General features: G+C 36.0%; 37 protein-coding genes, 3 long non-coding RNA genes and 1 pseudogene across 56 annotated transcripts; 15 read left to right on the top strand and 26 right to left on the bottom strand.

Annotated features, from left to right (window-relative positions):
- The first annotated feature begins 9,291 nt into the window (after positions 1-9,291).
- LOC121752914 (protein NDL2-like) lies at positions 9,292-12,819 on the top strand. The gene is made up of 11 exons (XM_042148014.1): positions 9,292-9,481; positions 10,353-10,452; positions 10,864-10,961; positions 11,083-11,171; positions 11,260-11,320; positions 11,399-11,485; positions 11,606-11,683; positions 11,779-11,835; positions 11,925-11,980; positions 12,061-12,196; positions 12,287-12,819. Exons 1-11 carry the CDS (start codon positions 9,422-9,424, stop codon positions 12,506-12,508), a joined length of 1,044 nt encoding a protein of 347 aa, XP_042003948.1. The 5' UTR covers positions 9,292-9,421; the 3' UTR covers positions 12,509-12,819.
- A 278-nt stretch (positions 12,820-13,097) lies between these two features.
- Positions 13,098-16,189, bottom strand: LOC121750797 (homeobox protein ATH1-like). Its single transcript, XM_042145410.1, has 5 exons — positions 15,459-16,189; positions 14,102-14,902; positions 13,681-14,036; positions 13,533-13,593; positions 13,098-13,446 (listed from the first exon to the last, which is right to left on the bottom strand). Exons 2-5 carry the CDS (start codon positions 14,879-14,881, stop codon positions 13,282-13,284), a joined length of 1,362 nt encoding a protein of 453 aa, XP_042001344.1. The 5' UTR covers positions 14,882-14,902; positions 15,459-16,189; the 3' UTR covers positions 13,098-13,281.
- A 3,387-nt stretch (positions 16,190-19,576) lies between these two features.
- LOC121750774 (abscisic acid receptor PYL2-like) lies at positions 19,577-20,584 on the bottom strand. The gene has a single exon (XM_042145378.1). The coding sequence runs from the start codon at positions 20,356-20,358 to the stop codon at positions 19,792-19,794; it is 567 nt and encodes a 188-aa protein (XP_042001312.1). The 5' UTR covers positions 20,359-20,584; the 3' UTR covers positions 19,577-19,791.
- Positions 20,585-26,035: 5,451 nt separating this feature from the next.
- On the bottom strand, positions 26,036-32,768 carry LOC121752183 (K(+) efflux antiporter 4-like). Its single transcript, XM_042147116.1, has 20 exons — positions 32,269-32,768; positions 31,717-31,760; positions 30,959-31,017; positions 30,790-30,868; positions 30,537-30,598; positions 30,384-30,459; positions 30,213-30,287; positions 29,935-30,006; positions 29,749-29,832; positions 29,437-29,505; positions 29,215-29,292; positions 28,854-28,942; positions 28,240-28,336; positions 28,036-28,089; positions 27,823-27,918; positions 27,423-27,611; positions 27,257-27,334; positions 27,099-27,143; positions 26,757-26,846; positions 26,036-26,608 (listed from the first exon to the last, which is right to left on the bottom strand). Exons 1-20 carry the CDS (start codon positions 32,501-32,503, stop codon positions 26,519-26,521), a joined length of 1,761 nt encoding a protein of 586 aa, XP_042003050.1. The 5' UTR covers positions 32,504-32,768; the 3' UTR covers positions 26,036-26,518.
- A 5,624-nt stretch (positions 32,769-38,392) lies between these two features.
- Positions 38,393-41,397, bottom strand: LOC121751776 (annotated as a pseudogene).
- A 686-nt stretch (positions 41,398-42,083) lies between these two features.
- LOC121752184 (calcineurin B-like protein 10) lies at positions 42,084-44,540 on the top strand. The gene is made up of 9 exons (XM_042147117.1): positions 42,084-42,215; positions 42,282-42,456; positions 42,606-42,688; positions 42,880-42,939; positions 43,207-43,315; positions 43,457-43,509; positions 43,745-43,825; positions 43,913-44,028; positions 44,132-44,540. Exons 1-9 carry the CDS (start codon positions 42,192-42,194, stop codon positions 44,184-44,186), a joined length of 756 nt encoding a protein of 251 aa, XP_042003051.1. The 5' UTR covers positions 42,084-42,191; the 3' UTR covers positions 44,187-44,540.
- LOC121752182 (probable serine/threonine-protein kinase SIS8) lies at positions 43,189-50,562 on the bottom strand. Of its 3 annotated transcripts, XM_042147114.1 has the most exons (15): positions 49,949-50,562; positions 48,354-48,794; positions 48,120-48,223; positions 47,446-47,832; positions 46,988-47,289; positions 46,603-46,643; positions 46,423-46,491; positions 46,204-46,304; positions 46,051-46,129; positions 45,872-45,970; positions 45,717-45,785; positions 45,585-45,634; positions 45,321-45,497; positions 43,426-43,486; positions 43,189-43,294 (listed from the first exon to the last, which is right to left on the bottom strand). In XM_042147114.1, the coding sequence occupies exons 1-14, from the start codon at positions 50,321-50,323 to the stop codon at positions 43,432-43,434; spliced, it is 2,349 nt and encodes a 782-aa protein (XP_042003048.1). In that variant the 5' UTR covers positions 50,324-50,562; the 3' UTR covers positions 43,189-43,294; positions 43,426-43,431. The 3 variants fall into 3 exon arrangements, with proteins under 3 accessions (XP_042003048.1, XP_042003047.1, XP_042003049.1); XM_042147113.1 differs by lacking the exons at positions 43,189-43,294; positions 43,426-43,486 and adding an exon at positions 44,521-45,179; XM_042147115.1 differs by lacking the exons at positions 43,189-43,294; positions 43,426-43,486 and having other exon boundaries at positions 45,356-45,497; positions 45,585-45,630.
- Positions 50,563-54,455: 3,893 nt separating this feature from the next.
- LOC121752256 (zinc transporter 4, chloroplastic-like) lies at positions 54,456-57,099 on the bottom strand. Its single transcript, XM_042147231.1, has 4 exons — positions 56,765-57,099; positions 56,604-56,661; positions 55,086-55,822; positions 54,456-54,993 (listed from the first exon to the last, which is right to left on the bottom strand). The coding sequence occupies exons 1-4, from the start codon at positions 56,777-56,779 to the stop codon at positions 54,538-54,540; spliced, it is 1,266 nt and encodes a 421-aa protein (XP_042003165.1). The 5' UTR covers positions 56,780-57,099; the 3' UTR covers positions 54,456-54,537.
- A 3,763-nt stretch (positions 57,100-60,862) lies between these two features.
- Positions 60,863-62,174, top strand: LOC121753376 (pathogen-associated molecular patterns-induced protein A70-like). The gene has a single exon (XM_042148665.1). It carries the CDS (start codon positions 60,998-61,000, stop codon positions 61,820-61,822), a length of 825 nt encoding a protein of 274 aa, XP_042004599.1. The 5' UTR covers positions 60,863-60,997; the 3' UTR covers positions 61,823-62,174.
- Positions 62,175-68,881: 6,707 nt separating this feature from the next.
- LOC121752271 (ATP-dependent zinc metalloprotease FTSH 4, mitochondrial-like) lies at positions 68,882-73,763 on the bottom strand. 3 transcript variants are annotated; one of them, XM_042147252.1, is made up of 7 exons: positions 73,493-73,763; positions 72,840-72,924; positions 72,066-72,338; positions 71,664-71,900; positions 71,442-71,569; positions 70,629-71,105; positions 68,882-70,350 (listed from the first exon to the last, which is right to left on the bottom strand). In XM_042147252.1, the coding sequence occupies exons 1-7, from the start codon at positions 73,517-73,519 to the stop codon at positions 69,439-69,441; spliced, it is 2,139 nt and encodes a 712-aa protein (XP_042003186.1). In that variant the 5' UTR covers positions 73,520-73,763; the 3' UTR covers positions 68,882-69,438. The 3 variants fall into 3 exon arrangements, with proteins under 3 accessions (XP_042003186.1, XP_042003187.1, XP_042003188.1); XM_042147253.1 differs by having other exon boundaries at positions 71,442-71,566; positions 73,493-73,762; XM_042147254.1 differs by lacking the exon at positions 73,493-73,763 and adding an exon at positions 73,311-73,425.
- A 937-nt stretch (positions 73,764-74,700) lies between these two features.
- LOC121751179 lies at positions 74,701-76,261 on the bottom strand. 2 transcript variants are annotated; one of them, XR_006040015.1, is made up of 2 exons: positions 75,604-76,261; positions 74,701-74,950 (listed from the first exon to the last, which is right to left on the bottom strand). It is a non-coding gene; the product is annotated as an uncharacterized LOC121751179 (long non-coding RNA). The 2 variants fall into 2 exon arrangements; XR_006040014.1 differs by having other exon boundaries at positions 75,926-76,261.
- Positions 76,262-89,979: 13,718 nt separating this feature from the next.
- On the bottom strand, positions 89,980-92,902 carry LOC121750733 (protein indeterminate-domain 7-like). Its single transcript, XM_042145333.1, has 4 exons — positions 92,728-92,902; positions 92,095-92,568; positions 91,613-92,012; positions 89,980-90,916 (listed from the first exon to the last, which is right to left on the bottom strand). The coding sequence occupies exons 2-4, from the start codon at positions 92,270-92,272 to the stop codon at positions 90,193-90,195; spliced, it is 1,302 nt and encodes a 433-aa protein (XP_042001267.1). The 5' UTR covers positions 92,273-92,568; positions 92,728-92,902; the 3' UTR covers positions 89,980-90,192.
- Positions 92,903-99,939: 7,037 nt separating this feature from the next.
- Positions 99,940-100,661, bottom strand: LOC121750513 (glutaredoxin-C6-like). Its single transcript, XM_042145064.1, has one exon. The coding sequence runs from the start codon at positions 100,575-100,577 to the stop codon at positions 100,176-100,178; it is 402 nt and encodes a 133-aa protein (XP_042000998.1). The 5' UTR covers positions 100,578-100,661; the 3' UTR covers positions 99,940-100,175.
- Positions 100,662-115,980: 15,319 nt separating this feature from the next.
- LOC121751620 (heat shock factor protein HSF30-like) lies at positions 115,981-117,784 on the top strand. Its single transcript, XM_042146403.1, has 2 exons — positions 115,981-116,355; positions 116,887-117,784. Exons 1-2 carry the CDS (start codon positions 116,086-116,088, stop codon positions 117,580-117,582), a joined length of 966 nt encoding a protein of 321 aa, XP_042002337.1. The 5' UTR covers positions 115,981-116,085; the 3' UTR covers positions 117,583-117,784.
- LOC121751617 (cytochrome P450 711A1-like) lies at positions 117,591-121,321 on the top strand. 2 transcript variants are annotated; one of them, XM_042146400.1, is made up of 7 exons: positions 117,591-117,719; positions 117,866-118,180; positions 118,812-119,022; positions 119,607-119,759; positions 119,841-120,597; positions 120,700-120,795; positions 120,879-121,321. In XM_042146400.1, the coding sequence occupies exons 2-7, from the start codon at positions 118,117-118,119 to the stop codon at positions 121,209-121,211; spliced, it is 1,614 nt and encodes a 537-aa protein (XP_042002334.1). In that variant the 5' UTR covers positions 117,591-117,719; positions 117,866-118,116; the 3' UTR covers positions 121,212-121,321. The 2 variants fall into 2 exon arrangements, with proteins under 2 accessions (XP_042002334.1, XP_042002335.1); XM_042146401.1 differs by lacking the exon at positions 117,591-117,719 and having other exon boundaries at positions 117,886-118,027; positions 118,130-118,180.
- LOC121751619 (protein IQ-DOMAIN 5-like) lies at positions 121,293-123,337 on the bottom strand. The gene is made up of 5 exons (XM_042146402.1): positions 123,080-123,337; positions 122,653-122,877; positions 122,303-122,530; positions 122,082-122,195; positions 121,293-122,006 (listed from the first exon to the last, which is right to left on the bottom strand). Exons 1-5 carry the CDS (start codon positions 123,143-123,145, stop codon positions 121,425-121,427), a joined length of 1,215 nt encoding a protein of 404 aa, XP_042002336.1. The 5' UTR covers positions 123,146-123,337; the 3' UTR covers positions 121,293-121,424.
- Positions 123,338-129,673: 6,336 nt separating this feature from the next.
- Positions 129,674-132,910, bottom strand: LOC121750220 (probable magnesium transporter NIPA9). The gene is made up of 9 exons (XM_042144714.1): positions 132,551-132,910; positions 131,559-131,657; positions 131,339-131,468; positions 131,171-131,259; positions 130,734-130,790; positions 130,592-130,650; positions 130,371-130,491; positions 130,135-130,283; positions 129,674-130,060 (listed from the first exon to the last, which is right to left on the bottom strand). The coding sequence occupies exons 1-9, from the start codon at positions 132,659-132,661 to the stop codon at positions 129,841-129,843; spliced, it is 1,035 nt and encodes a 344-aa protein (XP_042000648.1). The 5' UTR covers positions 132,662-132,910; the 3' UTR covers positions 129,674-129,840.
- Positions 132,911-135,522: 2,612 nt separating this feature from the next.
- LOC121750203 lies at positions 135,523-137,583 on the bottom strand. 3 transcript variants are annotated; one of them, XM_042144689.1, is made up of 4 exons: positions 137,486-137,583; positions 136,792-136,901; positions 136,557-136,688; positions 135,523-136,325 (listed from the first exon to the last, which is right to left on the bottom strand). In XM_042144689.1, the coding sequence occupies exons 1-4, from the start codon at positions 137,563-137,565 to the stop codon at positions 136,318-136,320; spliced, it is 330 nt and encodes a 109-aa protein (XP_042000623.1). In that variant the 5' UTR covers positions 137,566-137,583; the 3' UTR covers positions 135,523-136,317. The 3 variants fall into 3 exon arrangements, with proteins under 3 accessions (XP_042000623.1, XP_042000626.1, XP_042000624.1); XM_042144692.1 differs by having other exon boundaries at positions 136,557-136,595; XM_042144690.1 differs by having other exon boundaries at positions 136,807-136,901.
- A 5,368-nt stretch (positions 137,584-142,951) lies between these two features.
- On the top strand, positions 142,952-144,378 carry LOC121751160. Its single transcript, XR_006040007.1, has 2 exons — positions 142,952-143,669; positions 144,085-144,378. It is a non-coding gene; the product is annotated as an uncharacterized LOC121751160 (long non-coding RNA).
- A 983-nt stretch (positions 144,379-145,361) lies between these two features.
- Positions 145,362-149,225, bottom strand: LOC121753142. Its single transcript, XM_042148335.1, has 13 exons — positions 149,077-149,225; positions 148,476-148,605; positions 148,334-148,395; positions 148,046-148,096; positions 147,940-147,966; positions 147,713-147,817; positions 147,420-147,527; positions 147,159-147,230; positions 147,025-147,075; positions 146,832-146,894; positions 146,620-146,744; positions 146,347-146,533; positions 145,362-146,256 (listed from the first exon to the last, which is right to left on the bottom strand). The coding sequence occupies exons 2-13, from the start codon at positions 148,585-148,587 to the stop codon at positions 145,546-145,548; spliced, it is 1,674 nt and encodes a 557-aa protein (XP_042004269.1). The 5' UTR covers positions 148,588-148,605; positions 149,077-149,225; the 3' UTR covers positions 145,362-145,545.
- Positions 149,226-149,564: 339 nt separating this feature from the next.
- On the bottom strand, positions 149,565-153,601 carry LOC121750360 (conserved oligomeric Golgi complex subunit 8-like). Its single transcript, XM_042144880.1, has 12 exons — positions 153,422-153,601; positions 153,187-153,339; positions 152,249-152,397; positions 152,059-152,136; positions 151,863-151,956; positions 151,689-151,763; positions 151,269-151,565; positions 150,903-150,970; positions 150,763-150,817; positions 150,501-150,639; positions 150,229-150,413; positions 149,565-150,150 (listed from the first exon to the last, which is right to left on the bottom strand). The coding sequence occupies exons 1-12, from the start codon at positions 153,560-153,562 to the stop codon at positions 149,806-149,808; spliced, it is 1,779 nt and encodes a 592-aa protein (XP_042000814.1). The 5' UTR covers positions 153,563-153,601; the 3' UTR covers positions 149,565-149,805.
- A 2,758-nt stretch (positions 153,602-156,359) lies between these two features.
- Positions 156,360-161,838, top strand: LOC121750735 (peptidyl-prolyl cis-trans isomerase CYP57-like). The gene is made up of 10 exons (XM_042145335.1): positions 156,360-156,726; positions 157,476-157,657; positions 157,741-157,842; positions 157,925-158,022; positions 158,127-158,265; positions 158,672-158,888; positions 158,977-159,019; positions 159,417-159,609; positions 160,913-161,053; positions 161,195-161,838. Exons 1-10 carry the CDS (start codon positions 156,507-156,509, stop codon positions 161,333-161,335), a joined length of 1,476 nt encoding a protein of 491 aa, XP_042001269.1. The 5' UTR covers positions 156,360-156,506; the 3' UTR covers positions 161,336-161,838.
- Positions 161,839-162,169: 331 nt separating this feature from the next.
- Positions 162,170-164,739, bottom strand: LOC121753084 (ran-binding protein 1 homolog c-like). Its single transcript, XM_042148247.1, has 4 exons — positions 164,446-164,739; positions 163,761-163,912; positions 163,485-163,610; positions 162,170-162,733 (listed from the first exon to the last, which is right to left on the bottom strand). Exons 1-4 carry the CDS (start codon positions 164,613-164,615, stop codon positions 162,507-162,509), a joined length of 675 nt encoding a protein of 224 aa, XP_042004181.1. The 5' UTR covers positions 164,616-164,739; the 3' UTR covers positions 162,170-162,506.
- Positions 164,740-170,012: 5,273 nt separating this feature from the next.
- LOC121752048 (protein phosphatase 2C 50-like) lies at positions 170,013-172,685 on the top strand. The gene is made up of 4 exons (XM_042146930.1): positions 170,013-171,421; positions 171,508-171,816; positions 171,881-171,986; positions 172,073-172,685. Exons 1-4 carry the CDS (start codon positions 170,603-170,605, stop codon positions 172,411-172,413), a joined length of 1,575 nt encoding a protein of 524 aa, XP_042002864.1. The 5' UTR covers positions 170,013-170,602; the 3' UTR covers positions 172,414-172,685.
- A 692-nt stretch (positions 172,686-173,377) lies between these two features.
- On the bottom strand, positions 173,378-179,636 carry LOC121752047 (aminopeptidase M1-like). Of its 2 annotated transcripts, XM_042146928.1 has the most exons (20): positions 179,388-179,636; positions 179,210-179,290; positions 178,825-178,970; positions 177,830-177,932; positions 177,378-177,564; positions 177,203-177,296; positions 176,845-176,998; positions 176,503-176,607; positions 176,300-176,416; positions 176,021-176,134; positions 175,719-175,901; positions 175,348-175,630; positions 175,132-175,253; positions 174,927-175,024; positions 174,433-174,610; positions 174,229-174,343; positions 174,094-174,161; positions 173,926-174,000; positions 173,765-173,842; positions 173,378-173,688 (listed from the first exon to the last, which is right to left on the bottom strand). In XM_042146928.1, exons 1-20 carry the CDS (start codon positions 179,577-179,579, stop codon positions 173,503-173,505), a joined length of 2,679 nt encoding a protein of 892 aa, XP_042002862.1. In that variant the 5' UTR covers positions 179,580-179,636; the 3' UTR covers positions 173,378-173,502. The 2 variants fall into 2 exon arrangements, with proteins under 2 accessions (XP_042002862.1, XP_042002863.1); XM_042146929.1 differs by lacking the exon at positions 179,210-179,290 and having other exon boundaries at positions 179,388-179,635.
- Positions 179,637-180,673: 1,037 nt separating this feature from the next.
- On the top strand, positions 180,674-183,179 carry LOC121752049 (uncharacterized protein At4g33100-like). 2 transcript variants are annotated; one of them, XR_006040235.1, is made up of 4 exons: positions 180,674-180,852; positions 180,985-181,069; positions 181,202-181,843; positions 182,946-183,179. XR_006040235.1 is itself a non-coding variant. In XM_042146931.1 (4 exons), the coding sequence occupies exons 1-3, from the start codon at positions 180,761-180,763 to the stop codon at positions 181,301-181,303; spliced, it is 279 nt and encodes a 92-aa protein (XP_042002865.1). In that variant the 5' UTR covers positions 180,674-180,760; the 3' UTR covers positions 181,304-181,323; positions 182,946-183,179. The 2 variants fall into 2 exon arrangements, 1 of the variants encoding a protein (XP_042002865.1); XM_042146931.1 differs by having other exon boundaries at positions 181,202-181,323.
- Positions 183,180-184,268: 1,089 nt separating this feature from the next.
- On the bottom strand, positions 184,269-185,656 carry LOC121751033 (probable WRKY transcription factor 50). Its single transcript, XM_042145736.1, has 3 exons — positions 185,324-185,656; positions 185,092-185,227; positions 184,269-184,622 (listed from the first exon to the last, which is right to left on the bottom strand). Exons 1-3 carry the CDS (start codon positions 185,559-185,561, stop codon positions 184,496-184,498), a joined length of 501 nt encoding a protein of 166 aa, XP_042001670.1. The 5' UTR covers positions 185,562-185,656; the 3' UTR covers positions 184,269-184,495.
- Positions 185,657-189,436: 3,780 nt separating this feature from the next.
- On the top strand, positions 189,437-193,148 carry LOC121750291 (25S rRNA (cytosine-C(5))-methyltransferase NSUN5-like). Its single transcript, XM_042144807.1, has 13 exons — positions 189,437-189,710; positions 190,558-190,616; positions 190,723-190,773; positions 190,948-191,083; positions 191,170-191,255; positions 191,581-191,679; positions 191,791-191,844; positions 191,920-192,064; positions 192,162-192,223; positions 192,292-192,379; positions 192,463-192,543; positions 192,645-192,806; positions 192,915-193,148. The coding sequence occupies exons 1-13, from the start codon at positions 189,464-189,466 to the stop codon at positions 193,076-193,078; spliced, it is 1,434 nt and encodes a 477-aa protein (XP_042000741.1). The 5' UTR covers positions 189,437-189,463; the 3' UTR covers positions 193,079-193,148.
- Positions 193,149-193,416: 268 nt separating this feature from the next.
- LOC121750292 (17.3 kDa class II heat shock protein-like) lies at positions 193,417-194,115 on the bottom strand. Its single transcript, XM_042144808.1, has one exon. The coding sequence runs from the start codon at positions 194,046-194,048 to the stop codon at positions 193,575-193,577; it is 474 nt and encodes a 157-aa protein (XP_042000742.1). The 5' UTR covers positions 194,049-194,115; the 3' UTR covers positions 193,417-193,574.
- A 3,004-nt stretch (positions 194,116-197,119) lies between these two features.
- LOC121751641 (ankyrin repeat-containing protein BDA1-like) lies at positions 197,120-199,235 on the bottom strand. Its single transcript, XM_042146443.1, has 2 exons — positions 198,481-199,235; positions 197,120-198,107 (listed from the first exon to the last, which is right to left on the bottom strand). Exons 1-2 carry the CDS (start codon positions 199,117-199,119, stop codon positions 197,289-197,291), a joined length of 1,458 nt encoding a protein of 485 aa, XP_042002377.1. The 5' UTR covers positions 199,120-199,235; the 3' UTR covers positions 197,120-197,288.
- Positions 199,236-199,420: 185 nt separating this feature from the next.
- Positions 199,421-200,212, top strand: LOC121751643. The gene is made up of 3 exons (XR_006040135.1): positions 199,421-199,607; positions 199,692-199,801; positions 200,075-200,212. It is a non-coding gene; the product is annotated as an uncharacterized LOC121751643 (long non-coding RNA).
- LOC121751642 (ankyrin repeat-containing protein ITN1-like) lies at positions 199,950-201,866 on the bottom strand. The gene is made up of 2 exons (XM_042146444.1): positions 201,193-201,866; positions 199,950-200,820 (listed from the first exon to the last, which is right to left on the bottom strand). The coding sequence occupies exons 1-2, from the start codon at positions 201,835-201,837 to the stop codon at positions 200,059-200,061; spliced, it is 1,407 nt and encodes a 468-aa protein (XP_042002378.1). The 5' UTR covers positions 201,838-201,866; the 3' UTR covers positions 199,950-200,058.
- Positions 201,867-204,153: 2,287 nt separating this feature from the next.
- Positions 204,154-206,025, bottom strand: LOC121751640 (putative pentatricopeptide repeat-containing protein At1g09680). Its single transcript, XM_042146442.1, has one exon. The coding sequence runs from the start codon at positions 205,945-205,947 to the stop codon at positions 204,268-204,270; it is 1,680 nt and encodes a 559-aa protein (XP_042002376.1). The 5' UTR covers positions 205,948-206,025; the 3' UTR covers positions 204,154-204,267.
- Positions 206,026-219,527: 13,502 nt separating this feature from the next.
- LOC121751134 (protein BIG GRAIN 1-like B) lies at positions 219,528-220,865 on the top strand. The gene has a single exon (XM_042145852.1). It carries the CDS (start codon positions 219,611-219,613, stop codon positions 220,625-220,627), a length of 1,017 nt encoding a protein of 338 aa, XP_042001786.1. The 5' UTR covers positions 219,528-219,610; the 3' UTR covers positions 220,628-220,865.
- Positions 220,866-225,258: 4,393 nt separating this feature from the next.
- LOC121751770 (serine/threonine-protein kinase STY8-like) lies at positions 225,259-227,082 on the top strand. Its single transcript, XM_042146560.1, has 5 exons — positions 225,259-225,330; positions 225,418-225,699; positions 225,884-226,394; positions 226,486-226,628; positions 226,900-227,082. Exons 1-5 carry the CDS (start codon positions 225,259-225,261, stop codon positions 227,080-227,082), a joined length of 1,191 nt encoding a protein of 396 aa, XP_042002494.1.
- A 1,018-nt stretch (positions 227,083-228,100) lies between these two features.
- LOC121753058 (mechanosensitive ion channel protein 10-like) lies at positions 228,101-231,480 on the top strand. The gene is made up of 6 exons (XM_042148212.1): positions 228,101-228,258; positions 228,612-229,953; positions 230,027-230,147; positions 230,220-230,513; positions 230,594-230,796; positions 230,878-231,480. The coding sequence occupies exons 2-6, from the start codon at positions 228,623-228,625 to the stop codon at positions 231,137-231,139; spliced, it is 2,211 nt and encodes a 736-aa protein (XP_042004146.1). The 5' UTR covers positions 228,101-228,258; positions 228,612-228,622; the 3' UTR covers positions 231,140-231,480.
- A 204-nt stretch (positions 231,481-231,684) lies between these two features.
- On the bottom strand, positions 231,685-234,244 carry LOC121750594 (thermospermine synthase ACAULIS5-like). Its single transcript, XM_042145156.1, has 10 exons — positions 234,018-234,244; positions 233,651-233,717; positions 233,469-233,563; positions 233,098-233,200; positions 232,768-232,856; positions 232,514-232,670; positions 232,322-232,397; positions 232,184-232,242; positions 231,965-232,101; positions 231,685-231,895 (listed from the first exon to the last, which is right to left on the bottom strand). Exons 1-10 carry the CDS (start codon positions 234,173-234,175, stop codon positions 231,817-231,819), a joined length of 1,020 nt encoding a protein of 339 aa, XP_042001090.1. The 5' UTR covers positions 234,176-234,244; the 3' UTR covers positions 231,685-231,816.
- Positions 234,245-238,126: 3,882 nt separating this feature from the next.
- On the bottom strand, positions 238,127-240,323 carry LOC121750662 (40S ribosomal protein S3-2). Its single transcript, XM_042145241.1, has 6 exons — positions 240,199-240,323; positions 239,885-240,032; positions 239,359-239,530; positions 238,775-238,829; positions 238,559-238,690; positions 238,127-238,469 (listed from the first exon to the last, which is right to left on the bottom strand). The coding sequence occupies exons 1-6, from the start codon at positions 240,226-240,228 to the stop codon at positions 238,305-238,307; spliced, it is 702 nt and encodes a 233-aa protein (XP_042001175.1). The 5' UTR covers positions 240,229-240,323; the 3' UTR covers positions 238,127-238,304.
- Positions 240,324-240,353: 30 nt separating this feature from the next.
- Positions 240,354-242,775, top strand: LOC121750663 (NAD(P)H-quinone oxidoreductase subunit U, chloroplastic-like). Its single transcript, XM_042145243.1, has 5 exons — positions 240,354-241,368; positions 241,447-241,508; positions 241,637-241,726; positions 241,798-241,938; positions 242,590-242,775. Exons 1-5 carry the CDS (start codon positions 241,083-241,085, stop codon positions 242,683-242,685), a joined length of 675 nt encoding a protein of 224 aa, XP_042001177.1. The 5' UTR covers positions 240,354-241,082; the 3' UTR covers positions 242,686-242,775.
- On the bottom strand, positions 242,765-248,676 carry LOC121750661 (E3 ubiquitin ligase PQT3-like). Of its 7 annotated transcripts, none has more exons than XM_042145235.1 (15): positions 248,364-248,676; positions 248,070-248,151; positions 246,999-247,062; positions 246,197-246,341; positions 246,039-246,105; positions 245,826-245,956; positions 245,550-245,720; positions 245,163-245,447; positions 244,914-244,961; positions 244,784-244,824; positions 244,599-244,686; positions 244,338-244,524; positions 244,148-244,252; positions 243,250-243,960; positions 242,765-242,975 (listed from the first exon to the last, which is right to left on the bottom strand). In XM_042145235.1, exons 1-14 carry the CDS (start codon positions 248,530-248,532, stop codon positions 243,294-243,296), a joined length of 2,250 nt encoding a protein of 749 aa, XP_042001169.1. In that variant the 5' UTR covers positions 248,533-248,676; the 3' UTR covers positions 242,765-242,975; positions 243,250-243,293. The 7 variants fall into 7 exon arrangements, with proteins under 7 accessions (XP_042001169.1, XP_042001170.1, XP_042001168.1 ...); XM_042145236.1 differs by having other exon boundaries at positions 243,256-243,960; XM_042145234.1 differs by lacking the exon at positions 242,765-242,975 and having other exon boundaries at positions 242,985-243,960.
- Positions 248,677-254,561: 5,885 nt separating this feature from the next.
- LOC121750557 lies at positions 254,562-256,062 on the bottom strand. Its single transcript, XM_042145115.1, has 2 exons — positions 255,516-256,062; positions 254,562-255,362 (listed from the first exon to the last, which is right to left on the bottom strand). The coding sequence occupies exons 1-2, from the start codon at positions 255,797-255,799 to the stop codon at positions 254,732-254,734; spliced, it is 915 nt and encodes a 304-aa protein (XP_042001049.1). The 5' UTR covers positions 255,800-256,062; the 3' UTR covers positions 254,562-254,731.
- Between the last annotated feature and the right edge of the window lie 12,296 nt (positions 256,063-268,358).

Genomic DNA, 268,358 nt, shown 5'->3' with positions numbered 1-268,358 from the left:
TATAATGAAAAAATATTTATTGCTATTTTATTTTGGTGGGGGGAAGACATAAATTCATTTTTATTGGAAAATACATGTATTTTTCTTTGAATTAAATGGCCTGAATCCTTACGGATATAGAACCATGTAGTATTTCTTTATTTGAAATATTAATTTAATCATTTTTTATATTCATTATATTGAATGTGGCTCATAAATTCATAAAGATTACAATATATTTATAGCGTATTAAAATTTCAATAATTAAACTTGAGGCGATGTATATTTTAACCTTATTTATATCTTTATTTGATTAATTCTCCAAATTTGACCCACACCTTTAAGAAAACAAATCATTGACCTCACGTATACAGGGGTTCTTGAAACTTGAGATTGAAAATAAAAAATAAAATCAATACAATGCTGAATATTTTTCGAATTTTAAAAATATAATTGCAGCTGGATCCAAAAATGACAATCTCCCACATAAAATGGATACGCGTATACCTCGAAAGTCAATATTTAATGTGCTCAGATATTAGTACTATTTTATCAAATAGTTCATTTATAAACTATAGTAAAATATATTTGTAAGTCAGCCAAAGTCATTGGGATGCAATAACATAAAATTGGGGTCTTAAAACATAGATTAAAAAAAATTGCAAGTGCATCTATACCAATAACTAAACCTCATAAAACTATTAAGCAAATTGACTTTTTGTATTTTGCCATAGTCACAACGATAGTAGGAGTAGTAAATACTTGAAATACGTATTATTTTGGAATGATATATTAAATGGCTAAAATGCTTTTGAAGGTAGTAATAGTAAATCAATGCATTAGGTTGGTAGGTTATTGAGAGGACATTGGAACTTATGATGTACACTATAACAACTAAACTATAGTCAAAGATTCTAATCTCTAGAAGCATATGCATATCAACAAACTTAAATTATTTTTGATAATGAAAATATAAAATTAATGTAAAATAACTACAAAGACAATAATCCATGAGAAACTACAAAATATTTATAAAAGCAAAGGGGGGCAGACTTAAGCAAAATATATAAATTGATAAGAAGTTGTTTTGTCCCATTTTAGTTTGTGACGATATATACTATTCCTTCCGTATCTGAAAAGTATGAATATTTGGTTCGATATGAGTTTTAATGTATAATTGGTAAAGTGAAAGAGATGCTAAATGGTAGTGTAAGTAGTGTCAGTGGAGAGAGTGAGATTCATATCATTATTATATAAGTTTTAAATAAATAATGTGTAGGAGTGAGTAATATGCTGTTTAACTATTGCAAAATTATAAAGTTCATATTTTTAATGACGGACTAATAAGGAAATACTAGTTTATATTTTTCAGGGACGGCTGAAGTAGTTTTTTCAGTTGGCATGTACTGAATAAGCGCCATATAAATATAAATTTTGTTGTTAATATATACTACGCACTTATGTGGTTTTATGCACTCCTAGGTTGGTATAATTAGGGAAAGAAGGAAATAAAAATGATGGGTTTTTTTGTTTGGATTCTTTTAATTTACCAACCACCAACCATATGATATAAACCAAGAATAATACTATAAGAAAATGGATCGTGGAAAATAACCCCATTGAGGTTAATGTAAGAAAATCACATACTCAACTCAATTTGAAATGGATGTTTTTGTTCACGCAATTAAACCATATTTTAATATAAGTAAATGTGTATTTTGCTAAGAATATTATATAGACGCTAAGAATATAATTAAACCAATGACAGATCATACAAGCGGATCTCATGGGTTCAAATATAATGAAGGTCATTGAAAGATATAGATGATGCGAAGATAGTCACCGACGATGGACAATAGACGCCACCCTAACTCAAAGGGTTGGGCCGAAGCTATGCATCATGAAATCGATAGTAGCTCCAAATATTGAATTTAATTAATGCAATAACAACAGTATATAAGACTAATATATATAAAATATAAATAAATAACTATGAGACTTGTTGCATTGGCCTCACTTGGATGTGCCAAATAGTGACTCTCATTTCATGCTCTCATTATTTTATCATACAATTTTACAATGTGATACATGACATTACATATCATTGACTCTTTTGTGCTCTTACAATTTACCTGCATAAAAAATAAAACTAATCAAGAGGATAGTTGAAAAATACAAAAGTTGAAGCATATAAGTTATAACCATTTTGTATAAATATAATGATTACTCCTCTTAAACTATCTGGTGTTCATTAGTTCCTCTTCTCCATTATTAGAAGTGTTCCATACAATTTAATTATATTTTCCTAGTTCCGAATAGATTCTAGGCTACAGTTTACAAAATAAATAGCCCAAATATTGTGACTTTTTTAATGCATAAAATATGACATCTAATTTTCAAATTTCATGTTCATAGTACTCCTATTATTTAATAGTATGCTTTAAAAAAAACTCATTACCATACCAATAATAATTATTGATATCTAAGTTCTGGATTTTGTGCATGAATGTATTAATTGTTAGTGGATCTCCACCATAAATACATGAATACATAATTTTATTCATTTTCTATTTTAAACTATGGGCAAACGTTATTTATAATATTTGGATCTATATACTTTTATTATTGCAATCTATAACTATTATCTAAGAATTTATTACAGTTTCGATTATTTTAATTGTATCTAAATTTTGGTTGATATTCAACAACCATTTATCTACATACTTAAAATCGATCATATCCTGCATTTACCTCTACGTGTTTATTATTATTAACTGCCTCATTTAAAATCAATATGATTTTTAAGAAATTTATAAAGAACTGTGGAAAAAATGGAATATGCATCTCATTTTTACATATTTATTTTATAATAACATATAAATAAAATTAGTTAATGTTAGTGTTTGAGCTCATCAAGATCGGATTGAGCTGGTGGAAGAATCAAGTCAGGAAATAGCCGTTGGGAACCGAAACAGAAACTAGCCGTTGGAAACGGTTATAACCGTTTTCGGCAAAAGGAAGCTGTTCGCCAAAAGGTGTTCGCCAGAAGGTGTTCGCCAAAAGGTGTTCGCCAGAAGGTGTTCGGCAAAAGGTGTTCGCCAGAAGGTGTTCGGCAAAAGGTGTTCGCCAAAAGGTGTTCGCCAAAAGGTGTTCGCCAAAAGGTGTTCGGCAAAAGGTGTTCGCCAAAAGGTGTTCGCCAAAAGGTGTTCGGACAAAAGGAAGCTGTTCGGCAAAGGAAGCTGTTCGGCAAAGGAAGCTGTTCGGAAAAAGAAGCTGTTCGGCAAAGGAAACTGTTCGGCGGTTTTTCTTGATCGGTACTACTTAAGGAAGTTGCGATTCATTCCAGAACTAACAACAACAGAAATCAAAAAGTGATAGAGAGAGAATTCAAGAGAGGAAGTGTTATCTTTCAGCTGTGCGTTTTTAGCTCTCGAAGCAAGAAGTTTTCGGGCGAGTTGAGGGTTTTCCATCTTGTAAATTCTTGAGAGTTTTGAGTGCTCTTGTGTTTGTAATCTCTCGAGTGATCAATAAAGAAACACACCAGATTCTGCCCGTGGATGTAGGCTTACGCCGAACCACGTAATTCGCTTGTGTTCTTCCTTGCATCTGGTCATTTCATTAATTTCCTTTTCGATCATCACAACCATAGGTTCGTTCTTCACAACGTGGCGCCGTCTGTGGGAACTTCACCCACTGAATTGATCGAGAAGGCACAAAGTTTTGGGAGTTCTTTCTTTGTCCTCAAGAAGGCGCTCAACCTGTTTGAATAATGGCTGCAGCAAGGTTTGATGTTGAAAAGTTCACAGGCCGAAATGATTTTGGTCTATGGAGGCTGAAGATGAAAGCAATCTTGATGCAACAGGGTTTATGGGAAACCCTAAATGGTGGAGGCAGTAATGAGGGGGAGAAGCCCGAGCCTGATGAAAAGGAGAAGGCAAGGGCTCAAGACAGAGAGTACAAGGCATATAGTACCTTGATACTCAACCTCAATGACAGAGTCCTCAGAGAAGTTTCAAAGGAGGAGACAGCGGCTGGAGTTTGGTCCAAGTTGGAGTCATTATACATGGCCAAATCTTTGGCAAATCGGCTGCACCTGAAGCAGAAACTTCTCACTTTCAAGATTGCTGATGGAAAAGGTGTGTTGGAACAGCTCGAAGAATTTGGGAAGTGCATCGATGATCTTGAGAACATTGATGAAGAGATTAAAGATGAGGACAAGGCTCTGATGTTGTTGAATTCCTTGCCACCAAGTTATGAGCATTTCAAGGATGCTATACTTCTTGGTAGAGAGTCCAAGATTGGATATGAAGAGGTGTACTCTGCTCTAAAGCTCAAGGAAATCCAGAAATCTAATCCAAAGTCCACTGAAATGGTGTCTGAGAGTCTGAGTGTTACTGATCACAAGAAGAATGTGAAAAGAAAGTCACAGAAGAAGCCATGGAAAAACAAGACAGCTGACTGGAAAGAGACCAGATCATGCCATCACTGCAAGAAACCAGGCCACATAAAGAAGAATTGTTGGGTTTGGAAGAAGAAGCAGGCCGAGGAAGAGAATGGCAAGAACAATGCTGATATTGCAGAAGAGTTGGTGGTCCCGGAGGCTCTGTGTGTGACTGAGGACATGGAAGAACTTCCATGGATCATGGATTCTGGATGTAGCTTCCACATGTGTCCAACTAGAAGTCATTTTGAGGAAATCAAGAATGCAGCTGGATCAGTTTTGTTAGGAAATGACCAGATATGCAGAATCAGAGGAGTTGGGTCCATCAGGCTTAGACTTCATGATGGCTCCATCAGGTTACTCACTGGTGTGAGGTTTATTCCAGAGATTAAGAGGAATTTGATCTCTATTGGAGTGTTGGATGCAGCAGGATATAATTGCATATTGTCTGATGGGATTATGAACATCGTCAAGAATGGTGATGTTGTTATGATGGCTGAGAGAAAGAGAAGCCTATACTATCTAAAGGCAAGTGTGGTTACTGGATCTGTGAATCTGGTATTAGACTTAAGAATGTGGCATCTCAGACTCGGACACTTGGGAGAAAATGGAATCAAAGAATTGGCCAAGAAGGAGCTGATTAAGCTGGAAAATCCCAATGAGCAGTTGAGTTTGTGTGAGCAATGTGTGCTCGGAAAGAGTAAGAAACTGCCCTATGGGAGAGGAATTCACAGCTCAAGGTCACCACTAGACTATGCCCACAGTGACTTGTGGGGCCCAGCTACACCAGCTTCATTGGGTGGAGGTAGATACTTTCTATCCATTATTGATGATTTTTCTAGAAAATTATGGGTGTTTATCTTGAAGGAAAAGTCAGAGACATTCATGAAATTCAAGGAGTGGTGTAGGGAAGTGGAGGTGGAGAAAGGGTGTTCTTTGAAGTGTTTAAGAACTGATAATGGGCTGGAGTTTCTGAGTGGGGAGTTTGATTCTTTCTGCAAGCAGAAAGGTATGAAGAGGCATAGGACATCTCCATCTAATCCCCAACAGAATGGAGTCGCTGAGCGCATGAATAGAACCATCCTAGAGCGAGTTAGATGTATGCTCTTTGGCTCTGGAATGGCTAAGAGATTCTGGGGTGAGGCTGTGAGTATGGCAGCAGTTCTCATCAATAGAAGTCCTTCTTCAGCTATAGCTTTTGACACTCCTGATCAGAGATGGTATGGAAAGGCCATGGATTATTCGAATATGAAGATTTTTGGTTGTATGGCTTATGCACACATCAGGCAAAGTAAGTTGGAGCCAAGGGCCTTGAGATGTGTGATGATTGGATACCAAAGGGGAGTGAAGGGCTACAGGCTGTGGTGCATAGAGCCAGGAAATCAGAAAGTTATTATCTCTAGAGATGTGCAATTTGAAGAAAGTAGGATGCCATTTCTGGAAAAGGCTCAAGAGAGCCAGAGGCCATCTCATTCTGAGAAAGAACCAGAGCCTGAGAGGATGGTGGAGATGGGTGTTCCAGAACCTGAGGAGGCTGAGGAATCAGTTCAGGTGGAGGTTTCTGGAGCAGATAGAACTGCTGAGCCTGAACAGCAGATGGGAAATCATAGTGAACAAGAAGAAGCAGGTGCTGATGTGTTGAACCCTGAGCAGCAGGATTTGGGTGACTATGTTCTAGCCAGAGATAGGGTCAGAAGAATCCCTAAACCATCTACAAGATACAGTGAAGAAGAATACTTGCTATATGCACTATGTGTTGCAGAAAACATAGAGTATGCAGAGCCTTCAAGCTTCAAGGAAGCTATGAGTTCTAAGGAGAGCAAGCAGTGGATGGAGGCTATGATAGATGAAATACAGTCCCTGATCAAAAACAAGACATGGGTGCTTGTGAAGAGACCTTCCACACAAAAACCAGTGAGTTGTAAGTGGATATACAAGAAAAAATTGGAGGTTGGGAACAAGATTAGGTTCAAGGCTAGGCTTGTAGCTCGGGGGTTCACACAAGAGGAGGGAATAGACTATAATGAAGTATTTTCTCCAGTGGTAAAACATGCCTCAATCAGAATTTTGCTAGCTATAGTTACTCAAAGAAGTTGGTTTTTGGACCAACTTGATGTGAAGACAGCCTTTCTTCATGGAGAGCTTGAGGAAACTATATACATGAATCAGCCAGAGGGATTTGTGATACATGGGAGTGAAGATAAGGTTTGTCTACTAAAGAAAAGTCTATACGGTTTGAAGCAAGCAAGTAGACAATGGCATATCAAGTTTGATGAACATATGCAGAGTATGGGATTTATAAATTCCAGATATGATAGTTGTGTCTACTTCAAATCAAAGTCTGAGGGACCTGCTGTGTATTTGCTATTATATGTAGACGACATCTTGCTTGCTGGACCAGATAGACAGGAGCTAGATAGGGTGAAAGCCTTATTGAAAAAGGGATTTGAAATCAAGGATCTGGGGAGTGCTAGCAAGATTTTGGGAATGGATATATTCAGAAGTGCAGATAAGAGGGTGTTGTGGTTGTCCCAAGAAGGCTACATTCAGAAAGTACTGCACAAATATCAGATTGACAAGAGTAGAACAACCTCAGTTCCACTATCACAACAGACTAAGCTGTCCAAATCACAATGTCCCAGAAATCAGCAAGAAGAAAGAGAGATGAGCCAGATACCTTATTCCAACATAGTTGGGAGTGTGATGTATATGATGATATGCACAAGGCCTGATATTTCTCATGCGGTAAGCGTGGTGAGCAGATACATGTCCTGTCCGGGAAGAGAGCACTGGTTGGCTTTGAAAGGGATTCTCAAGTATCTTAAAGGAAGTAGTGATCTGGGAATAATGTTCAAATCAGAGAATGAAGGAGATAAGGATAGCATTATTGGGTTTTGCGATTCAGATTATGCAGCTAACCTTGATAATAGGCGCTCACAATCTGGGTACATATTTACCTTGTTCGGCTCCGCGGTGAGCTGGAAGTCTAATCTCCAATCCGTGGTGGCTCTATCGACGACGGAGGCAGAGTATATAGCTCTTGCTGAGGCAGTAAAGGAAAGCTTCTGGCTTAGGGGTATAGTTGGTGATTTTGGGGTGAAGCAAGAGAATGTTGTGATCAAGTGCGACAGCAATAGCGCGATTTGTCTTTCGAAACATCAGACATATCATGAACGCAGCAAACATATAGACGTGAGGCTGCATTTCATTCGAGATGAGGTTGAGAAGGGTGCGGTGAAGATTGAGAAGGTCAGCACCGAGCACAATGCGGCTGATGCACTTACTAAAGCCCTACCGAGATCCAAGTTCCGACATTGCTTGGATTTGGTTGGGGTGGTCCGAAATTTGTAAGTATGGGAAGGAAGGTGGAACTGGTGGTGATGGATCTTAGATTGCTCAAAGGTGGAGGATTTGTTAGTGTTTGAGCTCATCAAGATCGGATTGAGCTGGTGGAAGAATCAAGTCAGGAAATAGCCGTTGGGAACCGAAACAGAAACTAGCCGTTGGAAACGGTTATAACCGTTTTCGGCAAAAGGAAGCTGTTCGCCAAAAGGTGTTCGCCAGAAGGTGTTCGCCAAAAGGTGTTCGCCAGAAGGTGTTCGGCAAAAGGTGTTCGCCAGAAGGTGTTCGGCAAAAGGTGTTCGCCAAAAGGTGTTCGCCAAAAGGTGTTCGGCAAAAGGTGTTCGCCAAAAGGTGTTCGCCAAAAGGTGTTCGGACAAAAGGAAGCTGTTCGGCAAAGGAAGCTGTTCGGCAAAGGAAGCTGTTCGGAAAAAGAAGCTGTTCGGCAAAGGAAACTGTTCGGCGGTTTTTCTTGATCGGTACTACTTAAGGAAGTTGCGATTCATTCCAGAACTAACAACAACAGAAATCAAAAAGTGATAGAGAGAGAATTCAAGAGAGGAAGTGTTATCTTTCAGCTGTGCGTTTTTAGCTCTCGAAGCAAGAAGTTTTCGGGCGAGTTGAGGGTTTTCCATCTTGTAAATTCTTGAGAGTTTTGAGTGCTCTTGTGTTTGTAATCTCTCGAATGATCAATAAAGAAACACACCAGATTCTGCCCGTGGATGTAGGCTTACGCCGAACCACGTAATTCGCTTGTGTTCTTCCTTGCATCTGGTCATTTCATTAATTTCCTTTTCGATCATCACAACCATAGGTTCGTTCTTCACAGTTAATAAATTATGAGATCTATTTATTAAATGTAAATAGACTAAAATAAAATCACAAAATGTAGTACTCCATTTTTAACGAGAAAAGAGAGTATACTATTCATCTTTAATTGATTACACAGAAAAAGCACCTAGAATCCTAAAAAGTTGTAAAGTAATTCTATTTTATTTCTCATCACATGGAATATTTTCGTTTCTGTTTGAATATGTAATTCTTTATTTATTCTGATATGTTTTTTTAGATATCTTCTTCAAACTGGTACTTTTCCCTATAATGAAAAAATATCTTTATTTTATTCTTTTTCACTTGATTCATAAAATAAATCATAATAAAACTTGTGCTAAATAGGAAATATCTCATTTAAATGGGACGGATGGATATTTCTTTCCTCATGAAACTACACAATCAGCAAAGGCTAATCACTATAAAATAGAAAAAGAAAAAAGAGAAAATGCAAAGAAAGAAAAGAAGAGAAATCCAGTGAGGAGTGACGAGGACAATTGAGTCATTTCACAAGCGAAATGTGTCGGCCTCTAACTCTAGTCAAAATCCAGTGTGTCATCGGGCCCGGGCCCACTCTGTTCCAATTCAAAGCCCAAACACAGAATCGTCGGTGACTCAGTTAACGTTGGACTCAACTCACCTCTACATACACCTCTACATACATATTCACACTTGCACACATTATAATATTATAAACGTGTAGAGAGAGAGAGAGACGTGGATTGGTATATTTAAGCTGTGGATGATACCAAATCGAACGCGAACGCGTTTGGAGCTGGAGAGAGGGAGATTAAAATAATTAGTGAGATAATTTGAAGGAGAGGAAGTGCAATGGCGGACTCCAGCGAATCCGTCTCCATTGATATGGAGTCCATACCATTCGCCGGAAAGGTCAAACTCGAAACCTCTGCTCGCATTATGCTTATACACGCACATTTATACATGTTGTGTGTGTTATTGTGTGCATATACAGCTGAAGTTGTTTGTGTGCGTATTTGTTTTTGTGAGAAAGTTGCGAATTATTAGCTGAAGTAGTTTGCGGAGCTGCATTTTTGAGTAGCAATGCGCGATTTTCCTGAATTTGGAAGGAAGTCTATTTTTATGCATTTTCTTTTGTTCTAAAAAAGTGCTTCAATTCTCATTTCTCGATGACTGTTTTGAGTGGAGAAAGAGCTTGTTTCGGCAAATTTACCGTAGTATTGATATGTAGATTGAGTAAGGATCACATTTTGGGAAACAGAAGTTCATTTTGTAGCATAATATTTTGAAGGGTGTTTTACTTGTTTTGACAAGTGAATTTCACATTTGATGCATTTCCATCGATCATTTTTTTAAATTTTAATCTTCATCTGTTTTTTCGGTGCTTTTAACTCTATTTGTATATCAATCGCTTATGATCATGTGTGTGTGGAATAAGATATGAGGACAGGAAAAATAGAACTAAGCTCCTTTGATTCCAACCATACTTACATGCTACAATTCGTGGTTCAGATTCTCAATCTTAATACTCTAGTAGTTAGTTTCAAATGTAAATATTATGGCATAACTTTCGTATCTACTCACGGAAAGTCGTTAGCTCAAGCTAGCTGGATTATTTTAAGCAAGTTACAGTCTCTAAATAAGCAAGAAAAGCTTCCTGTAAAGCAAGTGGAATCAGAATTCTTAGATTGATATAGCTGGTGGAATATTTTGCTGTACTCGACGTATTTTGGAGATTAGGTGCCGATCTTGACAAACTCGCTTTTTTCATGTTGGTTTACAGGAGCATATTATCAAAACGGGTTATGGTTCTGTCTCTGTTGCTGTATTTGGAGACCAGGACAAGCCAGCTCTTATTACTTATCCTGATTTGGCTTTAAACTGTAAGGAAACTGAAGTGAACTCTTACCAACTGTATTTGTTGATTTCGACCAATTTTTTATGTATTGTGAATACTCTTATCGATGATTGAAATCTTGCTAATGCATTTCTCCTTAACAATAATACCAAATAAAAAAATTGTGGTGATATCTATTCATTAAACTACCTACTTTTGAGCTGCCACTTTCGCTTCAAATTTTGACATGGTATTTCTTCTTTGGAATGTTATTATAGTTGGATTGAAATATTACAAGATGCGTTTGGATCATTTTTAGCCTTATATATCTTGTTTTTAAATTACAATGTAAAACATTTTCTCTAAGATGCTGGAGGTGTGATTTTAAAGTCCAGCACATTGTACTTCTAAATTTGCAGTTGATATGTGACTTGTTTGTTTGCATGCCACCAAACAGATATGTCCTGTTTCCAAGGGTTGTTCTTTTGTCCAGAAGCATTTTCTCTCCTTCTCCATAACTTCTGTATTTACCACATCAGTCCTCCAGGTCATGAGGTCAGTCTTGTAATTCCTTGATAATTTATACAGTTATCTACAAAGTAGTTCACCTTCATTGACACTGTATGCATTCAGTTTTGCTGTCTCTTACCTGGCACTTTGTCAAGAGTTATTGCAGTTAGGAGCTGCTGTAGCTGGCCCTGATGAACCCTTACTGACTGTTGATGAATTGGCTGATCAGATTGCTGAAATCCTCGACTATTTTGGGTAATTCTAGTGGTTTAGTTTTAACTATTGATAATACGTTCGTCAATACACATGGTTTCGAGCTAACTCACACTCAATCTATCTCCAGGCTTGGTTCGGTTATGTGCCTGGGTGTAACAACTGGAGCTTACATTCTTACCCTTTTTGCTGTAAGTTGTTTTCACCTGTTGCATCCATATTTCTGTTGTCTGTCTTCACCAGAAAAATCACATGCCACTTTATTGCAGCTGAAACACTCACGACGTGTCATGGGTCTTATTCTTGTTTCCCCTCTGTGCAAATCACCATCTTGGACAGAGTGGTTATGTAACAAGGTTTGCTACTTTTCTGTTTCTCCTTGTTTCCTCACGTTCTAACTCTGCAGAAATTTGGTACTTGGTTTGGAAAACGTAACAGAGATTACAAGTTTCACGAGTATGGTGAACTGTTTGCAGGTGATGTCCACTTTGCTTTACATTTGTGGCATGTGTGGCATAGTAAAGGAGCTGTTGCTCATGCGATACTTCAGCAAGGTCTGTCTGGTATTCATTTTGTTTAAATATGTTAAATGGAATCATTTCGTTTGAAAAATATGCTAAATTTGGATTTCTTTTCAATTGTGCAACAGGAAGTCCGTGGTGGTGTTGATGTACCCGAGTCAGATATTGTCCAGTCTTGCAGAAGAGTTAGTTCCTTGCTTTTTCTTTTCTCAACACATCACGATTTTAGCGTTTCCAAGTCTCATATAAGTAATTACATTTTTTACTTTTGCAGTTGTTGGGCGAGAGACAGAGTCCTAACGTGCTGCGCTTCCTTGAAGCTATTAACGAGTAATCTCCTTGACACTATAGAAGGTCAAGACTTCGAAATCCAAAATAGAGTTTAACCTCTATCATCTGCTGCCTTGCAGGAGGCCAGACCTCAGCAATAGCTTGAGGAAATTGAAGTGTCGATCCTTAATTTTTGTTGGCGAAAACTCTCCTTTCCACGACGAAGCTCTTCACATGACTTCAAAGCTAGACAGAAGATTCAGTGCCTTGGTTGAGGTAAGCTAACCTAACTTAAACTAAACTATCCACGTAGCTGCTCTCATACGAAGCATACCCTCACATTCACCTCACACTGATTTGTTGCAGGTTCAAGCATGTGGCTCGATGGTCACAGAAGAGCAACCCGATGCCATGCTGATCCCACTGGAATACTTTCTCATGGGCTATGGCCTCTTTAGACCCTCCCACTTGAGCGTAAGCCCAAGAAGTCCGTTGAGCCCGACCAGCATTTCACCTGAGCTTTTCTCACCCGAGAGCATGGGGCTGAAGTTGAAGCCAATAAAGACAAGAATCCCGGGACAAGTGTGAAGAGGATGAATGCGCAGAATGGCCAAAATTTTTGTGTACTACGGAGCTAGAGCATGCTCGAAAGAAGAACCGTAGCAGGGGAGGAAGCCATAGGAGGCGCTTTGTAGATAGAAAGAATGTCAGCAGAGAGATAGGTAAAGGGAAAGAATATATGTACACGAGAGAAAGGGGTAAATTATTTTCTTTTAATTTTTTGGTTTTTTCTCCCACTTGTAAGTCTAGAGAAGAATTTAGTGAGAGCTGTTTCTATTTCCAATAATAAATTATATTTACGCAGGGAATATAAAATAAAAGGAGGGCGTTGTATTTCATTTTGTAATCTTTATATTTATTCATGGCATATTCATCAAATTGAGTTTATTTATTCATGGCATATTCTTTCTTCCCAATTGGATCATACCACCCCCCCCCCCCCCCAAAAAAAAGGAAATCTTTGCTGCCAAGTTGGAATAACCATCAAAGAAAAATCTTGCATTCATAATCATATGATTTTATGTTGAGGGTCCGACTCCTATACCGTATTGAACCACCATCTCGTCTACAAATCGAAAATTAGTCCTGTTCTGATATCATATTGAACTACGCCATCTTGTCAAGAAATGAATATTAGTATTCAAGATTCCACAACATAGTTCTTACATACCAAGAAAATGGATCCCAATGCTCAAAGCTTGAACATGTACAATTTGGATGTAAAGTGGCTTAAAATCTTGATGGCATTTGTAATATTGGCATACCTATCTTCTTCGTCTTCATCTTCGTCATAGACATCATCAATCCACTGTGAATCTTCTGCTCTCGAACCGCAGAAGATTCCTACGGATGCCATTGGTATCTTCTTGGTTTCTTGGAGATTTCCTTTTGTTCATCTCTGCATACATTTCCTCTATCATCGGCTTCCACAGTCGAACGCGTGCATTTATAAACCAATTCGAGACCTGCTACATGCATATATATCATCAATAAACCATAATCAAGATTCAATCAAAGCAGCATTGCAAAAAAATTAATCATTTCTACGCACCTGGCTCCTTGTAAGCCCACTGTTCAATGCTAGCAAGTGCTTCTCTGCATCTTTCGGATACCTGAAAATTTTCGAAGAATTTTTTTAAGGATATATATATGTATCTGGTTATGTAGCGTGGGAGACGAATAAGGGTCGGGCGCCTTACGGGTGTAGAAAGTTCTGGAACATCCACGCCCTGAGCACCGAGACAGATCTCTCGGGAAGGCCTCTCTGAGGCCTCCAAAGCTGGTGATCCCTCTTCTTGAGCTGCTGGAGTGCCCACTGCTTCTCTATGAAGGATGTCTCGAACGACCTGTCCTCTCTCGTCTCTCCCTCATCGTGCCGTGCTGCTCCCATTGCCAAAATGTGGCTGCAGATCTTCCCCCGGAGGTCTCTGTACATGGCAGAGACCGTGGGGAGGGCGAACCGGGCGTGTAGGTTCGGGTCCAGCTCGGTCACAGCACGAAATGCAGAGACGACGGTGTGGATTTCGTCTAGGCATTGGCTGTATTGATTGTCAACCTATGTGTAAAATGGTAAGAATCAAGAATCAGTGGAAGGATTATGGAATTTAGTGTTTTTTTTACCAGTTGTAGTAAAGACATGAGATGCTTTTTCTTGGACTCATTGTTGCTGTTGGTATTGCTTGAGACGAAGCTTTGTTCCGTCTCAAGCCTGCCCGAGCAGCCAGGGAACGTCACTCCCTGGCTGCTCTCGAGGGCGTAGCAGGAGAACTCAGCGAGTATCTCCTGCAATGCTAGGAAGAAACTGGATCCGTTCAACGCGAGGCTGCTGCTGCTGCTGCACGACGCGTTGTCTGATCCAACGCGCCTCCTGTCCAACGACGTGTAGCTGCTCATACCCGATGAGCTTAGCTCAGAACCCCCTCCTACACGACAAGGATGAGACGTTGCAATGCTCAACGACAGCTCCTTGTTAGGGTCGATCGAGCTCAACCTCTCGTGCTCCTTCAGCATCCACTCATTCATCATGATCGAGCTTTCTTGAAGCTCGGGGCTATCCATGCCTCCGTTGAAGCCCCATCTCGTGCTAGCATCATACGGAAGGCCTCCAAACCCAGCCCCAAACATCGAGTTCACACAAGCACTAGGATTGCTACTACTGATCCCCTCAATGTACTTCCCAGCAGTCCAAAACTCGTCTCCAACGTGACCGCTCGCCACCATTTGGTCACGGCCTAATGTGATCGGGTCCTCCCCGAAGGCCGGGGGCAGGGGAATTCCCGCCATAATATGGTTTTGAATATGCCGGTCCACTAAATCAGTGTAACTCAGGGAGATCAAGCCCGAGGCCAACGAGCTCCCGTCAACGGGTCCATGTGGCCCCGTTGCAGCGTTAGATTGCATATTGAAACCCAACCCTTTACCCTGAAAGATGCAAACACACCATACATCAATGAGGATTCCAAATTCAAGTGGTGTTTCAGTCTCATATTTCATTTCATTCTCACTTGCAAGAGTTAGATATGTCACTCAACTATGTAAATATGCAAACACTAGAGAAAATAGATCAAGTTTTTCATTTGTGTTGCTCAATTACACATATGTATACTGCATACATAAATTTGTTTTACAAAACATTATCATCTAAACACAATAAAAAACTTAAAAATTTCTTGAGAAAGAGATGGGATCATAGAGTTGGAAAAATGTTTATACGAGTATCATTAAACCAGAGCTACACTAAAACAAAACACAATAAAAGAGCAAGTTTTTCATTTGTTTTGCTCAATCATAGTAAAAAAATTCTTACAAAACATCATCATCTATAACACAATGAAGAAAGAAATTTGATATTTATTGTGAAAGAGATCCTCATAGAGTTGAAAACTCATAAAATGAGTGTCATAAAAGTAAAACTATTTGACTAAAAAGCAAAGACAGATTTAATAAAAATAGGAAAATAATAAACAAACAAACAAACCTTATTATCCTCAAACAAGTAGTGTTTTGCAATGAAGAAAAGATCTCAGGTGAAATGCAGTTCCCCCTTCAGTGGATTGATTGATTGCAAGCAAAAAACAATAATGCAAGAAACTAAAAATTACTTTTAGAGGGAAGCAAATGATAAACAGCCTAAAAGAAAGTGAGGTTTGATCTTTACTGATCACAACAACCATATGTAGGAAATCATTGGTTACCCTTTCTTCCTAAACAGTTTATAATAATCAGAAAACCAACAAAAGACTATTTCTCTCTCTCTAAAATTCTACTAATTCTTGCAAGAATACTAAAACCCCACCACAATTCTGTAAAAACAAGACAACAACGAATAAAAGGCCAAAAACCAACTGCAAAAGTGAGCTGTTTTTTATTTAATTTTTTCTGAGAAAAAGAAAAGTGGGATTTCTTTTCATCCAAGAAAATTGCAAAGCCCAAGAAACTGAGGGATTGCAGAGATTGGCTCAGAAAGAAATCAAGAATCGTTCACAACAGATCTCCTCTCTTTCTTAAAAGAGCTCTTCTTTTAACACAAAATAGATAGATTCGTACTTAGATTGAGAGAGAAAGGGAGTTATTAACCAATGGTTTGTTTGAATTGGGGCAACCAAAACACTGAATTTTTTAAAAGTGCATGGCTTCATCAAAAGCAAGCTAAATAATGGCCTCTGTGATATAGAGAGGGAGAGCTTAGTAGTAGGGTGGTTTACATGACAATTAATGGACCGGACCTATTTATTAGTTTTACACTATTGGGTTATTTGTACATGTCAAATTTTGGTCCAGTGTGATTTAAATTTTTAATAATAGTCTCATAAAATTTTGGAATTGTTGATTTTTTTTATAACTAATTCGTTGATAAGTTGATGCACACATCACAATTTTGGTGACATAAACTAATAATAATGGAGGCGTGTATCAATGTATTGACATTGACGATTAAACGACATTATTTTGTATCTCTGTAGCAATAGCAATAGCAAATAGCAAATTGCAACATCAACACACATCTCTCGCAACGCAACCATTATTGATCATGTTTGGATATGTGCAATGATGATGCAAGCAATATTAGTGAAAATCTTTGGAGGATTGATTACTACAACTATCCCTCTGTTTAAATTTATTTTTGCTGCTGCTGGTGTTCGTTTCAGACTGCAGAATTGAGGAGAGAGAGAGAGAGTTGTACTTGAATGACAAGATGTTTGCTTTGAGTATATTTGTGAAGATGAGTTTCCAGTTCCACTGAGTGAAATCAGAGATAATTCCAATTGAATTCATCAAATAGATACAATTATTCAACTTTTTCTAGTAATTTACATATTTTCCAACTATTTTTAATAGTCTAGAGTAAGTTAGGTATTCATTGTTGGAGCATGACATTAACGATAAATTGAAGGAAAAATACTAGTACTAGTAATTGTTCCTCTTTGAATTAATGAATTCACTATTTCTGAGTCATAAAACGACCAAAACTGCAGTGTTCATTGTTAATTATCTTATTCCAATAATTTACGTCCTTAGACATAATATTATCCTTATAATTGAACAAGATATTAATACAGATTTTTATTTAATGTTTTGTTTCATACTCTCAAATCCCACAAAAGAAAATAGTAGTACTAGATTAGACTACGACATTACCAAATAGTAGTAGTAGTAACATATGCTACTACAATATTGGCCCACATTAAATTCGTCAAAGATCACACACAGGAAAATATAAATGCCCTGTTCCAATTATTAATGCCCAATTTCACCAAACATCTTTGAAAATTATTTTCCAAATAAATTCATTGAAATATTTTTATATGGTTCTGGCCTCTATGACAAAAATAGTATTGCTTTTTTAAAGTCAGATAGATATATGCAAATCACCAAGTCCTCAGATACCAGATTATACAAACACATTAACACATTGAAATTTTCCTTTTATTAAAAATTTCCCTCTTCTGACTACGAGTGACATGTATACCTTATTGTATGATCTCATTACAAAGACTTTTGCGAACGAAAAATTAGCTAAATTTGTGAAACTTGAATACAGTACAAATTTTTTGCATCTGTCCTATTCGTTTAGGCCACTATTACTGTATCGATATATTGTTAATTTAATAATTTAAAATAGTGTTTTTTTCGAGTCCAATAAATATAATATAAGATGTTGTCCAAAAAATAAATACTACTCCGTACAAATTAAGTTAAAGTTAAATATCGTGGATCGATAAAAATTAAGGCCCAAAACATCGTCTCAGATACTCAAACGGCCCAAAAAATATCAATACTATGAATGGGCCGGACTTGATTTAATGGGCTTATCAATACTATGAATATAAAATATCAGCTTTAATTATCACCCAAAAAATTTGGTTTTATGTCCTCTGAAAAAATTAACAAAAAACTCATTATTATTAATATAACTATAATAGTAGTAATTATTATAACCGTGAGATGTTGGAATTGTTTATCACTTGAATTGAAATTAAATAAATCAGTAAGACGTTCCCAAGAATGAACAGCAAAGCAAATATTACAAGGGAAAATAGAATGCAATTTTATAAGATAGTGGATCTTATATGATTCAATTGGTATATGCCCTAAATCATACTTGACCACATATTTTCATTAATCTTTCATCAAACAATTTTGACCATCATCAGTGCTACATAATTAACCTAATTTATTAGGAATCATTGAATCCGGCAGATTTATCTATTCTCAATTTTCGATATGAATTATAGGACAGAGATAAAATTAAAAACGGGATCTTTTCTGCAAACTCCAAACTTCACCTCATTTATTAGGATTCATTGAATCCGGCAGATTTATCTACTCTCAATTTCGATATTAATTATATCTTCTTAACGTCACTAACATTTTTACAGAGTAGTGATAAAATTGCAAAATGGATATTTCCTATAAACTTCGAACTATGATTTGGACCGTTAGATTTCAAAATTTGATGTCAACAAATATAAATAATGTCAATAGAAAATGTCAACATAATGTCAATCAAGGACAATGTTAATGTTGATGATATGTGGACATTTTCTGTTGACGTTATTTGTCATCTTTTAACATTATCTAACGGTCATGTCATAATTTAAAGTTTATACGATATATAGAGTGTGATCCCAAAATATTTACATGAGTAAGATAGTATATTCAACACCAACCACATAAGGATACATATATGATACTAGTATATATTTATATTAGTATATTACAGATGTTATATCACATGTCTCGAAAGGTAGAAAAAATTTCACAGGTTTCTCAAGATACAAAAGTTGTCCATCCCATTGAATTATGGGGTTGACATATTTTTTGCAGCCCACAACCATAATTGCTTTTATGCAACTTGTTCACCTACTTGCCATTACAATTTACAAACCTCTCTCTCTCACTCACTCACTCACTCACTCACTCACTCACACACACAAAATGTGGTTCATGGTCACACTTATCTTTGGAAAGTAATGAATTCATGGATAAAGGAATACAAACACAACTTATAATGATAAGGAGATTTAAGAATTTGGACATATATATCTACGTGACATTTATATATGTGTCAAGATAATGTATGATTCTTTTTCTTTAATTCACGTGTTTCTCGTACGATTGCTATAGATATGAAAAATAAAGCCAACGCAGACAGCATTGTTTGGTTAGATATATATGCAAGTACCATTGTCAATGGATGTCACCGTTTTAATAGTACCCAAAAATGGAGCCACCAAATCTGCCCCTTCCCTAATTGATCATTTCAAGATTCACAAAATATAGTACACTAAATAAGTTAAAACACATAAAATGTGGAAATGTGTGTAGACTATTAATTTTTTGCAAACTATATATTGCTTGTCATCCATGATTCAAGATGGCATTGAACATTATCCAATTGCCAATTAATATAACTATTTCTCTCTAACTAAGAGAGCATATATAGGAGTATAATCCAAGTAAGTCCAATTTAGATGATGAGCCAATCATTTATTCAATTTAAAATGTCAACAATTGGAAAGGGGTAAAAAAACTAACGCACCAAACAAATCCACTCCAACTATTCAAGCAACTATAACTATTCAAGCAACTATAGAAAATTTTAAAATAATTCCTTCCAACTTGCATGAGACAAACCAAGAAAAACCATTTCGTTTTTCAATTCTAGCCACTAATTAATCAAATACCCCCAAATTAAATATTCAAGTATTACATTTAATTAAATATAACACCTTAATTATTTTTACAAAAAACAATTGCGCATCCAATCTAACCACCACCATTATTCCTTACCACAAATTGAATCGGATTCAGTCGCCGCCGCCGTGCATCGACGCGATCGCCACCACGCCTAGCTTCTGCAGATTGAGTTTCACCACCGTATCGGTGAACATCTTCGTGTCCTCGCCAGTATTCCCCTCCGGTATGTCGACGATGTACGATTCGATTACGATCGTGTAGGTTTTGCCGTCGCGATTGAATTCGTTGACGGAGGTGACGGATCGGTAGTTGTTGAGGCGGTGCTCGCCGCCGACGACGCGGAAGCTGATGATGTGGCGGTCGTCGTCGAGGATCTCGAGGCGCTCGGTGGAGGTGGTGGCGGGGAGGCCGGAGACGACGGTGACCTCGCGGATGCTGCCGACGCCGCCGTCGCCGGTGAGGCGGCAGCTCTTGATGAAGTGCTTGTAGCGCTGTGGATTGTCGAATTGTCGGACGAGCGGCCACACCGCCTCCGCCGGCGCGTCGATCCGCTGCGTGATCAGCGACGTGCATGTGTTAGGCAATGCGTCGAACATGTGGTAGGTGCGGATCACGTGCTCCAGCTGCGCGTATTCGTCCGCGGTCAGCCCCTGCGGAATCGCGCCGTTGTCGTCCATGGATGGAGCTAGAGAGAGAAAGTGAGAGGGATTGTGATTGTGATTGTGATTGAAATTGAAATTGAAATTGAAATTGAGAGGGAGAGGGAGAGGGAGAGAGAGAACTGGGGTTGACGAAATCTTTTGATTTGAGCGTGATAAAAAAAAATACTAGAAGGGAAGTGTGATGAGGTGGAAAAATGGGGATCTTGATTTAAATTTATTGAAATTAGGGTTTTCCATCCAATTTGGGATATTTTTATTCAAAGAAAATGATGCAAATAGGCATTAGAAGTTTGGAATCTTAATCATGAAATTCTGGTTTGACTTTGGATAAACATTAAGTAACTTTCGCATATAGGCCAGATTTATTCTCAATTATTTCACGACCATAAAATGCGGTCCTCTATTTGTAATATATTGTTAATTTTTTACGACTAAAAGATGACTAAAAGATGTCTTAATATAAATAGATGACATCATTTAATTTACTAGTATTAATCATATTATGATTTCTTGGTTGCAATTGCTTGGTATAATTTCTCCAAATTTTTTTGTAATGGGATAAATGTGGATAAATCAAAATTTTATGGAGTACTGTTTTCGAGTGATTTTATAGTTGTAGGATTAACAAAAAAATTCCGGCAATTTAGGAAAGGGAAATTGGGATTTGGAGTGTTGTTTAGGGTTTTAATTGTTGAATAGATGAATGGAAAGACAGATTTGCCCTTGGGGTTTGTGAAATAAAAATAGGTCGTCAGTTGTCAATTTTCCAAGAAAGGAATATCTATATATTAAATGTAGAAAATACAGTGGGTGCATCTTGTATGTCATGACTATAACTGGAAAGCATTAATATATGTTTACCCTTAATTACACACACATACACAATCTATGTCAACTCTACAATTCATAAAGTACTATTTTACACTACATATACACAATCCTATATTGTATGTACTGTCAGCTCAACTTAGAGTATGTCACCTATTTTCATCAATTATAATATCACCAATCAAGAGATTATATCAATAATATTGTCTTCACGTGTAAAAATAGAAAAAAAAACGAAGAAAGAGAATATTTTTTATAATTACGACGACTAATTTGTTATACTATGAAATAATTTTTTACTTAAAAAAGACAAGCAATTTGTCTAGACTTAACTTTAGGGCAATGTCTTCCATAAAAGAAGAGCAAATAAGTTCGACAGATTAGGAGTAAAATAAAGGAGTGGAATAATGTTTTATATTCATTGGTGAAAATAGCTCTGGATTAATTATTTTTTATACATATGTATATGTGATATTTTTGCAAGTTGCTCGGAGTAATGATCAATTTTTTTTAAATATTGACACTTTATTCAAGAATTATTCTTTCATTCTTTTCATGAAAGCAATTTCTTTTCAATTGATCAAAAGAATGGCCAATTAGGATAAAGTAGAGTTTGGATAGTTCTACACAACTTAATTGACTAAAGTAATTGATGCAATTCTTGTAGACAATTCTAACCAAGTAGTACTTGTTGATGTCATAAAATCCAATTAGTAGCTCCATTACTCCATGTCGTGACAAAAAGCCATAAATACATTTTTAAAGTATCAAAAAACAATGAAATCATGGACGGACCATATTCCAATTAAGGAAAATGACTAAATGGTGAAAATGTTGCAACAAGAATCTTAAAAATAGAATAAAATTGTAAATTGAAAAAAAATTTTGAAGGGGTGTAGTCTCCGTCGTTGAAATGGGTTGACACTATTTTCTAAATCCTGTGAGAAAATTATAAAACTGATTTACTCCACTTTACAGGATTCCCCACACATGGCTCCAACTTTTATTTACATATGTATATAACTAATTTATAAGTAATTTACATAAATTAAGTAAAAAATTGGAAGGTATCAAGTACTATATTTCTAGCCATCCTTGATTAAAGTATAAATTGATCTTAATTCTAAGATATATAATTGTCATAAAACGAGACATTATTGTTTAAAAAAGGTAATACATTATTGTTTAAAAAAGGTAATATATATGTGGAAGCGAACACGATACAGAATGGAGATGAGCTTAAGACTAATGAATTAATAATGTAGGAATAAGGAATAGTTTAAAGAAGAATAAGACTAATGAATTGATAATGTAAGAATAAGAAATAGTATAAAGAAGAATAAGACTAATGTCGACTATCAAATTTAATAAAAAAAAATTAATACATTCATTATTCACGTATTTTTTCATCAATTTATTAACCTAGCACCTTAATTATTTGAATTAATTTTGTAAATTATCTTTGAATAGGATCATGTCCTTGAATTCAGCAGAATATACTCGTTAGTAGTTACTATAAATAGTCAATTAATAAAAAAAATTTAATACATTCATTATTCACGTATTTTTTCATCAATTTATTAACCTAGCACCTTAATTATTTGGATTAATTTTGTAAATTATCTTTGAATAGGATCATATCCTTGAATTCAGCAGAATATACTCGTTAGTAGTTACTATAAATAGTCAATTATGCATGTGAGATGCCATTGAATTTTTATGGAGATTGAAATTTGACCTGAAATTGTGGAACATTAATTTGGCTTGTTATAGTATTTTTATTCATTTCTCTTGAGTCAAAGGAGAAGATTTGTGTTTATTTCAATATATTCATAGTATTTTTTTTCTATGTGAATGATATATAGATTAAAGTAATGAAGACAAAAAGACAAAGTTAGATATTATGGCTGATGGAATCATTAATTAAATAATACTAACATCTTGATGTAGCTAGTTCGACCAATCAAACAGCTAGTGTCTACTCATTACACCTAAAGTTTTGTAATAACAAAAGGAGACAGTAATTATGAATTAATTAAAAAATAAAACTACTTCCAGAACCCTCCCTATCAATATTTCCACCTATATGGAGTAAGTGGTATATAGAAGGGGGGAATAAATAAATAGACGAATGAATAAAACAATTATTAATAGTAAAAAATTATTCCAATAGAGAAGGTAGACTTACTCTTGAAGTAATGAATGAGTAATTTTTTATGAAAGTTTGTGCACTGACAAAATACCGATGTATAGGTGTGAATTCTCACACTAGGTATCCAATTTGTCGCGATCTAACAAAGATGTTTTAAATTTTTGCTGTAGTTTGATTGTTAGTATGAAATCGAAATATTATATGTGACGTATATTACTTAGTGGGAAAATGAAAAACGTTTGTAATGAATTTGTCCCAATCCACCTTTGTTGATTCACACGCCCACCTACGCCAAATAAACCCAAACACACTCTAGAAAAAGTTAAATTACGAAATTTTATCAAATTTTGATCAATCTCAAAAATTTTCAAACTAACTGAAAATTACATAATTTAAATTATTCTCAGTTATCTCACGCTAACAAATATGATCATCTAACGTACTCCCCCCGTCCATGAAAAATAGGACACATTTTTCTCTGTCCATGAAAAATATGACACATTGTGAATAACACGAGTTTTAATGTGAAATAGATAAAGTAAGAGAGAAGTAGTGTTAGTGGAATATAGGGTCCATATTATTAGTAAGAGAGGGGAAAATGTAAAAGAGAAGGTGAAAAAGTAAGAGAGAAGTAGTGTTAGTGGAATGTGAGGTCCATATTATCAGTAAGAGAGAAGAGAAAAAAGTAAGAAAAAAGTTATTGAAAACTTTCCTTTTTAAATGTGCTCTATTTTTTGTGGACATCCAAAAATGACAAATGTGCTCTATTTTTCGTGGACGGAGGGAGTATATGTTAGTATGCCTTGAATCCGTATAATTTGCCGCTAGCTGAACGTGAGTCTCGCTATCATATATTTCTGTTTTAGGTCCTAATTGTTATATTGGGTCTTCATGTCGTCTGTATGCCTATTTATACAGAAGTAGGGCGCATAACTCTGTAACCTGAAAAACAATCTGAATATAATATGTTCTTCGTTTTTTGCCCGTGGATGTAGCCAACACAACGTTGGTGAACCACGTAAATTCGGTGTCTCTTTACGTTTATGTTTGTCTCGATTACACAATTGCTCTATTCTGTCACAATAAGTTAACAACAACAGTATAAATGATATTTTTGAACCGAATAACATCTTTTTGTTTGTATCTAGTCAATATATATATCTTTCACCAATTACAAAATTTATAGTGGGTATTTAAATGCCAATTCGTTTAAATCCCTTAAATATTTTAAAAATCGAATCTGACTCACAGTTCATTATACATATGAAGAAAGGACGCAAAGTAAAAAAAAAGCAAAAAGAATGTAAATGTGGAATAATAATTAAATAAGGGCGTGACCATTATAGTCCTCATCATTAGCATCAACCCCTCAATTATATTCCAAAATATACTACAAGTTGTAAGTAATACTCCCTCCGTCCCGGGCTACTCGCCCTTTTCCTTTTCGGCACGGAGATTAAGGAATGAGTGTATAGGAAAGTTAAAAATTACGGCTGTAGGTGAAAATTTTTACTAAAAATGGAAAGAGTGCAAGTAACTTGGGACGCCCAAAAAGGAAATAAGTGCGAGTAGTGCGGGACGGAGGGAGTAATTTAGAGATGGGCAGTGGACATCATCAAGATTCAAAGATGTAGTACATAGTTATAAATATGGAGATAAGTGGTAGGTCCGACTAATTTAATTGGCTAGTGTCATTTTATGTTATTACGTAGTCCTATAATAGTTTATTAGGAGCAATGGAGCATAATTGAATGGTGGCTTAAAGGTCAAATCTGCACTCTGAATTATTCTATTGAACAAGAAACTGGAATCACTTCAACATTTATGGAATCACTTTTTTTTTTTGAAATATTTTTTAGTCTAGATTGGATCTAAATTCAATGAAAGCACCAATGAATTTACAAGAACTAGCCAATTCATTAATACAAGACATTTACTTTTAATATGCCAAATTTGAAGCCACTCAATCATAGTTAGTTGGTCTCAGCACATTGTGCGCGGATCTTTTCAGACTCCAAGTGACTCGTTTCTTTTTGTACTCTAAGCGATTCTTATTCATAAATCATACTCCCTCCGTCCCCGATTAAGAGTCACATTTTGACCGGGCACGGTTTTTAAAAAATGTAAAGAAAAGTTGGTTGAAAAGTTAGTGGAATGTGAGACTCACTTTTTTATATTGGCTTTATAATAAAATGGGAGTGAAGTGAGTTAGTGGAATGTGGAACTTACTTACCATTTATAATAAAAATGAAGTGTGACTCTTAATTGGGAACGGACCGAAATGGAAAAGTGTGACTCTTAATCGGGGACGGAAGGAGTAAACACGATCACTTTTAGTCAAAGATAGAGGTGAACTGTGAGATGTGACCTATGTTTATCTTGTTTACTAAACAAGTAGTATCAGATAAAATCAAGACCAAGATACTTTTTTTTATCTAGTGTTTTTATCTTTCTAACTTTATCTTAGGTTTATAGGGTTTCATAAATTTGTCGTTAATAATTGATCAGATGGGGCATATAAATTTCCTCTAGCTTCAAACTAGTAATTAATTAAATCATAGAACCCCAAAGAAAGTAGGGGAGAAGATGAGTTCCCTCTATGATTTCTATTTCTCTAGTTTTTATCAGTAGTTAATTGCAAAAGAAGCATTTTTTTGTTAGACAAGCATATTTGATTACACAAATGGTTAATAAACTAAAAATCAGATAAAATTAGATAAAATAAAAAAATTCCTCTAGCAACTTCGTTGTTAGACAAGCATTTTTTTGTACAGATGCCCTGTTCAAATCATTGCAGATACATAAAAAAGCTTTCTCTACAGTTAAGTGATAATCAAAAAATAAAATAAAAGAGGCCAAAAAGGAACAAATGAAGTCTTAATATAGCAAAGGCTGAAACTATATTGCATGGAAGAAGAAGAAGAAGAAGAAGAATATGGGGACAAAAGCACTGAAAAGGAGGAGCATTATACAGTCCTCCGACATCGGATAGTTAGTGGCTCTACCTGTTAGATTACTTCCTGTGGTTGGTGTCTGAGGCGCGTATGGCTCTGTCTTCTGCAACTTTGGTTAGAGATGTATGTATACGAGATATCACATCACACGGGCATGCTGTTAGAACACAGAGGGGGTGGCGAGTCCTCCACTCGACTTTCTGAGGTAAAATGTGGAACTGTTACGGTTGGGATGAATTTGTCAACCCTCGTGTATCAAGAGATCCTTGGATATCAAGGCGATTCTCTGCTTAGTACTGTCTGACCGGAGAACGTCTCCTTTGAGTCCGAGCTGGAGCCAAATTTCATGTTCCGAGAACAATCAGAAACACATACAGCCGTCTAATGGATTGATATTGTACAAAGCCCAAGTATGGCATCGTAAACAAGAAGAAAAGGAGATGGGGGAAGGGAAGATTCTATCATTAATCCATTATTACCTCAACTTGACTTTCGGGAGAAAACCAGCGTAACAAGATACCGAGGTGCACGACTGCTGGTATGAGCTTGAAAAGCAATGGAGTAGTTACCTGCAGAAAGATATTCGCCATTAACCATCTATGAATAGGTTGAGAGGCATATTAGCAGCAGCGGACATAAAAATAATCTTTTAATGTTTTCTTCTTCTCTCTAGAACCCATATTAGTTATTAGCATACGTGATGGAGAAACGTTAGAACTGCATCAATACGTAGTAAAGCCGTTGGCCGTCTTGCAATCACAAGTAAGCGTCCACAATGCTCAATACTAAATGAACGAGATTAAGCAGGAGATTATCATTACCAGACTGAGTGCTGTAGTTCCAAGAAGCAGCAGGTACACTTTCCCCTGAATTTTAATAAAAAGAAAAGAAGAAACACAGAAATTAATATACAGTAGTACTAATTTCTAAGGAACATCAGAACCAATCATAGTAGGGAGACTGCATAGAATGTATTTACCTCAACGAGATGCAGATTTGAGGCACGACTAAGAAGCACAAAAGCGAATTCCCCTATTTGCGCCAAAGACATGCCAACCTACATGGCTCAAGGACCAAGCTTACTTTTGTTAATGAGTGGCATATGTAGAACAATTCAATTTTTTACAACTAAGAAAGCAGCTTACAAGAAGTGAAGTTTTGTTGTTGTAACCGAATCCCTTGACCACAGCAGAAATTACTATTGTTTTCACAATCACGACCAGTATAACCGAAGCCAACAGGATATCAACATGATTCCATAGAAAATGAACGTGGATCAGCATGCCAATGCTAGCCAAGAAAAGAGCAGCAAACATATTGCGAATAGGTTCAACCTGGATCAAAAAGATGCATCAAATCAAATGTAGCCAAGCAAATGATAACAGTAATTATGACGTAGGTGTAATTAACAAACACAAAAGGTTTTCTTATTTAAATAAGCATGAACATTTGTGAAAGAAATATCCAGTTACATAGAGAGGACCATCAGAGCATGTAGTAAATCTTGTCCACTAATTTGAGAAGAGCAAAAATAAATAGTATTACCTGTTCAAGGGTGTGCTGACCAAGATCTGTTGTTGCTATCATTACTCCCGCAGCAAATGAACCCAGTTCTAAACTGAGACCAAGCTTGTCGCTAGTCTGGAACACCAAACAAGTATATAAGATCAGTCAACTTATAGATTTCATGACAAAGTAATGACCAAGGACAAGATAAGGGAACAAATATACAGTTAGAAAAAGTGTCAAGGAACTAACCCAAGCAACAAGAAGGCAAAATGCAACTGATGCCAATTGATAAAGTTCATTGGTCTGCAAAAGGAGACATGCATGGTAAATTTGACAAATTGATGAAGCTTGCACGTGTTTGTGCTACACAAATTGTCTGGTGGATAAAAATAAACAATTTAACTCCATTAAGGAACCACAAAGAAACATAAACACTGGAACATTTAAATTTACCTGTGATGACAAACTTATCATGAGTTTCAAGAACCAAGGCACACATGTCCGGGACAATATTGTTAGAGCTGCCAAGAACGCAATCAACACCACCAACCTGGCTAATGGATATTGCAGTTTTTAGCCAACGAAAAGAAGATTGCATTCAGCTCAAACATACGAAGTATCAAGATGACATTGATCAATCAAATATGCAAGGAAAAGATATAAGACCGGCTTCAGAGAGTGCTCTACGAGAATGGTCATTAGTACTTTTCAGGAAATTTTCAAGGTCTGGTAATTAAACACTCCTAGGAAGTAGGAACAATCATGAAAATAAGAACTATCCTCTAAATAAATATGCACACATCATTTTCTGCTAATATCACTATTCACACAACTCATCCTGAAAGCTTGAAAATATTGTCCAAATTTAAACGGGAATATTTTCTTCCTGCTGTAAAATATACTTTAGTTCTTTCTTTCATTAAACCAAACGGAAACTGATTACTTCTAATCCTTTTCCAAATTTTACTTTCTAATTGCTAACTAATAGTCCTTTTAAATTAGACATGCTAGTTACTCTGACTCTTTCAAGAATATCCAGTGCGAGGAAAGAAGAGGATTGAACTTACGATTTAGTCATAGAAATTACCCCCTGCATAACACCAGAAGTTCCACCAAGTACTGGAAGCATAGGGAAAAGCAATCCCACAGCACAGTCCTGACAATAAAATAGTAGAGATTAATTTAAAAACATTAACCCTTGCAGACAAGATATGGATTAATTTTAAAAAGAACATGAGAGCACATAAAGCTGAAATCAGATAATCAGAGTTGTGGAATAGAAGCCTTCAACTGTTATGTCAAACAAGGACATATGAAATTCCTCATTCAGGATTGGAGTAATTAAGGAAACACAAGGACTTTATAAAAATCAGATTTGTGGGACATAAATAAGTGTGTCATGCAGAAAGTAAACAGTAGTCATCTTACCTGTAAGATCAGTGTGCCAATAGTCACTTGACCATGAAGAGCGTTTGTACTAGTTTTCTCCATCAGGAACTTGTATACCTGATAAAGGAAGCCATGGATAAGGAAAGAAACTATATGGTCAAGGAGAGTTGAAGATGCTATCCCCACCATAGCATTTTACATCTTTACAGTTAAAGAAAATATGTTAGCAGCAATGCTTAGTGACTGATGCACCGAGCTTACCACTGCTGTAGATGACATTGACAGGAAAGCGCCAATAAATACACCCTCAGAGGCTCTGCCACCACATGCCTGGAAACAATGACATGAAAATTAGTGATTTCAACAATAAGATCTGAATTTTCAAAGACAATGGATGCGAAAGATAACATCTGAATTTTGTCATGCGACTATATGTAGCTTACACTTGAAAAAACTGTCGGAGGAGCCTTACTACGGAACGTGCATGATGGTCAATTATCAACTTAATGGATAAACATTTTACACTTTTGGCAAGCAATAAGTAGCAGAACTAAACACATCTTATGAACATACCGAGGCTATAACTCCACATAGGCACATGAAAAAGAGAATTTGAAGTAGCCCTCCAAGAATAGCAACTGCACGAACAACTCGTAGCTGTAATGTTGAATGTATCGTTAGCTTAAAGCAGCTGTTTGCTTCATATGTCAATACAAAGGGCAAAAAAAACTAGCACTCTGCCATTTTAAAGCAGCTAACCTTCGTTGTGGAGAACTCCAGGCCCAGAGCAAACAGAAGGAAAATTACACCAAACTGAGCCACTGTCTCAACCTGTATAGATAAGTTAGACCTTACTGAAAATGAGCGATCTCAAAATATCATCAAATGATAAGTCAGGATAAACTAATTACAAAAGACAGGAAACAGAGCAGTTTATGGGTGATCCACGAAAAAACTACTCTGGAATCCCTGCTAAGGCACTACATTGCAAACTAGGACATTTAACTGTCAAAAGTTGGTTTAGAATAGTAACATACTTGCACCATTTCACTGATGACATTTAGACCTCCAGGTCCAACAAGCGATCCTGCTAGTAAGTATCCAGAAAGCACCTGCAAAGTGTTCCATGGGATTACGAAATATAGTTGAAGTGTAGAACAGAGTAAGCATAGGCAAAGCCGCAAAGGAGCCAAAGTTCGAGATCAGACCGGTTGTCCAGCACAAGCAAAAGCAATTCCACCACAAGTTGCAGAGACAATGACAACAACCAGATCTGATATGAGCCTGCAAGACCATTGTGTCAGATAATCTAGAACCCAAAAGGATTAGATAGAAAAGACTTATACAACTTGTTACTGTACCTCAAGTCTAACTGCAGCACAGGATATTTGGACTTGAAATTTGATATGATAAATACATTATCCTGAAAATAAACAAAAAATGTTCATTTACACGGATCGTGGTTAGATTGTTTCTGACTTAACTGCCAATTTATCTCTTTAAGTGTACCTTATTTCATTTGAACTCTCTTGGAGATAACAATGCTACTACTACTATAGAAAAATTCAGAATTTAATGTTCCTATGGAACTAAAAGAGCAATAACATCGTTTACCTTTCTATCTATTAATGTTGGGGTCTCTTCAGCTCCATTGTCATTATCCAGATTGAAAACTTGATTAAATTTAAAGGATCTGTAATTACAAGAGGATAATGCATATAAATAAAAGGAAACCATATATATTAGGTGGAAACAATGGTGCAAGAATGGTACATATACATACTTTTCTTCTTTCGTTTCATTTTTCTTTGGCTTGACTCTAGCTACTGTTTCCAAAACAGCCTGATAATGAGATAAAGTAAGCCAGAAATAAAGCAAAAGCAACATTCTTTGCATTTCAAACCGTGTCAACATGCCAGTGTTTACTCGTCATGATTTTATTTAAAAGTTCGGTTCATTACAAAATAACCAAAGTTTGGATACTGATAAGTTCAACTAACATTAGTCACTTTTAGCCTTCCATTTCCCCTGGGTCTATCTCATACGCATGTTAAGTTAGCCTAAGGACCTCTGTTCGAGAAATATTAGTCTTTGAGGACTATGACACTGATACAAGGCTGAGCAAAGGTCTCCCAGCTACATTATCCATAATCATAATGTATGTGAAATGATAAGAGCTTGAACCCAAATCCAGACACAATCAAGTCATTTCTGTTTCTGGAACAACTAAATGCGGCATTAAAGAAGACGGCTACTATCCAAAAGAGATGTAACTTAGCTTTTATACCATACTGAGACAAGAGATTATTTACTTTTTCCCACTTATTGTGGGATCCTATTGTTTTGCACTTGTAATTAAATTCCTAGTCATTGATGACAAGCATTTCCAAATCCCCAGAACTTGTTGCAAAATCCAATCGAACCCTCCAAGTCAAGGGTCATTTGCCATATGCAATTAAATCCAAAACTCTCTTTACTGAGTTAATCAGCTTAAAATGAATAGAAACGCTAATCAAAGAGCTGGAGTTGCAAGGCACAAACCTGCTGCTCAGCCACACTGTTGTTGAAGCTACCAGCATCGTTCACTGCCATGTTAAATTAAATTAATTTCAGGCGGTAAATCATCAACTAAGAATCCACCATCGCATTAATCATATGAAACTCACAACAACCAGTTGAGCTGTCTTAGTCTACAGTAGAACACAAACAAAATGCTAGCTAGATTCGGAAAAAATGATTAAGATAGTAAAACATAAACAAAAACTTTAGCTCAACAATGACTCTTACCGGATCAATAAATAAATGAAAATCTATAGTCGCTGAGTCCAACAAACGAACTACAGAAACCTTTCCCCAAAATAATGAAAAAAACAGTTTAAAATATCACATAAATCTCATAAAACCTCTAGAATCCAAACTTTACTTTAGTATTACTATTAATAAGAGTACATTAGCTCCAAATAAATCTCTCATTTCTCATTTAGAAAAACCAGAGCCGAATACTAACCCTATGCGAAACACGTATCACCAGAAAACAGAATCCGAGTAAATTCAGAAAATCAACCAAGCTAAGTAAACGAGATCTAACAAAACCTTCATTATGATCCTCATTCTCCGTGAATTCCTTCTCGAGCGCGCGATCGATCATATCAGCAAACGTGTCCTCCTTCGGCCTGGTCCCATTCCCTCCGAGCTCAGTGCCGGTCGCATTGGAGAAGGCAGCAACCTCAACATCCCCCTCCTCGACCAGCTTCGAATCCTCCGACGCGGCGGCTACCAGCGCCAATGCCAGTAAGACAACGGCGGCGGCGGCTAGCGATCTACTCATCTGGAGGCAGCACCGGGAAGCAGGCCCCCGGCGCTCGTCAGATTCAGCTGCGGCGAGAAGTGTCGGTTAGCTTGGTTGTACTTGTCGCTATCCGCAGCGCAGGCGCAAGTTGTGATACAGCTACTACACTACCCCGGAGCGTGGGGATTTCTAGAGAGAGAGAGTTTGTGAGTGTGTGAGGTGGTGAGATGTAGAGAGAGAATTTGGGGAAAATTGGTGGTTAGTTGTGTAAAGGAATTTTGTAGTAGTAGTAGTTGAGTGATTAGTGAATGAAGAGGAGATTATGAGTGTAGTTAACACGATAATGAAGGGATGTTTTTTTAGTCTGCGCTGCGCCTGCTCCCACCACGTGACTGTTTTATTTGTGTTTGTTTTTTTGCTATTTTTTGGTAGAAATTGTGATAATTCTCTTTGTGGCTATATATTGGGGACGTGTGGTTGTACTAATTGTGAGCATCAGCAATGGAGGCGTCAAAACCGCGACGCCGATTTTTCGCCGACGCCGGTTCTGACGCCGAACCATTACGACCGGCGTCGGTGAAATCGGCGTCAATTTCGGCATACCCATGCCGATTCGTGTGGTGACGCCGGTTCTAACGCCGATCCTCACGGCGCCATTGTAGGCCCCGGATCGGCGTCAGAATTTAATTTTATTTTTTTTTTCAAAAACACTATATATACGCGCTTTGGACGTCATTTTCATTCGCACCACTTGTTTTAACGAGTACTCTCTCTATCTTTCTTTCTGTACAAGATCAATTTAAGAAATGGGTAATGCCGGTGGTGGTGGTAGTAGTGATGGGGATGCTGATGAGTACGAGCGTATGCTGAACGAAGAGCTAGATGCCTATACGAGTCGTGAGGTTGATCGATGGATGCAGAGTTATATGCAGCCGCCGGCACCTCGCCCACGACCAGTTGTCCGCCGTCGACAAGTGGTTGATCGTGATCATGTAGCTGCACATCAGCGCCTGTTCACAGATTACTTCGCAGAGGAGCCGCGTTTTAACGCCAACCATTTCAAGCGTCGTTTTAGGATGAGGCGGGACTTGTTTATGCGTATTGTTAACGGTTTGGAGCAGCGATATCTGTATTTCCGCTTCAGGCACGATGCGGCTGGCAAACCCGGCCACACCCCTATTCAAAAGTGCACAACGGCAATCAGGCAGTTGGCCAACGCGTTTGTGGCATGTCGACTGCATTGCTGATATAATGTACGTCTGTATTATCATGCACAACATGATTGTCGAAGATGAAGGTGTACAACTGACTGATTGGGCCAATGACAATGATGAAGCCGGTCCAAGCCACGGCGTCACCGCCGCCAACGTACGAGGTGGGGTACCTGACGATGAAGAAGCCCTCCTCCAAGCACATGCCGACATGCGTCATACGGAGGCTCATATTCGACTCCAAAAGGATTTAATTGAAGAGTTGTGGGCGCGGAGGATTGGAAGACATTAGTTTTTATTTAAATTTATGTAATTTTTTTGAATGTATTTTTTAAAAAATATTGTACTTTTTGAAATTTTAATAGTATTATTCAATTTTCCTGTATTTATCTCGTAAATTAAATTCCGTATGTTGCTACAATTGTAAATTAAATTTATATAATTGTTATTAGTGATGTGGATAGGCTATGTGAGAGCTATTTGATGTCCAGTTGCATGTCCAGATGATGTGGCAGGAGGATTTTAGTGCTGGATGATGTGGCAGTGGGAAGACTATGTGAGGGTTATGGGAGGTCCTAGACTATTGTTGATGCTCTAACTATATTTTGTAGCATAGCCTTAGATTTTGATTTTGTTCTAAAAAACTTTTTGATTTTAATTCGTTTGTAATTTTTTTTGGGTTGTTATAAATTATAGTTCACATTTGGTTAGATTTCCAATAATGATCCAATCTAAAAAAATCTATTTTTAAAAATTACATAAGAGCATCCACAGCGGCGAGCAATTGCTCGTCCGTCCGTCCGTGTCAGCGGCGCGGCACCGCTGTCCGCCGCTGCGCTCTTGACGCTAGCACGGCACTGCTCGATGCATCGAGCACGTCCGTGCCAGCGAGCAGGTGACGTGGCGCGTTCTGATTGGCCAACGGCATATCCGTTGGAAAATCATTTTTTTAAAAAAATTGAAAATAATACCAAATAAAAAAAAATCATAACCCCAAAAAAATGGCCGTTTTTTGCCCGTTTTTCTGTATTTTTTTGAAATTTTTTTATTTTTTCCCCCAAAATCATCTATAAATACACACATTCATCATCCATTTTTCACATCCATTCATCTCTCATTCATATTTTTCATACAATTTATTTACACATTCATCTCTCACTCAAAACCTCAAATGGAGGTGAAAGAATTGTCCGACTGCTTGGAGGGGGCAACACTTAAGCAGCCACAAAGGCGGCGGCCCAACACTTATCCTTGAAGCGGTCGCCGACTACCGCCTATGGATTTGACATGCATATTTCGGTGTTGCCGGATCCAACAACGACTTGAACGTGTTCTATTCTTCACCCCTCTTCAATGATGTGTTGAATGGTGTAGCACCGACAATCGACTTCACCGTCAACGGAAATGTATACCACATGGGTTACTATCTCGCTGATGGTATCTACCCAAGGTGGTCAACTTTCGTGAAGACGCTCAGCAACCTGCAAGACCCGAGACGGGTTCTTTTTGCGCAGCGTCAAGAGTCCGCGCGGAAAGACGTCGAAAGAGCCTTTGGGGTCCTTCAAGCCCGATTCAATATTGTGAAGGCCCCGTCTCGGCTGTGGTACGTGAAAAATATCGCCGACATCATGTACACGTGTATTATCTTACACAACATGATTATAGCCGACGAATGACCGAGTGCGGCTAGCTTTTACGACGAGGATGAAGCCGGAAGCTCAAGCGCGAGGTCTCCCCCATGCCGAGGTGTGCATACGACGGTGGGTGAGAGGATCGAAACAAGACACACAATGCGCGATACCCGAACTCACGTTGAGCTACAAGAAGACCTAATCAAACACATGTGGGTGAAATTCGACCACGAGTAGTTGGTTTTTTAATTTTATGAATTTAATTATGTAATTTTTAATTTTTAGGAGTTTAATTATTTAATTTTTATTTTTTAGGATTTTAATTATGTAATTTTTAATTTTTAATGTATTTTGTAATATTATTCCGGGTATTTTTAATGCATTTTAATTTTGTGGAAATGTTTTTATTTAAAGAGGGAACATCATTTTTGGTCCACGAACTTTGCCAAAGTATCATTTTAGGTCCGTGAACTTTGAGTTAGTATCATTTGAGGTACTTTTTACTATTTCCAAGTTTGTTTGGACGAAAAGACCATCAATACCTTAAAGTGTATATATTTTTAATAAATTTATCATATACTCATAATTTTTTATAAATATATTTACAATATATTTTTGACAAATTTTCTAAATATAATTTGACCTTAAATATTATCACTTAATTTTGTGACATGCAAGTAAAATTGCTTCTTCAATTTTTTATATTAATTTTTTAAAATTGAATAAAGAACTTTTCTTTAATAATAAAAATTTAAATAAAGATCTTTTCTTGCATGTCACTAAATTAAATGATAATATTGAAGGTCAAATTATATCTAGAAAATTTGTCAAAAATATATTATAAAGATATTTATAAAAAGATCTTTATTCAATTTTCTATTATTAAAGAAAGTTCTTTATTCAATTTTTAAAAAAAATTAATATAAAAAATTGAAGAAGCAATTTTACTTGTATGTCACAAAATTAAGTGATAATATTTAAGGTCAAATTATATTTAGAAAATTTGTCAAAAATATATTGTAAAGATATTTATAAAAAAATATGAATATATGATAAATTTATTAAAAATATATACACTTTAAGGTAATGAGGGTATTTTCGTCCAAAAAAAACTTGGAAATAGTAAAAAGTACCTCAAATGATACTAACTCAAAGTTCACGGACCTAAAATGATAGTTTCAAAGTTCACGGACCTAAAATGATACTTTGGCAAAGTTCGTGAACCAAAAACGATGTTCCCTCTTATTTAAATTGAATAATGGAATGGTGGGACCCTTGTGCTCGTCCTTGCGGAAGAGCACGGATGTGGGTGTTGTGCTCTTGCCTAAGAGCATGCAGAAAAAGTAGGGCCGAGCCCACATCCGTGCTCGTTGGCAAGAGCACGGATGTGGATGCTCTAAGCATTCTCATTGTTCATTTTCTTACTTTATCTTGTTATCTGTATAGAATATGGAAAACTAATAATTGTTCATTTTCTTACTTTATCTTGTTATCTGTATAGAATATGGAAAACTAATAATTAGTGAAAAGTTCGACATTTAATCTATCCGTATACTTTTCAAGATATCACACAAACTAAATGAATCTATCTGTACTTTTCAAGAAATGAATTCTTTTTTTCAAACCAAATCTTTTGATCTCTTTTATTTTATTTTTTACTACTATTATCTTTCACTTTTATTTTTTCTTTATTCTTTTTACACTCAACTCACAAACACAAATTTTTAAGCTTCTTGTCGAAAATAAACACTTCACTTCATTTGAGACAAAAAGAGTAGTACTAATTTTGTCTGATTCTATTTTTTAAAAAGAAGGAACATCATTTTTGGTCCACGAACTTTGCCAAAGTATCATTTTAAGTCCGTAAACTTTGAAAATATCATTTTAGGTCCGTGAACTTTGAGTTAGTATCATTTGAGGTACTTTTTACTATTTCCAAGTTTTTTTGGACGAAAATACCCTCAATACCTTAAAGTGTATATATTTTCAATAAATTTATCATATACTCATATTTTTTTATAAATATCGTTACAATATATTTTTGACAAATTTTCTAAATATAATTTGACCTTAAATATTATCACTTAATTTTGTGACATGCAAGTAAAATTGCTTCTTCAATTTTTTATATTAATTTTTTTGTAAATTGAATAACGAACTTTTCTTTAATAATAAAAAATTGAATAAAGATCTTTTCTTGCATGTCACAAAATTAAATGATAATATTGAAGGTCAAATTATATTTAAAAAATTTGTCAAAAATATATTGTAAAGATATTTATAAAAAGATCTTTATTCAATTTTTTATTATTAAAGAAAGTTCTTTATTCAATTTTTTTAAAAATATTAATATAAAAAATTGAAGAAGCGATTTTACTTGCATGTCACAAAATTAAGTGATAATATTTAAGGTCAAATTATATTTAGAAAATTTGTCAAAAATATATTGTAAAGATATTTATAAAAAAATATGAGTATATGATAAATTTATTAAAAATATATACACTTTAAGTTATTGAGGGTATTTTCGTCTAAAAAAACTTAGAAATAGTAAAAAGTACCTCAAATGATACTAACTCAAAGTTCAAAGGATACTTTGGCAAAATTCGTAGACTAAAAATGATGTTCCCTTTTTAAAAAAAATTAATACGGACTTTTCATTTCCAGAAGGTGGTTGGGTCAGTTCATAAACTCCAAATAAAAGTCATTGCGTAAAATATAATTAACCAGTTTTTAAGTATAATCAATTCAATCTATGATATTGATTTGTATTGTCGTAAGGAAAATCGTGAAAACCAATTAATGAAATTCGGAAAAGTAAATATAAGTTTTTGAGAATTTTGAAAATAAAATTACACCCACGTAAATAAAATAAAATAAATAATAAAACAAATCAATTATTTGAGGTTATACAAATAGTACAACAAAACAATGCAATTCATCAATCCAATAATTAAATGACATTAGTCAACCGACCAATTTAATGTCCCACACTAACATGGAAACCTCGTAGCCAGAACAGGGGATTATTGATGTAATCATAATGGCAAAATTTGCAATCAATATCGATTACATAATCAATCAACATTCACTTTCAAATGAAACCAATTAATTTAGTAGGCTTCCTAATATAACTAATCATTAATGGACTTAATTAATTGTTAAATCCTTAGTTAACATTTTAATTTGAATTTGGTAATTATAGTTTAAATTCAGCTAAAAACATATTCTAAACTTCAAGCTACACTCTGGAAATCAAAAATCTTGTCGACAAAACAAGTATACCTATTACTTATACCGCGCTTTACCTGCTCAACGCAACACACCTCATCGAGCCCGGTTTGATTCAGCTCGGTTTGCTCAGGGAGTCGAATTTCAGGAAACACGAGCAGAAGTCTAATACCACTTCTATAGGCACAAAACAAGACTATACAAGCACAAAGCTATATTCACAGTGGCAACATATGACAATTTTATTGATTTTTGAGAAAGTAGTTGAAGTTCGCCACCGTCTCGGATGAGAGCTTCATGTGGTTATGATTGAATCTGCAATCACTCTAGCACTAGATTTCATGTAACCAACTGCAACGGAGCTGGTGTAAGAGGAGTACCTAGCGAACAAAAGTGTACATACAAGAAAGAAACTGAAACCTGATGTGAGCATTAGTAGAGGAACACCCCTCTCACGAGCAAATGTGAAAATCTTTTCATCTCTCGCGCCAATTCCTTCAGGGCTGATCTGGGCGCAGATTTTGCATACGTCACATAGAATGATATAAAAGTGAAACGTACAAAACATGGAAGATACAAATCATTCCAGAGCGTATAGATAGTATTGCCACGTGCTTTTCTCTGTTACGAGACATCTTCACAATTCATATGTCCCTACATTTCTTTTGACACATGAATCACAACTGCGCTCTCGTAGACATCTCTTTTTGTAAGACGAACATCCCAAAGTTATTGCTGCAAAATTACACACATGACAGATGCTCACACACACACACAGCATCTTACCTTCAACTTGCCCAAAGGATCTCCATCAAGAATATCAGTTCCAGCATTGTAGATGATCAATTCGGGGCCAAATGCACCAGCAGCAACCTACAGGTTCATTACAAAGCAACAGAATCTTATATCTCAACGAAAGACAAAATTCAGATCATGTTCCTTCAAAGTGCAATTTCAGTCCAATACAATTGTTCTTGTCTGAAAATTAGAAACAGGTGAGTAGAATGATAGGCTGCCTGAAGTACCTTGAGTGCCCCATCGAGTTTTGACAAATATTCGTCAGTATTTGTTCCACACTGTTAAAAAAGAGTAACAGAACAAATCAACCTCTCATTCTTACCGCTACTTCAACTTTCTGAGTGATATATTTCCTGGCTTCATAATCCTTAAATGTAAAGAAAATTAAAGTTTAATCATATTGATAAAAAGGTATAGCTCATGTAACATTGATCTTCAAAGACCTCAGGAAAATATATAAACCAAAATATAAAGAAACAAAAAAAATGAGACAGAAAATAGAGATGACTGTCTATTGAAATTTTTTTTTCCTATAGATATTTTCCCTCTTTAAATTTTCAGAGCAAAAACGAGGTTAATATGAATATATTATTAGGTTACCTACCAACGGATATATATCAGGATTGTACATATAAAGGATATAGACTCTTCCTGCATTAAAACAAATAAACACCATAAAGAAGTGTCACTGCAAGCTGCATCGAAACAAAGCACTTGAAGAGTATATGATGAAGACGAAGCTATAATATCTCATACTATCGTTAGAAAAATCTTTTTCGTGGCCATTTCCTTGGTGCGCATCAAGATCAATTATCATCACCCTGTGTGTTGATTAGAGCTAATGAGCAAAAAATGAGTCGAATTCAAGAATCTGCTTCACTTTGGGGGGGGGGGGGGGCTATCTTATTTAGTGAATTGTTGAATACCTGGAAATATCTAAACGGGTGAAAGCAAAGTGGATGCAAAGAGAGATATCAGCATAAGCACAAAATCCACCTCCGTTTGCTGCTAAACAATGATGGAACCCACCACCGACATTGATAATGATAGCCCATCCTCGTTCTTTCGCAAGCTTAGCAGACAAAAAATAGTTCCCCCAACCTGCATGTAAATTAGTTATTGTCAAATGGATCCTGAAGGGTCAGAAGTGAAAAAGAAATTCAGATAAGTATTACTACCTGTTTGCGGAAGGGGTGAAGGACGTGCTTGTCCACAAGACAGTTTGGCAATAATGAAACTGGCGGAACCTGCAATCCATGGCCACAGAGGTGTTAAGACATCAGAATCAAATAGAAAAATGAATAGCTGATAAGTCTAATTTCATGCTAGAAAATTACAAGTCTGACAAAAAGCTATAATGTGATCCTAATGTGAGACATTTTTCTTTTCCTTTAAAGTGGAACTATCACAAGCTCACCTCAACTATTGTTGCCACATTTAAGCTGCTTTTTAAACCATCCAAGTATGATTCTGGATGCACCTGTCCCCAAGTAGCAAAATAATCATCTAAATATATACATTGAAGGTAGCCAGACACGGACAAAGGTCAATTATAATAGCGGTGAACTATACTCTAATAAATAATAGTAATAATAATAGTAAAAATGAACTATACTCTAATAAATAATAGTAATAATAATAGTAGTAAAAATGCGCCATTGCCGGGGATCGAACGGGTCACCCGGGTGACAGGCGGGAATGCTTACCAGTGTGATGCATAAGGGTTATGCATCATTAGGGTAAGACGCATAATGCTTATGCGTCTTTGAACGACGCATAATCCTTGTGCGTCGTTAACTAACGACGCATAAGGGTTGTGCGTCGTTCAATAATAACGACGCATAACCCTTGTGCGTCACTCCCCCATTCGGAATAAATCTAACCTCCTTCATTAAAATGGAATTCCATTAATTCTCTAGAACAAAAATGGAATCTCCCCGTGTACTCGATCTAATCACTATTTTTTCTTTAAAAAATTATGACATAAATGAAAATAAATTAAGTTAGAATCAAGCAATCAACAACTGTTTTTTCTTTTCTTGAATAAGCGCACCTTAGCCATCAAAATTACTACTTAGAAATATAGTGAATTTAAAATATGACAATTAAACAGTTTTATTGCATGACATTTTAAAATTGGAAATTGATACTCATGACAAAACTATTTTCAAAAGGGGAGTATTTGAGTGGTTTATTTTTGATATATCTTGCATCTTTTGAAATCAAATGACAGATTAAGAGAATTTTAAAATCTTCAATTATTCTGTCTCTGATCAACAATATGTTTTATTATTTTTACTTTTTATTCTTAAAGGTTAAAACAATGACATTTTGTTGTCTACACTCACTTGATTGTGTTTGCACTACTATAATTCTACAACACTAAAATTATGTATGTATACGCCCACTCACACCCAATTTGCCTAGAAAAAATCATCATGGGATAGTTGTGAATTTTAAAAAAAATAATTGTCATTAAATTTTAAAAGATAATAAAGCATACTCCTATCATATCTTGACCAAATTTTATGCTTTCACAAACTAATAATTCATTTTCAAAATATTACAGTACACATTAGTATTTTAAATATACAAAAAGTCATAAAAATGAGCATGCACACAAGGATCTTTAGATAAAATTAAATTACATTGAAGCACAATAATTAAAATTTTAGGATAATAAAAAGAATCAATAAAATATAAATTATGGTGTAGAGACAGTTCATTATATCGCATGTGTTAACCAATAAAAAAACATACCCACAAACATTATAAAATGAGAATATTTTATTCATAAAATTCGAGGAAGCGCGATTCGTCGCTGTTGACATTTTCACCTCTCGCGCTGGAATTCGAATGGATTCAACCGCCAATTCGCTGGTAAGTTTTCCAATTCCGCAACTGTTGATCTAGTTTTTGCAATTATGCTAACGTGATGATAAGCAGAGCTCAAGCACACTGAGTATAGAGAAATTTTGCGCGGCTTTGTATCCGATCGTTGCGACGATCGACGCGCTGATAGTCGCGGTTTCCGGCTGTTTCGGTTGTGAAAATTGGAGTCGGGAGAGGAAGCCGCGCTTTGGATGTGAGGAGATTGCTCGACTCTCAGAAGAATCTCGATGTAAAGTACTCAGATCTTTTTTCTTAATATTTGGTTTTCTCTGCTTGTTTAACTTTGGTTTAATCGATACTGCACATGTCTACATTATTGTTGTGAATTTAATTGATTTTTACAAACTGCTTCATAATTGTTTTTGGTTAAATTTGCAGTTTCGTTTAATGAAGTGGAGGCATTGTATGAGTTGTTTAAGAAGCTAAGTAGTTCCATTATTGACGACGGATTGATTCATAAGGTACAATTACTGTAGATGATTGCTGTATCTAAGCACTTTTGAAGGAAACTTTTAAGAACAGTTGTCTAACTTTTATGTTCTGATTGTGAATCCATTAATTAGTTTTTTACATCTTTTGCATCACTTTTTAACAGATCCACATGTATAATATCATCACATGGATCCACTCACAGATTTTAGTTCACATGTAGGAAGAGCTTCAGCTAGCTTTGTTCAGAACTGCAAGTGGCGAGAATCTTTTTCTCGACAGGGTAATCACAACATCCTTGATCTGTCATGAATTAATATACTCCGTACTGTATAAAGTATACTTAGTGCTAGTGCAGTGAGATGGTTGACTAGACAAAACATTTGAATATAGAGGCAAACAGGTTTCGTTAGTTTATGGCTTCTGTAGATCTAGATGCATACTGTGGAAGTGGAAAAACTTTTGATTTTCAATAGAATATTTCTTGATGTCAAAATATGGCCTGTGTTTTTGCTACGGAGAGTTACCAGGTTTCCTATTTTGCTTGCAGGTTTTTGATATTTTTGATGAGAAAAAGAATGGAGTGATTGAGTTTGAGGAATTTGTCCATGCACTTAATGTGTTCCACCCTTATGCCCCTGTGGAAGAGAAAATAGATTGTAAGGAATCACAAATTATTTTAGGCTTATTACATTGGACTTTCATTTATGAGATATATAAGTAGTACTAATAGATAAGAATTTATTTCCCTATTTCTATCCCCACTAACCTTGAGCTATATGGCATTCCTCATCTCGCAGTTGCATTCAAGCTGTATGATTTGAGACAAACTGGTTTCATAGAGCGAGAAGAAGTAAGTATCTAGCTCTACGGAAATTTTAGTTTGTTAATTAGAGCATGAAAGTTGATGAGATATTTAGCCGAACTGTTTTCTACTTGATAAACGTGTGTGAAGATTCACAAGATGTTCAAATATATCAAACAACTGACATATACATATCAGAAAATCACAGTTGTCCTGTTTATATTTTAGCTATTTCTAATCAAATTTTCAACACATGTTAAGTAGACTTCACATGTTACTTCAGGTCAAGCAGATGGTGGTTGCGCTATTTGTTGAATCTGAAATGGAACTCTCTGAGGAAGTCTTGGAGCAAATAATTGATAAAGTGACTTTTACCAAAAGTTTACATGGTCTCCTCATAATGTTGATAACGCGCCTACTTAAAAAACGCATTTTTATCGTTTGTTAACAGACATTTGAGGATGCTGATGCTGATGGAGATGGTAGAATTAGCAAAGAGGAGTGGAAGGCTTTCGTCCTACGACATCCCTCCTCACTCTTGAGGAACATGACTTTACCCTACTTGAGGTATGCCACTTTGTTCTTCCTCTGTCCAAGTTTATCTTATTCCTTCCACCGTAATCTGCAAATGGTGGGTGATCACTCCTCTCTAATGTTAATGATCTTTCAGGGACATCACCACTGCTTTCCCGAGTTTCGTATTCAACACTGAGGCTGACGATTGAGATGTACAGATTGTTTCTTGGATCAGTAATACTACTAGAGTCCTTGGCTGAGAGAATGGTCGCGTTGCGAAATGATTGATTTAGAACAGGTTGCTTCTGGTAATTCTCTCTGCCGTTGCCAGGGACAGAAACACCGCATGACTCTCAGGATAACCGGAAGGTCAAGGATTCCTTTGACTGCTCAGCAGGTCCAATAAAAACACAGAGACCATGGTTGCTACTGGTAATTGCATTTCAACTTCGGTGACAAGCCTTTGGGTTTAGCTTTTAGTATATTTGATGCATATATCATAACTATTTTATGATTAGTAAGAATCAATGTGTTGAAAAATCATGAATCATAACCTTCCTTTTTGATATTTTTGCATTCCCCTTTTATAACAGGTACAACTAACAAGAGAGTTTGCGTTTCTAAATAAAACGAAAAAAACAACAATTTTGTCATTTTTTTCTTTTACTAATTCTTCTTTTGGTACAAAACCTACTGAGACCTTTTTTTACAGTTGCTTCTTTTATGGTCTCAACAATACCCAACACCCCCTCACCCCCCCCCCCCCAACCCATCCATCTCTAGATCTCTCTAAAGTAAGAGATTTATTATACATATATTCAGCTACATTGGTGAACCATAAAGCTTCTAAACTTTTCGCAAATTTTTAGCCCCAATGTCTTCCCCTAACTGCACTTAAGAGCCACCGGTTGAGGTGAGGTGAGGTGAGGTGAGGTGAGGAGAGGAGAGGTGGGTTTTGATTCTGGTTGCATCGAGCTTCACCAACGAATCACTGCTGAATCCAATTATGTTCCTCAGCAGCGTAGCTCTGAAAATTTTAAAAAAACCCACTCCTGCTCTACTGGTTCTTTGAACAAGTTCCGAGCTATTGTTACATCAGAGATGGGTTTTCACGACTCTCAGTTGTTCTCTGCACACTAAGGCGATGCACACCTTTGAGTCGAGCAATAATCTGTGCAAACGAAGGGCGTCCCTGTGGGTTTCTACAGAAACAAAATTACTCTCACTTCTTAGTGTGAGGTAGAATTTTATCTTCTATTCTGAGTTTATCACATGCACACAGGAAGAGATGTGTAAATCATGACAAGTATGGCCAGAGAATCAAGAAAAGTTAGAAACTTTACCTAATCCAGCAGTCGCGTATTATATTTGCCACAAGTGGATCAACCATGGGCGGGATGTCAAGGTGCCTGTCTTGGAATCCAACGGCTCCAACAACTTGCATCGAGTTCATTTCTGTCCATGGCACTCGGAGAGTTGCCAGCTCCCATAAAATAACCCCAAAACTATATACATCAGATCTGCGAAGACGAAAAACTGATCCTATTTAGCGAGGTGTCATTCACAATTGCTCTACGATTAAGATTACAGATGGGTCACGAACTCACTTCTCATTAGATGGTTCATTCCTTAGAACTTCTGGCGCCATCCACTCTGCCTACATATAGGATTAAATAGCGAGTGAATATTTTTTCATATATATTCTAGCTTTTAACAAAACATTGGTTGATGTGTCTTACCGTCCCAGCAGTTGATTTTGAAGATAGGAAAGTATTGTGCTGCAGGCGCGACATCCCAAAGTCACAAACCTAAAAATAGTCAGTTATTAGCATAGATAGGAAAAAATACTCTGTAGTTTATAACTGACGGGGAAGTAATGCACAACGGACCAAACCTTAACAACCCAATTTTTATCAACAAGGAGGTTTGGAGTCTTGAGATCCCGATGCACAATGATTGGATGGCTAGTGTGTAAATAATTCATTCCCTTGGCCTGTGGAATACTAGATTATTAACAAAGGGCAAGAAACATGATAGGAGAAACAAGTGGAATGCAACACCTAAAAACAATACCACATCCATGGCCATTCTTATTCGTCTTTTTTCATCGATTTGGATATTTGGACGGTGCAGCAACTTATACAAGCTACCCCTGAAAGTAGCCAATGACTAAATAAGATAGAAGTTATCAGTAAAGATTTCCATTAGCCAGCGAGAGATATTAACCTTGGGAGAAATTCCATCAATATGGACATATTTGGGGGTCGTAACACAGCACCCATGAAAAGAACAATATTTGGATGTCTCAGCCTCAACATAATCTCAACCTAAAACAAGCAATAAGCAGAGAAGAGCTAAAAGCAAAAATAAATAATTGTAGGAAATTTTCTCTCTAGCATGTAGAATGTCACGCATGAGATGCATGATAAAAAAAATCTTGCTTACCTCAAATCTAAACTGTGCTAGTGCATCACCTGATATATCTTGTTTCATAAACCTCTTCACTGCAACTTCCTGTAAGGAAATAACAATAGATAGATACATTAAAACAAGTATATTATGTGCATACTTTTTAACTTCAAGAAGAGTTACTCATTGAAAAACAAGGATAGTAAAAAAACTCACTGTGCCATTCCATTCTGCTCGGTAGACCTCACCATAAGATCCTGTAGGATAAGCATGAGTACAGTATACAAAAGTAAGTATATGAATTGATCAAATATTCCAGAATCTGAAGTATGAGCAAAATTCCTTTAACATTGCAAATCCAAAGCAGCGCACTATAAGATGAATCAAATCTCCACACTTAATCAGGGAATCAGTACATCTCTGATCGAAAAGTTCCAAAAAAGCAAAGCATCGGAGTTTCCAATATAATATGAGAGAAGTACTCTTCAGAGAGAAGCATCGGAGAAAAGTAAAGCATCGGAATCTCCACACTCACCCACATATATCACAAGAAAGCCACACCTTCAAAGAAGGATAAAATCTGCAATAATAGAACTCTTACCTATACCAATGCGTTCACCAATCTGAAGATCCTCCCATAACATTTCAGAGACTCCATTCATTGCCGAATCAAGTTGCATATTCTGAATCTTGTTAGCATTAGACTGGTCAGTGTAGGCTATGTCTACAGCTTCCCTATTTCCAGAAGCATCAATAAGTTCGGTACCAATTGCCGCACTGTCATTTGGAATGACTTCATCCTTTCTGTCTTTGAAAGTCACTCTTTGATCATGTTGGGTATCAAAAGGTGACATATATCCCACTGAATCTAGTGGCAAACGCAATTGTTCAGCTGCGTGTTTCCTGCAAATTATGTAAAAAGTTGTCAGCACTACAAGGATATCCTTTACACCTGGTCAGCTTCACACTCACCACAGTAAGTTTTATCCTGATGCAAGTAATGAAAACATAGTGCAAAGGCTCAAGAAAAATTGATTTGCTAGCAGCAATAATATGTACCTGGGAACATCTTCCACTCGCAACTCTACTAAATTTGTGTTCTTGCCAGCAACCAATGGCATTTCACATGTTTCGCTTGAAGGTAGATAATCTCCAGTAGCATGCTCCAATGGGTCCGATTGGATTTTTCCAGCGAATCTGCTTCCATTTCTATTCGATGCAGTAGCAACCTGAAATGAGTCCAAACTTGTGCTTCCAGTTTTGGCAGTTTCATCTCCAGAAGTTGAAGATGATTCAGCTCTGGCTCCTTGGTCAGGTGCTGAAAATGAACCCATGCCAATTGCTGCAGCAGTCGTGATATCCAACCCAAGGTTTTGAAGACGCCCACTGGGTGCTTCAGCAGGAATGAGAGCCCCAGGAGCGCCCATTAGATCAATAATATATTCACTGCACCCATTCAGAAGCATTATGTGCTATTACACTTAAGGCAACATCATAACATTAAAAGGAATTCAAACTTGAACAAAATAATTTCTTCAGTAATGGGTTTAATGGCTGGGCATTAATGATAAAATAGAGCAACTAAACACAAAGTGAATTTGCAAAACAATCTAGGATTCTCACAAAATATTTTAGGCCTTCTGGATTTTTACCTCAAGGGCAAGACCTATATGGTGAAAAACAGAAACAACATAAAACCAAAATTTGCAAACTAGCAATAATCGAGCTGTTACCTTCCACTATCCAATTTTATCAAGTTTACAGCTCCTTCATCGGTGCCAGTATGATAACTCCCTTTGACTAGCTTACATGGAATGTCAACCCTATCAGCAAGTACCTAAAACCGGCAACCTTTTATCAGAATTTAATTCAGGTATTGGAAGATTCAAATCTGTAAATAAATAAGAATCAAGAATCAGCACATATACTGCATTACAGTAAAAAGTGGAGAGAATATCTTTTACAACCTTAAAAAGTAAGGCCCTTTGGCGTGAATGGCCAATGTCAAGAGAACCCAGGGGAAGGACGACTGTATTGAAGTTGAGTCTTAACTCCTGACTCCGTGCCCTCCACCTCCAAAACATTTCTTCAACATCACTAACAGGACCTCCCATTCTTTCAACAATAAGATCAGCAATTTTTTGAACTAGAGAGCTTGTTCTCTGGCTCATATTTTGAGCAAGGTACTCCATGGACATAAAATGCACTATTTCTTCAAGTCTCCGAAGCTCCGTATCAGCGCTACGATTGACTGAAACCACCTCAAAGTCAACATTATTCAAAACAGATATTGCTTCGAGATCTACTAGGGATGGCATTTTGGTTTGGACCATCGAGCTGGAATCAATTCCACAAACATCATAGAATCCATCTATTACTTTCTCATCATAACTTACAACATTACAGCTCTGCATTAAGGAAAGATGAGCATTTCATCAATAGTTTGATAACAATTGAAGACTATAACGCATTATATAGGTTTCCCTTCCTTTGTTAGGAAGGGATGAGCTATGACTAGTGCATCAAATGGAGATGATGCAGAAGATGCTTGTAATCAACTATACCACATAACAAGGAAAGATTGAAAAAATGAAACCAGAAAAAATGGAAAGATAGAAGAAAGACACAATTCAAAAGCATAAAGGCCTTTGAAACTTACCCTTAGGTGCAAATGTCTAAATGAACGACAAATGTATATGGCAATTTTAGCAGGTTTATCAACTAAACTGTTCCCAAGAATCATACGGTAATATATTCTGGAGAGGATGCGTGTTATATAGTTTGCAACACACTAGATAGAAACAAATGTGTAACTTGATTTTCATATTACTAGAATTGAATTAATCAGATGCAAGTTTAGCAGGTTGTGACCAAACTACCAGAACAGTATATATGTGTTCTTCATTCCAGAGAAAAATGCAACCATCGTATACATGACTACATAAGAGAAAACTAGCATGCAAGTTTAAAATCACGACACTTTATCACAAGTTACTTGTCAATCACACATATATAACATTTAATAAACGTTGTACCATAGATGACAGTGAAAAAGGTAGAAGAAAATCTTTCCCGTGGCTTGCTTTTAGCATCATTCCTATAATACCGGGACTGTTATTGCCATTAAACATATTACCAACAATGGGATATGTTAAGAAAACTCCTTTCTCCACTACTCCATTCCACAACCAATGCAAACATAACATAGCAGCCTAGTCCCAACAAAATGTAGTGTACTAGAGTAGAATCCATTCTCTATGTTCCCAGATCCATCTCGCAACTCAGGCACAATGAGAAGTGTGGAACCAATAATCATATAGAAATGAGTAAAATATGATCTGCTAAAAATAATCCACCCTTAAATAGCAAATTCACTAACCTGAATATTACTATAATACAAATATCACTAGCCAAAATATAGCTGACAACACTCAAAGGATCAACTCCGCACGTATATAAAAATGTTAGCTACACTCCCAATCAACGATGTATGTAACAACTGAAACACCTAAAATTCACCTCCTCCGGAAAAAGGCACAAAGCTAGAAGATCGATTACTCACCCAATATCGGAGCGCTAGAAATTCAGCAAGGCTCTGCGAAGGAGAGCGGCCAAGACTAATCTGCTTAACGGCGTTGATTTGAGCGGTTTCCGAGTCAACGCAGGTTTGACCTGGATCCGAGACGCTAATTGCCAGCGCCAATTGCATTTGGAACTCCTCTTCGAGGTAATTGAAATTAGTGCCCGTGCCCGTCCCATCGTTCTCCGACGAAGACGCCGTCTGTGGCAAATCTGGCAGCGGAGAGGGGGATGGAGACGGGGACGGCGAAGACGACGCCGTTTGAGCCGGCTGATCGAGCACGGGAGGCGGCTGCCTCGCCAGATTTTGGTGATCACCGATGTGCAGCTTCCGCAGCAAGTGCTTCATCTTCGACATGGTCGAAATTATCAATTAGTTTACAGAAATTATGAATTAGGAATCAAAGTTAATCGCGGAACAAGGAGGAATAAATCTATAGGTTGTGAATTGGATTGAGGTTAGGGTTTATGGAGGTGTGATTTAGGGGAGGAAGTGAGGAGCGGTGGGTGAAGTGGAGAGGAGTGAGAGAGCAATGAACCCTCATCGTCAAGCTACACGAGTAGTATTTACTTACTGCTTCCCTCCAAACCAGACTCTCTCGTTCCTCTCTCTGTATATAATGGTGGATGTATTTATGCTTGATTATTGAATAAAGGTCAAACTGTTTCTGAACATATAATAATTTTACAATTTTGGTCTTTATCTTTTGAATTTTTACCTCTTGTACATTTCATCTCGGATCACAATGGGTCCTCCGTTTACAATTCCGTTAATTTTATAACGGTCAACGAGGTTTAACCCAATTTTGACCGATTAAAGCTCTTAATTATAATTTTTAACTCACTAATTATATCATTAATTATTATTATAATTGAATACTCCTAATAAAACAAAACAAATATATTAACAATAAATATACTAAAAACAAATAAAATTAAAACAAATTCCCTAACACTTAGCCAAAAACGAATCGTCTTCTCACTCTCCCATCTCCCTCCCCCTCACTTCGATCGCCCATCTCCTTCGTGAAAACGAATCCCACCTCCCCCAAAAAGCACAGCTGCCATCGCTGAAGAGGAAAATTCCGAATTTGTCGTCCTTCAAACCTCCGACTACGAAAATTAGGGTCAGTGCCCTTATCAATAATTGGGTTCCGTCGGCACAAATTGTCAGGTATTTGGTTGTTGGCTCTCAAAAATTGGAGTTTGCTGTTAATAAATTGGGTTTTGATGTGTTGGCGGTTCGGTGGCTTTGCAAATTGAGATAGATAGATTAAATTTGATTGTTATACAAATTGATTAAATTGAGTTTGGGTGTGTTGACTAGATGGTAGATGGGATTCGCCAGCGATCGAAGTGAGGGGAGGGAGATGGAGGGTGATTCGTCGCGGGAGGGAGAGGGGAGAGGCAAAAGACGATTCGTTTTGGCTAAGTGTTAGGGAATTTATTTTAATTTCATTTTGTTATTTTAATTTCATTTGTTTTTAGTATATTTATTGTACATATATTTGTTTTGTTTTATTAGGAGTAATAAATTAGAATAATAATTAATGATATAATTAGTGAGTTAAAAATCATAATTAAGAGCATTAAACCCGTTGACCGTTATAAAATTAACGGAATTGTAAACGGAGGACCAATTGTGATCCGAGTTGAAATGTTCGAGATGCAAAAATTCAAAAGATAAAGTGTAGGACCAAAATCGTAAAATGGTCATATGTTCAGGACCAGTTTTTATCTTTACTCTTGATTATTAAGAATGATACCAACATTATTTTTTCATTAATTCGATGGTTATAATATTATATTTTTGTGGGTTAGCGGCAAGTACTTGAAGTTATATCACATTATCACTCAAATATATTAGTACTCCATATTTTTTCAGAAACCAAATTATACAATTAAATGGATGGGATATATATCGTGTGCCGCAATTACAAATTAAAATCATTTAATATTATAATTAGCCTTTAAACTTTATTTTGATTAAATATTTAATTACAGTAATTAATAGTGTATGTGGTTTTTCCAGCATTTTACCATTTCAAAACCCGTAACATCATTAATTCATTACAACTAGTACTATTGTAAACACAATATTTTTTTAATTGTGAAATAACAAAACGATACCGCAAATAAATACAAAAAGCACATGGAAATAGTACATTCAATTAAAACACCAAATTTAATTTTAAGCCGATTATTTTCTTGCTGTATAAAATTAGTTTAATACCGAAAGGGAGGTAGACTTTAGTAAAATAAAATTTCCATTTTAATATTCCACTAGAACCATTTGAGAAAAACAAATCCACTAGAACCATTGAAAAACAAAACCACTCGATCGATGCAACATGACTTCAATTGCATCATGTTTCCAGTTATTCTTTTGTAGTTTGTAAATCAACTTTTAATTGTATATATGATTATATTTCTAATCTAAAGGAATATAATAGAAGTGTAAAAAAGTCCTCACCGAACATTGATTGTACGACCAATAAAAAACAACATACGAATCAACCTTCTATTTTTGTAGGATGGAAATACGAATCACCACGAGTCCATGACCAAGGGATAAATAAGAAATTATTAGAGCATGCTTAATGCGGCGGGCCGGACCGCGGTTGGGTCCCGGCCCACGTCACGCGGCGTAGGAGACGAGCATTTTGCGGCTTGGGCCGGTCCCGGGGTCTGGCCCGGCTCAGGGCTAAGTGTATCGGGACGAGCCGCAACGCGATCCGGCCCAGCGTTAATTGGTGTTCGGGCTAGACCGGGCCGCAACTTCAATTTTTTTTTAATTCGAAAATTTATCTATAAATACCACTCCATCCATTTTCATATCTATTCAACTTCATTTCTCTCCCTAAAATTTAAAAAAATACCTCCTTGTCAAAGAGCAATCGAAGCTCAAATGGTCCGAATGTTAGAGGCGGCGGTACCGACAATCCAAGAAGAAATCAACAATGAAGTGGAATGCTACCAAGCTGCTGTTCAAGCGTGGAACGAACAACACGTCCGGGTACCATGTACTCGGATGTATATCCACCGAGACCGTGAACAAGCTGGTTTGCGGCTTTTCACATATTATTTCTCTAGAGATCCTCGATGGAGTGATCAGATGTTCCGTCGCCGGTTCTGGATGCGGAGGCCTTTGTTCCTGCCCATCGTCAACACAGTTGTAGCTCGTGACTCGTATTTCAAGCAAACCACCGATGCCGTGGCCCGGCAAAGTATATCGACTTTGCAGAAATGCACATCTGTCATACGTCAACTCGCTTACGAAACTACTTCAGATATGTTCCATGAGTATCTCCATGTCAGCGAGCATACTGGACGGGATAGCCTAGCTAAATTCTGTCGGGCAGTCATCGAAGCATTCAATGATACATACTTGAGAAAACCAACGACCGACGACGTTAGGAAGTTGGTGAACATGCACGAGCGGACCCACGGCTTCCCGGGGATGCTGGGCAGCATCGACTGTATGCACTGACAGTGGAAGAATTGTCCAACGGCTTGGAGAGGACAATACACTAGCGGGCACAAGGGCACACATCCCACGATTGTGTTGGAGGTCGTTGCCGACCAACGATTGTGGATCTGGCATGCCTACTTTGGTGTCACTGGGTCGAACAACGACCTCAATGTGTTGAACGAGTCTCCATTGTTCAACGACTTATGTGCCGGGTGAGCGCCGAACGCAGTGTTCAAAGCCAACCACCGTCGGTATAGTATGGGGTACTATCTGGCAGACGAGATCTACCCTCGATGACCCGTGTTCGTGAAGACTATCACATGTCCGACAACGGATCAGAGGGCATTGTTTGCCCAAAAGCAAGAGGCGGCTCGGAAAGATATGGAACGTGCATTCGGAGTCCTCCAAGCACGGTGGGCTATTGTGAAGGGAGCGGCCCGTGGTTGGCAGCGTCCACTAATCGCCGACATCATGTATGCGTGTATCATAATGCATAACATGATCGTTGACGACGAGGAAGAAAATGTCACTTTGTGGAGCGACGATCCGCTCTCCAGCACCGGAAGTAACTACACTGTCACCGCCCCGCTCGTGCAGGGCATTCCTCTCGACATCCGCAATGTCATGGCCCGTTCAGCTGTGATGCGCCAAGAAGAACTACACACTAGCCTCCAAGCCGATCTAATTGAAGAGATTTGGACACGCACCATTTCCAGCATTGATGTTATGTTTTAATGTATTTTTAATTTTCTACTTTTCCATATTTTAAATTTTTTAACGTTTTTTATTTCACGCGTAAAATAGGTTGTAAATCGTGAATAGTGCAATTTAATAGTTGTGGCCTGGGATGAGCCTGCAGAGTTAAAGCAGTTGTGGCCTGAGACTTAAATTTAGGGAAGACACGGAAGAGACTTAGTTCCTCAATGAGGATGGGGTTAATGATGCTCCTTCAATTATGTACAACAATTAAAAGATCAAGAAACAAATACATGAAGCAAGAAATGCTTGGTCATAATCATCTCAAGAAGTAGCGCCTTGTATAAGAATAAAGATAAATTACAAACAACAATTTTCACTTCACATAGCTTCTCATCAGCCAACTAAGCCCACAATGCTAACAAAGACATCAAGGCAGCCCCCAAGAACAACAGCAAATACGAAACAAACTGCAGCCTCGCGTTGCAGCTCATTCGCTTGCTCAAGAAATCGGCAGCGATCAGATCGACGAGCGCCATGTACACGAGGATCCCAGCAGAGATCGAGTCCAGGACACCCTCGACCACCAGTGCTCTCGGGCTTCTGGCATTGTAGAACGATGATATGCCGATCCCAATACCTATCCCGATCGGGGTTGTTATGGCGAAAAAGCAAGCCATCAAGGTCGACTGGAGGGTCCGTAGCTTCGCCTGAGAGATGCAGCCTCCGAGAGCAAAGCCTTCGAAGAACTGGTGGAACGACAGTGCTCCGATCAGAGGCCTAATTGTACACGGACTGTGTGAAACTCCGAGCGATAGGCCGATGATCACCGAGTGTGAAACTATACCGAGTTCAAGAACCTGCATATGCAAATTCAGTCAGAAACAGAGCGTTGTTTTACAAAATTTGATTTTCCAGTCATGTTAAATTTAATTGGTAGAGATGGACATGCCTGTGAAACAACAAAGTGGCGAGCTGTATTATCTTCGCCTTCCCCACCCCGAAAGCCGAAGGAATGCGAGTGCGAGTGCGAGTGCGAGTGACCGTGGTGATCCTCACCCTGATGCCCTTCGCACGACCCTTGCTCTTGTGAATGACTGTGCCTGTGATGCGCCGCGTGCGCGTGCATCCCAACGATGTGCATGGCACCCCCTTCCTCTTCTCCAAACACCTTTGCACCACTCCCCCTTGTCTCTACCGAAACTATCCCTGATTCGTCTCCGGTCTCTGACATATCAGCCTTGCCAACTTGGCTTTCTTCCTCCTGTTTCCTCTGCTTCCTCTCGTAGTACTGTGTCCCGACAAAATCAGCTAGCAATGTCCCCAGAGCGGCCATCATTGCGATGAATCCCGAGAAGGGGAACTTCAACCATGGGGATTTCGGTAGACAAGCATTGGTTAAAGCCTTGGTGGCGTCCGGCAACATGTGTACGAATCCCGTGGCGAGGATAACGCCAGCTGCAAAGGCTTTGGCAGCAACGAATAAGTTAGAATCTGTGCGCAAAAACCGGCGCTTCTTCCCAACTAACGGAATGGCCACGCCACCCACTCCCATAATGAGGATTGTAGCAATCGCGATGAGCTTAAGGATAAGAGAGAATGAGTCGTCTCGGCATCCTTCATCCTCTTCCCTGTAGGCTTCACACACAGCATTCGACACAGAGTGGGATATGTTCTGCACAAATGAACCTTCACCACCACCAAAACAAGAGGAAACAGTCGGTCTTTCTAGTTCTACATTAAATCAAAGTAAATGCAAGAATCGCATTTGCAACAAGCAAACATCGATAAAGGTTCAATCATCATGCTCAGATAAACAGAACACATATTAAAGGAACTCCAAACAACCCGACAACGTGGCCAGATACAAAAAAGGATAAGGCTATATATACAAAAGGAAAAAAGAAAAACCTAAAAGGGATTACCACCTAGTAGGAAAGGGAGTACCCGTCACGAGATAGTTCTTGACAAACAGTGCATATCACATAAATTATAAAACTACAAAGGAAATAGCAAGGCCAGACACAGAAGTGCTAAAATACCAAGAAGTGCTTCAACGAAATCACTACAACAGACGCTCTAGAACATACACAACGATTCACTAGTTGCTTGTCAAGGCATCCTACAAAAGCAGACGACTCAGGCAAGAAAATAGCAAACTCAATAATCAAAATCATTTCCCAGATTACAACTTTTTCCCTATTAAAACACCTTAAATATGCCTACTCTTTAACACAACAAGGAATCACTCAACTAAGCTACCGTCTCACAGTTGTGAACCTAAAATCAGACTTTTCACCTCAAAATTCACCACTTCAACCACACCATAAAACACTATATTCCATAATCAAAAGCTGCAGGTTTTCATATGTCAAGCATAAACCTAAGCAAATAACATAAAACAAAATTAAATTCATTATTTCCACATCAAGTACAAGACCAAAACCCAAAGAAGGCAGCTGAAATTTACCAGAATAAACCCGAATCCTCTCTCCATATCCCCCTCCCCACACAAACGGCAACAGATCCTGCACCACCATTCAAAAATCAAGCAAACATCAAAACCAATCACTCATAAATCCAATAAAACCAAAACCCTCTCTCGATTGTAATAACGCCGAAGGAATTTACCTCGAGAAACGACATCAGCAGCAGGTGAAACCCCCCTATAACCTAGATATTCCACCCTTAGTTTGGAGCTTCCTAATTCAATTCCACAAAAAACGCATCGATTCAAACAGCAGCAGTCCTAGGGAGTCGCAAAACGCGCGGAATGCGGCCAAGGAAGGAGTTCGTTGAAAAGCGGAGGAATAAAAGTATTTATAGAGATGACGTCGAGATGCGAGGATGTAGTAGAGATTTGCAGAGAGAGAAATGTTGACATTTTTAGAGAGAGAAGGCAGGGGAGAGGGAAGAAACAGGGGATGCTGAGAGAGAATTAGAGAGATTGTGTCGACACTTTATGTAATGTTTTTTTATTGTTTATCTCACTTCTATTTTATGACTATCAAATCTAGTTTTCTCAGATATATTTTTCTTGAAAACGATATTTATGTGTATAAATCATAAATGTTTAAAGAAGTATATATGGTTATTATCTCATATTGTGACAAGAAAATCTCGTTTTTTGAAGGAAATTTGCTTAAAATAAAAAATTGGCTTGAACTTGGCATTTGGCAATGTTCGATGGATAAGGTAGTCATTTTAATATTCATTTACTTAAGTTATGAAATTTGATCTCGTTAATCTTGTGAAAATTGAAAAATAAAATAGGAGTATTAAACTAATGTATTTAATTTTTCAAGATTTTCTAATTATATACTCCGCGCCATTTGATAATGTTTGAAAAAATATTATTTTGTTAGAATTTAAAAATAAATAAATTGTGAAATTTCGCAATAGATAAGCATTTAAATTACAAATTTCTTAATTGAAATACTATTAACCTTTTTAAAAATTTGTGTGCAAGATTCTTAACTCAATTTATAAATAATTTATCTTGGACCTCTTAAGCTTATTGGACGCCCACTTAATCCAAATGAGCATTGACTAATTTTTAAATACTCATAAATAAAAACTTTGATGTAACTTAAGATTTCTGTGTCTCTTTTGCTTAATTAATCTCCATTATTCCTTAATTTGCGTGATTTATTGACTTGTCAGTAGATGCCAATTGCCAAAGCACAACTAGCTAAAGACAAACAAACTTAAAAAAATAAATAATTACCGGTTATATATATCAAATCTCATCATAAACATGGTTGGTTTGATATATTCTTTGTGAAAGCATATAATAATATATAGTACTTTAAAAAAATATTGGAGGCTCATAATTGTAATGTTACGTCTCAAAATAATAGTGAGCAATTATTGTAGTATAGGCATATTCCATGCGTGACTAAAAACAGTGTGTAGCTTGAAATAAAAGTCAAGTATATGGATGGTCACATTAATTTCTTATTTATAATGCTAGCTCTGAACCTAATGTTGTTTTACTGATTAATATATGTGTGTTCCCATCATTTTAAAAGTAGGATTTATGCAGAATTGTATATCCATTATAAAATCATAGATTTGAGTGAAAAACACTATGAAATATAAGCTTCAGTTTATATATTTTAACTTTTAAGTCATGTATTAAATCTCACAAATCTAAATTGATAAGATAATTAAAAGAAATGTCAACATTATGATAGTAATTTGGTATTTCAAAAGTTGCAAGATTAACTAAAATTTGGTCGAATTCATGATTTTCTTTTAATTTATCCGAAATTAAATATATTGAATTTGGTGGATGGAAATAAATATTAGGCTCAAAGAAATTTAAACCCTGGTCCAAATAAATATTGGGCTCAAGATGTTCATTTAATTTAATGTGGCGATATTAATTGGGGCCACCCTCAACATAAATTAGAGGGCATAGAAATAATTCAGATTTTTATAAACGAGAATGATCAGACCCTGAATGATACGGAGTATAATCCAAATAAATAAACCGTATAATGAAGCAATATTGTCTAAAACGAATATGATTTATAAAAAGTTGTTTTGACTTTTTTTTTAATTACCAAATATATTCACCGGTAGATTTATAAAAGGTCATATAAAAATAACTCGAATTGTAAAAAATGTATAATATTAATCTAATCTTAGTATTTCGTAAAAAGACATAGAAATAAATCAAAACAGATTATATCATATCAAATCCTAATCCAAACAATATATTCTAGATTCATAGAGAAAATAATCTAATAATATAGTTTAGATTTATGTAGAATTTCAGAGAAATTATATATCAATATATAGTTCGACTGGGTTTTTGAAAAAAATAATGATGATTGTGCATAGTATTTGAAGTAGGTAAAGTTGTCTTATTTTTATTAACATATATTATTCTGCATAATCGTTCTTTTACCTGTTTGATAAGTTGGTAATGTCTAGATACAAATATTTATATGACTATGTGTTATTCTCTATGGTCCATCAAAGACCACAATTTTTTCATTAAAATACAAGGACATGTCACAAATTTGGTCGGATAACATTTTTAACTCATTTATAGTTTACTAGACAACAACGAAAACACCTCGTCTGAGCTTATCTTGACACAAAGTCCACATTTCTTATCTTGTTTTGCAAATCTTCTTATATCTTATCTTTCTTATCAAACGAGTATTAATAGTACCATCTAATCAAACTTATAATTCATTTCGATTTCAAAAATTATTTGTTACACAATTTATAAGAATGAGTAAAATCTCATATAATAATTTAAGATTAACTTGAGTCACAAATGAATAAAATCTCACATAATAATTTAAGATTAATTGAGTCACAATTGACTTGTAAACAGTGTACTTGATTGAAAAATATAAACACGATTAATAATGACAATGGCTAATATATACTCCATGTTAATGTGTAAGCCAAAAACAATAAATATGGTAATTTATATTTTCAGAACAAGAAAACACGTCTATTTTACTTATATGCTTACTTTTATTTTATTTTATCTTATTATAGTGGAATTTGTAAAATATTTGTGATAGAAAAGAAGTCACTTTGATCGGGTCATTACGAAGCAAAAAAATATCCTTTTTTTGTTACCAAACAAAATAAAGATAGGAGATACCTTGCCCTTATAAAAAAAAATATCCTTTTTTTTTGTTACCAAACAAAATAAAGATAGGAGATACCTTGCCCTTATAAAAAAAAGAAGTGACGTGGATTTCAAGTAAAAAGTTCCACTACGAAATCATTTTGTTCAACTTTATGTTTAATATTTATTCTCGTGATTATTTTTAATTATCAGTACTACGCCATCCAATAAAATAAAAGAACACCAATTGACTATTACAAAAGGGAAAAAAGAAAAAAACTATTATGGCCAGTACTTATTTTTTTCTAAAAAGAAAGTCAACATTTTTAAAAATAAATGAATATGATTTATTCAGTGATGTAGATTATATTGCCCAATAATTTACACAAAATTCGACAATTTAACGATCATATAGATCAGATAGGAAAACAAATCTTTAACTTGATTAGCAAGGGTTTCCTCTCGATTCCTCTTTACTTCGTTGTTACATACTATGATAAATTTCACATAGATTCATAAATCGCACATGTAATATCACACATATATTTCCACTACCAGATCGATCTAGCCCTATTACAAAGATTTTCACTTTCAATATGTCACCAAAAATATACTCTTTCCGTCCACGAAAAATAGAGCATATTTATAATTTTTTATTGTTCACGAAAAATAAAGCACATTTAAAAAAGAAAGTTTTCAACCACTTATCTCTTACTTTTTTCCTTCTATCTTACTAATAATATGAACCACACATTCTACTAACATTACTTCTCTCTTACAATATTTTTTTACTTTCTATCTTACGTTACCACGTACTATTCACAATGTATCATATTTTTCGTGGATGGAGGGAGTATTCAATTGTCGTCTACTATCTTGCCACAAATCAAATAAATTAAAAACATTGTAATAAAATAAAATCAGCATAGTTTATAATATCTCTTATTTTAATCTTTTTTGCTTAATTTTTTTCTATTTTTATTACTCATCTACTTTAATCTTTATTCACTCACATAATTTAGTATATAATACTACCCCACTTGATTAATTATCATGACCAAAAAAAATTAAATATATGATGAGAGGAATAATTTTTTTTCTTTTACTTATGTAACCACCTACTACTACTACTATACTCTATACACCATTTCACCATCCAATCCATCTCCCCTACTCCCAAAAACAAAAATCTCACAACCCCTCTCCTCCAATTAACAAACACACACAAACACTTTCTTCTCTCTCCACCAATTCTTGTAGCCACAATGCTGGAAGATTCAGCATCTGCAATCCAATCCTCATCCCTCTGGGCCTCCATGAACAGCTGGCTCACCCCCACAGTCCTCTTCCTCCTCCTCAACCTCATGATCGCCACCATTGCCTTCACCTCCTCCACCTTCTCCCACCCCCAAAATCCCCCTCCCTCCCCAGCCAGATCACCGTCGCTCCTCCACCGCCTCAAATCCATCAACCTCCTCTCCTCCCCTCCGCCCCAAGACTCCTCCCTCCACCACAAACAGATCCCCGATTCCGACACCCACTTCGCCGCCCACTACTTCTTCCCCAACCCCCATGAATCCGAAGAAACCCCCACCTCCGCCGCCGCCGCTGCTCACGAATCGTCGCCCCACCTCGCCTCCGCCGCCGCAACCGGCCGAGAAACCGAGGCCCACTTCGATTTCGAGGAAAAAGCTCCGATCTTTGCCGATTTCGAGGCGGCCCGCGAAGGGGAAAGTGAGAGTCTTGAAATGAGCATGGATGAGGTTTACAGCCAGCTTAATAAAGATGCCACCCACTTTAACAGGACGAAATCCGACACGAAGCCCGCCGGCGGCGAGATTCCGGCGAAATTGGCAGCGAAGATGCGGAAGTCGGCGAGTGTGAAATCGGCGTTCAATCACTTCGAGGAGGGGGACATCATGGAGGCGCGGCGGCCGGCGACGGTGAGGGAGGGCCGCGCCGCCGTGGCGGACGAGGGCGGCGTTGATGCGAAAGCCGACGACTTCATCAATCGGTTCAAGCAGCAGCTGAAGCTGCAGCGGTTGGATTCGATTATCAGGTATAAGGATATGATTGGAAGAGGGAGGTAAATTTGATTAAAAAAATGGAAAAAAATTTAAAAATATTTTGAGGGGTTATTCTGGAATTTATGTTAAGTTGTGGGGTTCTTTTGTAATTTTTGGATTTGTTGGAGTAAATTGTTAGTTGTTGATGGTGGAATTTGGATCTTGATGGTGTCTTACCTGTGGTTGGATAGTTGGAGCTTTGCTTTGTGTTGTGGTGGTGGCTTGAATATGGGGTGGGTATTTTGGTCATTTCGCTTGGTGTTTTTTTGCATTCATTTGTAGTGATCATATGGTTAGGTGAATGAACGGCTAATTATTCTTATTTATGTAATTGTATTTGCTTTTTAGTGATAGAGAACATGTTTTCATTTCGAAATGGGAAACAAAGTTGAATCAGTTTAAGTAAAGCAAAGGAAGATTGTAGCTTGATCTTGAATTGAATGAGTATTTTATTTCAAAATTTTACAAGAAAATGATGCTAAAAGGGTAAATTTACTTGTTCTTTATGCATAGTGTATTCAACAATGGGGAAAGCATATTTTAATTGAATTAGATGCCGTTCAATTATCACTACTAATTATTATATAATTATTTATTTAAGATTAAGTTATAAGATTATTTTAATTAAATGAATGCTATTATGATTAATTATTATGTAATTATTTATGTATAAGTTGGGACTCAATTTCATAAGTAGTTCGATGATCAACGCTACATCGGGTGAAATATAGTATAGAATTGGTGATGCTATATCGAGTGAAATATAACATGATTGTCGGTGCATGTGATGAGGGTAAAATAACGTTTGGAGTAATAAATAATTTTGGTATGATAAATTTGAAATTGGATAAAGTGGGCATGTGCAATATAAATGTTGCTATAAATGCAATTACTAGATGCCATGCCACTATCGACTGTGGTCCAAACCAATAGGGATTTAAAGATGATAAAAAGGTGGAGACAAATACAAATCATACTTTTTACTATTTGACCAACATGGCCCCACCATTAGAAGAGATTTTACTTCTATGATTAGTTATATTGTCTCAAATCTTTGGTTTGAAATGACATAACAAAACAACTTTGTCTTTGTGTATTTGTTAGGAATGGAGAGTTTTTGGTCATTTAGAAATGAAATGTACAGAAATATGGAAACATTCATGATTCAACTATAGAAATATAGAAACATAAGTTGCATGATGTTGGAGTTTCCGGTACAGCTTTGCGGTCCAGTACAAGGACCGCGTCGACTCGAGACAGATAATGCCGAGCGTCTCATGGAGGAAAATCGGGGCCAAGCCGAAGACGGTCCCGGCCTAATCGAGCCTTGTGTTTGTATCATATGAAGAGGCTACGTAGCATTCAGTGTAACACAATTGAGGGAATATATCAACTTTTATTTAAAGAAATTCTTAATATGCAAGTAAATATTAATTGTGATATTAAAGATAAATGAATTATTAATAAAAAAATTGCTAAATTTAAATTGCGATAATAACGATCAATCTTTAGAGTTAATTATTTATAAAATTATGAAGACTGTCATTTATAGTTTGTCTCGTGTCTTTCAAAATTCTAAATTTTTTTTTTTTTAAATTCTATCCAGTTAAGTCAATTTTGTTTTATTTTTGTAGTTTCTTAGGTTGAAATTCAACGTTGTAACATCCTCGTATAATATTAATACTAGTACAAGTTTATAGAACTATTCATCGTCATCATCAAAATTTGACATGGAAGCACCAATTTAATACTACATCGGTCCTAAAAAAGATGGAAGAGTTTTATCATTTTGGGTTGTCCATCTAAATTGAACCAATTATAAATATGGATAGTTTTAACCAATTACAAACACTAATACTAATATAGACCCCGCTAACATTACTTCCACTATCTCTCTTATTTTGTCACATCACTCTCTTACTTTACCAACTGCACATTAAAACGCATATTATTTATAAGTTTGTCGATTTTGTTTATAATTTAACCTATACATGCAAAAAACATTTGATTGCTTAGTTGCTGCAGAAGAGACACGGTTGGTAGGTATGTAGGAGATGAACCTTCATTGAATAATTCTTAGAGCATCCGCAACGCATCTCTTAACCGTCTTGGAGAGACGAGACGGATAAGAGACAGCGTTGCAGCCTTCCGTCCCGGTCTCGTCTCGCCGAGCGTCTCGTCCCGGAGGGACGGCTCGCGCGACAGCTCGCCACGCGCCAGCGCTGGCGCTAGGCGTGACACCCACTCGCGGGCAAGCGAGTGGGCGTCGTCACGCTGAGCAATAAATTATTTTTTTAAAAAAAATCGATTTTAACAAAAAAAAATGAAAAACAGTAATATTACCGTAGAAATTTTAATTTTTTTTATTCTATAAATACTCTTCTTTCATTCTCATTTATATACACAAACACACATCTATTCTTCTCAAATCATCTCTCTTTCCTCTCTTTTTGCGCAGAAGCAAGAGGCTGCTCGCAAGGATGTGGAGAGAGCGTTCGGGGTTCTCCAAGCTCGCTTCAACATTATCAAAGCCCCGGCTCGTACGTGGTTTATGGATAATATGGTCGACATCATGTATACGTGCATAATCTTGCACAACATGATTGTCGTCGACGAAGGACCAAAAGCGGGAAATTGGTTCGACCCTGAAACCCCGGGAAGCTCTACCGCAAGTAGTCTGCCTCGCAGTGGAGTGCATCCGTCTATGCAAGATCGGTTGTCTATTCGGGCAAGGACACGTGATTCTACCTCCCACGCCCAACTCCAGGAGGATCTAATGGAGCACATTTGGGTAAAATTTGGCAACCAATAGGCGCACATGATCGCCATTAGACAACTATTTTTTATATTTTTTAGATTTTATTAATGTGGTTTTTTATTTTTTTTGAATTTTAAGTTGTAATTTTATTTTATTTAATGAAGTGTGTTTTTATTAATTGAATTTGTTGGAAATAAAAATAAAAAATGAAATTGAATGAATAGTTAAGTTAAGAGACGATTAAGAGATGGAGGGCTGCAGGTGCTGCCTCTTAGTTAAGAGATGAGATGAAAAGTACAGTGAGGTCCATGAATAGTGAAGAGATGAGACGATTAAGAGACAGCGTTGCGGATGACCTTAATTTGCTTGTATTATAGTCGAACATATAAAGTACTATATCTTAATTGCCTATAAAACTACTACGAATAGGTGAAACTTACTTTTCACAAATTGAATGATTAATCAAGAAAGTTCAAGATGGACTTTTCTAGGCAAAGGGTCCATCACTCTGATCAACGTCCTTTAGGTCGAGCACGAGGGCCCAATTAAGATGCCACCTTTTGCTTGAGCTGCGGCCGTTGCAAAATGGGTCAAGACTAAGACACAATATAAGCTTGGTCCATATTTATACTAATATTTTCTGGCCAAGTTACAAAACTCATAAGTCCATAAGTAAAAAAAACAGCCAAATTATTTCGTTATTAATGTAGCCCTAACATATGAGTTTGGGTTGATTGTCATTTCATATGAAACTTCTTGGAGCATGTACATGTTAAATCTTACTATATTGCAATCAGATTTATAGAATGTGAACATATTTTATTTTAAAAGTTGAAATAAGTAGAGTAGTAATTTGTTTATTTGCTACTTTATTTAACCAAATTGGACTAGTGACACCAATATGGGTTCATGTACAAATATTTATGTAGGTGATTTGGAAACAATGTATTTTTATAGTACTATATAGTAATTCTTCGTTACTAATGATGATAAAAAAAAATCATTTAATCTATGGATATCCAATTATATATTTATAATTGAAATTTCTATTAAAACGTCTCAACACAAACTTCTTTTATCAATAATTTCCCGATTCTATAATTTTTATTGCACAATCATTCAACATTTTTCAAAAATTAATGACAAGCTAAATTTTCTATTGATTAACGCAGTATGTTCTTGATTTGGCATAAACATATTTTTAATTGATGATATAGTTGAGTTATTTACAAGTGTGTTGAGAATGATGATAAAATTAATGGGCGTTGTCATCCTCGTTGATTATTTCGGAAGTCACATTAAATACAATTTCACCCAAATCAGACCTCATGGAAAAATTGAGAGAAATGTCAATATTCATTGGGTTTATGATTAAATATCAAAATTTCGGGATGAGTCAGATTATGATCTAAATTTATGATTTTTCCGCTTGTTTACCTTATTTTAATATATTATATCAAAATTACCTTGTTTACCATTTTGGGCCATCTATCAAAATTAAACTAATTATAAAAATAGAAAATTTTAAACTAATACTACTAACCATACGCATCGTTGTAAATGTGGACCCACAATCCACTAGCACTCCTTCCACCATATTTTTCCTCTCCCTCTCTTACGTTACTAGTTATGCATTAAAACACGTATCATTTACAATTTTGTCTATTTTTTTTAGATGAAATCAGTAATACCTATCAAAACTAACTTTTGGGGCATGTGTACGAAATATGAGACCCCAAAGAACATGTAAACCTTAGGGCATGAATGTGGTATTAATGTTTGAAGAATCTTACTCCATAAAATAGACCAGAAAGTGATGGTACTAATTAACTGCTGTGACTCTTCCATCTTGTTTCTTTGATCAATTAATAAAAGGTGGACATCTATTCATTTCATTTTTATTTTATTTTATTTTTATGTAATGTTACGTATTTCATAGAAATTTGCTTTCCAGGAGATTTTGTTTTATTTTTTTATTTAGGGAAGGAATTTAATGGTGTTCGAACACTTAACCTCGAACAACTCTCTCTATCCCATTACAAGTGAGGTGTTCTTTTAGTAACTTTTTCTCTTCAATTAATACACTCAATCACTTTTTACTTTCTCCTATAAAATATTCAATTTTATTTCTCTCTCCATTTAATACCCACTCCATTCGTTCTATAATAGTGAAGTCATTTTGTTATTTTGATACGTTCTGTGGAGTCTTTTCATTTTTAGTAAAAGTCAATACATTTATTCTCACTTACTTTCTTCTCTTACTTTATTTTCTCTACTTTTTTCTCTCTCTTACTTTATTATCTTTTTATTTAATACATTACACACATTTTTCTTAATTTCCGTACCGAAAATAAATGCCTCAACTACTATGGAACGAAAGGAGTACATCCACTCATTCTCTCTCCAATTAACCACATTAACCAACAACTCTTATAATCTCGTGCCGAATAAGAAATGTGTCATCTTAGCCGGGATGGAGGGGGTATTATTTTTGCAACACAACATCCGAATAGGAACGCCTCAGTTGTAGTAGGACGGAGGGAGTACTACGGTTTAATGTCACTAAAATGACAAGACATATATTTTTTTCTTTGAGTGACAAGATAATTTCAATTTGATAACATGTGTACATATTCATGAAGGAATTAATGAAGGAATGTAATCAAATGCAAACTCTAAATATTGTACAAACTCCAAACTATGATTTGGATCGTTGGAAAATGTCAACAGGTGATAAAATAACAGTAATAGAAAATGTCAACACAATGTCAACGGTTGACACCGTGTTGACATTGTATTGATATTGTGTTGACATCAAAATCTTGAAATTTTAGGGTTAATGTTGTGTTGACATTGTGTTGAAAATAACAGCAACAGAAAATGCCAACACAATGTCAACGGTTGACACTGTGTTAACATTACATGTATATTGTGTTGACATCAAAATCTTGAAATTTTACATTGTGTTGATGTTGTGTTGATATTATGTTGAAAATTTTAGAGTTTCTATAATATATAGAGTTGTATTTCATCACTACCCTATTCCTAAATTTATATATTACTATTGTGTGATAGCTAATTAATTTGAATAGCGAATTACTAGTAAAATAGTGAAATTTGAGTTCTACAAAAACTATACTAATGTCTAATATTTCTATACATACACATACATCCTTCGTCCTACAAGAGTATATATAATTTTGGATGAATACGAGTTTTAATGCAAACTTAATAAAGTAAGAAAGAAATGAAAAGAAAAAATAATTGAAGTATTGTTAGTGAAGAATGAGCCTCATTTATTATAGAGTAAAGAATTTTTAAAATGTGAAAATACATAATCTTGTAGAACGGACTAAAAAAAATAACGCATACTCTTATGAAACGGAGGGAGTGCTATACATGTACAAGTTAGGGGTGTTCGGTTTGCAAAATTGTATCTCGAGTTAAATTTGTATTGTGTTTGGTGCATGATATTCAATCTCACAACTCAATCCTAGATAGATAATCATTGGATAATTAGTCATAGCTAACCCCATATGACTAAAATAATCTAACAACACAATCTAAGATTATATCTTGATATTATTTTATCTTGGAAACCGAACATCACCACCGTTATATACTATTCCTATCCACGCCTAATAAAATCATACGGAGTACTATGATTGTTTATTGTCTCGGCTCTGTGTCGTGTTATAAAAAAATTAATTATACAATTAAATGGACTACCTTGCATAAGCTCGATACGTTAAGCTCAAATAGTTTCTTAGATAAATGGTCAGAGCAGATACAAAATGTGCCTGCAATATTTATATAATTCTTCAAATATTTCAGTAATTTGTCTCTGATATTTTTTACTTCCATATCTATGCATAATGCATCATATACAATTATAATCACTTGCAGATTAAACTTGCTTTTCAATGAAATAGTAATACCAATTTGTGTTGTTATGAAGTTATAATTATCTTTGTAAATTATGGAGTATGACTGTATGAGTCGAGTGCAGCAAATTAATTCATTATATATATAGTCTATATATATATCACATGTGTGGCTGTGCGTATATATTTGTATGTTTCATTCTATGTTAATATAACAACATATAATAATAGAAAAGAGTGTATAAAGTAGTAATTTTAATTTCGTAAATCTTACAAAAAATCGATGATACGAGAATTCGTTTGACTGTCACAATACACTGTTCAAAATATGTAGGAGTATAAATTATTCATATAATTAAGCATCTAAAAAGATATTTAAAAATAAATGGCTACTTTTTATCTAAATGGATACGGTTTTCTTTTTTCCATATAAAAAAAGGCTAAAATTGAATAATTCTCTCTATGTATAGATAAAGAAATAAGGACGGCATAGAATTAGACTACAAATCAATTTCAATTTGAAGATTAAATACTAACGAAGCCTAATTAGGATTCAATCCCATTGAAACTATCCTCAAACCCTCGGAACCCGCTAGTCGAGGCCTCAGCCACCATCACCATATTCTCGAACGGGGCCGCGAACTCGTCACATGGTGCCAGGGCTGCGGAAGAGGTGGCACGGAATCCTTGTCCACTAATTTGATGATGGGGCCGGGTTGCAAGGATAGTCTCGTGATCCGGCCCCAGATAGGGCATTCCCCCATTTGCGCCGCCTTCTAGAGCAAGGCCGTGGCTGACATCAGCAACGGCGCTGCAGTCGAGAAGGCGAGGCTGGGGTTTCGGGGAAGGGGTTTTTGAGAACGGAGAGCCACGGAGGGAGGGTGAAATTTAGGGTTTCTTGCTTGAGTTTTTGCATGTATAGTTTTAACCATAAACACAATCGAACTATCTCAACATCAGTCTTACCAACGTCCTTTAGGTCGAGCAAGAGAGCCCAATTAAGATGCCACCGGGGCGGGACCTTTTGCTTTGGCTGCGGCAGTTGCAGCAACAGCTGCTGCAGCGGCCGGATTGGGAAGTGACGGTGGAGAGGGCTTTGGCGGGAGACTACTCGTACTCGTGACAATCTGCTGCTGCTTCTGCTGCTGCATATCTTGAGCTTTAAGGTTCTCGAATAGCGCTTTAATCTGAGCACCAGAGAGCGTCTCCTTATCGAGCAATTCATTGGCAAGGGCGTGCAGCTCCTTGCTGTGTGTCGTGAGGATAGTCTTGGCATTGTTGTAAGCATTTTCGAGTAAGTCTTTCACTTCCTGCTCGATGAGGAGTCGGGTCTCAGTGCTCATGCTCCTGCCGTTGTCGTTGTAGTCATGGGTGACAAAGCCCACCTGTTTGCTCATGCCGTAACGGGTCACCATTGCTCTTGCAATTCTGGTTGCACCTTCCAGATCGCTTGATGCACCCGAGGTCACTTCACTTTCCCCAAAAATCAGCTCCTCAGCAACTCTACCACCCATGCTGACATCAAGACGGGCAAGCATCTGCTTTCTTGATATGCTGGTCTCGTCTTTATCCGGTAGTTGAGAGACCATCCCAAGAGCATTTCCCCGTGGAACAATAGTAGCTTTATGCACTGGTAATGCACCATCGGTGAACATGGCTACAAGGGCGTGACCGCCCTCGTGGTACGCAGTCATCTTGCGCGATTCATCAGATATAACAGCAGATTTGCGCTCGCTTCCCATCAGGATTTTATCCTTGGCATGCTCAAGATCAGCCATACTCACTGCTTTGGCGCCATCCATAGCAGCCTTAATGGCAGCGACATTCACCAAGTTCGCAAGCTCTGCACCAGAAAAACCTGGGGTACCTCTCGCGATGATCTCTAGATCTACATCCTCTCCCTTGAGAACCTGTGAGATGCATAAAAAATCTGCATTAGTTTAACAAGAGCAACTAGGCAATCAAATTATACAACTACTCTTTTCAAATTCATGATGCATTTATCATCACCTGCATATGCATCACATCAAATCAATTAACTCTTAACATTGGCGGGGTATTACAGATTATTACCAAATAGAAGCTACAGTTGATTTTAGATGCCGCAACAACACATTCCAAATTAGCAAAATAAGATATAAACAACATTTCAAAAACATCAAGAAAATTCCAGCCGGAACCTTGTTACCTTTGACATGTGTGACTCCAAGATCTGCCTCCGCCCTTCAATATCAGGATTTGGCACAACAATATTGCGATCAAATCTTCCTGGTCTCACCAGTGCCTTATCCAAGGACTCTGGAAAATTGGTTGCACCTATCACAATAATCCCTTCGTTCTGCTTGAAGCCGTCCAGCTCAACGAGCAACTGGTTTAACGTCATCTTCATGTACTGCTGATCCTTCGCATTACGCTTCCCCCCAATGGCATCTATCTCATCTATGAAAATAATGCATGGCGACCTCTTTTTTGCAGCAGCAAACAGGTCCCTCACTCTACGTGCTCCAACACCAACAAACATTTCCTCAAATTCACTGCCACTGCTAGAAAAGAATGGAACACCAGCTTCACCGGCTATGGCTCTTGCCAACATAGTTTTCCCAGTGCCAGGAGGGCCAACTAACAGAACACCTTTTGGAAGCTTACCGCCAAGTCTCGTGAAACGCTGCAATGAACAAGATAACCACCATGAAATCAGCAAACCTTTCATAACCTAGCAAAAGCATGTCCCTAAACCAACCCTTCTCCAATAAAGGGTGAATACTAAGCATCATTTTGTAGATTAAGAGAGAATGGGGTAAAAGCCATAATAATATGAATAAAATTCAAAGTAACAAGTCATCTTAACTTGAGACAGCTATCTACCATACTTCAGGGTGGATATCAGGCTATAAAAATATAACAAGCTGATAAAACACTAGATGTAAGGATTACTTTTCCAGGTATTTACACATCTCGCTCTGTGTACTGCATATTCATAATAGGCTCATGATGCAGTTACCTTGGGATCACGGAGGTAATGAACAATTTCTTCCAGCTCAGATTTTGCCTCATCAACTCCTTTCACGTCACTAAACTTTGTATTTGATTCCATAATGGGTTGCACCTCTTCATGTAAACCAAGTCCTGCTAAGGCCAACCAATTATGAGAGCTCGGACACACATAAATCAGTCAGAAAAGTATTAGTACGAACAAGCACTTCTTAACATGATATATTAGTACCTTTACCAATTCCTCTATCCTCAATAAGCGCACCAAGTCCTGACATGAGGAGGAAGGCCAAACCTAAAGCACGGATAGTACGCCATATCTGCTCTTTGAACTGCCCTCCTTCAGCAGTCACCATATGTATAGGAGCACTTGAAGTACCAAGAATACCATCTTTAGAAGATTTCCCTACATTTCTGAAAGCTGAAAGAGCGCCACTAGTTTCTTCATCTGCCAGTGTGTTAGCAGCTCCTGAGATCAAGGATATAAGAGAGGTGCATTAAAACAAAAGGTAGGTCTTTTAGCTTAATTTGAAGTCATATGTGGAAAGAGCTCAATTGGTAGTGCTTATTCAAAATGGCAAGTCCATAAATCGGATTTAAAAAGTTGTGGAGCATAAAGTTCTTTTGAGCTCACCTCTGCGCAATGTCCTAAACAGCTCACTTTCATCAAGTCTATCAAGCCTAACAAGCGCTTTGACATATTCAGCAAGAGCAGATGGATTAGAATGTAATGATGGTGTGTTCTCAAACAGCCTTATGACTTCTTCTGAATCATTTCGACGAGAGAGCTCTTTAAGATATGCAGAATCACTTGATCCCTCTGTATCACGCAATCTACGAGCTAGACTACCAAAGAGACTTGGCTTTCCTAAGGTACTTGTTCCCATATGCCTCGAAAGCCTGTGCACTGGAAAAGAAAAATAAAGCTTCACAAACATGGGTATGCAATGGCATATGGAGTTATATAAGTGAACAAGACCACAATGTTAGAAATTGTCATTTAATACACACATCTAGACTCTGCAATAACGGTTCAACTTTGAGATGCCTTGTAGTACTAAATTGCAAGCTCTAGATTGAAGAAAGTAATAGGAAAGGCTCAAATAAAGAAATTCAACAATTGTAAGCTGAAAGGTAGATGATTATCGTTGAATCATGTACCAATAGCCTAGTATATTAAAAAGAAAACAGGAAGTCCCTATCAAATAATCTCACACCTCATACGAATAATGACGAAGCAAGCACTCCTTAATTGTGAAACTATGCTAATACGAAGCAATTCCAAACCTATGCCACTGAACCAACCCAATCATATACGCTCAAAATTAAAAAAATCAGCCTAAATGGAATCAGATGCATCACAATCCATTTCATCTGATATTACTAGCAACAAAGGACTGGTGCATACCTCCTTCTTTAGCATAAGGAGAACCTTGATATGGTCGAGCAGCCAAATTCCCCAGCTGCCTCAACTGTGACTCATGTCCTCTGACCTGAAGCCGCAAATGCATTTGTCATGTAAGTATAGACGAGTGAAGCGTACTGACTCATTCTAAAACTAAACAAATACTACAACTAATCGCACACAAAGACAATAGCTTCTAGAACTAGAATAACAAAGCACCAATAACAGTACATCAAAACAGAACTTTGTAAGAACAAATAATCATCAAAATCCTAAATTTGTGTAAAAGCTAATCAGCGATATTGGCTTATAAAATTTCATTCTTTCTTCTGCAAGCTAATTAAAGAACATCTTTTCAAGGATTAACTTGAACGCAATATATGCATATTAATTAATTCATCTAAAACCGCATAATCGAGATATTCTTCTGGAAGTCATTAAACAAATAAGCAAGGATTTCAAGATTTCATTCACCTATCACAAAAATCCACCCAAACGGTAGACAAACCAATCACGCTAAAATCGAACGGCATAACTCCAAAATTAGGGTTTTCGATTTCACAATGCAACGAATTACAACAGAGTTAAAAACTCACACCAAAATCCATAATCCATGGAAATACATAAAAATATAATCACAAATAAATCCAATTGACCTGACTGATGAGGCGTCTCAGTACCATCTTTCCCCAACAGTGACAACAGACTCGGAAAAAAAACGGTGAAAACAGGAAAATGTTAAATGAATAAAACACACACACTCTTCAAACAGCTATATAATTGGTAACCGAGCACGGATTGGAGGGCAAATGAATTGATCTAAAATGAGAATCAGAGAGAGCGTGACGGAGAAGAGAGAGGGCGAGGAAATATCAATATATTCTCAGAAATTAGTTAATGCTCGTTGCTAAAATGGGCATCGTGTTAAAATGCGCACCTAGGACTTTTCTCTCCACGTTTTATTTAGTGAAATATGGACTTCATCGTTTTTCTTTAAAATGAAGTGAAATATTCGAAGATATTTTTTAAAAATGTTAAATTTCTTAGATTGGGTCTATTCATTACAAATGCAAATGAAAATGAATTTACATTCTCCTAATAAAAAGTTACTTATACGCTATAGTTATGAATAGTGGCGGACGCAAGATTTTGAAGTTGAGGGTTCAATTCCCTTATAGGTATTTTTTGATATCGTTGTAGCCGAAAATTGTATCATTATTACGATGCGAGGGAAATGAGTAATGTGTTAGGTTTAATTAAATGATATAGAAACTAAATATATGTATATATTTAATATTATTAATTATGAATAAAATTTAAAATAAGTTAAATAATGAAGTATATGACATGGAATTTTTTGTGTATAATAGTTGTAGAAAAATAAAAAATATATCATAAAAAATATTAGCTAAAAGAAATTTTGAAATGGTCAATTTTGAATAATTGATTAATGAGGTACATAAAACATGATTTTTTTTTGTGTGTAATTGATGTAAGAAATATAAAAAACATCATAGAAATAGTAAAAATACAATTAAAAATGTTAAAAGCAAAAAAAAAAAAAGCGAGCTTGACGAGGCTTGAAACACAGGCCAGGAAGATGCTGGTCTATGGAACTTAACAACTGGCCAAGTTACTACTTTACTCCTCTCAATATAAAATATATAGTAATAAGTGAAAATTGTTGGGGTTCCATGGGTCCCCCAAACCCCATGTAAGTCTGCCACTGGTTATGAACATCGTTCTGTCATGATCGCATTTTTTAATGTTAGAAAACTTACTTTAGCGTGATTGATGAAGGATTTAAAGAAGCAAAGAAGAAATGAGAAAAAAACACAACTTGAACATGTCCAAACAACAGAAGTAACTTGAATAAATCAAAGTACCATCTCAATAATAAATAACTCAAAAGGAACAGTATCTCACCATTACGTGAACTCAAACACGACACATTCAAAATACTAAACGAGACACACCATTAACAAGTGACCTCGGATTCTAACTTTAAAAGGACACGAGACGAGACACTAAAACATTTCATCCTTTTACCCATCAACATGCATCATCATCATCATCATCATCATCATCATCATCATCATTTCATCTCACCCTATCTGTACATACATGACATGAAATGTGGTCACATTCCCAGAACAGCCAACTTAAAGGATGACACACGATCTACGGGGGTGTACACTAGCCTGAGTAGGAACTCACTCCCTAGTCAGACCCAGATTTGATTAAACATACATGACAAAGCCACTTCATGTAGGTCCGATAGAAACACAAAAAAAACATGGCATAATAAACATATTTCACATCACTTTCAGGTCAAAACATACTTATAATATAGTCATTATTTAAAAAAAAATCCTCAATTTGTATTTCAGTTCTGTTCTTAAATAGCAGTCAAAATTCACTTTTTTTAAAGAACATAACATGCTAAAATTAGACTAAATTTTTTTAAATTTTTAAAACAATGCATGTATTACAAGTGATATTCATATTAGCCTTGGATATTCTTAGGAAATTCTGAAATTTTCGACAACTTTAAAACGTCGTCTTCATCCTTCGTTTAATGCTTTTAACAGCGGCCCGAGCTCATCTCCTTTGGCCCAACACTAGTAATGACAGCCTAGATTCTTCTCCTTTTTGATTATCAAAATCCCGAACATTGACTACTATTTCATCCCAAACTCTTGTTAAACTTTAATTTAGTAGGCCTATAGTTTAATAAAAAGCCCAAAATCAAAGAAGAGACGCTCACCCTCTCCGCAAAAACGCCCCTTCATCTCTCTCGCCCTCTCCTCTTTGTATTACCCAAAATCGATTTTCCCCAAATTCGGACCTCTTCAAAATTCAGACTCTCACGGCTATTCACCATAGCCGCTGCTGGAATCGGATACATTCTGTTAATCATCATCATCTATCGGTCTCTCTCTCACACACAATTTGTTCCCAATTTCAGAGAGAACTCGTCGCCTACATTCTCTTATTATATCTCTCTCGGTTCTCGGTTAATTTGATTGTGAAAGAGATATATGGCATATGTCAAGTTTTGTTGAGATTTAGCCGAGATTAGCTCTTACCGTTGAAGACGTTTCTCTCTGTGGTAACCCAAATAAAAGTGGCGATTGGGCATAAAAAGCTGACTTGGTCTTCTCCAACAATTCCTCTTCCCAAAATTAATCAAGCTCATCCCAAGCTCGATCGGGTTTGATTTTAAGACTTATGGTTGACTAATCCTGCTCGACCGAAATTGTATAGATCTGATTGCAATAAGGATCATGTACTGTATTTTTTTTTATGATGTTTATATATGGGCAAATGGGTCAAGACTAAGACAAAAAATAAGCCTGGTCCATAATTACTAGTAATACTCCTCTATTATTCTGGCCCAGTTATTAAAACCATGTGTCCATATGTAAAAAGTAATTATTTCGTTGTTAATGTAACCCACACCTATGGCCATGGGTTTGGGTTGATTGTCAATTCATATGAAGCTTCGTGGAACATGTTAAATCTTATAATGGAGTAAGATAGTAAGAGTCTCCGCACATACTTAGCCCATGCCCAAGCCCAAGCCACAAAAACTTGTCCAGAGCCACAAAAAAACTGGTCCACCCTAATAGTGAACAAGCCACAACCACAAATATAATATTTTTTTAATTGTTGGTATATTTTAATTTAATTAGAATAAAAATTATCGTACTATAATAATTATAAATAAAACATAATTTAATAAAAAAATAGAAAATAGATAAATTTAAAATTAGAGATTGGAATGAGGTGAAAAAATGAGAGGAATGAGTATATTTATAGGAAATAAATAAGAAAATAAAAAAAAAAGTTGGTTAGAGTTGCGGCTCTCGGCCGCTGCAATAGGGCGCCGCGGCCTGCGCCCAAGGGTCGTGTCCATGCCAACTAGGTGGTGCGCCCATGGTCCCCCCGTCCTTCGGTGTCCTCAGCTATAGGGAGTCACGACTCCCTACTGTGGATACTCTAATAAGTGTGTTACTTAGTGATACCAGTATGGAATCATGTAGATTTATGTCTGTAGGTGATTTGGAAACAATGTCCTTTTTATACAAGTAGTATTGATATCCAATTATATGCTTATAATTGAAACTTTCTAAAAAATGTCTCAAAACAAACTTTTTGCTCGATAATTTCCCGATTCTTTATTTATTACATAAGCATTCAACATTTATCAATAATTAATGTCACAAGTTAAAATTTTCTATTCGTAATATGTTGTTGATTTGGTGTACACGTTTTTATACTGATGGCATGGTTGAGTTATTTGTTAATTGTGTTGAAGAAATGATAACATTCACATGTGTTGTTATTCTCGTTGATTTTTTTTGGAAGTCACATTAGATACAATTTCACCCAAATCAAACCTCGAAAAAATTGAGAAAAATGTCAAAATTCATTGATTTTATTATTGAATATTAAAATTTCGGGACGAGGCAGAATTTTTTTCTGAATTTATGATTTTTCCGCCAGTTTATCCAATTTAAATATATATACATAACACATATCAAAACAAATTTTTTGGGCATGTGTACGAAATATGGGACCCCAAAGAACATGTGAACCTTAGGGCATGAAAGTGGTACAATGTTAGAAGAATCTTACTCAATAGGATAGTCCAGAATGCGATGGTACCAACAGCTGTGACTCTTCATCTTGTTTCTTCTATCAATTAATAAATGGTGGACACCTTTTTATTTTATTTTATTTTATTTTATTTTTACATTCGTCCATCAATTAATAAATGGTGGACACCTTTTTATTTTATTTTAATTTATTTTTACATTCGTCCATGGGCCATGTTACGTAACTTATGTTATATTTCAAAAAATTTACTTCATCTTTCAAGTAATCGTTTCCTTTCCCATGAGCATTTTTCAAATTAATTTACAGAAGGAAAATGATGGGGTACGTACTAAACAAGCCCAATAGCAGTGACGGCCCATCAGCCCAAAGCCCAAGGAAGAGTATCAGTTCGGCATTACCAAAGAGTTCGGCCCCAGACTACAGCTCGGTAAAAGCCGACCAATCAAGCTCTACTCTCAGATCGGCAGAAGCTGCTCGGCAATAGTTCAGCAGTTCGGTCTCAGTATTCGACCGAACTGGGAGATAGTGGACTCATGCAGAACCTCCACGACCTCCACTACACGATCTATTTAGTGGTGTCAACTCATGCAGGATCTCATGCAGGATAGCGGACCAAACAAAGAGATAGTGGACCCATGCAGGATCTCATGACCTCCACGACATCCACAACCTAGTTAGTGGTGATGTAAGCCACGACCTAGTTAGTGGTGATGCAAGCCACGATCTTAGTTCAATGTATAAATAGAACTTAGATCAGATAGACTGAAAAAAAAAGGAAAACTCTCTAGACGAAAAAGATCATATAGCAAGTCTGTATTTGTAAGCTGTAAACCAGATCAAGCAATACAATCTTGCCCTCCGTTCTTCCCGTGGACGTAGATTTACCTCAGTAAATCGAACCACGTAATTCCTTGTGTCGTGATCTATATTTTCTTTTACCCGCATTTGTTACCATCAAAAATTCGCCCAATCATCACTGGCGCCGTCTGTGGGAAACAGAGAACCAAATTTGTGATAAAGCGAATTTTTGACCCTTTTTCCACCCAAAAAAAAAAAAAAAAAATGCATACCAGATCACATAACACCCATAATACCGTTCGTGATAACCCTGAGGAAGCTAGTCCAGCCCGCAGGTCTGGAAAACAGCCTCGGGAGAAATCTACTTCCAGTTCTCACGGAGAAGGAACAAGCCGCTCAAAGACTCATCGCACCGAGTCTTCCCAGCAGCCCGATTTGAACGAGGCTGTCAAGTTGTTTTTGGCCGAGAAGCAGGAAGAGTTCTTAATTTTCCTGCAAAAGGGCCAAAAGCCGGAGACGAAAACGGTGGATTCTCCCTCCTCATCCAGACATGAAAGTCACTACCGCAGTAGTGCCGTGTCTTCCAGGAAGAAGAATCCTCAACCCCGACATGTTCCTGTTCCTCCTCGGTACCGGAATCACAGGAGAACTCCATCTCCTCCATACCGAAGAGATGTCGGGTTCGCCATGTACGGAGCATTGAAGACTCCGTTCTCGGACGATATCACCCGAACTCCCTTGCCACAGAACTACCGAACTCCGTCGATGACTTATGACGGGTTAGTGAATCCTCATGACTTCCTGGGACGCTATCAGTATAACATGGCGAACCAAGGTCTCAATGAGGTCCATATGTGCAAGCTGTTTCCCGAGCTGCTTATCGGGAACGCAAGAAGGTGGTTCGATAGCCTCCCCCAAGGCAGCATTAGATCTTACCGAGATCTAATGGATGCTTTCCACAGGAGGTTCTTTCAGAAAGCGGAAGCCCGAATCACTTCGGCTCAGCTGCTTTCTATACGTCAAAGTCGCGACGAAAAGATCAGCGACTTTATGACGAGATTCCACAAGGAATGCCTACAAGTAGATGATCTCAATGATCTACTTGTCATTTCGGCATTCCAAAATGGAATCCTGCCCGGAGCTCTCTACAGAAAGCTCGTGGAATGCAGTCCGCAAACAGCTCAAGAGATGTGGGACATTGCGGACCAGTTCTCCCGTGCCGACGAGGCAGACCGTCGCAAACGGTCTTTAGACAGCTCATCCCGAGGAGACAGGAGGAAGCCCGATCATAGCGATCAGGGACATCCTCGCCGAACTCCTTTTGGCGATCAGGGACATCCTCGCCGAACTCCTTTTGAAAGGATTCAAAGGACTCCGGTGCAAGACCGATTGGGGCCACGTCTCAATCCTGAGAAGCCGCCCGCTCAGTTCGTACCATTGAACAAGTCGAGAGCGGAAATTTTCGAACTGCATTCCGATATGTTCGAAAAACCAAAGCGGATGACGAAATCGGCCGCGCGTCGACCTCAGGATCAATATTGCTCCTTCCATCAAGACCACGGTCACGATACCGAGGAGTGCCGACATTTGGCTGCAGGTATTGATGCTCTTGTGAAAGCAGGGACGTTAAAAAAATACCAAAGCAAGCAGCCGAAAAAGAACAAAAAGCAGAGAGGTGCAAACTGCGCTCCTCAGGATCTGAAAAAGCAACAGGACCCCGAAGACGATGACGAGCTGCAATATGATGGAGTAATCCTGACTATTGATGCTCTCCCTGCCGGGAAGACTAAATCGTCCCTGAAGTCAGAGCGCAGAGGCTTCAATCGAGAGGAGCCAACGCATAAAAGGCTGAAGCAGGACGAAGTGATTACATTTTGAGATGCAGATCCCGTCCCGGCCATCTCTCCTCATCAAGACGCTATTGTCATCCAAGCTGGAGTGGCAAACAAACTGATCCACAGAGTGTTTGTGGATACCGGAGCGTCAGTCAGCATTCTTTTTAAAGAATGTTTCGATAAACTAGAAGTGGATCCAGCTCGGCTCAGTCCGGCTCCACTTCCTCTGAAAAGTTTCGCCCAGGAGGACACCCGCCCTGAAGGTATTATCAGCCTTCCGATCACGGTGGGAAAAGCGCCTACAAGCTCCAGTACGATGATCGAGTTCTTTGTGGTAAAAGCTCGGTCCCCGTACAACATCATCTTGGGAAGAGACTGGCTCAACGCAGTTCGGGCCGTTTGCTCTACTTATCACCTCACCATCAAGATTCCCACTAAAGGTGGGATAGCGGTCATCCGAGGTGATCAAAAGAGAGCAAAAGAGTGTCTGCAGATTGCGCTTAAAAGTGCCGAGCAATCAGATCGGCATCATCAAGCATAGCAATCACAGCAGCCGGAGTCAGAGGCAAGCGAAATGACCGAAGTCACACCAGAGTCGAACTCAATGACCGTTCAGTTATACGAAGATGATCCATCCAGAACGGTCAAGATCGGTTTCGCGGGAACGCCTCTACTCCGGGAAAAGACCATCCAGCTCCTCAAGGAGTACAAAGATGTCTTTGCATGGTCTCCGTTGGACATGACCGGAGTGCCCCCTGAGGTAATCACTCATCGGTTAAATATTGATTATTCAGTCCGGCCTATAAAACAGAAGCAAAGACTCTTTGCGGCAGAAAGAAATCAAGTCATCCATGACGAAGTCCGCCAATTATTGAAAGCGGATGTATTATTCGAGGTGAAATATCCTTCTTGGGTGGCCAATCCTGTGATGATCAAGAAAAAAGAAGGAGGATGGCGGATGTGCATAGATTTTACCGATCTAAACAAGCACTGTCCTAAAGATTGCTATCCCCTTCCGAACATAGATAAAAAAGTAGAAGCTTTGATCGGCTTCGAAATTTTCTGTTTTCTTGATTTATACAAAGGCTACCACCAAGTTTTAATGGATGAGAATGATGCTTCAAAAACGGCTTTCATTACTGACTTCGGCATCTTTGCTTATAAAAAGATGCCATTCGGTTTAAAGAATGCCGGAGCCACATATCAAAGGATGGTAGATAAGCTTTTTCGGCATTTGATAGGAAAAGAGGTTGAAGTGTATGTTGACGACATAGTCGTCAAAAGCAGAAGCACTTCGGAGTACGAAGACAACCTCAAATCCACCCTCGACGTGCTCAAAAAAGCCAACCTCAAACTCAATCCCCAAAAATGTACCTTTTTGGTAGATTCGGGAAAGTTTCTGGGTTGTTGGGTTTCAAAGGACGGACTCAAGGCAAATCCCTCAAAAGTTCAAGTTGTTCAGAACATGGCGATGCCGAAGTCCATACATGATGTGCAAAGGCTAACTGGATGTCTAGCCGCACTGAATAGATTCCTTTCCCAAGCAGCCGAAAAGCAACTGCCGTTCTTCAAAGTGTTGAAAAAGGAACCAAAGTTTGAGTGGGGAGCCGAGCAGAAAAAGGCTTTTGACGAGCTCAAAAGTTATTTAGCCAAGCTTCCAATTCTCTCTGCTCCAACCGATGCCGAAGTGATATTCTTATACTTAGCGGCATCAGATCAAACCATTAGCGCGGTGCTTGTACGAGAAGAAGGCCTAAAGCAGCTTCCCATCTACTTTACAAGCCGAGCATTAAGAGGTCCAGAAACAAGGTATCAACCTCTGGAAAAAATTGCTCTGGCGTTAGTAAATGCAGCAAGGAGACTGCGGCCATACTTCTATGCTCACAAGGTATGCGTCTTAACCGATCTGCCACTTCGGCAAGTTTTGACCAAGCCAGAAGCATCAGGCAGAATCGCCAAATGGGCCATAGAGTTGGGAGAACACTCAATCGAATACCTACCTCGGAAAGCCATCAAGGGACAAGCCTTGGCAGATTTTCTTACAGAGGCAAAGTTCGATCAAGTAATCCCTGTCATTGCCGAACAGAAAAATTCTGCCAATACCGAACTAGCACAGCCCCTGGAATCCGAAGTAGAGCCGCCGGATTGCTGGAGCGGATTCGTAGATGGAGCTTCGAATAAAACGGGAAGTGGAGCTGGTATTCTACTTATCGCTCCCGACGGACACGAGGTAACTTATTCACTTCGGTTCTTATTCCCAACTACTAATAACGAAGCCGAATACGAAGCCCTCCTTGCCGGACTTCACTTAGCGCAAAGTCTATTTGTCAAATCTCTCAAAATCCATTGTGATTCACAAGTCATAGTGAATCACATGCTGGGTACAAGTGAAGCCCGAGATGAGAGGATGAAAAAATACTTGGACAAAGCGCAAAGCATTAGCCGAAGTTTCTCTTATTTTCGGATAATCCGCATTCCCATAGCGGAAAACAGCCGAGCAGATACTTTAAGTAAGTTGGCCTCATATCCGAGCTCAAAGGTGGAGGAATTACTACACCGAAGCATTGATGAAGCTGAGGTACATTCAGTAACCAGCTCGCCGAACTGGATGACGCCGATCTTACAGTATCTAGATCAAGGACAACTGCCCAAAGATAAGAGAGAAGCTCGGAAAATCACATGCCGAGCACTTCGGTATGAACTTCATGAAGGAGTCCTATACAGAAAGTCCTACCTTCAACCGTTATTGCGATGTGTAGGACCAGAAGAGACGGACTACATCCTTAGAGAAGTTCATGAAGGATCTTGCGGTAGCCACATCGGAGCTAGAGCTTTAGCTAAAAAAGTTCTGAGATGGGGATATTATTGGCCAACTTTGGTACAAGAAGCAGTGCAGCTCGTCAAGACATGTACGAAGTGCCAAATCCATGCAAATGTCCCAAGGATGCCGCAGACCGATCTATGTGCTATGCAAAGCCCTTGGCCTTTTATGCAATGGGGCATAGACATAGTAGGACCACTACCACAAGCTCCTCGGCAAATGAAATTCCTTATCGTTGCCGTGGATTACTTCACGAAGTGGGTGGAGGCTGAACCATTAGCTACGATAACGAGCTCGAAGGCATTGGATTTCGTCTGGAAGAACATAGTGTGCCGATTTGGCATACCCCACATCCTCATTTCGGATAATGGGACTCAGTTCACCGACAAGACATTCAAGAATTGGTGCCAAGAGCTGAATATTCAACAGCGGTTCACTTCGGTCTCCCACCCACAAGCAAACGGACAAACGGAGGTAACAAACCGTATCTTAGTGAAAGGGATAAAAGCTCGGTTAGAACAAGCCAAAGGACAATGGGTAGAAAATCTCCCTCAAGTCCTATGGTCCTACCGAACTACACCGTAAACCTCCAACGGTGAAACTCCGTACAGTCTGGTGTACGGCACTGAAGCCGTGATTCCGGTTGAGATCGGCGTACCCAGTCCCCGAACTCTAAATTTCTCCTCAGAAATGAATGATGACGGACTGAGAGCCGAACTAGATCTGGCCGAAGAAAGAAGAGAATTGGCCTGCATAAAAGCAGCCAAGTACAAGGAGCAAGTAGCCCGGTATTATAACCAAAGGGTGAAAAAGCTGCAATTTCAAGTGGGAGATCTCGTCTTGAGAAACAACGAAGTAAGCCGAGCAGAAAAGCTGGGCAAACTCGAACCCACATGGGAAGGTCCATATCGGGTGTCAGAAGTCCTCGGCAAAGGGTCTTACAAATTGACTCACGTGTCAGGAGAACAAGTACCCCGAACATGGCACATTTCCAACCTCAAGAAGTTCCATTTGTAAGAGACAGTCCGGTCAGTCAGTCTTGTGTCTGGTTCGGTCCTAGGGTGCGTTTCTTTGCTTTTTACTTGTTTTTCGTCTTTTTATTTGTCTATGTGCGTTTTGTCTGTCTATGTGCGTGTCGTCTCTTACAAATGTTACTGAGGTATCTTGTTCTTCGAAGGCTGATCCCCTTTTTAGAACATGTATAAGCCAACGATTGTGAGTCCAAGCTTCTAAGGAGGATACAAGACCACAATTCAGCTTAAGAAACAAGCAGTTCGTCTTTTTATTTGTCTATGTGCGTTTTGTCTGTCTATGTGCGTGTCGTCTCTTACAAATGTTACTGAGGTATCTTGTTCTTCGAAGGCTGATCCCCTTTTTAGAACATGTATAAGCCAACGATTGTGAGTCCAAGCTTCTAAGGAGGATACAAGACCACAATTCAGCTTAAGAAACAAGCAGTTCGTCTGAAACGAACTGCAACAAAGGGAAAGTCCGATCCACGCGATAAAACTCGCCGAATTAGGACAAGGGAAAGTCCGATCCACGCGATAAAACTCGCCGAATTAGGACAAGGGAAAGTCCGATCCCCAAATTAGGACAAGGGAAAGTCCGATCCGAGCGATAAAACTCGCCAAATTAGGACACAAGCTTAGTCCGGTCAAAGAAATTTACTTCATAAGACCAAAGACGAGTCCGGTCAAAGAAGTTTACTTCATAAGACCAAAGACGAGTCCGGTCAAAGAAGTTTACTTCATAAGACCAAAGACGAGTCCGGTCAAAGAAGTTTATTTCATAAGACCGAGGACCAAGTCCGGTCAAAGAAGTTTACTTCATAAGACCAAAGACGAAGTCCGGTCAAAGAAGTTTACTTCATAAGACCGAGGACGAGCACGATGAAATTTTTTCGCTGAGCTGTAAATACGCAGTGATAGAAGCGAAATGAAGATTTCATTTACTAAAACTTGTTCGGCATACAACTCCGCTGCCCTACGAGAAGGCGTTACGCTATTACAAAGGACTATTCTACTGTCCACGGTTGCTAAAGTTGAGCCACCTATTCAAAAAATCCTCGTGAAGCCGAGTTCGGGCGTTCCGGGCAGCTGAAGAATAAGCAGGTCGACGAGATGCTCTGATCGACCTACCGCCTCTTCCTTGAGTCCGGGAAGTTCTGGCACCTCGGCGGCGAAGAGTCTCTTCACGAAGCATTTGTTGATCTTGCTCACTCATAATCACAGCTCCTCTACGAACTTCAGTCCGTCCTTGTCTTGACGTTTCCGGTTGCTCCTGAGTCCGTTCTCGTCTTGACGTTTCCGGTTGCTCCTGAGTTCGTTGCTGATTTGGAGTAGGATTTTGAGCAAGTGGATCAGAGGTTTGAGCTGGAGTGTGAGCATCTGTTGGCGGGAAATGCCTAAGGAATCTCTCGATTGAAGGACGCCGGGAAAGAATGATGTCGTACCGAGAAGCCCAGCGCCGCAATGATTTCACGACTTGTTGGCAAGCCGAGCTCTCCAGCGCATTGTTCCTCCGGAGTACATGATATTCCTCCCACAGTTCGTCAACTCGTTCCTGAACTTCAGAGATGGTCATTCCCCCGCGCCTGCTGATGAAATCCTCATACGCAGTCCTCTCAGCGACGGCAGTATTCAGTTCGGCCTCCAGATCTTTCTTTTCGGACTCTAAGTCCTTATTGTCGGCCTCCAGCTTCACTAAACAAGCCAAGAGTTCGTCATTCTTCATCTGGTCAGCTATGGCTTTTTTCTCAGCTTCGTCTAAAGCGGAAGAGTACAGCCGCTTCCAGTGAAGTACCTCCAGCTCCTTAAGAGTTAAGAATACAAAGCGGCTATGTCAGTTCGGCATTTCATTTTACTGAGCAGGTAGTAAACCACAACAGGAGTAAAAGAGAGTACGAAAAGCTATACGAAGACACAAGTGTAGAAAGAAGAATTTTTTCATTCATAAGAAAAAAAAATTTTACACAAGGAGGGCTTCAAGGCCATTTTACAAGAAGGAAGAAACTAAACTAAGAGAAGGGAGACGAAATCATACTCCGCCAGCTTCGTCTCCGGCTCCTCGGTGAGGTTCAGCTTCCTTCTCCTTGTCTGCCTCAGCTTCAGCCTCGGCCTCCTTGCTCCCCCCAGCCTGCTCGGTGCCCCCATCACCGATCAGCAGCACCTCTTGATCGGCCTGCCTGTCTCCGGTCTGCTGATCAAGCTGCTCGGTCTCACCCTCTCCGTGGAAAATTGGAGCGGGTGAAACTGGCCCTAAGGAGGCAAAGATAGCCTCCATATTCTCGTCCCGGTCAGCTCGGCAACTACGAACTCGGTCAGCAGAAAGCAGGACCGAGGACGAAGCAAGCTCCTCAAGGAGCGGCAGACTCTGGAGACGAGCTGCTATCTCTCGGCCGTACAGCGGCAGGACGACTTCGGGCCCCTGCTCGGCATTATCGGTCATCAGTTTCAGCAGATCACCGACAAAGGCCGAAAATTGATTGCTCAGAAAGAGTTTCTCCGCGAAAGCACGGAGAACCTCCCCTTGGGCAACCACGGCGGCAGCATCCCTCCGTTTCGTCTGCTCTCGCTGGATGACGAGCTGGTTCTTGGCAAACTGGGCTTCATCCTGGGCCGAGATCCTAGCAGCTCTGGCCTTCTCAAAGTCTGCCTTAGCCTGTTCGGCCTGGTGACGAGCAGCCGCCAACTTCCTCTGCATCTCAGCATAATCGTTGGACGCTTTGGAGAGTTCAACGGCGACGAGCTTGGAGAGCATATCGTTCCTCTGAAAATGGAAAAAGGAAAAAGTCAACCGAGGGGCCACAAAAAATACGGGAAAAAAGCAAGGCCAGAAAATAAAGAAGAGAATTCACCTCGGCGAAGTCCGTGGGCCATAAAAAGGGCTCACAGATATGTTCCGAAGGAGGCGCCAAGACCACGTCTTTCTCTGGCGCTCTTGGGGGTTTCTGAATCCTCCCCTTCCCCCTTGCCGAAGTCGACTCCGGCTTCTTTGGATCCGAAGAGGTCTTTTGCCTCTTCGGATTCTTCTCGGCATCAGACGCCGAGCTGGTGGTTTTCAGCCTCTCCGGTTCCTTAGATTCGGAGGATTTGCGACCGAGCTTGTTTAGCAAGTTCACTGCCAAAAAGCAAGAAAGCAAGGTTAGTTTTCGCCACAAAAGCAGTAAGGCACAAAAAAGAATTCCTCACCCTCGGTCTCTTCGTCCGAAGACGAGGAGTCGAACACGAAGTCGCCCTTGACGAGCTCAGACTCCAGGTACTGCTTCCTAATCATAGGAATCTTATTGAGCTCGCCCTCGAGCTCGTCCAACGGTTCTAACCGAGGATGAGGAATCACGGACTTCGGCCCTCTCCAGGGAAAGCCCGGAGCCGCTGTCCTATTATAAAAAAAGAAGCGATGTTGCCACTTTGGCCACTTGGTTTTGCAGAAGGCCCTAAAAGGCTGTAAAGGGATCAAGTAAAACCAAGATCTTTTTCTCTTAAACTGGAAGAAATTAAGGATTGCCCTCAGAGACAGATCCTTATCTAGCCTACGCAGTTCGGCAGCAAAGGCCGATAAGTGCCTCCAAGAGTTCGGAGTCACCTGACCTAAAGGGAGTTGAAAAAAATCAAGCAGCTCTACAAAGGCAGGGGGAAGAGGGAAACGAAGCCCGCATTCCAAGCCGGCTTCATAAACGGTGGCGTAACCCTCCGGCGGCGAGTCAGCCCTATGAAGGTCGTCGGGAATCGCAACCTTCCCCCCAGGAAAAAAATATTTTTCGTGTAGGGATATCACAGTATCCTTACTCAAGATGCTGTGAAAATACTCTACGGTCTTCTCCCCGGATTCTTTCCGGCTAGAAGACCCCTTATCCCCTTTCCTACCGCTACCTGACTCAGAAGAAGAAGAAGAAGACATAGTTCTTACTCTTTGAAAGTCTGAAAAAATTCTGAAGAAATTCTTGAAAGCGGAAGGAAATTTTTACGCAAAAGAGAGAGAGTGCAGAAGAAGCAATAGCAAAAGTGTGCAAATGATGAAGAAAGGACGTATTTATCAGATTCGGAGAAGATTTCAAAATCATCGCACCGTTTCGAATCCCACCTTTTCAGGATTCAACGGCCGGATTTTACTGTCGCATTTAATGCAGTCACGCGCAAGGCACGTCCCCTAACGTCAGCCTCCCCCGTACCTTTATCCAGAATGCCGAAGTGACTCGCTTCGCCGAAGTGATTCACTTCGCTTTTCGGGGGGGGTAGTGATGGGGTACGTACTAAACAAGCCCAATAGCAGTGACGGCCCATCAGCCCAAAGCCCAAGGAAGAGTATCAGTTCGGCATTACCAAAGAGTTCGGCCCCAGCCTACAGCTCGGTAAAAGCCGACCAATCAAGCTCTACTCTCAGATCGGCAGAAGCTGCTCGGCAATAGTTCAGCAGTTCGGTCTCAGTATTCGACCGAACTGGGAGATAGTGGACTCATGCAGAACCTCCACGACCTCCACTACACGATCTATTTAGTGGTGTCAACTCATGCAGGATCTCATGCAGGATAGCGGACCAAACAAAGAGATAGTGGACCCATGCAGGATCTCATGACCTCCACGACATCCACAACCTAGTTAGTGGTGATGTAAGCCACGACCTAGTTAGTGGTGATGCAAGCCACGATCTTAGTTCAATGTATAAATAGAACTTAGATCAGATAGACTGAAAAAAAAAGGAAAACTCTCTAGACGAAAAAGATCATATAGCAAGTCTGTATTTGTAAGCTGTAAACCAGATCAAGCAATACAATCTTGCCCTCCGTTCTTCCCGTGGACGTAGATTTACCTCAGTAAATCGAACCACGTAATTCCTTGTGTCGTGATCTATATTTTCTTTTACCCGCATTTGTTACCATCAAAAATTCGCCCAATCATCAGAAAATAATGGAGTTCGAATACTTGACCTTTCGATTAATATATTACTACATAGAAGAGGTTGTATCGTTTGATGTCGCTAAAATGACAAGTTGCGTTCAATTCTATTATAAATAAATAATGAATATATTCATAAATCTATATTGTGTTATTTGGTGTTATATTACTAATTCGAAATAGTGAAATCGAGTTCTACAAAAGAACACAAAAACTATAATGTCCAATATTTGTATATATACACATGTATTATACATGTACAGTTTATGTACTAGTCCGATCCACGCCTAATAAAATCATTATGATTGTTTATTGTTCTCTCTCTGTGTCGTGTTATAAAAAATAATTATATAATAATTATTATAATTATTTATATAATATAGGGACTATCTTGCATAAGCTCGACACGTTTGTAATATATATGCAGATATGCTTCAGCTCAAATAGAATCTTTGATAAATGGCCAGAGCAGAAAAAAATATGCCAATATATAATATATAGTCAATAAATTAATCAGCTTTATTGAAGTTCTTCAAATAATTCATCAACTTGCCTCTATTATTGTTTCCATATCTATGTATAATGCATGATCATATACAATTATAAATCACATGCTGCTTAAACTTGTTTTTAATTAAATTGAAATATCAATTTTTTAGTGTGTTCTTATAAAGTTATAATTATCTTTATAAATTATATGAGTCGAGTGCGTCAAATTAGTTTCATACGTATATAGTTTGTATATAATATATATACGTCACATGTGTGTAGCTGTGCATATATTTATTCATGTGGAAACATCATCCCATATAATATATACCCAACGACATATTGTAATAGAAAATTGCACGTAGTCATAGTGTAAATTAAAATTTTAAAATAGTTGTAGTCATTTTAACTTGATTAACCTTACAAAAAATTGATGGTTAAAAATAAAAAGGTATAATTAAAAATAAAAGGGTTCAATCATATATGGAATGCAACAAAAAAGGTATAATTAAAAATAAAAAGGTTCAATCATATGGAATGCAAGTATTTAATATTCTCTCTATGTATATATATAGATCAAGAAATAAGGGTGAGAGAATTAGATTAATACCAAATTCCTATTACAAACAATTTCAAGTTGATGATTAGCCTAGTTAAGATTCAAGCGCACACACACAAAATACTATAGTAATTAAATATATACCGTCGTCGATCAAAACAAGTCCATATAAATTGCAATAAACAAAAACAAAGATGTTTAACTATCTCTTCTTAGAGTTATTTCCAAAATTCAAACAAATCAACACAACAAAAATATCAAAACTAAACCAACCAAAATCCCTCCCTAAAAAAAGGGACACACGAAAACAATAGTACAAAATCCAAATCATTGATCAACTTTGCCATGGCCCTTGATTTTGATGATCAAACGACGTCGTCGAACTCCCCACTTGATCAAGCCCAGCCATATTGCTAAAATCCCTATGCGGGAACGCCCTCAACCCTAAAAAATCTCTCGTCATCCCGTCTTCGCCGCCTCGTCCGCCACCGCCACCGCCCTCTTTCCTCAACCCCACAAAACCCCCATCTTGTTGAAAGCTCTCCGAATTCCTCTTCCCATTGAACATCCCATTGAAACTATCCTCAAACCCTTGAAACCCGCTCGTCGAGGCAGCCGCCATCGCCATATTCTCGTACGCGGCTGCAAACTCGTCGCGAGGTGACATGGCCGCGGACGAGGTTGCACTGAAACCTTGTCCGCCACCCATTTGATGATGGGGCCGGGCCGCGAGGATAGCTTGGTCCTCGTGATCGGATCCCAAGTAGGGCATTTTCCCTCTCATTGCAACCCCCATTTGCGCCGCCTTCTGGAGCAGGGCCGTGGCTGACATCAGCGACGGCGCTGCAGCCGAGAAGGAGAGGCTGGGGGTTTCGGGGACGGAGAGCCACGGAGGGAGGGTGAAATTTAGGGTTTCTTGCTTGAGTTGGGGGAAATTAGGGTTTTCGAAGGGGTGGATTTCGGGGTGGGGGTGGTTAGGGCCTGTTTGGGGGATGGCTCTGGAGCTCCCTTCGGCTAAGGCGTCGCAGAAGGCTCTGTGCGTGATGAAACTGTCGCGCCTGTGAAGAATACAAACAAATGAAAACAAACAAGGCGCTAAACAACAAATGGAACAGAACGAGAGCTAGAGAGAGAGAGAGAGTGAGAATAGTAGTAGTAATATTATGTATCTCTCTCTCTCCATATACAAATAGTAGTACACTGTTTGCAGTCATCATAATTTATCTCCAAACAAAAGAGAAAACAACTCTGCTTGCTTTCTTGCTTGTTGCTGCTACGTGCATGTGTGTTTTCTTTCTCTACCTTTCTCTCTCACACACAACACGCATTGATTCAGAAAAATCGTCAACTCCATTGTGTTTCAGCTATCATTTTTTAGCAGCAATTTGCTTTTGTAGCAGAAAAGTAGCCATGGATTAGTTTTGCTTTACTCTCCCTACCCCCACACCCCACCCTATCAAAAAATAGTATTTTAAAAAATTGGCCAAATTTTAAAAATCATAATGATGGAATAATATTTGAGAATTAATTATAATTATTAGTTTATAAATTGATTAAAAAAGTGCCCCCACACTCCACCCTATCAAAAAATAGTTTTTTAAAAAATTGGCCAAATTTAAAAAATCATAATGATGAAATAATATTTGAGAATTAATTATAATTATTAATTTATAAATTGATTAAAAAAGTGTGTTGCGAGGTCAGTCATAATGTGGCTGCATAAATTTATCGCAATAGTAATTAATATAGGTTACCAGGAAAAGAGGGTACCGCAATCGCATCGGTACTCACGGGTGCCGCATATCTTGGAATGGGCCTTCCAATCGGACTGGACAGCGTACCGCTTCGAGCATTTCTCACACTTCCACTTCTTCTCGCCGTGCTTCCTAAAGAAATGCTTCTTTATCCCGGTCAAGTCCCCCAGGGCCCGAGCCGCGTCATGATGGACGCAGCTCGGCTCGGGGCAAACATACACTTTCTTCCTAACCACATCTTTATTGCTCCTCTGCTTGAGCTTCCAAGGCAAGTTGTGGCCCCGCCGGTGCAGCTGCAGATTCTGCTCCCTCTGGAAACCCTTGTTGCAGATCTCGCACACGAACCGGTTCGTCGCCATCAGCGCGTGTGGCGACAGCGCCACCACCTCCGCGTCCGGATCTAAAATTTTTCGATCCGGATGTTAAATTCACTATAATTCTAAATAAAAATTTTAAAAAAAGTTATGAGAGATTTATTGTACCAGGATTGCCAGGTAGGTTTCTTCTCCTCTTGTTGGGAGGCGGCTGTGATGGGTTGTACATATGCTGCTGTGGGATTGTACCTCCAACCATTTCATTACCATTTGAGCTCGAATTGATGCTTGCTTCATTCGATATCGCCGAAGTTAAATTCGACATACAATCATTGCCTTGTAACATTTTTTTCCTTCATAAATGTTTTTTTATTTTATTTTTGTGGTGTATGTGAATCTAAAAGGGCTACTACTACCTCTACCTTTTAAAGAGTCAAGAAAATTCAGCTTTTCTTTTTCAATGATTTCTAAAGTGGCAATGATCAAATATTATGGAGATTAAAGAAAACCCTAAATTGGGGAAAAAAAAGTTTCACAAAAAGTGATGAAACCTATTACACAAAGGTCAATCAAAAAGCTTTCATCACTCCAAAATCCAAATTCATCATGCCTCTCTTCTTCTTCTTCTTCAATTCACAAACCCTAGAAAGAGATGGAGAAAAAAAATCATCAAATTAATCAACACACACACACACACAGAAACTGAGGCAAGACTCATTTATATGTGTATATATACGTTTTCGTGTGTGTAATTGTGTATAGATATATTAGAAATGATAGAAAAGGGTAAAAAAATAGTACTATGAAATTGGTAGAGCTCCAAAAATCCAAAAGCTTTTACAATAAAAACATCGACTGTTGCTGAGAACAACAAGATTCGAAAGAAGCCATACATATGAAAACAGTAGAGAGAGAGAGAGAGAGAGAGAGAGAGAGAGAGAGAGAGAGAAGGTACTTTTATTTCTTCATCTCTACATCGAAAAAAACCATAGGCCAATTAAGACAACAGGCATTTCATACGTTTCACTTTGTCTTATCCTTTGTTTTCTTTTCCTCCTTCAATAATTGTATTTCTAAGCAATTAACTAAAATGACTTGAATTATTTTACTGCTGATATTACAAAAAGTGGATTTTTTTTTCAGTGACACTGTGTATTTTTGTTGTACTCCATAATTAGTGAATTTGACCCTCTTGATTTGATAGAATTAATTATGTTTTCTACGTATAATTAATGGGTGGAATAACTAATTATTCCAAATAGGATCTGAGGGGACATGTACTCACGGAAATGTGTAATAAATATTCTTTCCTACTCAAAAGCATAGAAAATCAATTTAATAAAAATGAAAAGCTAGTTAATATCACACACAAACATAAATTAATAACATATGAATTAAATAATTATACTCCTATATTTAGCAATTAAAAACTAACATTAATATTATTGGCGTATAAAGTGAACCAAATCACCCGATAGTAGCGAACGCAAAAAAATTTCTTTGCCGGGTGCTAATGACCAAACACTTCTCAATGTTCAACACTGCCACTCAATATTGAGTTTAGGCCAAAAGTAGTAAAAAAATAAATATGGATATTGAGGTCGTCGATATAATTGTTAATCATGCTCGATTGACTAGGCTAATATTCGAACAAATCCTTACTTAATTTTGGATAACTCCATTAAATTTGAATGAATCTGTAAAAGTGGGCACCATCATTTTTCAACATGTATTGCAATTCCTATTTAAGAGAGGTTGTCAGGTTACTTTCATTTTAGGATGTTGTCACATTCTTGTTCCAGTAAAAATAATTCTCCTAAATTTATGATTCCGTTTTTATAGGTTTATTTTCGTACAATTTGTGTTTTTTGGAGCAAATGATTGAGAGTTAGTGCACGTCGTTATTATATGGACTGAAACTTTCATTATTGAAAATTTATTACATATGGTTGGAAGTTAAATTTATTTTCTACTTTTCATCATGAAATAGTAGTAGGAGTAGTAAATAAATAGAATAATTTTGGACGCCAATGTTATAAACTCCCCTTTTTTATGATAAGGTAATATATTTTTTTGGAGTTTAGAGGCATGTGATAACATGGAAGAATTTGTGGCAATATTTATCTCTGTACACGCATACACATGTACAAAGTACAAACGCATAAACATATAAATCATAAAATAAATAAAAATACTATATATTTTATATTTTAATTTTCTTTTCTTATATATCTCCTGAATTATAACTATAATTATAATAATCAAATTTATGAATTGCATAAAAATACTGTTTTTTAATTATAAGAGTACACACTATTGAAAGTTAATTTTTTAGCAAATTATATTCTTAATATTGTTCAATTTATAAGTATATTATACTTATTAATTAGATAAAAAATCACTTCCGACGTGTGATATTTAGGTAGACATATCAAATTAAATTAAAGGTGATAAAAATAAATAAAGGGGAGTGGGTTTGATGAAAATGCCAATTTAAGTACCAAACAAAAGAACGTGACTTGCTATGCTGCGATGCTGCCTCTGCTAAATCATGTTCTCGACAATAACTTGAAAATATGAATATATTGTCTTATGATTAAATAAATTATAGATTTGTGTAAGTTTTCATTTGTCATTTTACTTGCATCAATCCACGCCATATTATTTTATTTTATTTCACGCCTTTTCCAACTACTACTAGTATTTTTAACGCGTGTGGGCACGTAATTATAATTTAATCACCAATTTGTAATGTTTGGCTAAACTTTATGCATTTTTTTATTTATTCATAAAATCTTAGAATTAGAGTCCATCAACGCATTGAAGTTTATAATATATGGTAACGCTCATAAAAATTAAGGTGTGCATAAATTTCATTTTTTTGTGGTTGCACTCCCAAAAAGAATGAACATTATAATATTTTCTAAATTGGCCGCTGCATACCCAAACAAAACGGGCTCTAACAATTAGATAATTTTAAAATCAAAATCGAGATATGACAATTGAAAGTAGTAGAAAAAGAAATTTTACTAAGGTAAACATTATAATCTTAAATTGAATGTGGTGTATCCGATCATAGTCGATGAAAATCAACCGAGGTTTAATCATGCCTGAAAAGAAAAATCAATTTGAAGGCATTAAAATACATCATCAATGAAAATTAGAAATGCATCTTTTTAGGAGCAAAAAAATCTTAACCCTATAAAAAGACTTGATTTAAATGATAGGAAATTTAGATAACCCGAATCGAAAATGCCAAATATTTCTCAATCCATCCATCCTAATCAGTTTTGGGCTTGGCCCACTATGTCATGGACCACAACCCATATAAATCACCAGAATAATAATAATAATAATAATATCATTAATCAATCCATTTATATTTTTAGTATGTGAATTACTTCAATAATATTCAAAATAGGCGAAATTTTGTTAGACCCGATTTTAATCCAAAGCCTGAAATTAATTGATGATAAACATACTACGGGTGTGTGTATTTATAGAAGGGAAATTTTGTACTTGCTCAGAAATTGAAAATGTATATACTAGTATTTTTTTATTGTAAATCTTCACTAGATTTCAATTGGGCCATTATGGCCCAGCAGAACCCAGATCCAATTTTAAAATAATGTTATATATCATTTACGAAACTTTAATTCAAGGCCCATATAATCTGCAACGGGTCCAGTCGTTTGGGGGCCCATCAAAGCCTGGTTATTATTCTCCTACAAAATCATTTTCCTTTAGGCATATATTTTTTTCACAACTTATTTCATGAGTTTACAGATTATGTCAGTTGAAGGTTTGTTTATATTGTACTATATTCTTTAAAATATAAACATCATCTATTCAAAAATATTTTGCCGACCAAAATAAAACTAAAATTTAACGTGGATTTATTTTAGAAATAATCAAAATTTGTACAATATATATCTTATTGCCAACTTTAATCAGCCTTATTTAATATGGTACCCAATATTGATCATAAGTAGGGTACAAATTAAATTATTCTCTTCCAGTTTTGTTTACATTCTAAAATATCACATGATGGAATCCAAACTTTGAGGTCACATGATGTAACAACTTATATTTGTAATTATATGGAATTCGTCATTTTTCACCGTGAATTCATCATGCCCTAGTATATAATTTTTTTTGTTTGTGACGTATGATATAAAATGTGAAGTTCATGGTTAGTTACTTCTGTTTAAAATCCTTAAAAAGTGTGTGTGAAAAGGAAAAATAACACGTACATATAAGAAGAAAATATAGGAGGTGCATGATTGCAAAATAAATAATTCAAGAGAGGGAGGTCCTAGCTGGTGAAGCTTTTATGTGATGCATCATTATATCATAGAACACTTTTTTTCTAAAAAATTACTATGCTAAAAAGCATGCTTTAACAATATTTTTATTTTGCCCCCAAGACATTTCAATTTTGTGTGAAGAATTCACAGCCATAAGATGGCTAGTGCAGCATTAAAGAAATGTGGTTAATGAGTTCATGATGAAATAGTTGCAAGTAAACATGGACCAATTAAACAAAGCTTAGGAGGGAAAATAAATAAATGAATGTATATAAATAATGGAATACATTATTGTAAATATAGACAAAAGCAAGCATGACTTCAGCTCTTACAAAGAAGCTTTTTTAGGACTTTAGACTTAGTTGGAAACAAAGAGTGTGCCAAACACCAAATATAAGAAATGCCCTTTTGTTAGGGGGGATGCATTACCTCGTTTCGAGTTTAGAATTTTACGATAAATAATTTTTGTATATTTCATTGTGACGAGATGATTTTTTGTATAAAGATTCATACAATATACAGAAAATCGACGATGTTATGTTAGTGATTTTTTTTGGTATAGAGGATTAAGTCATTTTGTGCTTCTATGTGAGTATACTAGTGAAATATTATTGTATATCGAGTTAATTACGTTATTATAGACATCGATTATATTAACATAACATTATTTACATTTATTTGTAGTTAATTCATGCCTCTGCGAATATAAGAAAAGTTGAAGTAGAATATTGCGTTGCATGATGGAGTGACACAATATGGAAAAAAAAGGAAAAAATAATAAGAATGGTCTTTTTTTAAAAAGTTATCCAGGTTTCGGATATTTCAAAAGAATATACGGAGTAATTTAAACTTTTATAGAGTCAATGTTAATTTTCCACTCAATATCTTCCAAAACCAAACAAATTGAACTTTAAAAAAAATATTACAATTAAGAATATTTCCATTACTGATATTATCCGGTTTAATTTACCATCCAATTAAAAGCTACCATTTTTTATATTTGAGTTTATAGTATCAAAATAAATTATATGTAGGTGGATTTTAATATAAATATAATCAATTCAATGTCCTATATAGCACTTCTAGCTACACCTACTAAATTCATATAATCAATTCAAATGATTAAATGTTTGAAATTAGTCATATAAAAGAAGTTATTTTCATTTACTTATGTTGCAAGATTTTGAGATTAAGATTCTCTTGACTCTTGAGGGGAGCACAGTGAAAGATTCTAAATGGGCCCTTTTTAATATTTATGCTTTGGTGCCCACAAATGGTAGCCATGTGTTATTCCATTTCCACAAACACAAACACCATATAATTATTAATTTATTTTGCCATTTTTATTATACTACTCCTACTCCATCAACTGTATACAAACAGTATTCATGATGGTTTTTACTATTGCAATTCAACAATCACTTGTCTTCTCCAACCCCAGTGGAAAAGGGGCAACACTTCAAATAAATATTAAAAAAAAATAAAATTGGATTCTTTAATTATACTTGGTCGCTCTCTTAAAAATAGTTTTTTTTTAATGTGCGTTCACCAAAAATAATCTATTTCTCTATTAACAATATATTTTTTAGTTATTAGTACTAATTAAACTGTTAAAAAAATTGTGCGTTAACCAAAAATAATCTATTTCTCTATTAACAATATATTTTTTTAGTTATTAGTACTAATTAAACTGTGCTATACTTTGTAATATGTAGTATTACCTTTCATTAATAATAATTTAGAAGAATTTTAGTTACCCGTGTGAGGTTTACTGTTTATATAACTAGGGTTGATCGTATTTATAATTTATAGTATCAAGTTGGCGTCCTCTCTCATAATTAGTCAGAATTTATAGATCAATTAGTTTATTGTAAAAAGATGATTTAATTTGCTTTTATTATAATACACTGGGTTCATCTCTTCCTTCCATAATGGACTTTAACGAAACAGCAAACGTCTTTTTTCCTAATTTGGGAAAGAGATTTTAAAGTGGGTTTGGCCTTCATGGCCTTGATTACTTCCATTTCTGAATTAAATATACTTAATTTGATTAGTGTAATGAGTACTTAATTCATTAAGTGGAAGGTGAAGACTATAATTTTAGATTTCATTATCAATCGACCATACATGATTCTTGTTAAAGAAAAATAAATAAAATAAAGTATATTAGCATCACCTCGATGTCATATAAGAATAAATTCAGCTTTATTCACCACCACATATTGAGAATATTCAACTCTAGTTGTTAACAAATTGCAAAATGGAACATCACTTTGATTTAATGACCGAAGAAACGCTGAAAAAATATTTTTTATATAAATAAATGTACCAATTAATGATTCTTTGTTAAGTACAATTTACAACTATACTAGTGAAAATATAAAAAAATAAATAAAAATAAATTGTTTTATTATGCCCCGACTTGTATTACGTAATCAACTCGACCAAAAATATCAATCAAACTTTATATTAAAGAATGTACATTTCAAGCAAAATAATTGTTCAATAAGACAAGACATCCCATGATGAGGAGGAAAAAGATCAAGCATCAAAGGTCATTTCATATATATATAGAGATTAGAGACCCATAAATATTCCATTAGTTTCTTTATTGTTTCAATTTTTCTCTTTTAGAATGTATGGACAATGGACCCATTATTTCTGAAAATTCATATATAGTGTAAATGTTGTACAACACATAGCTAGTAACATTAAAATCTATAATTTCATACGACATTCATGTCTAAGGCAAGAAAACACCAAATAATAATGAGACTATTTGTCACATCGTGGTCGTGTAGTAGCTTTCGTATTTTTACTAAAGTTCATGGAATCATTTTTTTATAGTAATTCAAAAATAGTTCTTTATTTTCTACCTATTTAATTTCCCTTTCATTGTTCACCGTTGTCAAGATTCTATTTGAGTTAGCTTCATTTGTTGTATTCTTTCCTTTTTTTTATATTTTTTTCCTCCCCTTATTCGCATCGCATTTGTTTTGGGCATTTGCCACATTCTAAATCAAGAAAGATTTAGCAATTTTTATTTCTAAACTATACAAATAAATACATAAACAAATGTAACAAATCAACATTTCCATATTTTTAAACAACTAACAAACACAATTAACGTGAAATTGTACTCCAAAATTTTGATAGTTATAAAAATCTAACGATTGTAAATATACAAAAGTAAACGAAAAAGCGAAGAAAAGGGAGAAGTAGACAAGCATAATAAATCAGTGATTGAGGGTAAGAGTAGCAAAGAAAGATCCAGTGGATGCCAACCATTTGTAGGACAAAATAAACACTCTTTAAAAATAAACAATTTATTCAAAAATAATTATTTGCTAGTCCAAAGTGGTTTAATTGCAATGAAGCACAAACATAGTGAATCTATGAAGAAAATTCCGTTCCCAAATTCGTCCAAAAATAATTTCCAAGGACTATAATAAACAACACTAGAGAATATTCCTCCACAATAATTGGGATATTCATGAGTTTACACACTTTAATACTAGCAAATAATCATTTCCCAGTAGTCCCTAAATAAAATCACACCAATATTTTATTTCATCTAATAATACAAACAAATACTAATGTTTATACAAAATGACATTCATGTGTATATGATTCCATATATGTCCATTTCTTTAATCTTGATTCTTTGACCAATGCAACTCAATAATCAAAATCAATCAACATCGAATAACAATAATTCTTGCAAATTTCTTCATTGAAAGTAGATAGTCACAATCACAATTACCAACACTAATTCACAAGCTTACAAAACCCCAAATCACAATACCAAATGATGCATCTTATTTAATTTCCCTAATTACCATCTAGAAATACTGTAGTAGTAGTAGTAAATAATGATATGATTCTTCTTATAATTAAAAAGGCAAAAAAAGGTAGTAGTAAAAATTAATTAATCGAAGCTAATTAATTAATTAGGAACTGATGATTTTTTAGGGCACCAACTTGGACAAGCTTAGGCACGAGATTGTTACTCAAGTGAAGGGCGACGAGGCTCTCGAGGCCGCCGACGGGAGCGCCGCCGATGTAGAGGTCGGGGGCGGGGCGGGGGGAGAGGGCGGCGATCTCGTCGTCGTCCAATTCGATGACGGTGGGGTGGACGCCCACGGTGGAGAGGAGGCGCTTCATGACGTGGCACATGCAGCAGGAGGGGCGGCTGAAGATGATCACCGGATTCTCCGAGATTAGGCGCTGGATTCGCGTCTCCGCCGATTCAGCGACGTCGATGGCCAGGGGGGACGCGGCGGAGGGGCTCAGCTCGAGGCGGACGCCGCCGTCGGAAAGGAGGCTGTACCGGAGGCCTTGCATCGTCGCTATAATTGTTAGATAGAGAGAGAGGCGTTGATGAGAGAGAGAGAAAGAGGCATTTGGGGGTTACTATATACCCAAAAAATTGAGGGGGTGGGGGGTGATAAAATTGTAAGTACTGTATAAATTACAAGAAATGAGTTTTGGATTATTTAGAATTGAAATTTATTTTCTACTAATAGTCCCTTTCTGTCTAAAAAAAGTCTTTAAATTTTAGGACGGTATGAGTTTTAATGTGCAGTATAAAAGATAAGAAGAACCAATGAAGAAAGTATTAGAGATAAAAATAAAAATTGATGACAAAATTTCTATAAATGAAATTGGAATAATTATAGTAATTATATTTTATGAATGGAAAGAGTACGGGACTTCTTCTTCTTTTTTATATAATTTTTTAACCTTATTGTAATGCAAATAAGTATTACTGTATAATATTTATGAAAAAAAAGTATGTGAAGTTTTTTGTATTTACCTTTATTACTGATGTATATTTACTCAATTTTAGTGTAAAATAGTTATTGACAGAACATGAATAGTGAAAGAGTAGGGTATGAGTCAAAATTATCTGAGATAGAGGATAAATATGGAAATATAAATGTCATACCGACCATATCTTCTAATTACTTTTGAATTTTATAATGTATAATTGTTATCCATAAGAAGATAAGGTCGGTGTGGTCAAATATACTGATAATAAGCGACAAGAATTCAACATATATTATTTGTAACGGCTATATAATTAATAAGAGACAAAAAGAAAGATTGAGAGATTGTTCAAACATCACAACGAGAAGAATAAAGTGTCGGTGCAGTCAACGTTATGTAAAGAATGAAAAAAATCAAAATATATCATAAGTAACACAGAAAAAAACTAAAAAAAAAGTCCGGAGGGTGAATGTTAAATTTTACAAAGTACTAAATTGATTGATTTATTGTAAATTTACGACATTAAATCGCTTCTACCATTTTTGAAATAAGAATTTATTGATGAGTACCTTACTCAAATCATAACAATTACATATGTTCAATTAATTTCACATGTTTTATTTGTGATACTATTATTTTCATGTGGTTGCAAGACTAGAACGAATCAAAGCACAAACATCGAATTTAACATGCATTAATAAATTTTTAATCACACATTAATTACAAAATTAACTTTGGAAAACTCATCTAATAAAACCCTCTTAAAATTGATAAGAAACTGCATAAGTACGCCACCGGTTTATATAAAAACCATAGGGTAGTTATTAAACTTTAGGAAAAAAAGTTTGTTTAGAATATTGTACTAAAATGAAATAATTATAATAATGATGGTAATAATATTTTGATTGGTTGTCGTGGTATGGGGAGACGTAACAAAGAAAATATGAAGCGCAGGTGTAGGGAGTAATTGTGTGGTTACATACACTAGATGACAAAGCAGAAAGATCCTACTGATCTGTTTCTTGGTTCTCTCTTACTATTAATTAATTAAATAACTAATTAATTAACCAATTTTAATTAGTCTCAATTGTTAGACCGACGTTACTTGTGTTAGTTTAATGCCAAGTGTGTAACATCATACTTGAAATTGCAACAAGTTACTTCGGAAAAAGATATTTTTTTAGGGAAAAAACTTTACTAAAAGTTATACTATGAAAATGACATATTTGTAAGTTATTTCAATAAAATAAATGACATGTTCACTTTACATATATTGGCTTAAAGGCTAAAGCTGATTCTCTCAAACTATTATGTTCAATTCAGAATCAACAAGTTAATAAAATAAATATCCTAATTTTTAGTAGACAAGTAAAGTTTAGATGCCATGGAGGAAAAAACAATTAACATAGGAGTAACTTTATTCTAAAAATTTATTCATCTATGTTTTAGCATTAGCATATGAAAGTACCTTTACTCTTCTAGGAGTGATTTTTTATGAATTGTTATAAAAAAAATACTACTCTTCCGTAGACGGAAAGTGATGTTTCCGACATCAAAATCCACTGAAAAGGAAAAGAAATTTATCTTGTTTGGTAAAAATTAACTAGTTAATTAGTGTAATTCAGTCCTACTAAAAACAAAATTACTGTGGATTCCCAACTTCCAAGGAGCATTAACAATGGAAGGTTTTAAAATATTGTCCAATCTTTTGGCCGACGTTGGTGGAAATATATACTACTATTACTACTATTATGTGGATTATTTTATTGAAGCAATATTAATCTATTTTTAAGAGATGACTCATATGAAAGTGGGTTGACCTAACGCAAACTAGTTGCAATTTTCATATACATATACACATAATAACCAGCCACAAAACGACAGCATCATTTAAGGATACAATTAACCCTTATAAGAGGGGTATCAAATTTAATAATAATAGTGTGAGATAATTGTAATTTAACTACGAAATATTGTCAAATTCTTGGTAGATAATTAATGTTTAAAAAACAAAAATTTTAAATTATGATAATTCAATTTTATTAATTGTTAAATTCGTGTATGAAACAGAAAGACGTCTTTTAGTGACGTTGTTCCGTACATTATTAAAAGCTTAATTTTGTACATATAATAATTTAGAAAAATGAAAACAAATTTATATTTTATTTTCAAATATCATTAAACTAATTAAAATTTATGATTTAAATGACTATAATCTCCGATTACAATTACAATAACAGTAATAATGTTTTTGGTGCCAATCCGGGCAAGTAGTTACTAGGTAGTGTGAGCTCAACAGAAAAAAATACTCCAATTTTTAATTAGTCTAGTTATAGTTGAAGTTGAACTCAATCATGTTATAAATTACAAAGAGAAGCTCCATCTTTTATATACTCCTACAACTTATAGTTGAAGTTGAACTCAATCATGTTATAATTTACAAGGAAAAGCTCCAATTTTGAATCGTTCGACATGAAATTGACCCTTAAATAATCCAACAAATTTAATAATCATTCCTCGACAATTATAGATTTTCAAAAGACAAAATAACAAATAGAATCGACCCATGTCAAAACCTTTAATTGACCCATCAATTTCAAATAAATATCTTGCCTACAATTAATCAAAAATAAATCCGATCCATCATAATCAACACCTTGAACGGACAAATCAATCGAGCCACATTAATAATATCATAATTATATTCACAGAACATTGTCTGAAAAATTAATAAGTTTAGACAGAATTTCAGAGACATAAAAAATTCAAATGAAAACCATAAAATTGAGTATATTCCAACTTTTATATCAGATCCAATTTAATAAGAATTAATATAACATAAATTCCTATCGGAATTACTTTTTGAAAAGAGAGTAAAGAGAGGTGAGAGTAACTGGCATGATTATGATTTCTCCAAAAAGAGAAGATAATAAATTGTGTTTTATTTAATTCATAATAGCTACTTCTTAGTTATAATAAAATATATCAACATATTTATAATATACTATACTTGGAACAAAAAATCTCCTATAAATTAAAAAAAGCAAACCAAATTCTAACAAACTATTAAAAAATAAATCTAATGCTAATAATTGCGAAAAGTAACTAAAATTCTAACAACTAAATAATAATTATAAAATTACTAAATTTCAAGTTCACTTATGAATTAAAGTAAAAGTCTAGGTCTCAATCGCAATCTCACCCTTTCTGACATAAGTACAATATTAGAATTAAATTTAGTTTTATACGGAATAATTTTTTATTAATTTTAAAATTGCAGAAGTACTAAATATAACGATTTTCGAGCAATTTATCCTTGCATTAAATCATTTTCATGTACTGTAATATAGGATTATTACATTTAATGGTACATACTCCCTCCGCTAGTAGAAATAGCTCTATTTTCTTTTTTTGTCTGTCCTAGATATAATTTATATTCATTTATGGTGATTTTTCTTCTTCTTTTTTACTTTATAATTTAGTGTCACTTTATCCACTATACCATTTCAAATACTTATTCTCTTAATCTTATTTTATTAATTACGCAATAAAATTAGTGCCTCTCAAAGAGTTTATTTTTCTGGAACGGGTGGAGTTTATATTTAATAATTTCAGAATTCAATACGGATGGGTGTGAGTGGTCAGAACGTGGGGTGTAGTGGCAAAAGCGTAATTATAACGCTAAAGTGGGTCCCATGATGAAGTCATCGTGCACATCAGAAACATGGAATCAATGAAAGGGTTCAATGATTAAGGGCGTTCCGGTGGGCTCCATGTGATGTCATGATCGGGCTTCCACGTCATCACTACGTCGAGGAGTACACCAGATGGCAGCAGATCCTGCCTCCTCCAACGATAGAGAGAGAGACAGAAGGCAAGCACGTCACCGAACGGGGACGGGTCCCACACCACGTGGGGTGTTCACGCATTAACATTAACATTGCAGAAAAAAAACAATACGATTATGTCGTCTTGGCGGCCCACACTCCAGTCCGACATCACGTGAAGAGGTTTAATCAAAATACGGAGTATCTCGTAATCAGAGTACGCAGTAGCTCGTAAAGGGGAGGTCTTAATCCACTAACTGTCAGAACTTAATCTCCCAATGAGAGATGGAATTAACTACACAATAACATTAATAAGACCATCAGTAGTGGGGCGCCTTAAGGCGCGCCACATCAGCATTTTTATCTTCCTCCTTCTCCACCTGTAGTGGGGCGCCCTAAGGCGCGCCCTATGACGCGCCACATCATCATTTTGTTGTTTTGTTTAATTAATTTAACTGTTTTCAAATAACACGTAAAGAGTAAAAAAACGACTAAATAACAAGCGGCGATGTTTTAATAAAAAAAAATACACCATTCAACTAAAAAAAGAAAAAAACTAAGTCGGGTCAATTCCCAACTTCCTACGCAACTCATCGAGTAATACACGAAGATACTCGGCTTGTTCGGGGTCGGTGCACTTCTTGAGGGCCTTGTGCGTCTGCAACATCGTCCTTGCCATCGACGCTGTAACTAACGACGCAAACGCGGTGGACGTCTGCGTCGGGAGCTCATCCGGGTCCGGATCAGGGGTTGTAGTTGTCGACGATGGCCATCGTCCGCGGTTTAAGTCGCGCCCGAAGCATAGGCCGCGACTATCGTCCGCGGCCTATGCCACAAACCCACAGTGGGGGCGGACGATGAATGGCGCGGACGATGCGCGCCATCGGGCGTGCCATCGTCCGCTCATTGCGGATGGCCTAACAGTTTTTATTAATCGAAGTATTTTCTTAAGGGGGGGTAATATTTATCTCCTTCGGAAATGGTTTTATTTCTCATTTTGGTTTGAATAAAAAATGAATTTATATTTCTGTTTATATATGAACTCATTTTATAATTATATTACTATCGTTTTCATTTTTCTATCTTACGAGTACTTTACTATATTTGAATTAAACCCATTATATTGACTATTTTAGGTGAACAAAAGACAATATAGCAGCACTACTTATAAACTCTAGTATTTTTTTTCATTTCTTTTCTATTTTTTCTGTTTCACTCTCTTTATAGTATTTATTTAACTTCGACTGTTTTTTTTTATATTTTTCTATTTTACTAATTTTTAATTTAAAGTATTAGAGTAATTTGCTATCTAAATTATTGATAACGGATAATAAAGTAAGTAGTACGGAGTAATAAATTATTTTCTGTATATAATATTTCCTCCGCTCCCAATGAATATGCACTTAGGAGCCGCGCGTGTTTTAGTAAGTAAGAGAGAGGTAAGGATAAAAAGTAAATAAAATATTATTTATGGGGGGTTCGTCTCACCTCATTAGAGAAAAAAAAAAACATTTTTCAAAATTACAAACTGCATATTGTTGTGGTATAATTTTTTAAGGACGTAGGGAATAGTATTATAACAAAAACATTTACGTATAAGATGTGTAATCTCTCTTTGTTTTTGTGTATACAGTATAATGTATACAAACTCCTTGACGCCGCCTCAACAGATACCAAGAGAAAAGTTATTAACAAATGTGGAATAAGCGAATTTAAGTGCTTATTTAAGTACTTCTATTAATTAGATTCGTAACAATTTTTTAATCAAAGAATACGAGTGGAGGTTGTTTTATTTTTTATCAAACTTAAGGACTGCTAAACAATTTCCACTAGATTTAAATAACACAAAGTGGAACAACCAGCTCGTGCCACAAAAAATATTTAATTCAAAATTAATGTGAAACTATATAAAAATGCATGACGCTATCGCCCAATAATTACCAAATGTAAATTTTCAGTCAGCAAATCGACAGAAAAATCACCATTTTTTTTGTTTATAAGTTACGGAGTATCTAACAATTTTAAAGTTTAGCTGAAAATCATATTTTTTGAATTTGTTTGCAACTATCCTATCCTATGTTGAGAAATTGATAATGTGTAATATATTCTTGACGTTATCAACTATGTGATGTCATTTTCTGTACATAGTATATTTTAACTTATCTATATAATGTCCATTTATTATTTTCAGTGATATATATGATATAATTTCATCAAAAAAAATCGTCCTTCGCTAGTTACAAACTCCATTCCAGTTGATTATTAAGGTTGGAAGACATCGAAATTAATTGACCATCCATTATGATATTTTTTTTTGTTTTTGAAAATTAGATGGATCAAATATTTGAAACCAAATTTATAATTAACTAATCTTAGGATTATTTCTTGGTGCGTATATCTGATGTCTTTGAAAGACAAATGTTGCACAAATTCAAGTACATTCATTATTAATAGTATAATCATTTGATTAATTATGTTTTCCCCCACCTAACTACATGAAACAAAGTCGGCAGGTCCTTCAAAAGGTTTAAATTAGTAATTTCATTATCAAAAGCTTTACTCTTTATAATTTTAGTATATAGTACTCCATGTACTTGTTATATCTTATGTCATGACCTACGTATTAGTTATAGCCACTTTTTCTTTGTTATTTAGATGTACCTAACTTTGAGATTCCTTCGTATTTTTATTTTATTGAAGTTTTAGTTTATATAATGGCGTAGATTATAAGGCGTCTATCTTGTCACGACATTAAAATATGAGATTATTCCTAAGTTCTTGAAATCGCATAGTACATATTACTCCATATATATATATACGCCCAACTCATTAGAAGCAAGAGTAACCTCATTGTATGTGTCTATGCACCGACGATCACTTTATACTCTTTCCTTAGGTGTTGGCTAGACTTCTTATAGCATGATATACTAAATTCGAGGCAATGAACGAGACTATATTCTAAGTGTACAATATATAATTAGCATTATATTTGTTTCCGACTAAGTGTCATTTTTAATTACTTTTATATAAAAAATGCAACTTATTAATTTAATCTACCTTACTTGTTTTTATCACTTCTACTTTACTTTTTTTCTGAATCATTTTTTTGTTCTTTCTTATTTGATCTACTTTATTATTTCTCATCTTAGCTTGTTAGATATAAGTAATTTCTTAATATTTGTATTAGAAATAAATGTCTCAATTATAGCGGGTGAATGAAATACTTGTTTGATATTTTCTAGTTTTTCGATAAAAAAAAATACTAATTTGGAAGCACTTATTCGAAGACGGAAGAGATTATTCGGTGAAAAGGACACTCAAGGTGATGGGACACGTGAACTCGTTAATTCTTTTTTGGATGATCAAGATATTTTGCTTACATACAGTTTTGAAATTTCCACTATGTGTTGTGTGTGTAAAATAAAATAAAATAAAATAAAATAAAATAAAATAAAATAAAATAATGGAGGGTGGGAAGTGTGTCCCACAATATGCATGAAAGTCATGCAAAGGGTTAAAGGTGAGCCGTTGATGGTGCAATATTTGGTGTCTGCCACGTTGGAATTTAATTTTTGCAATTTTTGGAATATAATTTGATCACGTCAGATTTTGAACGCGGGTCCCACTCATCCACACAAAAATATTTTTAACTTGAGCATCCGAATTTAATTTTTGCATTGCAGTTATTGGTTGCACATTCTGTCTATATAATTAATGTTTTCATAAATTTTTATTGTCATTTACAAGGACCTGTCGTTGTAAACCTAAGTTACTTTGAGCAACCAATAAAATTGATCAACATTTAGGGCAAAAAAATAGATGTTTTAAATGTTTTTATTTAAGGGGTGTTGTCGTGTTGCAAATGATGTGGACAAATGACTATGTAACAGATTTGAAGACATGAGATAGCAGAAATGATTGTTTTACTTGTATCGAAATTTGACCATTCGAGAAGGATAGGTAAAATTTATTGCTAGAATTAATTGAGCTACTTACAATAATAATTCACGAAATTATGAAATATTTTATTAGTTAGACAAATGAATAAATTAGTGACAACACATTGGAATTTTAAGAAGAAAAGTGTTAGCTTTAGCCTTTGTAACTCATGTAGTATTAGGGAATATGCTCATTTGTTGTCATGATGACTACATTATTAGTTTTGGTTCATTCTCACCAAATCATACTCCTACTTTTACTTTATTTTCCTCTTTTAATTTTTAACTTTTAGTTACCAACGGAGTGTGACGTATATTATACTATAAAGAAAGTTCCATTGACATCTATAATCGTTGTAAATATATTTTTATTAGGAGTAAACGTTTATTGAAATAATAATAATAATAATAATAATAATAATAATAATAACAATAACAATAATTGTACCGAGTTTTTGCATATGATATGATGAGGGTATTGACATTAGTTTTAAGAGTATAAAACTACTCGTATTTATTAATCGATCGATGACATAATTGGTTATGTTTAACAAGTAATTATTAGTTAAGCATATATCCACCCTTTTATATTGAGTAGGTATACTAATTAGTGAGGAATTATATATCAGCAATTTTAAATTTTATAGATCACCAATTTTTAATCAACTCAACCTTGTTGGGGACATTCCAACACATTATATGATTGTTTGTAGTAAGAAAAAAATATGAGCACACCCATACTAAGTGACGTTCATAATTATGCTTGTATTTATATTATTAATTAATGCACATTATGAGTCTAATAAAAATATCACTTGGATCTTTGTTTAAAAAAAGTTTACTTTTCGGATGTCTTCAAATTGGACTCTACGAGTCCAATCATAAAAAATGAAAATAAGTCTAATCAGTATATACACTATTTACGCCATCATATTTAAATGAGTAAAGGCCAAAATTGATCCTGAACATATAGTCATTTTACGATTTTTGTCATAAATATTATCTTTTGGATTTTTTGGTCTTGCACATATGGACATTTGATCATTTTGGTCCCCCGTCAATATTTCCGTTAAAAACTAACGGTCAACATTATCTTTTGGATTTTTTGGTCCTGCACATATGGACATTTGATCATTTTGGTCCTGCACATATGGAATTTTGATCATTTTGGTCATCCGTCAATATTTTCGTTAAAAACTAACGGTCAACGGCCGATTTTTGACTAAAACAATGGGTTGGGTCGGGTCGTGTTTGGGTCGGGTTTGGGTTACACGTTAAGAAAAAAATAATATTTTCTTAAAATCTAAGCATAATATTTTCGTTAAAATGTAAGCATAATATTCTTAAAAAATTAATTAATATTTTTTAATTAATAAAATTAAAGTATAGTATTTTTTAATTAATTTTTTCATGAATTTGAAGAAAATATTATGCTTAGATTTTATTAAAATAATTTTTTAATTATTTAATTTTATTATATAGATTTAATATTAGTATACTTTAATTTTATTGTTTTGATTAAAAAATGATTATTTTAATTAGGTAATTTTTTATTTTATCCTGTAATATCATGTTTAAATCGTATAATAACATCATGTTTTAGTCGTTATAATATTTTTAATCAACAAAAATAACTAAAAATTAAAGTTTTATAATTTTTTAATTAATAAAAAATAATTATTTTTTTTCTTAACGTGTAACCCAAACCCGACCCAACCACGACCCGACCCAACCCATTGTTTTAGTCAAAAATCGGCCGTTGACCGTTAGTTTTTAACGAAAATGTTGACGGAGGACCAAAATAATCAAAATTCCATATGTGTAGGACCAAAAAATCCAAAAGATAACGTTGACCGTTAGTTTTTAACGAAAATGTTGACGGATGACCAAAATGATCAAATTTCCATATGTGCAGGACCAAAATTATCAAATGTCCATATGTGCAGGACCAAAAAATCCAAAAGATAATGTTTAGGACCAAAATCGTAAAATGACTATATGTTCAGGACCAATTTTGGCCTTTACTCTATTTAAATTGAGATTTTGAACTCCGACTTTGTATAACTAAATGGTATAGGGATTAAACTCTTTCGCATAATATCCAATTAATTGAAATTACTTAACATGTCACTTTTCGTCAATCTCTAATAATTAATATTGAAACGTTTTCTTCGTTGGAATATTCTCTTTATAAGTTATTCCTCAAAAACTCTTTCTCTATTCATGATTGATTGATGATGGCACCCTTAGAATATAATTAATTAAGTTTTAAAATTTGGAAGTAGTAAAGTAGTAACTTTAATTGTTGACCATAGGTTTACACCAAAAAACCATCATTTTTCACAGTGCCTATCAACCGAAAGCAAAAATGTATGACTAAATATTTTCCAATAATACATCATTAAAATTGATGTGGCTATTTGCATTATGCTTAATTTTTTTGTCACCATGCAAAACAAAGTCTAATAATCTACGTCAAATCATGATGCTTTTATCTCTAGTTACATCACCTCATCAAATCAAATGCCACCATAACTATATACCAAAATACTAGTACAATTTTTTTTATGTATTTTGTAATAAAAATATTAATTGTTATATAACGTAGGGATGGGGACATCGATTAGTTGCTGGAGAATTTGGAGTGGTGTGGTGTGATCGAATAATTATGAGTGGGGAGTTGGATTTTTATTTTTAATTTTCGAATTTCGTTGAGCCATTATTTTCTATGGTTCAACTTGGTTATGTGAGTTATGACTTATGAAGGATTTTTGCAAATCAATTAAAAAACAATACAACCAATTTTTGATTTATTATAAGAACAAAAGAGTTAAAGAATTTGATCGGTAGTAGCTTTGAGAAATTACGTAAATCCAACAAAGTTGCCGACTAAATTATCTACATATGATATGTTAATTGACTCGTATTATTCATAGCAAGAATAATTATTGCTTATAAAGAATTATTGTAATATATTATAAATATTATCTTAGACTTTATTGAATAGTAATGTTCATAAGTAATATTCATTTATAAATTATTATTCTCTATAATAAAACTATAATTATTCATTTTCCAAAAATACGAACAATGCCTTTTAATTTATTTATATACGTACCATCTTTATTAAAATAAACATTTGTAGAAAGGTATCTGACGCTATACACAAATGGGTGACGCAAAGGCGAATGACGCATCATATTTTTACCAAATGAGGCTAAATGTCATGTAAAAAATGGGGTGAATTTTAGTTACTAGTCCCTTTAATGTATATTTGTATATAGAAATTAATTGTGTCGGAAAATTGCGTGCACGTCTTCTAATTCTTCTTGTCTATTCTTTTTCTAGCATTCAAATTTATTGCACCGATATATCGCATGCGAATTTATTTCCCAATTTATTGCGTGTTCATTAAATTACATAAGTGTACGAAAGTAGTCGACTTATGGATAAGGATGAAACCTCAATTCCAAGGGCCCTTTATATTCGGACTCAGACAATATTGTGAGAGGAGTTCAATATCAATACGCAGTGGCCCGCTAGGGTGAAGTACCGTAACCCCATTGTCCTGCTAAAATTCCACCTCTCAAGACCTTACACTTGTTAGTGAAAGATATTGCAACCATACGACAGTAGTGAGGATCGAGTATTGCCCACTTATGCAACTCTGCCCCTCCAAAACCAACGGCACGACCTTCTGAGCTAGTTGTCAACAATATGCAATGATAGTTTGTGACGTTTGTACATCCAATTATTCCCCACTTTAAACAAGAAGTATTCCTATATCTGTGTACTTTGTATTTGAGTAGTACTTTGTATGCAACTATACATCTTATTTTTCATTAGCTCTATTTTAAGAAATATGAATAAATGTTGTTAAAAGAATAGTTAAATATGTGTTATATTTTTTATACTATTAATTTTGTAATAAAATATGAGTAAAATGAGACAAATAAAAACCGAACACATAAAAATGAGAAAAGATACATGTAATCGCTGACAGAAAAAAAACCCATTATACGGTACTATACAAGAAATATTATATTCATTTGATTTTTTTAAGTGAATTTTATCTTCATTCTAAAATGAACCTTTTTAGAATATTTTCCTTATGAATAAAATAACTAGATATTAATTCATACATTAACATGAGTATTCTAGATCCATACAAACTATATAGGACGTAGGAGAGGATCAAACAAAAAAAATTATTCATATTTATATTGATGATCTTATTTCCTTTTCAAACAATACAACAATAAAGGATTAAAGAGACTCTCAAGTCTCAATCTGCCTATATTAAAACAAGAATCGGAATTTTGTACATATAACATAGACTTATTTTCAACAACAAAACATAGTATAAAAGGAACAAGTCTACCAAATGGGACAAGTCACATACCTATTGTATAATAATAAAAAAAAAAAATACTCCATATAAACATATATATTTGGACGACCCAAAAGTGGCCAATCCTAAGCAAAATACAATTCGATGTGGAAAATCCTTGAAAGTGGAGGAAATCTTATGTCAACAAATGCAATGAGAACCACCATTTGTGGAGTGACTTTATGATGATGAAATATGCATATAAATGCAATATTTTTGTATACTTTTGAATCTTTTTATAGCACAATGTAACCCACCATTTGTACATAACATTATTGTGGTTTAGGATTCCTATTTCTTGGTTTTGAATCTTTGACCAACTGAATCTGATTCCAGCCTTGACTATACATCAACTATGAACTATTATTATGATCTTACTTTTTTCATTGTTTGTACATTTCGTTCAAAATATACACATTCATAAGTGAGTTTAATTTATTTGCACTTATATATACGTGACAAGAAAAAAATAAATGTTGTCCAATAATTTAGTATTTTTCTTCTCTTAATAAATGTACTACTACAAGTTTTAATAAAGTTGTTATTGTTGTTTTTATGTCAGTTAATCAATAAATAGTTGGGCATGTTAGATTTTCTGTAAATAGATGTGTGACAAAATATGCCCAAGTTTTGAATTGGACCACATGTGAAATAGAATGGGCTTAATTTAGTGTGGTCATTTATTACATACAGGCCCATTATATATATTGCTTAATGGGTCAGCCATTTTTTTACTTTTTATATCGCAAAAGTCAATATATATTTGCAAACAAAATACTCTTTCGATATCTTTAATTAAAGAATTTTTAAATTTTTTATTTATTTAAGAAATTTCGAAATTCCGACATTCTTAAGGTCGTTTTGCCGAAAGTATCACGTTCAGATCTTGGTGATATCATTGGTGGTTGTTTAAATTTTTATAAATATGTATTTAAATGCACAAGAATACATGGAATTATAAAAAAAATGCATCTTAAACTAAATCGATAGTACATAGAATCATGAAGTATTAGTCCCATATTACCTTTCCATTTACCAAAAACACTAAGGGCATGTTTGGTTGCCGTGAAAGTCAAGTTGGCAAGGAAAATGATTTCTGAGAAAATGATTCTCGGGAATGTGATTCCTAATAGCTTTACTTTCCTGTGTTTGGAAAATATCACGATTTAAATTTTATATTTAATTTAAACACCAAACTAAAATTATAATCCTACTCATTATTATTTTTATTGTAAAAAAGAATAATAATATAATTTTTTTTATAAATTATTAATTACAAATGATAATAATTATATTATTATATTTATTATTAGTTTAAATATGGATTATCCATCATAATAGTACTCCATAATTATAATTATAGTTACATGGAGTATTATAATCATACATGATTATAATAATAAATATAATTATTATAATTATAATATTTACTGGTATTATAATTGAATAAATTTTATAATTTGAAATTTTACTAGAACTCTACATATTTTATTCATTGGATGAGGAAAAAATGACGGTCAAGATTAAAAATCATACATATTAGACTATGTGTTTCACGACATTCCGGACTCAACATGTGAAAAAACTCACATGTTGATGGAAGAATGAATGAAACGAAGAAGAGTCCATGCATGCTTTATTTTTTCACTTATCTGCATTCACCCATTAATAATAGTTTTAGTTGTAATGGGAAGTTGTTGTGCAAATCAACACCATTGGATTAAAAGATCTAACGACCTCCGTTTGGCATTTGTTCTACGTTTAAGAATGGTTCTACGTTTAAGAATGGTTCTATCTTGATCACAATCATATATATATATATATATATATATAATATAGTTACAATTATGATAATTTTATTTATAGTTATTTACTATGCGTAATTAAGTATGGTTTATAATTTTAAATTATTTTTAATAATATTAAGAATATAATAATAATAATAATAATAATAATAATAAACATATATTTATATTATATTGCATTAAATATGTAAGAATCATAAAACTGAGAAAAAATACCTAAGAAAAGTTAGGATTCAGAATCCTGGAAAGTCGTACTAATTTTTCTTGTCTCGGGATTCTGATTACTTTCTCAGTTTGATTAAAAACCAAAACAAACACAAGATTTTAAAATTTAAGGAATCAGATTACTTTCTCATATAGAATCCTGAGAAACAAACATGGCCTAAATCCTTCTCTACAATCAAGAAACTTCCAGTCCCACTAATTATTGGGATGAGATCTAAACGCGCCATATAAAAAATGAAACACAACAAATAATATAAATTTGGATATTATTATATGGAATACTACTTTTTAATTTATACATTAAAAAATTCTGTAACTTTTAGTTAGAGTCGTAAATAAAGAATAAATTATCCAAGAAATCATGAAATTTGGTCTGTTCAATAACTTTTAAAATGAGTCAAAAAAATCTTGAAATTTGGATTCACAACTACTCCATAGTTATTCTTTTTTGGTAAAATTGGCAGCAAAATATTATAAGTGGATAGACTACCTATAAATTAAACAAGGCAGTAGTACTAGTTTGTTAGTAAAGAAAAATTATAAAACTGACCAGGTTTCATAATTTTATCTATTATTATAGTAATCCGTATTAAAATATCTAACCCCAACATCTTTCTCATCTCAGCCCAAAATATCTGAGAAGTTTCTAGATTCTTCCTCCAAATCACAGCATTCCACGTGGCCAACATTGACCAATGCTGACATGCCACGCTTCAACCAAAGATATTTAAATATCCATTTCCGAAGTTTCCATATATTCTAGAATCTTCCTGTACTTATACAAAATCTCAATCCAAATCACCCGCGATTTCAGTTTCAAGAAGACAAAAAATTTCACTAAAAATAGAAAGTTAGTTCCATTTTTTCCCAAAGAACTTCAACAGCAACTAACCGAAAATGGAAGGTGTGACAGTGAAGGTGGAAGAAGCCGCCGCCGCAGCCGACGAGCCGAGACCGATCGAGAGCTTGCTCGATATGGGCACGCCTCCGTTCTTGACGAAGACGTTCGAAATGGTGGAGGATTCGTCGACGGATTCGGTGATTTCGTGGAGCAAGGCGAAGAACAGCTTCATCGTGTGGGACCCGCACAGATTATCCGCCGCATTGCTTCCCAAATTCTTCAAGCACAATAATTTCTCCAGCTTCGTTCGACAGCTTAATACCTACGTAAGTTTTCTCGGAAATTCGAGGTCAATTTCTTACCCCCTTTTTTTCCTGTGGTTTGTTTTGAGTTTAGTTGGTGTGATTGAATCATTGATCGGTGGAATGAGTTGAGTTGATCCCAATTTCTGTAGTTTCAGAAACCATTTATGTTTTGATATGAAAAAAGTGATCTATTTTTTGCTACATTATGTGTTTGATGAGGTTTGTATGGTTAAATTAGAGTAACTTATGCTCGTAATTTAGTAAATTTAAGTAATTTATTGAGTATGAAATTTGTCCCAATACATAAACAGTTGATGAATTTACAACAAATTGAGTAATGAGAAGGTTTTCTTTGGGCTTTGTTCAAATAGGTGGGGGGGTTTTGTGATTGTGTGGTTGACTAATGTTTTATTGATAAACTTCTACATTTGATCTTAACAGTTGATGCACCTCTGCAAATTCATGAAACGGACTCTACTATAGGTAGTAGATAGTTTGCTACAAATCGAATTTGAGTTTCTGAGACTGTTCTAGGATGAAAATGGAATGCAGGGCTTTAGAAAGGTGGATGCAGATCGATGGGAGTTCGCGAACGAGGCGTTTCTAAGCGGGAAGAAGCATCTGTTGAAGATGATCAAGAGGAGGCGAAACGTGATGATGCAGGGCACGAGCCAGCAAGGAGGAGGAGCTTCTTGTATTGAGTTGGGGCAGTATGGGAAGGAAGAGGAGGTGGAGAGGCTGAAGAGAGATCGAGACGTGTTGAGGGCCGAGGTCTTGAAGCTCAAGCAGCAGCAGCAGATCTCGATGGAGCGTCTCATGGTGATTGAGGAGCGTATCCGTGGCTCTGAGAGGAAGCAGCAGCAGATGACTAGCTTTGTTGCTAAGACCTTTAGCAATCCGTTGTTTGCTGAGAGGGTTGCGAATGGCCAGAGACGCGTTGAATTAGGGCTGAAGAGGCAGCTGACTATGACCCCGGATGAGGTGCTTGTGGAGTCATTGATCTCAGCTGCAAATGTTGGTGGGACAAGCTCAAATCCTATCACGGATGAGGTGTTGGACAAGCAGCTCGATCTGGCTCCAGATCAAAGTGAGGTTGAAGCAGAGATTGAGACATTGGTTTCGGCTGCAAATGTTGGTGGCCTGAGCTCAGATCTGTTGGAGAGGCTTTTAAGTGAAGACGAGGAAGTGGGAGCCGGAGATTGGGATGAAGAACTTCATGAACTTGTTGATGAATTAGACTTTATGTAGTTTGATTGCTATGGTGATGGAGCTGAATTTGGTTGTGTTTTAGGTTCTTGAGTGTGTTTGTTACTTGAGATGGATGGATTTGTTGTGGCTGAGGCGAAGAACAGAGAATCGCAGTGGTGATGAGAATTAGTCAGATTGTATGCAACAATCTTTTGAAGTTCTTGTTCATTGCTTAATCAATTAGTATCTCCTTCACAAATCAGCTTGCTTGATTGAGGGTTATATGATGATTTTTGTTTTTCCTTGATCTGTTTGTGCATTTTCAATATGTTTTTTTGTGCAGAAGGTGGGGAGTTTTGTGCAGCAGCTGTGAGGTGGGTTTCACCAAAGGTCTCGTTGCTTTGTATCCGCCTGATTCGGGTGCGCTCTGACCTCACTGTCCGTACATCTCTGGATCTCGTACGAGAGCATCTATGTATGAGATGAGTTTCATTAGATGTAGCATGTACGAGATAAGTTTTAGTCTTGTCTAGGAATTTCTAGTGAGGACAACGTCGCCCGATATCCAGCTAAAACCCTTGTAAACAAAGATTGATGGTATTTTCAGATGATCAAGAAACAGGACATATTCAAAGATGGGACAAAACATATCTTCAAGGTACAAAGAATTTTTATACTAATATGCTTATGATCAAGAATTCAAGATTAAGTAATATGATGCTCTATGTCTAGATGCTTGTAACTACTCTCTCATGATTGAGACTTGCATATATGCCGCATTGAATTGTCAAAAATAGGAAAGTGTATTGTGTACTAATCTGTGATATTGAGCAAATCTTATTCTTGAACAAGTGAAAGAACACAAACACTCACACACTCAAAGAATCAGATTGTTGAGTAAAGAAAACCACTTCCTGCTCAAGTTGATGTACAGGGACTTGTCGACCCTCCATTGGTCGATGCTCGTGTGGGCGATCATGACATCTGATGTGACAGCCGACTAGGGTCCAATCGGCCATGATCCCTGGGTGATCATTTGTCCATTAGTCCAATTTGGAATAAATATTTTGAATTGTGTGTGTGATTATCATGAGACCCCACAGGCTATAACTGGAAAACACACAGTGAAAGTTGCAGCATTATGTGTTTGTAACAGAAAACCCACCATCATAATATCACCATTCAATACAGACAAAAAACTCAATACCATCCCAAAGAACCCTTTTTTAATTCTATAAATTAGTGCAATTTCACTTTCTTTTTTCTCATTATGAAGTTTGTAACAACAGAAATGGTAGAGCCTTTTCTGGTGCTGGAAATCGCCTCCGTGATCCTAGCAGCCGTGGTTGGGGCTTTGGTGTACCTTTATGCACCGTATTGGGGTGTTAGACACGTCCCCGGCCCTCCAGCAATGCCTGTGGTCGGACACCTTCCGTTGCTCGCTGAATATGGCCCGGACGTGTACTCTATTCTTGCCAAGTGCCACGGCCCTATATTCCGGTATTTTTAGTCAAACTACTTTGCTGAGAAACTTCAGCTTTTTTCTGATCATTTCTTGCAAAACATATGATTGTTAGGCAACTTTTTATGCAGTTCTTGTTTTCATTAAAAGCATATAAAGTAATGGCTCAAAATTTTCTAGCTATAAAGGGTTGCAGATTCAATTGATTTGTAGTAGCATCATTTTTTTGTGGTGAAATTTTCATTATTCATTGTATGTTTCCAAACTTTGTATTTTAGTGCAAGATTGCTATTTGTGGGCCAATCTTTAGTCAAAGATCACCATGTCTCATTATTACACAATATGACCACTAAATAAAGTGACAACAGATAGTCATTCTCAACTTCTTGTTGGAGGCCGCATTACTTTTTAGGGTAATTTCAATTTTATTTTATTTATTTTTGAAAACATGTAATCTTATGTTTCCAAGAATCATAGCTATGATACAGAATCACAGATGGCAGTGTCAAAAAAATGGAATTTGCAGTTGAAAATGATTGCATCAATAAATATAGTACTACTACTTGTTTGGTTTTGATCATTTCAAGTATTTCAAAATAAGTTTTTTTGGGTGCAAAAACAGATTTCATATGGGAAGGCAGCCACTAGTAATAGTAGCAAATGCAGAACTTTGCAGAGAAGTTGGGATAAAAAAATTCAAGTATTTCTCCAACAGAAGCATCCCTTCTCCCATTGCAGCTTCTCCTCTTCATCAAAAAGGCCTATTCTTCACAAGGTTCCAAATTTGATGTCTATGAATGTTTTGTTGTTGTTCTTTTGTCGTAGTCTTTGTAACTCTCGTGCCACGGGCCCCCAGGGACTCGAGGTGGTCAACCATGCGCAACACGATCCTCTCCCTCTACCAGCCGTCCCATCTAGCCACGCTTATCCCAACGATGCAAGACTTGATTGCATCTGCCACAGAGGATCTCGGGTCCAATGACTTAACCTTCTCCGATTTCTCTCTCAAACTGGCCACAGATGTAATTGGGAAGGCTGCGTTTGGTGTTGATTTCGGCCTCTCCAAGCCAAGATCGCGCAGGCATGAAGATGGCCGTGTTCAAGAATTCATCAACCAGCACGTCTACTCCACGAGCCAGCTCAAGATGGACCTGTCCGGATCATTGTCCATCATTCTAGGGGTGCTCATCCCGATTCTTCAGGAACCTTTTCGCCAGATCCTCAAGAGGATCCCGGGCACAATGGACTGGAAAGTGGAGCGTACAAACATGGACTTGAGCAGGCGTCTGGATGAGATCGTGCAGAACAGAATGAAGGAGGAGGTGAATGATGATCCGGGCTCAAAGGATTTCTTGTCACTTATACTTGGGGCAAGGGAGACAGAGAAAGGTGCAAACAAGGCCTTCACTTCTGATTATGTCAGTGCTGTTACCTATGAGCACCTCTTGGCAGGATCAGCAACTACCTCGTTTACACTCTCTAGTGTCGTCTACCTTGTCGCTAGACATCCAGACGTTGAGAAGAAGGTTATAGAAGAGATCGATGGATTCGGGCCTCATCACCAAATGCCTACTGCCCATGATCTTCAACACAAGTTCCCTTATCTTGATCTGGTAAATTTTTGGTAGCACTATTCTTCAATTCTTGTTAGATAATGAATGTTGAATAATCTCATTGCATAATTTGCATTTTCTTGATTACTATTTAAAAATTAGGTCATCAAAGAAGCAATGAGATTCTACACAGTTTCTCCCTTGGTTGCTAGAGAAACATCAGCAGAAGTTAGCATAGGAGGCTATCTACTACCAAAGGTATGTCATGTGACTCATGTCTTACTTCGCACACACATGAGGCGTATTCATTGGCAGCTAAACTCGTTCTCCATTTGGTTTAGGGCACGTGGGTGTGGCTGGCACTCGGGGTTCTCACAAAAGATCCGGTGAACTTCCCAGAGCCGGAGAAGTTCAGGCCAGAGAGGTTCGACCCAGAAGGCGAAGAGGAGAAGCAAAGGCATCCTTACGCCTACATTCCATTTGGGATCGGCCCTCGGGCTTGCATTGGACAGAAATTCTCCTTGCAAGAGCTCAAGCTGTCCCTGATTCATCTATACAGGAAGTATGTGTTCAGACATTCTCCACTCATGGAGAATCCCCTGCAGCTTGATTATGGCTTAGTACTTAACTTTAGACACGGTGTTAAGGTTCGTGCCATCAAACGTGATGTTTGAATGATCCCAGAATCAAGAACTTGTTCGTGCCATCAAACGAGATGTATTGATGGTCCGAGAATCGAATAAACTTGAATAAAATGATCAATAAACACAGTCTTGTTTTCTCATTGCAAAACTCGTAAACAAGTACTACTACTATATTACAAAATGCAGAAGTGAATATCAAACAATCAAGCTGTTGTAAGTTTCAATCCACATTTTCCCTCCACCCTAGAAAAATCCCTTCTCCATTCGTGTCGGCAGTCGAGGCAGGGCATTACAATCCGAGCTCCCGGGATCAGCCATTGTCTTGTTGAGAAACTGAAACTCATCCATGGACTGCTGCCTCAGGGCTCCGTGCCTCCTCTGCTTCGCCCTCGTTGCCTCTGTCAAGTTCATGTAATTCGGCCTGTTGATGCTGCCATCCTCCGTCCTGTCAGAGGCAGTCTTTCCCGAGATGGGAGTCGTGGTTGTGAAGATCGAGGATGAGGCCGAGATCTCGTCGTAGCTAGGGCTAGACGACGAATGTGCAAAGAGTGGAGGCTTTGCTGATATCCTCTTAGTCATGTTGTTTTTCCTCATTTTCACCATACTTGGCTCAGACAGCCTAGACAGATTGCTCTTGTTGCACTCTTTGATCAGCGGTGTCGTCTCTGAAAACCGTTCCTCCGTGCTCGACTTCTCCATGAGCCGATTCTCCCACGGCTTCGCCACCATCCATCTCTCCAGCCAGCTCCATCCACAGCTGTTCTTGTCCAATTCTTGGCATTTTGGCACAGTGATGCAAGAATCACAACTCTGGCTTGATTTCCACTGCCAAAGAATGAACCAAATTAGTGAACACAAACTAAAGGTCGCGTCACGATGGAATCAAACCCGAGATCTAACCTTTTGAGCAAGAGAGTAAGCAAGGGCTCTCTCTCTCTTGACAGCTCCCTCTTGCCTCATTTGTATCTTGGCCTTAACCTCTTCAAGAGTCCCTCTACTATCACACCACCCTTCCTACAATAAATTCAAAACACGACCTTTTTCAATCACGAGATCGTCACTCCACCAACCAAACATACGAAAAATCAAATCAATGCAAACAATGGGACTAATGCTAGTACCTCAGCTTCCTTCAAAGCCTCGTTCTCGCGATGGCGCTCGTCAAGCAGGCGCTGCACCGCCTGACCCTCGACCGACATCCGGACGTGGCGGGCCCGGACCCGGGCCTGAACCCTAACAAGAGCCTGCATACACCTCAATGTCACAGCAGCCTGCTTCCTAACCTGCCTCCCTCTAACAATTGCTTGAAGCCTCACCAATCCCTTCAAAGCCCTCAAAGCCCTTCTTGCCTAAACCATAAATCATTACCATTTTTTTTGTCAAAATTCAATATTAATTAAATCATTCCAAATAAAATTAAAATTACATAGATACAAATGCTCATGATCATTAGTATAATAAAAATGCTGACCAAGAATCCTCTGAATGCGGTTTGGATTCTGATGGCGGCCCATTCTTGGCGTACGGCGCGGAAGTCGCTCGGCGGCGCGCGGACCACGGCGGCTACGGCGGCGTTGAAGGCGTCGTTGTTCACCGGTGAGGGTTCCGACGAGAAATCCGGCCCGGCATTGATACCTGCTGGCCTTTTCACACCTTTCCAAATCTTCCATTTTTTGCTCTTTCCATTAATCTTTTCCTATAGTTTTCACGATGAAAAACACGAAGATGAAATAAAAATAAAACTATTCAACAACTGCAACTCAAGCACATAAACAGATATTTAAAAAATGGAATCTTTTTTTGTTGGAAATGCAGCATACCACAAATTGAGCTGTGAAGGCAGATAGAAATGAAAAAGATTGGATTTTTATTTGATTAAACTAAACTTTGGAGCTTACATTGTCTTCTTTGTCTGGTTTCTTCATCCCTATCAATGCTTTAACCCATTTTCCAGAAGCCCCCATTTCTTGAAGACTCCAAACCTTGAAGAATAATCTTTTAAATTGAAACCAGAGAGAGAGAGGGAACGAGGATCAATGCGTATTTGAAGTAACTGTGAGTGAAGCAACTGATGGAAAACGAATTATACAGAGGTGAAACAGAGCTATTAAAGCTGCCCAAAATAGTTGCTTTATCACTTTTTTTTGCTTGAAAAGAATACAAACTTAAATAAGGGACAATGGAAGAAAAGAGTAAAATTTGGGGGGTGGGGGATGAGGGGGTGCTCAAACATGAGACATCTGAATTTTCTGAACTATTAACTCATTAATAAATCATTAGTTATGTTTTTACAACAAGTCAACTAAATAAATGCATTTTTTCTATTTTTTTTTTGGAAAAAAATGGAATGATAGAAGGTTGAGGCATGGCATTAATTTTTTCCTAAAGAGCAAATAAAATACAGTAAGACAGTGAGTTTCATACATCCAAAGGCAACCAATTTATCACTGTACATAACATCACCAAATATGATTATATTTTGATAAGTCTCGTCCCTTTAAAATTTAAATGATAAATCAAGGTGTTTTGAAAAAAATCTGATTGTCCCACGATAAATTTTTTGTTATGAGATTAATAGTTATGCAAAGTATACTAATGCAACGGCATGAAAGACGACTAACGATCACATTTTGAGATTGATAAGCTAGAAGATAAAATAAAATAAAAGTAAACTTGGTAAATTTGGACAAATGAAAAAAATTATAAACTTTATAACTCAAATTTTGGAAAGTTAAGGACGAACTATAAATTACTTATCCTTCATAAGTTTAGAGGAAATCAACTCAAACTAAAAAGCCGTTTTTGCCTCTAATTCTTGAAAGTTAAACTATAAGCTTTCTCCTTTTGGTTTGTGAAAAAATGAAATCTTGAATAAAAACATAAACTTTGTGTGGTGATAAAAGAGGGGCACCAAAAAGTATAGCCTAAAATTTCCTTTTAAACCAATCTTAGCTAAATTTAACAAAAATGGAGTAAAATATTACAAAAATAAAAATAGTTACTGTAGTTGATTATAGGGGGTGGGTGTAGTTGGGTGAGTGGGGCACAACTGTGTGTAGTTTGTTTTTTATGGTTGCAATTATCCAATAAGAGCCGTTGGATTAGGGTGTCCACTATAAGGGGCGGACAGCCCCTCCCACCGCCGCCCCCTTCTCGAACCGCCGCGCCGCCGCGTCAGCCGCGGCTACTGCAATAGACAGCCGCGGCTATAGCCCCACTCCTTCTCTCTCTGCCACCCTCAGCCGCGTCCTCGCCCCGCACGCGGCGATTCCGCGTCCGCCATCCCTCCCCTCACCCGCCGCGTCCACCCCCGCGGCGGACACCCTTCCCACTATAAGCCGCCCCGCTTCCGCCCCGCTCGCGGCTATAGCCGCGTCCACGTTATAGTGGACGCTCTTAGGGATGTCAGTATAGCCTACAACATGTGGACTGACCCGCATAGCTCGCCAAATTTATAGGGTTAGGGTTGGAAATTTCTACCCCGATAAAATTAAAACCCGATTAGCCCGTACCCGATTAACCCGCAACCCGTTAGGGCCAGACCCGAAAACCCAATGGGCTGGCCCGAAAACCTGATAAAATTTCTATTATTCTATTTTTTTACTTCTAATTCGACATTTCATTGATTAATTTTATAATATAGATAACTAAAAAATAACTTTCAATTTTATATTAAATACACAAATTATATATTGAATTTTTACTAATATAATAATTGATAAAATAAATTAAAACTTCAATTTCACTTAAAAATATTTAAATTTCTAAAATATGTATTAAAATTTCACGAAACATCTCAAATATTAATATTTGATCATATTTGATCATGTTTATGATTGAGTTTATATTTTATGAATATAACTAATTTTCGTCATTATTTATTGGATTGATCGCTTGTTAATCTTATCGGCCGCAACCCGATGGGCTGGCCCGAAACCCGAGCTTTCAGGGTTAGGGTTGAACCTCTATAACCCGAAAGAAATCACAACCCTATTAGCCCGCACCTGATTGACCCGTAACCCGAACAGGGTCGGCCCGAAACCCGATTGACATCCCTGTGTTGGATTGAGGTAATTGCATTTGAATTTCGAAAGAGGAAGAGGTGGTGGCCCACACCATTCTCGCTCGTGTCTTAGTTAGTGGACGAAAATGTTCTCCAACATTGAAGGTAAATTACGATATTGCTCAGATTCGGACATGGATCCTAAAAAGGCACGACCTGTTTGTAGTGGACCATGAAAAGGTACAAAAAAGATTGGAATCCCTTATTATATTAATTATTGTTTATTTTATTATATTACGCTATTAGTGAGAATAAGAACAAGAGTGTTGTAATTTGCAATGTTGAGTAGACACAGAAAATCACTGAAGTCAGTGTAAAAGTAGTAAAGATCTATGTTGTCTTTGCATATAAATCCACAACATTTGCTTTGGATCCCTCTTTGGAGCTCCCATCGTTTAGTTTATATAATCGAACTCCCTCATCTCATATTAATTGAGTCGTATTCTTATTTGAGATATTCCAAAATATGAGAATAAGTATTTATTCTTGCAATTTTATATCTCTTCAATTATGTATTCTGTTTTATCTCAATTTTTGGTGTTTATGGTTGATTTTAAAAAGTACGTGACAAATCTGAATCTGACCGAAATTTATAATTTTCCTATCAATTTATCCAATTTATCATTTATCTCTTGGCGAAAACAAACATCTTACTTGACATGAGATGGAAAAGTAATACTTTATCCTGAATCCCATCAATTTATAAGCAAAAAATTATTTATTTTTGTATGAAAGGAAAATTTTCTTTTGAAGCTCAGATATTAATTGATTTAAGAGGGGGAAAGGGGCAATGATGTATAATTGACTACACATGAAAAAAATGTATGTATAAAGTTTTGACTTCGATTTATTGCAATCAATGTAAATGATATTGAAAATCTGAAAAAATATGTAAGGTATTTCACTTTAAAAAATGGGGACCTCTTTTCTAGTGTACTTGAACTGCCAAAATCTACCAAAATTATTGATGTAACATTACAAGTTGCCCCAATAATTCAAAATTAATAGAACATGATTGATAATAACATCCGTGATCCATTGTACGATGTGTTTTTGGTGAGTTGTTGTTAATTTCATTGCATTAATTAATTTGAGTTCATAACATTTTAATTAATTTATTCAGTAATAATTAATTGATAAAGTACGAAAAAAAAATTGATTGGGGTATATCGTTAATATAAAATGAGACTTATCCCAGCACAGAGATAAACTTATAAATATAACTAAAATGAAAAAAAACACACAACCATAGTCCATATTGGCTGTGGACGGATTTGATAGTTATATTGTGTAGGAAACATTACCAGTACTAACTTATAGTATATCTTGAAAATAGTTAATCTTATTAGAAAAAGTTTGGAGCATACACAGTGTGCGGACGATGTCCGATGCATCTTCCGCGCCGTATACATCGTCCGCGGACGATGGCGTCGGAACATGCATCGTCCGCCCCACTGAGGGTCACGCTCTCCCATCTCTCACTTTCCCCACACACCAATATTTGTTTCTGGTACAAGGAAGTCATCGCCGATGTCATGTATGCATGCATCATCTTGCATAGCATGATAGTCGAACACGAAGGTGGAGGAGTCACTGATTGGTGAGATGATGAAGCTGGATCTAGCTCCAGCACGGTGACCCCGCCCCGCGTTTGAGGATTACCGATGAGCTACAGTGAGGTTCTATCTAGACATACCTCAATGCGCAGCCAACAAGACCATGCTCAGCTCATGAACGACATGATTGAAGAAGTTTGGGACCGTAACCGCCATTGAGAATTTGTAGTTTTTTATTTCGTATTGTAATATTTGAACTTTCAATGAGATGAAGTTTTTTTTTTCAATTTTTGTAGTGTTTTAAATATTCAAATAAATAAAATGCTTAGAGTGAACTATAGGGCGGCCTATAGGGCATCCCACTGCAGGTGAATGGGTAAAAGGATAAAATGCTGATGTGGTAGAGCATAGGGCGGACTATAGGGCACCTATTAGTATCTAAAAAAAGTTTAAACGTAGGGACTCTTATTATAATAATGTTATTATTGGAATATAATTGGACTTAGGTATTTTCTAAGTATAGTTTCAATAGAGTTTAGGCCCAATCAAGTTTTCTAGTAGACATTTAAAAGTAAATAGGGGACCATCCTTTTTATTAATAAAAAACAATTTTATGGAATAAATGAATGACAAATAAAAAAACTACTTTCCTCATGTACAATTTGATTAAATTGTTCGATTTGAACTAAAACATAGAATTAAATTGGCGATGTGGTAGCACAGATGTTGAGACGCAGAGAACTTCCTGTCACTTTTGTCTTTAACCATTTTTTTAATTATAAGTCACTATTTTTTCCACACTTTACCTTATTTTATTAAAAAAATAATTTGATTGGTGTGTCAGAATCCCAATTTGGTCAACACCATGTCTCCTTCCTATATGAAAATTAACATATCTAAAGCACTAATATCTACACAATATAATTATTTATTATGTGTAGTATTCAATAATAAGACAATTAACACTATAAATACTTCATTGATTATATAAAGATACTTCGTTTCTTTTCCCGTGCAGGAAAATCATTTATAATAATTGAACTTAACTTTCTATAACATTTTTGTCATTAGTTCAACATCATGGACAAAATTATAAGAGAATTAACTGCAATTAATTAATTAATAGATTAGATGCTTTTTTTAGTACTGCAATGATATAAATTCAAAAAGTGACATATACTGTGTTTATTGTTTTTGAATGTGGCAACAGTCAATGATTCTTTTGGCAGAATAATAAACAATGTAATGCCTACATCCCAACAGATTCCATGGAATAATTATTTTATCATATTCATTGTTCAAATTTATTATTGTTGGTGGTTTTATAATATTTTTTTCCACCTTATGAAAATCGATAAAAATAAGGATGATCAATAGGTAAGAACTGAAAGAATATCAAAAGTATTGTACAATACCTAATTTACATTTATATAATATGCAAAAAACAAAAAAAATACAGATACCATTGTAGAATCATACTCAGTAAATATGGTAATACTTATCAATCTGGTTCTATTCATAAATACAAAAAAATTATGAAAAGAAAAAATATAAAAAAAATTATGAACATATCAAATTGCATATTTAGTACTATTTACTAATGTAGCTACAAATTGCTTTGTAAATCCTCGTCTTTGTCGGAATCTATGGATGATGTGCTATGCCTGGAATACTGTATCAAGCCGCTATGCGACTTGGGATGGTATGTAATAATCTTATGGCCCTTCTCGTCGTACAACTTAAGGTCTTCGTCGTCGTCGTCTCTCGGAACCCTACACCGTTCCCCTAAGATTATCGTCTTCTTCCACACCGAATCCTCCTGATGTTTAAAATACCTTATCCCCAGCTTCTCCGTAGCCGCGGCCCCCGTGCTCATCACGCGCAGGCTCATGCTCGACACCAGCTTCGCCACCCCCGAGTTTGACCGGTGGTGGTGGTGGGTGTTGCGTTCGCACGAAGCCGTCCGCATGGGGTGGTCGTTTCCGGCGCAGGCGGGTGTCGCCGGCGGCGAGTGGTGGTGGTGGTCCCGGCCGAGATCGGGGGTGCATGGCATCTCGTTGACGTCGTCGTCATCCGGGAAGAAGTTGATGTCTGATATTATGTCGTGGAAGAAATCGTCATCGTCGGCCTCTGCGGGCGCCGGCCGTTTCTTGCGGAACAAAGCGCCGTAGACGTGTGAAACTGTTTGGAATAATATTGGCATGAGAAAAAATGGTTTTTTTAGGAAATTTAATATCTATTTGCTTTTTTGTTTGCAGGGAAAATATTAATATGGGAAGGGGAGATTAGATTGAAGAACTTAAGGATTTTTTCTCCCCATTTGTTTAGAGGGAAAATGGGTGAAAAGGTTAAAGAATTTGCAGTGTGGAAGGAATTTAGATTGGATTAAATGTGTGTGAGATAGTGAAATAATTTGAATTATTTTTAGAGGTTTGGAAATTGTATTTTTATTTTTTTTGGTTTTTAATTCCCGAAGAGGATTGCTTTAATTCAGGTGAAAGCTACGGCCGAAATGGGGTGCCTTTATTTATGCTACAACATTAAATGTTGATGGCTAAATTTAGTCATTGTCATCGAAAATATATAGTATATGCAATAAATGCATATTTTGTTAATTGGCTTCAGTTTATTAACTTTTATTTTTCAAAATTCTACTAGTAGTTTTTTAGACTAACAACTCCTTTTGGATTACATTGGATCATATCTAATGTCTTGAACACACAACAAAATACTGTAAATTGAAATATCTTGGACTATAAACAATGATTAATTAACATGTTATATACTCCATATAGGGAAGGTTTAAGGTGAAATAGTTTTTATTTATAATTAACAGTGTTATGTAATAAATAATCACATAACAACACCAACACTAATTCAAATGATGAATTCAATAGAAAAGGGATAGGTCTTTCACATCTTTGAACAGTTATGCAAATCTTTCTTTCACTTGAGAGAACAAAGCAAACATAAAGGGACAACCAGTAATGAAACTGTACACTCTTTAAACGTATTGAACCGAAATTGAAATAGCTCAAGCTTAAGCTTTCGCTTTCGCAGGGGGCGGTATCGAATGGTGCAGCGTGCTAGCTTGGATCATGGTGCTCGGATTCGTGTCCCTTCCACGGGTAGAGCTCGACTGCCTGAGGCCGAAGCTCCTTTCAACCCCGCTTCGTGCAAAGCGTCTCCAAGGCCTTGGGAGGTGTCGCATCAGCCTCGATGAAGATACCAGCAAGATCACTCCGAGAATGATGAAGAGCCTGTATGAGACGAAGTTAACAACATGATGCGGTGTAAAGAGTCCAAATGAGGGGAAAAATGTGGATTTGGCTACCATCCAAGGAGAAGCATCAGGCGAGATGTTGGGGCGGAAGGCAGCTGTTCGCCAAGAGCAAACATGCCGGCAAGCACCCCAGTCACGATCGAGGCAACAGCTGCACAAGTGGACACGACGATTGCCCTTCCATGCTTCAAACCACGGGTCTGTTTATAACAACAGAAGCGAAGAATTTGTTATTATACACTTGCAACGATCATGCAAGATCAAATACGAGTGGTGTTTCATGTTACCTGGCAGACAAATCCGGAGGCACTGCACATTATGCTGATTGAGACACAAAAGGGAAGCAACAACTTGGAAGATCCTTGCTCCAAGAACAAGAATCCCATCTTTGAAATCACAGATGCAATCCTGCAATTGCGTTTCGCGGATTTCTTTTTCGTAAGATGACGACGATCAGAAGAATCCAATGAAATATATATTGGTTGAGTACTTGAGTTCAAGAAAATACCCGAATAGAATGCCGGACTCCAAGCCATAAATGATCTCCTCGATCACTTCGTATTGCATCTGCAAGGTCGAAAAGCAGGCCATTGAGATCCATAAGACTAATAAAACACTTCATTAAGACGATCAGAATGTTTAAAATATACCAACTCCTGTTCTCTTCTTTGTCGTCTATACACACGCAGCCATCCATTAAGAAGAACCTAAAATGAACGAACAATGTAAGGTTAGTGGTCTGCACTTGATGATGGAGACGGGGAATAATCTTTCAAAGTTAAGCATAAGATTTTCGGTAGCAAAGAATCGAGTAATCTTTCAATTATGTAGGGTAAGTGTTTTACAAGATTGGACAGTCAAGAGAAGCAATTTGAACATATCACAAACTGGAACCAACACAAAAAGGAAAAACCATATGATGATAGTGGAACCAGAATTGTAGTAAGTTACAGGTGCCTAAGAAAAATTGAGCAAATTCAACAATATCCAATTATAGATCAACAAATGGTAGCATATGTATGACTTTTTCAACATTATCTGACATGAACTAATGATAATTAGAAGTTGAATAAGGTAAGATACCTACAAACACGAGCGCAACAAGAAATACCAGCCATGGTAAATAGATAATCAAGATGGATGGTGACTTTTGCTCTTCTCCTCCAGCACCGACACCTGGATGCAGAGAACGCAACAAATTAGAGATAGGATCGTAAAACATTAGAGATATGAATCTTACATCAACTTACATTACCTATGGTACCAATACCAGCCAAAGCAATTCCAATCCAGTCAATGGCATTCATGATCTCCTTCAGATAAAAATGAGAAAATACGGAGAGGATAGCGAGCCCACAGCCAGAAACGGGTTGAATCACCGATACCTACATAGACAAAATTTCATTATACTGAGTCATGATCATGGTCTGGGAGGCCCTAAATGAACAAACATGTGCAAGTTTTATAGGTCTTACAGGAGCCTGAGATAGTGCAAGCAACATCAAGACGGCCCCAAAGATATCCATCAAGAAGCCGATTATCCAAGCACTGTTAGAAGCATATGCTCTTATCACCTGAAAATTCAGATCCCCTTGCCATCACTATTCTGCTTCGTTTGAATTAGATGCATTGTGATAATATACATCTATTGATCTACACACGAAATGACGAAATTACATGCCAAAGAAGAGCATACAGTGGCAATTTCTTCCCATATCTCGAGTAGTTACCAGATTCTTCTCAATGAGGACAGCAAGAGCTACAACACAAGTTTAATCCAATTCCTTACTTCAAAATCAATGGCTACGAGGGTGTTCCAACCACACCCTTGTTACCAAACTAGTCGCTTATATCCGTAATTGGAACATATGCGGGAATAATTTCATCAAATACAACCTAAGAGCTAATAAATGTGACACTACTAAATTACGAAAACTTGGACACTTTACAATTAAGATCATCAATGGTCCTGGATCATTCATCGAAAGTCTCCCAATAATCGATATACTCAGTTTCTACTCAGCTTAATACAATTAAAAGATTTAGATTTCAACTCTAACAATTCCATACAATTCCAATCAATGATTTGGCAATCACAAATGTATACCAATTACATACAGACATGCACAGCCAAATTAATCAAGGAAAATCCCCCCAAAAACGATAATAAATCTAAAACCTAAAGTCTTCCACACAAATAAGCTCATTTCAACCCATGAAAATACAATCAAAGAACACACACATACACACACACACACACGCTAAGATAGAGAAACGCCTTTTACTTAGCACATTGACCAATACAATGCAAATACAATCGATAAGAATAGATAATAAGTAACATTTTTTTCATGCCCAAAAATCCAATTAACAAAAACCGATTATCAGCACCCCCAATTTTTACGCGTCCAAAATCAGCTCAAAAATCAATTACACAGAAAACAATAAAACAGCTAGACTAGAATACCTTGAGCTTGAAAGAGAGAGGTGGGAGAATTAGGGTGCCCTTTTTCTGAAGCACTTTGCCAATGTTGTTTCCGGCGGTAGCCGCAATCGTTAAGCAAATCGATTCCCACATCTCTCTCAGATTTAATTCTTGTTGCAAATTTGTTCTAGACTTCTGCCTGCAGAGAGATTGATGCAATCTCGCATGAATGAAGGGAAAAGAAGTTGTGAATTGCGTGGATTTCGAAGCGCAGCAAAGATCTCTGTCGAATTTTCACAGATCTCTGTTGTTTTCTACAGCAATTAATACTCCTAATTTCGGCTTTGACAATTTTGATATTCCTTTGATATGGAATATGCGTTTTCTTTCTTTCGGTTTCTGGGAACCAAAAGCGTTTGCTTAAAGTAACGTTTTTCTTTAGGGATTACACAGTAATTGTGGATACTCAAGTTTGAGTTTACCATTTAAATTGGTATAAAATTACAATAAGTTTCGTCCCAAAGTATCAATAAAAAGAGTTCAATTTGATTTTATTTTGTTGCACTTACTCCTATAATGTATGGAAAAATTGGATATAATGGTATAGAAGTAATACTATATAATAAAGCTATCATTAGGAATTTTCTGACCAACCACCAACCATCATAGCACAAAAAAATATCATAATGCCCGCAGGAGATCGCAGCCAGTTCCGGAGAGGCAGATTTGCAAGAATGGCCAAAGATTGATTTCCACTACTGCCGTATAGTTGCAACACATCTCTGGCACAAGCGAAAGGCCTTGAGAGGTAGGCTTATAGCAGGATAGTGGGTTTACGGCGGCCCTCCTCTTAACGGGTCACTGCGTACCCTAGTTGAACACTCCTTACAATATTGTCGGACTGAGATGTGATGGGCCCCTTAAAGTTGAGGTTTCAAGCTATTTTTCGGAAAAAAAATATATCATAATTTTTTAAAAGTCGGTGTGACACCAATCAAATAACTAAATTCAAATCATATTAACACTGTTGTAAAAGTATGCATTTGCAACCGAAAACAAATAGTCTACATATTTTATCAAAAATTTATAATCACCTCAATTTGAACAACTCCATAAGAAAGTATTTTCTTATAAAGAATCTCCACCAAGATTCTCATGCAAAGATCAATGTCAAGATATAAAGTCTGAATTAGGGGTGTGCATTCGGGTTTCGGTTCGGTTTTTTGCCAAAACCGAACCAAAACCGAAAAACCGAATTTAGTTCAAAATCCAAACCGAACCGAACCCGAAAAACCGAAAAACCGAAAACCGAACTTAAAAAATCGAAAAACCCGAAAAAAAACCGAAAAACCCGAAAAAAAAAACCGAAAAACCTGAAAAAAAATAAATATAATATAAATATATATTTATATATGTGTATTTTATTTTATTTTATTTTATTTTATATATACTAATAGAATATTTATATATAATATAAAATTAATATTACTATATAATATATATTATATAGTAGAATATATTAAAAGAATATATATTATATATAATATAATATATTAAATTAATAGAATATATATATAATTCGGTTTTTTTCTTCGCCCGAACCGAACCAAAAAACCGAATTTTTTTTTTATTTTTAAAACCGAAAAAACCGAACCGAATTTCAAAATTTCGGTTTGGTTCGGTTCGGATATTCGGTTTCCGGTTTTTTTGCTCACCCCTAGTCTGAATAATACAAATATATGAAAAATCATAAGCATTATAAATAAAATTGCATGATACAAAACCATTCAGTTTAAGTCATTGCTCTTACCAATAGTACTTAATTAGTACCAAAATCATCAAAGATGTGATGAAATTTCACAATAATATTCGTAATACAAGTATTCAACTATAAAAACTAAACACAGCCACATAAACTTCACCAAACAAAGTTCTAATTTTCTAAAATTATTATTACAAGGGAAATAAAAACTCACTCACTCACTAGTAGTAGTTGAACTTACCAATATGCTTCTCATCGAACCATCAATCTATTTGTCCGAATCAGAAAGAGTCTTAAAAATAAAAATCACCACCAACAACCATAAACTATCTGAGTGTATCTATTCTTGAGCCATCTAACACTCTTTCTAACAGAGCCTTTGAGCTTGCCTTCAACACAGTAAACTCTGTAGCTAGCAACCCTTCTCTTCCTCTGAAACTCGGGATCATTGAAGCTCCAGCATTACGGCTCTTTCTTCGGCTTCCGCCGCCGCGTAGAGTGAGACCTGAAGTTGGCTGGTGGTCCATCATGATGAGGTTGAATTTGCATTTGGGAATTGCTGAGTGACTTTGATCTGTAGTTTGCCATGCTTTTCTTGAAGTTTTTTTGATGGGTTGGAGAGAAAGGTGGAGTCTTTGAACTGGATATGTGAGGTTTATTGAGTTTTTTTTTTTTTGGTTGGTTATTGATAGGTGGGAAAATTGGGCCCGGGTTGGTGGGGTGGCTGAAGATGAACTTGTGTGTGTGTTATTTGATTTTGAGAGTGTTGAGTGTGGAATTAGAGTCTTCATACATTCATACCGTTTGCTTGAGTATGATGTAGTAATTGTTATTGTGAATTTGTGATTACTGATTTGTCACTCTCACAATTTGTGGGAGCATATATGCTGGGGGTAAAGTCACTTTTGAGTATTGAAATTATGTGTACTAGAAAGTAAATGGGCCCAATCATAATAAGCCTTATAGCTAAAGCAACTATACACATAATTAAATTTCTCATAATGAAAAGTCATGAAGATAAAAAAATTGTAGTAAATTGATAACGAGATATAACCAATTTATGGGATAATCGGGGTGGCGTGACAATTTCGAAGTTGGTATAACAAATACTCCCTGTAGACCAAAAGTTGTAATTCCAGAACACTGATTTAGGAAAAGAACAGGAAAAATACATCCAATGAAACAGCAAAATATGAATATATAAATTAATAAATCTGGGAATATTAAAAAACAGCTCATGTGCAATATGATATGACATTATTTAGTATTATTCGATCATGTTTTGATCCTAAAAATCCGTTAGCTATTTGCATATCATCCAACCAAAAAAGTCATTGTTTGGTTGGAACAATCCAAAAATACTGGTACAAAATTTGACTGTAGCAAAAAAAGGAAGCCTAACCAAAGTTATAGGTCTCCAAAATTTATAGTGACTCAACTATAGCATTGTAGGGTCTCACACTAAACTCAATTTTGTCCTCAATTACGACATTGTAGAACTTCTTTATGTCGGAAAGCAGGTGTTCGTCATCGTTGGTAACAAAGTTTACGGCCACGCCCTTCCTCCCAAACCGCCCACTTCATCCAAGACGATGCAGGTAGGTCTCATAGTTGATGACAAGAGAGACTTGCTGGACATCAATACCACGGGGCAGCAGATCAGTGGTGATGAGGACTTTGGAAGAGCCGGATCTGAATTCTTTCATGATGGTATCTCTAGTGTTCTGGTCCATGTCACCGTAGGTGGAAGAGACTGTATGGTCACGGTAGCGCATTTTGTTAATGAGCCAGTCAACCTTACGCTTCGTGTTAACGAAGACGATACTTTGAGTGGAGGCCATGGTGTCATAGAGATCACTGAGGGTTTCGAATTTCCACACCTCCTCGCCAACATTAACATAGAACTGCTTGATACCCTCAAGTGTTAGCTCGTTACCTTCCACAAGAACGCGGACAGGCTTGTTCATATACTTCCTTGTGATTTCAAGGGCTTATGGTGGCAGAGAACACACCAACTTGAATCTTCGGTGAAAGCAACTTGAAGATGTTATTTATCTGGATGACCACAGTCCACTAGTTAGAAACAAAGCAATTAACTTAATATAGCATAGATATATCAGCCATAAGGCAGGAAAAGTTAGACAGTCGAAAAACGAAAATTCACAAAGAAAGCAGCCTGTGCAATGAGAGCATCAACTATGGAATCAAGTACAATAAACAATGGAGTGCCTTTATATTCTAATGCTAATGTATCTGCTTGGTAGAATCGTCGAATGCGAAGCAGACCTGATCCTTGAAAGTTGAACCCCAGGGAAAGCATTTCATCTGCTACATCCAAAGCAAACATTTTGATGTGAGCACCGACAACAACATGAACTCCACCACAGTCAACATGAATCTCAGAGGGCTTCTCAAGACCTTAACACAAAGGACAACTCCTCACATTCGCAGTCGGTTATCTATTGATGCACATACAATTGAATATGTATAGGACTGATATCTAATTCAACTGATTATGTACCACAGGTATAGATACCGCTGAGCAGTTTTGCCTGCAGCCCCATAGCCTTGAAACTGTCGTAAACCTCATCATAACTAGCGAAGAATTCTTCACCGCCATCAGCTCCAAGTCTGCATCATCTACTTAGATGGTCAGAAAACAACAGCAGGAAAAAAATCACCTTTACTATTTCATTCAAAATCAATCAACAAAAGAAGCTATTAGAAATGGGCCACTCACCCCTTAAAAGGCCTTATAAGGGGGAGGGTTATCCACACTTATATAAATGAGCTAGGATCATACACCAAGTCGATATGAGACAAGATTTAAGAGTTTTAACAAAAGCCAATAACACACAGCTCATTACAACCATCAAATTGCGAACCTTCAGATGCCGTTCCAGCCATGGCTGCGAAAACTAAAGAAAACTTCATAAAACAATTCATAAAACAATCACATTATATCTTATGTATACAGTATACCACTCAGCAAACTAGTCACCAATTGAATAGCATATAACTGAAGCATCAATGGAGATATCAACTCATCTATATCTACTGGAACCGAAGTAAAATTGCAACATAAAATCATTATGCGTCACGTTTTCTAGCAACATAATTACTCTAATGAAGAGCTGAAAATGAAATCACATTCCCAAATTTACCAAATAGCAAAAGCAAACACAAAGGATAATCAAAATTGACAATAAAATTACCTTGAAATACAGAATTTTGAGACGTTTAGGATTTTTGGTTGAATCGCGACGTTTCCCCACAATTCCCATACTCCCTTCATCTACTACTCGTTGTTCATGACGAGAGAGAAGCTGAAGAGAGAAAAAAGTTGGGCAACGACGTCGTTTTAGTGAAAATGTGAAATTCGTCGTCGTAATGATTGGGCCATTGAATGAGCCCATTACATTCATATGGGTTAGTTGTAAGGCCCAAGTCGGGACGTATTTAATCAATATTACAATTATGATGAAGGACCAAATTTTCATGGGGCCCACTCAAGGCCCTTATTAATTATATTTGGAGAATTAAAATTCTTCTATAATGGGTCCATTGAGTCCCATTCTTATATGGTATGACTTGAAAATTGGAATCATAGTTTTGAACTTATACTTAAATTCCATAAAATTAATTTTTAATTGCATGAAATTATTTTATGCCTTTAACATATACAGTATATTAAACCATAAAATTATAGTAATTTTTCTGTATATGATTGTCTCATCCGTGTATGAAAGGATACTAGTATCTTTTATTAATGCTCAAAACACCACTATTTTATTAAAATGTAAGCCAAGTTTAACAAAATCTTGAAAAGATACTTTCTTTCTAAAACACATTAGATGTTCAATAGTATTATTTTAACATAACAGTGTTGTTTTGAATATTATTTAAAGGTGTTGTTTTGTATAAATAGTGTGAAAATTAAGAGAAAATTATAATTTTATGATTTAATATTTTGATTTCATAATTTATAATCGATCCAAGTTTGATCAAAACTTATGATTTACATACATATTACTACTATTGTCCATTTATTTTATTTCTAAGATTGAAATGTTGATTAAAATAAAGAGTGATCTAGTGGATGGGCTGCAGCCACCAAGAAAAGGAGTGTGATGCTGCCACGTGGAGGTGATGAGTGCATCAACGTCCCACGCAAAGACATTCTCTCATCGCCGAAAGTGAAAGGTGAAGAAGCAAACTTGAATTGTGACCAACACCTTTAGACCAATCAAAATATACTACTATTATTTTTCCTTATCTATATATGAAAAGATTCCTATCCCTAAAATTATTTGGATCCCACTTACCAATCATCTTTTTGTTTATTTTGTTTGCCATTTTTTATGAATGTCGATCAATAATTTACACTGGTTCCTTTGATAAACCACCACTCTGAGTCAGCTGCTATACTTCTTCATTGGTCACAATTGGTTCATTTAAGAGATTTCATTTAACATATAAATTCCACACCAATTACTTTTCATAACAAATATAAAACATTAGAGTCCATAACAGTCGATCCCAACGAGTCTACATGCGTACAGTCATTGCTTGAAATGAAATTATATATAGCATCATATTTTTAATTCAAAAGAATAAAAATATCAAGAATAATGCAGATTTTTATGTATAACACGTATAATATAATCCACAATAAAGTGGAGGCTTATCTATTAAATGATCATGATAGCTAGAGTTCCCAAAGATAATATGATAATCATCAAGAAAATTATGATGCGACATCACTTAAAATCGAGAAATACACTTGAATAGGATTCTAGAAAAGGCAAGTTATATGCCACCTCATTGATTAAATTCATTCCAAATAAGGAAAGCCTCTTAAACCTATACTTAACTATAATAATTAATTAATGCCCTAAGTTTCCACTATATAGCATCATTGCATCACCAAGTTCTATTCCAAATTAAAGTACAATAATCAATTAATTTAATACTACTTGTGTGCCAATGATCAACTTCTTTAATCACATGGATTGTTAGATAATCCAACCCTAACTAAACCCACTTTCATATCTAATCTAACTAGCAACCAACCTAGCTTATGCCCTTTCCTCCAATTCGGGTATATTGGTTCGGTTTACCTATCCTTTGCATTTGTGATTGTGGTTTTCATCCCGCTTGATCTTTTGATGATGTTATTAGCGTGGACTAAGCTTTTGATTTGTCGAGGATATTATTTATATTTTGTTTTTGTGTGTCGTCTCATTGATCATAACTCTTTTAAACCATCTTTCGGTCTTTCACACTGCCTTACTGGTTGGACTATTTTTTATACTTACAATAAATTGGATTGAAATTTATAATAGTTCCATATTTAGTATATTATCGAACAAGAGACACAATTAATTACACATACAAGAGAAAGATTTTTCTTATCTATATAAGAAAAGTTTAGTGATTATCAAACAAATCAATATGGCTGTCCATAATCAAGACGGGCATATTTCAATAATTTTATTGGTATTATTAAAAGGATAATAATTGGGATTATTGAACCAACCAATTATATCGAGTTATTATGGGTTCCCCCGTTGGGGTTTTTTTGTGGGTGGGGGGATACCACCCTGCACTACATGCCTTTTGTATAGATGATTTGGAACATATTCTTACATCAATAATTTATTATTTAAATATGGTATTTAATTATTAAATTAATGAATTAATGAAAAGCATATATACTTTAAGCTGCTTTAGAGATCTACGCATGGTGGTATACCACTCATGTCGATCTACGATTTGTTCATCGCCGCTTCATTAATAGTCACTTTATTTATTTATTTGTTGTTTAACTTATAATTACTATTATTCATCTCTTTTCATAAAGTTAAAGTCAATCTACACAAAAAAATCTTATACTTTATTTATCCTACAACTTATTGGTATTTATTTATTGGATGGGATCTAGTGTCCCATGTATTATGTCCTAGCCATTTTATATTTTTTATAAAAACAATATACTTAATTATACTATAATTACATCATAGTTAATATTTATTTGAAAATTTCAAAATTTTATGAAAATATATACCCTACTCTAAATTATTAATTTTTTTCCAGTAAATATAACAATAAATTCTATACAAATTATTAGTAGGACTGTAGGAGTATATCCTAATTTTGTGCGGAAAACTATTGATTAGTAGTACCAAATTCAAACTAAAAGTTGGACTACTAAATCTCATCCGTCTATCTAGTGTGTAACTTTATTAGTATAAATTATTCAATTATTTCCGATACTCATGAGGTTTCATCCAATTCAATAAACTAAAATTATAATGTGAAATAGTACTAATTAAGTGAGCGGTCATTAAACAAATTCAGCTTCGTGAAATTCCACTACAAAAATTATGCAACGACGTCATGCATGAGGATCGATTAATAAAGTTGCACAAGTAAAAAAATTGAAAAAAAAACTCTAGAAAATATCGACCGCTTTTCTCAACCAAAAAGAATATAAAAATAAAATGTAAATAATATTGACCTCATCAATCACTAAAAATGGAATTTTAGGGCAACTGAAAAAGTGGGATCCCATTTTGTGGAAATGTTCAATCGACATTCAAAGGAGAAGGAGAAAGGAGACTTAGGAGGGAGAATCTATCTATCTTCTAGAGTTTCATAATATTTCCATTTCTTTTTTTTTTATCAAAGTCTAACACTTATACCCTTCTTTTGTTCCTAGCTAGCTGTAGATAGCTTAGCTAGCTAGTATAATTGTATATTGATATGTGTTACAAAAAATTCTTTGATTTGAGTGGATGGACATATATATTATTTACATTTCAGTATGAGATATGGTTTAGGAATGATTTAATTAATCGGATTAGTCATATGGCATATCCCCTTCTCCACTAGACGCCATTCCAATAGTGTTTTTTAATATCTGAAAAGTCACGAGTTCTGAGTCTATCGTAGTGCTTTTGTTTTCAAATATTAACAACAAAACATTTTCCAAACTAAAAATACATAATATATCAACATTTAGACAATATATTCAGAAATATCATCATAACTCATAACAAAAATCATTTTAAAATAACCATATAATATTTTTTTATATGGCTATATGAATATAGAATTTTGTTAGAATCTGTACAAAATTACTATGACAGATATTGGTTCTTGGTTCTTATTTAAAAATTGATTCTCATTTAATTTGATCATACTATATATTATGCATGTCACTACAAATTGTTCATATGATTTCAATGGCACCAAAGAATTTTCATAAAAACTCTAAGTTATCTTATTAATGTGTGCAGTAATATATATAAAGTTCTCATATATTATGTTTTGGATAACCATGACCCATGAATCAAGATATATGCAAAAGAAGTATTGATAAGTCTGGATATACGTCACGTGTGTTCACATGAACTTATTTATACAACACTCTTTCAATATATATATATATATATATATATATATATATATATCAATTATTTTAAATAGAAATATAGATACAATAATTGGTTGTGATATGAAGATTAATTAAAATGAATAAATAAATAAATAAATAAATCCGAACAGATTTATGGCAGTACTGTATAATTAATTTCGTCGTGACTACTATACATAAATTAATAAATAAATAAATAAATCCGAACAGATTTCAAAATTCACGCGCAGAGTTGACCACCCTATCACGTAGACAAGAAAATAAATATTGGTTTCAATCTTGAATTGAACAATTCATACTTTTATTTAATTAGGTCTGATTTAGAGATGCAGAAGGCCACCATCTGCATTGGCTGGTAAAACATTTAGAATTACAAGAAGCATTGGTATGTGTAACAAGAATTGTGGCTTCTGATACAATTTCTCTTCATAAATTATTATGCCACATATCAATAAAATTACATGTCTTAATGTTTTTTTAATTCTTAGTAGTAACAAATTTGCCTTGAGGGTGATAATGTATATAGAATACATATTATCATTTCCCAAAATAGAAGACTTACTACATGTTTTATCTACTAAATTAAATGAAACTTATTTGATCATATTCTATTAGAGTAATAAAAGATTAGGGTTCAAAATGCTGGTGCCACTTTTTTCGTTATATATTTAATACTTGTATTTTGGTAATTTAATGTTAACATTACAATAGAAAAATTATTGTTATTTAATTAGTTAGACTTAGAATTGTAAAAAAACTTATACCCTAGCTTTAGTTTTTATAGTACTAGTAAAAATATGAATTTTAAAGATTTGTATTTTTGTAAGTTGAGTTTAATTTATAGTGTTATAATTTTGAAATAAATGTTACGGAGAAAGTTGTGAAACATCTATTTGGTCCCATAACGTGAAATTTATGACTCGGCTACTATAAATACATGATACATTTCACCTAATATAGCATCAAAAGCAAGATAAGTGACACACATACATACATACATACATACATACATAGATATGCATATATTCTTGTTTGGGAAGGTGATAACACACACATTACTAATAGTGTGTGTGAAAATGTGACAGCTGGGGTTTCTACAGCAATAAAATAATGTGAGAGGCCAATAAAAAGATAAACCCACATTTATTCCAAAGGTCATTGCTGATGTGAACCGTTAAACTTTGCTCTCCTATATAATCCCATACATACTTCACCATTTTCCCTCACACCCAAATATCTCAACTACTCTTCTCTCTTTTTCCATAGTATAGTATAGTATAGTAAACAAGTAGTGTATGAGTTTTGAGGGGTGGGTTTTTTCTTCAAGAAATTAATTGGAGTTTTGATTTTAGGTGAATGGAATCTGTTCAATACATAAGGGTAAGGGAGGTGACAGAAGAGAGTGAGCACAAATGGTGTTTTCTTGCATGAATTGTTCATGCTTGAAGCTATGTGTGCTCACTCTCTTGCTGTCACCCCACCCTCTCTCTCTCCCCCCCCCCCCCACACACACACACATAAACTATATATATATATATGCATATTTTTTTTCAACCTATGTGATTTTTTGTTGAGTTGGGCTTGTAAGGGTTGATGCAGGATGTTAATTTTCTTGATTAGGCAAAATGGTTTTTGTTTTCTTTTTTTTTTTATTGTTATTTTGAATGAATTTTTTAACAACAGGGTTACTGACAGGCTAATTAGGGCTTTTTTATGTGTTGTGTTCAAATCTTGATTTAGGGTTTTGTGGATTTGAGTTTTTCCACTTTTTTTGGGAAAAAGTCCTAATTCAGTTTCAAGGAGATGGTGTTAGCAACTCTACTGGTATTGATCTTTTTTATGCACTTTTCCTTTATAGATATATATCTTGAATTTGTTAATATATTTACATCAATCACAATTGCTTGATTGTGCCCATTTCTCGCAGCAGAAATTTTTGACTGATTCGGTGATGGGAGCTGGTGAGAAGTTGATCTTCTTGTAGTTCATTCGTGTTTAATTATTTGATTTTTCCTAATTTTTTTAGTTAAAAAACAAAACAAATTATCTTAAGATATCAGCTAGTCTTAGTCATGAAGTTTGCAATCTAGTGGAGTAGTATTTCTTTTAAATATAACAATCAGTCATCTTCACTTGAATCTAGTGGGGGCTAATAATTTGCACTAATTAAAACTTTGTTTCCATTTTTTTTTTATCGCTATCTCTTTAATTAATTTTTGCCTCCACCATTTGTGGATGAAATTGACATGAAAGTTGTCTCTTTCTCTTCATTTTGGTTTTCCGAATAACTAACATGAAAGAGAGAAAAAACACTTTGTTCTGAGCAAATATATGTATGTTTAATGACTAATGATTATGTGTTTTCTTTGTGACAAGGAAAAACTTGCAGCTGCAGATTAAGAGAAGAGATTCAATTGATACTCTTGAATTCTTGATTTTGTGATCAAATGCAAGAACTTCTTTTTATCATATTTTAATGGATATTGAAGAATCTGAAGGGACAACCTTATTTCAACACAAAAGGGTTCCTAGCTAGGTTATTTAATATGATCAATCAAGTTTTTAAATACATTATAAAATTGTAGATGGTCTTTGTTTCCATATATAATTAGCTCCTTTTTGGTTGTTGTATCAATTGTAATTTGAGACGATGAGTTTATGATTCCTTAATCTTTTGGCCCACGCATTATCATTTATATACTATGAGGGTGTTCGGTAGGCAAAATTATATCTTGAGATTAAAATGTATATTGCGTTTGGTTCATGAGATTGAATCCAACAACTTAATCATCGATTGAATCCCACAATTTAATCCTAGATGGATAATCATGTGATAATTAGTTAATTTAGCATAGCTAACTCTCTCTAACTAATATAATCTCACAACTTAATCATAGATTATATCTTGGTTCTATTTTATCTAAGAAAGCAAACACCTATAATTGTTTATTTAAATATGTTTTAGTTTGCAAGATAATCACATATCAAATCATATCTGTTACTGTTATAAACTCCTGCTAATGCTTAATTAAAATAATACTGTTATTTTGTATAGGTTAAGGATGATAGGAAACCCTTGTTCATCACAAAAGAAAATAAAGCCCTTTATTTGCTGAGATCAATTAGCATTAATTGTGTACTTATATTTATTAATTAATAGCAAAGTGTTCAAATAAGATTAGCATATGATCTCTACGATAATGGGAGCTCAGCACTAGAGCTACATTCATTTTACAGAGTTTGGACCACTGCTTTAGTTACACTTTGGAATTCTTTAATTGATTTTTTTCAAATTTTCATGAATTTTAGTCAAAAGTTCATTGTATTGCATCAAAGTTGGTTTTGTTTTCTCCAGGACTTTATTGTATTTGAAATTCAATAATTATTTCTTTTCGTACAAATTTGAAATTGAATTGATGGTCATCGTGGCAATGTTGATTAATAATATATGAAACCCTAGTTTTGCAGATGCACTTTGATATAAAAATAGAAGCTGTTGTATCTTCAAAAAACAAATACACGCACTTAGAATTGTGATAAATTAAGATTGAAATAGTAGGATTTTTGCTATGATGTAGCTATGTTTTTTCTTGAACTGGAAATGAAATTACAAGAAAATTTAATTACTGATTTTGAATTGGTGCTCCAAACTATAAAAGACAAAATAATTCAACCTAACTATAACTGAAAACATAGTACAGTATGTCCTTGAATTTAAATTACAACCAAAATGAACCTCAATACAAAGTCTCAAAACTTGTACACAAAAATGGTTAATTTCATCACAAAATGTAAAATAACAACACTATATATAGTACGTTCGAATCACATAATCATCTATGCAAGGCGAAAGAGCATGATATTAAGTGCCGCAGATGGAACACGGTAAGGGCTTGTGGCGAACCACGTTTCGATTATGCCTTGTACCGAGCTGCTAGGGGTCTTGTCGGACCACCTGTCAGCGAGCTCGAAGCCACACTGAGATGCTGCCGAGAGTATGGACGGCTCGTCGACTCGACGGAAAACATGGCAGAGGATGAAAGCAGGAGGCTCTTTGTTATTTCCTGAGCATCTGCTGCTGGTTGAAATCAGTTCTCTGGCGGTAGAAAATAACGGTACGATCGCCTGAGAGACGTACGTGACATCCGTCCCGATTATGACGTCGAAACCCTCCTCGTTCAGTTGCTTGATCGCCTGTATATCTTCTCGATTCCCCCACTCGAGTTTCTTGATATGCAATGATGGTGGTGATGATTTGAGGTTTGATGCTACATTTTCTTTCAATAGATCAATTGCTTTAGTGTCCCCATCTGTGGCGACTACAAGATCAGCCGATGCAGCAGCTATCATGGGACAGATCCCTCCGCATCCGGATCCGAGTTCGAGAACCCGTTTCCCTGCAACGATATTCTGATTCGTGGCAAGGACGGATGCCATCAGCCTTGCTGATTCCCACAGCATCAAGCCGGTTGATGCGCAGGTGTGCTGAAACTCTCCTGAGAGCAAATTTATCTTGAACGTGTAGTCGTGTACGGACACCTCATGACTCTACGAGAAAAAGGAATAATCATTTGGATTAGATCATGCAATTACAAAAGACATGCCTGTGAGTTAAAGAAGGTAGTGGTGGTCCAGTACCTCTTTAATGGAAGGTGAGGCACCAAACATTTCCACAGCCATCCCCTCTGACATATCAATTTCAGTCGCCTGGATACCATCTTCACGTTTATCACAATCTTGTTGTATTTGGCCAGCTTGGGCCGGAGCATCTCCACCACAAATACCATTGGTCTCAGCTGGGCGAAACACAGCTTGCACCCACCGCCTGTAATTTGATGTTGTAAACTTTTAATATAACATGAACGCATGCTTTTCTAGCAAGAAATTCCCAAAAAAATGAATAAGTCTCACCGATTCATTACTATCTCTCTCGATCTGTTTTCCACTTGCTTACAACACAAGACGTGTTCTTCCATGCTGAACCCGTTTCCTTTCAAAAGATTTTCCAAGAACTCGTCTGAGAAGTAGAAAGCTCTCTAGCACCAGAGTAGATCAAATATATGAGAAATCGATGTTATTCGTAGAACCTTGAGAAACATTAACCCAAACGAATAGAAACTCACAGTGCCATCACCCCTAACATAGAAGTTCTCACTAATCTTCTGTTCCTTTCCAGTGAACCGTTCCTGTCAATATTGCCATAATATGCTGTTAGTAACATTGCAGCATAGTCATACGATAAAACCGATTTCTATCTATGGTTGAAAATATCAACTAGAATCCAAAACTACTTAGCACATTTGGACTAGTCCCCACCTGAGCAAGATCACCAGTAGCATAATCACGAAATAGTACACGGCCATTTGGCTGCACATTAAAAATATGTGTTGTTAGAGAAATTAAGCACAAGACTTCACCAGTCACAGACAGTATGTAAATTGAGTACTCACCTTGAGAACTTTTCTGATATTTTGCATCACTGCTGGCATCTTTTCCGGGGAAACTGCAGACAAAACGAATATCTGCTTAAAAAGTTAGTCAGCGTGCAAATTATACAGCAGCATGTAAACAAAATAAGTGAATCTGCTTTGACTGTGAGCCAACATAAAACAAATTCAACATACTTATTTATGCAAGTAAAATTTATTCAAAAATGTGCGAGGGTGCAACTGTGCAACCCAAGATTGAGAAAGATCAAAAGAAACTATTACCATTGTCACAATGTCCACCGAGGAAGGAGTAACATGAGCACATAGATCATTAGCAGTAAGATCACAGACAAATGCATTGACTTTGGCCTCTGTGAACTCCTTGTGCGTCTAAAATGACATTGAAATATTACGAGTTATAAACAATCAATCAATTTGAGAGGCAAAAGATGGATTAGTTGAACATCTTTCTCTGCAGTCTACAGAAGTTTGTTGGCAATTGCAAATAGTGAACCATGTCACGGAAGAGAGTATTAGAAGCCAAAACTTATGGTGTCATTCTCTCAAGATCTTACCTTTACCAGATTCACAGCACGGGGCGAAAAATCGCAAGCATGTACAAATAAATCTGGATATGTCGCAAGCAGAGGAAAGATAGTGTTTCCAGCTCCACAACCAACCTGGTAGGCAACCATCCAAAATTATCAATCAAAAACCTCACAAGGAAAACCAAACTGGTCTGGTATTAAAATCAAATACGAGTAATAAATTCAAATCAAACTAGTAAATTGAGAAGATATACCTCCAGAACCACTGTTCTTCCTTCTCTCTGCAAAAACAAACGAAACAAACTAATTACAACCTACAGTTTCATTCAACGGAACCAAATCACTATCATTTGTACTTACAGAAAAGTGGTGTCCCCATTCCTTGCCCAAATAATGACGATCCTTAAAGAACTACAGAGTATGAAAACCAAAAACTAGTATCAACTATCACAAGCGAAGCACCTTAAAGGAAGTGCGAGTAATTGATCAGTTTTTCGTTTCTTGCTCATTCAAGCACTGCAGACGAGCGATCATGTAACCAATTTATACGTTTTGGAAACAATGGAGAAGGCCCATACATGATAAAACAACAAACACAACTATTCTTTTTCTTAAGCTCATGAAATTGCATTGGTATTAGAGACTTGCCTTGTCCTGGTGGTGTTTATAAAAGATATCCCAGTATTTCTTGGCATCTTTTTCGTACTTATCTGCCAACAAATAATACCGGCTTAATCAAGACGCAAACCTCAACTAAACGAGAATTTAGAGAGGCTAAAGAAGTACCAACCTCTCCAAAAAGCCGATACTTCATCATTGGAAGGTGCATATATTTGAATTTTCGAATGCTGTGTTTGTTGATTCTCACTAACACTTACTCCAGAGCTCGGTGTGGCTGCCATCACTATTCCCCTACTCAACTACAGAAAATAGAACACAACTAAAAACAAATCCAATCCAAGGCATTACAAGTAAAAATCATTAAAGGTTAAACAGAGGCATCATAATCCATACGGTTCCACAAACTCCAGACACAATGAATCTAGTTACAATCTTCCATAACTCCATTGAACTAATAATGAAGGCAATGCAAGGAATCAGCTTCAATTCATCAGTAAACTAACAGAACTATTCAATGCTCTAGCAAGTGCAAAAATTGCCAAATCTCCATACAAGCAAAACACAAATCTACAATTAAAACATGTACAAGTGATAAACTATACGCAGCATCCATAAAAATGAGTACAAACTTCAGATTAGAGCACGCGAATATTCAAAAGTTCAAACAATTCCACTTAAATTGGTGTGTGCGCGCGCGCACGTTAAGCTAATTAAATACTGGAAAACAAAACCAATCGGCAACAGCATTGAACAAGATCGAGAAAACGGACCTTTTGTGAATTAACAGAAGAAGATTGCAATCAAATAGGATTCGCAGCTATTATCACAAATTTATGCAGTGAAGAGCAGATGGCGGCTTTTTTAGGATTAATTTGACAAAAATTGTACGCAAATCTACTGGAGAGGAGTTTACTTAAGACTCGAGTGTTGAAAAATTCACTCTATTTACAAACAAAGTAGTATTCATTTTAATTTTAATTTTATTTTTATAATTTTGTTATTTCGATTAATCATGTTTCTTCTCCCTTATTTTCAACGTAATTTTGTTTAACCCTCTTAATTTTACGAAAAATTGATTCATGTCACGCTTTACATATTTCGGTGACAATTAAATTGATTCATCATTTTGTAGCTAAATGAAATATAAATGGGAAATTTGTGGTTGTGGCCTTGTGGGTCTATGTCCGTAACTACACGTGTTATTGATTGGTTCGCCCAATCTTACTAGTCTCATAATCTCATTTTACTTTAACTATAGTAAATGGTAATTATATTTACATTCTATTACTCATTATACTCGTAAGGATCAAAATTATTACAACACCTAGCGCTTTAATTGTGTAACAGCGTACTACAAAAAGAATTAACCTCAGCGGCTCAACCTAATACAAGCAGGCTCAACATTAACAATTTATTTTTTAAGTCCAATTACTCACACTATAATAAAAGAAAAGTCGTTGAAATGTTTATAATTACAATGAAATGAGTAACTATTTTTTTCATGATAATACGGGTGGTTGTTGAGTTTCTTCACTTGTAGTATCTGCCGCTGCCTTGACTTCCTTATCTGAGCCGACACGATTCGGTTCCTTCTCATCTTGGCTGGAGCTTCCCGTCCGCTCGATACTGTGGCGGACCCCGTTTTCGACCGTGTGGCCATTGCCATTTTCTGATGCGTTATTGGCCTCTGCGTTTTGATTCTGGACTGGTTTTGGTAGTTCTCTGGAGGGTGAGGTTGCTAATAAGCGGCTGATGCCGTCAAACAAGTTTTTGGCGTCTGTGATCAGAGCAGCTCCACCGGGGTAGCAGCGGCCGAAGCATGCCGCGCAGTGTGGGAAAGCGACCTGCACGGAGCCAGCATCATCATGTGAAGGTTCGAGATAATACTGCATGTAAATCGACAGATTAGGAGCAGAGCTCACCTCGATGAATGCTTGGCAAAGTTTGAGGAAAAGTTGGGATTCGTTGTCTTTGAGCATTTTGGTTGTGTGGTATCTAAGTAGGGTATCGGAAACGGCCTGCAGATCCTTGACTAGTTGTTGAGCGAGCACGTGTTTCAAACTTATTGGAGCGCAAGGGCGTAGTTCGTTCATTGCTGCAGATACGCCTGCAGCCACCACAAGAGGATATACAATAAACACCAAAATGCCATGATGCCACAGCACATCAAACAAGGTGTCGATTTTGAGCTCACCGTTAATGAAAACAGCAAGAGGTGGATGTTCCATAAGACTTGACGGAGGAGTAACATCATCGTGACTTTCGTCAGCAAGACTACTGGCAGGAAAGCCAACTGCTGGCAACGGGACCCAACGATGAGAATCCAACACCAACTGGATAAAGCAAAACATATATGTCATATATATAGGGATCCAAATCATATGCCTAATGAGAAAAAAAGAGAGCATAATTGCGTTGTAACTGAAAACATGGCATCTTCTGTTTGAAGATCATACCTGAAAATTCTCAACAGCACTACTCATATTCTTTGAAAATAAATTAAGAACTGCTCTGCTAAGATGAACAAATCAAGTTAAGAGCTAGCTAGCTCAATGCCATAGTCTCAGATAGATTTGTAAACGGCAAAAAATATTACTCTTCAAATAGAGGGGGAAGCAGCCCTCGAAAATCTAAACCAACCCATCCAAGGCCCATGGCACAATACTGCAGAGAACCATGAAAATAATAAATAAAACATACTCCCTCCGTCCCAAGGTAGTTGAGTCGTATTCCTTTTTAATTTGTCCCAAGGTAGTTGAGTCATTTCCTTTTTTGGTAAAATTTTTATTCCTTCTCTTATTTTCCTCTCTCCACTTTAACCTTTAACAAATCAATTTCTTAAATCCTGTGCCCAAAAGAAATGCCTCAACTACCTTGGGACGGAGGGAGTATTTAGGAGCATAAATACAGCATCAGTGATTTACCAATGGTTCTCACCATGCACTGATCCATTGGTACTCACCATGCACTGATCCAGTATATTTGACAAGGATCCACCTTCACCGATCTTTGGAAGCATGACTTTAAGAGTCTTCAGATGCATGGTAATCTGATGCATGGCCCAATCAAAGAGAAGCCCACCATCATAATTCTCTTCACTCTCTGATGTGTGATCAGCAAAGATGGCTCGATATTGATTGACAACATCAAAAAGGTGCATTCTGTGACAATTAACCATCCCCTTCAAATATTCATAAGGATTTCTCTGGTCTAAATCATCAAGTATTCCAGTAAGCCAGGCTTCACGGCATCTTAAAAACTGAAACACCAGGCATCATGGATCAGAACTCACGCCTTGAATATTTTAGTTAACGGTGACTAAAACCACCAAAATTTAGTAAAATCCATTCCACATGGGACAGTGATTTCATTAAAAGGCTACCTGTAGGCGCATTTCATATTCACTGAAAACTCCTATTCGACGTAAATATCCAATTATGCGCAAGCATTCTGGCAACTACAAGCAATATAAAGAGCAAAGTTTAATCACTTCAGAGCTGAATATTTAACTTTAGTGGTCGCACTGAATCAACTTAATCTAAACAAGATATAATACCTGGATATTAGACCTAAGTTTCTGAAGAAGCTGTGAAAGAAGGGACTGGGTGGTCTGCCGAACTTCTGCGGCTAGAGCCTGAATCACAGGAATTCTTTTTCAAGAGAAAACAAAAATAGTGCCTTAATAAATGCATCAAACAAGCTCACATATGAAAGGACTGCATTCTTCTATTAGAATTGTACAAAAAGCTCACTTTGGGTGCATTGTAGTAAGCTTTGCGACAAAAGTTTCTAAGTCGAGAGCTTCGTCAAAATTTCCATTCCTCACGCATCTGTATCACAATGCTAGCTAATCATACTCTGAGAAAATATTAAGACATGTCTAATAGATGGCATAAAGTATTGGATAATTTAAAATGTTGACAAACAAGTACAGGTGCATACGTATCCATGAGTTGAGGTATTTCGAGTAAGTCAAGCAAAGTGCTCTGGTTTGCTAGTAATGTTTGGTTCATCTTCCTTTTTTCCAATATATTTTCAGCCGAATCAACAAACTCAGTGCAGCCGGATGTTAGTTTTGGAATTTCAGCTATCTGCAAAGAGTTCAAACATCTACGGACCTCAGTAAAAGCATGATGACTCGTAACAAGGAAACTGGGACAATGAAAAAATCAACCATACCCACTCCAGTTTTTAGTCGTTCCACTATATTAAGACACTGGCCTATACCTTACCCCTATAAATTTCCTAAAGGTTAAAAGATAGGCAGTTTACAAGAGTAACAAACACTCCTTGATATACAAGTATGATATACACATCAGAACCTATGCTGCATTCTTTGTACTACATCCAGCAGGGAAAAATAATACTACTACTTCAACTTAGTCTAGAAAGATCTCCTAAGTTCAGCTCATATTAAAATAACATGATCATCGTCAACAACATCTAGCTTGTATGCGTGCAATAAATGTGACATTTAGGCTTAAACCATCCTAGTATATGCATCCTAAACTTTCATCCAGGCATAACCTTTCATAGCTAACTGCTCCAACATATTTACATGCTTATGAACTCTACCTAGTAAGAGACTTTATCCTCCATACATGATCCACAAAAAATAGACGAGAAATCCGTCAATTATACATGCCTTGGCATTTGGCTCCTAAGATTTATAGGTGCCCCACGTATTCCTTTAATTAGTAACAGAGCTAATTAAACCTCAAAATATACAATTTACAGCATACTTGCAATCTTATTCCCCATTCTCACTCCATATCTGCCCCCAACAGCTTATAATTTACAGTTTGCAGTGGCAATAGCTGCAATGCCAGGTCAATAACTCTGAGATCCGATCAGATTATAAAAACGAAAACCACAATTACCAGAGACTCGAGATGCTTGTCAATCGAAGAAACCTCCTCTCGGATCTCGAGCAACGCATCCGCCGCCGCTATGAATGCACGGTAGTTCCCCACCGCCACCTCCTGCATCTGCCGCCGTATCCTCTCCGCATCTACTCTGAGCAATTCCGGTTCCTTCGAGAAAACTATCACAATCACTACCGAAGATTTCTGAATGCGAGACACGAATTAAGCATTACCAGAGCCGCGCGAATACCTTATGGAGACGATCGAGAGTGAAGGAGAGGAGCTCGGAGACGTAAGGCTGCTGCGCGGCGGAGGCGAGGGGGAGGAGATTCGACATCTCCGCCGATACATCGCCGTTCGCCGGAGATTCGGGTGACGCCATTGCCGTCATTCTTAAAGCCCTGAATTTAATCGGAGTATTTTATAGATCTGGAAAGTGAGATTTTATCTGATTTTTAGTGAGATTTCTCTGGGCTTGCATCATATTTTCAAGAGTATAGGGGGTGTTTATGCAATTTAGAAGAATATGTAGCTTTGTCTTGCAATGTTTATGAAATTTTGTTGCGGTCCCTGAAAAATTAGTTATTATGGTTATTAACTTACTGGAGTAGTTCTTTTTTATGTTTATTTTTGGAAATGCCAGGGAAAATCATGAAATTTGATAAAATTATGTTTGTTCTACAGCTTTAGATTTACTTCGAAAAAATGATCAAGATTTGATTTAATTTGCAATTATCAAACGACTTAAAAAATTGGGCTGCTTACAAGTAATATATTGCATCATTTTTTATGAATAGACTACATCGTTTACCTCATAGGCAGCGATCGATGTATTACTTTTCCACAGCCATATCCAAATTCACCAAAAATGCTCAACAAATAAATCTAATTTTTATGATTTTGGGGGATAATTTTTTAAGTGACATGAATGGCAACAATTTGGACCAAATTTCACTATTTTATTTCACTATTTTCCGGGAATTGTCTTTTTAATTTTTGAGTTGTGATTACTCACTATCATTGTATTTAATGCGCAGGTGACAAATTCCCGATTATTTTTTTCAAGAATGGAGTTTTGTATATTTGAATAGTGTCCTATTTATTGGTTTAAATAAGATTAAGTTTTATATATATTATTGGTGTGGATAAATATCTTATGATAAACTCAAAATAATGTCATGGAAGAAGAAGAAGCTTTTATTTCCATGAAACATTTTCCTCTAACACAAATTCAAGTGATTTACAACATAAAGAAAAGATATGACAACACAAAAATATTAAAGCCTTGACGACGTTGAAAAGCTCGAGTTGCAGCTTTTGATGTGTAGAAATAGTAGTAAGGGTCGGAGAAATTCTGCTGCACCATGGTTGGCTCGACTGGAGGCGGCCGAGCAGTCTCGTCGCCCTCTTCGGGCGAAGGATGAGCCGGTGGTGAGTGGTGGTGTTTTGGCGAATGTGGTGGCGAGCATACGACGGGGCAGGTGTCGCAGTGGCTAATGCATGATGACTCTGATGGTGCGATGTTATTCTGACCTTCGGATTTTAAAGCTAGAACTAAGATCGAGATAACAAAAACCGACATTTTTATTTCCATAGGAGCAAGAATTCTTGAAGGTTTCCTTATCTCCAGCAATTTTGTTGCTATAGTTGAAGTGTAGTTGTGATTCGAGTAATCTTGGTACGTGGAAGCTAGGAAGTTGTGTATATTTATAGATAGATATAGGAATATTATGTATATCTAGTATTTTAATTTTTTTAAAGATTTAAATTTTAGTCTTGTATATAGATTTAAAATTTTGATTTGTTAAAATTTTGCGACCAATCCAGATTTTGACCGTTGATATATATTATCGAACGTCATCGTCATATTGTAAATAGCAAAACGACATTATACTTATAAATTAAATAATTTCATTTATTCAGTTTTATACCAAAAGAGAATTAGACTGCGGTAGAGAATGAGAAACAAGAATGAGATGGAAGAAAATACGACAAATTAAATTATTTATTTAGACCTCGTTTTGGTTGACGTTGGGTGATGTCCTATAAGAAAATAATTAAGCATGTTATTATTCAAATCTTGATTGGTTACAGAATTAAAATAAATTAATAGTTTATGAACTTATAATCTGATTTTAGTGTTCATATACAAAATCAGAAGTTAACAAAAGTGTAATAATTTACAGACAAGTACCCTTAAAAATGAATATTAATTTTTTGAAATGTATTACTAGATATTTCGAAAAATGTCATTATCCATAAGATGTTATCCAGGCTTTTTTTCTTCTTCACTTTATACTACCTTTCTTCGCATATGCTTTTCTTTTTAAAATTCGGAATCATCTCCTTTTTTACCCTCTAATCCGAAGAAAGGAATATCGATATTCCAATGGAGAGAAGTTGCATGTTTTTGTTAACTTTAGAACCTAACAATTCCTATATCTTATTGGGAAAATGAATTTGTAAGTTTAATATTTCATTGGTTTATGAGATTCTCCAAGTTCCTTAATAAGTTTGTTCACAATTATCCTGCGACAAATTTTCTTGATAAAATTGTGGCTGATATGATAGCTGAAAAATCGCATGCAAAACATGAAGCCTCACTAGTCACTACTAGTGAGTTAAATGATATTTCTATCAGCAATACTAACATAGGGACTATAACATGAAGACAATTTGATTTTTTTTCATTACAAGATAATTTCAAAATTTTCCAAATTCATGCTTATTTTGACTAATTTTTAAAATTGCCGATGAACTAAAATTTGATACAACCTCCGTCACAAAAAACAGATAAAGTTGTAAATAACACGAGTTTTAATGAACAATTGATAAAGTAAGAGAGAAAGATAGAGAAAATGTGGTGAGAGTAATGTTAATGGATTGTAAGGTCCACACTTAAAATTATGTGTGAGGTTAATATTAATTTAAAACTTTCTATTTTTAGAATTAGTTTAATTTTGAGGGACGACCCAAAATAGTAAAATTGATCTATTTTTTTGGATGAAGTAGTAAATTTCACGATTTTTACAACAATTGAAGGTAAAAAATAAATGGAGTAAAAATACAAATGAAAACTCATACAAGTAGATAAGAGAAAAATACGGGGAGAATTGAAATTATCAACTTATTAAGGGGGTAGTCATGCAAAGGCCCAAAACTTCCTGAAGCGCCGTCGTTTCGAACCAGAATTTCAATTTCACATATATGCCTCCCCAATTTGAACCCTAGAACAAGGGGGGGTTTGCCATCCAATCACAAATTCAGCACACCGCTGACGCCAATTGAATCGGAAAAATTCCACCATTGATAGTTCATTTGGGAACTAACCAACAATGTCGACGGTGTACGTGTTGGAACCGCCGACGAAAGGGAAGGTGATATTGACGACGTCGAAGGGGTCCCTTGACATCGAGCTGTGGCCAAAGGAGGCGCCGAAGGCCGTCCGCAACTTCGTGCAGCTGTGCCTCGAAGGATACTACGACAACACTATTTTTCACCGCGTGATCAAGTCATTTCTTATTCAAGGAGGTGATCCCACCGCAACTGGAGAAGGTACTAATTTGTTCGGGTTTTGGTTTTTGATATTATGAGCTGTTTGTGTGAAATTTTGAGCTGAAATGCGTTGTTTGAATTTGGTGATGGAGATGGAAGGGAATGATGGGTAGCTGACAGTGTTAGAGTGCGTTTTGTTTGAATTCAGAGATTGGATATGCTAGTTTTGTATATTAACTGTTTGTGTGAAGTTCTGAGCTGGAATGTGTTGTTTAAATTTGGAATGAACAGGGAAGAGAACGATGGGTAATTCTTGGAAGTTTTAATGTGAAGATATCCGTGTGCACTTTGTTTGAATTCAGAACTTAGGTATACTAGTTTATGCATATTGCAGACTTGCAGTGCTTCAATGTGGGTTGTGTGTCATTAGCAATCTTTAAGCTACGTTGGAATGACGTATGGATACGTTCTGGACTTGGCTGTTCTCACTTTTTTATTTTTTGAGTGGTTGACATATTGACAACTTCATTATCAGGGATACGTATGAATTAGGAGTATACAGTATATGCAACTCACATTTTGTGGCGTTATTACATATGTGGAGTGTTCTGTGTTGTTTGTTCTCCTGGAAGTTAGTTGGTAACATGAAGTTAAATATGCGTTCCCCAACGTCTTGTTATTTATTATATTATGGCTTTTGAGATAGAAGCCAAGAACATGATTTATTTGACATGATGTGTGGCTCTTTGATCTGAATTTTTTGTGGCCTTATGCTTTGAATTGACAAGTATGCATATTTTATGTAACAGGTGGTGAGAGTATTTATGGTAGTGGGTTCTCAGATGAGTTTCATTCTCGCCTACGATTTAAGCACAGGGGTTTGGTTGCATGTGCAAATAAGCCTGACACACCCAATTCAAATGGCAGCCAGTTCTTTATAACATTGGATCGTTGTGACTGGCTTGACAAGAAGCATACAATTTTTGGAAAGGTAATTTATGCCCCTTCATGTATTACTCACATTCTGATACTTCCCATCTTGCATTGACTGTTAATCTGATTGTTTTTTAACAGATAACTGGAGATTCAATATATAACCTGTTAACCTTGAGTGAAGTAGAGTGTGATAAAAATGATAGGCCGCTGGACCCTCTTCCTAAGATTCTTTCTGCTGAGGTATTAGTTTGTCTTGGTGAAGCTTCTTTGTTTAATTGTGTAACTTTGTTCAGTTACGTAATTTTTGGCAACTCTGCTTCAGGTGCTATGGAATCCATTTGATGACATGGTCCCAAGGGTAATCTCTACAACGTCTTCACTACTATCTGAAAAGAAAGAGCCAAAGCAGAAGGCTGTCAAGTAGGATTATTGAACCTCAATGAGGAACATAATAATGCTCTCAGCAGTTCCTTTTCTACTCTATAAGTTGTAATATAATATGATTTATATGATCTAATGTACAGAAAACTGAGCTTGCTTTCATTTGGGGACGAAGCTGAAGAAGAGGAGAAGGAACTTTTAGCTGCCAATCCTAGAATAAAAAGTAGTCATGACGTTTTGAATGATCCCCGGCTCCTAAAAGATGGCCTCGAAAAAGATTTGGTAATGATGTTATAGTGTTGGTAGAATCTTTGAATTTAGTATTTCTCCAAGCTTTGTGCTTCCAATAATTGTCTTTTCAGTGCTTGAGAATATAAGATCCGGAGGGTACGAATTTAAATGTTAAACGTGCACCAAATTGTTAGCTTTAATGATTAAGAGCATTATCATAAATTCATATTTGCTAACTGTAGTGCAATGCCAAATCTTGAACGGAGGGCTTCTCAATCTTCTGGTTAGAGAATCTAATTTATTTCTTATACTTTGTCTTACCATTCTCATTTCTCTGCCTTTGGGATACTTAAGTTAGATGTCTCATATTTTTATCATGGAGATTCAAGTGCACATGCAGTGTTCTCAATTACAATAATTTAATCCATGCAAATCTGGTGCAACTTATCTGTTGCAGAACTCAGCTGAAGAGCAGAAATCAAGGGAATCACAGTTAATGGTGAGGGAAGCTCTTGCAAAGAAACAGCATAAAGAAGATTTAGGTGCTGGAACGTCTGACTCTCCTGATCATAGCGATGAAGATGAGCTCAGCTTCGATGCACGAATGCGTCAGCAGATACTAAGAAAAAGGCAGGAGATAGGAGACAAGCCAACTAAGAAAGACTTGCGCAATGGTGAGTGAATTTTTTTATAGTATCTGATTAGTCATAGTTTGGTTACTTGACTGGACTTGAATAATTAAACTCATTTTTTTTGCATCAGTAGAGCGTACGGCTTCTCAGGCAACATCTCCACCTGCATCTAGGTATGATTATTATATGTTTAGTGTATGTTTTTCTTTTCCCAGTCGATGGATATGTATCACTTGATTATCCATTTTCTCTTGCTACCATTGTTGAAATTTTTACCTAATATTTTTATGCCGATTTGTAAAGGGCTTATTTGTTCGGTCTCGTCAGTGCCGAAAATTGCTGATAAGGGAATTCAACCTTTTCCCTTTCCTTGCATCTCTTTAACAAACCTGTTTGCTCCATTGGCTATATTTGCCATGCTCACCGACAAGGATAAATTGATTGAATACTAAGTGATAAATTTTGTATAACTCGACAAGTAGCTGCATTTAATGTTTTCTTTTCATTTTTTGTTACCTGGTGAACTTAATGAGGATCCTGGCCCTAAGACCTTTGACCTGCACTTGCCAGGTCCAGAGTTGATGAACATGATGAAAAGCCAAAAGCAGATAAGTTGTCAATTAAGAAAAAAGGAGTAGGCTCTGAAGCTAGGGCTGAGCGCTTGGATAATGCAGATGCAGATTTACAGTTGCTTGGAGAAGCAGAACGATCCAGACAGCTGCACAAGCAGAAAAAGCGCAGGCGTCAAGGACATGAAGAAGATGTATGTTCTAAGTTCTTTTTGTTTTATGACATTGTTTATAAGTTTTATTTTGCGTTACTGGAATCTGCTACCTAAGGACAGTATGGATCTGTACTGTTTGTGGACGAGGGGAGAAGTGAAAAAAATGCAAAGTACGAAAAGGACCCAAAATTTGATGGTATGACGGAAAGATAAAATTGTCATAATATCTTTAGAACAGTAAAATATAGATATAAGCGGAAAAGTAAATAGACATAGTAGAGAAAGTAGTAGTGTATTTGGTGTATTTTATTACTCAACACAGGCCACATATATATAGTACAAAATACTAAGCTAGGCTATGTCACATAACTGATGTGGGACATAATACTAATATTCTTAACACTCCCCCTCAAGCTGGAACATCTATATTGTCCAGCTTGGTACAAAATTCTCAAAAATGTTTTTCCTCAAACATCGGCAGCAATAGTAGTAGCCGAAACTATAGGGCAGCAGTAGTTGCAGCTGTTGCATAATTAGAGCTGCAAGGCAGAGTAGTAGTAGCTGTAGCAGAGTAGCAGCTATGGGGCAGAAGTAGCAGATGCAGAGCAGTAGTAGCAACTGTAGCAAAGTAGCAAAGTAGCAGATGCATGGTAATTAGTATCAGCTGTAGCAGAGTAGCAGGAGTAGCAGTTGTATGGCAGTTGTTGCAACTGTAGCAGAAGTAGCAGATGCAGGGCAGTGACAGTTGTAGCAGAAGTAGCAGATGCATGGCAGAAGTAGTAGATGCAGGGTAGTAGTGACAGTTGTAGCAGAGTAGTTGTAGATTTCGGGTAGAGTTGATCAGAGTAGGAACAGAAGAGCAGGCAGTGGCAGAAACCCTAATTTCATTTTTTTTTGTGGAAACCCTAATTTTCTAGAGACGGATTCGAATCCGCTCTGATACCATGTAGAACAGTAAAATATAGATATAAGCGGAAAAGTAAATGGACATAGTAGAGAAAGTAGTAGTGTATTTGGTGTATTTTATTACTCAACACATGCCACATATATATAGTACAAAACACTAAGCTAGGCTATGTCACATAACCGATGTGGGACATAATACTAATATTCTTAACAATATCCAAGCTGGATGATGTGCCATAGTTATATTAGAACTGTCTATTGATTTAACAGAATGTAGCACGGTAGCAGTAGTGATCTACATAAAACCACAGGAGCACATAATATTTTTGTTCTCATTATATTACGGCTCTTGTGCTATTCCTTTTCAGCTGCTTTGCTTAATTCCATAGCTTGGTAATTTTAATAATTTTGTGTATTCATGTGCATACTGCATTAGGTCCTAGCCAAACTCGAGAACTTTAAGTCTGCTTTCTCAACCAAATTCAAAGGATCGAATGGTGATGATGCTGGTGCCAAAGATGAAGATGTGTCTGGATGGATGGGGGTTGAGCTAAAGTTTGCTCCTGAGCCTGGCAAGGTAATTGATCCTGTCCAAGTTTCTCATGTGTCATTGCATGAAATTCAAAGCCTTACTATGAATTTCCTGATCCTCTTACAGAAACATATGTTCGTTATCGTTCCTTAGATTCTTGACATGAAGTTTTTCTTTGTTCTGCAGAATAATATGTCGCGGAGCAACGATCCCAATGATTATGTAGTACATGATCCTCTTCTGGAGAAAGGGAAAGAGAAATTTAACAAAATGCAGGCAAAGGAAAAGCGAAGACAAAGAGAATGGGCGGGGAAGTCTCTTACTTGAACTTGCTTGGCACTGCCTCCAATCTGATGAGGGAAAAAAGCCAAAAAATGGAGAATCGGCCAGTTATTTCCTATTTATGCTCAAAGGTCAAGCTGCAGTCTTGAACGGCCCAGCATACGCTTTGAAAATGTACATATACGCCAAATCCATTCAAGCGTAGACCTGAGGAATACATCATCAGCCCTTGTGTACAATGCTGTTTTGGCAAACTGTCTTTAGCCATTTCTCCTCAAACTAGGTTTCACATCCCCTCCACATTCCAGTCACGGCGCCTGTGGAAAAGCTTTCACAGCATGAAGGTGAGTGAGCTATAAAGGGTGTATGTTGCCAGATTCAGTTTTGAGAAAACTGTTGTTTCTATGTTGTAATGCTATGCCATTTTATATCACATATTGTATTATTGTCTTTGATTCATGCTGTGACTTTTCTTTGACCAAGTTTGGTATCTTTCAAATGTTTCGGAACAAATGTCCTATTTCAATATAAAAATGGCTTTTTCTGTCTTTTCATTTTTTATCCACGTCGCGCCCCTAAACCCTTATATAAGCCTTCTTAGTCCCAGTCTTGCTACTAATAATGCAACTCGATCGACAATGGCCCATTCCGTATAATGATGTCCTTTCAGCATCAAAATTTTATACAAAAGGAAAATCAAAATTTATAATCTAATATTTTATTTTAGAAGGGAAAATATACTTATTTTGTAATCATTGAGCAAAAAAATTATAATTCCGCATTAACCAGGAGGAAATACATAATATCATAATGTTCAGGTGCTCTAATTAGAACAAGATTGGATTTCAAAATCAGAGCGTCATAAATAAGCACATAGAGTAACAAAGGCGGAAGCATTCAAAGACTTTAATCAACGGCCATGTTCAAAATATAGGCAGCGATGGTAAAGTACCCTGTAAAAGTTTCGCAATACACAACCGATATACCAACAAAGATGACAAGAAGGATAACACAAACTTAAAAACTATAAACACACATCAATTGACACCACAACCAAAACCAGCAAACAAACCAACATTACGAAAAAACCACAAACTAGTTTTCATGATTTTAGTTCTGTTCTGATCTTGGGATTTTCCTCACTCACTCGATCTATCATTGTATCTCAACCACGGCCAACAAAAACTCGGACGAGAAAACCGCAATGTTTTGTTCCCTACTTGTCATCGCCAGATTTTTCCTCTTTTTTCTCAGTCTCATCCTTCTTCTCTGCATTGGGCGCCGCCTCTTCTTTTGTCTCTGTTTCCTCTTCTTTGGCTTTTTCTTCAACGCTCAACTTTTCAATGAGATTGGCTGCGGCATCAGCTTCTTCTGCACTTTCTACACTGACCTTTGACAGAGACTCTGTGATTTCTTCAATCTTGTCTTTGAAAGATTTGCAGTCTGAACAAATACAAAAAAAAACGTATCAGAAGTTAGTTACTTCAAGACGTAGTACAGTGGGAGAAGAAAATCTTAGAGAGTTAACATCTGCCTTTAAGCTACCCCCTCCGTCCCAAAGTAAGTTATTCGTATTCCTTATTGGGACGACTCAATATAAGTAATACATTTCATCTAATAGCAAAAATCAATACTTTCAATCCTTCATATTTCAATGTCTCATACATTATTCTCTCGACATTTAACTCACTAAACACAATGTTATTAATTATCACGCCCAAAGAAATCCCTCATTTAACTAGGGACGACGGCAGTATGAACTAATTCCAATAAGAGAAGATAAATGACTAACAACCATAACAATGGAGCAAGTTATTCCACATGTAGAACATGAACAAATCTAAATGGCAATTCCAAATAACACAACAATACAAGTCACGAAATATCATTTCACCATGGTTCAAGTTCTAACCATATTAATGATGATGGCATATTCATAATTTTGTATGGAAAGTAGTTTTAAGTAATAGTTTAGGCATGCATTTAACAAGACAGTATAGTACAGAAATTACACAAACCAAAACACCATTTAAATATAACTAAGCCAATATCAAATGAAGATGTATGAAACTACAATACATTCATCTGCTAGGGTAAGTGGTTAGACAGTAACACAAAACAAAGATCAAAGTGCATACTGGCCTTTAAGAGGGGAAGAACAACCATTTCAGCAATAAAAGGTAGAGCAACTTACTCTCCACTGAGGCAAAACGAATACAGAATGTCTCCTGCTTTAGCTCTCCATCTGAAAAATCAGCGGCATGCCACACACAGGACTTGTCGTTCCCCTGATGCTCTTGTACGGTCATTGTGGGTTGAACTGCAATTGAAATGGAAAAGATACATTTCAGTCTGACGTGAAAAATCTCACACCAATACTAATTCCTAATATCCTTTTTTATCAATTAAATTTTAAACAAAGAAACAAACTTCACACAAAAATTCATGAAGAAAAAAGTGATTTGCTAACCAAGATGGTTTGCACAGATCTTGAGAGTCTTGTTCTGCCTCATAACAAGCCTAATTTTGCTGGTCTCCTTATGCTTGAGTAGCTTCACCATCCCTACTCCCCTCTCTTTCCATTGGTTAGCTTCCTTGTCGAATCTATACAACTTTGCTTTCCTACCAACAAACAAACAATTTATTATCAAATAATTCCAACTTCATAATACAAACGGAATTGCCATAAACACCCATAAGCACATTCTACCGCATCAATTCTTTTAAGCACAAGAAGAAAACAATAGTAAAAATAATTGAGTTGAAATTCCAGCTGTGTTATGAATCATTGACACAGATTCATCCAAATCCTAGATCAAAAACATCAATTGCAAGGAAGAACACCTTGACAGAATGAATATCACATTTATCAATTTACTTTATCCTAAATCCAATCACACTGCTATAGTGCTATATCACACATCCATTCCATCAAATGCACAATATAACACCTACATCCATTGCATCAACCAACCATTAAACAACAAATGTTCAGCTTATCGCACAAATGACATTCTACTTCAATCCAAAATTTTGAATCAGATTACTCACATCCTAAATCTAAACAGTGAATAACAAAACCAAAACATCAGACCACCTGGAATCAAAATTCGACTATAAATAACTGAACTCAAATGTAGATTTACACTACTCACAAATCGAGGAGAACGTCTTCATTCTCTTCGCCTGTCGTAACGGCAACTTCCTGGAGCTTAACGATCGGAGCAATCTGAGCTCCGGTATCCTCGTCCTCCGCCGACGGTTTCGAATCGTCCTCCTCCTCTTCCTCTCTTTTCAGAGCTGTCGGCTCAGTTGAGCTCGCCATTAGCGATCTAAGCGGAGGAAATAAGGCGGAAAAGGGGGAAGAGAGAAGGCGAGAGATCCGGCGTAGGGTTAGGGTTTTGCAGATAGAAATAAAGGGAAGTGAGATTGATGACTGAAGAATGACGAAGAGCGATCAAATTATTGAAGGCAACTCCTTTATACGGATTTCAATAGGCCCAATTAACTTGGGCTCTACACCACAAGAATTTGGGCTTTCCAATTTGATATTTATCAAATTTGATTTTGGTTATGTTATTAATTTTTAAATCGTAATTTATCAATCATCTATCTATATACAAAATTATGTTTTTTGGTCAACTGAAATTTCATGAAATTATGAGATTAACTAATATAGAATTTAACAATTTTTTGTGATTTTTAAATAAATATTACCCATTTTGAGAATCTCCGCGCAGATTGGCTCGGAATCATGCTTTAAAATAAATTAGATTTTTTTTCTTTCTAAATTTGGAAACTGGGGCTTCTTTCAAAACATAGATTTTATTGGGCTTACGATCAACATATATCAATGGGCCAATGTAGTAAGTGATTGAGATTGATTGGACCAAAATATGTACTCCCTCATCCATCATTAAGAATATTACTCCCTTTGTCTCCGATTAAGAGTCAATCGGACACGGGTTTTAAGAAATATAAAGAAAAGTTGGTTAAAAAAGTTAATGGAATGTGAGACTCACTTTTTTATATTGGTTTTATAATAAAATGTGAGTGAAGTGGGTTAGTAGAATGTGAGACCTATTTACCATTTATGGTAAAAAATGAATTGTGACTCTTAATTGGGGACAGACCGGAATGGAAAAGTGCGACACTTAATCGAGGACGGAGGGAGTATTTCTTTCTGACACAATTTTTAAGAGAAATAGATTTTTAAAAAAAGTTGATAAAATACGAATCTTGTTTATAAAAATATCAGTTTAAATTTATGATACTTAAACAAATATCAACAGTAGTATTTACAAATTTTGACTTATTCTGAAAAAAATGAAATACAGTATAGCGTAGTAGGAGTAATATTGTTCCTGCAAACGATTGGCTAAGTATAGAGACGAAAGTCAATTTGTTTATCTCATTCAACTTTTGTTTAATTTCTCAATAAATATTAGACGTGAGACAATATATGTTTGATATTGAATTTTCATAGTAACGTGTAGAATTTATGTCCAATCAGTCATGTCATATGACTCATACGTAGAGACATTCCAACTTGTCTAATTTTATTGAGTAAATTTATTTTTGAAATAAATACATGTAATTAATATTGTACTATTAGACAATTGATAATTAGATTGTCCATTTTATACTTTCTGGACCAACACTTAAGATTTATTAAAGACTCTAATAAAGAAGTACTATGTGAAATGGAGTTAATGATTAAAAGCTTATTTACACAAAGGTGATAAATGATCGATATATCAAATTATGTAATACACTAACTTAAAATGATCGACAGTCATGAACCAAAATATATAGGACCATATAAAATGAACTAGGCATTTGTCGGTGTCAAAAGGTAAATGAGATGCAGCGATCGTTGCCGACAACAAATGATCATCAAAGAATAGAAGTGAACTCAAACACTGAAGCTTCCGGCCGAAGCGGAATTGCCACACCATGGGTTGACAACAAATCCAAATACCAAATTTAACATAGTTTGTAATCCTTATGAATCCATAGTAGAATTGATACACCCTCTAGCACATCAATCTACTATTGCATTAAAGATTGGTTCACATAGCTAAAACTAGGGATGTCAATCGGGCCAACCCGTTCGGGTTGTCGGGCCATTCGGGTACGGGCTTTTCGGGTTATAAAAGTTCGACCCTAACCCTAACCCTTCGGGTTTCGGGCTCACCCACCGGGTTATTCGGGCCAATGAGTATTTTTAATTCTTTTAATATTTTTAAAAAAATAATACGTATTTTAAATTTTCTTTAATTATATACGTATTTTTAATTAATCATTCAACAATGAAATACGTATTTTAAGTTTTTTTAATATTTTTAAAAAAGATTAAGTTATTTAAATTTAAATAACTTATTCATTATATAATTATTTACAAAATATCTATCAGTAGTATGTTTATGTTTTTGTATTTAAAACATAAATCAACACTTTGTTTCAAAATTCAAACATAAATCAATTCGTAGAAAATTAAATAAAATTTTCATAACGTGAGAGGTGCATCGTAGATGTAACAAAAATATTTTGAATTGTTAAAGAGTGAATTATCAAGATGCTAGCTAATTGGAGTAACTCTAAGTTTTCTTGAATTATGATTGGTCAAATTTAATTTATTCCAGCTGTAAATAAGTCGAATAATAATTTAGCTTTGTTTAAGAATCATCAAAGTACGCATAATTCAATGACGAAGTGGCGTCAAAACACTTTGCACTATTATATTGGAAATATACTAAAAGAAAGCTTTTATATACAAGTATTTATGAATCCATGAACCACATAGTGATTTTTTTCGTGATCTTATATAGTCGGTTGACGTATTTAGATTTTGCATGGTTTTAGAGGGGTGTCTTGGATGATTTTGATTATATTTCTATATTTTGGTATGTTTACATGTTTGTTGAGAAATGATAGAAAATGGATTAGAAAATGTACACAAAATATGTGGATGTACAGCAGCCTTGTTTGAGTCAATGTTTCTCGTGATTTTGAAGTTTGATAAACCTCCAATACATATCATTCTCTTCGTCTTCGAAAGAGCTTCGCGTGGATATATTGCACGCCTCAATCGGAGCTTTGTAGAGAAAGTTATGACCGTTACAAAAACTGCTCGTTGTGCAAAAGCATTCAACCCGACGGGCCGACCCGTAACCCGAACGGGTCAGCCCGCCTAACCCGACAACCCGAACGGGTCAGCCCGAATGGCCCGATTTTAAATTCGGGCTGCGAAATTACAACCCTAACCCTGTATTTTTATCGGGTTATTCGGGCCGACCCGCGGGTTCGGGTTACATTGACATCCCTAGCTAAAACAAACAATAACTTTAGAGCTAATAATGGTTACTATTCAAAAATTCAACTCCAAAATATTATAATGAGATAGAAAATAAAGTTTAGTTGGATGTGTCACATGGTAAAAGCATTGTGGTGAATGAGTAGGGAAGCAATCAAAATCAAAGCACGCCAATCTTTACTTGATTTAACCCAATCATAGTGAAAAAAAAGTTAGAAGTTCACTCACCTATTTCAAAAGCTTTTAAATATTAGTAGTTGGAAAAAAATGGAGTACACATTTACATTTTACACGTGACTAAATCCCAACAACAATTCGTATCTTATCCATATATTTATTTCAGTTTATGACTTCTATTTGCGTGTAATATTCAACGTCTAACTTTGTAAGGTTCTTCATCAATATTATTTCAAACGATTTTATTAAATTGAAGCTAATTTTTAAGATAGGTATTCACTTCTATCACGGTGCTTTGCATCCAATTTTCATTACAATAAGAAATAAGAAATGGATTTGTTTTTAATTATCTCATGACAAAAAATACTGTATAATGAGTATAATATATTTTTAATATTCTTCAACCAGTCAACATTTTTTTATTTAGAAATAAGAGATGGAGTATCACTTAAATGCACTTTCACCTAAATACTCACAATTTGATAAATACAAACAAATTCAAACTTTATGATTTTTTTATCTGTTTTTTTTTTAAAATTGTGGGAAAAGATTTGACCAAATTTTATACTGTGCTTTTAATGGAGTATTTTAATATGGATTCGCTTTTATTCCAAAGTTTTTGAGTTACATTATTGTTATGTGTAATAAATCTTCAAAATTAATGAATAGTGTTGATCAATAAATATTAACAAATTAACAATGCCGACTTTTACTAGTAAGCCGAAACAGTCGATTTTAGTTGTAAAATTGCAACCTACAGTGTCAAAAATATATTCCAAATTGGTACTATAAAATTGCAACCAATAAATTTGCAACATGGAGTGTTGAAAATACATTCCAAATTAGTACTATTAAATTGCATCCTATAAATTTGCAACATATAATGTCGAAAATATATTCCAAATTAGTAGTACTGTCAAGGAATAATGATGATCAAACTGAACTTCAAACTTCACATAATCAATTTTGGTTTTTGTTAATTTAAACAAGAACATCAAACCAAAAACCAGCTTAGTGTATTTTCACTGCAGTTAAAGTCAAGCAAAAAAACACACGAGAGTTGAAAAATGAAGTACACTCACCAAGAACTGATTTGGTGGAGGTGCTTTAATATGCAAATCTGGATTGGACATCTGTCATTTCCTCATTAAAACCCCATTAATTTTTTGTAATAATTAGAAGTCTCAAGATTGACTTGATCAACCAAGAATGAGATGACTTGATCAAGCCATCGATCAAGTGTGTTGAACGAGATGGCGACCAAGAAGGAGATGGCTTGATCAAGCCATCGATCAAGTGTGTTGAACAAGATGGCTTGATCACGCCATCGATCAAGCGTGTTGATCGTGGTCGTAATGGTGGCCAACTTGATCAAGCCATGAATCATGGTCGTAATGGCCAAATTGATCAAGCTGTGGACTGAGGTGCCAAGCCACTGGACCTCACTGTACGTTGCATCGATGCGAATGCGACAAAGAGGATTGAAGCACATGCTGTGCAAGGAGAGCCACGAGCTGAAGCCAAGGACAAGCCAAGCAAGACAGCTAAGATGGAGGACCACACTTGTACTTGGAGAGACGTGTTGATACGTGGATTAAAGAAGAAGGAATCGTTGCAGAGTTAGTTTTGATTAACAGAGTTAGTTTTGATTAATGTTGTTAAAGTATGGAGATTAAGGAGAGATTCTAGATCTTTCCAATATGCAGTATATATAATAGGATCTGGCTGTAAGTTGATCGATCAATGAAACAACAGCATTGAGATCTCATTCTATTTTTTTGGATATGTTGTTTCTTACTTTCATAAACATGGTTTTGTGTATCTTTTTACTGTTTCATTCCTTTTTGCTTTAATCATTTTTCCAAATCCCACCCCACCCACTAACTTTACCGGGATTCCGCTATAAACTCCTGAACTATAATAAAGATGAAATTTTTATTTATGATATTTTTCAAATTTGGAAAACCCACAATTCTTTTTTCTGAGTTCTTGATTTGTCAACAGACGGTGAAAGGAGGGAAACAATAACAGTAAGAAAGCAGGTAGTTGTTGTAGTTACCTTTCACTTTCTAATTTTCATTTTCTCGCTGTTAATATTTTATTTATTTGCTGTTACCAATTTCTTGAGCAAGTAAAGTAATTAATGGTTGAAAGGGAGAGCTAGACTAAATAAAGTAGCTCAAGATTTGAATAAAGGGTTGACATAGATTGCCTCAGATCCAGGTTACTCAAAGTCTTCTTGCTGAGAAAAAAAAGTTTGCCTTTTTATTCAGGGTTTTCCTGTGATTCTTCAAACTCCCCCCCCCCCTCTCTCAACCATTTTGTTGCTTCCCTGCTTTAATTCAGCTCAAATATTGTCATAAATTCCCAATCTTGATTTGTTTTCTTGTTGTCATTTTTTGACTTGTTTTGCTTCAGTTGACTGTTTGAGTAAGAATGGATCTTGGTGATGATGGATTTCCCCTTCCTTGCTTCTTCATGTATTGTATTTGGTGAAGTTAGGAATAGTTTAATTAAGTGAATATTTGAGGGAATTAGATTATTAGAGTGAGTTTAGCACTTCACCTTTCTATGTGTGGTGACTTCCTTTTTCAGTGATGGTGATTGGTATTCATTTTTAGCATGGCAGATCTAGGAAGTAATTTCTAATTATAAGCTTTCTTTGGTTTATAGTTTGGATCATGGGCAATGGATTCTTGATCTTAAATGGTAGATTTTGCTTTCTGTTGGAGGGGGGTGGTGAGTTAATTTAACAATGACAGGTGATGTGGTAGTAGATGGGCTGCGGGGCAACCTTTCGTATATAGATAGTGATTTTGATGGAGGGGAGGCTTGGGGCGGTCTTGGTGCCATTTAGTTTAGGTAATTTCACTCTTGACTACCCGAAGAGTATGGAGGAAGAGGCGGCTACGGATGCTGAGATGAAGAGTTTAGGCAACTCTGTGGATGGTGACAATGATGATTGCAGCTTTGGTGACTCGGGGAGTGATGTTAGTTTCTCTGTGGGGTTGGGGTCAGGGGAGGTGCGGAGCGAGGGGTCGTCGTCTCTGGTGGCTACGACGTCTGAGGACGAGAGCCTCTGGCTGGCTCGGGATGTTGTGGTCCGCGACAGTGAGGAGGATGGGTCGTCTTCGTTGGAGGGTGATGCGATGCCTGATAGCTCCTGCTCGTTGTCGGTGGTGAGTGATGCTAGCAGTCTGTGTGGGGATGATTTCTTGGCGTTTGAGGCCAACTTCTTGGAGGTTGAGAAGGAGCTTGCTTCGAGAATACTTGTTTCGAGAAATCCGAGTGGTGATGATGCCGTTTTAGGCGATTCTCCGCCTGTATCTGCGGAAGGGGCTGCTGATGTTGCCATCTCTAAAGCATCGAAGACTGATGCTCGGTTGGAGAAAGGGCCGAGCGGGAGGGGAGGCCGGAGTATCTTTGAAGTGGATTGTGTGCCTCTTTGGGGTCTCACCTCTGTTTGTGGTAGGCGGCCGGAGATGGAAGATGCAGTCGCAGCTCTGCCTCGTTTGCTGAGAATCCCGATCCGGTTGCTGACCGGTGATCACGGAGTTGATGGAGGAGGGACGACGACGTGCTTGAGCCATCTAACGGGCCACTTCTTTGGAGTGTACGACGGTCATGGAGGCTCTCAGGTTGATGTCTTTTCCGTGTTTTTTGATCACGCAGCGTCGTTGCAACGGGTTCGAGATATGATTATGTCGATATATTGTGATTTCAGGTAGCTAACTACTGCCGTGATCGTCTGCATCTTGCTTTGAATGAAGAGTTGGATGTGATGATAAACAACCTTGATGATAATGCTAGCTGTGAAGAGAAGTGGAGGAGAGCTTTCACTAAATGTTTTCTCAAGGTCGACGATGAGGTCGGAGGGAAGGCCAGCCTCGAGCCACTCGCCCCGGAAACGGTGGGGTCCACGGCCATCGTTGCACTAGTGTGCTCTTCTCATATAATAGTGGCCAACTCTGGCGACTCGAGGGCCGTGCTCTACCGTGGCAGAGAAGCCATTGCCCTTTCCGTTGACCACAAGGTAACCGCCCGTACGTTTAAGTCCGTCTAACGTGCCCATAACTCTGTTTCCTCGTATCTTGCAGCCTAATCGGAAAGACGAGTATGCACGCATCGAAGCATCGGGAGGGAAGGTCATACAATGGAATGGTCATCGCGTCTTTGGTGTCCTTGCAATGTCGAGGTCTATTGGTACGCCTTCGCATTCCATTTCATTCCTACCGCCATTCCTTAGTTTCGTGTCTCATTTGCTCGAACGTCCATTTTGCCGCGTGCAGGAGACCGGTATCTGAAGCCCTGGATCATCCCCGATCCGGAAGTGATGTTCGTTCCACGGACGAAGGACGATGACTGCCTCGTCCTGGCCAGCGACGGCCTTTGGGATGTCATGACAAACGACGAGGCGTGTGATCTAGCGCGTAAAAGGATACTTCTGTGGCACAAGCACAACGGCGCCTCCCTCCCGTTGGAACGGGGCGAGGCGATCGACCCCGCGGCTCAGGCGGCCGCGGAGTACCTCTCGAACCGGGCGATGCAGAAGGGCAGCAAGGACAACATCTCCGTTATTGTAGTAGACTTGAAGCCTCAAAGAAAGATCAAGAACAAGACTAAGTCCTAGAATAAAGATAATTTCATCTTTTAACCTTTTTGTTTTTTTCCTTAAATTAAATAATGTGACATAAAAATGTGATTTGTTTCGCCCATATGTTTTAATTATGGGCTATAGATTTGTGCAATTATAATGTAAAGTTTATTTAGTAGTAGTATTCGGATTAGGGCTTTGGAACCCACGCGCCTTCGGCCTTAAGGTTCTGTGTGGTTTGCAGGTTATTGTATTGATCATAGTGTGTATTATATACAATGAATGAAATGTTTTATTGAACTGAGTAATTGCTTATGCTATAGCACAGATCTATATCAAATATGAAAAAAAAATATTACAACTCCATGTATTCTGTTAAGTCAATTTCAGACTACAGCAAGCAATTGAACTAATTTAATAATTTTATCTTCTGTTGAGTCGCTTATATAAATGTTTGTGTACGTTTAACTATTTTCTAGACAAATAGATTCTTTTAATCTTATGAGAATTTTTTGGTGCAAGTTGACAAACGTTGGAAAATTACAAGTACTATAGTTTCTGCCAAATAAGAGGGATCTCATATAAGTTTGGGAAAATATTAAATATACTGAAATTTCAGTACTATATAATTGTATACAAAAAATATTAAAATTAACAAAATCTCAATATTTAATGATTTTTCGGTATATCGTACAATAGAATTATGCGTTCCTATATATTGCGATACACAAATAATTTGATATTGTACCATATATATATAACGATATGAAATAAGATTACAATAGGTAATAAGATTACGATAAAACGGCATACCGAAACTTTTATATAGTCAATTTTCGATAACGATAGTGTATCGACACTTTTATATAGTCAATTTTCGATAACGATAGTGTATCGACACTTTTATATAGTCAATTTTCGATAACGATAGTGTATCGACATTCGGTATGCCAAAAAAAATTGTGAGAGAGATGAATAAACACAATGCCAAACCAGCCACTGCCCAAGAAGTCGAGTCATAAAACTGTAGTGTGTTTGAAAGAGAGAATCCGATAATATGCATAATTTATTTCATAAATGACATATTTAAACATCAGCAGAATCCAAACAAAGCACAGGAAGAAATCAGTATTTCCTGTATGCAAGCTCCTTGACAGCGTGTGGGAGATTCTTGTCATTCCGAATGCTTTTAACCCAGGCTGCGTTGATGTGGACGCGTTCGATGCTCTGCTTCAACGTCCTCGCGATGTACGGCTTCATCCGGCTGCTGAAGAACTCCTCCGCTTCGGCAGCCTTCTCATATGATGAGAACTAAAATGGAGAACATGGCACGTGAGAACCCCCGGCTGCTTAAGATTAGACGAGAGTGTAGGAGATGAGCACTTACCGGTGACACAATGGCACTGATGAAGCGAGTTATGAGGAATCCGGCGCCATAGGTTTTGGTGAGATGATCCCACTTGGCCTGCAAACAAGATGAGTCTACCAATCAACGGAGGTTGCCTGGAAACGAGGTTACTTATGAGCAAAACGAGGAAATAGGCTTACTTTCAACCAGTTCCATGCTATCTCACGAGATTCGCTGCTGACAGACAGCCCAAATACGACGTCTTGGCTCCTCACCTGTGTTATAAAAGGAACGGCCGCTATTGTTAGGAAAAAATGTGTTAAAGAAGCAACGAAGAATCTTGATTTCAGTGACATGAATATTAGTACCTCTGAAGATAACAAGAAGTCGAGGAATTCTTGAATGATTTCAGGGTCCTGGCAAGTACCTAGCGAGCCTTCAGGAAAGATAGGATAACGTAAGCGCCTGTGAATGTCAAAATTGCTCAAATGATGAAACTGTACCTAGAATTCGCGTTTTCTCCTGGCTGAGGTCGGTTTCTCTGTAAATCTTGAGAAGAGAGTCGTAGCCAGATCTGTTTGATTTGTTCACGCCTTGCATCACAGCAACATATACTGCCTGGAAACAGGAAATGGGAAGGTTCTGTTAGCAAAAATGGTACTCAGAGATATGGTGTGTGGATAGAGTTTGAAGTTTTTCGTTTTAACCCTTCTCAAATCAGGATGAAGAACAGGTGAATTTCTATCTTCCAAAAATATGCGGAAGCGCTTATTTGCTTCTTCTAAAGTTGCCTTGTGCCCGAATGAAGCCAAAGCTGTGAGAAGCTCCCCTCTCAACATGCTATCAAGGTGGCTCTCCCCTGGTTTAGGATCCCAGCCAAGTCTCCTGTAAAAGAAAGGAAATAGCACCAAAATTTAATATTTCTACATTTGAACCAGCTACATTGTTTTATAGTTCGATAAAAAGAGAAATAATATAAAGGACCGTAAGATAGAAAAGTGGTGGTGTGTCGGCTCTTTATATCTACAGAATCACTAGAATGGGACCAAAACACCATCCGTAGCGTCTCAATGAAGGACATTTGAATCGCAAAGGAGTAGTTCGATCACATGAGATATGAGTTTACATGAGCTCATATACAGTACAACCAACCCATCAGACATCGTATCGAAAAGAGGGGAGAAAATCCTGAATAACATACTCTGCAGAGTTCTGGAAAAGATTGATGAAGAACAATTTGACATCACCAACCAATTCGGGCGAGGAATCAGCAACAATTTTTGCTACCTTGGAAGCTACCTGTGGAACCAAGAAAATTTATGTAAAGGTCAAAATGACAAAGTAATCCACGAGTAGGAACAATTTGCCAAAAGGTTACTAAATTCTGGAAACAAAGAGAACATTACACTGATCAAGTTAGATAGGACAATATACTCGGGCTCTTCCCGGTAGGCACTCATCAAAGCAAGTAAAGAGGTCATTGATTGCTCGCATGACATGGACAGCGAATAATAGTCATCCAATATTCCTGGTCAAGATATAAAGTGAATTCAAATATTTTCCCGACCTGTAAAATAAGATAACAAAAGAAATGAAGGAAAAAGAAGAGCAATCAAATTTACCATTTCTGTCGCATGTTGACAAGTACTTCCTCTCTATTGCATTCCTTAGTCCAGCCGATAGGTCTTCGTCATATTTCACCCGGTAAAAACCAGTCTGCTCGACATTAACTTTGATCCAGGGGCGGTCCGATGAACCTGAGGCACTCAATAAGTCCTTGACATCAAGAGTCTCACTTTTGTTTTGTAGCAAGAAACTTTTACTAGCATCATAAGAGCCACAGCACAAAGTTATTGGGACAACCCATTGTCCATCGCCATGAGAACCAGTAAACAAAAATCGGGACTGTCCAAAAGCACAAGATAAACAGGATTTAGAATATCCAAAAGCTAAAAATAACCCATCATGAAAAGGAAAGTGGGATTCAAATAACCTGATCGAACTCCAAGCGCTGGTCCTTGAGCTTCACTGAGACGACAGGATAACCGACCTGCTTTGTCCATGAGTTCATCAGCTTGTTTACAGGCTCACCAGATTCTTCCTCAAGAGCGGACCACAGATCTTCTGTCTTTGCATTTGAGCAAGCGTATTTTTTAACGTAAGATGCTAGTCCCGTCTAGAAGATGTCAGAAAAGAACAACGAGACGAGATAAGATATATTATTGATAAGATGGAATTTTGAAGAGCAAATACTAAATGTTGACATTCCCAGCTACACATGACCAAATCATCAACCTGAAAACTTCCGGGACCAAGATAGCTCTGCAACATTCGAATGACAGATGCACCCTTCCTGTAGCTGATTGCATCAAAAATTTCATCTATTTCGCTTGCATGATTGATGTCCACCTGAAATGAGATTGCAAACATACTGGAGATTCAATATATGCATCGTCATTTAAACAAATAATTACAACTAAATCTTATTTTTGTAAGCATTGTCCCCTGGATCTTTATATTTAAAAACAAGCATTTAAATAGAAGGGAAAAAAAGAGTCAGTGCTTTCTGGTAACCTCAATAGGGTGAGATTCAGCAAGCCCATCCAGCCGAAGTCCCTCGGTACATTCATCAAGAAACTGAGTCCAAATTTTCCATTCTGGGAACAAGCTATCAGCAGCTAGATAGCTTACCTGAATTCCAAGAATTAAAAACTTCAAGAACTTTACTGTACCATCTCCATAAAAATAAGGATTTAAACTTGAAAGGATAATAATACCCATGTCGCGAATCCCTCATTCAGCCATAAATGAGTCCACCATTCCATAGTCACCAGATTGCCAAACCACTGGTGTGCTAATTCATGAGCTACAACAGTTGCAACCTAAATACGAGACAAGCAGTTCATTAGTACACTAAGGACATTTTCCTATGACGATTTCAGTGATAGATGCACTAATTCACATGACATGCTGTTTAAAAGTTTTTTTATATAAGCCATGATTTAGTATGGTTCTAAACTTCTGATATTAGCCAGTGTTGGGTTTGAATAAGAAGGGTTGAGGCCTGATGATATAACAAAACTGGGCATTATCATCTATTCTCAGCCAATTCATTTTACCCTCTGTTTGTTTGCAGCTGCAGAGTGCTTTTCATCATAAAGCAAAGCTGTTTCGCGATATGTAACAAGACCATAATTCTCCATCGCTCCGGCAGCAAAATCAGGGATTGCAATCATGTCCAATTTAGGAAGGGAATATGGCACGGCAAAGTACCTATATTATAAATTAATAGTAAGATCTAAGTCAACAAATTCACATAATTGTGGGACCCATAGAAATACTTGTAAGAAACCTAATAGTAATAGCACGTGTCATCAGAATAGCCAGTATATGGAACAGGCAACAGCCAAGACACATTTACTTCCACCACATCTAAAATTTTAGGGTGGTAGATCTATTATAATCCACACTACATACTCTTTGTAAAGGCCAAGGGTTTTGACAGCAACTTCGAGAGCGAATTTTCCTTGACTTGCCTTACCGACCTGACAATACACTTTGACGTTGATTCCTGTAAAAGTGGTAATACATCATCAAGAGAACACGGTTAATATTAAAATCTAACTGCAATACAAGAAGAGTGTAAACATACCATCAGGTGTGTTATCTTCAACATAGTCAAACAGGCCAACTACAACAGCCACCAAATAAGTTGACATGATTGGTGATTCTTGATAGTAGACAGTCTTGAGATTCCCATTTTGTTTTTCTTCAGTGATTGGCATGTTGGAAAGAGCTAACAAGTCTGATGGAACTTCTAATGTAATCTTGAAAGTAGCCTGAATAGCATGTGGGGAATTCAAAAGTGTTTAGAAAGATTAAATAAACGAGTTCAATATCCATGACACATTCTGCTAAACAGGCAATAAGAATTCAATCTTAATGAAGCATTTGACTGTGATCAAAGAATTAGATCATTTTAAATTAACTTCACTAGTCCATCAATAACAATGCCTATAAGAAAAAAATTGATGACACTTAGAATGGACAACTCAAAGGATGACAGAGGACGAATAATGGGGATTGAGAAGTTACTAAAAGTACCTTGCAAGCAGGCTCATCCCAGCAGGGAAAGCACCGTCTAGCATCAGCAGGCTCGAATTGAGTCACAGCCATGTTCTTCTTCTCACCATTGTGCTCATAGGTGCTGCAGAAAGGCATCATATTATTATCTACACTTCAATGTGCAAGAAAAGAATTTCATGAAACCTACATTATGCATCCGAAAGCATAATGCAGAGCAGACGAGGTGAGGTGAAAAATTCGGGTCGCGGGTCGACGAGTCGACGGGGTCGAGAGACCCACAAAGCTAGGTTAATTTTTTTGCCTTTTAATATTAAATAAAATAAACATATTGCTCTAATGTTTATAATACATCAAATAATATAAATGTAGACGCAATTCATGTGAATAGAGATAAAATGGAAAATAGAAATGATCAAAATATCAAAACAATTCATAAGTCATAACACAATAAATAATTGAAACCATTGTCTGAAAATATCAAAACAAAGGAATATATGAAGGGTGGCAGCAAAAGATCCTTGAATTGTTTATTTGTTTAGGAGTGAAGAGGCCGAATTCTAAAGTGTAGAAAGTAGGTTTGAAAAGTTTGATGTGGTGCATGCATATATATAGAGAATTGTGATTGAGAGAGACAGAAAACATGTGAGAGATTTGAGAAAATCAGAGATAACATGTGTTTAGGGCGACCCAGGCGACTCACTCGACCCAGGCGACCCAGCGGCGACCCTGTATCTCGATCAACCCACCCATGTTGGGGCGGTGATGGTCTCGACCCAGGCGACCCGGGCGACCCGAGCGACCCGAACGACATTTTGACAACACTGAGACACAATAAGAAATTATGATTTCTGCCTATACGAATTAAAGATGTCAAAACATAATAATGACAAAAAAATCAGCCCAAATATGTAATTTATAAACACACTCTCAGAATTGCTGTGTAATTACGTATGTAGAAATCATGAAAGCCGTATAAGTGTATAACTAACATATATATGTAAAAGGTGCATTACCTTCTGTAAAATCCTTTCATCCTATCGTTTAGAGTACCCTCGAACCCCAAACTCAGAACCCCAACACCAATCGGCAAACTCTCCTTGAACTCCAGAACCAAAATCTCATCCTCCTCGAATAAGTCCACTCTCACAGGCTCCAAAACCTGGAATTTCGAGCGACAAAACTAACTTTTAACCCGTCCAAGATGAAAATTTTTATGCATGAGAAGCCTAAGGAAAAGTTCCACCACCATGAAAACCAATTTATCAGATCTTAAATCCATACTAGCAAGTAGCATCACCTTAGGGGACCATACAGTTAAAATGGATTCCACTAAAATCACACACCAAAAAAACCTACAAAAACTTTACAATTATTCACATCAATCGCGCATATACTTACCCATTTATCAATTTCATCATTTTCGTCAATGCAATTGATTTCGATTGAAGATAAATATATTCCCAGACAGAAATGAAAACACTGAGATTAGCAAAAAAACAAAAATTAAACGATTTCGGTCCAATCTATGCAGAGATATCTTATTCGCAGACGCGAAGGTGACGGAGTTGGAGCTGACTGAGAGTTCAGCGGCATTAAGCACGAGGAATTTAGTGTCTGAAACAACGTCAACGGAGATTTGAACGGCGCCGGCGAATTTGCAGGCGGCGAGATCGGGCTTGAGTTTGAGATCGTAGCGCTTAGGGATTGCGAATTTAGGGAGACGCGGCTGCCCTCTGAATTGAGAGTAACTCTGATTCTGCTCCGCCATTGTTGAGTTCTACAAATTGTTTCAGTTTTGCTTGTGAAAGAATGGGGAGTTTGCTTGTGACGGCGGTAGCCAATATATACAGATTGAAATTACAATTTTATACAATTATTATTTATATAAATATGCGGATTATTTGTTGCAAATAATCCGCCACGAATTATAATTATGTTTGCTAAAATTAAGTTCCATGACTTTTAAAATGAGTTTAAAATAGCAATGAAGTTTCGATTTGTTTGTACTCGGAAATTTAGGATTGCACATGTAATATAATTGTAATGTTTTTTATCAATTAAAATCATTTTTTATATAAATAGATGATACTATTGTTTAATTTTATGGTAGTGAATGGTGAAGTGCATGTACAATTTTGCTCAAACATTTTTGTAATAATTGAGAACAAAAAAATCCATTAAACATATTCTTTTGATTCATATATTATGGAGTTTGATAAAATGATGCATTCCTTTTAATAAATAAGTTTTTTTATCGTATTTAATATTATTGTTTTTTTATTAGTCTCAACAAAATCACCATTCTCTATTTTTTGAATAGATATTTTTTTTCTTTATAAAATTATGGAGTACTTAATAATTTTATCTAAAATCTTGTTCATTTAAATACAACTCCAAAAGGAGTTTCGTATTTTCTTGGCTTCAGCCTTGGAAAAGTGGGATGTGTCGTGCGTGAGCTTCTGCTAGCGCCACGTGATTTTCTATTTCGTTCATTTAGCTACAAAAAAGAAGACATTTTTTGGCTTTAGCAAACAATAATTAATAATCGAAAATGAAGTACTGTTTTTTTGGGCAATATGGAAATAAATATTTAATGGTCTCAATCAATTAATTTCATGCACTTACATTGAATTTTAGGAAATTACAGAGACATGGACGGTTCATGATTCATATCTATAGGTCTAAAGAGATTCGATCAATTACCATATCAACCCGATTAGAATTTTTTTTTCATAGACTATTTTCAATAACATTGATATCAATCGACTCGAATCGGGTCGGTTCGGGTCGGGCCAGGCTTTAAATATTTTCGGCCCAATATATAGGCCGCACATAAAAATGCAGAAAAGTATTCAACGGAAAGATTAACACAAACATGATTGGAATAATAAAGCAATTTTCTAAGATCATTTATTTTCTAATAAAATTATAAAACTGTAATATTGGATAATGGGGATTTTGAGAGACAGTAATCGCTCCTCTTCTTCAGCAACTACACCTTGTGCCCATCTCAGAACTGCGTATCACAACTGCTTCAACCGGTAAAAATCCAATCTTTCTCTCGCTGCCATATTTGAATTTTCATTTTATACAATTGAATTTCAGAAAATTTGGAATTGGTTAGCCGCTGAGGGTTTTGATGACCTAATTTGGTTCCAACATTTTATGCACAGATGGTATTCGGAGAAATTCCTGAAAGGGCAGTGGGAGAAAGAAGGGTGCATTTCTGAGTGGGAGAAATACAGGGAGTGTTTATCTGTAAGCTTTTAATTTTCAGCAAGAATTCAATTATTTTGGGGTGAAATTGTGAAGTTGTGTGATGGTCGATGGAGTAGAGTAAATGGTTTTTTTTTTTAAATTTAATTTGTAAAAATTATATATTTTTTACAGCAACATTTGGATAATAAGCATCTAAGTAGGTTCTTGGAAGCTGATGTGGTGCTGGATTTGACTGATCAGGCTGAATTCAAGAGCAAAACTGGTGTTTCTTAGTGATTTTATTTCCTACTGAGGTGAATGCTGGATTTTCTTTGTAGCTTTTGTGGATTAGATCATTGATTAGAACTGATTGTGTAGTGTTTAGAAATTGTTATTTATCGTTTACTTGCTTTGTGTGATTTTGAGACCGTGAGCCTTGAAAGTGAGTTTGATGAGTTATATGTGAATGCTGGATTTTCTTTGTAGCTTTAGAAGTTGTTATTTATCATATTCCTGCTTTGTGTAATTTTGAGACCGTGAGCCTTGAAAATGAGTTGGATTCAAGTTATATCTTTTATAAGAAAGGAATATTAAGTTGTAAAGTTCGATTGTAGTACCATATCTAGGTAGCAAATGGTAGTTGAACGTAGGAGCATCTCATAGAATTCACACCACTTTATTCTTTTGAGACTTCAAAGACAATCTAGGTATCAAAACTTCATAGAGAGAGGAGCTGGTGTTTGGAGCCATGTTTGGTGGTGTTATATGGGAGTTTTCTTGCTGAAGAAATGGGAAAATTGGATTTTAATCTTATTCGAATAAGTTGACAAAAAGGTATGTTGTATTAGAAGGGATATGTTATTCAAGATTATAGATTCGAGATGTTAGATTGTTATATTCTTGGCCATGATTCTTATTTGTAAAGGTTAAATTTGTGATCAAGGCTGTTTAAGTGCTTCTATTCATACATTGTGACGATCATAATTTCGTTACTTGTAACTTTTCGTCTTACTGCTGCCATCTCTTTCGGAGATTGGGATGAAAAGAGAAGTGAAAACTATGTAAAAAGTCACACATAATCTTCTCATTTTACGCACGACACTAATTATCATAGAAGACGAGAACATTACCACGTTGCATGGAAAATTACATCATCTGCTACATTGATTCTTGTATTGTAGTCTGAAAATGAATCTGTCGCCCTGTACCTCTTCTATTTCTTCTTGACCACCCATTCTTCTCTGTTACTGGAGCCAAATAGTTTTGCAACTGCAGTGAAGAATGTTCTTCGATAGATCTTTTGCCATAAGTTAATTCATTATTGGTTTTATCAAACCTGAGTACCTATCCATTCTCTACTTCCATTCTTCGCTGCAAGTAAAGCGTTCTGTTAGATTTACTTCAGAATCCTTTAGATTTGGTTGGCAAGGGCATAGAAACTATAGACAGTCGTGCTGCACGATAGAATCACTTATATGCACTGAAAATGCAAATGAAAGAAAATTCAAATGGAGAAATTTGCTTTAAAGAATATATGATCGGAAAATCCCCTGAAAGTATAGGAGTAGATTCAAGTGAAGAAGTATCTAGTGATCCAGTCATCATCATTGACGTCCTACATTATAGCGCGTCTTAGTCTAGTATTTGCGAAAGAATAAAAACGAAAAAATTTATGAGGATGTCAGAATGTTCTCCAACCTGGTTATACCTGAAATAGATTCTTCCACCCAGAGATCTTTTTAAGAAGATCATGATACTTCTGCATATACTGTTTCAGATCAATAAAAATGAAACTCATTTGTGCAAAAACTGGTCATTTGTACTCAAATTGGGTAGGATTTTGTACCTCGAAATATCAATGGAAAATACTGTCATATGAAGCTTCCATTCCAAATGTGCTAACTAAAATCTGCTACAATGATCTCCACATTTGCAGCTGAAGATCCCGGCAAGGAAGAACAATTGCAGTTAGATCGAGCTCGGACAAAATTAACTGGCTCTGACTTAAAACTGATGTATGCATTGAGACATCTTATTAATGCCCAAGAACTGTTTCTGGTGACACAAGATTTCTGATGTTACATTTGACTTTGAGCTTATAGCATTAGCAGCATTCTTGGTTCTTAATATCAAATGTTTTATGCAAGGGAAAAAAGGAGTTCTTTCCGTTCATGAGCATCGTTGTAGTTTAGTCCACGTTACTTTTGTGTTGTTGATTTGCAAATTCGAGTAATCTGGGAGTTAGGATACTTCCGTGCTAAATACAGAGAATAGCAATCCACGGCCACAAGACCCGTACGTGAGAAATGTTATGCTACTAACTTTACGCGAATACCATTCATGAGCGACGTTGTGGCTTTGTCCCTGTTACTACTAGGGTTTTACGTGTATTTAATTTGATTCTAATACCTTACATTTATTAATAATATAATTAATGGTGATATGCTTTTCTCTTTTATTCATTCTTTTATACATAAAATGGTAAATTGAGCTTTGTAGTTTATAATTATTCAAACAATTAAGTTCTTACATATAACTCTAGTTATTCTCATTCAAATAATTGAATACTTACTAGTTAATCACAACAAAAACCCATATCCCACGTAGTATTAAATAATAGAGATAATTCTTTACCCAAAAAAAGAGATAATACCTATTTGAATTATCAATTTTGTCTCACTCGTATTAAGTTTGAAACGTAATATCCAATTTTATTTTTTATTTTTATTTTTTAAAAGAATAGATGTGTGTAGACTTGGTTTGTTAGTCTAGTGAAGTCTATGATGCCACGTCCAAACCTATCCTATCCTCATCACCAATTGTCAACATTCCATTTGACATTCGACTCTTGTAGTAAACGGATACATTTGAATCTGTTGATCCTTCATGATTTAAAGTAACTAACTACTAATATTTCTGACTTATTTCATTACATTACAATAATAACTAGAAAAAGATCTCTTTATTACCTTGGTCAGAGAATAGTTGGTTTGACCAACGAACTATCTGGGAAATGGACCTTCTTTCATTTTTTTTTTGAAAGGAAAAATTTTATTTTGTTCGCTTTTGAAAAACAAGGTTGCTGATTATAGATTAGTTCGTTCTGCATCACCAACAAAATCAACATGACTAATTGATCTCATCCAACTTAGTTGTAGTCATTTATTCAACTTGAACACCCAAAAAGTAGGACGTGTATTGAAAGATGAATGGAGTATAACTGCATAAGATATATAAATAGATCCACTACAAAGATTGATTTACCACTAAAACTTAATCAATCTCATATTTTATTTCATCAATGAGTATATCAGGCTAATTAACTACAAGTACAATGCTAGCATATGAAAAAAGCAAAATATCCTGCTTTTATCTACTTAGTTTACGCTGCCTTTTTGAGCTTCAGGTGATAAAGCTTTAAAAAAATCTAACTTGGATTCAACATTAATTTCATGAAAAATAAAGGTTAGATTGACTGATACAATCCTAAATTGTGGGACCTTCGTGGTTGTGGATTCCCTCGTAGGTTGTCACAACGTATCGTCGATCTTCTTTGTCCCTCTCCACTCTCTTCTTCACCGGACATCCTTCTACTGAGCATTTGTAGTAATTCCTGCATGATTATAAGATCCGATTTTCTTTTAGATATCGTAAAAATCACATTTTTAATAAGAACACCGTGTTCTATAAAATTAATTATATTAATGTGACTTCAACCCTAAAAAATTGCATGTGAATTCTTTGTAGATCCTCGTAATTGAGGGGTCAAAAATAGTTATTCATTATCTCAATAATATTTAAGGTTCTCGTTTGAACTATTTCCTATATATATGAAACAGATCAAATGAGATATGCTTATGTAAATGAGAAATGAGAAATGAGAAATGAGAATCATTCTCAGTCTTTTAATTACAAATATATGTAGGATGTAGAAAATTTGTATATTTATTCCTAGCATGATCTCTTGTTCATTGATTTTCACATGCTTGTTCGTCATTCTTATTTCTCACAAAAAATCCAATTTTAATTGAATTGTTATCCTAATATATATATATATATATAACACATATTTATAAACCTACCTTGGATTAGGGCTATTTTTCACCATCTTCTTGCCATACTTTCTCCATTTGTATCCATCAATCAATATCTCAATTTCTGATTTAGTCTTGAAAGCAACTTTCTCTCCTCTCCCTTTCCTCTCCCACCCAATCTCTCCTGATAAACAAAACACACAACAAAATTCATCACACAACATTGTGATAAAATATTTGATGCTATATATGTAAAATCTTGCTTAATTAATTTGCTCACTGTTGATCGTAGCATCCCCGGAGAAGCTACTCGTGTCCCTGGATTCAGCCTCGTGCTGGCTAGGCATGTAGCCCATCAGATGAGAAAATGAGGAAAAATCCGCGGAAACATAATCAAACCAATCATCAATGTTGGAAAAATCCGAGGCCTCAAAGCCTGGCTCGTGGCCACGAGCAAGTGCTGAGGAGTGCCCGGAGCCGAAGATGTCTGTGTTGTTGTAGTTATCAGCCATGATCATAGAGTTTGTGCAAGGGGAATTGGTATATTAATACTTTGTGTTTGTGTGTGTTTTTGGTGAGCTTCTTGTTATGGGGAGAGAAATTTCTTGGTTGCTGCTTGAGACTTGATAAGTAGTGGTGGCTAAGGTAATGCAATGGACCATCTTAATTGTCTTTGTGATTATGACCTTTTGTATTGTGATGTGAAGTATTTGTGTTTTACTAGCCATTGAAATTCACCATCCCTCTTATTTAGGGCATCCACAGTGGTGCGGATGTCCCGGCGGACATCCCAAAAACACCTTCTGCCATGGTATAACGATTTCTCATTGCATTGCCACGTCATAAGGACATCCCACTGCACAGTGACGGACATCCCTTCGGACTTCCCATAATAATAATAAAAAAATAATAAAATAATCGGGACGTCCGCGCGGACGTCCGTGGGGTCAACGCAATGGCGAACGTCCGCAAGGACGTCGCCACGGACGTCCCGGGAACGCCGCGGAACTCCGGTGTCCGCAGCGGACGTCCGTATCCGCGTCACCTTTGCACAATGGCGGACGTCCCGCGTGGACGTCCGGCACGCCGGTCGGACGTCCGCCGGGACGGGCGCCATTGCGGATGCTCTTAGGCAAACAAATACTCTTAAAGATCTCACTGCAAGGTGGATTCGAACCCGAAATCTTTAATATCAAATATAAATCACTTTATTATTAGACCAACCTTTACACCTATCCCACTTGTTATTACTTCTTCCGTCTTATGTTAGTCAATTCATTTTTTTATTTAGTACTAGTACTATGTTTTAAGTTAAATTGTTTTTTCTTTTTCCTAAAACTTCTTTTTACTTAATTTGCTAAACATCATTTTTAAAAATATAGCGCCCGAAAGATACGTCCCATTAAATTTAGGACATACTATGAACTATTTCTTATAATACAATTATTAGAATAACGATTTTTATCATGGATTTTGGATTATCTTAAGTTGTCATGTCATACAATATTATGTATGAAAGCTATGGTAAAATTCTATTTATGATAAACTTGATTTAAATAGCGTTAGTTAGAATAGAATTCGAGACTCTTAGTCACACGGTAGTTTGTGAATCATTTTAATTTTTCTCATGTATTTTTACTTTTCTATAATCAATTTCAGTTTCTTGAATTTGATTTCAATTTTTTATTCGTCAATCAAAGTTTGTTATATGTATTTAAAATCAGGTTTCGTTTTGTATTTTATAATTGATTCTTTAGATTATTGTAATTCACAATTATATATATACGGTATATGGTTTTTAAGATCAATTTTTTTTGGAAACAATATTAATCACGATCCATAATATTAGTATAAGTTTATTAATGGAATTTTGAGTGAAATTAATACTTAATATTAGGACAGATGTACGACCCGGCCCGGCCCGGCCCCAATGAATGCTGCCTAACATGAAGTTGATTGGTGTGAAGTGTAAAATGGGCATATGAAGGATGACCTTGTGCGTAGACTTTTTGATTCTCTGTTCCTATATGGGTAATTATGCTTGTGGTCTCGTGCTCAAGACCGAGAACCCTCGTTTCATACAAGCGGGCCATACGAGTTGCGTGGTTAGGAAGGAGACGATCTAGCACCGTGATACAAATTGGCAATGTTTTTGATAAAAATTTAGTGGTCCAAACATATTTTTACCTTTTAGTTAATCATAATTACAGAAAGAGCAAAATGAAACATGATTATATTTAAAATAGAAATCTCGAATGAAGGCCAATTGACTAGATCTGACTTCTGAAGTCAATTCTTATTTTTCATGTAATCATATTAGACGTGTAAGCATACTTTTATTGTTCTATATTTTGCATGTAAATGGGCGACGTGGCACGAAATGTGGTGTGAAAATGAGGGGTAAGATTATGAAAATCAATTAAAAGAATCCAAATGTCCGCTTAAAAAAATTCAAAAAATTGAAGTAGTCAAATATAATGCACATGAATCCCCTATAAATCGATATCTTTTTTTTTTTATCTAGAATGGAGAAGCAAAACATTCAATTATTTCAAAATAATGTCAATTTTATATTTTTATGATTTTTGGGCCTCAGTGGAAAGAAATATAAGTACTAAATTATTATTATTATTATTATTATTATTATTTGTTATTATTAACGTGATTGAAATTTACCACAATAATATTGTTTTTACTAAAAAAACAAAGTACGTATTACGAAAAATACAACTTAGGTTTTTTTCGAATAAGCAAAGTCACACGATAAAATATGATAATTAATTAATTATCTTTGTTTTAGTATATAGATAAGTACTCCTATTATATATGTGCTCATTGATGATGTTAGGTACAAAATATGATATCGAGGAAAGACATACTAGTAGTAGTATACAATGAAAAATATACTAACGTCATTCAAAAAGGATATTCCGGTAAATTTAGATTATTGTACTATTTCGGAATTTTCTCGGAAAAAGATGTGCTTAGATTCACATAATTAATCATAAATTTAAATTTATGATATCGTATTGCCATTTAATTAGTAGTAGTGTTTGACTTCCTTTCTTGGATATATAGTTAATCTTTCTATGATGCCAAAATTGTTGGCAATATTAAATTAAACATTTCTAGATACAATTTTTTTTTTCAATAAACAATTGTTCTACGTGATAGGTAACTTGTGATTAAACGTATTATCCAATTTATTAAAGACCAGATTAAGTAAGACTAATTTACAAAACAATGGGCAAAATGTATTACCGTTTTAGCAAATAAAGAATGCAACATCTTAATTTAGCCGTCTAGAGAAGATTCACAGAATATCGAGAACATGAATTCAGAATAAATTTTTTATTCTATTCACACTTTCAAGTTGTATATAATAAAGTATAAGAATTCGTTTGAAGTCATGCTATGATGTTATCTTTATCTATGAGTATGAATTGAAAAAAATATATAAAAGAGGCCAATTTGTCAGTAAATTCATTAATTTTCTTTAAAATATAATTTTGCATATCAACTTTAAAATATGCTTGTAAATTACTAAATTATTTATATATTTGTTACGATTTTAAAAAATTAGAACAAATCATTAGTTTAATAACTTATAAATAAATTTAAAATTGGTATGCAGAATCATAATTTGACAATAATTTAAAGTCACATATAGATAACCCTTATAAAACAATACTCCATATACCACGCAAAGTTGATTTCAATATCCATATTTTATAAATGATAATTTCTCCAATGTTATTTAAGAATATGACCCAATACATACCAATTTACCCAAAATTGAAGTTCACAATGTGCATGAGAACTCAAGAAGAAATATTATACGTATGTTTACTTGACTTAGTTGGGCAGTCCCCAAAGAGTAAGAGGAATAAAATTCAACGTCAATAGGGAATATGTGATGCCAAAATTGAAGACCATTTCTACTTAGATTTTTTGGTTTAGGTCATACATAATCATAATATAACATACTTCTTACTTATGTTATGTATTTAATTTTATTTTACTTGTGAGAACTAGTCAATGTTTCTAGCCCATTTCCAACTACAAATTACAATTGCATAAATAATCAACAATTTTAAATTGGTAAAAAAAAGGTACAAAAAATTATAAGTTAATTAAGTTAATATATTCCATCACAATTTCTTACATTTAATCTTCATTTAGGCCATTTTTATTAATTAAATTATTAATGAAATTTTTTATACTTATGTAAACTTAAAATTTTCATATCCATTTAATAACATAAAATGAAGTAATAAACCTCACCCGACTATCCAACCAAAAGCGGAAAAGAAAAGAATCAAAATCGCTAATTTCCAAATATTTCTGAAATGAAACAAAAGTAGCGACTTTAGCTGAAACAAAACCCTAGGCTAAACCCAACTAAATCAAACCGATAGCAATGGCGCGGAGAAAACCGATTACTGCCAAAAAACCGGCGGAGAAGGATGGGAAGCCGGCGGGGAAGAGGCAGAGCAACGCCGAACGGTCGGCTTACTTCGCCCGGAGAGAAGCCGCTAAGGTGTTGCGCAGCGCGCTCCAGGGCGATGCTCGGCGGCGAGCCATTGGCTCAATTAAATCGCTCGTTTACGGCCCCTCCGTTAGGAACAAGAAGGCTACATTTGCTCTGGTTTGCGAAACTCTCAAACGTATATTAGCAGCACTTCTTCAATTTAATCGTGCATTTACTCAAGCAGAATGTTCATTTCTGGTATAGTTACTATTATAGTAGGACAGAACGAGCCAATAACTCGTTTGCTTGCTGTTAATCTATTATGATTTATCACGTTGTGGTAAATCTCAATTCGAGCTGGTTAGATTTCATATCCGTTGACATGAGATCAATGCAGTATACTATCATGTTGTGGTTGAGCTCGCTTGGAGCTGGTTAGACTTCGTAATTGTTGACATGATATTAGTGCTGTAGATATTATTATTATTTGGTTAAGCTCGATTTTAGTTGGATAGACTTTGTATTTCTGGATATGACATCTGATGCTGTAGATAATCAAGTTGTGGTTATGCTCAGCTCAACTGGGTTAGACTTGGTAGCTGTTGATATGAGATGTAATGCTGTAGATTGTCATGTTGGGATTGAGCTTAATTTGAGTTGGTGAGACTTCGTATTTATGTACATGTCATCTAATGGTTTAGATTATAAAGTTGTGGTTATGCTGGATTCGAGTTGGATAGACTATGCGCTTATTGATATGAAATGAAATGCTGGAGATTATTGAACTGTGATTAAGCTCAATTCTAGGTGATTAGACCCTATACTTGTTGATATTGCATTAGCACTGTATATGGCTGAGCTGTGATTAAGCTCAATTTGAGTCGGCCAAACTTCGTGTTTGTTTTTTATGATGTGGAAATTGTAATGCTGTAGATATCAAGTTGTGATGAGCCCAATTTCAAAATATTAAGTAGACGCACGTTCTTTTGAGGTCGGTTTGATATGCTGAGAAGTTAACTTAAAATGAGTTTTTTGATTTGCAGATCTCGCAGTTATTAAGGAGGTTATGGAAGAGGCAAATGTTGTAAGTTCCAAATGGAAGGTACAGCTACTTGAACAGATATTGATGTGATTATGTGAATGATGTATTTGTTGCAATGCAGTTGATATTTTGTTAACTTCATATTAATTTTTCTTTTGCTCCACAGAAGCAGAATGACCTATTGTATATCATTGCATATGATCTACTTTTTGGACAGGTAAACTATTATGCCACTTCTTTTGGCCCACTTATAGCAGTATATGAAGTTTTGATGTTATTTGTATTGAAGTTAATTTGTTTATGCTTGCATGCCTCAATCAGTCAAGTTGTCTGTATTCATCTTGTTTTACTGCATCCACACGTATAGATCTTGAATATATGTTTTTTCTAGCAAGATTTATTAACTGGTGACGCTGAGAAGCATCTGATGTCAAAGAAGAATGCATTGCAATCAGCTCTATCACGGATTTTGAAGCGCAAGGGACTGAAAAATGTGGCAGACTTGATGGCTCTTGATAAAACGTCTGGTGTGTGTTTCTTACAACATTTTATACTTTGTGCCATGCCTAGTTTTGGAAATCTTACATTAATTCCTACTGTCTGATTTTTGCAGAACTACAGAAACCTCGTTATGTTCGAGTTAATACTTTAAAGACCGACACTGAATCTGTCATAAGCGAATTAAGAAAACAATATGTGGTATGTTCTTTAAACTGGTGAGACGAACTCATTCTGCAGTCCAATCCACTTATATAATTATACACGGCATGCCTTCATGGGTCGTGCAGAACCTCTGATTTCTTGGTCTGCCGATTAAGAAGATATGTTAAGCAACCGAATTTCACATGAAAAAATTATACTTGAGGCCATTTGGCAAGGTTGGAGAATCTTGATAGGAGTGAACGATCATTGCATATAATAAGGTGGCGAGAATAGCATTCTAGATTTCGAAACTTGAGGAGTTTGTGTATCATATTTTTGTAAATTATGATGCCGTTTCTTTGATTGTTTCTCTATCGTTCAGGTCCAAGAGGATGACACAGTCCCAGATTTACTGATCCTCCCACCAGGTGCTGATTTACACAATCATCCTCTAGTAAAAAATGGAAGTGTTTTTCTGCAGGTTATTTACTCTCAAGATTCTCTAAATATCAGTCCTATAGCCCATTGTGAAATTCCTGTAGAAAATATATAAATTGTCCGAACCAGCACTGTGAAAGTCTATCATTTGCAGGGTAAAGGAAGCTCCATGCCTGCTGTAGCCCTTGATCCTAAACCCGGGTGGGAGGTATATTACTCAAAGTACCTCCATCTTCGTATGTAATCTTACATAATTTAACTATACAAATCCGCTTTCATGAAGGTTATCGATGCTTGTGCAGCTCCTGGGAACAAAACCGTCCACCTTGCTGCTCTCATGAAGGGCAAGGGTAAGATCATTGCTTGCGAACTCAACAAAGAAAGAGTCGAGCGCTTGAAGAATAATGTCAAACTCTCTGGCGCAACAAGTATCCTTCGAAATACTTTATTTCCCTCCATCTCTCTGTTACATATCATACAGTTAAATATAGCTAATTCGAGACTGTTTAACTTAACTACACATAGATGTGAAAGTTAAGCATGAAGACTTCTTAAACCTTGATCCTACCGATCCCTCACATTCCAAGGTAATCTTGGAATTTCATCATCTCAGATGCAAAATTCTTTCAAATATATCACCGTTCTCGGTCTGCAGATTCGAGCTATACTTTTGGATCCATCATGCTCTGGATCTGGGACTGCTCTTGACAGATTAGATCATCTACTTCCATCGCACAATGCAGGTGACATTTTCACCTCTTTTAACTGTAATGTTACAAATTCCGGCATTAATACAATGTGATCTATTTGTTGATTTCTTTACCAGATGGGTCTGGTAATGCCGACTTAACGCGGCTGCGCAAGCTTGCTGCTTTCCAGAAGAGGGTCCTGGAGCATGCGTTGTCTTGTAAGGCCATCGATGTGCTTGTTCATTGGTCATTATTTTGTGTTGCAATATGCAAAATTTTCCATAAATATTTAGATTGTGTTATAAAATTGCGAATACAGTCCCAGCAGTGGAGAGAATCGTTTATAGTACATGTTCAATACATCAAATTGAAAACGAAGATGTTGTCAACTCTGTTCTGCCTCTCGCATCATCTCATGCCTTCAATCTCGAGACGCCCTTCCCTCAGTGGCCTCGCCGCGGTCTCCCTACATTTGATAGCTGTAAGTTCTCTACTCAAGCCTGCCTTCGTTGGATGGAAAACGTCTTACCAACTAAGATACACTTCATCGTCAATATATTCTACATGGCAAAATTTTCCTTTTCTACAGCTCAACATCTGCTGCGAACGGATCTAGTAGAAGATAAAGAAGGGTTTTTCGTTGCTCTGTTCGTAAGGAGAGAGAATTTAGAAGATCGTCGTCGGAAAAAGCAGCGCAGAACTCAAAGGAAACCTCTCAACTTCTTTGTTGCTAGACTTCTTAAATTGGTTTAAACTCTTGCGACTTAATTTTCCCCCAAATTTTTATTATTATTTATTTTAATATAACTATTTATTTTTCTTATATATATTTCCGTTTTCGTTCAAATACACATATTTTTATAGATTTTTATTCCAATCCACTACTAATAATTTAGCAGACACATTTTAATTAAAATACAAAATCAGTTATAAAATAGGTTCTGTTATTAGGTACTTTTTTGCTGCTGTTGCCTTTTTGATTCATTTTTGATTCATAAATTCAAGATGATAGAATATACTACTACTAGTAAGTAAATTTTCACATTGTATCACAATTTCAGTTTTCAACAGTATTAAAAGAACAAAATCACTAGAAACCAAAATCATAGTCATGATATTTAGGAGGTGTGTCCGGTACATTAATAAGCCAGAGAAAACATTAAAAAATAAAACTGATCATACTCGACATCAAAATGATTAGAATGATCATTATTAAAGACTCCCATTCTTAGCTTATCACCTCCACCCCTCACGCAATCTTAACCTCAATAGTCTTGGGCTTCTTGGGCTGCGGCGGCGGCAGCTTTGCCACCGTAACAGTGAGCACCCCATCTTGGCAAACCGCAGAGATCTTATCGGTGTTGGCATTCTCCGGCAGCACAAACTTCCTCATAAACTTGCCGATCCTCCGCTCCATCCTCACATACTTGGCCCCTTCCTCCTCCTCCCTCTTCCTCTCACCACTGATATTCAGCACATTGTCCTCCTCCACCTGCACCTTGATGTCGCCGGACTTGAGCCCCGGCATGTCGATCACGAACACGTAGGAGCCCGGATACTCCTTAACGTCGGCCGGCGTCGCCGCCATGGCCTTGGCGTCGCGGACGTAGGTCCGGGTGGGGCCGCCGGCAGATTTAGCGGCGTCGCTGCCGTCCTCTTCGTTGAGCATTTGGTGGAGGGTGTGAAGGAGGGGAGCGTCCAATCCCATTAGCCTCAAATCCATTTCTTCTTGATCTTTCAAATTGGGGGATAACTTTTTTTTCGCTTGAGATGATGTTGAGAAGAGTGGGGAGGTGTGTGGTAGATATAGGGTTGGGGTGGAAGGTTAGAGAAGTTTCTGGAGAGAGAGAGAGTCTCTCGTGCTCTCTAGAAGAATGGATATTGCTCTAGAATGTGCATGTTCGCTGACGTGGCGACATTTGCGTAATTTGAATTTCCCTAGATATTTAATTCATTTTTTAGCCTCTATTTTCTCAAACTGTTACTATTCGATACTAATTTAGAGTATTTTTTTTTTCTTTTTAAAAAATTGTCAAATTAAAATTTCATCTTAGCTTCTAATTGCTAGTAACAAACTATCATATGTTACTAAAATATTTTGAATGCAAATAATTAGTAGTAGCACATTTTAAATCTTGTGTCCCTATTTCCCTACAATATTCCAAAATCAAGATAATTAGATGAATCCCATGAAACTAATTCATTGATATATTCTTTTATAAAGCAAATCGCCTTCAATGTGCTTTTTAGTGATTAGGGTGAAAAAAGTGCTCGAAATTAATTGACACATCTGTCAATTATGATTTTTTTTAGAACGCGTTAATTTGTAGCATTCCTTATTTTTAACTAGGATATCAAAAATAAGGATGCTTTATAAAGAATATATCATATATTTAAAAATATAAATAAACGTTCTTAATTACTAAAGAATTCTTAGTAGCAGTTCTCTTTATTAATGATATAGCTAGTATTCCTTAAAGCATTCCTTATTTTGGAACATATCGTATATACTCCGTTAAGAAAAATGAAATGAACATCTTTAATTGAATAAAATAAAGTTGTTGGAATGATACATAGAGTGTGCTTCAATGAATAAATCTACTCTGCGCAATCCTAAATGAAATTGTGATAAAAGTAGAAAATATTATTCCATTAATATTCCGAAATTTAACACACAAAATTCACAATAACCAAAATTCTTTATCACAACATTTCATTTCATCAAAAAGACAAAAAAACACACATGAGAGAATAGCAGCGGCTATGGCGAGAGAACCAGCGAGGAGTTAGGGACTGACGGTAGGCAGCACCCCACGGCTGAAGCACGACGGACACGGCGGCGTTGGCTGAACTGCCACAGTCGAGCTTCATATCCGATTCGCGATGAGGAAGGAGACCAACACTGCGTGCCGCCGCTCACCGAAGACGGGCTAGGCTGTCCCAGAGGCGCTGCGGTGAGGTTGAGAGAGAGAGGGCAATTAGGAAAAGAGGAGGGAGACGCCTCACCGCCACACGTCGGCGATGGACCAGACGAGAAGAGAGGCGAAGTAGCGGCTGTGGTGAAACAGAGAGAGTTTTGGCAGAATGGGGGTAGAGGAGGAGCGCTGACTTGAGGGGGGTAATTACATGTTTCATACAAAATGTTTTACCTTTGTTTCAATTTAGTACAAATAGTATTAAGTTTACATATTTCATACAAAAAGTTTACTTAGTGTTCCAAAATAATACATTCCGTTATGTCCCTACTAACACCGTTACTTCCAATTATATCATACATACAAAAAGTTTCATCAATGTTTCAAATTTGTACAAAAAGTTTTAAATTAAAACTTTACATTAATTATTTCAAATACACTTATTTTTATTACTCACAAAACTGAAAAACATAGAGAAAAAAAATCACCACTTTTCACCATCTAATTAGCGAATTGCATTTTATTGTCGAAGCTTCCTCATATAACAATGGAGAATAAAACTAAAAATACATTGAATCTCTTTTGTAAAAAATAAATATTAACTTATTGAGTGTTTGAAGCTCAAATTAGCCATTTTGTAAAGATGAAATATGGATTTATTATATTTTTTGTTCTATAAAAAAATACAATAAAAAATAGAGTATATTGAGAGACGGATTTTTTTGAACCACGATCAATTGCTGGAAGAATTGATATTGACTGTTATTTTTTTAGAGTGATTAATTGTATTAAATCTCTAATTATTCTTTTATTATGATGATAAGTTGGACAAATTGTAAACTAACTAACGGTGTTTAAAATATTTAACGGAATGCATTAATTTAAAACACTAATGTAACTTTTTGTATGAAATATATAAACTTAATACTATTTGTACTAAATTGAAATAAAGGTAAAAATTTTGTATGAAACATGTAATTACCCCACTTGAGGGAGGAGGGATGCTTCATTAATTTCAGTTTGAGAGGAAGAAAAACAACGAGAATAATATTTTTTTGTTGAATAATAGTATATTTTATTTTCTGGTAAATTAAATAAATTAATTATAACTTTTTAATTTAGTCAAAATAGGTTTAATTAGCGTTGATCGTCAATTTTTTACAGCTCCATCCAAAATGAACTAAATTCGGACCGTTTTCAGTTGTTCAGGATGCAATAATTCAAAAGATAATGTTCTTGACTAAAATCATAAAATCGTCATATGTTCAGGACCACAAATGATCTTTACTCTACTGTTAATTAACATAGGATGGGTGTATGGGGAGATTGCTACATTGTTCTTTTGTTCTCAAGAACGATCGAGAATAGAGGGAATTAAATATTATGTTAATCACATGTATGTCCATCGGCACACAAGATTAAATACTTGGACTGAGTAGTAGTAATTGTTAGCAAATAAAACAATTTTTTGTAAAATATCCATTGGCAAATTATGTGAGTAGTATAGTATTGTTAGCAAATAAAACAAATACTAGTAATATGTTATGAAAAGAGAAAGGAAAACACTATATAACTATATAAGTATTATAAGAAGAATGAAAGAATATGAGTGAAAATGTTAATGAAATTGATAGATAATTTTTACTAGTATACAGTATTAATTTAATGATAAAATATGATTGAAATGAGTTATCGAATATGAGGAGAAATCTTTATCATTATCATATATATAGTGGAGTGATAAAATTGAAATGAGATAATGAATGAGAAATGGATCAAAATTACAAAATGAAATAGTAGTGGAGAAATGGAGTAATTAGTTTTAAGTTGAATCTCATAGTATATATGTTTGGAGTGATTGGATTGATGGGAATAATGGTTCCAAGATAAGAAGCCGCAAGTTTAATTTTTGACAATCCTTGAATCAATGCAAATATACAGAAAGAAAGATGGCATATTCCCTTTAAAAATCAGCTTGCAAATATACAACAAAAACATGAAGCAACACAAGATCAAAGCATACTAATCAAACCACAGCCATCAATATATCAAAGCTCATCCTCTTCCTCCTCATAAACAATCACCTCTCTCTCCTTCTCCTCAGCATACCCATACTTCCTCATCACATACAACACCGCCCTTGTCATATTTCCGATGAACACGACCGCCATCAGCACCAGCCATAGGATCACCGACACCCTCGCCACGTGGTACACCGTGTTCTCCACGTGCTTGGGCGTCATGTTGATCAACGTGACAAAGTACGTGAGCGTCTGGGCCGATATCGCTATCCACATTGTCACCATCTGGGTCCACATCCACCTCCTCCGCCTCATCGGGAGCCCACTCACCTGCAGCAAGATTATGCTCAGGGACGCGAGGAATGCGATCGTGTTGAACACCATGTATTGCCCGTACTTGTCCGGGAGCGTGTAGGCCATCACGGACTGCCCCGCCTTGTGGGCCCTGTCCGCCCGGGCCGTCCCATTAGGGTTGCCCGCGAAGTCTCCCTGCCAGACTCCGCCTGGCGGGGAGAGGCCGGCTTGGAATGCCACAGTGGCCGTGAGGGAAGCGACTATCATCACCGCACTCCTCTTCCGCCCCAGCCAGTCCGTGTGCTTGTGTTTCTTCGGCTGCATATTCGTGGAGAGCTTAGACGACGATGGTTTGATGCTTTTTTTCGAGCTTTGTGATGCTGCATTGCGATTGGTTATTGAAGAAGCATTGTGTTGATGTTCTAGACATTGCTTGATCTCCAAATCCCTCAAATCTCCTGGGTTTTGTAGAAGCAGATCAAGGGCTGTCAACCCGGCTGCGTTTCGTGCTCCGTTTTCTATTCTCGTGTTATCGATCAAATACTCGACAATCTGCAGATATATATATGCATAAACACAAGATGTTTAGCGATAGGTTTTCTATTCTCGTGTTATCGATCAAATACTCGACAATCTGCAGATATATATATGCATAAACACAAGATGTTTAGCGATAGGGTTGATAGCTCGTCTAGGGATAGAATTCTATGAATAAAAATGCTGAAGATTAACTTGTTCGGATATTTCTCAAAATTACTCGAGATTAACTATTCTAGTAAATTCACCATCTATATTCAATTACTAGATGCTAACAAACTCAACATTAAATTCAATTTAACCCTACCAAATTCGCCGTTAAAGTCAGTTTAATCCTATTAAGCCCAAAAAAGAAGCTAAAATTAAAAAAATTAAAAAAATCACAAACCTCAAGCTGTTTCTTCTCAACTGCGAGATGAAGAATAGTGTTCCCATTCCGATCCTTCCAATTCACCAATCGATCATCTCCTCCCTCCAAAAACTGCAGTATCACCTTCATCGCTTCCACCCGATTATACTTCACACAGAGATGCAAGCAGCTATCTCCTCCGCCGGTAATCGCCGCCGGATCCGCCTTCAGCAGCTCCTCCAGCACCGCCGTCCGACCCTTGATCGCAGCCAGATGCACCGGATTCCTCCCCTCCCCGTCGCGGGCGCCGCACATCGATGAATCCGTCGATACCAGCTCCTTCACCATCTCCGCATCCCCCTTCGCCGCCGCCAGATGAAGCGCCGACGAGCCGCTTGAGCTCAGCGATTTCGAGAGCTCCGGGTTTGCGCTGAGAAGCTTCTTCGCGAATTCTAGGTGGCCTAGGAGCGCCGCCGCGTGGAGAGGATTTTCAGGAGTGGTAGAGATCTCCGGCGATTGGAGAATTTGCGGGTTTTCCTTTAGGATTTGCGATAGGAGCTGCACCGATCCGCTCATTGCTGCTTCGTACAGGTTTTTGAGCTGAATCTGATTCTTCTGATCATCTTCTTGTTGTTTATCTTGATCTAGCAATCTCAGCAGCTCCATTTTTTCTCTCATTACGCAGTGTTCAACGCGCACAAATTCGATTGAAGAATTTTGGGGGAATTTTGTTCCCTTTAGGCCGCCAATTTGGGCTATAGAGTCAACGTTATGCAGAATATAAATTAGGAGTAATTAAGATAATTATTCGAGGAAAATGATTACTCCATCGGGATATAAGACTCGTCTATAATTTCTTTGTTGTCCTATCATACTTGAGCTATTTCTATTTAATGTTAAAATTTCTTTATTATCAACCGCAATTACTCAATTAAGACTTCCTAAATTCTTGTGGCAAAAGAAACGAGTCTAATATCTTATCGGAGGGAGGGAGTATAATATTCATCATCTAGAAACGTGCGACGACCATAAAAATCATAGCTAGATACTGTAGATCATCATATTTGAAGTGATAGCAGTTAGAACAGTAGTTTATATGTTTGCCGGATAATGCGAAGAAATTCGAGGCTATGCGAAATTGCTCACAAACTGTCGGCACTTTTCTTGTATGAACATTGCAAATCATGTTCTTATCTGAATCCCATTATCTGATTGAATACTGAGTGATCTTAATTTATTGACTTTTGCAGCTTCAGGTGTTCATCAAAAGGGCTGGGAAAAATCGAATTTACCAAATCGTGATGGAAAAATATGAGGATTTGAGTAAGAAGAAAGAAATCAAAATTGCTGCTTGTCGAAGGTTTGCAATTTTGTGAGATTTGATTATTTTGATCATGAAGTAGCAGTCCAGTTATATGATAAATTGCTCAAAACCTGCTTGCTACTTTGCTTGTGTGAGCATTTTCATTCTCGTCCATTTAGATTTTTCTAACAATAGATTCACATAGTAAAAACCAGAGAACATGTGAAAGTTAAAGCATTGAATATGAAAATGATACAGTACTAATTTTCATACATGAATTTCAAGCATAGGAAACTAGATGTGCTTTAAAAATCTCATTTTTGACTGCAGATTCTGATCAGTTGGTTCATTTCCACCACATTCCTAAACCTTTTAGGCCTCCATATAACAACACCTCTGTTCTTCAACCACTTATCGAACAATCGAATCGTGTTCCCGACAAGCAAAACCCCCATCACACCGCACCACACAGCTAGCGAGATCCCAATGACCTTGCTCAGAGACCCCCGATCCTTCCTAGGAGTCACCACAGTAATCGATATGGCATATGTTGCCGCGGTCATGGTCACCGTGACCCACATGATCACCATAAGGATCCACATGAACAGCGGACGCTTGAAGGGCAGGCCGCTAATGAGCAGCAGGATTGTGCTGAGAGACGTTACAAAGGCCACTGTGTTGGTGCGCATGAAGCTTTTAAATGCCCGTGCGCTTTTGTAAGCCATCACGGCCTCCCCTGCTTTGTGTGGATTAGCCACGCGGGTGCCGTTGTCATAGTGTGTGAAGTCTTCCTGCCAGACGCCCCCTGGAGGGGTCACCCCGGCTTGGAAAGCCATGGTTGCTATGAGGATCGCAACCACCATTATGGAGTCTCGTTTCTTGGTCAACCACTTCACCGCCTGGGTGTCTTTGTGTTTGTTTTTTAATCTGTTGAGCCCGTGGCACAGAACATGGGCGATTCCAGAATCTTCTTGTGCCTTGGGTTGGATTTGTTCGTAAAGGGACTTCGCTGTTTGGCCATTGGAGTTCATTGCATTGATATCCACGTTGTCGTTTTGGAGTAGATCCTCCATAATCTGCAATATTATGTGTTTATGTTCTTGATTATAGGTAAAGAAGATGTTACATATCAATCATTCAGATGCTCTTACTTCTATTTATCAGGTATGCATTTCATTTTCTTCAGTCTTGATCCTATATAATTTATGTTCCAATGAAATATTGAATGATCTTGATTTATTGTTCATAACATAAATTCATAATGGAATTAGGCAAAACTGAAAGCTCAAAAAGTTAATCAACATTATGAAGCATCTATTCTTTTGAATATAGGCTAAAATGCTAGTTCAAAAAGCTTTAAAACAATAACTGAATCCAAAAATAATAAAATGAATGATACCTAAAAAATAAAAATAACGACAAATGAAACTAACGGAAATTTTGTTTACCTCAGTCTTTCTCCCAGCTACTGCCATATGCAAAATGGTGTCACCATCATCATTCTTTGCATTGATCAGCTCTTTCACTTCTCTCATCAAAACCCTCAAAGCCCCCAGCTGGCCATGTTCGACGCACAGATGCAGGGCGTTGAGGCCTCGACCCACCTTATGCCGAGCAGCCAGAGGAGCTACGGAGACGAGCTCCTCCAGCAGCTGGGCCCGGCCCTTTATTGCGGCAAGATGGACAGGGTTCCGGCCCTGAGAGTCGCGGGACAGGCACATATCTGGTGCTGCACCGATCAGCCTTTTCGCTATCTCCATGTCGCCCCGTGCCGAGGCGATGTGGAGAGGCGACGATTGCTGAGAGTTGAGCTCTTCAGCAAGGTGAGGGTTGTGGCTCAAGATCTCCACAACATAGGGTAGATGCCCTTTTAATGCTGCTACATGGAGAGGTGTGTTGTTTGGGCTAGTGTAAGAAACTCTTTCTAGGAGATATTCATCCTGTCGAAGTAGTTGGCGCAGAACCACTACATCTCCTTTTGCTGCGCTCTCGTAGAGCATTTCCATCTCTCTCTCTCTCTCTAATAATTGCTCAAGTTCTTGATGAACTTCCCCAAATGTAAGTAGACTTGATGTTTTATTTATGGTTGTCATAAGGTTGACTTGGGTTGACTCTGATTACTCCCTCCTTCCATGATTTAAGAAAGGTAAAAGAAATTGAATGGAAAATGTTAATGACATAAGAATCCAATGGTTATATATAAGGTTAAACGATTTAGTGAAGTGTGGTTGAAATCAACACGACAAGTTATAGTAGTTTGTTTGCCAAGCAAAATATTATGGAGAGTACATGATACGAATTCTTGTAATCATCTAATGAGCGCAACGGAATTAGCATACAAGAATAACAGATCTAGATTCATAATCATATTGCAAGTTGAGCATGTAAAACACAACAGAACTAAATCTTACTTGTTGTGTTGTTTTCTTTTACGATTGAATCCTGCAAGTGGAATCCACTACTATCGAAGTCCACGTGCAATCCAATCCGATGCAAGGAACTATCTCGGTACAATTACTCCGTAGAAGAAAGTTAGGAATTCTCTGTACAAAGATTTACGTATTTCTCTCTATTGTTACACTATTTTTCTTTTCCCATTAGGGCTTCATGATTGCTGGGCTTATGAACTAATATAATTGTAGCCCAATTATAATTACATAATCTATATTAATTGTACATGATACTTTCGTCTACTAAAAATAGTATTAGTAGTGGACTAAATGCAAATTTGTTTGAGTATCATATTGATAAGAAGGAACATGCTCATATAAATTATGCGATGGGGATTTAAACACACACCAAAATTTTTGTAGAGGTAAATATAAGCAAATTAGAAGAGGTTGATTTTAATGCATTTATTGTCACACGCTGTTTAATTAGGTCGATTATGGGAATAGAGATGGTTGTTAGGACTTGGTCATGATTGAATTTCTGTGTAATTTTCATGAAGAGGAAATGAAATTATTGCCCGCAGGGGCGTAGCGCAGTTGGCAACGGAGAGGCAGATCTTGCTGCAAGGAAATGAAATTACTAGGAAAGCACTTACGCACATTTGTTACTTCTTGGCGCGTTCATTTTTTAGTTTCTTTTCAAGAAGAAGGAAATAAGTGATTCCCACTATGGGTCGATCTTCAAATTCGACAGATTTATGAGGTTTTATGCTATTAAGCTCATATCGGTTAACGTTAGAATTCAAGAATTAGGGCGTCGAAACGACATCGTTTCATATATAATTCTGACTAAATAACATAGACCTCATGACTAGCCGCATTATGATAAAAAAAAAATTAGTCGAAAAAAATTCTATTTATGTTGGGTTGGGAGAATTGTACATTTTCAAGAGTTTCTGATAATCAAAACCACTTTGAAAATACATTGGAAATATCAGAATTTGCCCATAATTTATAATTCATAAAACCAATATCCCAAATAATTTTTACTTACCGTGAATGGTGTGACTAGTATTTATTCTTAACAGATAAACTTTTTATATCATTTTCACTCCCTTTTATTGTGGATATGGGCTGGCCCAACACATTAAACATGATGATTAAGATATTCGATCTGAGTTCTTCAACTAACTTAATAACCATATGATAAGAAATTACAAGGAAGGCTTCTTTGTCTACATCATTCTTGTTCATTTTGACTAGGTCTAATTAATTTTGTTGGTACTAATCCTTTTCACTGCTTTGTTATATTTTGGGACCTGGTCTGATAAATTTTGTGGTTATATTTGACGAGGCTTGGTTTCCTATTTCTTGGCCCACACCTTGTTTATGGTTCCAGGCCTAATCGGAGTCATGGTCAACGATTCTGAGACCACTGATAGCTGCACCAGCTTCAATTTGACCAGTCGATAAATGAGCTTAATAAATAATTTACGTACTCGAGTCTCAAGTTAGTTGAGTATTATTCCATATGGTGTTATTTCAACTCAGTTGAGTCATTTATCTTTTTAACAAAAAAACAAAATATCAATCACTTTTATTTTATTATATCTTCATTTAACTTACTAAACATAACTTTTTTTTTAAAATTTTGTACCTAATAACAACATTTCACTTAACTACTAGAACAAATGGAATATTATTTTATGAAAAAAGAAAATTGGTTTGTTATTGTTTTTATCTGTTTTCTCTGAATCTTGCGTCATGCATGCTTTGCATATAATTTGGGGTTATTCTGTAGAGTATACTGCATACATAACTTTTCAACACTTTTTGTTTTTTTCTGATATTTTTAATATCCAAATATACGAATTTAATTTTCTTTTTCTATTATTCAAATACAAGTGATCTTATTTCTTTTATCTAAATATATATACTATTATGAATAAAAGTAACACTTTTTGTAAAAAATAATTGTTGTAAAAGTATCACTGTTGTTATAAACAAAAGTGATTGTTCTTATACGTAAAAGTTGTTATGTTAATAAATAAAAATTATCTAAAAAATGAAAGTTGTGATGGTATGATAATTCGCATACTCCTACATCACTAGACATGAATATGCTATCATCAATCAACTACCAACATACTTATCCAACACATTTTGATAACTCACCACATCAAACACCAAGCCACTACTTCTCATCCGATCAAACACATTTCCCACCTCATTCACCAACCCTCTTTCACTCATCTCCTTCACAAAAACTTCAAAGCTCTCTCTCTTCATCACCAATCCCTCACCAATCATCTCCTCGAAGAGATCCACCGCCTTCCCCACGTCTCCGCCCACACACTTTGCTTGTATCAACAAACTATACAACGTGGTATCTAGGCAATGCCCGTCTCGGATCATGTCATCAACAACAATGTCGACGTCCTCCACCCTCCCCTCGCATCCAGCAAGCCCGGCTATCACCATGCTGTAGGATACGAAGTTGGGGCGACAGCCCCACTGCACCATCTGCTTCAAGAAATGCACGCCTTTATCAAACTCTTGCAACTTAATGAGATTCCTCAACACACTATTGCAGTTGGTTAAGCTCGGAACAATGCCTCTACCCTTCATTTCTCTCAGCAGGGCAATAGCCTCGTCCGGCCTCCCAATCTTGCAGTACTCGTTGGCGACCACCGAGTATGACTTGAGATCGAGGCTCATCCCAAGGCTAACCATCTCTTTGAAATGATGGATGGCTTCATTGGTTCTCCCGGCCATGCAGTACCCCTTGAGCAAGCTCGTGTGAGTGACGATGTTGTCCCTCACCCCAGCCAGCCTCATCCTGGTCATCATCCTCTTCGCCTCGTCCACATCTCCGTTCACACACAACCCGTCTATCAAAGCATTGTATGTTAACAAATTCGGCTCACATTTGCCCTTGTTCACCATTTCATCAAAGCAATTCAAAGCATTCTCAATTTCCCCCTTTTTGCAGTATCCATCGATCAAGATGCTGAATGCGATCACGTCGGGTTTGCAAGCGTCGTCTTCATCAGCCATCTGATCCAAGATTCTCCGAGCTCTTTCCACTAAACCATTCTTGCACAAACCGTTGATTATAGCGTTATAACTCCTCGAATTTCTCTCTAGCATTTCGTCGAACAGTTTCTCTGCATACTCAACATTTCCCACTTTACACAATCCGGTGATCATCGTCGTGTAAGTCGAAACATCAGGTATCACAACACTCGATTTAATCACAACATTCCCAAAAAAACCCCAAGCATGTTTGATTCTATGATCCTTAACAAGAACGCCTAACAAAGAATTGAAAGAAAACAAACAGCCCCCAAAATCGTCGCTTTTCGCCTGATTAAAAAGCCTCAGAGACGATTTAAGGTGCCCCAAATCACCGTGGGCTTTGATAAACTTACCCATCATGAAATCCGAGAATCTGCCGTGGGATTTGAGCAAATCGGCAGCTAATGAAAACAATTTGTGAGAGAGGAGTTTGTCGGCGATGGCGATGTAGCAGAAGTGGGAGTGGGAGTAATTGTTAGGGTTTGGAACCGGATTTGATGCCCAATTGAAGAAGAAGAAGAGGCAATGGTAAGGATTTGGCTGTTTTTTGATGACTTGGAGCACAAAATCCTGCGTTAGATAAGGCGAGAATTGATTGAGCATGGCAGGGTTAGGGCTCGGGTTGAATTTGGGATTTTGAGGGTTAATGGCGGCGATAACTGAGATAGCATCGGAGAGCGTTGTGGAGAGGGGATGATGCATACGGCGAGCTGCGGCGGCGGCGGCGGCGGCCATATTTGCTGTATATCGCCGTCGTTCAGCAGCTCAGGTTTGTGACTTATTGTTATTGCTAATTCACTAAGCTGCAGATAAACCGATACATTATTGAATATTGATTAACATTTAATATCTATTTTCAGTAACATGATTCACTATTTATCGGTTTCTTGTTCCTACGTTTTTTTATGTTATCTTTTATTTATGAAGGGCTGGCAATTTTCGACACGACACGATAATCTGACACGAATCCGCATGAAATTATTGGGTTGGGGTCAAGTCTTATTGGATCTGTGCCCTTATCGGGTTGATCCATTAAGAACCCGATAATTTCGGGTTGGGTTTGGGTCGGATGCGGGTCGGATACGGGTAACCCATTAAGAAATAATATTATTATTTTTATTATTATTTAAAAATATATATATTACTTTAATTTTTTAATTTCTTATAAATTAGGTTTAAATAGTATAAAACGAATTTTAATTGTGTAAATTAGGTTAAAAATTAAGGTTTAATAGTGTAATATTAGGTTTTAATCGTGTAATATCAGGTTCGGGTTGTTATCGTGTCGTGTCAACCCATATTATATCGTGTCGATAACGGGTTCGTGTCGGGTGCGAGTCGTGTTCGGATTTGAAGGTAGCAGGTCGGGTTCGTGTTCGGATTTACAGTTTCCTTAACAGGTCGGGTTCAGGTTAGGCCTTATTGGGTTGGGTCATTATCAAGTTGACCTGATAACGACCCAATCCGCACGATTTGCCAGCCCTATATCCACCATTAATCAAATTACTCCCTCTATTTCCTAAACATAACTCTTTTTTTTCTTTTTTTTTCGTTTGTAATATAGGAACATCAAACACTCCATTTTAAGAAAGTTTTTTTAAGCATAACATCCATTTTTCATTAACATACTATTTTTTCTATCTCTTTCATTTACTAATTTTACTTTTAAATTTGTGTCATTCCAAAAATTTCCATTTTTAGAAAATTGAGAAAGTATTACTTTGACTAATAATCATGTTTATTCTTATCTTTTACATTTGCTTGTTGTCTTTTCTCACAAAAATATGACATGTTATATGTTGATCCGTCAAACCAATGATACATTTGCATTGTGTCTCATTATCCATCACATTCACCCTATAATAAAAATCTTAGATAAAGTTCACTTTTTTTTGCTAATTTTAGTACTCCACTTTTTAAGATTTAATATTTTTTGCCCACCCTAAATCGGTTAACAACTAGTATCCCATTCTTGGAAAATAAATTTATGTAAATTACCTAAGCATAATATTTGCAATTCTTATAAAAAAAATACACAATCGTAATCCTTATTTTTACTCTAAAACCCAAAAACTACTTTCATCTTAAATTCTTAGATTACTAGATACACATGCATAAAGAGACATCAACCACAAAAAAACACATTGAATTCCAGTTTCCAAACATTACTTCACTTTTCACTGTGCTGTGCTAGTCTACATATATGTGTATTCAACATTGATAAATAACTATGAATTTGTCTACACTAACAAACATGTACTTACATTTAATATTTGCCTACATAATATTTTTATACACAGTATAATCTTTATACATATAAATACAACTATCACCAACTACTTGTCTTGATAGAAGGCAGCAAGCTCTCCTTCAAGGCGCTGCTGCTTCTCCAACACGAGGCGCGATCTCTCGGCCCCACCAGCCGAGCTGATGCTCTTCGACACCTTCGCTATCTCGTTCTGGAGGCTCTTTATCTGAACGAGAAGCGAAAACGAGTTCAACATAAGACATTGTTTGCCTAATTCTCCTAAAAAGAAAAATCTATATACCTTTCTATGAGGCCACCTTGCCAAGCCTTCCTTTCTGCATTGCAGAAGCGCAAAGCTTCATCTCCTTCGCCGCCTCATTGAGTGGGAGATGGAAATACTTACCCAAATCTTTCAATTTCATCTTCCCTGCTCTCTCCCTCTGCTTTACACAATCACAATCATTAGAAATTTTTTGACTCTTTTGAGTAAATTTATGTATGATTGACAAACCTGTGAAGCCACGTAGCTCTTAGGTGGATTCAACCCATTCGCGTCTTCCTCTTCATCTTCCGGGATTTCTTGGCCCGCGTGGTTGTTTCCTGCATTTCGATATAGGCATCTATCAACGTATGTCTTTTAGGTTAATTTCTCTATAAATTGCGCGGTTCTTGAATGACAAACCACGAAGTTTTAGAAATTTGCAATTGTCCCATGACGGTTTTTTTGGGCTAATGCAATATTGTACTTCGTGATTTGACACAAAAAGTATGGGAAAGGCCAGAAAAGAATTATTTTTCGTAATTTTGTAGGCAATTAATTCAAGATAAATTCGGAGATTGGTTTTCGACCTAGTGAGGAAGTTTGCTGATGGGGAAAACCGGTGAGCAACGCGTCGTAGAAGGTGGAGAGAGGATCTTGAAGCATTGCACAGCCTTCTAGTGCTCGTTCATTGCAGTATTGAATCAGGAATTGCTTCACATTGTCCATACTTCCACTGCAGAAACTAAATGACCAATTTTCATAATGTAAGTACTAATGTTCTTTTAGTTGAAAATTTAAAAACAAAACAAGAAAAATTGGCAGCTTACTCAAACATGTAATAGTCGTGATTTTGAGATGTTTGATTGTTGTCATATCTCTCAAGCACAGCATGGCTTATGATGCCTAATCTTCCATGAATTCCAAGCTTGAACACCCTGTCAAATTTTAGGTAAAATCCTTAAATTCAAACTGAAAAAAAATTACTATATCATAATAATTCTTCAGAATCGATGTTTTAAAATCGGACCGAACCAGTGAATTCAACCACACCAGTTAGACTAATTCGATCAGTTGAATCATGAATCAATAACTTTTCCAGTTCACTTACATTATTCGAATAGATTAATAATAGTGGCTACTAATTTTCCCACTACTTCATTACTCGAATTATTCGAATAGATTAATAATAGTGGTTTCATTACTCGAATTTTCGTTAGCGGAATGAAATTGAGGAGAATCGGTGCTTAGATTAGCGGCGGTGATGTTGCCGCCGGTCAACTCCTGGAGCATTCCATGTATGAGGTCATCGAGGGAAGGATTGTTGCCGCCAATGCCATCGTCGTTGATTTCATCGAGAAACTGTAACTGTTCGGCGGTGGGGAAGAGTTGGTGATTGTGCGGAACAGAGGAGATTTGGTCCACCATTTTTTGTCAGCGACCGGCGGTGGTTGCGACGCTTGGCGTGAACCAAGCGCCGCAGCTTCGGGTTGCGTTGGGTTTGGTGTTTTGCAGTGGTTTTTGTGATCGGAATTGAAGGGATCCAGAAATTGAAGGAAAGTTGAGTTATTAGGAGGGAAGAGGAATAGAATGGCGGGAATGTTGTACCGGTTTATAACCGTTTTTTGTAATAGTAATTATAATAATAATAATAATAATAATAATAATAATAATAATAATAATAATAATAATAATAATAATAATAATAATAATAATAATAGCATTTTTGTTTATTGTTACTTTTCGCGCTGAGAAGCCTCATTTGCGATTGCAATTGTATGTTTCCCCTTTCACTAATTAATAGTCCGGACTAAAAGTAACTAATATAAAATTGATAAAATAAAAAAATGATGTGAATAAATAGATTAAAAATGGAAAAGTGCTAATTTTATCATACAAACCAAAATAAAGAAATATAATTGTTTATTGTGGAAGAAATATAAGTAATCAATTGGAAGGACTAGGAAATTAAACACGGTGCGCAATTAGCCGCAACGAATTGTCCACATCGCATGCTAACAATATAGTTTTGGTGTGGCGCATATGGATCTCACATATTATGATTGTATAGATATTAAATGTTTTTTCCAAACTGATTATAATTCTGAATACAATATTAATACGAGTATATAAATCCAAAATTCAACTGTCACATTCAAAGGCCATGAAAAAATATCCAACAATATTAAATTTTATGATTTTAAAATTTATGAGAACTAAAATTTCACCAAATTTCATTTTCTAGCAAATTATGCCTGAAAATTTTTCGAAACACGCAGGATACGAATTGGGCCAAAATAGTGCTCAAATTTAACTGTATAAACTACGTTGGCGTATTTTGGGCCTTTGTCAATTTACAGAAAACTTGGGCCTTTATTTCGAAGTCCAGTTCATTTAGTGGTTGTTCGGTTCATTAGACTAAATAATCATGAGATGTAATCTAGGATAAAAAAAGATGGGCTTTGTCTAAGATTAAATTAGTGTTGCATTTTATATTGTTGTTTGGTTGGTTGGATTATGTTTAAGATGTAGATAAGACTATAATAAGAATAAATTAATACATTTATCTCATTTTTAGTAGAAACATAAAATAACTGATTTTTATTAATCATAATTTAAACTTATTTAATTAAATAAAATTAAATACTTCCTCCGTCCATCATTAGGAGTCCCATTTTTTGGCGGCACGGGTTTTAAGAAATGTTAAGAAAAGTGGGTGGAAAAAAGTTAGTGGAATAGGGGTCTCACTTGTATATATTAATTTTAAATGAAATGTGAGTGGAATGAGTTAGTGGAGGTGAAACCCTAATACCATTTATGGTAAAAGTGAACCGGGACTCCTATTCACGAACGAACTAAAATGGAAAAACGGGACTCCTATTCGCGTATGGAGGGAGTATTAATGTTTGATTTTCTATGATCTAACTGTATACAGCTGTAAACAACTGTGGAGGAGAGAAGGAGAGGTGTTGGTAGAGAGAGAAAGGGAAGGAAAATAGAAGAGGGGAGGGCGGTGGTGGTGGTTGAAGGAGGCAGACAAAATAATCGGAGGGTAGAGGGTGAGTTGAATTGTCTAGGATTAAAGCTAGTCAGTCCACTGTGGATGCGGGCCCTGTCGGGCCTAGACTATATGTTGCGGGCCTTGATGACATAGAAATGGACAACCGAACAGCACACTACACTCAATCTTTGATTGAATCATGACATCCGAACAGGGGCTTAGATTATAGGAGTAATCTTTTTGCGCCTTGAGCCCTTGAGAATTCTACACAATATAACATACAAAATTTTTCTACAAATATAACATATATACAAATTTTCTTATTTTATTAATAAAAATTATTATTTCCATTAATTTTTTTCTACTAATTTATGTTCAACTCTCATCATATGTATAAAAGATTTTATATGACAAACATGCACACGACACCAATTATAGGACATTTGGTATGGACATTAGGCTTTGAAAAAGAATTGACAATGATATGTTACCCAATTCCAAGACAATTGAAATTACCATAATCATAATAAGACAAAATATATGAATTTTGGGCATATGAGAAACTTAAAACATAAACGAAAAATGATATTTATATATATGTAGAAATGAAGCAAATAAAAAACATATGATCATTTTCGTATTGATGTGGTGGGTCGTGTAACATAGAGGACATAAATACGTGACACCCATAAATTGAATGATAATTAATTAAGTGAGACCAAGGTGCATACATATGTATAAGCAAATGTATTAATTAGGTAATTAGATATATGCATGCACATTGATAATATGTATAGGGATGTGGGTGTTGATAGGGTGCGCATGCACAGCACGTGACACCATTTCTGCCGACATAGCTTACTGCCTCGTGTTCGCACGTGGAGAGAGAGAGAGAGAGAACTCATTCTTTCCCGATCAAGATTTCACCTTTATATTTTGTTTTAACCATCTTTTTTTTCCTCTCTAAATAATTCAAGAATTTGAGCTTCTACTTATAGTTAAGTATAATTGGGAGCAATGAAAATGAATAAGAACCTTAGTACTGATAATAATTTGATCCCACCAATCAAGATCTTAGCCTATGGCATAATTTGTGGACTTACTCAAATGACATTTTTTAACGTTAACGATTTAATGCTGTATGTAGTGAAAGATCGTCATATTAACCTAAATTAAATAGTTTAGGATTTATACTAAGGAAAAAGGGTGGAAAGGGAGAAAGTGGGAGATAAGCTAGTAAATAGGAGTTCAATGAATAAAATTATTTAATCTAATATAATACGACATTGTTTCGTTGTCTACAATGTGCTATTGGTGTCATCGTTCTGGTTGATGTCTGATAATGCAATATAAGTAGTAGTAAGTCGTATCAAGCCATGTCGGCATCATAATCTTGATTGGTTGTAAAATCAAAACAAATCGATAGTTCAATATTCCATAGTTTCGAATTGACTACTAGAAAGATATTTTTTTTATGAATTTATAGGGTTCTAATAGTATACTCCATTTTCTACTTTTAAAAAATATAATCAAATAGTATAAATATATGTAGTATAAGTGTGTAACAGCTAAAATAGGTAGTCAGTGCTCACTGTAATTGTTAATATTAATTATTTAATGGAACCATAGTGGAATCCGTCTAAAATTATAAATATATGAGTTGTTAATTAGTAGTATATCACTTTTATTCTAGTGGGTAAATATGGAGTATTTATTATTGGTGATATTATAATAGTGGAATGGTCCCCCAACAATATAGTTTGGTCATTGGGATCTCCACAATTCACGTAATTCGATATATATAATTGTATATATCCAAACCAACCAATCTTTTAAATACTCGAAAACACACGTATAAACGAGGTCGTATTTAATTGTTCGAAAACTGACGACTAGTGCAGTGATTAGGTATTATTTTCGGTTGTCTTACTTAAGAAGATTGTTTCGTATATTGTGTGGGTGTTTGGATAGATTTTATATAAGTTGCGAGTTCGATATATTTGCTAAAGAAGATAGAGGAAGTCTTATATCGTTATGTATTTTTAGTCGTTTTTAGTTGACTTTTGTCTTTTGTTAGCATATGTGTTGCTCTTTATTTAACAAGGCATGTTAATTTTTTGCATTTCTAATTGTTATCATTATTTGTAGCCTTGTTTACTAGTTTCTGGTCATGTCTTTGAGATTTTTATACTAATCAGAAAGGAATATTATGAAAATTAGAGAGAATGAAGTCCACCTCATCAAAGAGAAAAAAATTATGAAAACGGAAATATTTTTTATAAAATGAACCAAAATATAATAAAAATATTTTATTTTTATGAGACACGATAGAAGATATTGTGGGTTAGTTTTATTTATTGTTTTGATTAATTGGAAAATTGAAGAGGTGAAGAGTTTCCATATAGAAATACAAGAATAAACTGAGAAGTTGAAATTTGTAAATCATGCAAGCGGTTCCTAGCAAAACTACCATGATGAAATCACACAAAAGTTCATATTTGTTTGTTTATTTATTTATTTTCTCAAAATGAGAGTCTTAAAAAAGATAGTGCAACTCAATCATTTGTGCAATGAACTACTAAATCAAGAATATATATTACAATAATGCCAATTTTCGAAGTTGGTCAAAGAGAAAGAAAAAGTTTGAGTGGAAGAAGAAACACAATATGGCCCATATGTCTAATAAACGAGTATTTTATATTCAAAGGAAAAAAAAATTTAAAGTGATGTATAGAGGAATGGTAAAATTAGTCAATTATGTTAAGGTGGTTTATTAGTCAATAGTCAGAAAGACTACTATTTGCATACTTAATGTGTGACAAAGCCATACCCCATGATCTTTGTATTGATCCCAAAAAGGATTGTTATTTGACTTATAAAAACTTGGATTCCATCTTCAATTGCGATACCGATAATATATTTAATATTTAATATTTAAAACAAATCTTTTGGAGTCATTTTTCTTGATTTCTTTTTCTATTATTTCATTGTCTCCTAATCCTTCAACTCCTGATAATTTGGTCTTTATTTGCATTATCTTAGTGAGTGCTAAAGATGATTGTGGACAATTTAACTGCTCATTTAAATGACTATTATCTCAATTAAAAATAGCTACCCAAAACACACTTTTACTAAATATAAGTAGCTGAAGAAAAGGACGATCGAATGAGATCGATTAGAAGCTTTTTGAATGCAAAATCTTCTTAAAAAATCATACTTTGCTACTTACAAATGTATAAAAAAACAAATAAATCAGATTCTCAATCAACAAAACCCCAACATAGCGACCAAAACGCAGAGGTCTCTGCTTAGAAAGTGATGTTGCCTCAAAAAAACATATACTTTGTACATAATATAACATCCAAAATTAAATAAATTAATGTGCATTAACCTATCCAAAAAAAGAGGAAAAAGCATGTGATCTTGGTAAGGATTATGGAGGCAAATATCTGGCAATCCACGAACCAAAATGCCCCATTTTCTGATTTTAATTAATTAACTCGAATATTTCACTTTCTTGTTTGTGTTTAATGATGTTTTTGTTTCCACACACCTCCATGCTCTCATGTTTCTCACTTGAGATCGCGACGGTAATGTGTGTGTCGGGTCGTTATTGTATGCTTGAATTGCACATACAGCAGATGGAGGTGGGGCCGGCAGCCCCATCGTCAACCAGCTAGTAGCAAAAATATTTATTGAATTTTAATTTATCTTTTGAATTGTTGTCGATTTTGAATTTTGTTTCTTGATCAGTCACTATGTATTTTCCATGTAGGTAGGCTTAATTTCAATTTCAAATTAGATGAATATTTTATATGAATTACTATTATTTTTTTATTTGAGAACAAAAGCTAACCAACTATAGTATATCTGTTCATATAGAATATAGATTGTACATAAAAAGATTATCGGTATTCTATAAATGGAATATTCGTTAATAAAAATAACATTTGACTTCTTCATGAAAAAATCTGATAAAAATAAAATATTAATGTAGTATAGTATTATACTATTATTAATTAGTTCGTAGGAACCCCACAAATTAATTTTAAACTGCGCAGTAAATTGTACTATTGTATGTTAAAATTATTTGAAGGCTCCTAATGCCAAAGTTACCATGATTTACAATTTAAATTTTAACCACATAAAAGTTGTAAGTAAAAAGTTAATGACGTTGCAATAATAATTCCGCTCTTATCATTAGTACTTTTGGTAAATTGTAATCTTTGACTGATTTAATTGACGTAGTTTAAATTTATCCCATTTATAGGCTCCTCTGCCATGATCGTGAAAATTTGAACTTCAATATTTTACCTTTTTTAGCCAATGCGTTGAGTTTTAATAAATTTAGATATAATGGTTTAATTGTGAGAAATATACAGTTCGAATAATGGAAATCAATAGTTCACTGTTTCTATGTTGGCTGAAATTTCAAGAAATTTTAAATTTGGTCAAATTCTGGTTCGTCGCGGAATTTGAAAAATCGGCAGTAGAATCACGAATTTTACAATTTTACAATAAAATGAGACATTCAAACTGCTGCATCTTTTTAATTAGTATTAAATAACAACCCAAATAATCCATTAAGTATTTTCATAATGAGCAATAAAATAGAACCAACTATAGAACACTCTTCTTATGGCCGTGTGCAGTTAAATGATAACGAATTAATAATAATCAGTTTGGTAGGAAAAATTATTCAACGCTAATTTTGAGATTATTTTAATTTTAAATAATATAGTAGTGTATAAATAACACACTCCCCAACTGTGTTCACACTTAAAAATGAAAATTATACTCTTCATTCAATTTCTCTCTATATTTTAGTTTCTTTTCCTATTAAAATTTATTGTTCAAATGGGTATGCTTTGAAGTTTGATCCCCTTAATGAATATGATTTTATTTAAATAATGTATTTTTTGTTTATTCATGTTGGAAATCGAGATCGGAGCAAAATCGAAACGGAAATAAGAACACGAGAGATTTAACGTGGTTCGGCGTAAGCCTACATCCACGGGAGAGTAACGGATCGATTTACTTCAATCACGATCAAGAACTACAATCATACAACAAGATCACACACTCAAGAACAAGCTACTCTCTCTTCGCATATGAACTCACATCAAACCGAAGACTATACAAGCTAGTTCCTCACAAAGATAGTGTGTATCTCTCTCTCTAGCTATTGATTGTTGTTATGATCTCTCAGCTGATTTCTCTCTCTCGTTTCTTCTCTCAGAACCTGGAGATATTCTCTCACTGATCTATGCGGCTTGCATGAGCATTTATAGGAATCGCATCACCTCATGCAGTTGCAACTGCCGCTGTAGCCGTTGCACAACTGAATCTTGAACTCTTTCTTCTTGATCATGTGTTGCACACTCCACGCTCGGTTCCGATGCACCATCACTAGTTGTTATCATCACAAAATTCCTAACAATCCTCCACCTTTTGAGATGATTCAACACATCTTTCGATCATTTTGTTCTTTGTTGATCTCATGTCCGAGTAGCGCCAATCTTGACTATTGTTGTCAGCATCCTGACTCCGAGAATCATACCCAGATCCTCCTTTATCACTTCCTTGATCAGCCACAACGCCCCCACCGGACGATCGCCTCCACCTAATCTGAATCTTCCCCGATTCAGAATTGGAGTTGCTGATCCCTAGAGATATCACACATCTCTCATAAGTGATAACCAAATTTCTGTCAAGATTATGCCACCTTCACCGCTTAGGATGACACGGCTGTTGCACCTCTCTCACGGACAATTCAACAAACAAAGCTTCACAGCCTCCTCCAAATTGCATTCCCGCGAGCATCCATTGATCGGCGTGTTGTACGTGATGATGTCTGGCCTTATCCCCAATCTCCTCATTTCACCAAGAAGCTCAACCTCGGAGACTCAACAACTGAATACAGCTCCCTGACTAAAAACTTCTCTCAGACATTTCGTCGAACACGCTCTGCTCGAATTGCCGAGCTTGGTGCCGAACTGCCGAACTGCCGAGCTTAGTACCGAACTGCCGAGCTTAGTACCGAACTGCCGGGCTTGGTGCCGAACTGCCGGACTTGGTGCCGAACTGCCGAGCCTGGTACCGAACTGCCGAGCTTGGTACCGAACTGCCGGACTTGGTGCCGAACTGCCGGACTTGGTGCCGAACTGCTGAGCTTGGTGCCGAACTGCTGAGCTTGGTGCCGAACTGCTAAATCCAACGCCCTTCTCGGCATCCAAGCAATCAGTGTTCCAGCATACCTTTTCTCTCACAGGCATTCTATCGAACACCTTCTTTGCACCATCCAAGATATCTCACCATCGTCGTCTGCCTCTGAAGCATCATCTCATCAAGGCTCTCATGGCCTTCAATATCCATCAACATCATCATAGGCTTCGGAAATGAGTTGCATATCGCCATACTCGATCCCATTATGGATCATCAGTATGAGCAATGATCATTGAGCGAGCTACACCAACGATCACCAAGAACTTCCCTCTTTCTTGATCGATGAACCTTCGAGCTCTCTCCACAATGAATCGCCAATGCAGAAAACTTCTCAACAATATCGCTCAAAGCTGCACGAACCAAAACTGGCCACACCGTCGTCCCTTCAACTGACGTGATCAAGAACTTAATCTCCTTCTCCAAGACTGCTGCATATCCCTTCACGAACTGATCCTCCGACTTCTTCCAACGATTCTCCTCCTTCCCACAGACGGCGCCACTTGTTGGGTCGTGATACCGCCGATCTCACACACGCACGAACGAGGAAATAAAGCACGCAAACGATATAACGTGGTTCGGTGATAATCCACCTACGTCCACGGAGAAGATGACCGGAATCTTATTGATGGAACTCTCAATACAAGAACTTCACACTCACAATCTATCACTCTAAGCAAACGCTAGCTAGTGCAAGAATTCTCTTCTTATTGTGTGTGTAATCTGTGTTCTGCTTCTCTCACTACTGAGCTCTATCGAGCTATTTATACAAGATGCAATCAAGAAATAAAATCCAACTAACTCTATTTCCCAAAGTTAGTTATAACCGCTGCTCGGCTAAAACCGAACTGCCATTCTTGGTTAGCAACCGAACTGCATTTCTCGGCTATCAACCGAACTGCCTTTCTCGGTTATCAACCGAACTGCCTTTCTCGGCTAGCTCAAAGCCGAGCTTTATTTCTTGATCTCTTCTCGGAGCTGCCGAGGCTCCACCACTCGATCACAACCGGACTCAAAGCCGAGCTTCATTTCCGAGCTCAGAAGCCGAGCTCCAGTAGTTTGCATGGACACACTTTCACAAATCTCCACCTTGTCCTTGCAAAACTCCATCAATATCTGGATTCCCTTCTCAATCCTTGTTACAAGCTTCAACACTCCACAATCTCAACCAACTTCAAACAATGTTTGAATTTCGAAGTTGGCAGAGATTTTGTCAACATGTCTGATGCATTTTCTTCGGTAGGAACTTTCACCACATTGATCTTTCCACTTTGAATCTCATCTCTGATGAAGTGTCTCCTCACATCTATATGCTTCGACCTCTCATGGAACATTTGATGTTTTGCTAAACATATAGCCGAGTTGCTGTCACAGTTAATCTTCACTGCTCCCAGCTTCATTCCTAAATCTTCCAAGATTCCTTGCAACCATTTTCCTTCCTTTGCAGCCTCAGTCAGAGAAATATACTCAGCTTCGGTTGTGGACAGTGCAACCACAGACTGCAAATTTGATTTCCAGCTGATTGCTGTGCCATATAGTGTGAATTCCTAACAATTCATAATTTAGTTTTATTGTATAAGGTTATAGTAATAAATAAAAAAATATGTTAATAGTACTATGATATTTAAAAAATTAGTACTCAATGATGACGGGTAGGGTCAGTCTTACAACTATATGTTTGGTGATGCTGTGATATGTAGTATCCTTTTTAATTTGTTTTTAATTGGGGGTAATGAATTAACTGCATGAAATAAATGTAGTAATGATGCTGTGATATAGTACCCAATTTATTTGTTTTTAATTAGGGGTGAGGCATTGACTACTTGCTTCTATATCGAGTACCCAATTATAAATGCATACTAGTAGTAATATTTCTATAATCTTAAATGGTAAAAGAAAATAACGAGGCACAATATATAAAATCTCGTGTTGAACCGTTTAATAGGTCAAAAATATATCACAATATTCTTTGTTAAATAATCTTGTGGAGTATTATTGAACCGTTACATTGCAAATATTTATCAATATTTTTTGTTAAATCAATAATTTTTATCTGATCGGAATAAAAAGAAAAAGTGTGGTGTGAATGCAAATTCCTCATCTTTTACAAAAGAAGTGTATATATGATTGATCTAAATTTTTTCTACTTTAATCAACAATTTGGTGCAAATATAAATCAACCTTAACTTTATTTTAAAGGTATTATTCCCTTTCCTTATGTAAAATAAAAGCTACGTAAATAACATTCTCTCCTCCAAATTAATCCAAACACTGACTCAGAGAAAAAAAATTTAATTAGTAAATTGAAATCAATGCCATCACTTCTCACACTCATTTTGGTGACTAATTTACAAAAGGAATTCAACCTATTAATTAATACATTTATATATTTTCCTATTTACGCCACTTCCCATATAAATTTCATTTATTTTAAATTTTAAATTTTTAATCAATAAATTTGATCAGAAAAGGAAAGTGTGAAAAATAAAAAAATAATATAAAAATCAAAATTCCAAGCTGGAAATGTCTCCTTTATATTCATCTCTCCCTTCTTCCATTCTCTCCAATTCATCTTCAACATCAAGCTCTCTCTCTCTCTCTCTCTCTCTTCACATTTGCTTTTCCTCTCACCCTTTTCTCTCCTAAGCAATAGCCTCAAAAACCAAAAATGTATGCTCGAGAAAAAGTAAGTAGAGATCAAAGCCAAAAATCAAGAAGAAGAGACAAAACTCTGCCGTCATTCTCCTCCACTCTCCTCGACGAAATCTACCGTTCAATCGACGGAAATACCGACGAAATCAACGGCTACGATTCAACCAGGAGTTCTAGAACAACATGCCTCGTCGAAAAATGGATGGAAAAGGAGAGGAAAAGACATCAAGAAACCGACACTAAACCGGTCCACGACGACGTCGTATTCTTCAGCTCCACGTCATCGTCTTCCGACAGCTCCGGCACGCTCTCCTCCTCCGACACCGAGTTTTTCGGTTCAAGGCCAAAACCGGTCAGGACCGGAACCCGGTCCGATTCGGGCCGGTTCAAGTTCGACGATGTTCAGACCGGACTGGCCGAGGCCGATTTGATCAAGTCGAAATCGAGGGCGTTGAGGATGTATGCTAATTTGAAGAAGGCGAAGCAGCCGATTTCTCCCGGTGGGAGGCTCACTAGCTTTATCAATTCGCTTTTTAGCAATGCCAATGGAAAGAAATCGAGGAATCTCGAATCTGGGGACGCTGAGAGGTCGACGGGCAGGAAGTGCTCGTCGGCCTCGTCGTTCTCGAGGACGTTCTTGAACAAGTATTCGCCTCGGGTGAAGGAGAAGGCCAGGGACGAGGTGCGGAGGACGGTGAGAATTGAACCCGAAGATTTACGGCCACGTGGGCACAACAAGAGTGTGTGTAGTGGGGACTCGGGGAGGTTGGGGCGGCCCCCGCTACCCAAGGCCGGGTTGAACAAGAAGGTTGAGATCGTCGCGCAAAAACAAAACAGTAAAAGGAGTGATGTTTTTCGTAATGTGGAGGAGTACGACGACAAAGAGGACTGTTTTAGTGACTCGAGCTCGGACTTGTTCGAGCTTGATCACCTAGCTTTTTTCGGGAGCAATAGGTATAGCGAGGAGCTACCAGTGTACGAGACTACTCGTTTCAATAAGAATTGCGCTATTGCTAGTCGTTTGCTTCGGTGATTAGGGATGAATAATATTTGGTGTTTTTTAATTTTTTTTTATCTTAGGAGTTAGGACTTAGATTGTACATTGTCTTTTTAACTTATGTTTTTTGATCATACCATATTGAAGATGTTACTATATGTTACTTTTCGATTTATGGAATTTAATGATGTAAGAAAAAAACAGGATTTGGAATTGAGACAAACACTGAAAAAGTAAAGAATGGGGTGTGGTTTAGATCCCAAGTTGGTAGGAGAGTGACATATTTTGATAAAGGAAAAAAGAAATAAGAAAAAAAAAGATGAGAAGAAAAAAAATGTAATGTGGTGATGGTAAAGGGAAAGACAAATCTAAACCATGGGAATAGGGAAAAGTGAACATCTTTAACTTTAGTTTTTTTTTTGTTTTGTTGTTTTTTATTTTGTTGAATTTTTATAATAATGTTTGGAGGAATTTTTGTTGCTTTATCAGATTGGTATGTTAAACAGATCCCAAGGAGAGACAAAGTAAAGTGCCACTTGGTTGAACTGTTTTTCTCTTCCTCAATATTGTGTCCACCTTTTTAGATAATAGTATCAATATCTTTAATTCAAATAAAGTTTCCTATTTTTTGGTTAATTAAAGGGTTGATAGTTATTTTAAATTACTAATTTTGGTCAATTTATAACGTTTTAATACTTAATACTAAATTATGAACTTTCATTTTTATTTACAATTATTATATCCATGTACAGTACGTTTAATTAAGATGAATATTTTTATTATTATTTACTTCTTAATTTAATGAAAAGCCAATTTGAGTATCACCCGAAAGGCATCATTTTATATATAAATGAGATAATTGATAAAATTAGTAACTCATCTATAATGTCCACTTTGTATAATTTATACTGTAGTACTTTTTTTAAATGATATTTGTCGTAAAATATTACTACAGCGTAGTAAGGAGTATATTGAAAGGATATATTATTTGTATTTTTTACATTCTTCAGCATAAGAATTGATCAGTATCATCTATTTTAATTAGCGAACTATTTCAACCGTTTCATTACGCCAAAACAAAAAATGTTGAAATAAAAAATAAAGCATTATTTCCCTTGGATGAATTAGACTATTAGTGCATAACAGCTTCGTGGAGATGATTCAAAAGTTAAAGACAATTTTATGTTTTGGTATGAATGAAACTATGAAACCCAGCACGAAATTACATAAATATATCACAGTGTTATAATATAATACAATATAATTTAATATACTCTTTTTGTCCCAATTAAGTTGAGTGAAAACTTTTTGATACATAGATTAAAAAATTGTGCTGAAAAATAAGACAATAAATAAAATAAGGAAGATAAAGAGAGAGTAAAGTAGATTATTGGAAAGTAATAGTGATGAGATGTTTTATTTTTTTATCCAAAAAGAAAATGACTTAACTTAGTTAAGACATTTCAAAAAGGAATACGACTGAGCTTAGTTGGGACGAAGAGAGTATCTATTACTTCCTTCGTCCCATTCAAGATGGTCACCTTTCCTTTTATGTTTGTCCAAATCAAGATGACCAATTTTCAATTTTGGAAATAACCTCCCCCCTCCTCATTAAAATATTCAACTATCTTTTTTCCTCTCTACTTTATTCCACCTAACAATACTTTCTAAAATCTCGTATCATTCGAGAATGTGGCCATCTTTAGTGGGACGGAGGGAGTATGATACAGTATTTGTTTCCATAGAGTTAGGTAGAGAATGAAATGCTACAGTACAATTTATTAACCTTTTCAGTACTTGCAATTTTAATTCCTACGAAATCCTATATGTCTTGTCAATTTTATTGTCTAAACCTTGCAGCATTTAATTGCTGTCTAATCCAACACTACAGTAAATAGAATTGATCATGAGATCCATTTGCATGGATTTTAGTGATTTCTGGGCTCCAGCCTCCAAAAATGGATACAAAATTAGTTTCAACTTTTATAAAATGTTTCCTGTAAATTAAGAAATTTAATTTTAAATTAAATTAAGAAATTTAATTTTAAATTAAATAAATATGGATAATTTTCATTTAGATAACATTTTTTTACTTCTATGTATTCCACAATATTTGAAATTGAAATAAAAAATTACAAACTATCAAATTAAAAATTAAAAACTCATTAGTTTTTTAATTTATTTTTTGTGAAACATTTGCAAAAGTATTTAATTTATTGTCACAACGAAATATACAAAAAAATTCTCTGAATTCTGAATTCGGAATTTAGAATACACACCACTTCTACAAGAACACTTTTTTGTGCCCGCTACTATATACATAGGGTACACAAGTTGGGTCGGAGTTAAAGAAGAAAAAATTAAAAGAAATTTGAATGGGATCATAATTGTTTGACTTGGCATGCTACTTTTTCTTTCTCCATATATAAGTCAAGTAGTAGTAAAGTTTTTGTACAAATGATTCATAAGTATCAAATTTGTAATTTAAATCAGTACAACCAGTTGGGAAGCGCAAATTCAGAAAATGAAACTTGTGAGATCAACTTCAACTTAAAAACTGAATATCATAGGATTGTTGGTATCCGATAGTGATGTCGGCCAACTGCTCAACCGTACCGTCTGCCCTAGCTAAAGTAATGGCCATATATAGTTATATACACATCTATAGAAAGTTATGGGACCATTTGTTGCTCAAATTTCAACCCAAAATTTACGATTATTAAACGACCCTAACAATAACTGTGTTGCTTTGCAGTCCAAATAAAGCAACCTTAACTATAAAATTGAGGTTGCGTTGATGGAAATTTATTTTTCCTTTTTCGCAATTATTTTAAGCTACTTGTAGTATAAAGTCTTGACAGAATTCATATTTACATATAATAATCACAATTTCACCAATTAAATAATTTTAAAAAATCAGTTTGACGGGCCAACAACTTTCACTTTAAGTTCCATTTTTCCAATTCTCACACTTCTGTAAAAATTAAGAATGTCGTGACAAAAATCTAATACTACTAGATGGATAGAGAATAGTCGAAGACAATAAATAGCTTAATTAATTATAGATGTCAGATTTCACATCAATTGTGGAAAAATGAGAGCGAAAATCATTGTAGTAATTATCTAAAGCAATTAATATCGACATAATTGATGGACCTAAAACAGCTAAATAGTTAGAAATTCAAGAAATTGTATCTTAAATGTCCATTAATAAGACATAGGGCCACGGTTATTTTAATATTTTAATCATATTATTTTAATATTTTAATCATATTCATATAGTATAATACTATTCCTCAAAATGTACATCAATAAAATATGAACACTCGATTAATTTCGGGCTAAGACAATAGACATGTTGTCAATGCTTTCACAACAGATTTCGTTGTTGGTATTAGTGAAAGTTTTATGTATGATCAAATGGTTAAGGACCCAATATAAAAACATTATTGAATAAAGGAAAAAAAATTAAAATGGCAAGACATTAATTATAATGGCGGTGGATTATAGTGTGTATATGTGTCTAAGCATTTGTCACTAACATGTTTAATATCACAAGAAAAGCATTTATTTTATGAATCCATGCACTAATAGATAAATTTATTATATTCCATTAAAGGAAAAAAAATCATTATTGGGTCCTTCATAGAAAACAGAACAACTTCTTAATGGGATTTGAGTTATGAGCATAGCCCATGAAATTGATATAATAACCAATAATTTAAATGTACTTTATAAACTTATGACCTTCAATTTTACTCTAACTTTAAGCTCTCACCACCTAGTACAAAAGTTATTTAAATATTTTTGTTTTTATTAATTTATATAAAAAAAGATTAATTTCAATTGAGTATAAAAAAGTCTAATCTGATAGGGCCTAAGCCAAATCAGCCCGGTGATAGATTTTGGATTAAAAAACTTTTAGAATCACCAATATATATTTTGAATGATGCTTAGATTGAAATATCAGCCAAAATTGTTTCATCTTCATTGTTTACAACGTCTATTTTGTCAACTAATCCATTCAACCGGCTTTTGCAACTTTTGCTATATTTTTTCTAAATCTATTTTATGGAGTACTTACTAATTATTAAGATCTTGTGTCACAATATTATTTTGTTATACAACGAGGATTGTAACTCAAAAATAGACGAATGAAATCTTAAATAAATTGTAGTTTGGGCATTGTCTTCTATATGATCAATAGAATCTATAGTGTGTATTGGGTAAAACCAATCAAATGCTCCAACAAATTTGCTTTGTTCACAATAGAATCTAATCATAAATAAATCAATCGAATATATTTCTTAAGTGAAACTAACCGATTTCGGATAAAACAAAGAGCAAAACCAACAGTAGATATAGCAACATGAAATTTTATTAGAATCTCCGCCCCAATTATATGTGACATATAAATATATACTAGAATCAATTAACTCTAATCACTTTGGCCATCAAACTAGACTTATTTGTAGCTAATAATCTAGAAAATAAAAATGAGTGAAAATGGCATCACAATCACAACCCCGGATAGAAAAATCATCCCATTTAGTCCCAACGGTGAGCCTTCACCACACAACACTTCCAACTCCGGCCAACGCCGGAGAAGGGCAGCCGCCGCTACCAAGTCACGGGGCTTTTGCCGGCGTCTCGGCGACTGCATCGTTATGGGCCCCGCTTCAACTCGCTATGTTGACCTAAATCAACGTGCGATAAACATAGACAAACTTTCTTTACAGGTAAACAATCAAAATTTTTATATTTCAGTATCATCAGTACATGTCAGTTGTACACGCCCGTCTGCTAATGCTTGCCCATGTATTAAGGTGGAAGAAATCGAGAAGGAGCTCGAGAAGCAGAAAGAGCTGACGGGCGTGTACAAGACGAAACTAGAAAATGCACAACTCTTCCTCAAACATTGTGTTCAAGTGGCACAAGAGAATGGTTTCTTGGACCTAATACTAGACAAGGGAAAATACCAAATCTCTCCGACGTTAACACGAGCCAGTGTTAGCCCGCTGATAGCTAATACGGGTCGATTCCACCCCGAGCTCGCCCCAATCGTGCATCAAGCCCAAATTAACGGATGGTACATCGATCCTCAAGAGGTTAGCCCCAATTTTGTTTCAATTAAACAAAATTTTCATTTATTTATCTTAAATTTAATTACAAAATTGCATTTTTGAACTATTTAGCGTCATTTTTAGCTTTGCAATGCGCCTATATAAATTTTATTATATTCAACCTAGCTCTGATATTAATTTAAACAAATCATTTTAACCAACAAAACAGATAGAGATACTCCATTTATCAGCCCAAGGGAGCACTGCGGACATCTACAGAGCCAAATGGAGAGGCCTCGATGTCGCAGTCAAGTGCATGTACCCCGACTTCTTCCGTTCCAACGAGAATGGGGTCAGCTTCTTCGGGCAGGAAGTCGAGACACTGTCGCGTCAGCGCCACCCTTTCGTCCTGCAGCTGATAGGGGCGTGCCTCGACCCGCCAGAGAAGTGCTGGATTGTGACGGAATTCATGTCGACGGACTTGAAAGAATGGCTCCACGGCCCCGGGAAGAGGGGCAAGGAGAGATGTATGCCTCTTCCGCCGTTGAAGGAGAGGATCTCGAAAGCTCTAGAAGTTTCTCAGGCGATGCAGTATATGCACGAGGGAAAGCCCAAGATTCTTCACCGTGATCTCAAACCTAGTAACATTTTCTTGGACGATGCTGAGCATGTTAGAGTTGCCGATTTCGGACACGCCCGGTTCTTGATGGACGGCGAGATGGCGATGACCGGAGAAACGGGTAATTATATTATATACTATTAATAAATTAGTTACTCTTGAAACCCTAATTTACTTTGTTATGAAAATTTTAGTTTTCATAATTTAATTAGGCACATTTGTTTACATGGCGCCCGAGGTGATCAAATGTGGGCCGTACGATGAGAAATGCGATGTCTATAGCTTTGGAATCATACTCAATGAATTAATCACCGGCGAATACCCTTACATCCACACCCAATTCGGCCCTTCTAAGGTGCGCCGCCGCCTTCTATTTATTGTTTTTTTATCTACCTCTATCCAAAATTATTACTCTCATTTTTCTATTTTAGTTACTAAAATTAGCATATTTTACATTAATATGGTCTGCCACTTTTTATGTCTACATCTACTTTTCTATTTTACTTATTTCCCTTCATTTAATAATATTCTAATAATTTTTTTTCTATTTTACATATTAAAATATGTGTTATTATTGAGAGTGGCGAGGAGGTAGTGTATAACTTTCCGTTGGTTTTATGGTGCAGATAGCAAAAGAAGTTGCCGAAAATGGGCTTAGGCCCAAAATTGCAGAAGTGGAAGACCAATTGGAAGGTTTAGTTGAACTAATTACAAAATCATGGCATCAAGATCCTCAAATTAGACCCATTTTCTCAGAAATTACATCTATTTTGAGAATTCTAGACATGAGACTCAGAGACATTAATTAGTTTCTATTACTTGCAACTTCTTGTTTTAATTATTTTATTTACCGGACTTGTAATGTTTAATTTGATTGATAAATATTTATTTTGGATGCTTACAATAAGGCCCAATATTATGTTTGGGCAGCATCTGGAAAAGGCCCAAGGTTGTTTCTTAGGTGCTTGCTTTTAAGAGTTGTTTTAGAGTTTAACATAAATACTTATGTAATATCTACAGCTATAAATAACTTATAATATAATTACGGTGATTATTGTGTTGGATTATCCTTGATGACGAGAAGATACAATAATTGAATTGATTGTGGGGTATCGGATTACTGATCTACTTTTAGATCATGGGGTACATAGAAATTAATTGATGCTAGCTTAAAGTGATTTTTCATCTTTATATAGGACCTACTCTGTAATTTTTTAATCTTATTTTTTTTGTTTGGTTCTGTTAAAGATCATATATACTCCATTTGTTCCATAATAATTGTCACTTTTATTGTGGGCACGGGTTTTAAGAAATATAAAGAAAATTTGGTTGAAAAAATTAGTGGAAGGTGTGACCCACTTTTTTATATTAATTTTATAATAAACTGTGAGTGAAGTGAGTTAGTAGAATGTGAGACCTACTTACCGTTTATAGTAAAAATGAAGTGTGACCATTATTGTGGGAAGGACCAAAATGAAAAAGAGTGATAATTATTGTGGGACGGGGGAGTGTGATTTTTTTGTCGCTTTAATTATATTTGTGGAATGATACATTTGGGTCACAAGATAGATCAACTTAATTACACACTTCTTGGTTTTTATATTGAAAAATATTAGTAATACTTTCGTATTGAGGGTATGTGGTTGATTTTTTTCTCATCATAGTTATCTAAATTGTTCAAAATACAATTAATAAAGTTATCTAAATCTCTCATCCTCATATAACATTGTAAATAAAGGCAATTCCCTTTTCAGTATGTGGAATTAAGAATTTAAAAAATTACTTACAATTCAAATAGTGGCGGCAGATTTTTTTTTCTTTTTCTTAGAAAAAAAAACAGAAAAACTAATCATTTTAGCAACGTACGACGATGTAATAAATGTGATGAACGTAGTGCAGCTCAGAAAATTGAAGTGAGTTGGAAAATACACGGCTTTTCCTCAGCTTTTTTTTCAGATTTGCTGCCGACGGCGACTCTGTTTACGGTATTCAATCCTTCATCAATTTTTTCTTTCAATTTAAATGAAGTTTTAGGTTTGTATGTATAACCAATTACTTATATCATTTCAGTGCATTTTATGCTTACTGCTTAATGCTTACAGCTCAATTTCTGATGATATATAGGAATACGATTTATGTATGTAAATGATTTAAAAAGTTATTGCTGTATATGATGCATATATACTTGGAATTCGAGAGGTAATGTGTGAATAGTATTCTGGTGAAGAAACTAATTATTTTGATGCATTTTCTGTGTTTAGTGGAAACGTAGTTGAACTGTTTGATTCATTTCCTGAGAGAAATTTCCCCTCTTTTTCTTCTCTCTGTGTGAATTTAGGCAGGAATGAAATGGATGCCAATGCAAAATCCATGAACAAAGTTGAAGATGTCACTAGCATCCATGAAAAGGAAAAAGTTTCAACATTTACATCTCAAGAAACTACAAAGGAGCAAATCCACAAGGTTTTAGCTGATTCGCCGAGTAGAAACTCGAACGACATTGTAAGCCCTTCACCTAGTCCTACACCAAGCTCTAATAAGCCTCCAAGGATCCCAAAATGCAAGAGTGTCTCGATTTCAAGGTCTTACTCGAAGCCAAAGTCGAGGTTTGGTGATCAATCCATGCCTATCGATGGCAATGTGGTCGAAAATCGAGCTGATCTGGCCTCTAGTCATGGCTCTCCAATCACAAAATTTGATGAGAATGGTGCTAGTGTTAAGGAAATTCACTGGTCATTTTCAGCAAGTCGCAAATCGCCATCTCCTGGTGGCGTAGGAGGATTGGATAAGGATGAAGAGATATACATAAAGGTCAGCAGCAGAAGGAAACTCAAGTATAGGAAAGTGAAAGTGAAGGTTTCGATCGAGTGGTGTTTGTTTCTTTGCATTCTCGGCTGTTTGATCATTAGCTTGACGGTTGAGAGGCTCAAGCATTTGATCATTTGGGAAGTGAGAGTCTCGCGGTGGTTGTTGCTTGTTTTGGTGACGTTTAGTGGCATGTTGGTGACGAAATGGCTAATGCATTTCGTCGTGTTATTGATTGAGCTCAACTATCTGCTCAAGAAGAAGGTGTTGTATTTTGTTCATGGTTTGAAAAAGAGTGTGCAGTTCTGTATTTGGTTGTCGTTGGTGCTTCTCACTTGGATCCTTTTGCTCCGAGAGGGGGTGGAGCGCTCGCGTCTGGTTACTCGGATCTTAGATTTCATAACATGGAGCATCGCATCATTGCTAATCGGATCCTTCCTGTGGGTGTTGAAGACGTTGCTTCTCAAGATCCTTGCATCGTCGTTCCATGTCAACACATTCTTTGATCGGATTCAAGAATCGACCTTTCATCAGTACATTCTCATGACCTTGTCTGCACCACCGGTTTTGGAGCCTGCTGCCGGTGTGAGTAGGCTGAGCTCGTTCGTTTCCAAGAAGGGGAGCAATGGGAAGGAGAAGAAGGCGAAGAAGGTTATTGATATCAACAAGCTTCACCAGATGAAGCGGGACAAGGTCTCTGCTTGGACCATGAAGATGCTGGTCGATGCAATATCCAACTCTGGCCTCACCACTCTCTCGAATGAGATAGACGAGGGCAACTACAGCGAGCAAATGGATAAGGAGATCACCAACGAGGAGGAGGCCATTGCTGCTGCATATCACATCTTCAGAAACGTAGCTAAGCCCGATTGCACGTGAGCCTCAACTCCATTGAATTTTTAACTTGATTTGATGCTTCGTTTTTTCATAAAGATCGTCTCTTCGCAGGCACATCGATGAGCTTGATCTAAGCAGATTCATGATCAAGGAGGAGGTCGAATTTGTGTTTCCAATGATCGATGTAGCTGAGACTGGCATGATCGACAGAAAAGCTCTTATAGAGTGGGTGGTGAGCTTCTTGTCTAAAGCTCGAAAAGTGTGTTTCGCTCGTTTAACATGTTAAGGTTTCGTGCTCGTGCAGCTGAAGGTCTTCAAGAGCAGGAAGGCGCTAGGGCACGCCCTAAGCGACACGAAAACAGCCGTGAACCAGCTGAACAAGCTCGTTACATCGGTTCTCATAGTCATCATGATTGTGGTGTGGCTGCTTCTAACAGGAGTGGCAACCACCAAAGTGCTCATCTTCTTCTCATCGCAGCTCGTCCTTGCAGCGTTCGTCTTTGGGAACACGTGCAGAACCATCTTCGAAGCCATCATCTTCGTCTTTGTCATGCACCCTTTCGACGTTGGTGACCGCTGCCTCATCGACAACACTCAGGTAACCAACCAACCAACGAACATCCACCAAAAAAAAACGCGCTCTCTCTTAATCAAAATAATCGTCTCTGCCTCTCACAGATGATTGTGGAGGAGATGAACATCCTGTCAACGGTCTTCCTCAAGTTCGACAACACCAAGATATACTACCCAAACAACGTGCTCGCCACCAAGGCCATCAGCAACTTCTACCGAAGCCCGGACATGGGAGATTCCTTCGAGTTCTGCATAGATTTCAAGACTCCACTGCAGAAGATAGGCCATTTGAAGGAAGAAATCAAGAGGTGAGGAGGAGTCTGATTTTTCGCCCCTCGTTTTTTCCCTTCTACACATTCAAATCATCCTTCGTGTTTGCAATGGCGTAGGTATCTAGAGAGGAACTACCACTACTGGCATCCCAACCACAATGTGGTGGTGAAGGAGATCAAAGATGTGAACAAGATCAAGATGGCTTTGTTCTTCAACCACACTATGAACTTTCAAGATTTTGGTGAAAAGAGTAGGCGTACAACAGAGCTCGTGCTCGAGATGAAGAGGATATTCGAAGAGCTCGGAATCAGCTATGATCTCCTCCCACAGCAAGTGCATCTCATCAACTCGAAAATGGATGCTGCTGAAGAATCTTGAATCTGATTTCCAGCCAGCAAATATATGCCAACAATACTCCAACTTTTTTTGTGTGTGTGTTTCTGTTAATGTGCATTGTGGTATGCTTGCAAAACGACGCCGTGTTTGAATCAAATCCGAGCTTGGTTTAGGCTATCAAGTTGAGTGAATCTATTAGTTAGAGATTGTGCCTCTCACTCAATAGTAGTTTTGTTCATTGATTATTACTACTATGATTTATGACTCATTTTGAACACATGATATGTATTCATAGAGTTCATTATGATGTAAATAAAACTGTACTTAGAATTTTCTGTTATGTTTCATATCTTCAATTGCAAAGTTATGCAGTGGTTGATGAATTTGTTAGTAGTGACCCAAAATTAGGTATTTTATCTCTTTTTTATTTTCTGCACTTGATTGACTACTAGGAGTAATAAGAAAAGAACATTTCCATGTTTCAGAATTCTTGACTCAGATAAAACTAATTATAATAATAATAATAATAATAATAATAATAATAATAATAATAATAATAATAATAATAATAAATATGACAAAGACAATAAATGAAAGCCTTAATAAATGGAAGAGCATTACATAAGAACCTAAGAGAGTTTTTAGACAAAGTTTTGGTTCTGCCTTTCTCCTCTGTTTCTTCCATTTTGTACACAAGCTCTTCTCCTTGGCCTTGGCCTTCAAATCCGAAAGGCGATGCCATGGCCGTGGATGAACCTCGCGTTATCCTCAGCATACACATGCGTCTCGTTCTTCAACCTAAACAAATAATAAGAGGCATGAGGAATAAATATCAAACATATTTAAGGTTCGAGCTTAGAGACCTACGTTTTCGCAACAGTCTTGTTTAAGATGGTCGATGCAACGAACGAGGCCCCATTCAAGTACAAGAGCTCTCCTTCGATTCTTTCCCCGATTTTCTTGTCCATTTTCCCAGCCTCGATGCTTAGTGGATAATCCGAAGCCTGGCAAATGAAACAAATAAACATAAAAAATATGATCAACAGAGAACTGAAACCACTGTATAAATAGATGGATTTTACTCACAATCACCCATCCCCACGTGTCAGCGAACGATGGAACGTGAGCAGTGTACGCACGAACATCTGCACAAACACAAACAATACGAGGTTTTCTGTTAATTTTCACGTATATTGCTAAACTTAGAAAGTGTATGGCACTTACACTTGAAAACTTGTTTAATAGTGTTGTATATTGATGAGAAGACCTCCTTGTGAGTGAACACCCCTGCTGGTCCAGCCTACAAAAATGCAACATACCAATTTATTTATTTTTAATTTATTAAAAAATATTATATATTCTTATTATTACAAATATGCCACATTAGACGAACTCACACAATTTTTTGTGAGGTACCTGAGTGACGAAGATACCCTTATTGTTGAGCTTAGGCTTCAGTATGTCTTCGTAGAAAGACTTCGTATATAGTTGGTAACACGGTCCTCCTTCAACTGGATCCGCCAAATCTCCCACTATAATATCATATTTTTCTTGCCTTTCTTCCAATTCAGCCCTTCAACAAAATTAGTAACACACTGCCAAATTAGGACAAATTACATACATTAACACTGTCCAAATTTAAGTACTAGATTTACAAATATTCCACTTACTTAGCATCATTGATCACCAAATCAAGCTTCATATTTAGAAAAGCCTCGTGATTGGCTGTGAGATGGGTTTTGCAGAAATCCACAACCTCCTGTAATGGCAAAAAAACAAAACAATAAAAAACTTTTACTATATTTTATTTATAAAATATTTTAACCTCAAGATCTACATAGATTGTTAATAGGACTTTTTACATGACAATTTAGATAAGTTAAAAAATTCTAGTATAAAAATCTATAAAATAAAGCTGGTAAGGGCTTTTTTTTTTTTTTTTTTTTTTTTTTAAGCTGGTAAGGGCTTTGACCTCTCTATATTTAACTCCGCCAATGTACCTGATCAATATCACTCATGACAACTTTCTCTAGTGATCTGTGGCGGAGGGCCTCCCGTGCGGCGGACCCTTCCCCTCCGCCCATTATGAACATCGTTTTGGGACTGAAAATACGAATACGGTCTCGAGTTAGGTTACTTTCGCAGTTTAAAAAGTTGTTACAATTATGACATATGTGAGACATGCGTATATAATAAATTCAAACAAGAGTCCTAAATGATTTTTTTAGGTACGTGCATGCACAACATGATCAAGTTGCAAGATTTTAATAAATGTATTCAATCTATCACGAAAGTCAAAGATAATATAATAAGTGCTATAATAGATTAGTCATTAGAGAGTGATTAATTAAGTATAGAAATAATAACTCACTTGGGGTGACATAAGAGAGCAGGGTGAATCAAACATTCATGATAAATAAATTCATCAAATTCTGCACTCTGCATTTTCCCATCAATCACCAAAACCTGCACAACACAAAATTTCTCTAATGATTTAAATACCCAATAAATTATTTGCACACAAGAAAAATTGCTGAGAAAATAGAAAATTACCTTGCCAAAATGTTTTGTGTCAAGTAGAGCTATGTCTTGAAATTCACTAGTCCCTTTGTGCAGCACCCTGAGGATAAAATCGAAGTGACACGTCACTCATCTTCTAACAAATTACCTTTGTCAAAGCATGCATTTTCAACTCTAATCACGGGTTAATTGAATTTGAAAATTTAATTTACAGCTAATAAATAATTAAGCAATTAGCGAATTTGATCATTTCATAATTTTCAAAGTAATCATGCAACTAAACCACTAATCTTCCTCTTTTAACGGCGTTGCTATTTACATTTGTTAACTCATGAAAATAAATAAATTAATATTTTACAAAAAAAAAAAAAAACTCACACACACACACAAAATAAGGTACCTATTGAGAGCAAAAGACCACTTGAGATCAACATCGATCTCTTCTTCAAACCAAGAATCTTCATGATTTTGCTTCTCAATGACTATGTGTTTGTTTTCAAATAGAGCTAATTTTGAGAAGCCATTGTTGTAAGGAACAAACTCCATTGCTTCACCCATTTTTTTTTTGGTTATTGCTTTCTTTCTGTAGAGTTCTAGACAAGATGGGAGAGAGTTTGGGAGTGTTTTTTGAAGTAAATATGGTGACCCTTTTTATAGGCACAAAGAAGAAGTATATATTTAATTAATTTAGTGCAGCCAAACTCCATCTCAAATTTTTTTTCTCCTTTTTTTATTTTCTTTTTCAACGATTAGATGGATATTGATAATATATGTATAATATCAAAAATAAAAGTAATTTATTCTTGCATGCATACATCCATGTTGCTTTAGTCATCTCCTACTTCATGCATTTTTTAAGATAGTTGAAAATGGAAATTGTGTTTTATCCAGCTTTTAAGGATGTTGGTTTTGTACACAATAATACTACAAGGTAAATTGTAAACTTATAAAAAATTTCATTGGATGCCAAACTTTTCAAAATCTTTATTCTAACATTTAATAATTACATAAGAAAATTGTGTCAGACCAAGACGTTTCACAATTTTAATTTCTAGCTACATTTCTTTTGAAGTCGCATAAACTAAGCTTAATTTAGAAATTACTTACACAATTAAAAATCCTATTTTATTATAGTTTTTTGTTACACATAAAAAGATAATACATAAAAAAATTCATCACAAAAATTACTAAAATATTTATAGTAATTTTAAAATTAAAATCACTTGGGAATTACAAAATGTATATAGGTCTTTTTCATACAAAACTACAAGTATATATAGTGGTCAGTGGAGATGAATAAGCTATTAAAAGGTGGGAATATTGTAAAATGAAGTTTATAAACATACTGTAGTAAATAAATTGGTAAATATTCAGGAAATAAAAAATAAAGTTGGATTTAATAAATTTAGGGGAAAAAGCATGCGCGGATGAAATGGAGCAGGAAATATTGTAAATGGAGCGCGTGACATATGTGGGCCCCCCAAACATCCCATGCGTGCGTCCCCTCTACTTTTCACACGCTCACATTATCTCTCCGCACGTGTGTGTGTGTGTGTTTTTATATGTGTGTATTGTGTGAGAGAGAGAGTATATACATTATGATACATACATCATACATAAGCGAGCGTGCGTGGCGTGGCATTAGAAGGTATTTGGAGTGGATAGAATAGGGGGCATAGTGGAATGAGTGGATAAAATATTGCTTGTTCCAACATAATTATTGTATTATTTGAAACTGATCAAATTTATTACTCCAATATTTTTAATTTTTGTATTTTGCATATAAGTTTTAAAATATAGTGTAGATTAATTATCAGTTCTGATTTTACCATCAGTTTAAAATTTCATAATTTACTTACATGGTACTATCGGATGACAATTAAAATTATGTCACGTTATAGGCAGTGAAACAATATCGTATTATACTAGTAATTTGAAGTAAATGATTTCCTCTTTTCCATCTCTATCTCTTTCTTTTTCACGTTTCTCACCTGATCTTCCTCATTTTTTCTTACTACTATAAACCGATTAATATTTTGATTACAAAATCAAAAGCTAGAACACAAGTCTATAATTTGGCAAAAGTTTAGTATATTAGTCAAATTATCCTTATTGTTTATATAACATTGTTACATGTATTGAAGAAGGAGGTCAACTTAGAGGACCCAAAATGAATTAAACTTTTCATTATGACATGCAATGCCAAGAAATTGAAATAAATATTCACCAATACTTGCAAGTTTATTGGGCAATAGCAATCTCTGATCTCTCTCCATGTATACATAAGGTTTATTCAAATAAGTTGTATTTTCAACTTTTATAATGTGTAATTTTTTCATTATGTTTTCTCTCTCGATAGAATAATACACATGCAATAGACAAGAATACATCTAATAGTAATAGGAAATCATGATTTTCCACAACAAATTTACCATGCTTTGGATTTGAATGGAGTAAATACTGTGAATGGCTATATTTGGCGGAGGCAGACGGCGGCAGATGGTGGGCCTCGCCGCCTCTTATACGGTTGCGGGATTTTGTCTCCCACGCTTATTCCACTATTTTATGGTGGACTTCCCACTCACTCTCTCCCTCTCTCTCTCCCAAATAAACACTTCTAATATCAATAAATACTATTCTCTCCATTTCCTAAAAACATTAACCTTTTAAACAACATTAATTTTAATATGGAGAAAATGTTATTTTTTTTTTATTTTACACTTTCTCCACTCTAAATAATTATTACTATTATTTTTACAAAATAACTGCAGAATAAAGTGTGACAAACTCTCATGAATGAAGAGAGTGTTATATATAAGCACCTATAGACATAGACATAGACATAGACATAGTAAGTAGCTCCAATAAAATAATAGTAATACAATATTAAGTTCCGTAATCTACCTTCTTTTCTCATCTTTTGAAGAGCTTAATTTAATCAAATAAAAATTTGAATTTGCCATTATACATAATTCTTGGGCTAGCTAAAAGGTAAACATGTGCAAAAAGAAGTGCTCATTGGGTTCAAAACTACCTTGTAATGGGGAGACAAACATCAAAAGGTACTAAACATATTCTTCTTGTTATAATTTCCATCAGATTTGTTAATTTATACAGATATTATTGCCAGGGCGGCTGCAATCATTTTCAGGGACTTTTTCGATTTTATGAAAATCGTTTCTTTTTATAATGTCACCATCCTCCACTAAGTCAATCTAGCTATTATTAAATTTAAATTCTATAATTATAACATTTTTTAATTAAGGGGTCAAAGCTTTTCACTAACCTTTGTATTCATATTTGGCACAATTTAATTTGAGTTACTATTTTGGTCAAATCGACTCGTCATATTACCGTTCCTCAGTCCTAACTCAAAAAAATGTTTATTATCATAATGTTTGACTGGAAAAATAATCATGTGATTATATTTGAAATAATCATTTAGAGCATATATTAAAAAATTTTGAATTCTTTTTTGGGTAAAGAAAGCGGGGCAGAGATCATATACAAAAGCCAAAACTGACTATATCACGATGGAAGGTCGTGAATTCGAATCTTATTAATTTCTTTATAATTTAAATTGATAGACATAATCATTATAAAAAAGAAAAGTTATTTTGTGGGAATATTCCAATTAAGAAGATAAGCAACCAAATTTGTATTCTGCAGCAGTGTAGTGTAGCCTATCCTATGAAAATGACGTGATTATCTGTAAACCAATTTAAGCATGACATGTGTGTTGGCCACACTAGCTCAATAATAACAGGATAACAACATTAAATAAATTTTCCATTGGATGCGTGGACTGAATCATATATTTATTAGATAGAATAGTACTACTATATATTTTAGTCACTTTCAATAAAGTCATTCGTTTTGAATTCCGACCCATTGAGAACTAAAGAAGTTTAGAAATTACAAACAAGATCTATTAAGAGGAAAGAAATCGAAAAGAAACGAAGAAAAGGAATGCGTTGGACTCTACATTCATAATCAATTATTAAAATTACGAATAAAAAAACTATAACCATCTCATTCAGAGCGTGCCACTATTTCATTCTGATCCAGCATGTAGAGTTAATTTGTTATGCAAAAAGAAAAAAAAGTTTTGAAACATAAAAGAAAGCCTATTTACAATTTTAAAGATGTGTCAATTAATAAGATGTACTAGTACTAAAAAGAAAACTATACTTGATCAAGAATCAAGATTATTTTCTACCTCAACGAAACTACAACACTCAATATTCATAATATTGATTAGAATTTGAAAAAACTAGTAGAATCAAATTACTCAAATTGAAAATTTCAAAAATTTAAATGCACATACAATGTTACAGCATGACGTAAAAATGAGGTAACAATTAGATTTTTCAAACTGCACATAAATACATCTTGCCATATAAGAAAATGAAATGAACTTTTCAGAAAGTGCTTCACCCATAACATGAAAGATTTGCAGAAAGTGGACCACTAAAGGAAAAATATACCAACAATCAATGAATCTAGGGGTGAGAAAATAATTTGCTGATCTGTCACAAAAATAAAAAGTACAATAAGATTAAAGAACACGTTTTGCAAGATCAAAAAGAGTAGAAATCTAAGTAAATTTCTATTAGTTCAAAAAACAAGTGTTACCAGGCAGAAAACATAGATATGACATACTGTTCTGGTGAAAACCACTTCATATTCAAGCAACTTCGATGGCAGGTGCCACAGTTTGGGGAATTTGAGGGATATACTCCTCTTCCTTCGGTGGGTGGATGGTGACGACGTCGGGCAAAGGTGTCATTGGCCCAACCTTGCCCTTTGGATCCCAGTCGAGCATGATCTTGACCTTGATACCAAGTACTCCCTGAAGATAAATCAAGAGATTATTTTATTGATGACGACGAGTAACATTACTTCAATGAGGTATTTAGCAAGTAGAGTGGAAAAAAGGACCTGTCTAAGTAGAACGTGACGCACAGCAGCATCAATGTATTCCTTGACGGGTTGCCCAGAGGAAATCATGTACCCATCCTTGAATTTCATGGACTTGGCACGTTGAGCACGGAGCTTTCCACTTACGATCACCTTTAGGAAATGAGAGAATTCAGGAGTGAAGATTTGAGATAAATAAAAATGAAACATATTGGTATAAGATATGTTCCAACTCACCTCACATCCCTTGGCACCATTCTCCATGACAAACCTCAGAACACCATAACAAGCCCTAGACAGAATAGTAGAAATAAAATTATCAAGGTGTTAGAATTCTCAGAAATTATGATACATATGCAAATGTGAAAGTCTACCAACTGAAATTTGGGTGCCAAAAACATTCAAATGTTGGTATTCCACACAATTGTGAAATAACATCAGAAGCAATCAATGATGTATGGTATACAGATATTACAAGCAGCCCAAGCAAGAAAATCTCACAAGATCAATATGAGAACACAGTGTGGGAAGTTGTAAAATTTACAAAGTAAATATCTTTCCATCCCATATCTGGACAGGAGAAATAATAATGTTATCTTGAGCCTGCCAGCCTGGACAAATCCAATATGGGAATGACATAATGCAGTAACAATGACAACTACTTCAATAATTACTCTAGCCAAACATCATGTTTTATAATGCCAACTTCATGCAACCTTGAAACTCACAATCGCAATACCATGATCAATTAAACTACAAGAAGTGTGGGAATGAAATACTGGTGACAGACAGGAAAATCATAAGAAATGTGAAATCCATACCTCCGAACGGCAAGGCCTCCAAGAAGCTTGTAACGCAGAGACTCGGCCTGAGCTATGGCACAGAGACCCCTGTTGTTGACCTTCTCAGCGTAGAGCTCAACGCTATTCTCTGGGAACTTGAAACGCTTTTGAACGACTGATGTCAGCTCCCTAATTCTCCTACCCTTCTCTCCTACAGAATTTAAACAATAAAAATAATAAATCTTACATATCATGTATTGCATTCTACTACCAGCCAGAAATATAGAATAAATCGTTTGAAATTGAGAAATTAACCTCACAAAGCTTTAAAACTCACATTAATCTCCATCATCTCGAAGTAAAACAGAGAATTACACAATTGAACAATAAGTAATTCGTTCCGTATTTTGGAGAACATAGTGAATTCGCATAAATCCTGAATTCGAAATACGTAACCAAACATTGCTAATAGCCTATTAGAAACAGCAATTCAACAATCGCCTAACACACAAATAAAACAATAGTTGCAAATGCGTATTGAAGTACGTCTGTATGAATCAATTACCGAGTACGTTCTGTGTGCGAGTAGCACGGATGATGATTTCAGTGCGCATCGGCGTGACTCGAACCTCGACACCTGAGTAGCCATCCTCCGCAAGCTCGCGGGTCAGCACCTCGTTCAGCTCGGCGAAGAACACGCCATCAGCAACAAACTAAACACGACCAAAGCAATCCAGATATTAGGGAAACGGACAAACTCGATGAAATTCTAAACTATTGGATTCGTAACATAGTTTCTACAGATTGAACAATAAAACTACAGATTATTCAGTTTGATGGGATTCAGATAACAAAATTTGAGAGAAATCGATATCTAACCTTTCGTTTTTTGCTCATTTGCGTTGCCATGGTTGTTTGTCTCAGAGTTTCAGTTCAGTGCAAAAGAGTCTAGCGGAGCGGCGTGATTTTTTTTCTGACTCTTATAAAACTGTGGCAGAGAAACCCTAAGGGTGGAACAGTAATTTAAAGACTAATTATTCGAGTCTTTTTCTTTATATATTATTTTAATCTAATTTTAATTATGAAGAAAATGAGGTAATAGAACATGTCGAAAAAATGATCTAACTCTCAAACCTTGAGAAATAATTATAAATTTACTACATACGCTATTATCCCAGGAGTAATTTCCATACCTGAATTGCTAATTGAAAGTTGCAAACCCTAATCCGACTTCAAAATAGTAGTGAATTGCAAATAGTGATTGTGAATCGAAGTTGTGAACCATATAGCAAAAGTCCTTAAATCTAGACATAAATTATGCAAATTAAGAAAAAAAAAACATTAATTTATATTCAAACAGCTTCATTTCAAGACTATCCGACAATAACATTTTGAATAACGAAAATTTTAAACATTGCGAAAATTCAGCTTCCACGGCACCACCAATTTTACCGAAAATTTAGTTTCATAGGACAATTGTGAACTGTGGTAAAATTGTAATTTAATACACAGAGCTTGAAATTAATCTAAATTCAACCAAAATTTATGATTTAAATATTAAATTTTCCTTAATAGAAAAAGTAGATAAGTATAGCTCTATGTCATAAACATATTTTTATCAAAGAAAACGCATTTTAGTAGTAGAACTTGAATAAAAGACAAAAGAAGGAAGATAGCATTTCTTTGGCAAGGATTGATCCTTCCTCTTTTATCCACTCGCAACATAACTAAAACCACATTACTAATTCAACACAAACAAAGCCATGGCTGCTGCAGCATCATCAGCTACTGTAGCAAGTAGCGCTTATTCCTTACCTGCTCGAAAACGTGTTTCCATCAACGATCATCGTGTTCCAATCCCGACTTCGTTTTCAAGGTTCAGCAGCCATGCAAGGCGGCAGCTGTTGGTGGTCCGAAGCACCGGAGAGGAAGGCGCAACGGCTGTCGATGAAGGGGAGCCGCTGCAGACGCAGACGCCGGCAGAAGTCCCGAAAGGACCTCCGTCGTTGATATCAACTCTTAATGTGGAGAAAGCTTTGAGTGGGATTGGTATGTTTCTTTTTTTTTTCTTTTTGCATATTTGTTTTTATGTTAGATTGGTAATGGAGTTTTGTTTTAGAGTTGCAGCAATTACGGATGCTGATCACTATGGACGGCTGGGGCTTCCCGCCAAATGTTCATATGATGAGGTTGAAATCTAAGATTTATATTTTATCCGCATTCAACTAACAATATACTACCAATCTTGATTAGTATAAGCTCTAAAATATTTATTTTTTATAAAATTTGAACTCACTCTTGATCTTATTATATATAGGTTAATGTTGCTTACAAGAGCAAGGTGACTGAGCTGACGAGCAAAGGGTTGGATGAAGAAGAGCTTAGCAAGGAACTAGATCTCTTAAAGGTTGATTTGCCATAAAATTTCAACCATCATTCCATTTCATGTAAATGTGTTTTTTTTTTGGTATCGACTAGGAATCGTGTTCGATTCTGTCGACGCCAGAAGAGAGAAGGCTATATGATTGGAGTTTGGCCAGAAGTGAGAAGCCAGATACATATGTGTGGCCATTTGAAGTTGATAGTATGCGAGAACAACTAGGAGACCCTCCTCCTCAGGTAAATACCCATTTTTACAAGGAAAAATGGTTCATAACTTGACCAAAAATTAATATTTCTCACAAACATAAAACTCAGCCACTAATATCATGCATTTACTACGCTTTGTTACGAATTTCCCCGGAGTTTGATTTTCCCCTTAAGCTGAATCTACATTCTGATTATGGAGGAGAGCAAACCCGTAGACATAAGAAATGACGTCAATTTTCATGGTTGCAAACGTCATCACCTTTTTCAATTACTTGATTGTAAAATTTTCTACCAAATTTTCACCTTAAGTCTATGATTTAGAAACCAATAGCCCTTTTTCACTATATTCCAATTTTTTCTTTACCCTGAACAAAGAAAACAGTAAGAGTTGAACCTGAACCTGAACCTTACACCTTGTTACTTACATACCGAAATCTTCTAGCTCTATTCCAATCTTATAACATTGATTAATTGCAACACTGAATTATCACGGCATTACACATGATCTTTTCTTTGTGCATTGGTTTTTGATAATATGGTAAGAGTCCTTTATTGAGTGTCAAAAAATAAGGTTCAAGTAATGTCCTCAGCAGTGGATGCGATGCGATGCGTCCTTAAAATAGCAAGTGTTTTGCGGCCATCTCTTTCTCATGGTGTCCAAATTACTTTCTTATTTTGCAGGAGCCAGAGGATGAATTGCCAACAACATACACAGGATACTTCTTTTTAGGGTGGTTAATACTGTCCATTCTATTATACCTTGTCTTCAATCGATAAGGCGAATAGATCTGTGATTATGAAAGTTTCCCATGTTTCTAACAATGATCTTTTCAATTTTAGTTTATATTCTCGGAGGTGAACGATAAATTTCTTGATATTGTTAAATTTCCAAATAATGGATTGGAAAAAATCATCAGTTGGTGTCCAAACCCTGTATAGCTTGGTGTGTGTGTGTGTGGAGAGACAGTCAGAGATAGATATACCTTGATCAATACCTTAATCAGCAACAGGGTTCAGAGATGGATCGAATGAGAAATGAAAGATTCCATTAGCATATGAAATCTCACCTTGAACAATGGGAAAAGGTTAGTAACATAACAACAGCAATAAGATATTTACCAGATGGAAGTAATTCAAAAAAGTAAAACAAACTGTAAATCGATCTTAGCTTTCTATAGTGCTTTTTTCTTTTTTTTACCGAGTAAGATATGCTTCGACCTAAATGTATAAAAATAACTTTCGATGAACTTTCATGTTTTTGTGAAAAAAAAAGCAGACTCATGACCAATACAACATACAAGTTGATACTAATTACTATTCAAAGGATAGAGATGGAATCACCAGTACATAGGCACATCTTCATAGTGCCCCATTATGCTCTTCTTTCAATATGCACGATGTTTTTTGGGGCGGTATTCATCTCTGCGGTCCTCATTGGAGCCATACACCATCTGCAACCTGTCGCCATGATGTCTCTCTTGTAAATGCTTTGTGTGATGCCTGGATGAATCTTGGCCAGCCCCCCTCTTGCAGTATCCAGCCCTTGCCCTCCTATAAGCAGGTGTCCGAGGCTCAAAATTGTAGTCTGCTTGGTTGTGGTGATGCTTTCTGTGAGAATCTTGGGCATCAGACTCGATCTTTCTCTTAGCATGCTTTTGGGTCGAATGATGACCAAAACTTGAATCACTGTCATAGTGTCCCTTCCTGTCATTGTCCTTTGAATCTCTGTGATGACGCATATGTCTCCCCTCACAATGCCATTCAGTGCTTCTGGACTTGTCTTCTTTGGCTGAGTTTGACCTCTCCGCATGAGAGAGCCTCTTCTCCCTCCCAGAAAAAGCGTGGTGGCTCTTCACATGTCTTTCATCAGAATAGCCACCTGAGTGCATGTACTTTTCATCCCGATCTTTTCTCCCATGTCTTGGGACCAAGCTAGCATCAGAGTGACTCGAACTTTGTTCCTTGTCATTCTGTGTTTCACGATCATATGCTTTCTGCGGACTGTAATGTCGATAGCATTCTGAAGAACCATCATCGTTGAGAAGTTGGTTTCTGTTGAAAAGCCATTGTTAGAATTCTATAAATAAAGCAAACAAATGTAATGCCTCAGATAAAACTGGTTAAGTTTGTTTGTTTATAGAGTATATTTTATTTTATGTTATTTTCTTTATGTAGGGTGTGGTGGTTTCCTGCCATGTCCCATGTGCCCATTACTTTGTGCTTGATTCTTAAATTTTACCTTTCTTGATTTTCATTTAAGAGCTTCTTCCTCTTACTTCCGCAATGTTGAATCCCAAAGTGGTCAAGGCGAGGAGGTTCGATATTCCCCAGTCTCATGTTTCCACTGCAAGATGTACAAGGTGTCATAATCTAATTGTAAGCCTTTCCACAGAATCAGCTTTAAGTTATTCGAAATACATTCAACATACCCAGGGTCAGGCAATGGAATGTAGTGAGGAGGAGCAACAAAAGGTGAAACAGGGACCATGGTGGGATTGAACGGCATCATTGAAGGGTTATTATACATATTTGCATAGGGTGTATAAGGCGGAAATGAAGAGCCATTCCAGTATGGTGGTGCATAGCCCGGGATACCTCCATGAAACACTCGAGATCCTGGAACAATAAAAAAAATTAAGAATTGACAAATGTTAAGATATACTGTAAACAATAAACTTTTTAATAAATACCTGGCTGACACATGGGATTTGGATGGGAAATTGGGCAGTCTTTCATGAGATGGTCAAAAGAACCACATGAAAAGCAATTGCGGACATCCTGAAATCGAACATATTTATATATTCACTTGTAAATAAGCATCAATATGAACTGAAATTACTAGTTATTTAAAATTTCATGGTACTACTGAACTTACCTTTCTGTATCTACCATGACCTGCAAAGCTTCTTCCACCAGCTGAAAATTCAACATTACAGAAATGGTTGGACATCGATTAAATTAAAACTATTTATCAATCATACAGCAAACACTGCAACTTTGCATACCTCCCGAGTCAAAACAGAACCCCCCTTTCCTCTTGGCATCAGAATCAGCTGTGAAGAGAAATAAAAAGGATGGAATGTGTCAACTGTCAAGTAAGAAAAAACTGGTAGGCAGAAAAAAATGTTGTCAAAGCAGTGCAAGACTATCTTAAAATGGAATGGTACAGCGAAAACAGGATCCGTTTCTTATTTATCCAGGAAAAGACAAATTGATATAAATGTTAGTATAGCACTGAACAAAGACAAGTGTACCTTCAGCATGGCTTTTAGGTTGATTTTCACCCTGAAAATCTGCGGATTGAGCAAAATCTTCAAAATCTCTAGAACCAGCATTTCCATATGGCAAATTTCTCTGATGTTGCTCGTGCAATGATTCTGTGAGAATCTGATTCGATCCTTTTCCAGTTGCAGTAGAAGACTGAGGAACTGGACCTTTTCCAGTTGCAATAGAAGACTGAGGAACTCCCATTTCCCTTAGGAATTGGACAAAAGTGATAGCACGTGAATCATCATTCATTTGGATTCCGGATTCTTCATCTACATATAGAGAAACAACAACAAATAAAAAAAAAGCAGTGTTGTAACATTCTGAACTGAACTCCTGATAATTCTAAAGATTTACATCAATAAGCTATTCACCTGGCACATATTTCTGCATGGCATTATCAAAACCAGTATCAAACATCTCGGATTTAAGCAAATGTTCAGTTGCCTGACGTAATGACAAGTTCGGGAGAAGATCGGCTGTAGTGCATTTTATTGAGTAACATTTGGGGCACATCCCCTTTGTGAAAAGCACTTGATATATACCTGCAGTTGTAACAGCAAACCAAAACATAAGTGAATTGGATGAATAAGTAGTATTATTGTGACAGTTGGGGCATCTGAACAGGTTGTTACTACATAAGAACTCACACTTCTCGCAAAAGCTATGCTGGCAACAAGGTATCATCACTGCATCCGTGAAGACATTTTTGCATAGTGGGCACTTCAGTTCTAACGGCAAATTAGAACCTTGCACGTTCCGGAAATTGGATTTGTGCAGCCTTTCAAAAAAATTAAAGGGGTTTGTCATATTAGCAAGAAAATAGAACTCGAGAAAAATAGACACGTTAAAAGAAATCATACTTGTTAGACTTCATCAGCTCATCAGGTATTGGCAAAACGTTCCTATCATTTCCATGTTGATCGAAACCTGTCATTAACAATACACAATTGTAAGCAAACTCGATCGGGAATACTAAATGTAGGGCAAAGAAAGAATTATCATAAAAAGGGTAACAAACAACTTCGTATGACAGCAGCAGCATCCTTATTGTTACCCATGAATTTATTTTGATCAAGCTCTTGATTAAATCCAGGTAAGTTTGAATCAGGCTTGGGGTATAGATCAGCACCTAGGTCATCATAGTCGTTCTTTGGTCCAGTCTTCTGAAAAAGAAATGTTTAGCAATCAGAGTGGTCATCCACAAGTAAAAAAGCATGAGAGGTAGTACAAATCACATCAGAAGTGGAAAACCAGTGTGTGGCATGTCTAGAGAGTAATAGAGTGCGGGTGTTAAACCACGTAATCTAGTTGCATTTCATTACAGTAACCGCACAACACAATTACAATGTGTGCTGAAACAAATGCAAATTTTTTGGGTTGGCATAACACATCATGACAAGAATATGATAAGTAAATTGTAAAAAGTAATACAAATTCTCTTAAAATGTTAATGCGTACAACGTGTGTGGCAAATAGTACAGCAACCCAAAAGAGATAACTATACATTATTAGTATCTGATAAGTATTAAGTTGTAGTGCTGAAGACTATATTGTGTGGACATGGGTAAGGTGGCTGCACCGTAATGGCATAAAAAAAGCGCAATAGTAGTAAATAATAACCCATCATCTTTGGTTTTTGTCCATGTCTCACTATTGTGTCCTGGCACCAACTATCGTCCCTAAGATAGATCCCATTGTTTGACAATTCACCAGGATGCTTGAAAATATACTCATTTCATGAAAAGGCTGACAGGTGCAATATGCAAAAATAAACAACAAAATGGTATCCAACTAATATGTACACATGAATTAAAGCTTACAGCTAGGTTCAGATTATGCAGCTCTTTTAAACCAGCATGCTTCATAGCTACAATAGGCACCGCCCTGCAGTAGAGTTACAGTAAGTATAGTAACAAAGGCAAAGTTAAATGCTTCTAAGTTAGATAATTGTGAATATACAGCAAACAACATAAACCACCAAGAGTTCAAATAAAAATGGTCATGTTTGTGTGTGTGAGTTGGCCAAGTCCACAATGGCGCAGCCTTTAAATTTATATTCATTTTCGCATAAAAAAATGGTCATGTTTCTTGCTGCAAATGAAGAGGAGACTTCCATTTTAAAATATGTAAGTTGATGTATACCTAAGAGCCATTAAATGCTTATATTTACAATACTGAGTTCTTAAGAGTAGAATTTATTTTTAAAAAATCATGACGAACTGCGAGCAAATGGCATTACCAGATCAACAAGATCTGGACCATGTGCTAGTGTTTCTTAGGTGAACTATAATTTCTTAGGTAAATAGTTCCTAACATTAGCAGAGGAATTGCTCAATTCAAGCAAGTTAGTAGGTAAACATCAGTTACTTATAGTCGTGTTTTAAGAAGCCAATGCTTTTTAATGAAGCAAGTGGACAGGCGCTATGCTACACGTGTCATGTTTTAAGAAGCCGATGCGTTTTTATATACGTGCTAACTGGAAGGCTACACGTGTCATAATTCGATGGATATTCATTACATCATTCATCGATTGACATCAGCAGTAACCCTAATTTTCGCTGTTCTGTGTACAAGTTTTTTTGAACATAACAAAACTATCTTACAAAACTGCAGGATACTGAAACTAAATGCTCATGTGTTCATCATCACTACTCATAATTGTGGTGTTAAACCTTTCCTCATCACTTATGGACAAACATGATTGTAATTTTGGATAGATCAACCCAAAACTCATCAAAATAAACAGCACAGCTCCCCAAACAAAAGCAATTTCACATCGATATTAGGGTTTTATAAACTATAAACAGATTCTACATGCATGCAACACAGACAGAATAATGAACTTAGATCTAATCAGTTAAGCAAATTCAATTAAGATCATAAAGTCTTACACAGAGGACGGAAGTGTTTCACCGGGAACTCTCTTAACAATCACGCTGGATCCACTGGGAATTTGAGAATCGAAGTTGTACCCTGCAAATCCAGTGTTACCAAGTAAGTAAGAATTATTAAAGATAATTCCGCCAACACCAGAAACAACTTAAAATTGGAGTTAATAAACCGAAAACAAATTCTCAAAAAAAAAAAAAGGCAATAATCAAAACGAAAAACATTTAAACCGCGCTAGAGAATCAACAAAAGTACCAATAAATCAAGCGACTCGGAGAAACAGAAAAGAAGCGCACCCAAACCAGAATCCGCGTCGGAGAAAACGAGATCAAACCCTTGCTGTTGCTGAGAAACCTTCCCGCGCATAATTTTCGCTCTCAGCTCCGCCACGGGAATCGAGTTGCGGCTTCCGATCTCCACCGTCTCAAAATTCAGGGAGCTCCTGAATTTGAACCGAATTGACATATCTCGAACTTCCTCGTCAGATCATCAACCAATTGTGTATATGATTATATACGTATATAATTGTATAACTGCTCTACAAATGTGTGTAGAGAAGATTCTCTCGTGTATATGGACTCAATGGAGCTTCAACTTGCGAAAGGGTTTTCGCCTTTTCGGGTTCGGGTTTTGTATTTAGAGCATCCACATTCGTGCTCCTGCCGCGAAAGGATTTTCGGCTTCGGGTTTTGTATTTAGAGCATCCATATCTGTGCTCTTGCCAAAGAGCACGGATGTAGGCTCGGATCCACTTTTATTAATTTTTTACTCCATGTTCTTCCCCCAAAGCACAACATCCACATCCATACTCTTCCGCAATAGCATGCTCAAGGATCCCATCATTTCATTATTTAATTTAAATACTTCAATTACTAAAAACATTTCCACAATATTAAAGTGCATTAAAAATATCCGATGTCATTACAAATTACTAAAAAAATACATAATTAAAATCCTAAAAATAAAAAATTACATAGTTAAAATCCTAAAAATTAAAAATTACATAATTAAATTCATAAAATTAAAAAAACTCACTACTCGTGACCGAATTTCGTCCAACTTTGTTTGATTAGGTCTTCTTGTAGCTCAATGTGGGTTCTAATATCGCGCATTGTGTGTCTTGTTTCGATCCTCTCACCCACCGTCGTATGCACACCTCGGTGTGGGGGAGACCTCGCGGTTGAGCTTCCGGCTTCATCCTCTTCGTAAAAGTTAGCCGCCCTCGGTCCTTCGTCAGCTATAATCATGTTGCGCAAGATAATACACGTGTACATGATGTCGGCTATATTCTTAACGTACCACAACCGAGACGGGGCCTTCACAATGTTGAATCGGGCTTGAAGGACCTCAAAAGCTCTTTCGACGTCTTTCTGAACAGACTATTGACGCTGCGCAAAAAGAACTCGTCTCGGGTCTTGCGGATTGTTGAACGTCTTCACGAAAGTCGACCACCTTGGGTAGATATCATCAGCGAGATAGTAACCCATGTAGTATGTTGACGGTGAAGTCGATCTCCGATGCTACACCATAGTATTATCGTTCTTTGCGCTCCGCTTCAGCCATGATATCGGTGAAATCCATTTTTAGAGAGGGTTTGAGTGAGAGAGAAAGATGCAGATGAGTTGTATGAAAAAAAGGATGAATGAGAGATAATTTGATGTGAAAAATGGATGATGAATGTGCGTATTTATAGATTATTTTGGGGTTTTAAAAAATTGTAAAAAACTAAAAAAAATCCAAAAAACGATAATAAAACGACTATATTTTTTAGAATCTGGATTTTTTTTTTAATTTTTGGTATCATTTTCGGTATTATTTCGATTTTAAAAAAATTCCAACGTATAATCCGTTGGCTAATAGAAACGCGACACGTCGCATGCTCAGCGGTACGGACGAGCTCGAAGTCAACTATCTTATTTATGAGGTATCTATATATCACCAATAAGTTATATATAAAAAATATGTGTATGAAGTATTTATCTTTTATTTTGATAATCTAGCATTTATAAATTATTTAATCTAATTTTTTACGAGGTATTTAATCTAATTCGCAAAAATTCTGGGTTATATAATCGGATTTAACCGGTATTTTTTGGTAGTTCGTGAAAGCAAGAGGTGTAGTACTATGAAAACACAAGGGGTGTGATTAGCTGGTATAGACTCATTTATACATGTTCATCTTCTTAATTGTCTACAAATCAGCAAAAAATGTCCTGGTTATAAATTAGAAAAATACAATAAATGCATGAAAACAAAAGATGCAATGGTATGAAAAACAATGAGTGTGCAAAACATCGTACATGTTGGCTGGTATAAACTTATTTATTTATTTATTTATTATTCTCTTATGTATCTAAAAAGCAGCCAGAGTTGTCCTGATTATAAAGTAGAAAATAACAATAAATGTGAACTAATTTATCATTTATCTTAATAAATTTCGTAGTTATATAATCCGATTCTATGGGATTTAATATATTTTAAAGAAAAAATGCTTGATTGAAAAGAAAGTTCGAAGGCCCAATTATATATCTATACTTCAGTCCACTAACTATAGTTGCTCATCAGAGCAACAAGCCCAATGCTCAAAATCAACAAAGATACCACTAAATAGTTAAAGTTAAAACCTTTTAAACTATGTCTTGAACATATTAATTTTGATTTATAAAGTATGCAGATTTTATATTATTTAATTATCATTTTTACATGCTAGCTCGCTCATTTTTTAGGGATTCCATATTTCTTGAGAAATTATATTGTAACAAAATTTTCTTTTTATTTATTTTTTGAATGATTATTTATATTTTCGTAAAACGTTGACGGAGGATAAATCAGAATCGAACCGAATTTTAGAATTAATTATATTGAATTGGGAGATTGGAATGAAAAAAAGTAGATAGAGAGATGCACATGGAGGTATAGCAAGATAGAAATTATCAGATAAAGCTAGATAGACATGTTAACAAATTTTTGAATGACAAGCAAGGTTTTAGGTAGAATTATCGAATCCAATCAAATACATAAAAAAAAATGTAATTAATATTAGATGAGAGAGAAAGGTCTATAAATTAGCAATGAGTTATAAATAAAAAATTATGTGCATGAAGTATTCATCATTTATTTTGATAATCTAGCATTTATAAATTATTTAATCTAATTCTATGAAATATTTAATCTGATTCGCAAAAAAATCACGGTGATATAATCGGATTTAACTTGTATTTTAAGTGGTTATACTTATATGAAAACTAGAGGTGTAGATTAGTGGTATAAAAAACAAGTGGTTGTTGATTGTTGTAGACTTATTTATATCTGTCTCATTCTCTTATGTATATACAAATCAGAAAAAAAAATTTGTCCCGATTACAATGGAGGAAAAGAACTATAAGTGCATGGTTACATAATTGAATTTATTTAGTAGTGTGTGTTTTATGGTTGTATGAAAACAAGAGATATTCCCTACGTCGCCTAAAAACATAGGCATTTGAAATGACACGAAAATTAATATACAATTGGTAAAATAAAAAGATGAGAAGAAATTGTAGTTAAAGTAGTGGCAGTGTATAGTATGATCCACATTATTATTAGTGTTTAATAAGTTGTAATGGTGTGTCATAGTTATATAAGTTGTAAATAAATTAATATATATGCGTAATGAGTTACGACAATTTTCTACAAATGGAAATTCACATATTATATGTGACGGATGAAAATAAAAAGTGCAAATAATTTTATACGACGGAGGGAGTATAGTTTATTTAGTGGTATGTAACACAAGGGGTGTGAAAAACAAGTGGATGGTTGGGTGATATAGACTCATTTATAGTTATGTCATCCTTTTAGGTGTCTAAAAATCAGTAAGAAATGTCCTGGTCATAAATTAAAATAAAATAATAAATGTAATATTATATAATCAGATTTAACTGATATTTTCTTATAATTTTCGAAAACATGAGGTATAGTTTAGTGGTATGAAAAACAAGGGGTGTGAAAAACAACTGAGATTGTTCGCTGGTATAGACTCATTTATAATTGCTTCATTCTCTTAGGTATTTACAAATCAGCAAGAACTATCTTGTTATAAATTAGAAAAAAATAATAAATGTAAACTAACTTATCATTTATTTTGAAATTCAGTAGCTATAAACTATATAATCTGGGCATTTAAAATATTCAAAGAAAAAATGCCTTGTATATCCCGAAAAGAAAGTTCACAGGCCCAATTAAATTTCTGAACTTCAGTCTACTAACTATAGTTGGACATCAGAGCAACAAGCCCAATACTCCAAATCAACAAAGACACCACTAAATAAATAAATAATTAATATGTAGAGAGGTTCTCAGCAAATTATTAGTACTCATTTAATTTCAGCCTAATCGATTATTTTCGGATTTCACCCACGGCTATATATGTTACGTGTGACAAATAATTAAAGTTAATTTGGTGTATGCCATACACATGATAATTATGATTTATAAAGTATGCAGATTTTATTTTATTTATGCATATTTTGCATATGAGTTAGCTCTCTCTTTCTATAGGAATTTCATATTTCTTGAGAATTAGTATATTATAACTAAAATTTTATTTTTATTTATGTTTTCTTGAAGCATTGATGGTGGATGAATAAGAATCCGCTATTATATTGGTGGAGTGATTGAAATGAAAAAAAAAACTAGATATAGAGTCTAGAGATGTACATGAAGATATAGCAAGATTGCAAAAAATCCATGGTTACATAATCAGATTTAACTTCTATTATAGGTGGTCATATGGAAACAATATGCGTAGATTATTGGTATGGAAAACAAGTGAATGAAAAACAAAAAAAACAAAGGTGGTTAGCGGTAATAAGTTGAGTCATTTTCTTTTTTAATTAAAAATAAAACATTCAATCATTCTTACTTTTTCCATCTCATGTTTTACTCTCTCTTTTAGCTTTCTTACTTTATTCTTCTCTCCTATTTTTCAACACAATTTCTTAATTTCCGTGCCCAAAAGTTTTGTATCAACTTAGTTGAGACGGAGAGAGAGTATAAAATATATTCAGTGAATGATTAGATAATCAGATTCAATGGATTTTTTTTATGGTTGTATGGAATGGTATACTTTAATGGTATGGAAAACTAAGGGGTGTGAAATACAAAGTGTGGTGGTTGGCTAGCATAAACTCATTTATAGTTGTCTCATCCTCATATGTATCTAAAATCAGTAAGAATTGCTTCTAGCGATAACGACATAGAGAGATACCCCATCGCTACTGGCAATGGCCGATACTATACTTTTTCTACATGCCCTTAACGTCAAAATTATGGCTTCACCAATGACTACAACCCAATAAAAAGTGGACGACACTCGTGATGAAACCGGCCTGAAAAACTGAACACCCAACCCACGTCCCGATCAAGATCGGGCTGCATATCCTAGAAACAAGAAATTCAGACCCAACAATCGACCTTTCCGACAAACAATTTAATCAAAGATTGATTAATTAAAAATAAATGGACAAAAACAATGAAAAATAAACAGGGGGAGGAAGTAGGGCATGCAGCAGTGGCGTTAATGCAGCTGTATTAGTTTCAGAAGAGAAAAAAACACACACTAACTCACATAAAGGTAAAACACGAGACTGAAATCAGCAGCTTTATCTCGAAAGCTCGAGGACTTTTTCCGTCACTTCTGCGCCGCCGGGGCCCCACCGCCACGTCACGTCGGGAAATTTATGCAATTATACTACCTACACTTCTCTTTTCAGTTCTCATCATACTTACATATTCATACGTAATACTGTACTACTAATATAATGATTGATAATTAGTTTTATTCATATTTTGTTTAAATGCACTTGAGTTATGACGATCCCAAGATTCAAATGTTTCTGAAATTTTGTTTTATTTTGTTAAACAAGAATTAACATTTTAACAACATGTCAAAGTTTAGATGGTTCTTTCAGGCTTGATTAGGAAAATTCTAGTAAAAGAATCACGAACCTAATCAAGCCTGAAAGAACCATCTAAACTTAATTATATGCCTTAACTTCATTCTCATTAGGTTCATGAAAAAAAATCAGTAAAATATGAGTATGATAAACGAAAAATTTAACTTAATAATAAAAGTATTTGCAAACCAAGAAAAGTCGTCCTTTAAACAAGTCAAATCCTTAAATTGGTTGCAAACTGTACAATATCATATATTAATGGCATCCTACGTATAATTATCACGTAAATAAGAGCCGGATATATAGATATTTTATATTCTTAATTATCTTGCTATATTATATATAAATATTGCTCATATATATATGTACAAGAATCGTTATGTATCCCAAGACGTGCTTATACTTAGGGATAGACACGATTTGGTTAAAACCAAAATTAAATCGGACAAAATTGTAAGTACTACTATTTGCGTTGTTTAATTTAGTTTAAGATTTGATTAACAAATAGAGTATGGTTTAATTTCTTAAAAAAGTACTACTCCATAAAACAAGCTACCGTTAAGTGAATAAAATGGTTGTCTACTATACTCAAATATACGTATAAACTAAAACGTTATTAATAGTCGTTGAATTTTATCAGACCTAAATTTCTAGATTACAAAACCCAAACAGCGATTCTTTGCAATCGAAAAAAGCGCATTTTAATTTACCAGCTCAAATCACTTCTCTCAATCCCGATCTCGATCGAGCTGCATCTCATCCTCTCCGCCTCCGAAATTCGAGTCGGGGCTGGTGTTTGCCGCCGCCGCGCTCTCCGACGTCGGCATATTAATCAGCTGTCCTGTAATCTTCTCCAGATAGGAAACGATCGTCGCCTCGCGGCTCTTCGCCATCGCCTTCTCGTGAGCCCTCGCCGCCGCCTCGCGCTCGAGATGCGCGAGCTCCTGACTCCTCCACGCCTCCTCCCTCGCTCTCCTCTCCTCGCTCAGCCGATCGATCACCTCCGTGAATTTCCTCTGCAGTTTCTCCTGGTGTTCCAGCACCTGCTTCACCAGATTCTCGAAGAATTCCTCCATCGGAGTGATTTGCTGCGGATCCGAATCCGTCACTTTTTTCTTCTTCCTCTTCGTCTTCTTCGCTTCGGTTCTGGAAGGTTCTTCTTCGTCGGTCACGGGCAGTGGTGGTGGTGGTGTTAAGTTAGGGGCTGTTTGGGTGGCTTCAGCATTACCGTGACGTTTGTATACGGCTTCCAGCTCGCTGAAATGTGCTCTACTTTTGGCGTCCAAACAGGTCGCTAGAGTTTCTCTCCTCCTCACTATTTCACTGTTTTCATTGGATACTTCTGCGAGAAGGGGTTCCCTACACAATATTTATAAAAATAAAATTAAAAATAAAATTGGGATGTTGTAAGTACATGAAATTAAAAACACTCAATTTTCTTGAATAAAAATTTGTGTAATTTAATAATGTGACATCAAATTCGACAAATTGAATTAAAATAGTATAGATTACCAAAATTGAGAGTGGAGAATTCCGAGAGATGATTGTCTGGCCTCGGGCAGATGGTATTGCTGACTCACACCGTTGGGGGCGGCGGAGGAAGTTGAGTGAATCTCGTTGAGGCCGAGCTTGAAGTTGAGGGGGAAGTAGGGGGAGGGGGGGAGGAGTAGTGGTTGTTGGGATGTGTGGATTTGGTCGAGGATATGGGTCGGGTTCATGGATAGTAGAAGCGGGTTCTCGGGTTGCTGTTGCTGCTGCTGCTGGTGGATGCCGGTGATTTCGAAACCCGAATGCATCGTTATAGATCTTCAAGTGAGAAAGAGAGGGGGGGGGGGGGAGAAATAGAAGTAGTGGTATTTAGAGTTGAATTGGGTGGTTTGGAGCTGAGAAACCCTAGTAAAATGGAGGATTTGGGATGAAGGGATATGGCTAGAGAGAGAGAGAGAAGAGGGAAGGGGAGAAGGAGAAAACCCTCCTTACATGTTTTGTTGGAGAGCAGCTGTGTCACAGGATAAAGGGCCGGGAACCGGGTTGTCGGGTTGGGGTGTGAATTGGACCCGTTTGTGAGGATTCTAACATTGTTATTCATTTTCATAACATAGAGTTGGAATGATATTATGAGTCCTGCACCCAAAAATATCTGGGATTCAAATTAAATCCAAATTTAAAATATATTTGGAGTTTTCTATTTTGCTTCGTTTCCAATTCAGTTTTTATAACTTGAATCAATATACCGAAATATACTTATACTATATTAATATATATTTATATTACTCTAATATCTCACTTTTAAAAGGGCATATTGGCAAAAAAATAATGAGATTTGATCATTTTCTAGTATATCCATAATTTCGAAAATCAGTTAGTAAAATTATGGAGTTGTGATTTGTTCTCACTTATCACATGTTGAAAATTTCAAGTCGTCTTTGTGGAAATATATTTTTCAATCGAGCTACATTCATATATGCTTTATTGTTACAAAAATTGAAATCTATTTAGTATTTTACTTTTCTGGATTAATTTTAATTAGTGGATAGTTTAAACATAGTAAGACATATGAACGTGTCAATCATTTTGGCAAAATAAAATTGTTAGTATTAGTGGTTTTACCATTTTTAATTTACAGTACAATTATTAATACGCCAAATTACAACCTTTTTTTTTTTTTGTACCAAATGATAAACTCTGAAAGTAAGCTTAAAATGACATTTCTAAGAATGTTAAGTGATAGTGATGCTTATCATGCTTTTCGTTAATTTTGTTTCTTCGACTTAAATACATGAAAGAGTGTCACGACGTTTTGTCGTCCATTTTGTATATAATTTTTATATTGAAACAAATTCGTTTTTAAAATTTAACTTTTCCGTATTGTGCATCCTTGATGTGATTAAAGTATTCATCAAACACAGTTGTGCATATTATTATAAATTTATAATTAATTAATCGATCTAATTTCTACAAAATAAATTACTTAAGCACATTCAATTGAACAATTTTAATTTGTTAGATTTGAAATTCCACTCAATCACGAATTTGTACTATGTTATTCCTCATCATATATTATATTTCTTCTCAAAATTAATGAGGTGGGCCAATACACACACATCATATTAGTAGCCGTTTCATTTCATTTCATTTTACTTTACATATAGATATAAGTTGCTACTCAAACAAAAACACCAAATCTTTGGGTTTCAACACAGAATCCCAATGAAAAAAACATAATCATATTCATAGTATTTATTTCAGAAGAAAAAAGGGAAAATGGATGAATAGAAATATCAAGAATTTGAAAGGGGGGAGAGACAGAAGACAAATGACACGTGCGGGGGTGTGTGTGTATGTGTGCAGCAGAGCAGGGCAGGTAACTGCAGAGAAGACATTCTGAAACGGAAGGTGGCGCACGTGAATGTGTGACTGTGTTGCTGTCTCCTTCACTGCATTAGTTTCCGTGTCAGCTCAGTTAATGCCAGACTTCCCTCATCCAACGCCTCTCATTCGCCCTCGCAATTGGCTTTCGCTTCCCGATCTCGCCACGTGCCCTCGCAATTGCGTGTTTTTAAAATTCAATTTTCTGTTGTAATTTGTTTATGAGTTTTGGACTTTTACAATAATACAAAGCCAAAAAAAAAATAGGAGGAGCAAACGTATATTTACTTTTTTTCCTCGGCGCCTCCAAAAGTAAAATACAATGAAAATATATTTGGTATTTTCAGATTAAAATACATGAACTTAACACTAAATTTGGTATTTTCAGATGTTATTCTTAAATATACAAATTTATGAGTCATTTATTATAATAGGCTAATAGCTCTAAGCTTCTAAAATTAGCAAGTAATGTCTACACATGCATTGAATAAGTGAAAATAGCATGCATACAATGATACAAGTGAAAATGTTATCTCCCTTGAAATTCATGCGTTAATTTTTTTTATTAAAGAAGCATAATAGTGGCCTCTCTATTTACTCCCGTGATAACTCAAGTCGTCGATTTATTTGATGAAGAAAAGCGTCGTACAATTTAAGCTCCGCTATTGTTAAGTTTATAAGTTAGTTTAAGGAGATATGCATATAGTTTATGACTATAAATTACTAATATCTAAAAATAGTGGACCAAAATATACTTCATTTACGTGACATTAAATACGAAAAGGAGTGGGCCAAACGCTACGGCATTTAATTTCATAAAAATAATTTAATACATGTCGGAGAAAAGGCTCAATACTATTCACATAGAAAAAGGTTTCCAAAATAGATAGTTGTGGTGAAACATGAGCATAAGTATTTCCGTACATGTATAGACAATTATATAGATTTAATACACGTGATAAAATAATGTCACTTTACTTTATTTAAACATAAATGATTTTCCTTAGTTACGTTTTTTCCTAATTTGGATTCCTGTGTACACGACCATTTGACCCTTTTTCATTTATAACCAAATAGCTCCGGTGATGGGCGTAAAAGCATAATCATCTCTCTTCGCTCTTTCAAAGGATAAGAGAAATACAATTTTTTTTTAATTATTATTATTATTGATAGTTACAGTACTATGTTTAGTACAACTCTTTCAACAAGTACGAAATAACGAATTATACTTGGATTTGGATTACAAGGACTATTATGTCTTATGGGGATCACACATGCGGCTTCAGTCGGCCTTCCAACCTCCGGCTCCTCCTTGAGTCCGATCTCCCGATGAAAATAAATAATCAAATTCTTTTTGCCCTTACAACAATTCATTGATAGAACAAATGAAAGTTGTTGTTTTATCTCATGCCATTAATTTAACTAAAACTGATGAGGGTTGGAGAAAAGTAACAAAGGTAGAAGAAAAATTACCTAAATATTAAGTTGCATAAGAACTTACCTCCAACGCAAGTAAGATATTATGTTTTCTCATATTTATTTCAAATGAGTAAATGAGTTCGTTAGAGTTAAAAGATTTCTTCTGGAGAATAAGTACTCTGTAACTTTCTCTGGACACTAATTCATACATTAAGATACATCCGTAACAATAATTGATTCATTAAAACATGATATATTTTGGTCACGCTTGTTGATCAATAATACCTGACTATGAAGAGTGAATTGCCATTAAATTTGCATCACAGATTCTTAAGAAAGATTTTCGGTAACATAATAAGAGTTTGAGGAGGTCAAGAATTCCAATATATCTAATAACCTTCACTAAGTATAAATCACTGACATTTGGATCATGGTTAATTGCCACATCAATTTTTCTGAGATCAATATCAAACTAACACCATTAGTTATAATGTTGTACATAAAAAAGCTTCTCAACACAACCATAATACAATGATAATACAAAGGTGGAAGTCTAAGAAAATAAGACTAGTTGCAAACCTGAGCCAAATGGTTTAAGAATAAGTTGGCAGAAAATGCAGAGCATCTTTAACGCTACGGGCCGGGCCGCAAATCGCGAGTCCCGGCCCGTCCCACGCGGTACACGGAAGAGCGGCACGGCCTGGTGACAGTCCCGCGGCCCGGCCCAGCGCGCGTTAATCGGAGAGGGGCCGTGACGGAAGAAGGAATTTTTGCCAAAAATTGGAAGAGGGAGAAGAGGGAGGAAGAGGAAGAAGAGGGGGGGCGACGTGCTGCAGATTTGCAATTATTTTTCTGAATATTTACATTTTGGAAGAGGAGGAAGAGGGAGGGGGAGAGGAAGAAGAACGAGAGAAGCGACGTGATGCAGATTTGCAAATTTTTTTTTTTGAATTTTTTTAATATTCTAATTTTTTTTATATTTTTTAGGTTATAATTTATTGTTTTTGTATTTAAAATGAAATTCTCGTGTTATAAATGAAATTTTCCGTGTTATAAATTTCCGGTGTTTTTTTATTTTACGTGTAAAATAGGTTGAAGTTGTGAATAGTGTCATTTATTAGTTGCGACTCGGGTTGTGGCCTGCCGGGTTAGAGCAGTTGGGGCTTGAGCCGCAACTGTAGAGGAATGATGACGTGGAGGGGACTTGGGACTGGAAATGGGGACGGGATTATTTATGCCCTAACATGTTCTCTTCTTACACTACAGTTGTATTGTGAATCGAAATTTTCCTCTACATTGTGCTTTTGAGTCTACAACCAATTACTATAGAAGAAAACTACTCACTAGTTGTTCAATTTAATACACACAACACTTAGACAAAGATACATGTGTTCAAATTATAGTCAAGGGTAAATAGTTCATCACCTTGACGGCAAAGGACTTTGTATATTTTTTGCATGGTGATGAATAAAGGGTTTCCAGTTGACCAATTTCATCAGAAATAATGAAGGTCTTGATAATACCTATCATTACAGAAGATTCAGAAGTACATTTGGAAAGCCAAATAGCAATAAACTTGTACTCCCTTCGTCCACGATTAAGTGTCTTAAGTTTCTTTTTTCGTCCGTCCATAATTAAGTGTCTCATTTACTTTTTACAACTTTTGGTAATAAACCCTACATCCTACTAACTCATTCCATTCACTTTTTATTTTAAAACTAATAGATTGGTCAAGAAAAATATACGTATGTTTTAAAGTAAAAAGGAAAATTTATTTAGATTACTAAGATTAGTAGAAAAGGGATCACACAACCGTATAATAGGTTTTTTCGAAATTAAATTCTTCACTTATAAGATTTAGGCACATCACATATTCATATACTGTATGTCTTTGCGGCCAACATTTGAATCAAACATAATTAGACCGCAATACAGATTTAAATAGCACAGGATATCAAAGGCTTGAAATCCCAATTTTTCCATCATTTTCGGAATATCTTTTCAAATATCTCGTATTCAAAGCAGAATTTGAGGTACATATATGTATTGTTTATTACCAAATAATTCTACTTCTGCCAAAGTAAAAACCTATCATAAGCTATGAAATTTAATGAGGATGTGATAAGGTACAACTCCTATACATTCAGAAGCTAACATAGTTGGCAATCGAAAAGATCAATGTTTCAAATACCAAATGAAAATTTATTGATTAAATAATGGTAGCTATAAACACACTCACTATCATGAATTCTTTCTTTTGCAGCTCCTCAAGAGCCCTCTTAATAGATCCACATTTTTCAAATCTATACTCTCGTCGTCCCACATTATGAGTTACTTTAACTTTTCTGCATTCATTTTATAAAAATGTCGTCCCACATTATGAGTTACTTTAACTTTTCTGCATTCATTTTATAGAAATGATAATAAATAGTTAAAATATATTATTGGACAATAATAGTATCCATCAGTCCAACCCACCAGATCAATCCACCGGGCCAACCCATTTGATTTGGAGAATAATATAATTGGACATTAATATACACAACCTAGATTTGCAATAAATATTTTGTACACTTTTACGTATACTTGTATCCATGCCTAAAGGTACATATTATATCGTCATTTTTCCTAAAGAATGTATGGTACCTATATGGAAAGTTGCTAAGCTATGAATGAAAATCTTTTATGAACCAAACATTTAATTCCCTATTTTTAATTATGTCAAATCTTGAAATACACATCATTAATCTATGACATGTCTATCTTGGTAAGAAATATAAAACAATAGATTCACATCCAGAATGAATATGACGAACAAAACATTGTCCCACTTATTAGATGAAATGTGACGAACAAAATATAATTCAAATAAATATTTTTTATTTTTCATTAGAAATGACTATTGTCTCCACTTATTAATTTTTTGTACAACTGTAATCTTTGAGGTCCTAAATTCTTTTTCAGGCAAACCTTTTTGGAACAAGTTAGTATTTAATTTCCTAATTTATTAATTTATTATTTGGTATAAAAATTTTCGTTTTCTCCCCTTTTGAGTTGCTTTTATTAATCTTGTTTGAGTTGTGCAAACTTTTTCTTTATTTTCTGTTCAAGATTGCCCAACTTCCTTTAATGTATTTAACTTTTTGCTATAAGCCTATTAATTTTACTTTATTTATCCTGTTGAAATGCTACAGTTTATTAAAACCATAATTTTACATAATTTATCATTGCAAAAATAAACTACTATAAAAAAATCCAGTAATTGTGGACAGGTTTGGGCCAAGCTAGATAAATATGTACCAAGACTATCAATTTTAATTAGGCTTTAATTTTTCAACTCATTCGGCCCAAATGATACGTTCAATTTTTTCTTAAACATATCAACATTGATACCCATTTACACGAAAAACATAGCAATGATCCAAAAGCCCAGTTCTTTTCTATCCCAGTATCATGAATATTTAATTTTCTATATTGAGAGAACTATATTTTTAGTCCATGAATAAATATTACACTAAAATACCGTATTTTTTTTATCAAGTTTTATGTCTCCATGATAACGCACTAAATACACTGAAATTAAAAACCGTAGGAAAATAATAGATTTACTACATAAAACGATAAGATAAAGTTTCTACCTATTACCATTAGTTTACACGTATACTTCACTTTCAATTAGGGATTTTTAGTTGGGAAAAGATACTACTTATGATTGAATACAATTTTTTTTTCAAAGGGTCTTGTACTTTTATAAATTTCGAAATACTCTACAAAGTTTTATGTCTCATATACGTTACGGTAGAATCCTAAATAAAATGAGATTTTTAATATAATACATAAACTTGGTATAAGACATATTTTTTCCTAATTAATTAGCTATAAGTTGAATATATTGATTTAAATAAGACGTTTTCTAATTAGTCATTAATTTTTAATTAATATATATGTTTCCCATTAATGTATTGCTATTTGCTATTATATAAGGAAAATTGAGATATTTATACATATTATCTTGATTAGCATTAATTTAGTTAATTAAAAATATGTTTCCTATTAGTATATTGCCATGAATATTATTAGGGTTTGCCCTCTCTTTACTTATAAATACAAGTGTGGTGATCCCATCAAATCACGCACACTATAAAGAACACATAAACGAGGGAAAGAAAGAGAAACAAATCATTGAGTTAAAGTTGTGCTACTATAGCAAAGAATGTTCGAGGAAGTCTTCTCCATCTCCCCAATCGCTTCCGCTATTGATCGTCAAGGTAAATCTTCGGTCCATTATATTTATAGTTATTTATGTGAAATACATGTTGTTCAATGATCTTGGACTATTTATATTCAATTATGTATACTTGAATATATGAAGTAATAATATCCAACATGTGGTATCATAGTCATAATGGATATTATTTTACATAATTGAATATAAATAGTGCAAGATATTTGAACAACATGTATTTCACGTAATTAACTATAAACATAATGGATCGAGGACTTATCTTGACAATCCATAGGGAAGCGGAAGATGGAGAAATTTACAAAACTTAGACTTAACTTTGATAATTTATTAGTGGAAATTTACAAATTCTCACCATTTTATTTTTCCCTTTTGCCAATAATTATCCATTCAGGTGAGGCATCAAAAGGCCGGATAGAGGAGCCACAATCATGAGTCATTGCTCACCATGATTGTAAAATCATATCCCATCTTATTTATAATACAAGTCTTTGTATACATTTGCACATATTTTAAGAAAATAATTTACCCCAAAACTATATTTCATATCATACTACTACTTATCCATAACAATGTAATGAAATTTTAATTTAAATAAATTACGGCCCAACAACGAATAATACCTTAAGCGGGCAGCGATTTAAACAAATAATGACCCAATAAGAAAGCTGCGATTTAAGCAAATAATCGACCCAATAAAAAAGCCGCAATATCTACGGCGTCGTTTTTTTTATTAAAAAGATAACATAAAATAAAATAAATAATATTGCTACGAAGCAATTGGCACCTTCCCATACTCTTATTTTTTATCAACCATTCAAGAAAAAGGCACCTTCTAGAAAACCAAATGAATTTCTTGATGTCCAATTCTCTTAATTGCAAATTATTTCGTTTTATTATACTGTTTGTGTGTTATTGTGCAATAGGAAAATAAAAATTGTATCAGAAATAAGAGGATGCAAAATGGTTTTATCATATAACTCCAAGATACATGAGTTATTTATCCTATCATATATACTCCATCCATTGCCTAAAAATATGAACTTTTAAAACCGTAAGAGTTGTAAAACAAAATTAGTAAAGTGCTTAAGAGAAAAGAAGAGAAAAAATGAATAAAATAAGAAAAAAGATGAAAAAAGTAATAAAATTAGTATTAGTGGAATGTGGAGAGTCATTTCTTAAAATGGAAAGTTTTTATTTTTAGGAAAGAGATAAAAAAGGAAAGAGTTTTATATATTACTCATGATATCTATCAAAATGTAAGATACAATATTTTGTTAAAATACTATGCTACTACATAATTGGTAACAATTATTTCAACCTATGTCTTTTAGCTAAAAGTTACAAACTCTACTATTTAAGTTATACGGTATTCGAATATATGAGTATATAAAACAAAGAAAAAACTTTCCTTATAGATTATTCATCTTATGCAAATATGACTTGGACTCTCAATCCTACTCCAATCGTAATTCGTAACAATATTTCCTTATAGATATTCATGGTTATTAAATATTCTACTATCATCGCCCCAATCATAGTTATATGAGAGTAGCATAAAAAAAATGTCTAACTTGGTACTAAACCTCGAGGAGACTTGGTTGAGGTCGAGTGTCGTGGAAAGTCCGATGTTCAACTTGAGAAATCGAACTTTTGAAGATGAAGCTGCACAATTGCCACAATCAAATTACACGTCAGTAAGAGATCTTAAGGTTGTATCATCGAACAAGCCAGGGGTGTTGTATGGACAGACCGGGGCTCCTCCGCCGCGGCGAAGATCCTCGAGCGCGTGTTTTTCTTCAAGGGTTCTGATACGATCATATCTATCATATCTCTTAGGATCTTCTAATTATTTAGTTTTCCCTTATTCACCATATCTTTCCCATATTTGTTTAGATATTTGTTTCTTGTTCATTAAGTTAGAGTAGTAGTATTCTAGTATTATAAATAGGAGAGCTTGTTATCATTCTAATCATTCAATGAACATATTATTTTCCACAAACTTGTCTTGAGTAACAAGAAGATCATATTTCGTTTCCAAATTGTTGTTCATCGGAGAACGTCCGAAAATCAGCAATTCGTGAGCTTTCCTTCGAGCACGTCGAAGGTTCGATCACCTTATCTCTCCGAGAAGTTAGCCATCCGGCCTCGTTACGGAGAACGTCCGTAACAACTGGTGCTTTCATCTCGTGCTCATCCTCCGTCTTCGTTCATCCGTATCCCCCAAATTATTTCCCAGCCCCCGTCGAAAAAAAAAGAAAAAAAAAAGAAAGAAAAACAATCAGCCGCAGCTCCACCACCACGGCCACACCTAATCCTCCATATTCTTTCATCCCGAAACTCATCATTATCTGTGAAAACGAAATCTAATGGAGTCCGAAGTGCCGGTGACTGAAACACTGCAATTGGGGCCGACGCGTCAGCGGAATATCGGCGAGATTGGAGGTAGGCCTCAATCGACGGACCCGATCACGCTAGGGTTTGAGCAATTGAACGCGCGCTTCGATAAGATGGATCGCCGGGTCGCAAACTTGGAACGACGCGCTGATTGGGACAAGCGGCATCGGCGTTACACCCAGCCTACGTACCGGCGGCCACAACACCACCAGTCGGACAGGTACACACCGTCGCCTCCATATCAGCCGGATAGACGCCGCCCGTACCACCTCCACCAAACTCGTTATCAACTGCCCGAGCACTATCATCCCTTCGACTATGGACCGCCACCAACGTACAGGGGGTTCCCACTTCGTCAATTTCTGCAGCTGCAGAATGAGCCTTCTCGCCAACCATCCTGTTGGGACCCGCCGGGCGCTGGGGTGTCGATGGGTAACCTGGATTATGAAGAGATCGCATCTATATATTACCCTGATTATGATTGTGACTCTGTTGGATATTGTGAGGACGCTGATGTCCACCACGACCCATCTAGCAACTCACAACTAACTGTCATTGTTGTCCCGCCACCACCACCACAACGCTCGTCATCTTGCTTGAGCATGACAAGCCACTGCCGTGCAGCAGCGTCACTGCCCGCTGTAGCTGCTGTCCCATCTTCGAATCTGCCCCCAACAGTTCTGTCTTGCAGCCCCGACGATGACAGCGGAGGGGAAGGCGGATTGTTAGATGAACTGCCTCCACCAGCTATGATCTCTCCGCCGTGCAGCCCCTATATCAGTGGAGAGGAAGAAACATTGTTAGATGGCGACGATGAGGTTGATTCCATTGAGGAAGTGAAGAAGGTCGTCGCATCTCTCGACGCTGCTCGAATGACATCTCCCGATGTTGTTGAGAATTGTTTTAGTGAAAATGTTGGTGCTTATCTATGTGCATTAGTTGGAAATAAAGTTGCACCGTCCTTTCCAATACATTTGAAGGAGATTGCCTTTATCTATGGGGATTTGCATGTTATGGATGCTACACGTCTGAATCCTCGATCAACATCGCTCGACACCGATGCGAGGTTGATCCCTCCGCGCAATGACACGTCATGTTTGGGCATTCTTGGAAGCATGGACAAGCTTTTCGTTTTGGCATGGAATTTTGCCGACAACATTGGGTCTCCTTTGTTGATTTTTGACAAAGGTGAAGAAGGGGGACGTTCAGCTGTTCGATATGGGTTTGATCCAGGAGGAGACGCCTCGCCAAAGCGTTTGCTTTCAACTCTCGTCGTTGCTTTATGGTTCCCACCTTGAGGACAAGGTGGATTTCAACCGTGGGGGAGTTGATACGATCATATCTATCATATCTCTTAGGATCTTCTAATTATTTAGTTTTCCCTTATTCACCATATCTTTCCCATATTTGTTTAGATATTTGTTTCTTGTTCATTAAGTTAGAGTAGTAGTATTCTAGTATTATAAATAGGAGAGCTTGTTATCATTCTAATCATTCAATGAACATATTATTTTCCACAAACTTGTCTTGAGTAACAAGAAGATCATATTTCGTTTCCAAATTGTTGTTCATCGGAGAACGTCCGAAAATCAGCAATTCGTGAGCTTTCCTTCGAGCACGTCGAAGGTTCGATCACCTTATCTCTCCGAGAAGTTAGCCATCCGGCCTCGTTACGTAGAACGTCCGTAACAGGTTCCGAGATGTACGAGGGAATTTATGTGGAATTGTTTTGGATTTAACATGGATCATTGTGATTTAGATTGAGTTTAGTATAAAAGTTTATTATCGTGTTCGTTTATTGTGTTGGAAGTTGGGAAATAGTGTTAGGTTAATTTGAAGTCTATGTAGAAACAATTGTATATAAAGTTGCATGATTTCGGTATAACCAACATAAACATTAATTTTATATGAAAATTTCGACTTCTTTAGTTATTAATTATATGACACACGATATTGTCAATTTATTGGTTTGAACATGTGCAATTTGGATGACGTTAGATTTTTCAAAAAATTATTTTCAATATGATAAATTATTTTGGGCGTGGTAAACCATATGTTTTATTTACAACCTAGTTGAGCATGATAATTTCCAGCAAGTATATCAGTCATCTATAATATCAATATACTCCTACTTATATGGATTATAATATTTCATCCATTCAACAAAAATAGACACAATCGTGTATAACACGGATTTTAATGTGAAATTTGTAAAATAAAAAAGAGGAAAAGAAAGTGGGAGATAAGTAGTATTATAATTATAATATTCAATTCTCTCTTTCTCTTGTATCTTCCCCAATCTTTCGTTCCGTTCCGTTCCGTTTCGTTGCCGCTGAATTCTTATTTTTTTCAGATCACTATAAAAAGTACATAAAAATAATTAATTTTAAAAAATAGACATTTCTTGAATTTAGGTAGAAAAGTGGCACAAAGAAAAATAAGGTTTTAATGTGTTATCATAGTATTATTAAATATATTGAGAGACAGTTTCGCAGGTAGGGAAAAAGTAAAAATAGTATTTTGTCGGCCACCTACACATATTCCTTTCATCTTAAATCACGATTTTTGTCGGCCGTCCGATTTCAATTTACCCTGTTTTTGCAGCCGTTGATTTCCTTCCGTGGCCCAGTGTTATAGCATAAGGTGTATTATAATCAATTCAAATGTTTTTAACCTTAATAAACTTATTTTTTACCCATGGAAAATGTTGGTTAATTATGGAGCAAATGCAGCAACATTCTGAAACTCTATTTTACATATATCAAGCATGTGTTTACTGATTGTTTTACCCCACATATTTGTTATATTGTTTGATGGAAATGTTTGTATTATAAGTAATTCAAATGTTTTAACCTTAATCAACTTGTTTTTTACCCATCGGAATGTTGGTTAGTTGTGGAGCAAATGAAGCAACATTCCGACACATA

Source organism: Salvia splendens, chromosome 10, assembly GCF_004379255.2.
Source record: "Salvia splendens isolate huo1 chromosome 10, SspV2, whole genome shotgun sequence".
Classification (NCBI taxonomy): domain Eukaryota; kingdom Viridiplantae; phylum Streptophyta; class Magnoliopsida; order Lamiales; family Lamiaceae; genus Salvia; species Salvia splendens.
Note: the sequence above shows the minus strand (reverse complement) of the source record. Positions and strands in the feature narration are given on the sequence as shown.

Excerpts from the sequence above, each read along its gene's own strand:
- LOC121752914 (XM_042148014.1), top strand. The coding sequence starts at position 9,422 with ATGGCGGACTCCAGCGAATCCGTCTCCATTGATATGGAGTCCATACCA. Across the intron at positions 11,321-11,398 it reads ACATTCTTACCCTTTTTGCT|CTGAAACACTCACGACGTGT; the intron begins GTAAGTTGTTTT and ends ACTTTATTGCAG. Across the intron at positions 11,836-11,924 it reads TTGTCCAGTCTTGCAGAAGA|TTGTTGGGCGAGAGACAGAG; the intron begins GTTAGTTCCTTG and ends TTACTTTTGCAG.
- LOC121750797 (XM_042145410.1), bottom strand. The coding sequence starts at position 14,881 with ATGCAATCTAACGCTGCAACGGGGCCACATGGACCCGTTGACGGGAGC. Across the intron at positions 13,594-13,680 it reads TTCCAGAACTTTCTACACCC|GTATCCGAAAGATGCAGAGA; the intron begins GTAAGGCGCCCG and ends GAAAATTTTCAG. Across the intron at positions 13,447-13,532 it reads GTGGGCTTACAAGGAGCCAG|GTCTCGAATTGGTTTATAAA; the intron begins GTGCGTAGAAAT and ends TGCATGTAGCAG.
- LOC121750774 (XM_042145378.1), bottom strand. The coding sequence starts at position 20,358 with ATGGACGACAACGGCGCGATTCCGCAGGGGCTGACCGCGGACGAATAC.
- LOC121752183 (XM_042147116.1), bottom strand. The coding sequence starts at position 32,503 with ATGAGTAGATCGCTAGCCGCCGCCGCCGTTGTCTTACTGGCATTGGCG. Across the intron at positions 28,943-29,214 it reads TTGGCACACTGATCTTACAG|GACTGTGCTGTGGGATTGCT; the intron begins GTAAGATGACTA and ends TTTTATTGTCAG. Across the intron at positions 27,335-27,422 it reads ACAACAAAACTTCACTTCTT|GTTGGCATGTCTTTGGCGCA; the intron begins GTAAGCTGCTTT and ends TGAGCCATGTAG.
- LOC121752184 (XM_042147117.1), top strand. The coding sequence starts at position 42,192 with ATGGATTCAACCGCCAATTCGCTG. Across the intron at positions 42,457-42,605 it reads ACTCTCAGAAGAATCTCGAT|TTTCGTTTAATGAAGTGGAG; the intron begins GTAAAGTACTCA and ends TTAAATTTGCAG. Across the intron at positions 42,940-43,206 it reads AGAATCTTTTTCTCGACAGG|GTTTTTGATATTTTTGATGA; the intron begins GTAATCACAACA and ends TTTTGCTTGCAG.
- LOC121752182 (XM_042147113.1), bottom strand. The coding sequence starts at position 50,323 with ATGTCGAAGATGAAGCACTTGCTGCGGAAGCTGCACATCGGTGATCAC. Across the intron at positions 47,290-47,445 it reads CGAGTGGAAGATGTTCCCAG|GAAACACGCAGCTGAACAAT; the intron begins GTACATATTATT and ends CATAATTTGCAG. Across the intron at positions 46,130-46,203 it reads TTGATGGAATTTCTCCCAAG|GGGTAGCTTGTATAAGTTGC; the intron begins GTTAATATCTCT and ends GGCTACTTTCAG.
- LOC121752256 (XM_042147231.1), bottom strand. Across the intron at positions 55,823-56,603 it reads GAGGATTCGGGTTTATTCTG|GTTCATTTGTGCAGAACATA; the intron begins GTAAATTTCAGC and ends GTGGTGGTGAAG. Across the intron at positions 54,994-55,085 it reads GCCACTTTGTTGTTTCACAG|GTTCTTGAACTCGGTATAGT; the intron begins GCATGTCCATCT and ends TTGCATATGCAG.
- LOC121753376 (XM_042148665.1), top strand. The coding sequence starts at position 60,998 with ATGCTGGAAGATTCAGCATCTGCAATCCAATCCTCATCCCTCTGGGCC.
- LOC121752271 (XM_042147252.1), bottom strand. The coding sequence starts at position 73,519 with ATGGTACTGAGACGCCTCATCAGTCAG. Across the intron at positions 72,339-72,839 it reads TCCTTATGCTAAAGAAGGAG|TGCACAGGCTTTCGAGGCAT; the intron begins GTATGCACCAGT and ends TTTCTTTTCCAG. Across the intron at positions 71,106-71,441 it reads ATTACCTCCGTGATCCCAAG|CGTTTCACGAGACTTGGCGG; the intron begins GTAACTGCATCA and ends TGTTCATTGCAG.
- LOC121750733 (XM_042145333.1), bottom strand. The coding sequence starts at position 92,272 with ATGTTACAAGGCAATGATTGTATGTCGAATTTAACTTCGGCGATATCG. Across the intron at positions 92,013-92,094 it reads AAACCTACCTGGCAATCCTG|ATCCGGACGCGGAGGTGGTG; the intron begins GTACAATAAATC and ends GAAAAATTTTAG. Across the intron at positions 90,917-91,612 it reads TGCGGTACCCTCTTTTCCTG|GCGCGACAGTTTCATCACGC; the intron begins GTAACCTATATT and ends TATTCTTCACAG.
- LOC121750513 (XM_042145064.1), bottom strand. The coding sequence starts at position 100,577 with ATGCAAGGCCTCCGGTACAGCCTCCTTTCCGACGGCGGCGTCCGCCTC.
- LOC121751620 (XM_042146403.1), top strand. The coding sequence starts at position 116,086 with ATGGAAGGTGTGACAGTGAAGGTGGAAGAAGCCGCCGCCGCAGCCGAC. Across the intron at positions 116,356-116,886 it reads TTCGACAGCTTAATACCTAC|GGCTTTAGAAAGGTGGATGC; the intron begins GTAAGTTTTCTC and ends AATGGAATGCAG.
- LOC121751617 (XM_042146400.1), top strand. The coding sequence starts at position 118,117 with ATGGTATTTTCAGATGATCAAGAAACAGGACATATTCAAAGATGGGAC. Across the intron at positions 118,181-118,811 it reads GGACAAAACATATCTTCAAG|AAATGGTAGAGCCTTTTCTG; the intron begins GTACAAAGAATT and ends TTGTAACAACAG. Across the intron at positions 119,760-119,840 it reads AAAGGCCTATTCTTCACAAG|GGACTCGAGGTGGTCAACCA; the intron begins GTTCCAAATTTG and ends ACGGGCCCCCAG.
- LOC121751619 (XM_042146402.1), bottom strand. The coding sequence starts at position 123,145 with ATGGGGGCTTCTGGAAAATGGGTTAAAGCATTGATAGGGATGAAGAAA. Across the intron at positions 122,878-123,079 it reads AACCAGACAAAGAAGACAAT|GAAAAGATTAATGGAAAGAG; the intron begins GTAAGCTCCAAA and ends TGAAAACTATAG. Across the intron at positions 122,196-122,302 it reads AGGCTTTGAAGGAAGCTGAG|GAAGGGTGGTGTGATAGTAG; the intron begins GTACTAGCATTA and ends AATTTATTGTAG.
- LOC121750220 (XM_042144714.1), bottom strand. The coding sequence starts at position 132,661 with ATGTGGGAATCGATTTGCTTAACGATTGCGGCTACCGCCGGAAACAAC. Across the intron at positions 131,658-132,550 it reads CTCTCTCTTTCAAGCTCAAG|GTGATAAGAGCATATGCTTC; the intron begins GTATTCTAGTCT and ends CTGAATTTTCAG. Across the intron at positions 131,260-131,338 it reads GGCTGGTATTGGTACCATAG|GTGTCGGTGCTGGAGGAGAA; the intron begins GTAATGTAAGTT and ends CTCTGCATCCAG.
- LOC121750203 (XM_042144689.1), bottom strand. The coding sequence starts at position 137,565 with ATGAAGGGAGTATGGGAATTGTGGGGAAACGTCGCGATTCAACCAAAA. Across the intron at positions 136,902-137,485 it reads TCAAAATTCTGTATTTCAAG|ACTTGGAGCTGATGGCGGTG; the intron begins GTAATTTTATTG and ends TAGATGATGCAG. Across the intron at positions 136,689-136,791 it reads CAGCGGTATCTATACCTGTG|GTCTTGAGAAGCCCTCTGAG; the intron begins GTACATAATCAG and ends CTTTGTGTTAAG.
- LOC121753142 (XM_042148335.1), bottom strand. The coding sequence starts at position 148,587 with ATGGCAGCCACACCGAGCTCTGGAGTAAGTGTTAGTGAGAATCAACAA. Across the intron at positions 147,528-147,712 it reads GTGCTGTGAATCTGGTAAAG|ACGCACAAGGAGTTCACAGA; the intron begins GTAAGATCTTGA and ends ATGTCATTTTAG. Across the intron at positions 146,534-146,619 it reads AGAGAGATAGTAATGAATCG|GCGGTGGGTGCAAGCTGTGT; the intron begins GTGAGACTTATT and ends ATCAAATTACAG.
- LOC121750360 (XM_042144880.1), bottom strand. The coding sequence starts at position 153,562 with ATGACGGCAATGGCGTCACCCGAATCTCCGGCGAACGGCGATGTATCG. Across the intron at positions 152,137-152,248 it reads ATACCTCAACTCATGGATAC|ATGCGTGAGGAATGGAAATT; the intron begins GTATGCACCTGT and ends ATTGTGATACAG. Across the intron at positions 150,640-150,762 it reads GTGCTGTTGAGAATTTTCAG|TTGGTGTTGGATTCTCATCG; the intron begins GTATGATCTTCA and ends TGCTTTATCCAG.
- LOC121750735 (XM_042145335.1), top strand. The coding sequence starts at position 156,507 with ATGTCGACGGTGTACGTGTTGGAACCGCCGACGAAAGGGAAGGTGATA. Across the intron at positions 157,658-157,740 it reads AGCATACAATTTTTGGAAAG|ATAACTGGAGATTCAATATA; the intron begins GTAATTTATGCC and ends GTTTTTTAACAG. Across the intron at positions 158,023-158,126 it reads CCAAAGCAGAAGGCTGTCAA|AAAACTGAGCTTGCTTTCAT; the intron begins GTAGGATTATTG and ends TCTAATGTACAG.
- LOC121753084 (XM_042148247.1), bottom strand. The coding sequence starts at position 164,615 with ATGGCGAGCTCAACTGAGCCGACAGCTCTGAAAAGAGAGGAAGAGGAG. Across the intron at positions 163,913-164,445 it reads GAAGACGTTCTCCTCGATTT|GAAAGCAAAGTTGTATAGAT; the intron begins GTGAGTAGTGTA and ends GTTTGTTGGTAG. Across the intron at positions 163,611-163,760 it reads GATCTGTGCAAACCATCTTG|TTCAACCCACAATGACCGTA; the intron begins GTTAGCAAATCA and ends TTTCAATTGCAG.
- LOC121752048 (XM_042146930.1), top strand. The coding sequence starts at position 170,603 with ATGGAGGGGAGGCTTGGGGCGGTCTTGGTGCCATTTAGTTTAGGTAAT. Across the intron at positions 171,422-171,507 it reads ACGGTCATGGAGGCTCTCAG|GTAGCTAACTACTGCCGTGA; the intron begins GTTGATGTCTTT and ends TTGTGATTTCAG. Across the intron at positions 171,987-172,072 it reads TGCAATGTCGAGGTCTATTG|GAGACCGGTATCTGAAGCCC; the intron begins GTACGCCTTCGC and ends TGCCGCGTGCAG.
- LOC121752047 (XM_042146928.1), bottom strand. The coding sequence starts at position 179,579 with ATGGCGGAGCAGAATCAGAGTTACTCTCAATTCAGAGGGCAGCCGCGT. Across the intron at positions 177,565-177,829 it reads GGGATGAGCCTGCTTGCAAG|GCTACTTTCAAGATTACATT; the intron begins GTACTTTTAGTA and ends CATGCTATTCAG. Across the intron at positions 176,417-176,502 it reads ATGAGGGATTCGCGACATGG|GTAAGCTATCTAGCTGCTGA; the intron begins GTATTATTATCC and ends CTTGGAATTCAG.
- LOC121752049 (XM_042146931.1), top strand. The coding sequence starts at position 180,761 with ATGGGGATTTTGAGAGACAGTAATCGCTCCTCTTCTTCAGCAACTACA. Across the intron at positions 180,853-180,984 it reads TATCACAACTGCTTCAACCG|ATGGTATTCGGAGAAATTCC; the intron begins GTAAAAATCCAA and ends TTTTATGCACAG. Across the intron at positions 181,070-181,201 it reads AATACAGGGAGTGTTTATCT|CAACATTTGGATAATAAGCA; the intron begins GTAAGCTTTTAA and ends TATTTTTTACAG.
- LOC121751033 (XM_042145736.1), bottom strand. The coding sequence starts at position 185,561 with ATGATCATGGCTGATAACTACAACAACACAGACATCTTCGGCTCCGGG. Across the intron at positions 185,228-185,323 it reads CGGGGATGCTACGATCAACA|GAGAGATTGGGTGGGAGAGG; the intron begins GTGAGCAAATTA and ends TTTGTTTATCAG. Across the intron at positions 184,623-185,091 it reads AAAAATAGCCCTAATCCAAG|GAATTACTACAAATGCTCAG; the intron begins GTAGGTTTATAA and ends ATAATCATGCAG.
- LOC121750291 (XM_042144807.1), top strand. The coding sequence starts at position 189,464 with ATGGCGCGGAGAAAACCGATTACTGCCAAAAAACCGGCGGAGAAGGAT. Across the intron at positions 190,617-190,722 it reads TTGTAAGTTCCAAATGGAAG|AAGCAGAATGACCTATTGTA; the intron begins GTACAGCTACTT and ends TTTGCTCCACAG. Across the intron at positions 192,807-192,914 it reads TCTCCCTACATTTGATAGCT|CTCAACATCTGCTGCGAACG; the intron begins GTAAGTTCTCTA and ends CCTTTTCTACAG.
- LOC121750292 (XM_042144808.1), bottom strand. The coding sequence starts at position 194,048 with ATGGATTTGAGGCTAATGGGATTGGACGCTCCCCTCCTTCACACCCTC.
- LOC121751641 (XM_042146443.1), bottom strand. The coding sequence starts at position 199,119 with ATGAGAGAAAAAATGGAGCTGCTGAGATTGCTAGATCAAGATAAACAA. Across the intron at positions 198,108-198,480 it reads TTGAGAAGAAACAGCTTGAG|ATTGTCGAGTATTTGATCGA; the intron begins GTTTGTGATTTT and ends ATATATCTGCAG.
- LOC121751642 (XM_042146444.1), bottom strand. The coding sequence starts at position 201,837 with ATGACAACCATAAATAAAACATCAAGTCTACTTACATTTGGGGAAGTT. Across the intron at positions 200,821-201,192 it reads TAGCTGGGAGAAAGACTGAG|ATTATGGAGGATCTACTCCA; the intron begins GTAAACAAAATT and ends ATAATATTGCAG.
- LOC121751640 (XM_042146442.1), bottom strand. The coding sequence starts at position 205,947 with ATGGCCGCCGCCGCCGCCGCCGCAGCTCGCCGTATGCATCATCCCCTC.
- LOC121751134 (XM_042145852.1), top strand. The coding sequence starts at position 219,611 with ATGTATGCTCGAGAAAAAGTAAGTAGAGATCAAAGCCAAAAATCAAGA.
- LOC121751770 (XM_042146560.1), top strand. The coding sequence starts at position 225,259 with ATGGGCCCCGCTTCAACTCGCTATGTTGACCTAAATCAACGTGCGATA. Across the intron at positions 226,395-226,485 it reads GGCGATGACCGGAGAAACGG|GCACATTTGTTTACATGGCG; the intron begins GTAATTATATTA and ends TAATTTAATTAG. Across the intron at positions 226,629-226,899 it reads CCCAATTCGGCCCTTCTAAG|ATAGCAAAAGAAGTTGCCGA; the intron begins GTGCGCCGCCGC and ends TTTATGGTGCAG.
- LOC121753058 (XM_042148212.1), top strand. The coding sequence starts at position 228,623 with ATGGATGCCAATGCAAAATCCATGAACAAAGTTGAAGATGTCACTAGC. Across the intron at positions 229,954-230,026 it reads GTAGCTAAGCCCGATTGCAC|GCACATCGATGAGCTTGATC; the intron begins GTGAGCCTCAAC and ends GTCTCTTCGCAG. Across the intron at positions 230,148-230,219 it reads AAGCTCTTATAGAGTGGGTG|CTGAAGGTCTTCAAGAGCAG; the intron begins GTGAGCTTCTTG and ends GTGCTCGTGCAG.
- LOC121750594 (XM_042145156.1), bottom strand. The coding sequence starts at position 234,175 with ATGGGTGAAGCAATGGAGTTTGTTCCTTACAACAATGGCTTCTCAAAA. Across the intron at positions 233,201-233,468 it reads GCTCTCTTATGTCACCCCAA|TCCCAAAACGATGTTCATAA; the intron begins GTGAGTTATTAT and ends TCGTATTTTCAG. Across the intron at positions 231,896-231,964 it reads AACAAGACTGTTGCGAAAAC|GTTGAAGAACGAGACGCATG; the intron begins GTAGGTCTCTAA and ends TTATTTGTTTAG.
- LOC121750662 (XM_042145241.1), bottom strand. The coding sequence starts at position 240,228 with ATGGCAACGCAAATGAGCAAAAAACGAAAG. Across the intron at positions 238,830-239,358 it reads GGAGGCCTTGCCGTTCGGAG|GGCTTGTTATGGTGTTCTGA; the intron begins GTATGGATTTCA and ends TATTCTGTCTAG. Across the intron at positions 238,691-238,774 it reads ATGGTGCCAAGGGATGTGAG|GTGATCGTAAGTGGAAAGCT; the intron begins GTGAGTTGGAAC and ends CATTTCCTAAAG.
- LOC121750663 (XM_042145243.1), top strand. The coding sequence starts at position 241,083 with ATGGCTGCTGCAGCATCATCAGCTACTGTAGCAAGTAGCGCTTATTCC. Across the intron at positions 241,509-241,636 it reads CCAAATGTTCATATGATGAG|GTTAATGTTGCTTACAAGAG; the intron begins GTTGAAATCTAA and ends TATTATATATAG. Across the intron at positions 241,939-242,589 it reads TAGGAGACCCTCCTCCTCAG|GAGCCAGAGGATGAATTGCC; the intron begins GTAAATACCCAT and ends CTTATTTTGCAG.
- LOC121750661 (XM_042145235.1), bottom strand. The coding sequence starts at position 248,532 with ATGTCAATTCGGTTCAAATTCAGGAGCTCCCTGAATTTTGAGACGGTG. Across the intron at positions 245,957-246,038 it reads GAGCTGATGAAGTCTAACAA|GCTGCACAAATCCAATTTCC; the intron begins GTATGATTTCTT and ends TTTTTTTGAAAG. Across the intron at positions 245,448-245,549 it reads CATGCAGAAATATGTGCCAG|ATGAAGAATCCGGAATCCAA; the intron begins GTGAATAGCTTA and ends CTCTATATGTAG.
- LOC121750557 (XM_042145115.1), bottom strand. The coding sequence starts at position 255,799 with ATGCATTCGGGTTTCGAAATCACCGGCATCCACCAGCAGCAGCAGCAA. Across the intron at positions 255,363-255,515 it reads ATTCTCCACTCTCAATTTTG|GGAACCCCTTCTCGCAGAAG; the intron begins GTAATCTATACT and ends AATATTGTGTAG.